The sequence below is a fragment of the Platichthys flesus genome, chromosome 18 (assembly GCF_949316205.1).
Source record: "Platichthys flesus chromosome 18, fPlaFle2.1, whole genome shotgun sequence".
In the NCBI taxonomy this organism is placed as follows: Eukaryota; Metazoa; Chordata; class Actinopteri; order Pleuronectiformes; family Pleuronectidae; genus Platichthys; species Platichthys flesus.
The window spans coordinates 15482148-15768474 of record NC_084962.1 but is presented as its reverse complement, the minus strand read 5'-3'; the positions used below and the strand labels follow the sequence as shown (position 1 = coordinate 15768474).

At 44.0% G+C, this 286327-nt stretch overlaps 15 protein-coding genes across 28 annotated transcripts; 7 read left to right on the top strand and 8 right to left on the bottom strand.

Annotated features, from left to right (window-relative positions):
• Positions 1–42934: 42934 nt before the first annotated feature.
• Positions 42935–55104, bottom strand: dusp10 (dual specificity phosphatase 10). The gene is made up of 4 exons (XM_062411785.1): positions 54987–55104; positions 53066–53976; positions 47922–48290; positions 42935–46690 (listed from the first exon to the last, which is right to left on the bottom strand). Exons 2-4 carry the CDS (start codon positions 53928–53930, stop codon positions 46425–46427), a joined length of 1500 nt encoding a protein of 499 aa, XP_062267769.1. The 5' UTR covers positions 53931–53976; positions 54987–55104; the 3' UTR covers positions 42935–46424.
• A 15165-nt stretch (positions 55105–70269) lies between these two features.
• On the bottom strand, positions 70270–75859 carry taf1a (TATA box binding protein (TBP)-associated factor, RNA polymerase I, A). Of its 2 annotated transcripts, XM_062412023.1 has the most exons (11): positions 75699–75859; positions 74933–75136; positions 74383–74546; positions 74107–74220; positions 73817–74015; positions 73458–73579; positions 72908–73066; positions 72633–72699; positions 72362–72485; positions 72107–72261; positions 70271–71839 (listed from the first exon to the last, which is right to left on the bottom strand). In XM_062412023.1, exons 2-11 carry the CDS (start codon positions 75063–75065, stop codon positions 71799–71801), a joined length of 1278 nt encoding a protein of 425 aa, XP_062268007.1. In that variant the 5' UTR covers positions 75066–75136; positions 75699–75859; the 3' UTR covers positions 70271–71798. The 2 variants fall into 2 exon arrangements, with proteins under 2 accessions (XP_062268008.1, XP_062268007.1); XM_062412024.1 differs by lacking the exon at positions 75699–75859 and having other exon boundaries at positions 70270–71839; positions 74933–75665.
• Positions 75860–77611: 1752 nt separating this feature from the next.
• Positions 77612–92042, top strand: mia3 (MIA SH3 domain ER export factor 3). 4 transcript variants are annotated; one of them, XM_062411939.1, is made up of 28 exons: positions 77615–77807; positions 78819–78952; positions 79046–79132; positions 79271–81458; positions 82377–82820; positions 83016–83146; positions 85497–85628; positions 85832–85853; positions 85950–86038; positions 86140–86217; positions 86387–86497; positions 86585–86656; positions 86744–86848; positions 86967–87089; positions 87170–87257; positions 87339–87391; positions 87488–87578; positions 87703–87841; positions 88023–88185; positions 88299–88334; positions 88433–88500; positions 88883–88968; positions 89190–89303; positions 89914–89976; positions 90062–90108; positions 90222–90290; positions 90705–91107; positions 91254–92042. In XM_062411939.1, exons 1-28 carry the CDS (start codon positions 77687–77689, stop codon positions 91511–91513), a joined length of 5517 nt encoding a protein of 1838 aa, XP_062267923.1. In that variant the 5' UTR covers positions 77615–77686; the 3' UTR covers positions 91514–92042. The 4 variants fall into 4 exon arrangements, with proteins under 4 accessions (XP_062267926.1, XP_062267923.1, XP_062267927.1 ...); XM_062411942.1 differs by lacking the exon at positions 89190–89303 and having other exon boundaries at positions 77612–77807; XM_062411940.1 differs by lacking the exon at positions 90222–90290 and having other exon boundaries at positions 77617–77807.
• Positions 92043–94227: 2185 nt separating this feature from the next.
• Positions 94228–99514, bottom strand: aida (axin interactor, dorsalization associated). Its single transcript, XM_062411944.1, has 10 exons — positions 99185–99514; positions 97606–97672; positions 97463–97516; positions 97046–97100; positions 96898–96961; positions 96694–96797; positions 95665–95787; positions 95431–95553; positions 94848–94965; positions 94228–94744 (listed from the first exon to the last, which is right to left on the bottom strand). Exons 1-10 carry the CDS (start codon positions 99289–99291, stop codon positions 94645–94647), a joined length of 915 nt encoding a protein of 304 aa, XP_062267928.1. The 5' UTR covers positions 99292–99514; the 3' UTR covers positions 94228–94644.
• A 714-nt stretch (positions 99515–100228) lies between these two features.
• Positions 100229–107610, top strand: rnf8 (ring finger protein 8, E3 ubiquitin protein ligase). 2 transcript variants are annotated; one of them, XM_062411279.1, is made up of 9 exons: positions 100229–100458; positions 100756–100884; positions 101432–101880; positions 102757–102964; positions 103066–103128; positions 103265–103354; positions 103443–103526; positions 103613–103817; positions 105861–107610. In XM_062411279.1, the coding sequence occupies exons 1-9, from the start codon at positions 100327–100329 to the stop codon at positions 106055–106057; spliced, it is 1557 nt and encodes a 518-aa protein (XP_062267263.1). In that variant the 5' UTR covers positions 100229–100326; the 3' UTR covers positions 106058–107610. The 2 variants fall into 2 exon arrangements, with proteins under 2 accessions (XP_062267263.1, XP_062267264.1); XM_062411280.1 differs by having other exon boundaries at positions 103613–103824; positions 105861–106000.
• Positions 107611–110268: 2658 nt separating this feature from the next.
• tcte1 (t-complex-associated-testis-expressed 1) lies at positions 110269–114742 on the top strand. The gene is made up of 5 exons (XM_062410706.1): positions 110269–110332; positions 110691–110861; positions 110958–111538; positions 112318–112767; positions 113795–114742. Exons 2-5 carry the CDS (start codon positions 110702–110704, stop codon positions 113939–113941), a joined length of 1338 nt encoding a protein of 445 aa, XP_062266690.1. The 5' UTR covers positions 110269–110332; positions 110691–110701; the 3' UTR covers positions 113942–114742.
• Positions 114743–115968: 1226 nt separating this feature from the next.
• Positions 115969–122924, bottom strand: tmem151ba (transmembrane protein 151Ba). Its single transcript, XM_062411268.1, has 2 exons — positions 122727–122924; positions 115969–119853 (listed from the first exon to the last, which is right to left on the bottom strand). The coding sequence occupies exons 1-2, from the start codon at positions 122817–122819 to the stop codon at positions 118411–118413; spliced, it is 1536 nt and encodes a 511-aa protein (XP_062267252.1). The 5' UTR covers positions 122820–122924; the 3' UTR covers positions 115969–118410.
• Positions 122925–124939: 2015 nt separating this feature from the next.
• On the top strand, positions 124940–134614 carry nfkbie (nuclear factor of kappa light polypeptide gene enhancer in B-cells inhibitor, epsilon). Its single transcript, XM_062411269.1, has 6 exons — positions 124940–125715; positions 129518–129620; positions 131696–131906; positions 132345–132433; positions 133331–133579; positions 133719–134614. Exons 1-6 carry the CDS (start codon positions 125396–125398, stop codon positions 133785–133787), a joined length of 1041 nt encoding a protein of 346 aa, XP_062267253.1. The 5' UTR covers positions 124940–125395; the 3' UTR covers positions 133788–134614.
• Positions 134615–136272: 1658 nt separating this feature from the next.
• On the top strand, positions 136273–140821 carry slc35b2 (solute carrier family 35 member B2). Its single transcript, XM_062411497.1, has 4 exons — positions 136273–136501; positions 138572–138756; positions 138943–139103; positions 139646–140821. Exons 1-4 carry the CDS (start codon positions 136482–136484, stop codon positions 140576–140578), a joined length of 1299 nt encoding a protein of 432 aa, XP_062267481.1. The 5' UTR covers positions 136273–136481; the 3' UTR covers positions 140579–140821.
• Positions 140822–142752: 1931 nt separating this feature from the next.
• hsp90ab1 (heat shock protein 90, alpha (cytosolic), class B member 1) lies at positions 142753–149076 on the bottom strand. 2 transcript variants are annotated; one of them, XM_062411495.1, is made up of 12 exons: positions 148937–149076; positions 147686–147829; positions 147389–147595; positions 147045–147204; positions 146483–146616; positions 146066–146383; positions 145790–145955; positions 145512–145702; positions 144650–144797; positions 144249–144517; positions 143384–143717; positions 142753–143299 (listed from the first exon to the last, which is right to left on the bottom strand). In XM_062411495.1, the coding sequence occupies exons 2-12, from the start codon at positions 147827–147829 to the stop codon at positions 143181–143183; spliced, it is 2190 nt and encodes a 729-aa protein (XP_062267479.1). In that variant the 5' UTR covers positions 148937–149076; the 3' UTR covers positions 142753–143180. The 2 variants fall into 2 exon arrangements, with proteins under 2 accessions (XP_062267479.1, XP_062267480.1); XM_062411496.1 differs by lacking the exons at positions 142753–143299; positions 143384–143717 and adding an exon at positions 144119–144142.
• Positions 149077–153488: 4412 nt separating this feature from the next.
• Positions 153489–164524, top strand: rbm25b (RNA binding motif protein 25b). 2 transcript variants are annotated; one of them, XM_062411281.1, is made up of 18 exons: positions 153489–153625; positions 154106–154205; positions 155105–155322; positions 155619–155676; positions 155851–156011; positions 156202–156387; positions 156509–156592; positions 159114–159385; positions 159547–159579; positions 159672–159795; positions 159938–160027; positions 160477–160550; positions 160857–161007; positions 161223–161634; positions 162437–162732; positions 162892–162990; positions 163097–163144; positions 163653–164524. In XM_062411281.1, exons 2-18 carry the CDS (start codon positions 154127–154129, stop codon positions 163743–163745), a joined length of 2478 nt encoding a protein of 825 aa, XP_062267265.1. In that variant the 5' UTR covers positions 153489–153625; positions 154106–154126; the 3' UTR covers positions 163746–164524. The 2 variants fall into 2 exon arrangements, with proteins under 2 accessions (XP_062267265.1, XP_062267266.1); XM_062411282.1 differs by lacking the exon at positions 159547–159579.
• Positions 164525–165083: 559 nt separating this feature from the next.
• eif2s1b (eukaryotic translation initiation factor 2, subunit 1 alpha b) lies at positions 165084–169649 on the bottom strand. Its single transcript, XM_062411287.1, has 8 exons — positions 169496–169649; positions 167775–168017; positions 167321–167400; positions 166971–167122; positions 166748–166854; positions 166550–166647; positions 166249–166392; positions 165084–165725 (listed from the first exon to the last, which is right to left on the bottom strand). Exons 2-8 carry the CDS (start codon positions 168013–168015, stop codon positions 165600–165602), a joined length of 948 nt encoding a protein of 315 aa, XP_062267271.1. The 5' UTR covers positions 168016–168017; positions 169496–169649; the 3' UTR covers positions 165084–165599.
• Positions 169650–169741: 92 nt separating this feature from the next.
• atp6v1d (ATPase H+ transporting V1 subunit D) lies at positions 169742–173537 on the top strand. Its single transcript, XM_062411288.1, has 9 exons — positions 169742–169936; positions 171019–171136; positions 171262–171341; positions 171749–171816; positions 171926–171970; positions 172049–172152; positions 172468–172534; positions 172632–172710; positions 172828–173537. The coding sequence occupies exons 1-9, from the start codon at positions 169896–169898 to the stop codon at positions 172970–172972; spliced, it is 747 nt and encodes a 248-aa protein (XP_062267272.1). The 5' UTR covers positions 169742–169895; the 3' UTR covers positions 172973–173537.
• A 235-nt stretch (positions 173538–173772) lies between these two features.
• pals1b (protein associated with LIN7 1, MAGUK p55 family member b) lies at positions 173773–188657 on the bottom strand. Of its 3 annotated transcripts, none has more exons than XM_062411284.1 (14): positions 188482–188657; positions 184879–185355; positions 183877–184085; positions 182048–182125; positions 179151–179270; positions 178320–178481; positions 178003–178080; positions 177728–177911; positions 176853–176921; positions 176660–176731; positions 175862–176023; positions 175427–175629; positions 175150–175260; positions 173773–174737 (listed from the first exon to the last, which is right to left on the bottom strand). In XM_062411284.1, the coding sequence occupies exons 2-14, from the start codon at positions 185204–185206 to the stop codon at positions 174561–174563; spliced, it is 1953 nt and encodes a 650-aa protein (XP_062267268.1). In that variant the 5' UTR covers positions 185207–185355; positions 188482–188657; the 3' UTR covers positions 173773–174560. The 3 variants fall into 3 exon arrangements, with proteins under 3 accessions (XP_062267268.1, XP_062267269.1, XP_062267270.1); XM_062411285.1 differs by having other exon boundaries at positions 179151–179258; XM_062411286.1 differs by lacking the exon at positions 182048–182125.
• A 1955-nt stretch (positions 188658–190612) lies between these two features.
• Positions 190613–262129, bottom strand: gphnb (gephyrin b). Of its 5 annotated transcripts, none has more exons than XM_062411964.1 (25): positions 262027–262129; positions 238151–238229; positions 230624–230681; positions 230390–230482; positions 227626–227720; positions 227376–227442; positions 223321–223593; positions 222362–222496; positions 211147–211188; positions 209468–209542; positions 205216–205272; positions 202532–202574; positions 201267–201404; positions 199781–199873; positions 198257–198312; positions 197513–197632; positions 197270–197328; positions 196945–197098; positions 195619–195740; positions 195333–195420; positions 194871–194944; positions 194604–194671; positions 194379–194482; positions 192241–192394; positions 190613–191880 (listed from the first exon to the last, which is right to left on the bottom strand). In XM_062411964.1, exons 1-25 carry the CDS (start codon positions 262088–262090, stop codon positions 191747–191749), a joined length of 2445 nt encoding a protein of 814 aa, XP_062267948.1. In that variant the 5' UTR covers positions 262091–262129; the 3' UTR covers positions 190613–191746. The 5 variants fall into 5 exon arrangements, with proteins under 5 accessions (XP_062267948.1, XP_062267950.1, XP_062267949.1 ...); XM_062411966.1 differs by having other exon boundaries at positions 192298–192394; XM_062411965.1 differs by having other exon boundaries at positions 194607–194671.
• Positions 262130–286327: the final 24198 nt, after the last annotated feature.

Genomic DNA, 286327 nt, shown 5'->3' with positions numbered 1-286327 from the left:
GCTATAATCACACTCTCTCCTAAACCACATGTTGCCCTGAGTGCACGACGCTGACACGAGGGATCTGAATTACATGTAACGACTTAGAACATAAACTAAACTCGTGTTTTGAGTTCCACTGCATAATTACAATTACCTGTAATACCTTGAAGTGAAAACCCCTTTCTGTTAATCTACTGCAGCTTAAGCCTTCCACTTTGTGGATTGAACAATTGCTGAAGTGAAGCAATGAGTTGGTTATTGCCATTTAGATCATGTGTAGTTAAATCTTCCATTTCCTTTTAACTCTCATACTCCCGAAGGACTTAGTATTTTTTCACACTATGTACTGGTTGGATCATTAATCAGTTTCTGATTGCTGCACAGCTTTATATGCAACAAGGAGCGGCATCTAGACAATTTTGTTAACTTTCTGACAACTTAACACAACAATTAGCCAGTGGGCCAGATTTGAACTTGTGCCTCGAGCTAACTGTTAAAAACATTATTGTCTTCTGTCACTTTTTGCATGCACAACGGTGTGCAACACCCTGAGCACCTTTTGAGGATGGCGTCAAAAGTGTGCCGTTATTTTCTATTTGAACAAACACTTCTAATCTCTCTCTTTTCTTTGGCGACAGGCTGGTGCAAAAGGAACCGTTGCAAGCATTTGCCTTTAGATTTTGCCAAATAACAATTACTGCAAACTTCAAGATTAGACTCCCCTCAGGAAAACAAACATTTTGTTGACATGATTGATGTGTTGCAGAGGTGGAGGATGTCCACTTTCCATAGTTGGAAACTCCTTCCTCATATTATATAGACTGTTGTTGGACATCTAATGATCTCATGGATCATTTCCTCCAACTGGACTCTATGACCCAACCTGCACACAAGCAATCAAACTGTCCTTTAGGTAGTTCCCCTATAAAGTCTTGTATCCCAAACCACTCATGCTAATGCATGAGTGCCCTGCCCACAAAGTCCAACATATAAAGTATAATATTAGTTTATGTCCCCACGAATTCTGGTAGGTTTGGTTTTCAACAGGCTTTTAAATCAGTCAGCAAAATGAGCAAATGAAGTTAGGTTTGATTCCTGCGTGGTCACTTGACACCTGACAGCTGTCTCTCAACAATAGATATTGCGTTGCACAACACCCTGCGTATGTACTTTGGCAACAGCGAGCAAGAGTGACAGACAGATGATTAAGCAGAGTGATCACACACAAGAGCCTCTATTACCCTGCCTCTTCTGGCAAGTGCACAAGTTCAAGATGTGTGTGTGTGTGTGTGTGTGTTTGGCGGTTAAGGTGTCTGTGCCGGGGAGGTGGGCAAGAGCGCAGGGCTTTGGAAGCTGTCGGAGCTTCTACCGAGTCCAAGCAGCACATTTGTCAATGTCACGGAGAACGCACTAATTTGTAGTACAGCTGTTTCCCCAGTATGATGTGTTGAAACCCTCAATCAGAAAAATTGCCCGTGTCCCCAGCTCATAATAATAATGCCCCATTCACAAGGTAACCAGCCCAGGACCAGGTCTCCCACGGCAGCAGCGGCTTTTATGAAGTAGCAGTGAACCTCAGCCGCTCTAATTTGTAAACTAGGCGAAAGAAAAACTCGGTGCGTGCGTGTGGCACTGGTGGCGGCGGGCAGGGCGAGGCGTAGCCGGGCAAGAAACAACACATGTTCCCGATTGACGATGATTGAATCAAGCGCAGTAGCGGGCTGAGGGTTTCCCAGCCAGTGAGAAATGGGTGTGCACCGAAGCGTTTGACAGAGGGACCGGGAGATCTCACTGGAGTTTAAACAGGCAGCACGAATCGATTAGTGATGACCCATTACTCCAAAGAGAGTGTGGAGAGGCTCCTAGGTTCTCGACTGCTCGATCGCCCTCCTCGCGAAAAACGCTCTAGGCATTAATCTCACCGTGCATGACTCAACTTATTATCCTGAGAGAAGACTCATGTTTGTATTGTGTCATAAAAAATATGGCTTAGAAAAACAGCTTCTGGGATTCCTTTGAGACGGGGCAGGAAAATCTGATCCTCCCCCCCCCACGTCCAGGCCACAGAAAGATACGAAGGAGAAAGTTTGGGTGAAAAGAAAAAAAAAAGACACACAAGCTAGAAGTTTCCCCAAAATGTTGGCCTGTGACATGATGGCCTCTAGTGGTACACTGCCGATTGACACAGACAGCTCAATCATTTCCTTATAGGCGTGTGCTGCCAGGTCCAGCTGGCTTTGACATTAACACCAGGCTGTGACTGACAGAGGCCCTGGCCTTGGGCTGGGCTCCCGGGGCCTCCGCAGTACATTCAGCTCTCCTTTTAGCCTGTTGATTTACTGTCCCCGGTGGCCGCTCGTTGATCCATTTCCCCTCTCAGTTTGCTCACAGGGCACCCCAAAAACTGTCCTCCAGCAATATATTTGCTTTATGATTTCCTGAGGAGCCAATGAAGAAAAACAAGCCCCCGCTCACTGCACCTGTTCCAGTTAATGTGCGGCGGGCCGACCGGCCTCCTCTGGACTCGGCGACTGGGGAGAAGCAGAGGGCTGCGGTGTCACAAACTCCATGTGGATCTTCCATTTCCCCCGGCCGGGCCCAGTCGGGACCGAGCAACGTGGGGAACACGCTGGGGTTAGATGGCGTATGTGTGTGTGTGTGTGTGTGTCAGTTTAACACACGCAGGTCAAATGGGGCCCACATAGAGTCTTGCTGCGTGTGCATTATTAACATGTGTGTGGGTGTTTATGTAGCTCAGCACCCAACATGGAGCTGACATTAATAAGGGAAAGTGACGGGAACTTGCTTACATCATTTCGGACGACATGCAGATGTGACTGAATGGAAGCTCTGAGCCATCTTCCATTTGCACGGTGATGTGACCGACTTGGTATTTACATTTTTCTTTCAAAATAAAAGAAAGACCCCATAAAATCAGCAGATTTATTTGCTGGCAAGTGAGTTTTACATTTAAAAACTCCTCCCCTGAGAGCCCGGGTTACAACGACAGTTAACATGGACATGTCATTTTTGTAAACACAGGGGGAGTCGTAGGATTCAGTCGGGTGAAGACAGGGTGAGAGGCTGTGAGGCCCAAAGCCTGCTGGGTAACATTCCAGATTCAGGGGGCAACCAGTTCCTGTTTTTTCTTTTAGTCATACACGGTTCTTTAAGTGTTGATGGGTGTTTCAGCCATATCGTGACCCCCTCGTGCATCTGGGTCACTGTCGAAAGTCCGAGGTAGATGTTTACTGTCAGTAATAAAAGTAAAAATGTGATATATTTTATACAGCACGTTATACAAGTGTTAGACCAGACTGGACTCCACCTGGAAATGTGTGTCGTTTACAGGGACATACAAACCCATACGTCACATGTTTACATTTTTTATATGTATACATTTGTGTGTAAATGTATTAATGTATACAGTATATATGTTTATTTATTTAAATATTTACTATTCAATTAAAAACTCATTCCCTTGATCCCTCTTTTTATTGTTGAATTAATAATTACATTTTGTACATGTATACATTTATTGCATGTATGTATGTCAATGTATATTTTATATTTATTTGTGTGTATATGTGTGTGTAGATATCTAAATGTGTGTGTATTAATATATACCGTATATATAATCTAAATATTTACTAAGACAGAAAAGAGTGACTAAGGTCAATAAAAACTCGTAACTAGTAAGTTCCCTCTTTTTGTTGTTGGAGGTCATTTCTCTGGGTAATTACATTTTGCGGAGTGGGAGCAGCCGTCACTTCCTCACAGCGAGCCTCTGAACATGGTTGATATCACCGATGGTCCATCTGAAAGCTGTCAACTGCCCCAGCGGCCCAGTTCTTCCTGTTTCCTTGGAAGTGGCCCAGTGGTGGAGTGGTCCAGTGGCTTTCAGGTCAAGAAGCGAGGTGAACAGAATTATGAGAGGAAGCGTGCATGTGGCAGTGTCTGCTTTTCTCAGTCGTGTGTGTTTAAGTAGTAACCTGACAGAGTAAATGTATTCCAGGGTGCTTCTCTCTTTTTTTTTCCGTCTTACCTCAAGTCGTCTTCCTGATGGCAGATGCATTGGAGCTCGCCCTTGCGTGTAGTTGCTGAGTGTGTGTGAGTCCTTGTGCTTTTCCTTATGCTGTTCCTGCACCTTTTTTTTTTTTTTAAACGGTGTGTTAACCACCAGATCCCATTGCTATCAATCTTAATGGTGGTGGGTCAGTGTAAACGCACACATGTGTAGGCTCTTTCTGCAAGCCACAGTTTAAGAATAACCCACCCAGCCCCCCTCCCCTAAAAAAAAAGAGAAGAGAGGGAAAATATTCTGGCCCCATTAACAAAATGGGTCCTCAGAAAACACCCCGGCCGGCCTAGAGTGATAGCTACTTCCTCAGCTTTTCCACTTCATTGATGGTTATGTGAGTTAAAACAACCAGCTTAATGGAGGCTCCGGGCCCTCAGGGGACTAATCATAGCCACGTGACTTCCTCCGGGGCTTCCATGAAAATAACTCCATTACAATGGCCTGTGATATTAATATCGGCTTTGGGAAAGTCAGGGCTGGGATCCACAGGGAGGGCTCGCTATGAGCAAACAAAGAGGAATGCACAGCATTCCAGGGAGCGAGGGAGCAACGGGGAAAAGTAGAAACGCAGCGAAAGACGGAGAGAAGGAAACTAGTGAGCCATATGTGATGAGTGATGGCATATTGCACAGTCATGATATTGACTTTTTATGTTGATTCGCTTCTGTTGTATGTTTTTCTGAGCTGAAATGGAAAGAAACCACTAAAAGTCACTATATTTACAACAGCTCTAAACTTAAAAACATATAATTTCTTTCGCACCATCAGATGGCTTTAATAAATTGTTCAGACTTGACATGATCTTGCAAATGTGGCACATTTTAAACTATACAGCAGCACATAAAAAAAAAAAATCTGACCTACACTGGATTTTTGTGAGCAGTTCTAATAAATAGACATTTAAGAATTTTAAACATCCTATAATGACATATTGACCAAAGTAACCGAACCTCTTTTTCAACGAACTGTGATCACGATACGTTCCGAGCACTTTGGCAGTGCCCTCTTGTGGACAAAAGGTGACACTTTTTGCGAGCTACCACAGACTTACGGTGCTGACATAAACATAAACATTGAAATATCGGCTGAGAACTACGCTAGCTCCAAATTACTTAATCCTTACATTTTCTAATGAACCGATATTAACAATGACTTAATATATCATTTAAAGTTGTCAACTTTTTCTTCCAAAAAGAAAATATGTTATGTCACTAACTTGTAGCATCACCTGATGAACGTGACCTTGAATTAAGACTATTTCTTGAATAGAAGGCAAATCCAGAGCATCCCCTTGAATTAAAACTTTTCAAAGCATTTTAAATATGCACAGATAATTAAATAATAAAACCAGAACTGTCGGCATGGTTGGACACAACAGTGAAGAATAATTGAAAAGACGTCGGGTGAAACAACACAAAATAAGAAAAGTTTCCTACAAAGTAAGTTAAATGAAGGATTTGAGCTATAATTGACTTGTCTGTGTCTGTTAGTATCTGTGATTGATTGATTTATGAGAATATAAAAAAACATCATATCGCTTTTTTAAGCTGCTAATTCATATTTATATAAAGTATGAGATAGGAGTGCTGGTATGTTTTTTGTAAAATCGATATGTGAGGAGCAGGAAGTGTTTCAGAGTCATGTCAGCCGCAGTCCCTGCAGATGATCTCTCAACCAGGCCTTCGTTTTTTACCATCCTCTCTATAAACCTGCCGTGCATGTCATTCTGCTGTCCGAACAGGCAGTAACTCACCGCCAGCTGCACTCGGAACAATTAAACCTGGACGATCGCGGAGAAGAGAAGTCGCCCACCTCAGAGTTCAAAAACCCGCTGAAGGCTCCCAGTGCTCCTCCGCTTCCCTCCATTCAAACGGACACGCGCGTTAGCTCCTCCAAGCCGTGCGGCTGAACTCTGCTAAAGAAAGACTCGGATCATAAGCTCCGCACTTTTTCTCCGGTTCCTCCTGTTGCGGGAGATTTATTGAATGAAATAACACTGGCTTCACTTTTACCTTTACTTTTATGAAAATATATATTGTTTTAACAGCACTTTTCAATTCCTCCTACGCTCCTGTCAGGGTCACCGCTTGGCTTCGCTCTCTTCGATGATTCAACATGATAAAAAGATTTTAAACATTATCATAAACTATTTGTCCTGGGCAGGCTTTCTGCTGAAGTGTGGAAATGATATTCTCCTCAGAGAAACACTGAGCAGTGTGTAAAGTGTGAGTTTTATAGTGTTTTGCTGATATCAGGCAGTTTGTGTGCGACAGGATAGGAAATCTAAAAATACTGCAGCTGAACTAAAAGAGGCAAGTTAATGCAACAGTGAGATTTGTCCTTTTATATTATATTCTGAACACATGCTGAACATAAATAAACATTAGTTGCCTTGTGATTACCTCCACAGAAGAGATGTTCTCACCTCTGTCCATCTGTCTGTTGATTGGTTTGTTGTAAACATGATTACACAAACTATGGATCACCACGAAATTGGAAGGATGTGATATTAAATATTGGTTTGTATCCAGGAAACTTTTCACTTTCTTCGACATTAGGAGATTTTTTATATTTTCACTGGTTTCTCTCGGGAATAATTCCTGGATCTCGATGAAAATAATCCGGCCTATTAAGGAGACTGATATTGATCTAGTGAGTTTCAATTTAAGGTGACTATCGGGCCTCGGTGGGGGGGGGGGGGGGGGGGGTCATGTGTCTGTTACCAAGGGAAAACATTGGGCTTGGGTCATGTTCGGACACAAAGGGAGAATGTCTGTCGGGATCAGCTCAGGCTACGTTAGATTTCTCTCGAGCTTGGTTGAGTTTCAACAGAAAATTGCTTAGAAGCTGCACTTTACATTCGCCTCTCCCGAAAGAATGTTTCTTTGGATGATCAACATCATTTTGACTTTAGATAAAACATTAATCAATCAACACTGACAACAATCATTAAAACCATTAGTTGCTGCCCAAGAGCTTCCGGTTAAATTAACATCAGTTAAACCTTTGAAAAAGTGAGCAGGACATGAATCCTTAATTGTGTTTTATCTTATCCTCATATTGTTTTAATATATAGTAATATACAGATCTACTTGGAAACAGAAATGTGAAAGATAATCATTCACATTCAGGAAACCAGGATCTCGACAGCTGCAGTCAAGGACAAAGAAATCCACTCACGCCACTTTATGATGCAGACATTTGCAGGTACATGTCTAGATCGTTTTTAAAATTTATGGTAATTAATAAAACAAAAGTGAGTGGGGAATAAATTAGTGGAGATGATTTAAGGAATCTCCAGCAGCGTTCTTCCACCAAAAGTTGTGATACGGCTTTCACATCTTCCACGTGAAATATTAGGAGGCAGCGGCCAAGCCAAAGAAAAGGTCCTCCTCCCGGGTCCAAATAATTATAAGAGTGCCATAACAGATCAAACATTATTTCCTTGACCTTGTCTCCAGCTTGAGGAACAGCAACGACCTTCTTTTTATTTTTTTGGCTGGAAAAAAAACCTCTCTCTGCAGCGGGCTGACGTTTACACAGGATTCGAGATTCATTCAGCATTAAGTCAATGACCCTCGGCCGGCCAGGAGCAACACTTCTCGGGCTGTTTGGATTCAGCCCTGCAGAATCACACAGGGATTAGCTCGGAGCATAAATCCACCGCTTTGGCAAAGTTGGAAAAGCGTTTGCCAAAGGTGATCATTTTATTCTGCCACCTGAGAAAAATGAGTTTCTCCACCGACTCCTCATCCACAATCAGGATATAAGACAATGTGCGTCTCAGCTGCGGCGATACACCGCGGCCTGCACGCCACATCTGAAACAACACAGATGTCTTGCCGTCCACTTTAATTGAATCCAAGGAAGTTATTGCAAGTCGATGAAAGCCAAATTCACAACGTTGGGGTTATGTACAATGTGGCTTTTAAGTTTTGGAATATTAAACAACAAGAAAAATCCAACAAAAGAATTAAAGTTCCGAAATGAATGGAGCTGGAGCGGAGCCGCGGGTCCTTTGTGTTTCTGTTGAGTCACTTGCCTCGGGCCTTCCTGTCAGCTGTGACCTCATCAGCTCCTCTGGATGTAATGACTTAATTTCAGGAAACTCCCGTCGGTACCGAATCCACAGCTTCTAATTGTTGAGCCTCTCCGTCCGAGAACGTCTGTAAATGAGCCTGAGATCCTATAACTCACAACCAGCTGAACTTTCTGCCGCTTAACCCCGAAGGCCTCTCGGAGCACGGAGACCTGAATAAAACTTAACCCGGTCAACTGTTTACAGCTGGATTTGAAATCCAGATCACAGGAATACTTTAATAAAACCTTCTGTCAGGATTCACCGGTGTAACACCAAACTAGTTGTAACAACATGCGCCGCTGGGGCTGGATACACTTAAGAAGAGTAAACATGTGTTGTTTTTAGTGTGCACCTGTTTCCCTTCATTTGTTCAAATTATCACATGAGGATTTAAAACCAGAATTTAGTTTTTTCTGTTGATCCCACTCAGTTTTATTTTGATAGCGTCAAATCAGAACATACATTATCTGAAGGTATTTTACATAGTAAAGGTCTCTTGTGATATCATATAGAAACTCAACAGTTCCCACAATGAGCGAACACCTGGCGACCGTGGAGAGAAACCGGGGGAGAAACCTCCAGCTGACACCTGATATCTGAGAACCACGGCCCCACAGTGAGACTGCAACTGACGACTCAATCATTTCCACTTAGATATCATAATGATACACGTTCCAAAGTCACGATGCCGGATCAATAGTTGAACAAGCGAGCAAACATTTACTTCACAATTTGTTTCAGGATTAAATGTCTGATTATCACAGTTTTTGTCTGCATAGAGATCATCACTTATTTCTGAAAATGTATTATATTTTTAAATTGTCACCACTAGGCATCTGTGTCTTTTGCCGTGTGACCACATTCATCTGTAAGTCAGTAGAAAAGCATGAAAACTCCAGCAGGGTGGGAAATAGCGTCACTCAGACATAAAAGAATATACAAATATATATATTGCTCCATAGATCTACTAGGTGTCAAAAACTCCACAGGATATTTCTTTTTATTAACTGATTTATTAACCCACAAAAAGCACAACAACCAAGCAAACTTTGAGAAAAGAAAGGAAGTTAAATTCCAATCGCTAAAAACAACAATTAAATAATAATATCAATCCTCTAAAACTACATCTTGATACTTGAGGCTTTTTTGAAATGTAAAAATAAAAGATTCAGAAATTCTAGACCCCTCTCTATTTAAAAAAGATAATGTAGGTAACATAATATATATATAGCATAAAAACGAACATCTTTAAAACAGTTTACTTCTACAAACTCACTCTCGGAGTCATTATGAAGCCGTTCAGTGTCACGATGGCTCTGTTTTGCATATGGCCTCCACCGCTCCATCATCACTGCAGCCACCTGTCAGCTGAGCAGCAGCAGCAGCATCTCACAAATAACCCCGCTCCCTCACTGGGGATGTGACAGATGCTTTAATGTTGATGCTGATACATGGCTGCCATGCAGAGTTACGCCTATATTCACTGTTCAATACTGACAGGAGGGGAAAAAACTCCGGTGGTGTTACGCTGAGTGATTTAGGCTCACTCTATTTCTTTCCTCTTCTTTTTTTTTTTTTTTTTTTTTCTGAAAGGAGAGCTTTCTTTTGTGCCACCCTTTAGAGTTAAGGTTTAATTGTCAGGAAGGGGATAGATTTATTTCCCCATAAATTACACAGGCTTTTCTGTGGAAGGACCCGGAGTATAATGTAATCCACACATGTGAGCACATGTGCGTCGTGAGGGTGTGGATGATTTTCTCCTCTCTCCGTTCAGCAGATCTAAGTTTGAAGTTTTTCGATTTTAGTTTGTTTCTTGCATTGTAGTAGTTAAAAATAAAATGCACTTTGTATAAATGCAAGAAAGTCCCATCATTAAAAGGAGAATATCCTTTTACATCTCTCTTTTGATCCATTTTATTTATAGATTTTTCAAAGTAGGATGCCTCCCTCCTCCATGTTTTTCAGCGCCTGATTCAGAACCTGCACAATATTTATACCATTTCCCAGTGATTACAGTAAAGAGAGCAACAGGCTTGATTGATGCTCCATATGAAACCGAATTGCAGAAGTTTTGCCAAGGTCTTTGGAATCTCCTTTTTTTTTCTTCCCTCCTGCAAATTGGTTTTCCTCCCTGACCTTAACGGAGTCGCCACTCGGCATCACGAGGAAGCTTCTGCAGGGAGCCATAACCGCCGCCAAAGGCCTTTAAATCCTCCATTTGATGGCTTGAGGATTCAGCAGGAGGATTCGAGAAGAGGGGGGGGATGACGAGAAGAAAATTGCGCGTCCCTAAGCAAACAAAGAGCATTTCCTTCCCGGTGTCAGGATGAAAAAGGGAAAAGAAAAAAACTAAATACATACTAATTCATCATTTTACTTTTACTGCCCCTCCATGGTCCATAACTCACTCTGACCATGATTCCCTTTTCCCCTTCATGCTGCCGGATTCACAATCCACTACGCCATGTTTTAATGACCTTATTATGGGCAATTCTACACTGTCCAATAAAGGGTTTACACTTTGAACTCTGGTCCATGCTATGACTAACATATTTTATAATATCTCGTGAATTAAACAGTAATGGAATAATGGAGGAAGGAGGCCGAAAAATGATTGAAACGGAAGGGTAGAGGAAATCGTCGCCTGAAAGCGACTCAAGACTTTGCCCTACAGATCCCCAAACAGCGACCCTGGTCTTCTCTGTTGGTTCGGTTCATCTTCTTATATGAACCCGATGGGCGGGGGGGTTTTATCCGTTTTAATAGGGACGCGATGCAGCTGACAGACGTGACACATGAGTTCATGCTCCAACCTGTCTCGAGGCAACATTTAAGAGGCGCTGCCATATGGCAACTCCATCCTGGACGCGCCGCCTCAGTGGATTCCTGAAAGCTGTCTGGTACTGTCGTTGCTCATCGTACAGACAGGAGAGTGTATCTCCCCCCCCACCAACCTCTATTCCTTATGGACGGTATGGAATCGACTAAATAGATGGACAGAGTAGCAGGAAGACGAATAAATGACAGATACATAAATGCGTACATACATTATGTTCATACTCATACAGGTTTCACGATTCATAGATTTAAAAAACCTCGGCAAAAAGGTTGGGTCATAAATCAAAGCGTGAAACAATGGCTGCATTTACAGCCACTTCTCGTCGAGATGAACTTCACTGGCAGTATCCTTTGGAAACTGGAGCCATAAATTTTATTACTATTAAATGTTTCTAAAGGGAGTTGACAAATAGTTGAATGGAGTTGACTTTCCCCTCCTGCTCTTGGCACGGCGGCGGGGAGGAAAATTCCCTCTCTGAGCAGAAAAAAGCTGCTCTCACATTAGTGCTGCCAATCCATTCATCCTGATGCTGTTTGAGAGTAATTTAAGCCTTTTTAAACCGCCTGCTGAAACTACAATGTGCTTAAGGGCAGTCTCGAGCATTTTATGAGCACAATAAAATTGTCACTGCATATGGATTCGATGGATTTTGATATATGGACGTCACGGTGTTCATGTTCATGGGTGTTTACGGCCGAGCGTTAATGTCGGCTGCTGAAGGAGTAAGTGAAGGCGGAAATTACTCGGATTGAATAAAATAGCAATAACCCCGAACATATATGTAGCATTCATGCTTAGAATCCACGTGTAGCTCTTGGAATAGACTGGGAAATAAGTTTGCATGTACAGATTGGAGATTTGTTGAACTTCTTTCCTGAGAAGAGATACGATAGGCACACATAGGCAAACACGAAGCAACAAAGTTAACCAAAGTTGAACTTCACGCAATGAAAAAATGTTTAATTTGCTTCCTCTCTCGCAGAAACAAAAGTTTTGTTACCGAAACATTTGCATATATGTGTACGAGCCCTAAAAAGGTCCAGGACCAGGTTCAGGCAGAACCATTTCAAATAACATTTGGGTTCTGGTTGAATTCGGTCTTGATGGATGAGCTATATGGTTGATTTTGTTTTTGTACTTCATGTGCCTGTAATCAGGAAAGCTAAAACCTCCTGTTGGCTTCAGATAAAAAAACAGAACGCCTGTGTTGGTCGGTTTTCTCTCGGGCCCGGACGGATTCGGATTTGAAAATTGCGGCCCGAGCTGCACTCATAGGAAAAAAAGAAAAAGCACAAATGTGAGAGGAACGGATTATACAGTGTTCTCCATAAACCATGCAGCATGTCCATCTAACTCTATCACTATTCCTACAGTATCGATTTAAAAACCACCAGATTTGACCAAATTGCTGTAGAATACAGTAACCATAAGATAAGAGATAAAAAACGAAAAATCGTTTTTAGTGGAGGAACAGGCTACATTTGAAAAGGCCCCATTCAGGACCAACACGCTCATTCACAGTATTGGATAACATGGCGGCGAGCATGTGGACGTCTATCACCGGTTTATCAAACTTCTTCTGGAAACGCTCCTGGGACGAGAAGCGTTTGGATTTAGCTTCACGTAGAATCCAGGGTCTATTTAAGAGCCTTTTTTTTTTTTACATGATTTTTATTTTTAAACGTGTCACCACTAGGTTTTTCTTACTGGAATATGAGTCATGGTTGTTAGCCTAGAGCTGACGGATGTCTGTCAAAAGGTGGCTTGTGGTTTAAAAAATGTTTTTTAATTCAAGAGCGGTTGGTGGTTAAATGTGAATTATCTCTAAACAGGAGATTTATGTTTTCATTTGTGTTTTGTTTTGGCTGAAAATGTGCACGAATAAGCTTTTATGATATTCACCCTTTGATGCACATATATCCTAAACTGTTTGAACAAGGGAAACCTCTCAATTGTGAGGGGTGATTTATTTGGATATCTTTATTTAGCACAGTTGTCAAACTAATTGCAGTTGCAGCTTCCAATTAATAACATAAAAACTGTCCATTAACGGCCCTGACAGTCGTAGTTATCAATGCCAGAAGTGCTTGACTTGTAAATCCAGGATTACATCATGTTTAAACTCTCCGTGGACCATATCAGTTTTTGACACAACACAAAAAGAAGTCCATATAAGGTCGTTGGGGGCGTCGCTCTGTGTTAGCGTTAATTGCCTGGACGCGGTCGTTATCCGCACTGTACTTCAGTGTAAACACACGATTTTGCCTGTTAGATAAAAACGGCGTAATTGCTTGTGAGGTCACCGAAAGGACAAGCGCTCATGATTCATAGAGACCAAAACATCAAGAATCTGGGAATAGCCTCTGCATCGTCCTGCCGTCAGCCCTGTACTCATCCCACCACAGGATGATTTTGTGCAGACAGACTTTTCCTTCCATGGCTTCGGCCCCGTGCTGTGATTTACGCTCATGTTTACTGATGTCTTTCAGATGGTCCCTCTCGCTGGTTATTGTCTTCCACTATTAGTTCCCAGATGAATCACCAGTGGACAAATTGGGGGACGTCCCTGTGGATCTGCGATATTTATTGAGGTTACGCACCACCGTGGACCTCTCCATTGGCTTCCCGATGCAGCGAGGGGAAAACAGATGGCCCCGCGGTCATGGCGTGTTTGGACATTGAAACACTCGGGTTTCATGGAGCTTTTTATGCTTTTCTGAACGTTTGGTTTACGTCCTGCTCGGAGATCACGGCAGGTTTTCGTCCTTCGGAACTTACATATGTTTTGTCATAAAGTTATTGTGATCTCTTTGTAGGATTGCAGGAGCCCTCTTGTTCTGTGAGACCTCGGAATCGTGATCTCCTGACCCCCTGCACAATCACTGATATAGATATATATATATAACCTCATGAAGATATACAACCAAGCACCTTGCTCCCATGCACAGACGTTGCTTGCTGTTTGGGAAGAAATTCCTCATACCAAAGCAATTCCCTGTTTCTTCGTTTATACTGCACTTTTTTTTTTTTAATCCCCCCCCACCCCACTTTCTATTAGACAGCTGGTAATACTCCAGCATGTTTATTTTAAACTGGTAAAAATAAATGAACCGCAGTGATTAAAGCAGATATGTAAATATTGTGTCGTGCAATTCGCGGAGCAGGCAGCCCCACTGATTACCTTTAAGTAAAGAATAATGAACTGGGCTCAAAGTTAAGATGAAAATGAAACTATTCTATTGATGCATCTGCGCACACGTGTGTTCCGCTGCCGTCTCTTCATTACTGTGCTGCTGCACTTTTTACTTTCTGAATAATGACTGTGAGAAACGTTCAACAAGAGCAAATAGGCGGATATGATGAGGGGGGGGGGGGGATATTGTATTTCGTCTTCATCCATTTAAAATGAGCCTCAGAAGCCACACATGTGTAAATTGGCCCCTCGGATAAACACAACTTTTATCTGTTTATTTCGTTGTCATTTGGACTCTGAGTAGAAGACTGCGTAAACCACTCGGTGATGTTTTGGAGACCGTCTATGCGCGGCTACACCCGTGTGCGTCTCACCATGACGGGCACTTGAAGAGCAGCAGATGGTGGATGTTTCATCCGCTCGACAGTCACACCCTGATAGTGAGTCCCAACCCACAGCCAGTCTGCAGATAGAAACATGGTAACACAGAGATGGAGAGAAAGTCTAATTCCCTAGAGACCTGCTGTAAGAATATTTATTATCTCCAACAAGGAGGTGATGTTTTCATCTGTGTCTGTTCATTTGCAGCATTGCACAAAAACTAACAGACGTATTGTTGCAAAACTTAGTGGAAGGAAAGTTTGGGACCTTTTCCACTTGTTAAACAACCACTAACACCCGTTAAATCTGGCTTTTGTCAGCAATGGGAAATGGATACAATCGGAATTCAATCCCAGGTCAAATGACTCTGCAGTCGATGCAGGTTTATACATTTATAACTTCATTATGAATTGTTTCAGGTTTTTGCTTAAATTATAAATAATAAGCCGCTGAACGCACTTTATTCCCTTTATATATTTGATGAGGTCATTTCGAGATGCTGAAGCTGCACCTTTTCCAACACAACCTTATCACGGGACTTTCGGGCATTGGACTGTAAATAGCATTTTCAACTAATAGTTTTTAAGATCTTGGGATCAACATGGCAAATCCTCTACTGGGAACAGAGTGGTTTAACCCGTGTTAAAATTAAACTGCGTATACCTGCTGACTTCAGTATGCTCTACTTAGTGCTATTCTAGTTATCAACTCCTTCTCATGCAGGTTTTTGTTGATGCATGTTCTCTCCAGCTACATGTACCTTTCTTTAAATGAAGTAATTCATTGAACGCTTGCTTCAAATCTTGAAAACATGTGGAAGCTCCTTTTGAAGCGCGCTGGGAGCAGCTGGGTGGATGCAGAAGTTCTCACTGTTTACTTTTCATCCCCCGAGTCCCTTCCTCCGTATGAGAAAAGGTAAAAAACGTGAAACATTACTAGAGAGCACATCGGCTCAGTTCATTATAGCCGGCTAAGTGAAGACTTCCTAATACACCTACCACCCCCCCCCCCCCCCCCCCCCCCCCCCCCAGAGTCTCTCCTGTGCGGTTTCAAATGTTCCCGGTTACTTTCTCCCTATTACATCCTGCAAATTGGCCTGAAAACCCAGAGACCTCCATCCCCTGACCTGGGTTATCTAAAAACCAGCCAGTGGTCTGTAACATGTAAGGCGAGTTTTTTAATCAAAATGAGTTATGTTTTTAAAAGTGAGCAAGTGTTATTTCATCGTTATGGCTTCCTCTCCGGCTAAATTTAAAACAAGCGCCTCTGCCATTATATTGTGGGGCTGGGAGATGACCCTCTGGAGAGGAACACTACGGGTGAGAGGCCTGGATGTATTTATCTTTCAGTTTTTCACCTGTCTTCAGATGCCGTTTCCTTTTTAAGTCGAGCAGCAGGGATTTACTGGGCTGCTTCCTTCCGGGACCCAGTGGAATACAACATTAAACTGCAGGGAGGAGAGAAAACCTGTAGTGCACTAAAATAAAGTTATGTAAAAACCATTCTGCTCTTCCTGTAGTCTTTCCTCAACCTTGCAAGTATACCCCCGAGGGCGCTGAGAACATTACAAGCCATTCACTTTATATGATTGGGCACTAGCAGACTTTTTCGCCATTTTGATACGTCTAAATTTTGCAGGCATATCCTGTGGTCCGTCAGGCACAGCCCTCGTTTCAATTTGCTGTCTCCCCCTGGGGCCCTGTCTTCCTATTTCATGTGGAAATTGTATAGAGTTTTTATCCCTCTTCACTTCCAGCTGCTTCAAAGCTGGGGATCACCGTTTTGCACCAGGGAGACGTACGAGCTAGCATTTTAATGTTCGCAGAAGATTGGCAAATCACTCACGGACAGAAAGGAGGAGACTCGGAGTGGACGTCCCGAACGGCGTCTATCTAGCGCCGACTTCTCCGCAGCCAGTCAAAGAATAAATAAATGACGTATCGTCCATTTAGTTGTTATTGAACAGAAGTCTGCAAAAGTCTTTGAATGAGGAAGTAAAGCACCTGTATTTTTATTGGGGCAGGCCTGCCTTATACCACTCTATAAAGTTTGGACACTGGCAGGGGAATCACTGCTGCTGATCTTTAGAACCGCAGTGCGCATTACTTCACACACATTTGGCCCGGAATGATTGTATCTGGAGGAAATATCTGAAGGTGATGTCAGCGCAAAGAATTTATTTGATAGGGCAATTAGGGGCAGTTATTTTATTTCATTAGAATTCTCTGCAGTGGCCCTTTTAATGGAAATAAGCCTCCATTTGCTTTGAAGCCAACCTTCGCAGAAATGGAACAAATCTACTTCAACAGTCATTTCCCATTTTTTCTTCTGGTCGCAGCTGAACAACGCTACACAAAAATACATCTGCTATACGTCTACGTCAGACAATGGAGCTGCAGCAAAGATCAACAACTCCATCTGAAAATACCAACAGAACTTGTTCAAGCCGATAAGAGTTTTCAACTTGAGAACACACAATTTGTTTTCTCTTAGGTGATTGGCCCGTGAGCGCAGTGACACATATTAAGTCCAGGACTTCAGGCCAGCTTCCAGTTTGTGCCCAGTTGTAGTAATCATATCTTCTACAGCTGCCACTTAATAAGACATCTTGTGGACAAATACATTCCTGGGAGGGAACAGGCCACTGTGGCTGCTCCTGCTGAGTGACAGTTCTGTTGCCACTTTTGCAAAGGACATCTATTCAGAGACTTGACACCGTTTTCATACGCTAAAGATCACGTGAAGTGCTCTCACAGAATGACCTTTAAGGCCAAACGATCAAAGAAAGATACACACATGTTGAATTAAAGGAAATTATTGGACAGAGTAAAATGTTAGCAACATGTAAAACATTGATTAAAAACAGACCTACAAGCCACCAAAGATGTACAGAATGAGTCCAAGAGTTTTTAGAGATGACCTCAAGTCATCTTATTACATACCGTCCATGTTTCCCCCCCTGCACATCCATGTCAGATCCTTTTCAGCAATTAGCCTTGAACTAGGTAAGACGAGCAGCTCTGGTTTCCCATCGCTGCGTCCCTCGTCATCCTGGAGTACTTTGAATCTGTCCCCCTGCGTCCTAATTAAGACGTTAATGCTGCGTCCCGCGGGGCTCTGGATGCCCCCCCCCCCCCCCCCCCCCCGCCCCCCCACCCCCCGCAGCCATCAAAACTGTTATAACCGTCAGCTCTGCACAGGTGCAAATTGCTTACATTTAGTCTACATTTGCTCTCAATCACGGCCGATGATCAAAGCTTAACTCTCGCAGACTTAAGCGCACGCTCGCTGGTGGCACATTCAGCTGGATGTTAATCTGAAAGTCGCAGCAGTTTAAGAAAAAGTTCTGTTTCCCTACTTCAGACCTTTGACCACCGTACGAGAGCCGTGTTCATGCTGCGTTCAGGACCACCGTCCTGACTCGGCGGAGTTTTCAATCACCAAATCCTATATTTTCTTTCACAATGGAACGCAGTTGTCATCGTGAACCTCAACACCTTAACGCAAAAATGATTTATTCTGACCAGGTAGAGCAATAAATCCACATACTTATTCCATTAAACCTCTCCTTGACCTTCTTACTATTGAGCTGGACTGTTGCCACGTAATGTGTATAAGCTACCCAGGGCAATTACAAAGACCCGGGATTGAAAGAGAGCTGTCATTAGGATGTGCTGTCACATACCAGCCTGCAGAGTTTGGCTGCGGGCCAGGCTGGCAAATGGGTCCGGCTCAGTGAGGAGAGTCGGGGGCCAGGCCGGGGGCCGTGGGGGATAATTAGACAGTTTTATCCCAGCTTGTTGATATAAATGTGGCCAGCTTAGCCCCCTACACCCTTGCTCCGTGGTAATGATCATGTCTAACAGGTGGCAGGGAAACAGACGGGGGCATGAAATGGATACGCCGCTTCCTGGCCGCGTCTCCTTTTTTTGTTTTGTTTTGTTTTCCAGCCCAATCGGAGCTGCGTTCTCTCCCCCATTGTGGTTTGCGTTCGCGATTGTTGATACGGGGGAGGGTTGGATATTTGTCACCATCTCATCACATTCTAGCTAATCTCAACGTCCCCCGGGAGCCTCGTACTGAGGGCCAGCCTCACGGAGGGTGGAAGAAAACACGTCGACGCGTTTAATTCAAGTGGTTTTTTGAGGCTGATGCAAAAGAAAGTGGACACTCCTCTAGAATCGAGACACAATGTTTACATTTTTTCCTACTCATGTAGTGTTTGGAACAGCCTGCGCTTGTATTCCACTTTGTAACTGACATGTGCATGAGAATCCGTCTATCTTATGGAGAAAACATGTGTATGGCGGCATAGAAACAGATTCCTTCCACTTCTTTCCTCCCATTTTGCCTCCATTCAAGATCTCAAAGATGTGTTTTGGAGTTACAAGCCTCTGGATTGAGTCATCTCTGACATCAGGGGCTGAGCACAGCTCTGCACATCCAAATCTCCTGTATCCTGTGCAGGGGGGGGGGGGCTGCACTGTTGAGGTATGCATGTGAAGAGGCATTGGAGACCACTCAACTCCAGGCTCCTGATTCACTGTCATATAATGGATCATTTGGGGCAAAAAGAAGCTGAAAAAACGAAGCAAGTACTGAAATTTACTGCGGCCCACAAATGTGCGGAACAGACCCTGGACCAGTAGAACGAGGCTCATTTTCTCCAACAAATGCCTTTTTAATTTGGACGACCTGTCAAGCAGAAGAGTGTGACGTGATTTTATCTATATTTCTTTGACGATTGCTGGTTCGATGCCGGTGTCTCCTGTGACCGAGGGGAACCTACAGTGAAACGTCCAGAGGGCTCTTGGGTTTGCGGTCGCCTGCGTCCGGCTGATTACGGAGGCAAGGCTCCAGATTTAAGGGCTTGATCCTTTCTGCCCGAGCTGCAACGCAGAATTTGGTTATATTATCACCTAGCGAGTCGTTTTTTAAAGCTCACCCTAACCTTAACCCTAATCGTGATCTCATCAGAGGCTTGAAGCCGAGCCCTCGCTCTAAATAGAGTTGAAAAAACAAGTTTTATGATTGCAAATTTCAAAAGATATAGCTTTTTTTCTCCCCTTCTATGTGGTTTGGCTTTGCAAAATGAAAACCGATTTAGTGTGTTTTGTGGGGGAGTTGGGCTTTGCACTGGGCTGCCTGATGTCCTCAAACCTTTGGATCACTCCGCCTCTTGGTGGTGAGGATTCTGTAATTTTGTAAGAATTACCGTGGGCTCCAATCTGAGAAATTGGAGATACACTGTAAAGACGTAGAATGGTGTGTGAGAAGCAGTGGGACAGGACAGCTGACAACTCCCTGGCGACTCTCGGGGTTCATAATCCAACCCTATATTTGTTTGATTGCCCGCCACAGCTGACAGCAGCTCATCCACCTCTTTGGAGACAACAAGCGACGTGACGGAGGCTCTCATTAATAACTCACCGCTGTCATTATAGTGTCTTGCTGCAAACGTTGGAACGATTCCCTCACCTTGTTGTTTTTCCAAGAGAAATTTTTCCTTCTCGCTCATGTGTCCCGTGTTCTGAAAGGATCTTGGCTCGTTCGGTCGGTGGCCGAGCTGCTTCAGCGGCTTCGGGTCACGGCGGCTGTTACAGAGCCGCTGTGAAGCTCCATTGCACTTTTCTTCGAGCGTCCGATCTAACATTTATGTTTTGAAGCATTGAGCTTAAGTGGTGCAAACAAACCTTGGGATCATTTATATTCATTTATATTAGAAAAAGCCTAATTGAACTCAGGTTTATCAGGTTGTTGGGGAAATCAAATCACTTTGATGCAAACACTGATCCTGTCAAAATGAGCCAGGAGAGAGGAGGCAGCTGGGGAACCAGGTGTGTGTCCATCTGGTTGTGGAGTTTATTGCCCGTGCATTTCCCTTTAGCATGGAACGGACCGTTAGCATGGCACATTAGCACGAAAGCTTTCTCATTATGCGTGTCCAGAGCATATTGGGGCATATATAAACACGGACGATGCCTCTCCACTTCCTCCCGTTACCCAGAAACGAGAAACACATTTGAGCATTTGGAACCTGTGCAGACATGATCACGACGTGGAGCCGAGATGTCGAGGTCCCGGGCTGGACCAATCGCCATGATTGACGATATCATCGAATAACAAATTAAAACAAAACTTACCGGAAAATTGAACCGAAATGACCTAAACCATCTTTAATAGCTACTAAATTATTTGATGTGTATTTTGACTTTTTAAATTGGTCCATGTCCCACCTGCTTACATGGAGGAGGCAGCGGTTTGTGACCTATACTGCAGCCAGCCACCAGATGGCAATCAAGATGCTTTGGCTCCACTTTTGGGGAGCAGTCATGTCTTCTTAATATACAGTCTATGGTCCCAAGTAAGAAACTTGATTGGTTGTCGTCATCATGACCATTAAACAAAAATATTTATACATTTTTGTACTTAAAACTAAACTATAAAAGTTGAGCTCTAATAATACAACCCTACTGGTGAGGTCAAACCATCTCATTCATCCATGTTGGTGTCTTTTCCTCAGCGTTAATCTGTGTTTCCTTAAATGTGACTCAAAGGTAAAAAATATTGTTCCTGCAACAAACCAAAGGTCTAAATTTGTTTCTTTGTCTGTGACTCTGAATCCGGTTCCAACTGCTCTGACGTCTTCGGCCTCCAAAGATTATTATTGCCCTATCATTGTCTGAGGCTGCTGGCAGGTTGTTTATTTTAGGCAGTCACACAAACTCTTAAACACACACGTACACACACATCCTCATGCCTCTGTCCGCACTGTTTGCATCATTAAGCCTCAGTTTCGTGTGTTCTTGTCTGTTTTTGCATCCTGACGTCGTCATGACCCAACATCAACTTTGATGATTAATCCTTTGATTGAGGGGACCTTCGACACACAGGCTACAGTTCAGTATATTCTCCTTTTTAAAATGGGAGGATTTAAAGCTTCTTTCCCTGCAAGTTATATATCTTTGTGTTTTAAACTGGAAGCGAGCCAAGACTTTGACTTTATTTATTTCAATTACATTTTAAATTTCAATGAAACTCAGTTTGAATAAATAAAATAGCTACAGGATGATTTGATCTAATACATTGTGCACTTAATCCATATATTGATGCATAAGTTTAACTTTATTTCATCAAGTTATTTGATTTATTCGCTTGTTTTGTTGGTACCTTTGTCCGTAAGCAAGATTAAACACAAACAACTGCACATATTTCCAAAAAAACCTGATATTAGGATGTGGTGTGGGTCAGCAAGTAACAGAACTTTGGTAGAGATCCAGCTAATTGTTTTCAAACTTTCTTTAGCACTGGGAAATACGGAAGTTTTTCCACGTTTTCAACTGTTTCCAAGATAATCATTTATGGGTCTTAAAGAAAAAATCAAGCACAGTTTGGTCAACTACATCTATGAGTGTGTGATATTTGGTTGAGCCTTGACAGAGGTGTCAAGGTGTCTGTTGTGTGCCATTTTATTTAGTTTCCCTAACACTGAAAATATATTCTAAACCGTTCTCACAACATTTTTTTCCCATGAACATCCAACCCTCAACATGGAAGCTGATAAGGTGTCCCGGCCCTTCGATGCAGCTGCTGCTCTCCTCAGTGATACCTCATCTTGTGCAGTTGACTCACGTGTGCTTAAAATACTGCACATTAGCGTGTCTGCCATGGAAAAGGTCCTTGTGGAGCGGCTCTGTTATTACGGCCATCCTAATACTACATCGAAAACCCAAAGGCCAAACTGGGGATGTTGTTTCATCCACTCGGGGAGCGAGAATCACTGCGGCTTCGGCCAAAAGGAGGTTAACAAAGACAGGAAGATTAAATAATACATCCATCACATTCTGAGAGGCCGGGGGCCAAGTTCATGTCAAATCCATAACAAGCAAAGTATCCTCGGCCCAGCTCATTTCCCCACACACACGTCACGCTCTGCTGGAAATCTACGTAGAGGATGTATTGATCTTACTGGTGCTTCCTTTCTCACAAGCTCACAAACAGAGCCGCCGTATCACAGGCAGCGCCGCAAAACAAGCTCCCCCCGCCTCCCAGCCCCATAAAACAAAATAATAAACTCGCCGCTTGCCAAAACAATCCAAGTACCTTTGTGTGCGCCCCTTTGTGTGAGTGCAGCATGTGCTAATGCGCTGTTATTTGCTTCCTTTCACTTAAATAGATGAAAATAGCCCGTGGGTGTATGTGCTCTACGAGTGCTCGAGGTGAGATGTGCCAGAGAAATGCAGAGACTCTATATCTGTTTGTCTGTAGCAATCGGGCGATCTTCACTTCTTTAAAGACCAGTTTCCTGCAAAAGAACAAAAAGGTCATCAAAGGTCCATTAAGTTGGAAAACACACAAAAAAAACGACCATTCATTTTACAAGACCAATAAATGCAGCAAATTATCTCTACACACAAGCTGGAATTAAGTCAAGTTAAGATAATTTAACTTGAGAGAAGACTAATTGAGTTTTGAATTAGAAGATAAGTTAAAATATCTCCCAAATGTTTTGTATTCAGTCCTTGTGTAAATATCCTGTTTTCTTCCACTACTGATCATTTCCTAGTGCACACCCACTGTAAAATATATTATATATGTGCCTATGAAACCTGTGTACTTACAATTCTCTGTATTTTGGCTCCGTCGTCTCGTATCTTGTTTCCCTGGAAGCCGTCAGACTTCCTCTGATGACCCTGATTGTCCTTAGGAAGACGACGGTTTGTTTACTGCTCTTGATTATTACCTTGTTTCTCCAGTGTCCAGCTGCAGAGCTCCGATGCCAAGATCTCTTATCAGCCGTGTTATTAACGTGCAGTGGGCTCATCAAGCGGGAGACAGAGGAACTCAGTGTCAGAGCAGAGTTCATTAAGTCAGGACGCGACAAATCTTAATTATTCAAACACTTTGTGAGTATTTTACCTTGGTCGGAGGAAACTTTTACTTTTGGAGTGAAACTGTGTAATGTTTCATTCTGTTTACTCCTCCTCTCTGTAATTATCACCGCCATTATAATCATCATCCTGATAAGCAATGAGTCTTCATGTCATCACACAAATAACACAAATTTTCTCTCCACTGAGATGTGTAGTAATAAATATGAGAATAACTGACTCCTAGTGGCTGCAAAGAGCCACTTCATCCCTACAGCACATTGGTTCAGATGTAGCTTTTGCACAATGTGGAGGAGATTTTCAGTTTTCTTCCAACTTATATAATATGATGGATTCATCAGCCATGAGAAATATGGAGAAATATATAAAGCCGTTAAAATTAGCTCCTCCACCTCCAGCTTCAATAATAACATGCTGCTTGTGATATCATAATAATAATCAACACCTTGGTCATAACGTTAACTTATGATACTTTATTAAGATTTTGAATGTATGCACTTTACTTGTGATGGAGAAGTGTAAAACGGGAAAGTACCCGTGTGTCCTAAATGAGACGAGTGCCAAACATGAAACAGTTGTCGTATGTTCTCCGGTGTGAATCATCTTTGTTCATATTTGTGTTATAGTAACTTTATGGACACAATGTCAGCGTCTCTGTATGAGATTTATATTACTTAAATATAAATGCCTGAAATGTGAAAACACTGATTACAATCGCAGAGAGCTCCTGAAACACGACTCCCAGAGCAGTGGAGAGGGAAAGAGAGAGAGATTTAAAGGGTGAGTAGAAGTGGATGCTGACTGGGTGACTCCTCTCTCTTTGCACAGCTGTCTCTCTGACACCTGACTGCAGCGCTGGCCGGTGTCTTTATAAACTCTCCTGCAGAGAAACTACTATTACACTTCAGGTGTGGGGTGAATTTGAACACCCCCTGGGCCCTTGAACATGGTTAACATTAAGTTTGAGGAATAATACATGAAGAGTCAGTGAGGTATTTTATGAATTACTTCTTTTCTGCATTCCTGAAAACAAAAAGCAGATTTCGTGCTTCGTGTTTGCCAGCAGCTTCAGCAGCCAGCTCCGGCTCTGAGTCAAACGTTCCACCTCTCCTCTCCGAGCACGTCCAACTCTGCTGGTAGCCCATCGCCAAGTCGAAGCCCCCCCCCCTCCAGCCCTGCAGAGGGTTGAGGCAGCTGTGTGTGGCCCTCCGTCCTTGCTCGGCTCACCAACTGGTTAATTAGCCTGCCACATGGGGCAGGCAGAGGATCATGGGAAGAGAGGGCTGGGAATTTAGCTATTGGTTGTAATTGAGCACTGCCAGTTGCGAGGGTTAAAATCTCATTGGCCGAGTCGTGTTCAGAGAGGAACTTGAAATACGTCCATAACCACAAATGAACGGTGACTTTCCTCGTTGCACATTATGAGTTTAGAAGTTTTGATGAGTTTGTTGGAAGTTATATTAAAGTTACATATGTATTACTTCTAATTTACTGTGGTATTTTCAAACTTCAGCTTATTGTTATGGTAACGCCCAAATAAACTTTGTTGCTATTAGTATATTATCTGCATTGTGAGTGGTGGATTCTGTCATTCTCTCCACGAGGCCACATAACACATCTCTGACTGAACTCTGAGGTGCACTACAGAGTTGCATTGTGGGTAATGTAGGCGCATGGTTTTGACGAGGAAGAAGAACAACGTGTGGAACAAAAAACAATATCCAACTCTCATAACGATTATATCTCGAGTGGCGTTTGTTAAAAAACGAAGCCTCTGCGGTTTTCGACAGTCGTTTTTAGCCGAGTTCTCCTCTGGGCCGCGTCGGCTAACAACGCGTCATGGCTATTCTGAACCGCCGCGAACCACACAGCCTCCAGTGGCTTGTTGCCTTAATGAAAATGGAGTAGTGAGTTATTTGCTGTCCTAATGAGCTGTAATAAAAAGAGCAGGACCCATATAGCATGGGCGACCACCACCACTGAGACCACTTCCACCAGCCCCTGTGCCTCCACTCCTGCACACACACACACGTACAAACACAAACACACACACACACACACACTCTCTCTCTCCACTGCATCTGCTGCAGCACAATCCCATCGGCTATCCGGTTACGGCCTGCCTGACCAGGGGCGTGCATTAGTGGCATCTGAGCGCTGTGAGCAGGGAGTATCAGATGCTGTAATATGGAAATTCCTCTGTGATGCAGAGGCTGCAGGGTTGTGCGATTACTTAATTAATTTAAGTTTTTGTTACTGTTAAAGCACAGAAGAGGGGATGGGGGCACTAGTGTGTGTGTCTGTGTGTGTGTGTGTGTGAGATCTATCTCAGGGAGGCATGGCAGCGCTGGTTGCACCATGTATGAGCATGTAATGGCATGCATGTGCGGTTGCGGGTGCATGTGCACATGTTCCGGGTAGATGGGAGTACAACTGGGGCCTCGGTATCAACAGGTCGGGTTTTAGGCTCCAGTTTCATGCGTCCGGGGAACAAACCATTAAGAAGGAACGCTGAGACCCACCAGGCCTACTCTCCTCCTCCTCCTCCTCCTCCTCCTCCTCCTCCTCCTCCTCCTCCTCCTCCTCCTCCTCCTCCTTTGCTGCCCACATGACCTATCCCAGACACTGATTTGTGGCTCCTGACACTTTAATTCATTGGAAAACACAAGTCAGGACCCAGGAGTTAAGTAAGTCCATTAACACTATGCAGAAGTAATGCTTTCCAGTGCCGTGCCAGTCCTGCCACCCAGTGTGATCAAGCAGGGAGAGCCGGTGATTTCACAGTGGGTGAATATTTCCTGGAAGTTGTTCACCGAAAAACCACAGACAACGCAATAAAAACTACAGTATTTATATTCGAATTAATCCGCAGCAAACAATCATAGTTTTATGGCGCTTTATTCCTCCATGAATTGACTCATCTGGTGATTTATTGTCTACTGATGAACATGCCATGTATTTGATAAAGAGGAGAACAGTTAACTTAGGCCGTGTTTTGGATAATAAATGAAAATGTATGGAGAAGACGTTTAAAGGACTTATACCATAGATGACACATTCTGCTTCAATCCAAACTATGTGTAACATTTCACTCAGGCACAGTGAGTTTTATGACTTATGGACGGAAACAAATCCCCAAATGTTGAAATCAGAATGTGTGATTTCTGGGCAATGCACGAGAAATGGTGTAATTGTCAAGCAGTAAACGGCACAATTATTATTTATATAACAAAGTTAATATGGAAAAAGAATTAATGGCGCCATACATGAGATATACAACTAACAAGAGATTAATTTGATTTTCTTAAAGTTTACGACCAAACCTCAGCTGCTGTGATTTTTATATTTCACGTGTGATGAAGGGAAATGAGCCATTTTCAGCAGGAATTCCATATTTTTATACCGTCTGTTTGATTATGAGCAAGATTACACAAAAACGACCTGATGGATTTTCATGAAACTTTGATAGGATGTGTTGATAGTCAGTCAGGGAAAAGCTCCTTTCCATTTGAAGGCGAATTCCAGTCAGGGGACAGATGCAGTTTTGACTTTCTTGAATGTTGTGAAATAAGATTTTCCTCGATTTCTCTGAGAATAATTCATGGATCTCAATGAAATAAATCAGGCATGTTTATGGAACTGATATTTATGAGTGTGTGTCTGAGTATTTGGTGCAGATTCAAAAGAAAATCCCCATCTAGTGAATTTAAATGTGGTTTCTCCTGGCAGGCATGGTGTGATTATTCTGAACTGAGTAATGAAGATGTCATCTTCCACTCCACTCAATCTGCGTCTGGATTTTCAACACATTATGAAGAGAAAGTCAAATTCTATCAGCTGTTGCATTCGCTGAATCCATCATTTCCCCGAAGGCGTCTCTCAGAAAATGATTTCATTGTCCTCTAATCCATTGAATGGAGCGGCGATGTCAGCTGAGCTGTAAATGACTCAAAACACAGCTGCTGCTGCTGCTGCTGCTGCTGCAGGGGGATGGAAACTGTGCAGCCACACTCAACTCAAGCAAAATGGAAAAAAAGGGGGAGTCAAAAGACGCAGCTTAAACTATCTGACAGATTCGATACGCTCTGCAATGTGGAACAGAATTATTAATTTGGGAACTGGGCCTGTTAAATCTATCATTCCATTATTCTAACAGAGATCCATGAGCAGGCACCAGTTCAGCAGCCAGTGAGGCCGGTCTGTTGTTTTAACAGTTAAAAGTCAGTTTATCTTCCGTTTTAAGACGAGGAAATGTTATTGTACTGTACAGCCTCTCTGCTCTCTGAGGGAACTGTGCAGTGCCACCTAATGGACACTCGGGAGAGTCTCCGTGTTGGAATTTAAAGATATTGTGATGTGTTGATAGCATCATTGAATTAATGAGATTTTAATGAATTAGATGTCAGGGGCATAAATTTAGTTTGAACAACTCCTGATAGACTTATTCCTTTTATCAGCATAACATAAAATTAAGTTTATTATAACACACAAAGACAAATTAAAACTGTCTCTGCCACTCACCGTGAGATGCCTCAGTACTGTCCAGAGTTCCCTCTCTGTTACTTTCAGCTGCCAAAATGCACCAGGCCTGAAATTTGAAGGATAATAAATTAAATCAAATCTATTTGTTGCAGAGTTTCCTCCGTGGCCGTATTGAATTATTCTGCCTGTGAGCCTGTTACTGGACCTGTTTAAGAAAATAAAGGTCTCATGAGATATTTAAATAAATAAGAAAACCCTTCTGTGGAATATTGTAAACCGTGTCTCAACAAAACTTTTCCAGGGGCGTTTAACAAATTCAGGAAAATGGAAGGAAATTGAAATGTGTGTAGACAGAATGAATAATAAATCTAATAAAGGTAACTGGTTTTAAAGGCTGCATGGACTCTGCCAGCCTAAGCTCCTGGAACTGCTCGCTCTAAAGCCAACATCCTCCGGGCAGCGTCGGGCGAGGACTGTTCACCTTCAGTCTAGACTCCAGAAAGGCCCCCGAGCCGTGTGTTGTGGTTCAGGCTGAGAGGTTGTGGGGTCTCGCAGCAGTGCCAGTGGGAATTCCAAAAAGGGGCACGGGAGCCTCGGAGGTCCCGGTTTTACACACTGGCCCCCGCCCTGCCACGACTGGAGTTTGTCACTTGCAGATTTATATTCCTCTCTATTAAAGCTCCTTTACAAGCCCGCTGAGGATCCTGGAGATGTAGAGCGGGGAGGAGAGGGAGAGGGAAACCTAAGGAGAGACATGAAATGAAAGACTAAAGCGAGTGAGACACCAGGAACATAGTAAAACGTCTGAGAGAGAGAGCAGGGGAAAGTGTGTGTGTCAGTGCCAGTTCAACATCACGTTGAGTCTGAGCCTTACAGATCCATTTAGTGGCCGAACAATCAGAGAGCAGCTAAATCACCGGTGTCGAGAGGAGAAGGTCACTGGAGCCGTGAAAGTGAAGAAAAGACAAAGACTATATGGTGCTTTTTATTTTATTCAGGCTGAAACTTTGAAGTACGTTTGCCGAACTTTGATGCAACTACAAAAAAAGTTCTGACTCATTAGGGCAGTTTATATATTTTAAAGTTACACGACATCGCCTCAGTAGTATTTAAAGATGGACGGCACATCTACTCTTTCTCCCACTTTGTAGAAATGAATCCAAAGCATCCTGGATACTAACGCTGCCATCTTGCGCAGTTGGCTTCACTTTTGGGGAGCTGCTGGTGACCTCCTCTATGTCCAGCTAATTAACACAACAACAACAACAATTTAACTTTAATTCTGTGACTATTTGTGTGGTTAAGGACACACACACTCTGCCCTTGAAATAGATGTAAGCATGAGGAAAATTATTTGTATTTAAATGTTCGCTAAGACCAAAAAAGAAGGGAATGTTCTAAATAAAAAAACAGAAGTTTAGTTTATCAGCTGACAGGAGAGGCCTTTAATCCTCTTTCTGCTTTTTCACTGTCATGTTTAAAGACCAGAGCTTCAAAAGCCTGTTCGGTTTTACATGGTCCTCAGCTTCCCTGGCTCTTATGCGTTATCAATGGGAGGAATCAGCCAAGCTAAAGATTTCCACTCTATCCATCAGTGGTAATGAGGCTTTTCCATTTCTCACAGCTCGGGCTGCAACATGACGTCCATTAGGGAACGGGCCGATTTGACTGTGAGGAGTCTCCCGCGCCCTCCTGCTGCAGGATAAGTAGCTGTCACGGTGGTGGTTTGACTTTCTGGACCTGTCGAATGTCGAATGTTGAAGAGTTCTGATCTGAGCCAACTTGAAGTTTAATTTACGTCGGCCTCTGTGGCGGTCGAAGCCAGAAGTTTACCACACCCGCGTAAAATCACCCCGGGAGCTTTCACAATCCTGTTTTCCATCCTGTCGGGGGGGGGGGGGGGGGGGGGGCTTTCTTCACGGTGCTGTACAAGTCCGTCAGTGGACACTTCAGAGGAAGAAAAATACATATTGTTGGTGCAGTTCAGTTGAAATCTGGGCTCTCGTTTGGATTAATTTATTCACTTTTATTTCTATTAAGAGTGTACACATTAATTTGCTTATATTATACTGCAGGTTATATAAAGTCTGTGTGCTTGCTGCTTTTTGAATTGCACGGTTCGCTCATGTTGGATGTCTAAATGCAAAATATTTAGTTTCGCTGTTCATACAGAAAACATGTAAGTTTGCAATTACGTGGAAAGAAGTTAAAGATATTGAGGAAATCCCTTCATCAGGTAAAACTTTAGAATTTTAGCTTTTAATTCTTTTTTTTCCGATTTTTTTTTTACACAATCTAATTGAAATTTGGCACAAAATCATGTAAATGAAAGTGGGTAGATGTGTATATGAAGTTGCGACTATATAGTCATTTATCAGCAGCCTGCATTTACGGGTGAAGTTAAGATAACAAGTGCATGATATTACACCAGAAGTGTGTAGTGCTGCCTCTGTGCACAAGGGGGCGGTGTGTCCCTTTCCTTCCTACTTCATATCATCACCTGAGGCGTTCAGTCACAGGCCTGTTGTTATTTCCCCTGAGCAGTAGATAGATGAGAGGTGAATAAATTCTCAATGCATCACTGCTGCCTGTGTGAACCAAGAGAAAGAAGTTGGACACGAGCAGCATGTGAACTAGAGGCAAAGTGAGCATATGGAGAGGAGGAGGGGGGTGGGGGTGTCTCTCTCCTCCTCCAACTCATTCACTCCCTCCATCCCTCCATCCTCTTGAAGCCAGCCACCTGCATTATGACAAATAAACCTGCATCGCCGTCCGAAGGACGAGTGGCTTCGGAGGCGTTGTTTAAAAAGAGAAAGCATCAGGAGCGGCATGGTGGACATGTTCACAAAACATCACGCTGTCGTCTGAGTCACGACAAACACATTTACCCAGAATCCCCCGCAGCCTGTCGGGCCTCTCACCCCCGTCGTGATCCGAGGCAACGGGCTGAATCACAGCCGCTAAAGATAGATGCTGGTTCGCAGCCCCGGCGTGGGTCAAGAGCTGCAGGATAAAGGTGAATCAAAAGTCACGCAGGGGAGTTAAAAAGTTCAACCTGTCTGTTTTGCAAGGCAAAGGAGGCAGGCGGGCATATGGCCGTCCTGTCCTGTCCTGTCCTCTCTACGCCCCCCCCCCCCCCCCCCCCTCCTGAGGAATGGTGTTTGTCAGAGTAATAAAGCTGTCCCACAACCCCATAACCTCTGCAATATTCATGTTCCAAAGTTTGTGCCTCACCAGACAGCTTGATAAGTGTCGGACCCCAGTCGGTTCCCAGGCTGGAGGATAACAAGTGCACTGTCTACCTGGGTAACCATGGGACGAGCTAGTCCAGACTCCCGACATCCAAAGGCCGGCTTGTTAAAACACTCTCCTCATTGGCCGTCCCGCTCGGCGTTCTGATGTCACAGGCCAAGCCCGGGGCCCATAATAGGCAATGGCTCATCTCAACGTTACGAGCTGTTTATAAACGAGGTGAAAAATGACACTTTTATTGCCCCGTCGCTGCGTCCCCCTGTCCCGCCGTGCCCCGGGCCCAGCGCTGTGGTGTCAACACAGCACTTCTGAGGGGAGATAAGTCAACAGGGAGACAGACGGAGACACAAACAAGAGAGGGACGGAGGACAGTGACAGCTTTAATGCAGCATCTCCTAAACATGCATTAATCAGAGCGGAGGGCTGCTCCGACTGCTGCGGCACACACGTCATGTCACAGAGAGAGAGAGAGAGGGGGGGGGGGGGGGGGAGATACGTGGATTCAACCCTGGTCAAGTTGTGTATCCTCCAAAAAAACATCCAGTGTTGATTTGACAGCTGAGACAGTTTCCTACAGAACACACAGCAGCAAGGTACATCTGCAGCCGCATCATTAGAGTCAGTCAAACAACTTCTGCTCTGCACTTTACACATTTACACCAATTTCCCAGGATAAGATTCATGGATCTGATAAAGGTATGCAGGTAGGAGGAAGAGTGACATGTTTCCTGATTGACTCGTCTGAATAACCTGAGTCCGTTTTACTGGAGGTGCAAATGGTATCACAAGATTCACACGGTAACTGAAATACTCTCCAGTATCCTCGGTGGAAATACACACCATGGTATGAGATTTCCACCAGAGGGAAGCAGTGTCCTCCATCATGCCTGCTGTGCGTGTCTGTTTGTGCGCGTGTGCGTGCACGTGTGTGTTGCTGCAGGGAGCTTCAGCAGCAGCCCCACTGAGAAGCTCTGTTATGTTATCATAGTCTGAGCTATTTATAAAAGTCCTGATTCAGCTCCACTGATGTTTCCATTCTGAAAAAAACACGAGAACCTAAAGAAGCAAAATAGAAAAAGGAAAGAAGAAGAAGAACCTCCTCAAAGTCGCTGCCGGAGAACGAACCACTTATAAGCTTGAAGGAATTTGAGCTGTAGGTGCAGCCGATATAAAAAGTTAAATAACGTTTCCATCAATATGTTTTATGTTGTAATGTGTCACTGTGCGTTAGTTTTCAATGTGCTCCTGCTGCGAGGAGAGACCACACACACACACACACACACACACACACACACACACACACACACACACACACAAATTAGTCTGGAGCCAAAAGTCATGATTTCATCAAAGGCACAGTTTTCACCGTACGTCTCATGTAATTCTGTATTTTTCATATTTTTACTATATCCTATAAAAGGACCCAAAAGTTCCTAGCCGTGTTTTCCCGCTTGTCCGTCCCACTCTTGCTAACGTCACATCTCAGCAGCACCTCGAGGGAATCCCTTCAACTGGGGTGAAAACTGACTGTTGGACGTTTTTGTGGTCAGAGATCAAATTCCAATATCTGTAATTTCACAAACTCTTTGGCCTCCTCAACATGATATCTCTACTTTAAGGGAACTATTTGAGAAAGATGAACTGAGAAGATTTTGATAGTCAGACGTCATGACTCGTAACTTCACGTTTTTGTGAATTGGATTCATCGAGGTCGCCCGGAGTGAAGGTTCGAGCCCTAAATAGAATTTGGTGGTGGTCAAACCTCAGGCTTAGATTTATTTTAACCATAACTCAATAATCTGTATGTATATAATGATAAAATACACTTTACACGTTTCATTAAATTCTTCCAGTTTTCAATACACACAAGGGTGTGTAGAGACATGGATCTAAACTGTAACTTGACCGCTCAAGCCACCCTCAAGTTACTCCTCTTTGAGCTGTTTGCCTAAAATGTACCTAAAACTCCAGTACTCTACTTTTTGAGGCCACATAGAACTCAGACATCGACATGACATGTTGTTGACGTCTGTGTTTTCACTTTCACATCCCCCTCTTCTATCTCATGTTCCACCACTTTTCATAGAATCTTTATTTCAGCTCTTATTCTAATCTTAAAGGTTTCAACCACAGAGAAAGCCCCTGGAGCACCCCACCCCCCCCCCCCCCCCCTCCACACACACACACACACACACACACACCTCCACACACACTATTCCACCCGGGGGCCTGTAACCTACATCAACCAACATTCACGCCCACTAATCACAGTGAAAATGAGCAGTTATAGTTAAACAACCAACCCCCCCCCCCCCCCCCCCTCCTCCCCCCCCCACTACCACTTCACTATAACCACCATCTTTTTTTAACCCCACCTTCGTGGGTGGACTTCAGTGGTGAACTGTTGTGTCTTCAGGTGTGGTCAGACCTCCGACAGATTATCATCAAATATGCCTCTGGGATCATTTCCCCACCGTTTCTGCTGTGAACTGAAAGATACACAAAATGATCACAGATGATGTGACCTCCACGGGGTCATTTTATGTCTCTGCGTTGTAGGTCTGCATCTCTTTGTGTCTCTTTGTCGTCGTGGTGGCGGTGGCTCTGGGGGTAAAGCGGGTTGTCCACAAACCAGAATGTCGGCGGTTTGGGGCAAAAAGACGCCAAAGTCTGTGCCCGTGATGTTTGTGTCTGGAGAAGCAGTGCATGTTTTAGAGCGCTGTATGAATGAATGTCTTGTTGTTCTCTTTTGGTGGTTTTATGGTCCTTATTGTCTTTTTGCGTCTCTATCTGCTGCGTTTGCGTCTCATTGTGGACATTTTAGATCATCTTTTCTGGTTGTTTTGTGTCTTTTAATTGAGCTCTTTGATTTTCAAGTCATTAAATATGAAGTGAATATGGAGGCTTTGGACCAGGGGCTGGATCAGTAATTCAGTCCTGGCTCAATCAAGACATATTTACACACCAGCATCTGTTTGTATTACAGTTTTTTTTCGAATGCATAAACACTAAAATCAAAAGTATAACACAATTATCAAACCTGACACTCAAGGAGCAAAACATGGGCCATGATCTGCACCACTATAAGCACAATGTCAGCTTCACACTTTTTGGAAAACAATACACACAGTGATCTGCAAAACATTAAACACACTTGTATACATTAAACACAGAAGTATATCAAGATGTCACTTCCTTGCAATTCCTAAGCACTGCCTGTCAAATGACCACCCCTATGGGCCAATTGGTTAAACACAGCCATCAGGTGTTCAAACACATGATTGCTTAATTGTAGACACAAAAATCAGGTTTAAGCACTTTAAAAATGAGTTCACCTGTTTTCAACCAAACTGGAGCTTGTACTCAAAAAAGAAGAAGAGTGAGGGTGAGAGGGAGAATCCTCGGAGGTAAGGAAGGCTGCGGCGGTGGCATTAGTAATGATGGTGTGTGTGATGTTGCATACTGCACACATAACTTTCATAATGTAAATGTACTGTATTCCAGACCTATGCTGAACTACACAATCTTGTCTTTCACTGTATTTCTGAGAGTTTTACAGATGGATGCTGAAGTAATCGCATGAATTCATATACATAGATGAGGCAGGGTTCATAGGACAAAATCAAAAAGGAGAGGCAGAAATATCATTGGCCACGGGATAATCCATGTCCCAGGGCAACGTGGGGGTAACATCACCTTTTGTGCTGCCACTACACAGAATGGGGTCCTCCTCCATCACACCAACATGGGTCCTTACAACACACCTCACATTCTCACATGTCTGGACCGATTACACAACATCACAGCAGTAAACCACATGCACCAGATGCAATCCATTGTCATCTGGGACATAAGTCTCCATCTCTAAACCCAATCAAAGAGTTTTCCTTGGCGTGGTGGTGGAGGGTTTACGATCTCCGGCCCCAGGCTCAGGTACCCCTCATTGAAACCTGTACTGGATACAGAATGTTCCGTTTGTCTGATATTTGTCGAGCTTACAGTGTTGTGCACACTCCTGTAGTAGCATGACAACTGGGACATGTTGTGTTGTGATTCTCCATGTTGACATGTTGACTGATTTGGGGATATGGAGAGAAATAAATTCAATTTTCATGGGACTGCAGCATTGGTCTTGTGTAGTGTTTGGTGAATTGATTGTGTATTTGTTCTTTCTCAGAGTACTTCACTCATAGAACTCTAATCACTGAGAACTTGAATTGCTAAAAGTGTTTAAGGTTAGCAACAGCAGTGTGTACCTGGCTCAAACAGAATTAAGTCATATGAAGCGTGTGTGTTTCATATGGCAAAAAAATATGGTTTTGATAAATAAAGTGTATAGTTTTTACAAGAGTGTTTCGTTTTGCAAAGGATCTGAGGTGTTCTGCTGATTGTGTTTAGTGTTTGAAACACCGGGCCCTGTTTTGAAAATCGTGCTTAAGCAATCGAAAAAAACTTTAAACATAGATTCTATAACAATTCTCAATTAGAAAGTCGAAAAACAATTGTGTACTTTGTTGACTTGAAACACAATCGTTTATTTTTGTTGAGGTTGTTCTGCATCGCGTCTGAAGATGTTTCTGAAACATCCCGTTTCCTGTCTCCTTCATCACATACCCTCCTCACCACCCTCATGTACTTTCCATCCACACACTGGAGTACATACAGTCACACTTTCACTCACAGTTATTTTCCATTTCTGTTCTTTCTCTACTCTTTGTCTTTTTTAAATTGTTATCATTCTGTCTAGTTTTTATCGGAGCTGAAGGAAAGTGAAGACCTGAGCAGAACGTGAACCGGCAACCGGAATTCAGTCTAAAAGCAGCTTCTCATATCTATTCAAGGACAGCGTTTTGAATGAGGTTCCAGTTACCATGGAAAAAATGTACCTCTGTCCGACAACCAAAAATGAAGCAACTTAATACAGCGACAGCATTCCTCTGTGTCCCGGCAACGTGCCACGGCACAGTCATCCTGGAAACACCGTCGAAACAACAAAAGGCCTCATAATACTAATAAATCCTCACACGTAGTCTAAGAGGGAGATTTGTGTCAAATAGACGGATGGAGAGTTGACAAGGAGAGGAGCCGACTTTTCATCATCCTGCTGCTTTTCATGCTCTGTGATATTTTCGCCCGTGCGATTGAGTTGCACGGGCAGTTTATTAAACTCTGCAGCTGTTGTTTGTGAAGACACCAAGGAAACAGAGGTAATTGATGGACCTATTGAGTTTCACTCACTGCATGTGAAACCTCCGCGGCTGAGACGGTCGAGGATGTGAACACGAGCTCAACTTTGCAACTTTGCTCATACAGAATACTGTGTGTGTGTGTGTGTGTGTGTGTGTGTGTGTGTGTGTGTGTGTGTGTGTGTGTGTGTGTGTGTGTGTGTGTGTGTGTGTGTGTGTGTGTGTGTGTGTGTGTGTGTGTGTGTGTGTGTGTGTGTGTGTGTGTGTGTGTGTGTGTGTGTGTGTGTGTGTGTGTGTGTGTGTGTTTATATATATACTTACATGTCTACACATGTACACACCCAAGCATGCCTGTATAAAAGGTCAGACTCTATTAATACTTAAATTGTTGAACTTCATCTTTTCTGTTGCGTGAAAAATGAACCATTGACAAGCTACGAGTCAAAACTAGATTACCCATAGTTCAATATCTCCAAAATTGTAGTTTTATATTACAGCCCGAAAGACAATTAACCGAACCGTGTAAGAACCCGATGTCCAATGTTTTCCAGAGGAACAAAAAACAAAATCAAGCTAGCCCAGCCAGCGCGACCTCAGAATCCAAACTTCCACCTGTTGTGGAAGTTTGGATTCTTATACTTGTAGCCGCAGTATAAAAGAGAAGAGAGGATTTGTCTCTGACTCTGTAAAATGTGATGAACTTGTATTTTCACTTTAGCACCAAAGGTTGTGTTCATAAATCCGGTCCTTCCGAAAGTAAAATACAAAATTGAATATACTCACAAAATGATCTGTCTCACAACTGTTTGATCGCCTCTTTGTAAACATTACTGAAAACTGAACGTGATATATACGACATTAGAGCAACATTAGAACAGCGTGTGGCTTTTGACGACTTGTGCGAGCACTCAGCAGATAAGTGCGGCAGTAAAAAGGGGCTCTAAATTATTGTTTTGGCTCGCCGGGCCCCCCCACAGTGCAACATAATAGGTGGGTTGAGTGTGTCATGAAGACTGTGGTGGGGGGGTTTCCCAGGGTAAAAAAAAAGTGACGTGGAAAGATGAGGAGGAAGGAGACGAAGGGGCGGCTTTCTCTCTCTCATCGCATCTAGAGGCGGTTAAAACCTAAATTTAGTTCAGGGAAGAATAAGTAACTTGACCTTTTTCTTTTTTCTTCAAAAATACATTTTTAAGTCTTTTGAATTATTTAAATCAAAGTCACTGGATTTTTTTTTTTTTTCTCCAAAAGGCATAAATGAAAAAGTCCTCGGTTAAGTGGGCGCGTACAGACCATTTGTAATCCTGCAACATGATGACGCAACTAAAAACCCTTCAAACATGCCCCCCCCCCCACCCCACCGCCCCCCCAGGCTGGTGGTGTGACCAGCCCGAGCCGAGACGTGCACAGCTCTCTTCCCTGTGTGTGCGTGCATGTGTGATTTATGGGGATATAGCGAAAACGAGGCCGGCAATTAAAAGAACTTATCTGGAGCAGAAGAAAGAGAAGAGGAGCAGAGGAGGGGGGGGGGGGGGGGGGATGCTCAGCTACACACATTTCACAAATCCACTCATGAATACAAAGAAACGATATTTTCATAAAAATCCACACAGGCGTTCTTCTCTCTCCCCCCCCCAAAAGAGAAAAGTCAAAATAGGTCACAGCTGCAGAGCCACTGTAGCCACAACATGTCTCATTGTTTTAGGGGAAATATTTCAAGTGTTACTAATATTCTACCATATTTTTTATTTTTTTGGAGCTTAATTCCAGTGTCCTTATTCCTTTAAATATGACTCTTTCAGGTATTGAACAAAAAACGAGTGAATTAATGAATGAGTGCATTTACCCTTTAAATCCTGGCTTTAAACTGAATTTACAGAAGATGCAATATAACAAGGGAGAGAAAGACTTTCCAACTCTGTGCTCCACTTCTAGTTTCATCTCAATATCAAAGACGGGAAAATATAATTCAAACTGAATGATTCTCTGGAAAAGGGTTTTCTCAGTCATCTAGAATCGCACAGAGACAGAGCGTGAGGTTTATGAGGTCATCACCTTACGAGATAACAATCGTCCCAAACCACTTGGTGTCAGTTCCTGTTCCAAACCGTTGATGACCACGGTTCTCTAGGACATCCCAGCAATCAGCTGTGCTCTGCTGCTCCGCTATGAGGTCACACTTCTCCCCACAGCTCTGTCATGTACAATAATCACAGCTCACTCATTCGATCCCTGCTCGCCTGTACAGGGAGTTCCATGAATATGGCGCTGGCTAGGGAGGGAACTACCTAAAATGGAAGTAACCATCTTTGGAAAAAGTGTGTTTAAGGTGTACTTTGACTTTTTTTCAGTTTTGTCCATGTGTGTTCGGCTGCTGTGGAATTCTTTACCAAACCATCACGCCAGCTTACGGCCATGATCAGTGTATGACTCTACACTTTGGCACTTTTGCACTTTTTCCAGAGGTTTCTACTGGTTTGAATCGTCGTTTACACTCGGCCAAACAAATAAGTCAAGTTCCCAAAAAAAAACTTGAGCTATTAAACCACGATTCCCATGCATGATTATCAAATTTTGTTTTCATCCTATAGCACTTTTGCTAAATGCTATGGTTCATGTGCAGGACTATAAAAAGGACATGATAGAAGTCCATTAGGTCATTGAGCTGATTAGAAATATCTGATCATCATCTCCCAGGTCAGTTGATATTTATATTCCCTCTACATTACTCATATCTGGGTGTAATTGGGGAGTAATTGGATTTGAGTGCATGTGACTCTATGGTGGTGGTATGTGAATCCATTTATACATTACACCATCACTGTATGTGAATCATGCAGCAAATTAGAGCTATTACCGTGGCGTGATTAGATATATGGATGATTATGTTGTCCTCTGATGAAGTGACTCTGATGAATCCCAAACAAGGCCCCATGCAGCTGCTCACACGGACGACAGGGACATCTGGTTTTGGCGTCACCTCCCCCGGCCTGTGTCTTGCGCAGTGGTCAGTGTGTGGCTGATATGCATCGAGGCACGACTCCTCAAAAGTCCAACGAGTACCACAAGCGATAACAAACCCCTTGTCGGCTCAGATGCTTTCCTGGTTTTGTGTTCTCCTCGCTCCTCGTCCTTCCTCGTCCTCAGCTCAGCCCCGGGTGGCATTGCGTCTGCTTATTTGCAGAGACACATCCGGGCTGCCCGTGTCATGCCCTCCTGCAATCTCCTCGGTGCGATGTGTGAAATGGGCCGTGACCTCTTCTATTCTCTACTTCTATCCATCTCACTGCAGCCGTCACTGCTTCCTGTGGTCTCTCTCTTTGTGATGCAGCAGGATAATTCATACTCACCACCTCAGAGCTGACTGCACAGAATCACAGGCTAGAACTCATTTGCATCACAGTTAGTGGAGGTGTAGATAATGGATACGTGACGACCATGTAACACTACGTGGACAAACACAACCTGATTGTGGATCAGTGCTGTAAAACCCTCCACTCTTGTCTGATCTTTGTGGAACCTGGTCCACGGGTTTCGCTCCCACTCAGCCACAAGAGCATTAGTGATGTCGGACAATAAAGTTTGGCACACAGACGACGTACCAGTTGACCCCAAAGGTGTTGGAGTGGGTTATAGCTCTGTGCTCGCCAATGTTCCTCCACTCCAGACTGACCTGGCTCTGTGCAAAGGGCAGGTTGAATTTAAAAGAGGCAGTGAGCCATTTTTCGAACGTTTGCTTTGTTGGAAGCAAACGTATAGGCCGTGATTGAAATGAACTCAGTTGGACAACTTGCCATCTTGTGCAGCATCTTACAGTAAACAATTTACAAATGGTACATGGGCTGCATTTTCTAGTCTTGTCAATCACAGTTATCCATTCAAACACATTCCCCCCCCTGCAGTTTTCAACCACACATCCTCCACAGTCGTCAGGGGGGATTTGGGGTATAATTGCTTGCCCAAGGACACCTCCACATGCTGACTGGAGGAGCCAGGTTTCGAACCACCAACCTTCTGCTCTCCCAAAGCCACAGTCGCTTATGTCCCCTGCACACAAATATATATGAACTTACGTGTTCCAGGTAATAACCTGCGTCCTTGTCTCTCCGAGAAGAAAAGGCTCCATTGGGATGGATCCTTCCCGGCCCAACCTATCCCAGACGAGATATCTCAGAGGAACTCTTTTTCGACAAGCGTCAAGACGTCCAATGTGCGAGCACCAGGCTTCAACTCAACCGGTCGGCGTTAAGAAAACCAAGTTAAGACAAATGTTCAGTCCAACTTAAGCTCTGTTTCCAGGCAACAGCAATAAGGGTGTGACGAGTTGGTGACTCACAGAAATCCTCTCTAGACCAGAATGCTCATTTAGTTTCAGCCTGTGCAGTCTGTGTGTCCCCATGAGGGAGACGGTCTTCATGGGCCGGGTGGACCACGTCCTCGGGAGGATGCAGACCCTGAATTGAGACACAGCTTGTTAATAGTGACACATGGAGCAATTCAACCTGATTAAATTACATCACATCATATATATCATTTGTATTTTCCTAACGCTCTAATCATTTTATTTTGGCGATCCCAACCTGCCAGTGAGCCACTGAACCAACATGAAAAACCATACTGTCACTTTTATTTGAAAAAAAAACTTTTATATATTATGTAACTCCTTTTAACATGTTTTAAAGCAACTGGGGGAAATCCCTGTGTCCTCTGCATTCTTACATGCTTTTATTTCTGCTCCCATTAAACTCTCATTAACCTAAATCCGTATCGTATTGTGGCACATTCTGTAATAGTGTTTGCTCAACACGAGCTGCATTATTTTATGCATGAGTTGTGAGTGCAAAGTGCTGCTGTGGTGACATTTAGCGAGGCCTGGGTGAGGATGTCGTGCGAGTGCGTCTTCCTCTGACACGGGCTGCAGCTTTGATGGTAACCAGTGCAGCCGTCCTGCAGGCTCACAGATCCTCTGCTTTATTTCACCGCCTCCTCTGCAGTACACACACACACACACAAGTATGTACACACTCGATTGTGAGCGCGTGTGTGTACACCTGTTTGTGTGTGCATGTAGGAAAGGTAGGTCCTCCTCTCAGTGCCGCTTTGCCTAATACGTCCATGCAGGGTTTGAGGGAGAGCGGCGTGCAGCAGCACAAAGATCAGAGCTATTCTGGTGCTCCCCGCCTGCCCAGTGCTGATAGCAAAGGATTAATGAGGCGGGGCACTCATCACTCGTAATTAGAAACAACGCAAAAAACTATTTTTGTGCCTGTTCCTAAGGAGAGATCTTGACCCCCAGGCAAACCCTCCCCCTGCCCCAGCCCGCCCCTTCCCTTTCAGCCACGAGGCGATAGACGTCTGCGAAGTTGGAGTAAATATAGGCCCATAACTCCTGCAGCTATGTGACACATGGTTCAATGGAGGGGAGCGCAGATAATTCACAACTCTGGCTGTGTACTCTGCTGGATGCTTAAATGTCAAGAGGCTGATGGAGGCCGTCTCTTAAAATACTCACTGCCAGGCTTGTTCGGTTGATATTGATCCCAATAATCAGGTTCTGGCGTTTCCTGGTTTTGACTCTGCCACGAGGCCTCGGTCACAGGGAGATGTTCTCTTTCCCTCGTTAATCTCTCAATCTGTTCTTTCTCTTTTAACATTGGGATGTGTTCACATAAAGGTCCCTTGTCTCTTCTTTGGCTGAAGCAGTTTGCTAATCCATCGACAGATTTGTTCATTTCAGCTTCTCCAACTGCTTTGCCCTTTTTTTATTTCAAGTTGTATATATTTGTGTTTTTGGTGGACTCAACTTTTATATGGGAATCTTGCCATGAAGCAGCATTAGCATTTAGCATGTCATCTGCTTTTGTTCGTCTGTCAGTAAGCAAGATTTAGCAAAAACTACAGGATGTACTATCATGAAAGAAGGGGGAAAGATGCAGTATAGGTCAGGGAAGAGCCTAATACATTTTGGAGTGGATCTAGATCAGGCAGCAGAAGAAGTATTATTATTTTGTCTTTCTTTCACACTAAGATATGTAATTTTCACTGATTTGTTTTGGTCTTCAACAAGCTCTAAGGTCTTGTCAGCTGCTAAATCCTCCACTATGTTCAACAATTAGTCTGTATATCTGCAGTTTGGTGCTGAGCAAGCGGATTTTTGAGCTTTTTCATTGAAAACAGCTGCCGTTAGCGTCCAAAACCCAAACTATGAAGTTGTGAACCCCAAAAAACTAAACAATGAGCTGAAAGATCCTCAGACTTTTCATAAAGCGGAGACAAACTGCAGCGTTAAGTTATAATCCTCCGAGGGTTCATCACCACGAGCGATCCACTTCACAGTAAACACAGTCATTTGATCCATTGTTATAAATATATTGGTTATAGCAGCTTTAAACACTACGGTCCCACGTGAAACATCTGGCACATTAAAAAATATTTTCACTTCACTCCAGAACACTGAAACAAATCAGAAACATATTTCTGCTTCATTCGTTGAGTAACTAAAATAAGAAAACGAGTCCCTCCCCAGCGGGAGAGAAATCGTGAGAGAATAAACCTCCCGGACGCCAAAACAAACTTGAAGCCTCCCTGTTTATTTCAAAGCTCACAAGTAGGGATTACAAAATTACAGTGCTTCAATTGCAACAGTTCAAGGAGTAGTAGGAGAAGAGTAGGAGAGATGACAGACCAGTTGAGGAATTTTTGAGCAAGTCATGCAAAAAGGTGTGGGAGAAGGCCTCCGTTATAATAGCACCCTTTATGGAAAAAAATAAATCCATCTGTCCGTAGGTCAGTGCAAAAATAGTAATGAATATATGCATACAAAGAAAATAGATATATATATTTATATACTGTATATACTTGACCACAGACACGAGAAAGATACGGAGACTTGTAGAGCGAAGCCCAAAGTGGAGACTCTTAAACAAGTCTAGTTCGTAAAAGAGTGCACAGCCTGATGTCGTTCTAATACAGAACTGTGTGTCCAAATAACGGGGAGCAGTCCCAGGCGCCTCTCGGAGCCGTGGGTCAGGCTGTGACCTCTACAGACAGAGCAGTGTGGGAAAGACGGACAGCACCAGAACGGCTGTGAGTGTCCCTCACAGACCAGGAGCACACAGCATGCTTCTTTTCCAACCGGAGAGAGACATTTACAGTACGACGGTTACATTGTTCAGTCAAATAGATTCGCTACGTACAAAAAAAAAGCCATGTGCCGCTGCGGTCCTAGGAACCGGCAGATGGGACAAAAAAAGGTACAGTATCCTTATATAGCACTGGCTCAGATGATTAGCACTCTCTTTTATCCTTTGTGTTATTTTATTTTTTGCAAATCACTGAAAATAAACGCACAAGCTACAAACGTGTTAAATGGTCGCTACATACCTTTTTTTTCCTTTTTTGTCAATCGTATTCAAATCTATCGTGGAGCACCAGTAGAAACACCAATGACAACCGCAACAAAAACACAAGTGGGGACACGCCCTCCCCACACACACATTTGTTTTTTAACGTTCCTGTCGATAAGTCGTACGTAAAAACTCACTTCCGTCCGAGGCTGATTCCTGTTCATGCGTTAAACGTTGAAATGTTCGCACGCACACCTCGAAACGTGATTTAATGACGGTCGCTGCGGGTTCAGGAACACCGACCTGTTACAGTTTCATTTTTGCATAGCATGAATTTTCACATGAGGGATTTTCGAAGCTTATTGTTGTGGATGTTGGTGTTGTAAAGCCTGACTGAGTGTGTGTTTGTGTTCGCTATGCTACGAGCACTCCGTTCGTTCTGAAAATATTGGGTTCATTTGAGACGATAGAACGGTTCACAGAGACCTTTGCAAAAAAAGACATGTTTTCTAGTTCTTCGACAATGATGGTGTTAGCACTGTGCTTCATTTTATGCCTTTATCTAACAACAGACAACTGAACAGTACGATGGAGTATTAGGACCACTTCAAGGGAAGAAAATCTGAGACTTAAGTAGGAATATTACGAGTATTGAGTTGTACTCTTACAAGAATAGAGTCGTAATATTACCAGGATAAAATCGTAATACCACCGTTATAAAGTCGTAATTTACAGTCACAGTACTACGAGAGTAAAGGTATAAATTATGTCTTGTAATATTACGGGATAATTCTTAAAATCTCAGTTCCACTGCAGCCGTGAGGGGTCTGTCAATCAAAACTGAGTTGTTGTCTGTTGTACACATGGTCAAACAGCAAGTCCCATGATGAAGGCATGAAGAAGTTGCACCTTTAAGTTGAGATTTGTTTTATATAAGTCTTTCCTCTTCATGTCTGTCTGGATATGTACTTGTGTGTAAACTGGGTCAAAGATGAGTATTTTCAGGTGCTGGGTAAACTTTGTGTGTGTGTACTTATTACTACTCTACGATTAAGTGCCAAGTTGATTTGCAAATCACGGTGGTGCACAGTTTCTCCTTCCAAGTTACATAATGGTTATTTTCACTCGTTTTTTTTAACATCTCTGAATGCAGCTCTGTAAAACTCTGCATGTTTATCGGGATTTGCAGGAATCATTCTGTGTATGTTGCACACGGCTTTTTACCGAGGGGCGAAACAAATTCGGTGTGTGATCTGCAGCCGCCTGCACGTGATGGTGCACCGTGCGCAGGCCCACTGGAGACACATGAATTAAGGCATTGATAGAGGCACTAGAGCAGCACGTGACGGCAGCTCTCGCCCTTCGCGAGGCTGGAGAGCTCACTTAACTGTAGCTTAGTGTCAGTGACGGAGAGTTGCAAAAAGATTAAAACCAGGGTCACGCTGCTCAAACCAAAGCTGTGACCCTCGGGAGGAGGCGTGTGTTTGTTTGAAGTGTGCACCTCGACTCTGCTACTCCAGAAGGGATCAAAATCAAGTGCATTATTACAAAAAATTAAAACACCACATGTAGCCACAATGGGACGGTAACATGGGTACGTTACAACAGAGCGGGCCCATGAATGAGTTAGAGCAAAAAGCAAAAGGAGCAGAGGAGACAGAAGCAGGCAGTGAAATTCCTCCGCTCTGTTACATTAAACATCACCGGTAGCCCTGTTTTACAATGTTCTCTGATTACTTCAAAGGGTTCTCTCCTCTGCATGAAATAAAAGCGCTTATGGCTGTCTGATATAATATATATATTGCTAAAATATATGCTTCTGTAGATGCAGGAATGGCAAAATGAAAATACTGAAGCGAACACGTGAAATATGAACTTGTGGGTTTGACCGACACACACATAAGCTCACTGAAAACAAAATAAAAACACTTTTTGTTTTCTGTCTCGTGCACAAATCTGCGCAAAATATTACAGCATAACCGTCTGCACCATCAACATAAACGTACAGAACTGAAGGACAGTATTCACAATAACATCAAAATGGTTTTTCAGCAAAGAGCTGGAAATGTTTCATAATCGGAACCCATATATACACATAGGATCAAGGTCTCAGTTGCATTCCACTCTGAAATTATTGCACAGTGAGCCGCGGTGGGCTCGTCATGGTCACCCCATAAACCCCTGTATAAAAATAGAACAACAACATTAACACACCAAACATGTCTTCATCTATTTTTTTTTTCTTTTTTGACAGGCACTGCCGTGGCCAGCTCCCTGCCTGAGTCGGCAAACATAAGCTCTGTGCCACAGTGTGAACGTTAAGAGTCTTTTCCTTTGTCAGTAATTGTCCCTAAGCACGTAGAATATTTTTCAGATTTTTCTTTTCCCTCTGCGGTCGCAAATGGGAATCTCTCCACTGACCGCCTCCTCTCTCTATCTCTCTCTCTCCAGCGTCTCCTCCGGGACATCGTCCAGGTCCAGGCAGCAGGGATTTTTTGGCATTTGTCACATCACCGCTGACCCAGAGCTTTGGCACCTCCAGAGAGAGTCCACGATGAGCATGAGGAGATTCGAGGAGAACACAGCGTCTCTCTCTTTCTCTCTCGCGCTCCAATCCAGCTGGCCTCTCTTGAAAAACAGCGAGCGCAAGTTTTAGCATCAAGTCGGACTCGGGTGGTGGTGGTGGTGGTGGTGGGGGGGGGGGGGTGTTTGTTCAGACGACCGTCTCCACACCGATCAGCTTTGGCGTGAGGATGCGCGGCGTGATCCCGTTGTTCAGGTCCTCCTCGAACTCCAGCAGCTGGCCCATGAAGTTGAGGTTCGGGGAGATGATGGGCCTCCTGGTCTTGACAAACTTGTAGGCGTCTGTCATGGTCATCCAGGTGTGCTTCATCAGGTAGGCGATCACGATGGTGGCTGAACGAGACACGCCTGCCTGGCAGTGGATCAGAAGGCCCATGCCTGCTTGATGTGCTTCCTCTGTGGAGAGGAACAGTAACAGAATTAAAACACGACATAAGAAACGCTTTGTTTCCCGAGGGGGAAGTTCAGAACTGATATATTGTTATCACCACCAGACACAATGTAGCTACAGCCCCTCCCTTCGATATTTCTTGACTAAATGAGCAAATTACTTTGCAATATAAAACAATATTTTGTAGAAAACGTCTTCAAGTGTCTGCACTGGTCAAAAAACAGGTGAAAATCTAATTCACAAACAAAACAGTTGCCATTTGAAACCTTCAGTTCCACTAGGTAAACTTCTACACACTAACTTTTAGTCTCTAGAAAGGACCATTTAAGAATCCGGCAGAAAAACCTTCTTGCCAAGCGGCGACGGCACAAACCTCTTAGCCGCCATTAAGGATTCAACACACAGATCAGGTCCATCAGATCAGTATCTGCCTCGATATAGACTTCATTTGGTGGCTCAATAATCAGTAATCAAATGAGCATTTGGCCTGATGTCTCTTATCAAGTTTAAATACACTTTCTACGTTAAACGAGGAAACTAAATTCACTGTTTCTGCCATTTCTTCAGTCGGGAGGGAGATCAACTCAGTTTCAACTCATAGCCCGCAGATCTTTGCAGCTAATGTTTACACAGTTTGAATTCAGGGAATAGATCCACCATTTAGAGAAATATGGTGGATTGAAATATCTCGAGTAACCATGTTGTCTGAGTTTTAAGTGTTTTACAGATAAAACAAAGGTTATAACTGTGTACTTAATTTGTAATCATCTTTTAAATGCATGTCTCAAAACTCCATAGTTTTCAGAGAAATGTCAATTTGGTAATACATTTACCATGAATATAAATCTGCTGTATTCAGGGGATGTAAAGAGACAGGACCTCACAATTCATTTCACAGTATTAATATATGATTCTTCCTTCTCCTACACACGGCTTTCAGCTCAGTGGTCCACAAACTAGAATCTAAGAAGATGAATCTGACGCCTAATGGATGGAAACTATCATATTTTTACTACTTGTAGCAATCACTTTGTTTTTCTTACTATTCTCTCAATTCTGCTTGTTTTCATATTACTCAATAGAAAGTTCAACCTCTTCCAGACAGTTCTTGACTTTGTCTTTGGTTTTACTCTGGAACCCGAAAGTGTCACATTGCTTTGCTGCAAAAGGTCAAAACACACAGAGTTGTCACACGTCTGCCGCTCAAACTTGTAGTGCGAGTGACAGTTTCCATACCGATGAATTCAAACGCCTCCTCGAAGTACTGCCGCAGGTTCTGCTTGTTGCTGTCGGTGGCGGGCAGGCGCTTGTAGACGAAGAGGCCCGTGTCGTAGTGGTAGAGCGGCAGGTGGGTGGTCACGTTCAGGATGTAGCCGATGTTCAAGCGCTGCAGCAGGTTGGCGTCGTGGGCGTCGTGCTCGTTCCCCAGGTAGACGAAGGGCAGGATCGGGGTCAGCTCTGCGTTCTCTATGTCCGGGGTGGAGGGCAGGGAGTGAGGTAGCGGCCCCGTCAGGCCAGCGGCGGCGCCCGGGTCCGAGCCCTCGCGGAGGTGCAGCGAATGCTCGCACAGGTTCTCGTGGCTGTGCCTGAAGCAGCTAAGGCCTCCTGAGAAGACAAACACACCGAGCGGGACTTTAAGTAAACACAGTTTGACTGAACACAAAGTCAAATCTTTAAGATGAATATCGAGGAAACTGTCGGAGAGCATTTTCATTATTCCTTTCTTTTTCTTTTTTTATGCCACAGAGCTCGTTTAAACAAAAAAATTGCAGTTTTCGGTCTCTTGAGCATTTGGAGCTGACACTGCCAAGGTTAGGGTTCAATTCCCACTGGTCTGTTCCCTGCTATAAATACACACATGCAAGCTTCTGTCCACAACATTACAACTGGGAAGGGAAACCGAGCTTTGGAAACCCACCTGATAAAAGCGACTGTCTTTAAAGAGCTCCACTAACAGTCCCAGTCAAGTCTGATTTGAGAACCCGGCGACACTGGCCAAAATAGCTCTTGGACAGTTTCCACTCGGGGGACAACATGAGAACCCCCCCCCCCCCCCCCTTGTAATTCTGCAGGTAAACAGACGTAGTAAATGTTTAATATAAATATTAATATCTTGCATTTCTCCAAATAACTGGTTTGCACCTGTTGCCAGTGATGCCGAAGTTTCCCTTCAGCACAGGAGTTGTGGGGAGGGGTGGAAAGTGTCTCTCTCTCACACACACACACACACACACAGTATCAGTTCATGTCTTTTTCATGGCAAGAGTTGAAATCATGGCACGTGAGGTCATCGCACAAATTCCCCGTGGTGCCCGAGCAACTGGGGGATCTCCTGTCAAATGTGGTTAACAGAAAAAAAAGCCTGATTGTTCACCGAGAACAAAGACGTGATTCTGTAGATACTGGTGATACTGGCCCCGCCCGCTCGCTACGCTGGGATGTTGTGGTGATAACTTCACTCTAGAAAGGGAAGTACTTACAGGAGCGATAGCACCGAACACACCGGGGGGGATTTCCACTGGTATTGATATTTGTTCAGTTATTTTGAGTTGATAAGATCATTCTATGATTTATTTCATGTTTATCTTTTAATACGTTGGCTTTATTGTTCACCCACTGAATGTTTGACCAATACTTCCTCAGCTAGCCACTTATGGAGTAGTGAAATGGAGGATTATCTCGCATTTAAGAACCAAAACATACAGTGGAGTCCAAAGGTCTATCAATATGTGAATGTATTCAAAAGGTTCTTTTTCAATGTTATTGTATACAGCCAACCCATACAGAATTATCCCCCTGACTCAGCAATTTGTCTTAACTCTCTGAAGCATTTTAGCCTCTTTTAGCTCATCATTTTTGGTTTTCAAATTCATAACTCCTTCCCTTTGTTTCCAAAATTCTTGAGCGTGCTATCTTTAATCAACTTTCCTCCTATCTTAACCACAATAATCTTCTTGACCCTCACCAGTCTGGTTTCAAGGCAGGTCACTCAACTGAGACTGCCCTCCTTGCTGTCTCTCAGCAGCTTCACACTGCTAGAGCAGCCTCTCTCTCCTCTGTCCTCATCCTTCTAGACCTCTCTGCTGCATTCGACACAGTGAACCACCAGATCCTTATTTCCTCCCTTCAGGACCTCGGTGTCTCAGGCTCTGCTCTCTCCCTGCTCTCTTCCTACCTCAATGAACGCACTTATAGGGTAACTTGGAGAGGGTCTGTGTCTGAACCTTGTTCTCTCACTACTGGGGTCCCTCAAGGTTCTGTCCTAGGTCCTCTCCTCTTCTCCTTGTACACCAACTCCCTCGGCTCTGTCATTCACTCACATGGCTTTTCCTACCATAGCTATGCTGACGACACCCAACTAATCCTGTCTTTTCCCCGATCAGAAACACAGGTAGCAGCACGAATCACTGCCTGTCTGACCGACATCTCTCAGTGGATGTCTCAACACCACCTGAAGATTAACCTTGACAAAACTGAACTTCTTTTCCTTCCAGGGAAAGACTCTCCCATCCACGACCTGACTATTAACTTTGACAACTCTGTGTTAACCCCCACTCCGACGGCTAGGAACCTGGGTGTAACACTCGACAGCCAACTCTCCCTTACTGCCAACATTTCTGCAACAACACGGTCCTGTAGATTCATGCTGTACAACATCAGGAGAATACGCCCCCTTCTCACTCAGAAGGCGGTGCAGGTTCTGGTCCAGGCTTTGATCATCTCACGTCTAGATTACTGTAACTCGCTCCTGGCAGGTCTACCTGCTACTGCCATCCGACCTTTGCAGCTCATCCAGAATGCAGCAGCTCGACTGGTTTTTAACCAACCTAAATTCACTCACACTACTCCTCTCCTCCGCTCCCTTCACTGGTTACCAGTGGCTGCTCGCATCCGGTTCAAAACACTAGTACTTGCGTACCATGCTGTGAACGGATCCGGTCCAGTCTACATCCAGGACATGGTCAAACGCTACACCCCACCCCGTTCACTCCGCTCTGCTTCGGCCAATCAGCTCGTTGCTCCCTCACTGCGAGCTAAACAATCATCAAAAACACGACTGTTTTCCGTCCTGGCTCCTACATGGTGGAATGAGCTCCCCATTGACATCCGGACATCAGAAAGTCTACACATCTTCCGCCGAAAACTAAAAACATACCTCTTCCGACTTTACCTTGAATAAATAAAAAAAAAAAAAAAAAAAAAAAAACACTAACAACTTTTTGAAACTAACACTTTACTAGCACTTAAATGGCACTTACTTATAGCACTTTGTAGTTTTGCCTTATTTGAAGAAATTGTATTTTCTTGATTCTTGTCGTCCTTGGTATGTACCCTCGGGTTTGAATGCACTTATTGTAAGTCGCTTTGGATAAAAGCGTCAGCTAAATGAAATGTAATGTAATGTAATGTAATAACTTTGCACTTCACTTCACGTTTTGTTTACAGGTACCAGCAGATGTAAGATGATAAACAACTGTTCAGCAAACGACAGGAGGAAGTTAGCATCTAGCTGGTCCGCTGAGTTGGTGGAGACCAGAACTAAGAGTGAATACTGGATTTATTTTCATGAGGTTCCAGAAACAAAACATAATCTTATCGAGCACTCATAACACTTTAAATACTTTAGGCTTCCGTGTCTTGTCCAATCAAACCACAAACCTTCTGGTTGGTGGACGACCCACTCTTACTCTTACTTAGACACAACTGCCTAGATTTATTTTAATATGATTTAAATATGTCAATGTTTTGTTTACAAATATTTGGATATTTACTAAGCAGGTAAGAAAAAATGCTCTGTGATGTCCTGACTAATGTAATGGGGACATTGTTTTTACTACAGTGTTTTATTGTTTGTTTGTTTGTCAGATAAATATGTTGCTCTGTCGTTGCAGCACATTTGTCTAACACACACAAACCAGCGTCTTTCCTCTCCGTTCAAACTCAGCTGATAAATATCACTTCTCTAAACTGAGTAAACTGCAATTAACAGGATCTCCAGATCAACATGTCGCTGTCGGATGAAATCTGTCGAGTGTGACCTTCCATCATCGTCTTGGCCCGAAATCACAGAGGGAAATATGATTTGTGTCTCTATCACTTTCAGCCGGTGGCTCAGTTCCTGCTTAGAAGTGACGGGTTCTGACCTGCCAGGCCTCTGACCCGCTGGTTCCAGCACTGACCCTGCACCCTCCTACCCCGCTGACATGTTGTTTATGGCAACTCTGATGGATACATGTATCTTATCAGTGCTGCTGTGTGCAGGTTGAAGATGGAGAGATGTTGTGTTTCCAGTGGAGCAGAGAGTCACACATCGATTCATATTTACAAAGCATCCTGACTAAGAGCCGCTGGTAACAGAAAATAATGAGTGAATTATTCAGCAGCATATATACTGTACATGTTTATGACAACAATGTGCCCTGTCCTCTTCCCCTGGTTAGAAAGGTCAGCTATTATTTTAAGGAAGTGAATAATGAATCACCAAAACATTTAGAAATAAATAAAGGATTATTAGTTATAATTATAAATGTTATAATTATTACGGACACAACTGCTTTGTCGAGGTGTTGGCGAAATATGAACCAGTAAATCAATACAATATGTTTGAGCACATGGCAGGAAGTCAAAGCTGCAATCAAACATATAAACACATGGGAGATATTGTCAATCCCTGACACATGACTTGTAATAACAGAGTTCGAGCCGTTTGATAGCCTCACCAGAGAGGCTCCTCCCACTGAGGCGAGCTCCAACCAGACGCTGAGGCAGCCTCGTCCATCAAAGTGCACCGGAGGACCGGGGGGACGGAGGGAGGAGATCAAGGTGCTCTGATCTCACCGCTACGCCGAGACTGGGAGGCAGTCAGGGGAAGAAAGTACTCACAGCCCCCCCCCCCGCTACACTACATACTGTACCGCTCCAGCTTCTAACGCACGCTCGCACACCAAAGATAGAAAACATGGCAGCGGCCCAGGGACTGCTATCTCAACAGGCCCGCCTTATTTACTAACAGCTGCTTCTCACTCCCCCTGCAAAATACTCAATATGTGCGATAGAGAAAGTGTGTGCATGTGTGCATGTAGGAGGGTGATGGAGACGGAGTGAGCGCACAGGCTTCATTCACATGAGTTGGTGTTATAGCTGCTGTCATGCTAACAGGGTGACACAACCACAGTCAGCGTGTTGACCGACCATATCAGCTGACCAAAACAATAAGGGTCACAGTTGAACAGGTATTTTCTCATGTGCTATTTTCATATCTGTTTATATTAGCCCATCAAGTTGTGGTTTTCTAGATCTTTTAATGCTTGAAAGCCATTTTACCTTCCTTAGTCGACCACCTATTTGCCCCAAACTCTGATAATCAACTTGAACGGTACCTTTGAGGATGATGGGGTCCTTGCCCTCCCTCCTGAGAGAGTCCAGGACCACGTGCAGGGGCTGGGAGGACGTCAGCCGGTGGGGGTCCATGGTGCTCTCGTCGTAAACCACAATCTCTTTGGAGAAGATGCCCTTAAAGGAGTCCTTGCCCTCGCGGCAGGAGATGAGGTCCAGCACAGTGATCTTGCCCTGCTGCAGCCGCCGCCGGCTGATCTTGTCGGAGCAGTTGATGTGCACGGCCCCCCGCACGTGGCTCTTGTTGTACTCCATGAAGGGCCGGCAGTCGATGATGACCGGCGTGGGCCCGATGGGGTGGCCCATGGGGCAGCAGGTCATCCGCTTGGCCAGCTCATTGGGATGGATGAGCCTCACGGTGGACACGGCCTTCAGGGCGCCCGAGGTGAGACTGGGGGTGCTTAGTGCTTCATGGTTGCTGACCATTGAGGTGGGGGCCCCGGCATAGCTGAGGTTGGGGCTGCTGGCGCTCACCTGGCTGTGGCTGAGGCTCTGGCTGTCCTTCTCATAGGTAGTCACAGAGCAACAGCTGGCACTGCTGCATCCACACGACAACGAGCGCGTGGAGCCCTTGGATGAGGGCATATACGTTACCAGATCGGCCGTCGCCCGGATCTTCACCACGGTGGTGCTGATGAGGGTCTTGCTGCTGCTGCTGCTGATGCTGCTGCTGCTGGTTCTGCGGCTGCTACTACTACTGATGATGCTGCTGCTGCTGCTGCTGCTGCTGCTGCTGCTGTGGGCGAAGGAGTCCAGGTAGCTGGTGTCCAGGCGCAGTTGGAGTTCCTGAGGTCGGATCGGCCTTGGCAGCGCCACCACAATTCTGTCGTCAAGAGGAGATGGAGGCATGGGGAGGCCGAGGGCTGGACGTCTACGGAGAACTCAACAAGCCGCTCTGTGGGGGGGGGACGGGGGACGAGACAAAACATGAGTTCTGCACCAACAGACGGAGGCTGTGAACGAAGGAGCACAGAACACACAGGCCGACGTGTTGAGTGTTTGATCAACAAACCAGGAACGGTCTGTTGGTGGTGTCATCACCTGCAGGGCAACACCCAAGTTGGAGGGAGGATTTACATGTGACAAACCGGTCACTAATAATAAACAGTGAGTCTTAACTGAATCACAGAGTGAATCATCCTCCACATCTACTGTACATGTGAGTGATGTTGAATTTCATTCTCCTAACTCTGCTCTGTCTGATTCAAAGCTCCCCCCCCCCCCACAAAAAAAAAAGATAAAATACTGCATCAACGCTACGCCGCAGTTTGGTCTCTCCCCAAAAGGAAAGTCGAGGTACAAAAAAAAAGAGAGAAGAAGAAGGATGGGGTGTTATTTCCTTCTGATCAGCAGCCAGAGGTGCATTTCATTTAAAAACACATGTCAGCACGTTAATAATATGAAAAAAGAGGAGCCGAGCCTCGCTGCAGGTTGAGCTCCAGCGGAAATCATTCATGGCCAAAAAATTCATTGAAGAAAACCGGCATGAGAACGTGTCCAGAATGTGATGTGGCTCCAGGAGGAAGCAGAGGAGCTGGAGGAAACCTCACTTCACCACCAGCGAGCTTCCACCACAGCAGAATGAATGGAAATAAATAAAAGATAAAGGCAATGGCTGCATTTCTCAAAGGCAGGGACGGCAACTTTGTGTCAAAATAAAAGAAATAGAGACAAACGCTGGAATAAAAACTCTCAACAAGCGGCGACGCGTATTAATAATAATAACAATAATAATAATAACGCGGTGATGACAATAACAATAATAACACCCAAACACACTGACCGTGCCAAAATGGTTGCAGAGACTCTACATTCCTCTTCATTAATTATAGAAATGTCTATGACTGTGCATTTCAAAGACCAAACTTGCGCGTTGGACACTTCATCACCAAACTTGTGTCTCACCGGGGGACCGTCGCTGGGTTCGTTCTCCGCTGGCGGACGCTCGTCGCCTCCGTTCAGTCCATCCTCGTGTCGCGGATCGGCCTCATCGTCTTCTGGGGCTTTTTTTTGTTTTTTTTTCTTTAGTACTTTTACGTCCCTGCTTCTCCCCCGTACAAATAACACGGAGGGGAGAGAGCCCGCCCCGCGGAAGCACGCGCACGGCGAAGGACGCGACTCTCGGCCAATGCGCGTCCTCATTAATATTAAGCTCGCGCCGCTCCGCCCCCCTCGTGGGCGGGGCTGGAGGGCTACAAGGAGCGATGATGTCACCGGCAGCCAATCGAAGGTCTCCCTGGGAGGCTCGCGGAGGACGCCGCGGTGCCTTCGCGTGTGACTCGTAAAAGTGTGCATTGTACGTGGAGGCTTGAAAGTACACTCATCTTCATCTATAGTGGCAAATCAACTGATATGAGAGAGACAACAACAACAACTTTTATTATTATAATTAGTATTATTTTTATTGTTGTATGAATTGTTGCTGTTATCATTAACAACATCCTGATTGACTTCATTATAACAACTAGTCAGAGCTGAAACTTGATGGTGACCTGGTCCCTCTCTCTCTCTCTCTCTCTCTCTCTCTCTCTTTTCTCTCTCCTTCTTTTTTCTCTGCTCATCCAGACCGGTCGAGGCAGATTGAGTCTGGTTCTACTGGAGGCATCTTCCAGTTTTGAGTTTTATCTCTCCGCAGTCGGCTGCTCGTTGTGGGAACTTTTCTTTTTCTCTATCAGTTTTAAGGTCTTGATCTTCTAATGTTTATTATGATTTTACCGCTATTCAAATCAAATTGAATTGAATATATAGTTTAGAACATAGGACTCGATGGTGAACGTCTACTGCAAAATTTAAGCACCAGCAGATGTTAGGGACATTGAACTTCAGACGTAGGTCAGACATCTTTACCTCTAATTCTTTCTAAACTAAACACTGTCTCCCTTTAGACCCAGCTTTTTAAACATTTTCATTGATTTCCAAGAGAATAATTCATGGACTCCTTGGCGCACAGTTTTTCAAGGTACTTGGAAGGTAACTTTACAGCTTGTTCCAACATCTGTGGACCCACGGTTCTTGTGTGGACTCAGTCTGTCTCAGTGTCCTCTGTCTCCTCGTGTGACCCCCAGACTGACTCCATGATGTTGAGATCAGGGGTCCACGGGGGGCCACACCATCTGTTGCAGGACTTTTACTCTCGTGTCTGCAGATCGTCCTTTAGGACTCTGCCTGTGTGGTTGTTGTTGTTGTTGTTTTTGTTATTGTTGTTAGGCTGCAGAGTGATTCAGGGACCGAACAGACGCCTCCCCGATTAATGGTTGAGACTCTTCATATCTACTGTGCCTCGGACACTGGACACTTAAATCAATCATGTGTTGAGTCATGTGTGGTAACCATCTAATACAACAACATGTATTGTAACTTCACATTATAATTTGGGCTATATATTTTCATTATACATACACAATATGACTTAAGATCTAAAATACAACCACCTCTTTTATATATAAAGTAATCTATTTCAAAATTTCTAACAGCACCTTTGCACTCTGCTCTCTCTTATCTTTGTATTCTTGTTGTAGTAATATTTTATTCTTTCAGTTTACACATAGTATGATCATTGTTATATATATAATTATGCATTTTTACCTTCCACATATTGTCAACCTGTCTTTTTTCTGTCTTGTTTTCCTTGATTTAGCTGTATGTCTATTCAACTGAACAGTGGCAATGTACACAGGAAAAACACATGAGAGGAGATGAGACTCAGCATGCTGCAGCTAGATGGTCCGAACCACTGTAGGCCACCGGGACGTCCCATTTTTAGAACAGTTTAAGCAGCAACTTAATCCAGACCTGCATCCAAAGCAGCAGACACATTTAATCCCCTGAGCTCCGGTGCGTGAGCTAACAATCTGCCAAATTTCCTCCAAACTTGTTAAGGTCTTAAGATTTCCTTCATATTAACAGACAGAGACACAGACAAACATCCAGGACTGAAAAACATCTTGTCATCTATTTCTCTCCTTGTCTTAAATCATCTCAATTTTTCATGAATTAAATTTCTTCACCTCTCGATGGTCAGATTTGTCCCCAACAAATTATTTGCTTCCTGGATATATCTTCACTTTCCCCCCAAAGTCGCAGTTACAACTTAAATCTCTTACGCAGAGAACACGTTGACAAACAATCCAAACCCGCAGCGAGGTTTGATGTTGATTATGTGCCATCACACCTACATACTCTTTCACATCAGTTTGTTAATATTTCACACCACTCAAAGGCCTTATCCTGGTGGTTTAGTCTGAATATGACTCATTCTGACTTAAATGTTAACCAATCGTTTATCATACACACAACGCCTCCAGTTTATATTCGTATTTAGCAATTAACCAAACTGAGGTGAGATAGTCTTCCCGTTAAATGACATGAGGTGTTTAAAGCAGTTGTGTCACTGTGACCAGCCTCCTTGTATAAATCATTACTCGCTTGTTTGACTCACACAGACTCTCTGTTGCTTCATTTCCTCTCTGACTCACTTCATCACTTTAAAAAACACCACCTCACTTTTCTTTTTTAAAAGCCAGATTCTTGCTGGTGTGAGACAACACAGAGTGACCTGTGTGCTGCGTGGGGAGGTGACACGTCTTCGGCCCATAAGTAGGTGTCTTTGGCAGGAGCGCTGTAAACCAAGTGCCCAGTTGGCACCCCCCCCCCCTAGACAGGACCTGTGTCGCGGTGAGAGGGTCTCGCTGGCCTCGGACCACGATCTGAGCTCTCTATTTATCCTCATTGGCAACCTGGAACAACGCAGGGCATGTGTTATTGCTCCTATTCTTAGTCTCTCTGTGCAGTTATTTATAAATGGACACAGCTGATCAAAGATTGGACTCCCGGTGCCTCCTGTTTCACTGCGAAGAGAAAGACGAACAGAACCAGCATCACAGGCCTTTGTTGGTTTATCGCTTTGTTCAGGACCACAAAAGAAATGTCTTCAATACATTGGTTCTGTTTTGTGTTGTTTTTTTAAACGAGTGAGCCAGATAATAAAAGGAAAAATCTGTGTTTATTAGTGTAAAGTCCAAAAGGTGAATGTCAAATAATGAGGTACATGAAGAGTAAAAAGATAACACTCAGAGGCAGATTTGCTTTTTTGGGCATTAGCCTGTAATTAAGTAAAACAGAGGCTACATCACAACTACCTTTTAGTTTCAAACTGGCACCGACATCAAGGGTCCAATGGGTGGATACAATAGTTTTTAATAGGATAAGATCCTTTTTCAGTACCACAACAGGGGAAATAATGCAATGGTTAGAGTGCGACAAACTGGTGGCATCGTAACCAGCCACCAAGTAACGTTCAGTCCTCCGAAGGCGATAAACGATCTAATATTGAGAGAAAATAATATATCAGTGAACAATGTTGAATTTATTTATCTGATAATGAGTCTGTTTACTTCAGTAGTATTTTAAATACAGGACTTTTAACTGCAATGGAGTAAGTTGCTGTACTGGGACTTTAACCTGAATACAGGATCTGAGAGATATTAGTTAATCGTTTATTAACTGAAAAAGTTGTAAAAATGTGTAAAACACTGACATTTCTGTAACAATAGGAGAAGTATGTGACTTGATTTAACAAAATATCATATATTATTATATGCACATTATTAAAATACATTAATAGCGTCAGTAAAGGTGAGCTGAGCCGAGGGGTTGATGAAGGAGCAGCAGACACGTGAAAGATCTGTTGGCAATGCAAACACAGGCCGGCCGGAGCAGTTATGTAAAGGGAACCAGTTCTGCCAGTGCGGCAGGTTTCATGTGGACAAATGTTTGTGAAGCAGACGCCGTGAGATTCCTCGTCCCACAGAGCGTTTTCATATTTACGGTAGCGAGGCTCTTTGTCTTCAGGACGGAGCGAATGAGTCGGTTGCGTCAGCGACCACCGGAGGGATTACCGAGAAGATGATTCACACCATCAAAACTGAAAGTGATTAGATCAGAGATTGTTGTTTTGATCGGGGAGTTTGTTGTAATGACGTGTTATTGATGTTGATCAGGGAACAATGAAGCAGCCTTACCTGGAAGTGAGGCTGCTTCCTAGAATGACTCAGTGTTTATCACTCTGGTACATTCATATGTTACCAATTAGTTTTCCTCATCTATCCATCCATCAATCATCCGTTATCCAACTATTTATACATCCATCCATTATCCATTATCCATCCATCCAACTATAATCTACCACTTATCCTTCATGGGTTACACGGGAGCGAGAGCCAATCCCAGCTCACATTAGGCCTGAAGTGGGTCACACTCTAGAAAAGTCTCCAGTCCATCACAGGGTCGACATATAGAGACGAAACACATTCCCACTCACATTCACAGAGGCAGGAAGCCGGAGCACTGGGAGAAAACCAACACAGACACAAGGAGACCATGTCAAATCCACAGAGAAAAGGCCCTCGAGAAAAAACCTTCAGGTTCAAACCCAGAACCTTCTGGCCCGTGTGTCATCAACACCAGTTATTTCTTAGTTGTGTTGTCTCAGCAAACCGGGAGCAGGTGCATGTTAACCTGATTGCTGCTGATTAAATGTTTAGAGATGTTACATGCCTTTTATTATTCATTAATCATTTCAATGTTCAACAGGGTTTGAAAAGAAACAGGTTTAACAACAATGTTCTACCTTTTGCGAGATCGTTAGATGAACTGTCTTCCTTTGTAAATGTCAGCCCGTGGAAAACATGACATACTGCATTGTTGTGTGTGTGTCTGTGTGTTCAAAGATCACACACATGTTGTGAGATGTCAAACGTTGATGTAAAACACAGTCAAGTGGTTAAACACCCCCCCCCCCCTCTTTTCTTTCTCTTTCTGCTCAGCATGGAAACTGTGACTGATCTTGGTGCGATACTCGCTGTCCCAGATCAAAAACCCCAAAACCCACTTCCTGTCTGCAGCAAGGTGCCGCCTCAATGTCACAGTCACACAGCACAGGAAGAGCTCGACCTTATGTACCAGTGGAAACCGGTCGTTCATACATACATTCATTTATCCAAGACTCGGGAGACTGTGTTTTTGAATTACAAATGAGCCTATTTGCTAATTGCTGTTTTTAGTCTTTAATATGCAAAAGACTGCCCCCCCCCCCCTTCCCCGCGTGCTCCCAGAGGTGCTTCATCCCATCTGGCCTCCAACTCAACATCTCTCTGTCAACACGGAGGATTTCACAAACAGGAAAATTGTTTGCTGCCGACAGTTTCTGAGAGGGAACGGCACAGATGGGCCCGCCGCAGACTCAACAGCTTGAGAAGCAACATGTCCAGCATGTCCAACTGCCAAAGACTCAACAGCCTGTCAACCTATGGCCGTTTTACTTGCTGCATATTTATCAGCCTCCCCGTCCGTCGCTGTGTAAACGCTCGGCTTCAAACGTCAGATTTTTCTCTGTCGTTTTAAATCCACTTCGTTCGCGTCGCCCGACAATTTAATTGAATGAGGGAGATCTCAATCGAGCTCTGACACAGTTTCAGTGTAGTTCGTGATTAACGCTCGAACTCCGTGACGTCACTGTACAAAGTGTCTCAGCTGCTGGAGCCCAGAAAACAGGCGACAAGAGAAGACTGTCAGTCCAGTCTGCCGGTGCATTATGGTGCCTCCCTCGGAAATGCTCTCACTCCCTTTGTTCTTTTATATTTTATTTACTGGCTAGAAAAACAATCGCGTGTCTCCGCTTTTGTACAAACTGACAGAATGTGACAAACTTGTTTGACACGTGTGTTAGTTTTGAAAACATCACATGGGGAGAAAACCCTAAAATAGACATGCAGCCTTATATCTGAAGATCTGATAAGACCTGTATGCAGCATGTATATTGTAAACACATCCTGGATTTCCTCTCTAGAGAGAGAGAGAGGTTTATATTTCATCTAAACATGAACATACGAGGAAAATGTCATGTTTTATGTGTCAAAAAAATGAAGCAACTGGCAAATCTATGAGAAAAGTCTCTCACATTTCATGTTGTGCTGCGTTTGGAAACGGGAATACAGAGTGTTAAGGAACAGTTATTACAGAACAATTAAAATTACATTTATATGACATTACCAGATTAAAGTTCTTTGTTTCAAGATCTGAACATGAAATCAAGAAGCTCTGCTCTCAAACTGAAAGACCGGGCTCTGGACTAAAGATAGAAAACCAAACATAGACAAACAACCGTCTCCAACAAGTCAGAGAAAGAAAGATTATCTTTACATTATAGAATAAAGACCTAAATAACATATTAAAAGAAAGAGCTGTCTTAAACCAATAACAATACATAGACCAATGTACCCGTGTCAGAGGGCTACATTATATTTGGACATACATGTATAACACATTTCACAAATCATCTTGTGATATCCAACTGCTCTAAAATCATCCCACAGCCCTGAGGGGAGTTCCAGTTGAACTATTATAGAACCACTGAAATTAGAAGATGATGATCGCAGGCAATGAAAATTTAAAAGAAGCAAAATAAGTCTCTGTGTGTGTGTGTGTGTGTGTGTGTGTGTGTGTGAGATAAACGCACACAAGTGTTGCCTGTGAGACGAGAGCAGCCGGTGTGAGGGATCGCCAGGAGAAGTATGGTTTATACCGAACAATAACAGCTCCATCACCGAACTCATAACAACCCTGTGTCCTCCGAGTTGGGCTCGTCTGCTCAGTATTATTCATTCATGTTGGCGTGTCTCTCCGTTTGAGTGTGTATGTGTGTGTGTGTGTGGGGGGGGGGGGGGGGGGTGAGTCATCCGCACGGTCACTTAGCAACAACCAAATATTGCTCGGTTAACAATGTAAAAGTTTAAAACATTCGCCCGCACGTATACGCTCACGCTTATAGTGCAAAGCGTCAGATATGGAGGGGGGGGGGGGGGTGAACTCGTACGTACATGTGCGCTTAGCAATTTTGGCTTAAGCTCTTGCTTTGATGAAATATGAGATAATGATCTCGAGAATAGCAGATATTGTCGTTCGGCCTGCAGTGGAGGAGGAGGAGGCCCAATTTAATTCTGACCTGACTGCAGAACGGGGGGGGGGGGGGGGGGGGGTATCACACACATGGATGCTTTCACACGACTCGGGGTATTAGATGCTGTCCCCCTGATATTTATACCCATCACCCACAGCGAGAGCCTGTTTATTAAAACGTTATCTTAGAGGTTGTCAAGCGAGCTTCTCAGCTGTGACCACCAGCCCCCCCCCCCACACCCCCACCCATCCTGAGTACAGCAACTTATCAAAAGTCCCCGCTGCCCTCAACCTATGAAACAAACACAGGGATAACACAATATAAATAACACCCGCTGCTAATCACGTCTAAATAGCAACTGTTTCTAGGAAAGGGGGGGGGGGTCACCTGCTGCACGGAGAGCCAGGGCCTTTCAGCTCTGCACGGCCAGACGCACCCAGGTTGACCCGCTGGCGGCAGCTGTCCCTGCGCTTTGGGAATCGGGCTCTGTCATATCTGCAGGAGAGATAAGACCGAGACCACGTGAAACAAGTCTGAAATTACAGGACATCAAAAACAAAATATTAGTTCACAAATATCTTGTCTTTTTTTTGTCGTAAATGTGGAACAAAGAGATTTTCAAATGAAACGGGAGTGACTGTGTTCAGGGTCTTTGCTTTGTGTCCTCAGGGCCACAGGAGCTTCTGTATAAGAGCTCAGGCGTACTCCTTCCTATGTTTCACTTCAGAGGGAGACCGACTGAAAGTGCATAGGATTGAAAAACCCTTTTAATAGTGAATAGACGTTCAACTTAAAAAATGTGAGTCAACAAATTTAAGTTTTGCTTTAAGTGTGGTTAATATGGAACACACAATATCTTAAAGGGCTTTTACTTAAGGGATTTCTTACACTCAACACCTTGTAAAGCCAAACAGGCCCAACACGTCGGTTCCAAAAGCTGGAGCCGAGCATGTTATCGTGCTATTTTGCTAAAGATGAAAAATGAATTTGCACACAGTGGAATGAGAACAGTGATGTTATCTTCCATCATGATAATATCAGACTGAGATCATGACGTGTGTGTGTGTGTGTCTGTGTGTGTCTGTGTGTGTCTGTATGTGTGTACAGATTAACTCATGATACATAGACAGATTTTCACCCAACCTGGTGGAGGTATCACATGGAAGCGTAGCTCCAGATCAAAGGTCAGAGGTCAAGATCCACAAAAACATGGTCAGAAAAACACATTTCCCAAGATATCTCCTCACAGAATCGAGCTGAAAGGACAATCTAAAGCTTATAATGATCAGAAAAGCAGATCCCGATCACATAATAGGAACGATATCATCATGACATCACAAAACATACATTATGTGTCATAGTATTACATTATTTTTAGCAACAGACAAGATTAGATACACGATCTGAAGCTTATTTCGATCCTGAAACCTAAATGAAACCAATCATTCGTCATCATGTGGCAGACATGACGTCTTGATGTTGTCATCATGAAATGAAATGAACCCGATATGAAAATTTGCATCAGCATTACCTGATCTGGGTTTATATGCCCAGGGGAGGCATCACCCCTCTGATGATTTTCATTATATATATATATTAAATTGTAGCTTCTAACATTTACACATTAGTGGCTTAAAGAGTAGCTGTCCCTCGTATTCAGATTGTTTGGACCAGAAATGAAGATTTATTTCGTGTTTATAAACTTCACATATACTGTACATTTAGTGAGTAATAGTATTTTTCACCATTTCCTGGTAAAACCTTCTATTTTATCTGTTTTTTACTGTATTTTTCCATGATTATCTGTTCATACATCAGCTTCAACTTAACAGTGATTTGGTAAATATGCTAATAAGCACCCTGAACTGCTTACAACTATATTCTGGTGTTAGTCATGTGTGAGAGGTGAATCATCTGATAAATGAAGGGACAGAAAATGGAGTGGTACCATATTATTCTCTCTGTATCTCCAGCTAAGATCACTACTTTAAAAGATCACATGACTCCACAACCTTTGTTCTCGTGTTTTCTCTCCCTTTATCCGAGTCTCCTTGGGACACTAATGATGTCCCTTCATGGTCTCCTGCTTCTCGGTCGCAGGCCGCACGTGGAAGCCCTCAGTGCACAGAAGCTGATGAGCATCCAAACGACTGGAGACAAAGACAAAAGAGGGATGGAGCCCAGAGCAGAGGAACGACGGCGGAGGGGCAGCGGTGGAGAGTGATATGTGTCAACTGGTGATGTCATGGGTCCAAGCGTCCAGGGTGACAGCGGCGGTGGTAACGGCCTGAGTCAGAGGGTGACATCAACGCCACAAGCTCTCAGACAGGTTGTGAAAGGGCTTAGTCCCACGCTCCCATTGTCCCCTGGTTAATGCTGTTATTCAGCCTGCCACCGGCCTTACCATTTGTTAATCTGACCTAACACACAGTTCCACACAAAGACACACAAACAGCAACTTTAAAGGCCAACATAGAAAAAAAAAAGGGCCAGCAGTGAAATGTCAGCCTGTTAAACACCATCACAGCTTTTTGCTTTTCCTTTTTTTGGTGAAAGCAAAAGGGGAAGAACACAGTTCTATGTGAGGTCAGGCAAAGAAAATCCAACAGCAGGCGCTTGAATTGTTGGCTTCTTGTATCAAGGAGATTCACGGTGAATTTGAAGCATAACAAAATATCACCAAACATATTCTCTGAGTGTCGAATCCTCCATCTCCTCAAGGTCCTTGGCTAGGATCCAGGTTTGGCCGGGCGGTAGTATGACGGACTTTAAAGAAGTGCAGTGAACATTTAAAGGTTAAGTGGTAGATAATGGGTTGATGATATAATAATTAGATCCACTGTTAAATCCCCAAAAGAACCAATATTTCCATTTCAAAGTACCTGTCAAATACAGTCAGGGTGTTCATTTTAATGTAATAGTTCTCTTAGGGTCAACAGAGATGTGAAGTGGAATAAGTTACTGTATTTTCAGTAATATCCTGATTAACTTTTTTATGATCTGAAATGTGTTAATGCTGAAGGTCTATGTTATGACCATACCATCTCTCTTTCTGAGAAATTGTGTTCTTTTCCCCGCCTCAGGTTTATTTCCCTCATTCGCCATCTTAATTTAACATGCTAACATTAGCGAATTAGCACTAAACACAAAGTACAGCTGCGGCTGACGGACTTGTGAGGTCTTCAATCTTAAAAACAAATTGAACAAATGAAATTCTGACCTCAACGTGGCAACAGATGTTTTATCTGTGGATCGCAAAAATTATTCTAATCCCTGAAATCTTCAACAAAGACATTTTCATAGACCTTGAATGTATAATCTGTATAATTTTACTTTTACCAAAAATACCTTGTTTTAGCTTTAAACCAGTATACTTCTACAGTTTCCTTATAAAGGGTTAAACAAAGAAAAGCTGTTTCCCTTAATGCATTTAATAACCCGTCACCCTTCAGGCACTAAACATCCAAATTACACATTCTAACCGATGTCAAAGTTACATAGTATGGAAAAGTTCAGCTGCCTTATCTCCTCCAACATTCATGCAGATGAACATTGAGGTGGGGGGGGGGGGGGGGGGGAGTGCTGATTGAGAGAGGGATGAGTAAAGGCGGAAACCCAGACAGACAGACGGGGAGACAGACAGGCCACGCTCGCTCCAGCTCCCACACTCGTTTAAAATGCAGCAGCAGGCTTCAATGTATTTTCCAACCACACAATCACCCACTGTGTAACCTCTCTGACAAACCAGGCTCCATCGGGTCAGGTGGTTCTCGCTGTTTGCTCGTTGCTCATTGCACTTACGCAGAATTACAGATTAGCCTGAGTCAGTGGGCTCATATATATAGATAGATAGATAGATAGATAGATAGATACGCCTGCATGAGTCAGGAGTCGGTCAACATGTTGGTTTCAGTGGAACAGTTTCAAAGAATTGTTCAAGTCGTACTCGGTATTTACACCTGTAGAGTGTCAGAGGGGTGGGAAACACATTAGATAAGTGCGTGGGTGAGTCGGTGGATGATATCACTTTGATGAGATCACCTCTCGACTGGTATAAATACACATTAAGAAAAAGAGTGGAGACCTAATGAGAAGCGAGAATCTAAGATTACATGTTTACTGAATGAGCTGCATTATCCTCCTCCTGTATAGTCATAACACTCCCCGGTGGGACAGTGGGGCATAAATTAAAAGATTACATCATGTGAATCCAGCACAAAAGATGCCCACATGCTGAATCAAAAGCTAATTCCACCTTCCAGATGCTCCATTCACACATGCAGACTCTAAACGGTGACACTTTCCAAAATAAAAACCTTTTAAGTCTGTGGGAGAAGAGCGAGGGCTTCCAAACAAAAGTTCAAAATTCAAATTATCAAGGAGATGCAATAGGTTGGAGGTAGCTGGAGTGCCCCCTGCAGGCGAGGGCTATTGTTACTCAGCAATAGGAGTGTTTCATAACTTTGGTTCACATTTACAAATAAAAAAGTGTATACATTTATTTGGCACTATTTAAAAGCTTAGCAATAACAATGGCACCAATTTGCAAAACCAGCGTCTTGAAACTCAATTAAACTCAAACTTATGAGAGCACCAAGCCTTCAGCAGTGGCACCTCACAGCACGAAGGTTCATGGTTCGAATCCCGGTTCAACCACAGCCTTTCTGTGTAGAGTTTGCATATTCTCCCCTGCTTCCTCTCTCAGTCCAAACTCATGCAGATCAGGGGTTAGGTCATACAGGGATGTGACTGTTAGTGTTTGTCTCTTTATGTTGGGACTGTGATACGCTGATGATATATCCAGTGTGTATTCCACCTCCCCTGATGTCAGCTGGCATAGGCCCCCAGCCCACGACCCCTGAAAGGAGAAGCGGTATAGATGATTGATGGATGGATGAATGAAAGTACAGAAGCACATAACTAAAATGACTTCTCAACCGGGTTTGATAACCTGGACAGTCAAAGGCTTGACTCTTGCTTTGGTTTAAAATATTAATTTCTAAACCATCCAAGGTACAGTCAAGCAAACCAAAAAATACAACCCAGGCCTCCAAAGGTATCATTTGTCGACTGTGTCATGGCTGTCTTGCTTGTCTTAATAATTGATGCCTGCCTGGAATTCTGTTGTGCCGCTTGTTTCCATTTCCCTTTTTTTTCCTCCCACATTTCGGATCAAGCAGGGTTTGTTTTTTCACTCGTGCTCCAGTTGGCCGGCCTCCACGGAGCTTGAAGGAAAGTCACAGCGTTTGGATTGCCACTTATCACACTCAGGCACGCAAGAAATTAAACCTCTGTAGCCTCAGGTGAATGCTCCGCTGGTCAAGGTGCTTTGCATTTCTGAGTCATTACATTGCTGTTCTGCACTGATTGTCTTTCTGCTCGGAGAGTAGAGGAGAGGAGAGGAGGGGAGGAGAGGAGCTGGTTGTCTGTGCAGCTGCATGCATGAGCAACATTTCAGGAACAAGTTCTGCTATGATGATCCTGTTTCAGAGATTTGTCCGCTCTCTGGTAAAGATGTAAGATCAAATGTAAATACACGTAGAGGGATAAGCTTTTTATTCCCAGGTCAGGTTTTTATCCCGGGCCTGGATAAGTAGAGCAATCTGTAGAAGTGTAGAGGATCAGTTCTTATTCACAAGCCTGATCTTTTCTCTTTTCTTGTAGTCGCTGCACAGAGGAGAAAAACTCCTGGTCTTGGCAAATACACAGAGCCGAGCGCCGCCCCCCCCCCCCCCAGAAATCAGCTCCCAGTCTTTATTCTGCTAATACATTATTGAAAGGTGATTGTTGCAGCTGCACTGCGAGAACAAAGGTATTGCAGTTGTCACTTTCAACTTCACAGACAGAATGGGGAGGATATTTTGGGAAACGTGTGCGTGTGTGCATGCGTGTGTGTGTGTGTGTGTGTGTGTGTGCGTGTGTGTGTGTGTAGTGAGCATCCATCTTTGTGGGGGCAATTTTGAATTAAAACCTCACAGCGTCGGCCCTCCCATTTTTTCAAGGAGCCTTTTTGAGGATTGTGACTTGCTTTCAGGATTATGGGGTTAGATTTAGGTCTAGATTATCTTTAGGGTTCAGGTTCGGCATTTAGTTGTGATGGTTAAGTTAGGGTAAGGGAGTGTAGGGAATGGATTATGCTAATGAAGGCCCTCACTAAGGTAGCAGTACAAGAATCTTTCTCCCTGTATCTCTAACGCATACATAAATATATATATATCCTTATTTGTGAGGACCCTTTTGAGCAGAGACCACTTAAGGTGAGGACATAAGACTTTAGGGTTAGGTTCAGAGTTAGATTTGGGTTATGAAAAGGGTCAGGGGTTGGGGTCAGTAATCTCAGGGCCCATCAACTATCGTTAGATGATTGATTAGCCTCTGGAGGCGATGGCTAATACTTTGGGGCTTCCGGTGCAGACAGTGGATATCCAGGCCAAGACTCCATCTTCTGTCCTCTGGTCACTGTTTGAGGTCGGATCCTTGTCCTATCACTATGGTTAAACGTTTCTCCACAAGAGACACAAACAGCGATGCAGCATTTAAGGTCCAGACGTTTTGGTGATTGGTTAAATGAGAAACACAGACCAGAAGGATTCAAGATCTTTTCCATCACCTATAGATTCTAGAAATTCACATGCAGAGATCAGATTTTTAGCTGTGATGTGTGATGTTAGGGTAAAGGGCTGGGGAAGTTCCACAAGACTTGACTCCCCTCGAGCACATTTTGTCGTGGCATCTGCCAGTGTCATGATTGTGTCGAAAGCCTTTTGTTATCACGCTGTTCAACAAAGGGGACGTCACAGGTCCGGACCACAACCTTCAGGAGCTGGTCCCTCTGCTCCGAAGAAACTTATGAGACTTAAAGTTGACTTCTGCATGATCTTTATTTGAATTTCTTATTTTCTTCTTTAGATGGTTCTTCAGTCGTATTTCTGAAGACGACTTCAGCCTCATGTTTTTTCCAGCTTTATCTCCCTCCTGCTTGTAGCACACAGCCCTGGCAAACACATCAGTATGTTAAGTCCAAATTGCATGGCTGAATTATCAGGCTCTCTCTTCCCCCACCCCTCCCTCCACTGCCAAACCCCCACCACTCTTCAAATGCCCCACAGAGTTACTGAGATGTTGCACTGTCGCTGCACAAGTCTGGATTTTAGGTTACAAATCCTCAGAGCCCTGCAGGCCGACCAAGCGAGACCCTGAGTCACAAACTGCAGTGTGTGTTTGTGTGTGTGCAAAAGTGTGTGTGTGAGCTTGCGTGTGTGTACGTGTTCAGAGAGGAGGGAGTGACACAGTGCGAGAAGGGGAAATCTCAATTAATGTCACACAGCAAAGGAGCATCCACTGTTCCTCTATGCAGGCTTAAATTAAAACATCTCTCCTTAAATGATTTGTGATTTTTTGTTATCCTCCTCGGTATTAAATAGATTCAGTCTAACCTGCGCTGATGATTAATTATGCAAACAATTACTACGGCTGTCAGTTCTCCATGGGGTCAGGCCGAAGACGTCTGTATATATCTCCGTGGGCTAGAGATGGTTTTAAAGGGCCTGTTAGAGTCGTCAGATGAACCTACAGGGACTGAGTTTTCTGGGGGGGTTTTTGTGTACATGATAGATTTTGCAGTAAAGTACGTCCCAACAACCTCGGGGTGCGATCCCAGATGAACATACATCATTGCTCGTCATCCCGGCTGCTCGGCGAACAGGCCGGGGGAGCCAGTGGAGCTGCTCGGTGGCCACCAGCTCCAGTGGCTGTTCTGTTCAGCGGCTAAGTAAAACTCCACCTGCTGTAACTCACCCACGTCGCTGCAGTGAACACGAGCAGCAGGTTCTCAGGCAAACAGGACAAGCAAATTGAAGGTTATGTCAAATTTATAATCATCATTTTGGGGGAAAACAGCAAATGGCCGTGTGGGTTTTCTGATTTTAAACTGCATACTGTTTCCCTGAGACCCTGTTTCGCTTTATTGCTTTATTTTTTGCTCCGTTCTGTTTTGACCACGTACACAAACATCAGTGTGACGAGAACTAGGCTACTTAGTGACAGACACCGTGACAAATGATTTGGATAATGTTTCATCCACTAACATCGGGGAGGCAGGGTTTATAACCTACACTGCAGCCAGCCACCAGGGGGCGATCAAGACACGCTGGCATCACTTTTGGGCAATCGTTGTGTCGTCCATCTCTATATGCAGTCTATGGTTGATATATACACAACAATTTTTAGTAAAATAGACCAAAAATAATCAATCATGCAGATATGTGGTTGTATTGAGCCTTTGTAGAAATTATTTTATATGATTTTTGATATATAATTCTGTATATTAATTCATTGTAATGCGTATAAGTGAACACACCTTCCTCTCGGGTCGGACTGTTCTCCAGGTTCGTTTGCTCCTGTCTGGGAGAAATCTGAACCCGAACAAGACAGGTCCTTGTTCTCAGAGGTGTCTACCACAAGGATCTGTGGTAGTCTGGGCGGGAACAGCTAGAGTGGGTTAGAGTGCAGGAGGGTCTCCATTTTGAATCAATGGAGACAAAATTACTGTCTAAGTGTCCTTGAGGAAGAAACCAAGCCCCCTCCAGAGCCGCTCCACTGATCAGGAGGACAGTGCATCGAGCCGGCTTTATTTCAAAAATGTAAAACTATGAAAAAATAACTATTTAAAAAAAGGTCAGCGCAGGACACGATCTATGCAGTGACCGACTCCTGACTCGATCCTCTCCACTGCTCCCTGGGTTTTTAATCCTCAAACGATGTGTGCTATGTGCTCTCAGATCCCTTTTGCAGCTGTGGTCAGGCAAGTGCTCTGGGCTTTTGGTTTATGTAATGACTGCAAAGCAACACACACACACACAGAGAGAGAGAGAGAGCAGGCTGAGTGAGCTGCTGCATGGCCAACAATGTAGCGAAGCCGAAACAGAATCATTACAAACACTTTCACTTATTAAATTGGCATGCTGCTGGATGTGAGATTTATTTCATGGTTCAGTACAAAAGGAGGAGAGCAGGGCGCAGCATCTGAAGGCCGAGGATCCTGTCGAGCCACTGGAAACATTCTCAGTACAAAAATATCTCCTTTTTAGTTGTTGTTGCTTTAAAAACGTTACGAGTCTCTTTACTGAAATTAGGGCCTGACAGTGATGGATAGAGTGTTTCTGTGCAAAAATATTCCAGCTTATCTTTTTCCACTCACATTAATTGAGAAATGATTGTTACAGAACAGCATTTTTAAGCTATTTACGGTAACCGTTTGTCATTGGTCCCCCCCCAGGACTTTCCCTGCTGCAAATGATATCGCTGAAGGGTCTTTGTAGTGTTCTGACGTGACAGTGGAGTTGACAGAGAGAGGATCCCTCAGGCTCGGTGTGGCGCTCGCTCACTAATGACCTTAACCCCTACACGCCGGTCAAAGGTCGGTGAAGGCCCGAGCGAGACTCAGCTCTCATTAGGATGTTTACAGAAACCATGAGAGCGAGCGTGAACACTGATTCAGCGCAGCACTCAGTTTCTGTCAAGATCAGGTGGTCATACCCTCCAGACACTCAGTGCAAACATATACAGAGCAACAGCGCCACATGCTGGACTGTGTAGCATGTGCTTAAATCTTGTCAAAAAACAATTTTCACATTTTTGAGAACTCCTCTTCGTCATCGAAACGTTTGTTCGTGTTTTCTGATGATTCCTGAAAGGATTTCAGCCTCGTCCCTGAATCGAGACAATTCAATATTCTCTCTGTGCTCCTCTCTCAGGTCCACTCAGCTGCTCGGCCCTGCAGCACAGTACTTCAGAGTTATATCTGTAAGAAGAAAAGACATCGATGAACTGACAAGGGACTTTTCATAAATGGAATATTTATGTGATTAACTTTGACCTTTTCAGCACATAAATATTTAAGCAGTAATTAAAATATCTATGAATATCAATAAAATGTTTATAATCTCACAATCTAAAAATGCTTACAATCAAAGTACACTTCAATAAACCACTGAATTTATTGACAAATGATTTTCATATCTGAAGACATTAGCCCGAAGTGACTGTGTAATGCTGCAGACTGACTCACCCGGGCAGAGGACTTCTCTGAGTGATGCCTTCACCTCCATCAGCTCTGGGTTCTCCTCCGAGTCTTTTCTGGCATGGAAGCTCATGAAGTGGAGAACCGGCCACCAGTCTTTTCTTCCCGCCATTTTTTCAAGGACCACCTTCCTCCAGTCTTCTCTGTTTCAACACACATATACACAGAAGAACATGCTTCAACAACATCTGTCAAACATTAAATCCAAAACAGAACAATCTTTTTTTTAGTTTGTTTACATACCGTAGCTGTAATTTCTGAATGACGGCTTTTAAATGCTTCCACACGTCCAGGTTGCTCCTCCAGCAGGCGAAATCCAGCATTTCCAGAACGACCCCTAAAGCTTTGGGCAAATGACTGGCTTTCTCTGGGGGTGGGGAAGAAAATATCAATCATGGAAAAGGGGAAACATTACTGGGAACTATGTCTATAACAACATCCAACATCTGTCCAAAATTCAGTTCAGCTTCAGTTGTTTGTATTATTAAAATCCAATATTAAAATCTGCTTCTACCTGACAGAAGCAGGAGAGAGCCGTACTCCAACATCAACTCATGGCTGGGGACTGATACACAGAGGATCTGGAGCATCAGAAAGTAAAGTTATAATGACAGACAGGCACAAGTTTAAAATTGCAAACAAAAGTTATTTTAGTTGCATATATCTTCAAAAGCAACACAAATTAAATCCTAAATATATTAAGATTATGTAAAATACCATCAAAAGTGTATTTTAAGACAAAGAGCAACATTTAAATACTGTAAAAGCCCCATTGCTTTAATTTTGCACCTTCAACGCTTTCATTAGTTTGGTCCCCGGAGCATTGTGTCGCTTTAGGTACTGGTACAGAAAGACGTGTGCATTGGGATTAGGAGGAAAGTTGTTGTCATAGGCGTAGTCGTTCAGGACATTCAGAGCCTCATCGTGATCCTCGTAGAACTCCAGCATCTGCAGGAGTAAAACAAAAGTTGCACAGCATGAAGGGATATTTCCTGACACATTGTAAAACACTAGAGAGAGAACTGTAATTCCTGCAGACAAGGATCTTAGATATCAAAATATTTAGTAAATTTCTTCTTAGGCTAAACCTACTGATCATTTAGTCTAACATTTGATTGAACGTTTGGTCTTTGAAAAGAACAGCACAAGTTTCCAAAGTTGACAAATTAAAATGTTTAATTTTGTCCAACTAAAAATGTTTAGTCATATTCCATTCTACATATAAAAATATATATTTTACAAAGGTTTGGTAATAATATCTTCAACTCATTAATACAAATCTGCATTTATTGGACTCTAAATTCTACTTTTCATGAGGCAGTGGGGAATGTGTGATTACCTCAACATAACTCAATATGAACGGATCCCAGACTCCAGGATTTTTCAGAATATCCTTCAGATTCACAGAAGCCTGTCTGAAATAGTTCTGCATCTCCTGGTTGCCCACTGGGTCATTAAAGTCTGGACAGATAGAGGCTTTCCTTTATTAAATCATATCAGAGGACGGTACACACGCAAATACATTTTCCAAAACATGATCAGCAGTTCAGTTCCTCTGTTTCCTGTGCAGTTACTATTTCTGCCCTGTAGGTGGCAGTGTGATCTCAAACAAAAGCTTGCAAGTGTGTCAGTGTAACCAATTCACATGAATAAAAGATGCTTTTGGGTGTTGGGGTGTTGAATGGAGTATTGCCTTACTGCCGCCAGAGAGTTTGAACTTCTTGTCACACCAGATGATGTAATCTAGCAGGCTCCTGTAGGCCTGGATCAGCTTCACCTTCTGGTACTGGTCCGTTGACTCTCTCCCATACCTCCAGCTTTCAGCAGCCAACAGGTGACGCTTTGCATCTTCAATGTGGCCGTTGAGCAGCATGTGGAAGGAATGTTCAAGACTGATCTAGAGATACAAAGAAAAGGGTCTTGTGTGTGATTCAAAAAAAGGGAAATCAATTTGAGATCTGTGTAATCACATCTATTAGCTCACGCACCATCAGGTAATGTTTTACTCCTGAGTGTTTTATTCGTTCATAGATGTTGTTGTAATCCTCCATCTTTGAGTTGGGGTGATGGTGAAGGATCTCAGTGCTGAGTCTCCAAATAACCTACAGAGAGAGTGTTAATATCAATAATATTAGGGATGTGAATATCAAACTGGAATGCACCACTATCCTGAATTGTTTCCATCACAACAGTAAGGGATTCATCTTTTTGGAACATTCTAAAATTTTCACTGACTCAAAAAAGCTAAAAAAAAAAAAAAATACCTCTTTATATTGCTTTGTAGAGCTGCGAGTTGTGTTTTCTAATATTTGGGGATAACACGCCATAAATTCTGCTGCCTCCTGCCATCTATGATGCAGCATTGCCTCTCTGATGCGCTCCAGACAGAGCCGGGTGCTCTGGTGGAACCCAGTTTCCTTCAATGTTTCTAAAGGTGAAATAAGAAAAGGTTGTATTTGATGACATAAATGCATTGGCCCTAACTATTATTATCTATAATAGGTTTTACCAAGACTTACTTCTTGAGATTCAATACGGCAAAAATCTGACATTGATTAGTCATATAGATAAATAAAGATTCTATGAATCCTATGGATTTTAATTTGATAATGCAGTGGGTAGTAATGAGGAATATTTCTCAGTAGAAAATCAGAGCAGCTGGAGAGATTTCTTTAAATGTTTAAATGTTCTTTAAATGTTTCTATAACGGAATTATTTGTTATTTATCAGCCAACATAAACACAGCAATAAATCTGCAATATGTTTATTGCTATATGTGTTTATCATGTCGGGGGCACGCACAGCACAACTCACTTCCACACATGGGAATACCCGGTGAGAACTTGGATTTTCTTTTTCTTCTGGAAGAGATGTTGTCTGAAAGGTTGTTGTCATCCTCCAAGTCTCCTTCAGGACGTCCCAGCTCTCCCTCCACGTCGTCCATCATCAGCAGTCAGACAGCTGCCTTCTATCGCTCGGTCAAATGGGCTGTGTATGATTTCCACCTAGAAAAACAAACTAATCACACGAAGACAGCTGCAGTGGTGAGGTGGTACATACCTGGATACCAGCAGGTATATCCCATTGGTGCTTGAAGGATCTGTTTTCTTCGGTCTTCATCAATTATGTTGTAGAAGTCTTGTGCAAAGAGCTGTTATTTGTTGTGGTTGTTGTTATCTCTGACTTACAGTGAAGTGTATTCGATGATAAAGTCAAGAAATGGGTTGAATTAAAAAACATTAGCTGCAGGGTAAGTCTCTGTAATATCGTACAGAAGTTTACTTGTCACACAATAAATAAATATTTGGTGATTTAGTGTAGATGCAGAACGACAGTAAGATTCTTTATACAACTATAAACTTTCTATTACTGTTAAGAAATCCTGCTAACCATCACAACACTGGAATTACTGTGTATCATTTTTAGCATTAGCTATATTTCATGATAACGTAGCTTACGTAGTATATTTTTAACTAAACACCCACAACTGTCATAGACGTCGAGCTGTTATAGATAATTATACATAGATATTGATGTATAGACTCAAGCTAATAGGTATACACATTATCTTGGTTCTTACCTCCTTCTGATCTGCTGTGTTTTTCTTGACAAAGTGTGGCGACGCTAAATTTAACTCGTAAACAAACTTGCAGAAGTTATTTTGATACTTTTCCCGGTAAATAGCAATTTAAGTTACTATTCTATATCAAGAACCACGAGTGTGTACAGCACTCACTACTTCCGGAAATAGGCAGCCGTACTTCCGGTTTCGTCGGTAGGGAAGTGACGTGTAGACAGAAACGCTGCCCGGTCATTGGTTGGTGTAGTCGGACCGGGCGGGGCGAAGAAGAACCGCAGCAGCGAGGTGATATTTGAAGAACATATATCAAATTATTTAATTGACAGCCCTGGTTTCTCTGTGAGAGGAGTGGAGGTAGAGAAAGAGAGCAAGGGGGGACGAAGAGGGAGGGAGAGAGAGAATGACACGAGGGTGAGAAATACTGTGTATGGGAGAGGAGGGCAGATAGATGGAGAGAGAGAAGGGAAAGAAATAAAACAAGAAACATGGAGAGGAGGAAAATCTAAATAACTCCAACATTAAGAATAATGGGATATTGGCCTCCTCTTAGCGAATGTGAACTAAATACGATTTTCACTTTTGATTAATCAGTAATTTCTACGTTAATCTTTGACATCTTGTTTAAAATGATGGACAATACTTATGGCTGTTTTACAACAAATTGATCTTGAAGGATAATAAAGATTTTTTTTATGGACAATTTGAGTTAATCACAAGCTGTAAAAACCAAGCAAGAGCAGCAGAGGGAACCCAGCCGCCAGCAGGGGGCAGCCTCAGCACATCACATGGAAACAAGCAGCAGCAGACCATCTCGTTGTATGCATCATGCTACTATGAGGAACTGTTGTGAGGTGAAATGAAACTCCCTTCTTTTTTTCTGTTCATGCTGAAATAAAATGGATTCACTTGGTCTGACGTTTTCAATCACATCTTTATAAAACACCTCATAAGCTTCACACTACAAACCCTATGGGCGGGGACTGTTTTTTGAGAGAAGATTCCAGATTCATTCACTAGACTGGCACTTGTAAGGCGTCCGAAGACAAGTTTGTAAACTACTGGGTTATTCTCTAACAATAGGTTTTTAAAACATGTTAAATCATCCAGTATCTAAAATCCCAAAATATAAAAGTAACTTTTAAGTAAGGCTGTCAAATACATGTTGTAAAGTAGAAAATATTTTCTCTGCATAGCATGACATGAACACACGATAATTTGTCCATCTTTTTATACTGCTTAGTTCAAGTGACATTCAACAGGCAGTGTGCGCAGGATGTGCGCAATGGGCTATTGCGCAGGATATGTGCAAGGGGTTTCTGCGCAGGATGTGCGCGCAGTTTTTTTTTCTTTTTTTAATTAATTTAAATTAATTTGTTAGTTGAATTTAAAAAATGTTTTATTTAATTTAAATTAAAAAAAATAATAATTAAATTTTATATTTAATTTTATATTTAATTTTATATTTAATTTTATATTTAATTTTATATTTAATTTTATATTTAATTTTATATTTAATTTCTCATCATCATCATCATTTCTCCAGGCTGGTTCAGGGGTAAATGATGCTGGTCTTCACAGGTGACTGACTACACAAGCCTTTACATTGCATGTGTCTCTTGTGCCGCCCTCTCGGCATTTTTGCGCCCAATAAATCTATGTCGCCTGTACCAGGAGCCTGGCTTTGGGCTTTGGGCTCTAATTTATAAATTATTATAATAACTCAATAATATGAAGGCTCTTCTTTCCCTCCAGTAGTTCCCATGGATCACATGGTGGAGGATTGGCTACACACACTGAGAGGCTGAGTTTCTCTTTCCTGGCCACATCTCTTCCTCCTGAATCCAGAGCCCGAACATCCTGTGAGAAAGCCCCGGGAGCCTCCACCCACCAAGCCGGATCTGATGTGCTGACGTGTCGGCTCCTCCGCAGCCCTCAGTGCTCATGCTCCAGCGGCCGAATCCGACACCGCCGACAACACAAGTGCCAGCATGGCAGCGAAGCACTTCTACCGACAGGGCTTTTTATTACTTTTATTCAATTTTATCTCGACCGCAGCCCTGGAGAAACGCTTCTCCGACCTGAAGAGATGCGCGGACGAGGAGTGCAGCAGTAAGTTGATCTGTGGTCGGATGGGACCTGGAGGGAGAGAGGCTCCATCTCCAGCCCCCACATCCCGGTGCACAGCCATAAACTGCGGCTTATCTCTCGACCTGTTGCCGGTCGATGTGTGCGGACATGACAGACCTGCCGCGGCTGTGTGTGATGCTAACGTAGCGGTGCTCTGACGCTTTTAAACAAGGGGGAAGCTAACGTTAGCAGTAGCCATTAGCTCGGGAAGGTTATTCGCTGTGTTGGCCGGTTGCCTGGCAGCTCGGGCCTGCGCAGCTAGCTGGATTAGCCACCGGCCGGTGCTAACGTAAAGGGGCTACACTGGTAAACAGTAGCTGCTAACACTGCTAGCTTCACTTGTTGTATTCCATGGTTTTAACTTGAATCAGCAAACTTCAAATCCACTTTCTCTGTTGGGTCACGTGATGTTTAAGTGAACAGTTGGATTGAAACACGCAGAGGAGAAGCCTGAGGTTGTCATCACCTTTTAAAATGTAAACAATGTTTACTACAACAACAAAAGGCATGTTTATGTGATGCTGAATCTACCAAACTGGTGTAGTATCATCAGGGAACGTTAGTGAACAGCCATAAACCAATAAAGGCTGGGCCAGTAACTGATAAGATAAAGCAAAGTGGGAAAAGGTGGATAAGAAAGTTGGGTTTTCATTTTCCATTTTATGTTCAGTAGATATTATCCCAGGAAACAAAATCTTGTGAAGGAAGGAAGAAGGAAAAGTATACACACCCATTCAAAGTGAAGTAATACATTAAATAAAATATAAGAATAAACAAATATGTACGACAATATTCCTACTTGTAAAACATTATTGCATCAATAACTAAGCCATAAACTACTTTAGCCATGCCTTTTCTATTCTTAAAACCTAAGTTGCAACCTTTAACATATGAAATGTCTGTGTGTTGTGTTTATTTAAATTTTTTTTTATTATCTCTGACTTTTTTTTACAAAAGTGGACCCTTCTAATTCTTCATCCCCTGCTCTCCTAGTGCTGCTGTGTCGGGGGAAAGCATTGAGAGATTTCTCGCCACCTGATTGTCGCTTCCTGTCCTTTAAGAAATCAGAAACTATCTATGTTTACTACAAACTTGCAGGCAGAAGGACTGACATTTGGGCAGGAAGTGTGAGTATCCGTGATTAATAAGTTCTGCATATCACCTGGATTGACCTATGCAATTTTACTTATCCTCCACATGTTCTCCTCTTGTTTGTGTAGGTTGGAAATATCTTTGGCTATTTCCCAAAGGACCTTCTTGCTGTTAACCACCTTTATACAGATAAAGAAGTCGAGCTTCCCGCAGAGGTATGAAGATATTTTCTAGCTGACTCAATTCATGTTACTAATTTGATGCTAACTTTCAAAATGAATCCCCTTATATATATATATATATATATATATTTTTTTTTTTTAATATAATTTTGTGTTTCGTCTTCTTTTCAGGAAACAGATTTTGTCTGTTTTGACAATGGATTTGATAAGTTTGACAATTATGACATAGATGTACTCTTAGCCTCCTTAGTGGAGGAGAATAGCAGTAGGGGAACATCTGACCAAATCCAAGAGGCAGAGGACACTCCAAAAGAAACACAGCCATATGAAGAAGAAGAAGAGCAGACTGACAAACAAACTGAGCAGCCAGAGAATGTAGATCATCTCGATCCTGATGATCAAAATGCCACTTTACCTGAGCTTGATGTGGAAAATGAATTGCCTCCTATAGAAGTAGAATCTGATACAGCAGCCACACCTGATTTTATTGAAGCAGCCGTAGAAGTTGAGCAAGTAAAACTACATGAGTCTGTTCTTGACAATGTTGGGTCAGAGAGGAGGGAACCCAAAGATACACTCGCAAATCCTGAAGTGGAATCTGTGGCCAAAGACGAGCTTGTTCCCGAAACTGAAGCGGTCTCGGTTACTGAGGGAACGCAAATCCCAGAGTTGAAAACTACCCTGGGTTCAACTTTTGATGTCATCGTTACTGGTGAAGAAATCACTAAGAGAGTAACACCGTTTGAAGAAGAAGAGGAGGAGGAGGAAAACCAAGAGGTGGACGATAACTCCAAAGAAAAAATTGATGTAATAAAAGACACTCCACTACTGTCTTTCACTGAAAAAGCAGTGAACACTCCAGCACCTGATTCCCTCCAAGAGCATGAAGCTCCTCCGGTAACGCACATAGATGAACCTCAAGCTGCAGAGGAGAAGAACATGTGGACGTCGCTCGGAGATGCAGTCTTTTCAGTTGTCACGGGGGGAGAGATGACACCACAAGATGTTAGCTCAGATGAAGATGATGACGAGGAGGACGAAGAAGAAGAAGAAGCAGCTGCAAAACCCACTGAGGATTTTGAGGAAGCAAAAAAAGATTTAGAAGAACCGCTGATTACAGAATCTCCCAAAGAGCCTGAAATCATAGAGCAAGTTCTTCTAGATCCTCCTGGTTCCAGCTCTGTACAGACAGATAAAGAAACAATCGGTGATCCTGAGGAACTTTTGTTGGAAGGTGATGATGAGGGTGAAGTAGAAGAGATCGAACATGAGGAAGAAAAGGATGAAACATTAAAACCTTCAGCTGATACACCACAGACACGACACCCGACAGGAGCAAAGAAATTATCAGATATTTTATTGTCACAAAGAGATACCTCTGCCAAAAATGGAAAAGAAAAATCTGAGATTAAAACAACAGATGAAACCATTAAGCACAAAGAAGAGGAAGTGCAGGAGGTGTCCAAAGATTCTGGAGTCATTGAAGACATACAGGACAGTAGCATTGCAATGGAGAATAAACTGGATTTGGACAATGTGCCAGAAGAAAACAAGACAGAGGACGATCGTGTATTTGTCAGTAAAGAACCTGAAACTCATCAGATCCTTTCCAATGAGAAGTCGAGGGATTTAGAACTCAAAGACAACATCAAGACAGGAGACGACAGCTTACCTGATCGGATGCATGAAGATTTATTGGCAGATCTTAAGAAGCATCTCCGTCTACTAGATTCATCTGTCGTTGAACCAGAGAATCCTGAGGAGCCATATACAGAGGAGCTGGAGGAAGAAATACCTGCAGAGCTGGAGGAAGAAATCGTTGTGGTGAAAGAAGAATTACTTGAAGATGAAAATGCACTCCTGTACGACCAATCAGATAACCCAGACTCTGACAAACCTGCTCTTGAACCAGAAACTCTGCCCACTGCGTCGACTGTGGAGCCAGTGTACAGCGACAGCGTGATGAGACTCACGCTACTGCGAGAACGCTTCTCAGAAAAATACATGGCGCGGTTCCAAAAGCTTCTGGGCCTCAAAAATCTCTTCAAAGTGGAAGCCATGTTCTCTGATCTGGACACAGAGTTGCAGGCCACCCGTCGGTCAGATTCAGATACGACGCAAGACATAGAAGGTGCTCTAGAGGAAATCCTGGAAGCCTCGGAAACCACCATCTTGGACGAGATTGAGAAGATGCTGGACGCACAGAATGCAAAAAATGTTCAGGACCCACATGAGGACACAAGTAGTGAGGATGAGGAGACTGAAATACTGGATGACTTCCAGGAGCTTGCATTCAGTTTACGACAGAAGTATTCGACAGCCAGTGACAGCACACCTTTAGCAGCAGATATGGACCAGGGTAGGTTTGATTTGTGTTATTTTTGATTTCAATTCAGTATCTGGTATAGATAAAAGCTGTGGGTTTCACTCCCCTCGGATGGCTGCAGTAAGACTGATTTACATGTTCTATTCAAACAACTGCTAAAAGCCTTTCACGGACAAGTACAGATATGCAGCTCTGAATTGTCTTTTCGGGCCCAGTAATACCAGCATCTTGTTTACTTAACTATCCCGGTTCAATCTACGTCCAGCTGCAGTTTACACCTGGCAGTCAAAAGTGTTCTCAGTAACATATCAGGATTTAGTTTCACTTCCCTGCCAAGAGTGAATTGCAAGAATTGCTAGTACGGCAAGATACACATTAATGTGTGGCCAGGAAACCAGAGAAGATGATGCACTGGTTATTTGATATCTGGCCCTTTTGGACACTAGTAACCTTGTCCTACTTTTGAATCTATTCAGCTGCACTCAACTTGTTTGTTTTTCTGCTAACTTGAACATGCAGTCCCTTAGCTGGCTAGCTAATGTGAATCAGCAGCTATTTGAATCTTTGCCTGAAGGCTCACATTTTTTAAATACGTCTGTAATTACCAAGTAGAAAATCTTTACTTACACATGTCATTAGAGATGCACAGACGCAATCTGCTAGCTTGATCTTGGGGCGGTAAAACCAGATCCCGTGGGAGTCGAGTGTCAGCCAGACAATTCAGCAATAAATGCAGCTTGTCATTTGTGTCATAAAATCCAGTGTTTCTGCTTTGTGTTAAATTAATTAACTCATGCCAGGCCACCAACGTCTTTAGCTTCATTACCATCATCCTTTTAGGCTCAATGCAGTGAGATATACACGTTTGTGTATTGTTTATAATGTGCATAGTTGACCACGTCCCCAAATAACACTGTGCTGTTACTGATGTGTTTGTCTTTTTTACTCTAGATGGACATGAATTGATTGTTACTGAGGAAAAGCTCCGCATTGTTGAGGAAGAGAAGGTTGACATCGTTCCTGAGGCCGAGAGAGAGCAAGAAAACATCACAGTAACAGATCGTGAGGAGAGAGCAGTAGAGACTGAGGAGAGAGCAGTAGAGACTGAGAAGGAAAAGGTTGACTTCGTTCCTGAGGCGGAGAGAGAGCAAGAAAACATCACAGTAACAGATCGGGAGGAAAGAGCAGTAGAGACTGAGGGGGAGCAGATAGTTCTTGATGGGGTGCACTCTGGACCGGCAGTCAGCGTGGAGGAGGACGGTGGACATTTTAATAAAAACAAAGACAATCAGCCAGGATTCAGTTCATCAGAAGACCTGCAGAAGGTCCCTGATGCCACTCTGGAAAGTCCTTTAGACGTCGACGTTGGTGAGGAGGTGGAGCCCTCGCCCTCAGGTTGGTAAAGTAGATGGCATAAGTCTTTTCCTTCTTTTTTTTGTCAAACAATAACTTTTTTTGGACAAACCCGTACATTAGATCAGACATTTCTACTCAAGAATCCTCTCTGCATGAGACAATCAACCTCAAAGGAGAATTTTCTCCTTGTCCAACGAGCACAAACTAAGTAATGAGTTAATTTTGTTCCCTCAGGATCTTTGGAGCCATTGGATCCAGTGTCTGAAATTAACGAAGCAGAAGTGGGATTATTCTCAGCTGGATTATTTTACACGGGCTGCATCTTTTCTATCGCAAGCAGTAAAATTGTTGAGTGGGCAACTGTGGTAAGTCTTAAAAAATGACACTACACAATGTATACACTAGCTCTGTCGGCTTATTTCTCGTTACTCCTGTTGTTTTTTATTTTTAACATTTTAATCCATTGACCCACTGCATCATATCTCATCACATTTTATCATATCCACGATAACAGGATGAGGATTTTGAACAAAAGTGGGTCATCCATTTTGATTACCCCACATATTTCCATTCTGCAAGAACACTCAGTATAAAAATGGTCCCCTGCAAAACCTAGACAACATTTTGTGTGCACTAGTTCCAGTTTCATGGGACATTTGTTTCACTTCCTCTAACATTTGGAGGTTGGGCGTTTTTCAACATTTTCACTGGTTTTCCAGGGAATATTAAAAAACAGATCTGGCGTAATTAGGGAACTAATTTCTATGAGTCTGTGAAATCTTAATTGAATGTAAGAAGACTGGGTGCCATTCTAGTTTTCTTCAAAGTAGAAATTAACGAGTAATACTCCCTACAACTAAGTACCTCACTGGCCACTAGATGTTGCACAGAACCGTCCTCGTACTCCTCTTAAAAGATTTCAGGGGCCAACTTTTAAATGTAGATTGTTTTTAAAGAGAGGCACAGTTGTCTGGTATCTCCCTTGTCAGTGAACGCACCACGGGCCTCCTCCTCCCGGTGGAGGCTGAAGTTCATCAGTGATCAACACACTGAGCTTCCTGCAGACCACAGCTCCTTCACAGCTCCGCCAGTGGCTCTCATTTCACCGCAGAGAGCCACTCAATCACCGCAAGACTCAGACGGAACACCGGCAACCCGCTGTCAAACTAGTTTAGCTTTTTAATCGCGTTTCAATCGATTTTTAGCTACTGACACTTAGCCTCCAGCTAAGCTAGCACCTCCAGTTTGTCGGCTTTTCTGTTGTTTTGTTGTTTCGGTAAATGGGATACGACGACTCGCCCTTTGCTTAATTTAAACACCTCTTTTATCAACTATCGTCACTGTGTGTTAAGACGTGCCTTTTTTGTTTATCTCTAACACACCACGGGGCTTTAACCGGTAACGTAAGCCTAGCTTAGGGAGCTAACGCGCTAGCAGCGGAGCTAGCAACCTGTCAAACTAGCATAGCATCGTTGAGGCTTGTTTTTGTTTTGAAACGCTGAAGATGGAGAGCGACTCGTTTGCGGTTCGACCTGTGATGGAGCTGAATCATGTTTACGTGTTTTTTCTCAAGCAGCTGCAACATGTAAGTGGGAGAAACGGAGCCGATCCAGCAGCTGGTCAATTGTTTATTATGCTAACCCGACCTGATGACGTGTTCATCAGCACCGATGCGCACTGACTGAAAATCCAACTACTTATTTACGAATTCTCCAAAGCTTCCTGGAATAATAAGTTTGCTTGATAGAAAATACTTTTATTTCCAAAAGTAACTTTTTAATAGTCATTTCCTCTGGATGGATCAGAGTTTTAATACCTTCTAAAACACCATGATTGCACATTCACACTTATGCACTGTCATCATGAAACACTTGCAACTGGCACACAGTGTTTAAGACAATTTGTTGATCCTCAGTGAGATGTAGGAAAATATTTGTAGTCTCTTCACCACACAGTGTGTTTGTTCCAGTCTGAGTTGCCACATGCTCGGCTCAAAGGTTCTCTGTGGCTGCAGCCACCGAGCTCATGACTGGAAGGTCACGAAAAAAAAAACTTCGTTATCGGTGGTTCTGCCTTAATATTATGATCTGATTTGCTCATTGATACCAGTTGTTGGTGCCTCCGTCTTTTGGGCAGCAGCCAGCCATTTTTCTGATTGCAGACATAAACTGTAAAATCAACCACATCTTGAAGAAATGTGTGAAAGCAGAAATTGGTTTCCTGTGCTGCAGTAACCTGTCGTAGTACGTTTGGTGTTGTAATGGTTGTGGTAGTTACTGGCAGGAAACTTTTTGGCTGATTAGTTTTGTAACCCGAGACAGTTCTTGTGTTTATTTCTACTAAAATTAGATTGCAGCGGTCCGAGTTGTGCTTTAAGGACATAACTTTGTTTTATGTTAATCCTCTGATACTTTGGTAGCTTGTCTTCTCAGTGGTGGGATTTGACTAAAGAATCACGCTAGATTTTGGTTAATGAATACCCAGAAGCTCTGTGTAGGGGTGCATGTAAATATTGCAAATCAGATTGAGTCAGCAGACTTGATGTATTGACTTATTGTTATTTATATTTAATTTTATGACGCGAACTATTAGTTATAATAATTAAAAGTGCTTTACTTCCCTGTATCATATTAAACGTACCATCTCTGTTTGTGCTGTTTTCCTCCCTCCTGATCGGATTGCTTACACGTTGTGGTTGATTTTCTGTCTCTCCAGATGATTTCACTTTTGCCAGACGAGTGGAAGCCAGGGGAGACGCTGTACGGATGTCCCTGGCAAGCGGTGGTCTTCACTGCTTTGGTTGGAGTTGTGTCCTTCACCATCTTCTTCTGGAGAACTGTGTTGGCGGTAAGTGTTGAGAATGTTGCTATTATTATTACAATGTTTTGTTTTAATAAGGTTTAGTTGTTTTTTTTCCCACCAGAACTTAACTCCAACTCCAACTTTGATTGGATATAATTTCCTTCTCTGGATCACTGCTGAACTATTTAGAGAGTGCTGTGAAAGTTTTATTAAACCGTGTTGACTTATTGCTTTTCTAACTCTTTTAGGTCAAATCAAGGGAATACCTTGGTAAGATTTTACATATTTTCTTTTTTTCACAAAATGTATTGGGTATAATACCTGACTCATGACCTAAGGTTCCTTGTTTTGCTCTTTTGTGTAAAGTGGATGAAAAAAGGCTCACAGAGCAAATCCAGGCTCTCAAAAAAGAGAAGGACGATTCTCTCGCCAAGATGTCTGAGCTCCAGAAGCAGGTGAGCTACATGGAAAAACGTGATGAGATATCTATGAGCTACTTTGGGAAATGATTTTGTTATTTTTTCAAATGTATTAATTGTTTATTCCTTTCTTTAAGACTGAGAATCTGAAAGAGCATCATAAGCAGTCAAAGGAAACAGTCGGTTCTACAATGAAAAGGATTCAACAGCTCGAGGTAAGTGCAAATGAACGTTGGATTTTTTTTTTTTCATTTTGTTTTGTATGTTTTTATTTAAAATTAAGGTTTCTGTATCTTTAACTGGTTTATAGATGTTGAGTGTTATTGGGACAACAAATAAAATCTTATTTTTTACACATGTTTGTATCTCATTAACTTTGTGCAGAGTAAAGTTTTGGAGGCAGAATCACGAAATAAGCGGATGGCTGATGAAAATTACTCGTATGTAAAACAACTCGAAGAGGAGCGGACACACTCTAAGGAATATGAAACCAGGGTAATTGTTGAACACTATTTTACTTCCTGGTATCATTTTAACCATCCTCTAAAACTTGTGATGTTTTAATCGTCTTTTCTTAAACAGATCGAGAAACTGGAGAAGTCAAATGAGAAGCTGCAGCTCAGCAGGAAAAAGATCCAGGAAACGCTCTCGAGGGTACAGATCATTTTCACATTACACTTTAGGATTATTATAAGCTTTTGGTTTCATTACATCTAATAAATTGTTTTATTTCCTCAACAGACTTCTGTTCTCCTCGATGAAGCTAAGATTCGTGAAGATGCCAGAAAAGCTCAGCACCAATGTCTTGGGAAAGATTACGCAGCTCTCAAAGAAGAGAACAAGACGGTGAGAAAACCTGCAGCCTTGTCGAATATTTTGTTTCTAAATGTAAATGAGTGCTTCCTCAGTTAAAACTCTTTACATTAATTTAATTACTATAAACTGCTTTTGTCGTTTGTTACAGTTTAAGATGACTATAAAGAGCTGGGAGGACAAACACAAGGAGCTGAGTGAGCAGATCAAAAGTTATCAAAAGTCCCAGAAAGAGCTGGAGGACTCTGTGGTGCTCAAAGATCACAACGTGGAGGTCAGTCTGAGTTCTTGATTTTCCTTGATCCTTAACTCCCATCAACTTGGCTCACTTCACACAGAAATGTTTCCTCGCAGGTGCTGTCTGAACTTCTGGCAGATTTAGACGCTTGCGAGCTACAAAAAGGTGAAACCAAAGTTTTAGCCAATGGTGAAATAGCATCTGGTGAGTCCACAATGCAAACTGTTTCATGTTAAAGTTGTGTGTATATCTGTTTGTGTTTAATGGACTTTCTGTGTCTTCCAGATAAGAAAACAGTCGTAAAGAACAGAATCAAACAGATGATGGATGTTTCCCGGGTAAGATGTCAAATTAACCATTAAAACTAAGTGTAGTTGATGTTTATTTCAGTTTATTTATTTTTTTTAAACGTCATTTATACAATTTATTCCCAGGTGCAAACCACTCTCTCAGTAGTTGAAGAAGAGCGAGATCGCTTCATGACTAAACTACTGAACGAAGAAACGATGAGAAAGTCACTGGAAGGTGTGTAGATCATGTTGGAAATGCAGGAAAACAAACTGTGTATACTTGTTTATATGTATATGCTGTGTTTATTTGACTTTCTCCCCGAGTCTCACTAAACATGTTGTTTTGCATTTTGTAAAAGAACAACACCAGGAGCTGGAACATTCAATTGCAACTTTAAAAAGCGACAAGAGCCATGTTGAAAACCAGTTCAAGATCCTCAAGCAGAAAAATGAAATCATGGTTGAAATGTACCAACAGAAGGAAAATGCTCTGCAGCAGTAAGTAATATAATAATAATAAAGCACACTATCCAAATACTATTCCTTCAGTATTACATTTGACTTGTTGTTTCACCATTATGATTTTGAAGAATAAGCTCCACTGGCCACGTGCCTTTTCAAATGTAACAGATGTTTGTGGTCGGCGTGTTCAAATACGTGTGTTTCTGTGGCTTCATAGGAAATTGACGAAGGAGGAGCTGGAGCGACGCAGCAAAGAGAACATGCTCTCGGAGGTGGGAGGAAAAGCTGTGGAGGCCGAGGAGCAGGTCAAAGTTTTGAGACACCGCATTAATGAAATGGAGGACCAGATGAAGAAGACGGAGGACGTCTACAAAGAGCAGGTAGACTCTTCATCCATTCTGACATGAGCCGGTACAGAGAATATAACCTGACTGAGACCTGAGCCCTGACTGAATGGCTTTTTCTAATTTTATTCTTTCTGTCTTTTTTTTAGATAAAAGAGCAGGAAAATAAAACTCACTCAAACTGGGTATGTTCTCCCAAATGCCACATTACTGCACATGCATATTAAAGCCTCACTAAGATTAATACTTTTTAGTTGTTTATCGATTCTTTAATTGTCTCCAGGTGAATGCTCGGAATGCAGAGAGAGCTCTGAGTCAGGAGAAGCTTGAATCATCAAAGCTCCGTGAAAAGTAAGAGTTGGCCGGGTTTACAAAATAAACATTTGGAGATTTGACAGGGACTGTTCGAACTGTTTGGAAAATGGTTAGTCAGCCAAGTTCACATTTCAGGACTTGCTGTCTTGTGAGTCTTCCGGTCATTGAGTACACGATGGACCAACGACTGTGGCTCTCACTCACTACACGATCTTTGACCAGAAGAAGTAGTGTGTCCGTTCTCTGTAGTTGTCACAGATTCTTTTAGATATTCAACTGCGTGTCTTGAAGAGTTTGGTTCAGATCTGGGGCTTTTGTTGGCATTTTCCAAAAAGTGTCAGCAACTGGAAAATCAGGCGAATAATGGTGTTGACCAAACAAGGCATTATTTGCATCTAACTGTGTTTTTTCAACTCAGGTTGGCTGTTTTATCGTCGCAGCTGAACGAGCGTCGTGCTCCTCTCTTCAGACCAAACCCTGGACAAGCTGCAGTTCCTCGCCAAGGTAAACAGACCACACACTTTACAGCTACACGATAAATCACACTACTTTTTCTTGTATTATATTATGAATAAATAAGAAGCAGGTTATCAAATCGTTTCACTTGTCCCTTCACCGGACTCGACTCTGAGAACCCTGCGAGGACGACCTCTTTGTGGCACAGATTGTGATGTATTGCGAGCCGATTATTTTCCTTTAGTAAATGGATGGTTTGGTCATAACAGGTGACTCATACGGGCCCTCTCCTGTGAGTGGGGGTGCACCGTCCCCTCCAATAATGATTGAGGGTCCCAGGCGCCCTCCCTCTGCCCCCGTGGGGCGAAGAATTGACCCGTATGGTGAGTCCCCATGGACTACGTCATCCTCTTTGTCACCAGCGCAGGACATCATCCCTTTGCTTCAACCTTTTTAGGCTTTTTATCTCTTGTTTTTCACTTTTGATTTTATTCTTTGCCGTTCTTTCACCTTCAATTCTTCCTTTTTTTATTTCTTGCCAGTGTTTTGCATCCTGCATCTTCCTGGTCCCTCTGCCACCAACTCTTCTGCCTGCTCTAATTTTAATGTCAAACCAGTTCCTCTCAAGACTTTTCTATTTCTGCTGTTAAATTTTAATCCACCTCTTGTGTTTTTAAGGGCCCTGAAAACCTTAAGTAATGGGATCCTACATCAAAACAGTTTTAATGATGCACATTAACAATTGTTTAACATGCATATTTTGATTGCTGTGTTTTAGTCATGAATTAAATTTGAAAGCAAGTTTTTCAGGGGCTTTAAATCCTCAGCAATGCTCTGTTCCCCTCACTGTTTCCTCATGACACACCGATGATCAGTTCTTTGCCTGCTTCATACTTTTATTTCTTCTTTCTCTGTGTCCTCCCTGGAAACTCATTATCCACAGTGCTGAGGGTTTCTATTCTTCATCACAACTTATTTTTCGTCTCTCCTCAGGCTCTCGACCTCCATCAGATCCTCACGGTCGTTACGCTGAGCACAAACACGTCTCTGGGATGGGTATGTCTCCTGAGGTCTCTGTTTCTCGTCAGCTTCATCACAGCTTTTAATCTGCTTTTAACACCGCTGTTTGTTTCCCTTTCAGACCTGATGGGTCCCCGCAGCTCATCGCCCTCCAACATGGATGGACCCGTAAGTCATTTTCTAAACAAATCAGACATTTATTCAATACCTGACGGCCTTCTGTCTATAGACTCGAGGTTCCTGTCTACATGTCCAATGTGTATGTCCCAACTCTGAAACAGACACAAGCAGTAGATCCACAGGTTAAAGCAGAGACTCAGGCTGAGGCCTCCACAGAGAGTCCAGAGCCAGTGAGTATAGAGGCTGCTCGGTGCTCGGGGTGAAGTGAACACAATCACTCCGCCTCCTCTCCCCCTGGAGCTGGATTTGGATTTGGGAAGAGATTAATGGCATTGTGCATCACTGGGTCCGGGCTAACCTTCTGGGCTGATTGTGTTTCCCCTTTTCTCACGGCACTAAACGAAATCAGTGATTCTTTTTATCAAGACTGAACGTGAGCTCCCGTGTGTTGTTGCAAAGTGTGTGTCAGAGGTCAATCAAGGTGTGTGGTTACTGGTTGTGTGATTTTGCCTCGGTTAAATCCAATGATGGAAGTAAACTGGTTTGTGGATCTCCTAACTGCACGACTAAAATTTGAAAGCATCTTGAAATCTGGTGAAATCACAGCACCTTTAAAATTTCTGCCTTTGTTGGTATTTAATCAGGGACCTGGATCCTTCATAGCGTCTCCAATCAGGGACTCGCCTGGTCCCATGATCCAAGGACATCCACCTGGGCCTGGACCCCATGACCCGCTCCTCCCTCCCGGACCTCATATCCGCCTGCCACCTCCCGGGCCTTACAGACAGCCGCGGCCCGGCCCCTACCACCTGCCGCCTGGTCCTCTTCCTCCAAACCTACCTCCTCTTCATGGGCCTCCACTACCAGCTAATGGACACCCAGGTATGCCCGGACCAATGGGAGGAGACTTTGGGCCTCGCCCCGCCAACGGACACGCGTTCCACCCCAGGCCCGGCCCAGGTCATCTCATGGATCCTAGGGGTCCACTACCACCGCATTTCCGTCCTCCTCCGCCTCATCACTTTGGACCAATGCCTCCACCACACGGTGCGTTCAGCTCATCAAAGATTTGTGTTCTTATAGGGTAGTTTATAAATCATGAATTCTGTTTGACTTTACAGTTTATTACAATATTCTACATCTTGAGAAGAGTGACAAGCTGTCTTTAATATGTTTACATTTGTCCTGCTCAGGTGTCCGAGGGCCCATTGGACCACGTCCACCTTTCCATCCTGACATGCGCTTCCCAGGACCACGTGACCACATCAATCCACCAATGGACCTGCCCCCAGGTGTCCCGCCCCATCCTGCACATCCTGGTGATGCTTTCGGTCAGGCTCAACCCCATGCCCTCCACAACTCAGCGGGCGCTCCCAGTGGCCCTGGGCTCGACCCACGCGGGAGGCCGGAGGCCCCGCAGGACTCAGCAAGGCCAGCAATGGCCCAGCCTTAAAAATGCCAGCTGCGGCAGAGAACTTGAATTCCTCATTACCCCCAAACGCATCAGGTCACAAACCAGATCCAATCCTAACAAAGGTTATGATTATTTTGCATATTTCAATTAATGAAATCAAATACAAGATATAAAACTGCAAAGATGTTTATTTAAAAAAAAAAACATGGTTTTGGTATTAAAACAAGAAATATGTCTGAAATTGATTTAAGTTGAAAGGGTTGCCACTGTTCTAAAGAACGTATTGTGCAATAACAGTTTATTAAATGCCAGAAACTTTCATTTGTGTTTATCTTTTAGAAAAATGGTAGTGATTTTTTTTTTTTAAGGGGCAAATTGTATAAAATGTCATTTCCTGTGGAAATTATTTTAAGAAAGGAAAAAAGGCCTCTAGCATTTCAGGAAAAGCACAATTTCCCCAAAGCAGTTGTTTTAGAATGAACTGTAAAGCAATGTGTAATTTGATGGCCAGATGTATAACTTATTTTACTATGTTGGTAGAACTTTATTAATAAAGAATGGGAAAGTAGCTGTTGTTTTGTTATCAACTGGTCACAGTTCGCATGTGTTTTTACACATGCTCTATATTACAAAGACCGGGGGGAAATAAGGCATACATCTGCTCTGCTCCTTAGATAACGGAAATTTATTTTGGAAAAATTATCTTTTGTTAAATGGTTCAAATGCTTTGAGTTCCACAAATTAAAATCCATGTGTCTCCACTTTGCTGGGAATCAGACACACAACTCTCGAGCTGTGTATTTTAGAACCGGCCCATTATTCAAAGTTTTACTTATTTATTCATAAAATAATAGAAGTTACTGTACCGTCTTAATCAAACACATACCCATTGCTATAATCAAAACTATTTAATATGGAATATATATATTTACATTTGTTTATTTCCTATATTTCATAAGCACTTTGTTTATCAGGATGATCAGGACATTCTTAGTTGATTTAAACCAGTATATATGCATTGAGAAATAAACCTTTAATATTTTATTATAATAATGATCCTCAGCAGTCTGTCATCTTTGGAGTCTCTGGATGAAATCCTCCATTAAACTTCCTCATTTATATTGTTTATTTTATTGGAAATTAAAACATAACTGTTTAATACAATGTCCTTCAATCTGTCAAAGAAACTAAAACTCTGTTTCAAGTCCTACCAGTTAAATACACACACCTGTATATTCATCAGGTTGTTATTGTCTCAGTTCATGATGACTTTAGAAAAATAAAATCTATCAAATATTTCAATGTGGATGTTTTAATGAAGAGGAAACAGCTACATGCAGCTTTAAAGACAGCCAGCCCTTTATAAAAGGGGGGACATGATTTTCAAAATAAGAGAAGTAGAAAGATCCTTTAAAAGTCAAAGAACCCAAATAGGATTCATCACCTCATTCAGATATAACATGAAAAGAAATGTTTGTGATAATCACATGAGCCTGAACCAAAGACTTGCACTGTTCAGGGAATACACATCCACAGCATGCAAACCATGCTCCAGCCATTTCACACTTAAGGGCATTTATAAAACTTTATGCAATTGGATTGAAACAGAACAAATTCAATACATTCTAAATCATGAACACCGACATGAAGCGACTGTGGTTTGGTTTCATTGCTACTGGGTCATTTGATTTGAACTTCTGACTTTTAAATGGAATTTTTCCAGACATTTGTCCGTCAGACCTCAACCACACTGAAAGATCGTGACTTTAAAAAAGGCAATGACCAGAAGAAAATGTAGAGGCCTCTGATCAAAGACACCTATTTTTATATTTAACAACTAATTGCACCATTTAATATTACAAAGGCCACCGCTGAATTGAAAACATCACAGTTATGGAGTCTGGAACCACTAGGAATACTTGTGTTTAAAATTTCATTCATTCCTATTTTTATGACAGCTTAAACTTAAAGAAGACTCCTGCCAGTCAATCATTTTATCTATTAATCCAATAACATGTAATGCTAAAAGGTGTTTTAGACAATTGTCCCCAAAACCTAGAACTGAACTCTCCATTCACTTTTTTACATTACATTACATGTCATTTAGCTGACGCTTTTATCCAAAGCGACTTACATTTTTAGAACACTCATCATTTTATGAGGGGCCATCTAGGGGTTCAGTATCTTGCCAAGGACACTTAGGCATGCAGATGGGATAGAGTGGGATTCAAACCGGCAACCCTCTTGTTGCAGAGCACCCGCTCTATCCCCTAGGCCACGCTCTCCCAGGCTCTCCCACTTGTAGCTGGTTAACATCGGAAGCTGGTGGAGAACAAAATCGAGCTAACAGGAGAGGAAATATTGTACATTCATTCATCAGATGACCAGAAGCACTGCTCCACATTTGAGTTTATCATCAACTTTACATGTAATAATTTATGAATAGGTCAATAAATCAGTTACTGCAGGTTAATATTAAAAAAAGCCTCAAATGTTATTTTAGAGCAAAAAAAAAAGGTGAGATGGATCATTTATAGAGAGATTGTGAAAAAAGAACAAAGTGTCATTTACAAATGTTTGTTATATATTTAATGCTTTCATCAGGAGTAAATAAGATGAATCATAATTAATTATGTTTATACACTTTAATGCACAATTTAAGTGCTAATTTAATTAACTAGTTTAAAATCTTTTTTTCATTCACCAATTCATTATTTGATTATAATTTTCTCAAACTCAAACAAACAAACAGCCTCTGTCAATCCGTATTATTTATTCAGCAAATGACTTCTTCCCCAACAGGTTTAGAGTTGTATGAAAAAAATTGTTGCTTTTAATGTTTTGCTGAATTTGACATCAGTCCGAGGTTCAATGTCCAACGAGTCTGTCGAGTATCGAACTAAGCACCTGCAGTGGTTTTTCCATTGTGTCTCATTTCCCAGAAATCAGAGCGAAGGAAGACTAGAGATGAGCTGGTCTTATTGTTAAAACATACCACTGCTGTGTAAAAAAATATATAAAAAATGAATAACTAATATGTCAGTCTTGACCTGATGTGACGAATGTTTGGCTCAGTTCCCTTTGCTTTCTTGGAAATACTCCGAGGTGGGATAGAAGTGACAGCGGCCTGGATCTAGTATTGCTGGACGTGATGAGGTGTCAATGGCGTCTTAGCTGTCCTTGTGTAAAGTCTGGAGAAGATGGAGATAAAGTGGTTTCTTTGTCAGAAGCTGCAGTTTCTTCCTCTTGAAGTCGGTGGGTTTCTTATACCTGAAACCGAAGAAGGTAAAGTTTGTTCTTCGTGGTAAAAAAAACACACAACAATATTTTTTCCATTTAGAACAAAAAGTGAATGCAGCAGCAGTCGACTCACAATTCAATTACGATGGGTCCCGGTTTGATCTCGTCCAGCTCCATGAAGCCAAAACACTTTGTGCTGGTGAATCGCTTTTTGGGTTTGTAGTGTTTGAATTCAAAGAAGATAGCAGCTCCTGGGAAAAAACAGTTATAAACAATGATTAAACTGCATGAATATAACCAGAGAATAAAAAGTGATAACAGCTTTAAGACTTGTTTATTACTCTTAAACTCACTTTTGAGGATTAGAACCTCGAGAAAATCGTCATTGCATTAAATGATGAAAGGAATTAGCCGTTATCTCAAACTGTCCATTCACTACAGAGACCGTATTTGGCAGCTTCACTATTTGGCCTCTTTAAACTTTATTTTTGGAACGTCTCCCATTTGAGCACAAACTCAACTTACTCTTGAAACTAGATGAGGACACCGGGGACCACATCATAAGGTATTTATCCTACATAAAGATGGATGACGTGTCTCCTCTTCCTCCTCTTGTGTAAAGCTGATTGTGGTGGCTTCATTATTAAATACCCAAAGCCATTCGAGCGACAGTGAACGTGTGACTTTTAAAATCTCTGGGGAAGTTTGACTTTTACCTTTTGCTAATTTCTCCACGTGTCTCTGGATCTCTACGTCCACGCCGAAATGAATGTAGGTGTCCTCCTTCCTGGTGGCCACGGGTGTGTCCTGCACTGGGTTCAGGTCTAAACCATTTGAATCTGCAGGGGGACAGAAATGAGGGTTATCTATTTCCATTTTGTTCTGTGGATTTTAAGAAACCCAGCCATCATGTGAGTCAAACGTGTGTTACATGGATGTGGGTTCGATACCTTTAACACTAATGGTCATGTAGGGATCGATGCACTGCCCGGCGTCCTTCAGCCCGATCTTCTCAATCGTTATCGTCAGAAGGGACATCCCCGGCTCTGAAGGTAACCGCGGCAACAAGGTACCTGAGAAGGACAAAGGCTTATGGATATTAGCGGGTTACCATAGCAATACATGGTGACATCACAGGTGTTCTTTGTAATCATCTGACGAGAGGCTTCAGTGTTAAGTTACCGATCAAGCATTTAAAAAAATCAATGAGTTATTAAAGAGCCTGAATCTCGATACACTTCCTGATTAGAGTCTCATCCACTGGCGTTCGCTTCTCACTGAGTTGTAGTCGCTAACTGTGGCTGTTAAACTCTGGACAGGATGTTCACACTGAAAACAGACGGCTGCCGGAGCTGAGCACGACCGGCACGGAAGGTTTCAGTCTGTGAAGCCAAAGCAAAAAGCTGGAAGTGGCTCAAACGCTTTGAAAATATGAGTCGGGCGATAATTCTCAGTGTATTATATTGATGAGAACATCTCTGATCTGAACTGTGGTATCTTCGCCTATGAATTTTGACCCTATCGGCCACCGTAGCTGTCTGATTCTTCAAAATAACTTTTGAGCGTGGATCTGGAAAAATCTTTTTCCCTTCTACTAAACATTGTGAGATAAGGCGTTCATCTGATAAGGTTATCAGCTCTCTGTTGGTGAGCAATAAAATGAAAGTCTATAAATAGGATGTAAATAGACGAACCGTAAACCATACATCAAACAGCAAGTATCGCATTTTAAAATGTATATGCAAGCTTTTGTGTCACAAAAGAAAAACATTGTCTGTCGTGCGGAGGAGAAGTCAGATACCGTCGGTCGATCAAAGCCGTTACCTTGCGAAGCTGCAAATGAAGCGGGCAGGCAGGAATGAGCCATGAAGCCATGCACAGCCCCGACAGAGAGAACACAAAGACACAACGGTCAAACAGCCCGCACAAACCAGACAAAAATCGCACAGCCAGACAAACATCTGGTGGACAGACAGTACCAGGGGCTCGAGGGGGGAAGGCCTCCGTCGACCCTGCTCCTGCCGCTGCATCCTCCTCCTCCTCCAGCTCCAGGTTCTCCTCTTCACCTGGAGCCAGGATCTTCCTGACGAATGAACAGTGAATGAAAAGTTTGTAAAAATCAAAGAAGAACAGGAGATCCTTCCACCTTCTAGCTTGAGACTCGTTGTGTGATGGATATTTACTTTAAGGGCACCGGCTGGACATCGAAAGGAAATACTTTGTTGTACGTCAGTAGATTTTTAATGACTGTTGACAAATTGAGAAAGATACACGTGAGAGAAACCGTCCACAGGGATGTTGAGACCATGAGCGGACGAGACAAACACCTACTGGTTTCCAGTTTCTTCAGGTCTTCTAACGTGAAGTCATCTTTGGACTGTGTGCACTGCAGGACAGAGGAAGGAACAGTTTAAATTCAATCATCAATCAATAACTTTTATTTCTGCAATGATGATTATAAGATTTTTAAATCAGATTATGACTCACTCAATATAATCAATTGTAAAACCAAAAATACAAATGTTGTTTAAAGGTTGTTGTGATGATGGAGTTTGGACTTCCGAGCTCACTAATTCTAAATCTGTGTATTTTCTTTCAAGCTTTTGTTTCATTTCATTGAATTTTATTATTTTCTATCTTGTTTTACCTTTTTCTTTTATTCTGTAGCTGGGCTGATGTAATATCCGATTGAGAAACATATTCTCTATTTAATCTATATATTCATTGCTCATAAAGAACGACACAAACCTGCAAACTGGCGCTTCTCATTTCCAAGCATGTTGAAATCTTTCCTAACGTTTTCTGGAAAAAGGGAGAAAAAGATAAGGAAGTGGAGTTTATGCAAATCACCAGAGTTTCCTGTCCGCAGGTTAAGGAGAAGTAATGATTACCTTCTGATCCTCGGTGAAGTCGGAAGGACCCGTCGACTGGACCTCTTTCTGCAGCTGCCTCGCCAGACTAATACATCCACCAATAAGAACACAGTTAGAACATTCTACACAATGAACCTCTGAAGGATGACTCTGATGTTAAACCCCTGTATGTGTCTCTTTGACCCTGGTGCACCACAGGGAGCTAAAGAAGATGGAGAGATTTTGTGTGAATGCAGGAAAAATGAAACCCACCCACAACAGTGAGAGGGTGTGGATGACTATCTCTCAACACTCTGGAGGAACACTGGCTCGTTTCTGGGGCTAGCGTTGGTTGGTTGCCACCCGCGAATAAAACCGAACAGAGAAGATACCACGCATCAACCTGGTATTGCTCTACCTCCAGGAATGGTGAACCGACACGGTACATTGCCGTAACGCAACTTGACAATGGCTGACAGCAGCCAATTAACTGGACAGAGAAGAGGAGTTTCCAACAGTGGGAAGCAGAAAACACTAGGGACAGTTATGCAACGCCCTGGATGCACACTGCCGTAAAAAAACATAAAGAAGAAGAACAAGAAGGGGCTGTAATGCACCATGGCGTTAGTTGCCAGCTACCAATTAAAGGAACAAAGAAGAAGAAGATGTTAAAGTGGAGATCGAGGACACCTTGACGTTGGTTGTCCAGATGTTACAGCGTCATAAGAGATACAGTAGATGGGGGAGATGCACCTTGATGTTGGCTGCCACCGAACAAAGATCAAGAAGAATTGTGTTTCTTTTTCTTTTCTGATCCTAGCTTCCTAGTTATTTGAAATAACTGTAAATAAGAAGATAAGAGAGATTTTGTTTACAGGCAGGAAACACTCCTCACTACACCCATGACAATAAGAGGGCGTGGCTGACTATTTCTCAGCAGCCTTAGATCTTAGATGTCCAGCCAGTGTACGCGTGTACGTGAGTGTGCAACCTCTGCGCCCCCTAGTGGTGTAGGAGATACAACGTGAGCATGTAGATTTTTTTATGGGGGGTATAAGTGCAATTACAACTCAATCACTAATAAGCAGACAGTGCAGACGACAGCTTGAACATAGCGGTGAGAGTGGAGATGGAGAGATTCTGCCCCCCTGGTTCTGCCCCCCCCCCCCCCCCCCCACGCAGATGAGACCCAACAATGAGAGGGTGTGGCTGACTAGTTCTCGACACTGTGGAGGAACACTGGCTCGTTCCTGAGCTTCAGACACATCATGACACAACCGTTCACGGGTGGTTTCTCCATGGCAGGCTCGTGCTCGTGCAGGAGAGCCCCCCCCCCCCCCCCCCCCCCAAACCCCGGACACAAACACACACACACACACACACACAAACACACACAGTGAATGAAGCTGCAGATGCAACACGCTCGCTCCCTCTGCAACAAACCGCCACATCACAGGTCGTGGATGAGGAGCCGCGCACTGACCCACAGCTCGGAGATCAGTTCATCTGGAAGCACCGTGCACGGACCCCGAGGTTCTCTCCACGCACGTAGGGTGGTGATAAAGCAGAGGGGGGGGGTGCGTACAGCCATGACACACACATGTTGAACTCCACGTACATGTGATACTCATCTATCGCCTCCACCAGCTGTCCCCACGAGTCAAAGTCCGTGGCTTTCTTGAAGCTGCAGAGCCACTTCTGCACCGTCTTGTTGACATCGGACATGTTGGCGGGGGCGGGGGTTCTCGCGGGGCTCTCAGAGCAGCATAGCCGAGGAGGAGGCTCATCCACGGGGCTGCGGCGGCGGCTGAGGCGTCGTCCGCCAGGTTGATCTGCTGCTGCAGCTCCGGAGACTCGCACACTCACACGCGCACAGACACACACTCACGCACGCTCCGGTGACACTCCGACCAAGCCCTTTCTGTCGGATTCACCCGGACACAGAGGAAGTCCCGCCTGGAACTCGGGGGTGCGCGCGATTAGGGAAGCGGGGTCGCCCGGTTGAATCGAAGCAGTATGTCTTTAGTACAAATGTTTCCGTGGTATTCAACGCAAATTCTTTTTATTTTGTAAACTTTGTACAGCTCATTACATTCACATTACATGTTTTTTATTTGAATACATAAGTTTTAGCTCTTATCTTTATATTTGTATTTATTCTCATTATCTGGGTCTGTATACAAACTATTATTATTATAATTTTAAAGGGAAAGTGTACATGAATTAATATGAACACAATAGTTCAGATAAATATACCAGAGTTAGTGTCTTACAGACTTTTTTTCCTCTGCAGTCCCAGACAGGTTAATATGGTATTCCTTTTGTATATATTAGTGATGCTGATGCAGTTGTATTCACACAATCTTTCTATACATATGTTTGTGTACACTTCTGTATGGATACATCTCGGAGAGAGAAGCCTCTCACAATCTAATTGTACCTGAGTGTGATGACAATAAAGGTTTTGAATCTTGAATATTTCTATTCTTGGCAGTCGTGACTGTAACAAACCAGATATTTTATATAACGCAGCTTATTCGTGTGACAGTTATTATCACATATATTGAATTGTGCCACAAACACAGACACAACAAATCAAACGGTAGTAAAATCAGTGTGAAGATTATTTTATTTTGAAAAAGCTGAAACAGGATGTCCGGTCCTACTCCTCCTCGGACCCGCTGAGCTCGGTTAGCAATGTCTCGGAGCGCAGAACCCGCGCTGAGGTGTTCGAGGAGCCGCTGGACGCGATGAGATAAGATGGAGGAGGGCGACGCGGCGGCGGGTTCGTCTGTGGCCGTGGACGACGGGTGCTCGCGCGGTCCAGAGGTCTTGTGCCTGATGAGAGTCGGGAGGAACTCGGACTGGCTCCGGCTGCTCGAGGACTTCGAGGTGCTGTTATGCTAATGCAAGCTAACCAGCTACGTTTACTTTCACGTCACCATTACACCAGGGCTCCACTTCCCTGCAGACACGTCCACACACACACACACACACACATACACACACACACACACACATTCACCCGTTAAGTTATTATTGTTGTGTTGTGTTTCGTTTTCTTTAGCTTCACGCGCTTAGCTTGAGGCGGTGCACTGCTAGCTTGGCTTCCGAGCTGGCTAACTGTTGTTGTGTGGCTCATGTGTGGCTCATGTGTGTGTCATGTGTGTCTCTGTTGGTCCGCTACAGGTGTCCATCGGACGGGGTGTGGATGTCACCTATCAGCTGCTGTCTCCCAGCTGTCCCCTCATGATCTCCAGGCTGCACTGCACCTTCAGACAGAGGGAGGACGGACAGTGGACGGTCACCGACAAGAAGGTTAATCGGTTAATCAATACGTGGTGGCTTTAAAAGAGACAGCAGGTTCAGTGGGATGCAGTGAAGTGTCTTGTTTTGTTGGAGCGGCAGGTTGCTGTCATGTTTGAAAAAGAAAAATCAATAATCAGAAAAGAAAATGGCTTAACCACTTGTTGAATAATTTACTCTAGATCGATTCATCAACTCACCACTGTGTCCTACAAAGAAGTTTGCTCGTTTTGAAACATGCAATAAATACTGTGGCCCTGAACTGCAAGTCACGATTGCAAATAACAAAACTCAACACAATAAACAAAACACAATTGCGAGTAAAACAGACCAACAAAGCTGTGAAGCTACCGACATGATTGATCTGCCCGACAACACAGAAACAAAGTTATGCTCAGAAGTCACAAACTTGTTAAAGGAACTTGCACTTTACGAATATGTGCTGCATCTAAACTTCTATCTTAACATTTTGGATAACAGTCTAAAAAAAAGAATTTGGTATTGTGATGTCTAATGTTTATGAATGTGAATCTTTGAACAGTGTGTTTTTCTGTCTCAGAGTCTAAACGGTGTTTGGGTGAATGGAAACCGCATCCACGCCGAAAAAGCCCATCAGCTCCGGCTGGGAGACTCCATCCAACTCGGGGTCCCGGTGAGCGGGACCAAGGTGGAGTTCGACTACATCCTCGTGCAGCGGCCGCTCCAAGACATTAAACCTTTCCTCGCAAAGGGACAAAGAGACGGCGCCAAAGCAGCACACGTTGCCAAAAAGACCAAGAGGAAGTTGCCTGTGGAAGAAGTCGAGCCGTCTACCTCAAAGCCAAAACTCTACCGCCTCTCCTCTTCCGACAAGTCTTTTGCCAAGCCCTGCCCTTTGTCCCCGGTGGAACACCAGCCGAGGCTCGGTCCCGGCGAACCAGAGAACACCGGGCCTGTCGGACAAGGAGAGGAAGTGGAGCAGCCCTCCAATGACTGCAGTGACCCCTGTGAGCTGGACAACCTGCAGTTGTAAGTCGCACTCCGAGCCTCTTGTTTTGTGTTGTTGGTCCGAGTGACAAGCGAAGGCCCGATAGATATCTGTCAGGCAAATTAACGTCCCTTTTGATGCTTGAAAACTCACCGAAGTTTGCAGAAATATACAAAAGTGGTGAAAATGTACGTATTCTGGAGTAATTTGAAATTGGGCGTGGCCTAATGGCTCTAATAATCCTTAAATCCTGAGATGTCTTTGATGTTGCAAAGATGAGAGATGTATATACAATCTGAATGTGTGAGTGTTTTGGACCTGAGCAGTTGTATCAGTCTGTAGGTAAGGACAGGTATAGGGCCACCTATTGACTTTGTGTTACATCTTTATTTCGATTTAGACACAATCTTTGTTGTGTTGTCTGCACTTGATGGCGTGGACCATGATGCGTCAATGGTGGGTGTGGTTCGGTGTTGTGTGACGGACAAAGTTTGTGAAGCGTGTATCCTTCCTTAGGACAGTTTGGACAACCCCTGCCAACAGTTCCTGTCGCACATTCTTTTGCATCTATTTCGTCTATTTGATGTCTTTACAAGATTTCTTCAGATTTCTTGTTTTGTAGGTCAAAACAGTACACAAAGATATTTGAGTGACACGTAACAACACATTGTCACCTGTAAATATTTAGCTTTGTTTGACAAGACACACATTTTTCATCAAGACAAGTAAATAGTCCCTAAATTATCCTTCAGCTGAACAATAAAATAATTTGTAACTTCCTTAATAAGATAATGGAAGTTGACTTATCTCCATGCTTTTATCTGTATTCCACAAATTATTTTATATTGGCACATTCAAAAATGTTTATATTCCTTTTGTTTTACAGATTTTTATCATTTAAACATTTGTTGTTGCAGGATCAACCAGAATTTGCAGCTGCTTAGGGACCAGGCGGACGACGTCCAGAGACGGTTAGCGTCTCCGGAGGGACGATCACAGCAGGCCGACCCTCTCGGGGGGGAGCAGGTCCGTGAGCCGCAGGGTCAGCTGGAGACGCCCGGAGACAAAATACATCGGATGGAGACGTTAGAAAAAACCTTCAGCGAAACAAAGAGGCAGCTGGAGGTGAGATGGGTTTTCCAATGGATCACTTCAACAACCACGGCTTCCAGTAACAAGCTGAATGTGGTGCCTTTCTGTCATTGAATCACTTTTTATGTGTTCAGGCCGCGAAGACACAACAACAAGACGAGCTTTTGAAAAAACAGCTGGAAGACGCCTTGCAAGAGGTTTGTAGAATGAAAATGGCCGTTTCATTTATTGTTCTTTACACAAATTCAAGCAAACAGGCACAGCATTTCAATTTTAAAGGTTTAGATTGTCTGCAAAAATCAAGTTTTTTAATTTTTTACATCATCCTTATAGCAAAAGAAAGTAATAGATGAACTCGCCCACTCTCGGCAAGGCTTCGAAGAGATTATATCGGCCAAAAACAAAGAGCTTGAGGTGACAAAGGTAAGACTGTATTCATTTGATATTGATCTTTTACTTAACGGTTCTGGAATCAGCCGAGCTTTATTCATTCATTTTTTTATTTCTGCAGGAAGAGAAAGAAAAAGTCACACAAGTAACAGAAGTTCTGGAGAACGAGCTTCAGTGCATCATCTGCTCCGAGCTCTTCATAGAGGTCAGCTGGATTGACTGAGTAAATATTGTTTTTGTTTGATTGGTTTTTCGTTGTAGTGTTTTATTTTGTGTTGTTGCCCTCTACAGGCAGTCATCCTGAATTGCGCTCACAGCTTCTGCTGTTACTGCATCAAGCAGTGGCGCCAGAAGAAAGACGAGTGTCCCATGTGCCGACAGGCCATCCAGTCTCAGACCCGCTGCCTGGCGCTGGACAACTGCATCGACGGCATGGTGGACAACCTGAGCCTGGACATGAGGGCGAGACGCCAGGCGCTCATCACAGAGAGGAAAGGTGAGAGGTGCGTTATCACTGACCAGCTCAGTCGCAAACTGAGCATTTTATTCACTTTCTTAAAGAGTAGCAAACATTCACTAAAAATGTAAAAGCCAGTTTACTGCATTTTGAAGGTTTATTTCCCAGCTTTTACAGAAATATGTAACAAGAGAATTTCTCAAAATCCAAAGTCCAAAGTTTTAGAATAAGAGAAGCAAGCTGCTAACCTGGATGTCATCAATTTTGGGCAGTGAAGAGTTTCCCGATGACTTGGGGTTGCTGCTCAGAGATAAACAGAGACAGCAAAGTGTCTGATGGTCTGATCATGCAACAGAGAAAAGTTAATAATGTATCATTATTTAGAGGTATTGCATTAGGAAACATACTTTATGGGACTCACAGTGAAGACTGAATTAATCCTACACATTGGTGCCCTGACTTGCTTTTCGAATTCTTCTTAAGTTGCGTTTTGGGACAGGCTATAGTTCACCGATATTTTTTTATTGTCTCTTCATGTAATTATGTTGAGACAAAATTTCAAAACAATGAATTTCAAAATTTTACCTCGGTTTAAATCTGTTGTAAGCAACATCAAATAAAAAAAAATTATTTTACTCACTAAATATGAAATATGTTGATATCTGGTGGTGATTTGTTAGTTTTCATGATGGGCAGTTCATTTTGCACACATCATTTTCTCGCCTCAAACCAGCAGCAATGATGTTTCCCATCAGTTTAACTGCACATATTTGTCCATTGTCATGAACTCCAAGAACATCTCCCTCAAACTGCATCTCTACATATTACATTATACATTAGACGACAGTACGTGACTCCTCATTCAGGATCACACTCATTACTCACACTCACAGTGTTAATACCTGACCTGACACCATCGTACTTTACTCGCTGTGGTGTGCAGTGCCACATTCATCAGGTCTACTCACTGTAGAGCTCTGACGTGTATGGATGTGTGTGTGTGTGTGTGGATGAGTCCAGTGACTAATGTCCTCCATCGAAGTGCTCCCCCCTCAGCTGACGTGGTGAAGCTGCTCAGACTCTATGAAGCGATATATGAAGGATCGGTTTTCCAACGTGTTCTAAAGAGCCGTTCTGTCACTTCATCCCGTCTTTGTGTAGCACACTATCTTGAGAAATGCTTGTTGGTGCCATGGCAGGAGCACAGGGTGGAGGGTGTGTCGCCCAGCATGTTGAGCAATGCAAACACAAGGTGGCAGTAGAGCGAGGCCAATTTGTGCTCTTTCTTTTGTTTTTCATAAATAGATGAAGGAAATGATCTAGCTCTCAGTAACTATAACCATGACAATGAGTTTTACTGATCAGAATAAGTAATTAAATTGTAAGCAAGTAAAATGTATTATTGCTATTGCACCATTCTAAACCACAAAATGCCTCCAACAGAAAAACAGACCACAGTATAATAAACTATAATGCAATTAATCAGTTGCAGAGAACGGTCAACAATACATACAGTTTTTCAGAAGCCTTTTAAATGTAACTCAGAGCGATTCTATTGTGTTTTAGGACATTCTCCTTCGCTTTGTAACCTAATGCCTAAGGAACTACACAGATTATTAGGAAAGAGAAAAACATTTTCCTCTACATCACATTTAAATTTTTAACCAAAAAAACAAGGTGGAATAATTGTGTAGTAATGATAGATGTGGTATTTCATGGCTCAGTATTGATTTTTTTACAAAATAATGGAAAATATAGATTTCATATTATGTTATTGATTAAGACCAGATTTCTGTAGTGGCTTTAATAGAAGTTTGTCCATGTATTAGAACAAGTTCTTCCTTCCTGCCAAGGATGGTTAAAACCTTCAGATGTTTTTAGGTTCCACTAACACGGGCAGGATTTCTCCTGATGCTCTCAATGGTCAGTCCGACTGCGCAAACTTTTTGAAGGAAAAACCAGAATAATCTTTGCTGCTTCTTTAAACCCAAGAGACAGACATCTCAGAATGAAGTTGCTGCTTTTTCAAACATTCATAAAGATAAAGTAGAAACTGAGTGTTTTTTGTCTTCTGTTCTCCAGCCGCTGACTCTTCCATGGTGATGGTGATACACGACGACGACAGCAGCATTAGCAGCCTGAGCAGCAGGAGCAGCAGGAGCAGCGAAAGCGAGGAGGATAGCAGGAGCAGTCACAGCAACGACAGCCTCAGCTTGGAGGACTTGTGTTCTCTGTCCAGTGATAACTCCGATGGAAGCTTAGATGAGTTTGAGGACTAGCCCCGGTTCTCCTCCGGGCTCTGATGTGAACCGGATTTCTTTCTGCTCCCGGGACATTTAAAGTATTTAGCAAAAGTTGGTCTTGTAATGAGTCCAGTAACCAGACTAAACAGAGTTTTTTTTATTATTATAATTTTTGGTGAAATTATCAGTTGTCTTTTTGTCTATATTTTCAACAAAAGGAATAAAGTTTCTGCCTATGCATTTTCATAGTCATATCCTGTGTTTTGAACCACCAATCGACTATGTACAAGCACCGACTCTTTGAGTTTAGGGTTCTGAAAAACTCATTTCCAACTGATAGAAGTGTTCAAGTCAAATGATCCCTGCCTTCAGAAGGTGTGATGCTTGAAAGCACAGACTCTATGTGAAGATGGACAACATGACCGCTCCTCAAAAGCAAAGCCAAAGCGCCCCAATCGAAACGGGGTGAAACGTCATGATTGACAGCTGAGACTGACTCACGATTGGTCAAGAGTGACTATCGGTGCTATCTCTCTAAAGCTGAAGACTGGTGTTTTTTTTTTTTTTACCACGCTACCAGTTCAGCTTTACTAACGTCTGTTGATCACTGAGAAATCTTAACAACCATAGATCAACTTAGAAGAAAAGTAGGAACAACCTGCTGAGGTCCTCGTTAGAGGAAAGTAGATGTTTCAACTGTCTTTCAGATGTTGTTTGATGCTCCCTATAGTGATGCACTGCTTTCCAATTGTTGACATGTCCACCTGGGAGTTGTCTGTCGCACCCACAGGCTGAAAGGCTCCAGGGCAACAGAGAAGGGGGAGCGTTAATCAGCCCATAGGTCTTCTCTCCGCTCTCACTGGTCCTGACTTACATAGAAAAGCAATTGAATGATGTGACAAATTCGTGTTCACCAGTAAGCAAAACCTGAAATTTAAACCTGTGCATTTTTTTATTTTTCTATTTTGAATGTGCTACATAATTTTTGATCCCATTTTCAAAAGGATTTGTTATTTTTTTTTAAATACAATCCTGGAAAGTTATTAGCATAGCTGCTCATATATAAAAGCCAGAGATCCTAACTTACTTTCAGCAATATTACACATTTAAATCTGTATTTTTGTCAACAGCCAACTGTTTGTGTAGGTGTCATATCCATATTCAAAAGTAGATTGTTTTTCTTGCCAAGAAATAACTAATTTAGCCAAATCTTTCCACCTTTGGATGATTACACACATGCTGCGCTGCATAGCAACTAATGCAGCAGCCCCATGGGTGTGTGAGCAAATGGCCGCGATGGCACCGGCTCTATCAGCGAGGGAGAAGGTAATTCATGTCATCTTGCTCTAGTCAGACAGTGTCGATGGCATTAATAATCACTAGCAATCAATACTCCAATACCAAACCTGTCATCCACATGAAACCTCCCGCACACTGAAAGAGGCACGAGCAAACAGAGGCTCTGTCACTCGTTTGTAGACGTGTTATTTAGGAGTGAAGGACAGAAACGGTTAAAGAGGAAAATAACTTTTTCACAGAGGGCACTTGAACCGGAAAAACAGGGGTTAATAAAATGATTAATGGTTGAATTCCAAGTCGCTGCTTTGTGTTATTAGTGAGACCTGTGCTCTTCTTATCCTGACTGGTCTGCTCTTATACCGCCAACAAGGAGGTTTTGTTTTTGTCTGTGTTCATTTGTTTGTCAGCAGGATTACTCAATAACTACTCAACTGATTTCCATGGAATTTTTGTGGAGGGGTGCGGCCCGACCCAATGAAGAATCAACATTTTCATTGATCTGTCAGAGAACAAAGCACTTTTAGGTGTCTGATATTTATTAGTGTGTGCAATTTGGTGCAGATCTAAATCTAGAGCTAGTGAATGTGGTTTCATACGACTGTGGGGCGGGCCTTGCTGGAGGAATGTGCTCTACTGAGTGACATTGTAGTTTAAAAGATTCCTTTAAAACCCAACTTGATTTAACTGACTGGTTTCCTGGTCTGTGAACCTTACGTCTGGGACTTTCCTCTGAGGGATTATCACTAGGGAGTGTTTTAATCGATGTGTCTGTGTGTGATGGCGGCTTTGCTTGAATGAGTTTTCTTGTGATGGATCTACTTTGTCTCTCTTGTCAAAGGATAGAATCTCATTAAGATGACCAGCATTAAGTAAAGCGCTTTGGATATCATTAATGAAAGTTTCACTCTTCTTGTTTAAATTATTGCCTGTAGAAAGAAAATATCCACTGTGATGAAAAGAGTTGTCTGTGCTGGCAAGTTAATCATAATGACTCTATTGAATGTTTACCGATGAGGGAAAAATGTGAAGATGTCAAAATGTTGCTTAACAGATATTTTGGGATCTTTGAAATTTCAGAATTCTGACACCGTTTTAGAAATTCCAGGGGACTATAGGACCTGTATGGTTTTTTTCATCAATCCTAAATAATGTTAACAGCGAAATCATGCAAACTCATGCCAAAGCATTAGACCTGGTTAACTGATTATTGAACCTGTACAGCTCTGGGTTTATGCAGTGATACCCAACACTGTGGATCATGCAACGCAGCCTCTACCCAGAGTGCACAGCAGCTCACAGAGGGAGTTTGCCGATGTCACGGCAGTCCATTAAAGCCGGGATACACAAGGGGAGTGTGTGTCTGTCAGGGTGTGTTACGTGAGGACGACAGTGATGGGCTGCCTCTGAGCCACAGCAGGAGCCTCTCATTCCTCCGTCTGACTCCTGGAGTGACCTCAGATGTCAGTAGCAGCCATCTCCCTCTCCCTCAAACACACTCTCCCCTCTCTCTCTCTACATGGATACCTTTTGTTCTGCTGCATCATCTCTCTGACTCAATCCTTTTCTTTGTCACATGATAATAGACATGAGAACATCTTTGAGTTTTAAGCTGTTGCCATGGATGATAGGTTAAAGTGCTAAGAATTTTCCCTATTCAGATGAGGAAACAGACATGGATATCACAAACTGAGTTTTTTTTTTTAGAAGGCTAGATATTATTTTACTTGAATACTGAATATCTGAACTCTAGTGACGATAAAGATACAAATTAATTAATATAATTTTGTTCATAGCTTGCAAATACCAGATATATTGATTTGCAATTCACATTACCTGAGTGCAATTATTATTACTCACTTGATGAAGGAATAAAGGCGAACAGCCACTTAATTGTCAAATAATTATTCACAGTGACAAGACAAATAAAGCAGTGGGACATAATAAGAAGAAGCTTGATATGAGTGCAGATTGTTTTCAGGTCTGTGTGACTTGTGTGTTGCAGGAGCTGCTGCAGCGTGTCGTACGATCGTGCTGTGAAGAACATTTGGATTCTACAAAGCTGGCAGATGGTCCACGGATATGGACCACGAGCCTTTTGGATACGAGTCTGCTGGAGTGAATCCATCAGAAAAGAGACGTACAACTAAGCAGGTGGAAAGCTGCAGAGTACCGGGGTAGAAATCAGTAAATAATACCTTGAGAGAGAATGACTGGTTTTTAATAACTGAAATCTATATTGTATATCCTGCCCCATAAAATCTGCTGGAAAGCATATCTGAAAAGTATTGTAATTCTATTTATTTTTAAGAGCAAATACGTGAAACTACATATTTTAAATTGTAATTTTTTTAAGTTAATTTTTTTCAGGTTTTATTCTGTGTTTTTTATTCCCATATATTTTTCCCCTTAGTTAAACCATGCTGCCATTTAATATCTCACTGATAAAGCAACCCATGTGTTTGTCTTTCAGGTATCAATCATGTTGCTGGGACCTAAATCTTTTTACAAAGTGACATTATGATGACTTTGTTAAGTTTAGGTTAAGTTTAGAGTAAGTAACTAGTTTCCTCACTGTAGTATATCATTGTTATTCTAGCATATGTATATTATTATTATTATTATTATTATTATTATTATTATTATTATCAACTCAGCACTGTGTATATGAACAAACTATTTATCTCTAGTGTTCACTGAGAGTCTGCACTTTAATTATAATAGTAATAACGACAATAATAATAACGACAACAACAATACTATTATTATAATTTTTTTCAGAAATTTAATAATAAAATTCCCGCATTCTAATCTGGTTGAAGTATATCTCGAGCTTTTCTCGACGCAGTATTTGAATATCCAGTCACGTAAAAACCCAAAGCTCTTAATTCCTAACCACAGCGTGTCACTTCCGGTTTTATCCCGGAAGTTAACTGATTTTGGTGCGGGACAATGTGTTGACAACAGCGAGCACTCTGTCGCCATGGGGACAGAACGCTCGCTGACCAGCTGCAGGTAGTTACCATGGTACTTTACACACTAACCGCTGGACACTGAGTTCTGTGTGTATTTGTAAAATTAGATACTTAAAACTTTTATACTTACATAGAATCATTCCTCAAAATGCACTTACTAATATTCTATCACTTCTTCTTCTCTTTTGTTTGGTTGATTGGCGGGTGCCTCGTTTGCTGTCTTTGATTTTAATTTGACTTTACATTATTTTGTTTTGTCGTCTTTGATGTTTGTTATCTTGTTTATAGTTGTTCCCTTTGTAATGGCCATTTGTTAAAGGTTACTTCAACTGTTCGGATTGTGAAATGTTTAATATATGATTTTAATCTGCCTTCTCTTTAAACGTAATCCTTGCAAGGCACCACAGAAATGTCCAAATCCCTTCAGGAGCCTCCAGGGTCCGGCCCCAAAGTCCCCGATGACTGCAGAAGGCTGAGAAGGATCATTGCTGAAGATCCTCTCTGGTCCCTGGCTCTGGTGCCCAGTCTATCACACCTCTGCCTGAAAAGCTTCGTGAGAGACTTTGAGGGTAGGCTTTTGTTTTTAACTGCAACTTTATTCACTCTTATAAACACTTGTAGTTTCAATAACTTCAGTCTGATAGTAAATCTTAAACTTGTTACAGGGCTGACTGTATATGAACAACTTTCAAACACCGAGAGAGAATTCATCCAGGAGAGGCTGCCTCCTTCCCTGCCCCTGAGCGTGACAGCCAATGTGATCGAGGATGGCGTCTACTGGAAGCACTGCTGCAAGCAGCAGTGGGATCTTTGTGATGTCTCACGTTATGGCGACAGCTGGAAACGAATGTTCTTTGAGAGGCGCCTGGAGGGCGTGATTGAGCTTTTCATTCCAGGTGTAACAGAGCCAAAGAAGATCCTGGAGATGGTCCCGCTCTGTGAGAACTACGTCAAGAGGCTGGATATCTCCCAGCTGCTGACGCCCATCAGGGAGCCCAAGAAGGTGGAGGAGGAGGAGGAGGAGGACAATATCCTGGGTTTGGAAATTGATGATGAATATGATGGACCCCAGATGAACCACTTCGACTTCAGCATCTTGCTTGAGAAGCTGACCTGCCTGGAAGAGCTCCACGTGGTATACAGAGTCAAACAATGTGGTCTGAACTATGAAGGGAGGATGTTTGAGATGAACTACAAAGACTGTGTGTCCCTCGCCAAGGCCCTTAAGTCCTGCAAAACTTTGAAGGTAAATATTGATTCCTTCTCAGTGGGTTATGGTGTGTGGCCCCGTACAGCTCTGCATCTTTCCAAGGCCGGGAGCCCGATTATCTGAGGCTTTCATATCTGTTGAAATTCAGCCTTAATGACCTTCTCTGCCAGTGAAAAAAGCATTATTTACAGACATGTCCCCAATGTGGGAAACAGGAAATTAGTTCTTGGTGCAACTTTATGGTCTTTTACTTCAAAGAAAAGATGGCAGAGCCTCTGGCTGCAACCTAAATAAGTCACTATTTGACACAGCAGTTTTGTCACATGAATTTATTACAGCCCGACAACATGGCATGTGTCTGCTGCTGGTGCATGTGCATGAGAAGGAAGCTGTGCACAAGATAAATGGAGTTGATCTTAGGGCTGCCTCTAATGAGTTATTCATCCTTTGTTGATTATTTTTATTAAGTAAATTAGTTCATTCTAAATGTCATAATAAAATAAAATAATGAAAATGTACATTTCAGCTTCTCAGGCCCTAAAGAGAAAAAAAACTCAGATTATATCAGTTTAGATGCAAGAAACAATTGAGCTACTTTCATACCGTTCTGATAATCAATTCAAATTCAGCACAATCTGATATTTTTTTCATGTTTTCATTATAATCATCTTAGTCCAGCACATTTGGTGATGCTGGTAGATAAATAGCATTCATGCATTCATACTGTAAGAAACAGACAAGATGATGCTCTTTGAGATCTGTGATGTGCTTAGAACCGCATCATGTTAACCCTCACACTGCTCTTCCTCCTGCAGCTTCTGCGGCTCCATCAAAGCAACATTGATGACACGAAGGTCCAGATGCTGGTGAAACAACTCCTGGGCCACCAGTCTCTGAGGGAGCTCGACTTTTCTCACAACGTGATCGGAGACGTCGGCGCCGGAGCTGTCGCCAAGCTGCTCACCAAGAGCAAACTGGAGGTCCTGAACATGTGTGACAATGAGATCACAGACCCGGGGGCCAAAGCTATAGCTCAGGCCTTGTCTAAGAATTCCACTCTCGTGTCACTTAACCTGCGTCTCAACCGCCTGGGAGACGAGGGAGGTCGAGCCATAGCCGAGGCCTTGATGAACAACATCACCTTGCGTCACCTGCACCTGGGAGCCAATGAGGTGACGGGCCCCACCGCCATCGCTCTGGCTAAAGTGATAGCTCAGAATAACACGCTGAAGAGCATCAATCTCTCCTGCAACAACCTTGGCGAGGTAAGGCTGCCGTGATGAATTGGTCTTGTCTCGTGTTCCTATGATCATGACACGACTGAAAAGCGGCAGGACTCCAAAATGAGAGAAAATATTGCGGTTCTTTTAAAATACAGTGCTGTGAAAAAGGATTTGCCCCCTTCCTGGTTTCTTATGTTTTTGCATATTTTTCACACTTAAATGTTTCAGATCATTAAATCTTTTTTTAAATTAGAGAAAGATAACCAAAGTAAATAGAAAATGCAGTTTTTAAATGAGGATTTCATTTATTAAGGGATAAAGGTTTCCAAACCTGCCTGGCCCTATGTGAAAAAGTAAGAAACCATGAAGGGGGGAAATACTTTTTCACAGCACTGTAGATGCTGGTGGGGCAAAGATTATATACATGAGATGGTGGTGGTTTCGGAAAATAGATTAGGTTTTCTAAGAAAATTGTCTGTGTTTCCAAAAATGGTCGGGACAAGGATAAAATTAGGACAAAAAGATATTCTCTATTATTTTCTTTATTATAAGAGTTTTTACCAGTTAATAGGACTTTGAAACACCGGAATTTAAACCCCCCAAATCACAGTGCCTGCAAACACAAAAAAGCTTTAAAGCACAAGGATTTTCAATTATTAATCGAGATGTGGAGAAAACATGGAACAATAGAAGGCTGAGTGAGTTGTTTCCCTGTGAGAGTGAGAGGTAGATGTGAATTTTCCCCTTCGCGTGGTTGTTCAGCTCTGGAGGTTTGTGTGTATACTGTTTCTCTGACTGGAATACTCGGAGGATGCGGAGGATCAAAAATCACCTAAGTCGCATAAATGCAACGTGCGGCCCCATCAATATCTTTGACCTCGGTAAAGGCTTCACAAAAATAGAAATGACAATCAATGGACCCAACAATCAGCTCAGAATATGAGATTTACTGTAGAAAGGAAAGCAAAAGTTGCTTTGGGCTGATGTGCTCAGACGTTTTAGAAACGGCATGGGCCTGTATCAGTGCTTAATGTGTGTGTTTGTTCTCTCTTTCCACATGTGCGTGCAGGATGGAGGTAAAGCTCTTGAGGAGGCGATGTCTCACAACACCAGCGTGACGGAGTGTGACATCCGCCTGTCCGAGGTCGACGAGCAGATCGTGTCCTCTATCAACCAGGTGGTTTGGACCAATCAGGGTTTAGGACAAAAAGGATAGAGCTGGAGTGAATGAAACCAAGTAGAAATTGAAGGATCCTCTTCGAACAAATCAGTCTTAATCCTTTCTTTCTATTCAAATCACTGTTCAGCCACATTCTACAGTAAATTCAATCCTCTGGTGTGGTCTGCTTATTCATTTTGTTGTTGTGTTAAACAAAGACTGTGTATAAAGACGGTTGATATGTTGGATAACTAAAAGCCAACATGTCTGATCGCCCCCTGGTGGCTGGCTGCAGTATAGACCACCTCCTCCATGTTAGCAAAGTGGACATGGACCAAAATCCAAATATATGTACAATACATAAATTTGATGGTTTCAGTCATTTTTGGTAGTTTGGTACAATTGCTAAATGTAGCGTCACATTAATTTCTGACACATATTTCCGTGAGCATTTCAGTTTATTGAAGAGTTTATTCCAATTTGATACACAGATTTGGTATTCAGTCCATATGTAACATCAAGGCATCATTGTGGTGTTGGAATACATACAGACTTGCGTTGTTTTTATTTCCACCTATATCTACTAGCTAATAATGTAACACCCTTGCTAGGCAGCTACAAACAAATCGTTAGTGTAATCTATGTCCCAGTTTTTAACCTTACAAAAATCACTAGTTCTATAGATCATTAGATGAGAGACAAAGCTAATCTGTAGGTTCATGGTGAACTAATTTAGCAAAATGTCCATCTACAATTACTGACGGTCTTTATATCAGTAATCAATATCAACATCCCTCATAATGTGTACTGCATATGTTTATGTGAACGTTGGACTGTAAATAAAGATGGCCGACATGACAGGGGAAGCCAATTGACCTCAATCTCCCCCTGGTGGCTGGCTGCAGTTTTGGTCATAAACCCATCACCACTATGTTAGTGGATGGGACATGGACCAAACTAAAATCATTACCAATCAAATATTTTTTCTGGAAGATGGATCCTGCTGTTTTAGTTAGTTATTATCATGAATGTATCCTACTGTAAATCAGTCAAATAATTCTGCCACCATTTCTTGCTAAATAAAGTAAAAAAAATGTGTAAAAACAAAAGACATCATTCAAACAGGTCAATTTAAAGCTGCACAACATCGGCTGCCTGAAGCATTTTGAAAGGGATTGCATTGCCATTAGTGACTTTCTTAACAAACTCGCCCCTTTAACGTCTGCATGTCAAAACAATGTCCCTGCTCCGGTGACGTCTCTGTGTGTGACACATTCATCTAAGATCCACATCCACAGTCTCCCCACCTCTCAGCTCTATTTTATTTACAGTACAAAGCCTCTCCGCCCTACACTCCCGAGAATACACAACATTTAAATATAAAAAGTCAAGCCCTAGAGAATTCATGAGTGAAAGAGAGTACATAAAACCAACCTAGACACGGTAAAGGGTTCAGTGCTTTGCATGACAAAAGCCGTTATGCTAACAGTCATCTATGGAGCAAAAAATGTCTAGTTATGAAAACCTCCAACCAGATATAGAACCATTTTGAAATACCCCAAATATCTTTCATGTCAATATCGTCAGGTAAACATTGCACTGGTAAACACATTTTTTCTATTCTGTATGAATATCACAGTGAAGCCATACGAGAGGCTTGTTGGGTAATTCTATGCATAAGTATGAATAAGAAAATGAAACACTTGCTACGCTACCTCCATCTCCTACAGGTTGTGTATGTTTCAGTCCCTTGTGGAGTTTGCATGCTCTTGTTCCTCGTGTCCTCTGGATTTTTACAATACAAGCGTGACATCCACTTGATGCTCTGCCTTCTGACCAATGCATGCTGGGATGTGATCCAGCCCTTCGTGACCTTCATGACTTGGAATCAGAAACAACTGTAAACCAAGAAACTGGATTAATTTATCTGTGAATTCTTCTTGTTCGAGAAATATTCCTTAAAATGAAAGTTATAGTTTGACATTTTAGGAAAATATTTTCTCAATAAGAGCTAATTAGCTTAGCATAGCATGAAGACTGAAAACAGCTGGGGCGGTGGGGGGGGGGGGGGGGGGGGTCACGTGCGTAACTATAAAATGCAAGCATAGGTTGTAATGTTCAGGTGTTTCCATGTTTGTGGTCTTTATGCTAAGCTAAGCTAACTGGCTTAAAGCTTATTTGCCAAACAGACTTCAGAACAGTATTGATCTTGTCTTCCAAATCTTGGCAAGAAGGCGAATGAGCTGTGTTCCCGAACTGTCAAACCATTTCTTTATTATTCAAACAAAGATATCAGTACGTATAGTGAACTTTATGAACACCAGGACCTGAAGGAGGATCGATGCCGGATCACGAAGAGGCCGTTTCTTACAAAAGCTGTTAGAATACAAAGTGAAACGTCTGCATAACTGGCTAAACCTAAAGTTGAAATGAGAACGTTTTGGGATTTTGTTGCAAGCAGAATCCTCCTCCTGATTATGATCCTGAGTGTATGGGGCTTGCATAGGTGAGCTTGCGAAAAACAGGTGAGGAAACGGTCATTTGTTGAAATGAAATGGCAGGTTTGCTAGAATCTGTTTGAAACAAAGAAAAAGAAAATCCTTTTTATGCATTCTCTAGTATTGCTTTAAAGATAGTCCCCAACTCCCGACCTTACTACACACATGGAATGTAATGAGTATGGGTAAAACCGGTCACAAGTTCAAGCCCATTATTGTGAAGCAGGAAGTGAAACAAAACGTCCACAGTCGAGATCCTTCGACTCTGATGGTCGCAACAACAGAAAGTAAACAACCAGCGATCCAACTTTTAAATGAGGATCTAATGAGATGAAAACCAGCTTATAAACCAATATTTCAGTTTTCTTGAATCACCCCTGTGCTTGTTAAAATCGTACTAAAGTACCATTCACAAATGCTAAGCTGTAATGGAAGAAAATAAAAAAACTTTTGAGTTGTGTTAAATCCTGATCAGACTTCTTCTTTTATTCCTGTTCAAACGTTTTTTTTCTTGTGCATGGCTTGGCTGTAAAACCAAATTCCACATGACTGACAAACTGCGTGCACTCAGTTGAGAGCGAGTAACTTTCTTTTTTGAGTTCTTTAAACAAAATCCTGTCATATTATTGAATCTGACGCTATCAGTAGTGATTCCGAGCGTCTTTGATGGCCGGCTCCCTGGCTGTCTCTCTGATACTCATCAGCAGAGCACAGCACCGGATCTGCGAGAGCTGCGTTATGATGAAGAAACTCGTCTTCAGAGTTTCTTCTCTGACCTTTTATATCTTAAACAGTACTGAGAGCAGGTGCTGCAGCAAGTTTCTCCTATGCATCATATATCATGTGCTCTAATGAGTGTGGACTTCACTTGTTTCAATGGGAAGATGTTGAGATGAGATCATTTTGAGTCATGGTGGCTTATGCTTGTCGGTAACAGTTGATCGCTAGGCACTTAAATAAAGAGGTAGGCTGAATACTAATATTGCCAAACATGAAATTAAATGTTTACTTTGAGATTTTACAAGTAGCTGAGCCGACACTGATCTATCAATATAATGGTGAGGTTTATTATATAGTAATAGGCCATTCTACAAATTGTCCAGTTTAAAGTGATTAAGGAGCAGTTTGTAGACGTGGCGCTCATTCAGTGTGAAGTTCTTGTGTCCTCAGCTTTCCTGTGATAAATTATTCATCCGCTGTGTGAGCTAAATTTAGCGAGCCGAGAAGTATAATGTCACCGCCACCGAGCCCGTTCGAGCCAACTGGATATTTCAGCGTCTGTATCACATTTATTTTTATGCGAAGGGAAATGTATCCCTTTTTTTTCACTGGATTTTCACGTGCACTAACTTTGAATAAGAACATTTAAATCCCCCAGTATCAAAAATGTTTTACGTGCGAATGCTTATATATTTTATTTGGGCCCAAGTTATTCTAGCGAATGTTTCATTACGCTTTGAGCGAGGGTGTTGAACTCTTTTCGTTTTCCCTCATGACTCACACACTCAATCTATGATGTAGTCATTCATGTCATAAGCATTTCTTTTCTTAACGTCCTCCTCTACCGATGAGTCAAACACTTTTTTAGGCGCCAAATTCTACTAAGTGTTACTCATGTCCATGTAGTGACTAAGATCTACAGATATGACATTTACAGTAAGAGGTGACACCAGCTGGTGTTCCTTGGTTAGTTGATTCTCAACGGAAGCTGTAGGGCTGTACATGACACTTTGGCAGAGTGGTCCTTTAAAGCCACATTATAGTTTAACCAACAGTCTCATTTAGACCATCCAGGCATTGTTCCCTGACTTATTAGGGGGCTTTCTCAGACATACTTTATTTTTCCTTTATTTGAGGCTACACCAGCTTTTCAAACTTGACAAATGCTTGTTTGTAGTAGCTTGTATGTGACAATATGTAAAAGGGAGAAGCAGAAGTCATTATCATCCACTAGCCCAGGGGCATAGAGGTCTTGCTCTTTGCCTGCATCATTATATTTTTTGCTCAGAAGCCTGTGGCCGCCGTGGGTCATAGCGAAGTCTCTACACAGGAGCCGTTCCTGTGCAGGGAGTGGTGGTCATGGTTGAGGCAGCCTTCGTTACGATGCACAATGAGCACTGGGAAGAACATAGCATCCTGATAGGCTGGAGGGTTCTCCTCGCTGGTCTGCTGACCTGACAGACAGCGGGTGCTCTCTGTGGGGCACGACTGCTCATTCAGGCTCCCACTACTCCTCCACAGGCAGCTCCGCCTGGAGCCGTACAGGCGGCTCAGTGAGAAGCGGCTGGCACTGAAGGGGATGCGGGGGCTCCCCGTGTTGCAAATGCTGAGGGCGCTGCGAGAGAAGATGGAGGAGCTGCTGATGGTGCGGTGGCAGCGTTCACAGTTCTGCCTGTAGCCGCCGTAGCCTCCACAGACGGAGTAGCTGTTGCAGCTCCCCGAGAGCTGGGACAGGTCCATGAGAACGGCTTCCGAGTAGCTGGGCACCAGCTGCTGGTTGGAGCGGATGTGCCACTCCAGTTCTGTGCTGTCGATTGTGTTGACTCGTGGGATGTGTGGGCAATATGGCCGCTCCTCAGAGGGTGTCGTTGGCACAAAGTCAAAGCCGAACAGCTTCTCCACATGGTAGTGTGCACAGGCAGTGCGGAACTCCGTCAGCACCCGCAGAGGCCAGGAGAGGGTGAAAGCAGCTGCCACCCAAAACGTGGAGTTAGCTGTGTACCAGGGCAGGTGACTGGGGTCAGAAAAGGCAATCATATACTCTTTAAAGTCTACATTCTTCAGATGCATTCCCTCACGGGCCTCCATGTAGTCGTCCAGACCCTCGTTCTCTGTGAAGAACCTGGCGCGCTGGGTCAGATAGGAGTTCTCTGACTCCACGCTGGCGAAGCTAAAGCACTTTGTGAACCTCAGCCTGGTGATGGGGAAGCTGTCCAGGTCCAGCAGGTTCTTCGAGATGTCCTTAACTCCGCAGTTCCCGTAGTCAAACTCCGCCTCGGCCACGTGGGTGTTGACCCGCTCGTGGTACACCTGTGTGGTGGTGTAGGCGTCTCCGTTACGGTAGCGCGTCACCTGTCGTGTTCTCCTGATATAGTGATAGCTGATGGCCTTCCACCAGATGCAGGGCGTAGCTTGCTGCATCCGCTGGACGCGCTCGGTCACGTTGTCCACATCTACCTTGTACTGCAGCTCATTCCTGGTGTGGCAGTGCCAGCACTCCACCAGGTAGACCACGTAGAGCATGACCAAGAAGGCCAGGGGGATGTAGATGTAGCCGTTGGAGCAGGGACTGTCGTGATACATCATAGACTTTCCCTTGTAGGCGCTGTCGAAGGAGAGGCGCGTGACCTGGGTCACCTGGCACCAGGCCATCACCCCGACGCAGCCGTACATAAGCAGTGAGAGAAGCAGGCATTTCCAGTGGGTCTCCTGACACAGGGACTTCGACAGGGACTGTTTCTGGGCCCGTTGCTGCAAGATGAGAAAACAGTAGAGGGTCACTAGAAGGATACGTTGAAAATTACTGAGTGTGTGTCAAAACAAAATAAAGGCAATAAGGAACTTTGATTAAATACATTTCTTTGATATGAAATTGTAAATCAGTTGATAAAAAATTTGAAATGAGAAGCTCCCGCCTATAAAATATTGAAGGATATTTTCTGTGTTGTAAGTGCTTTTACATAGTTTATGCATGAGCTGTGAGCCAGCTGCTCATGTCGTGGTCTGTGCTTGTTATCCTCCAAAAAGTCACCCAGTCCCACAATCGAATTCAAGAAAATGCAAAAGTACAATGTTGAGTAGACCTTGTTTCCAGCGAATAGCACATGGCCTCGGTACGTGTCTTTACATAAATACGATATGAGAGAAAAGGATAGAGGGAAGAGGACAGAAATATTCCGAGGGGCAGACCTCACATTTCATGTCAGGCCAGCTAGAGAACAGCAGCCGTTTCACTCTGGCAGCATTAAGCTGGTGCCATCCTTTATCACCTCGGGGCACAGCCGGCCCCAGTGCCTGCATCAGGAGCTAGTCACGCCTCGTGGGAGCAATGCTGCACAAACCTGGCAGCGTTTCAAAGGCCCCAGGAAAGACGGATTATAAGAAAATGTATTCAAAATCAAATTATCATAACAGACATCATACAGAGGCAGAATCTGCTGTGTGGACATCAAACATTTTTGGATCACTGTAGCAGCAATGATTCAATTAAAACACAAAGGTTATCCTCTCCATCTGTTACATAGGAAGGCCCATAGGTCAGCCCGACATACAGCGTGAGTGGTCACAACAACCGGGATCACTGCATTGACGTATTGACTTCCACATGTCAGCCGTGTGCTATTCCAGTGACAGACGACCATAAATAATAGATGTTCTTTCTCCATATTTATCTTCCCCACCTTGGTCACATGGTCCCAGAGGAGCTCGCCAAGCCCAAGGCTACACCCCACGGGGGCCGGAGGGGTTAACACTTCAATTCCCGGTTCAGATGAACCTACTGCAGGAGGAGTATTTACTCGCCAGCATCCTGTGCCCGGCCTGGACGACTATAATCAATACAACATGACACACTTTGTGGCTCATGTTACATTTTACAGCCTGTTTAAGCTGCAGGAATAACAATGAGCAGTTGTGCAGCAGGAAGCATCGCCCCGCTTGTGAATGTTGAAAATGCATTAACATGAAAAGCAAATATACCTTCACGTTAAAGAATCTGCAAATATAACCTTGAAACGTCACTCACGTACAGATTTATAGACATGTGAATAAAAGCGTTGCTCACAATATCCAGCTGTGAGCTTTTAGTCTAAAGAATAATAAGATTTGAACTGACACAAAGCTAACTAGATTATTATTTTATGGTAACATACAACATTTCATTTGAAAGGGCCCCCGCTTAAGATGATATCAGAGCAGTTCATTAGGCCCATGGATTTCAGAGAAGTGACTCACCACATGAACACAGTGGTGTTGACATCTTTGACACATTAGACATTCCTCCTGTAGGGCGGGATAGGACGACGAGGAAGTTGCTCATATTAAACATACAGGAAGAGAATTCCTCATATAGCTGTCACACAGGGACGCAGAGAGATTTGATCTATTACAAATCCCACCTGATTCTTTTTACACCTGAAAGTTCGAACCAAACACTGTTTACATTTGAACTGGTCACTTTAGCAGTAGGTCTGAAAAACCTGATCCATCCCCCAAAAATGTTTTTAAACCTAAAAATACCAAACCATGGTTCAGTTTGATCCGAACCTGGATCACCTCTTTTGGTGGGACTAACTTTTAATTCATCGATCACCTTTGGACATTATTCAGACCTGTTAAACTAAAAGTCTTGACCAAATAAAGTAGGTGTGAAAGCGCCCTCGGATAGAAGCTCTGGTTTTATTTTGGAGATTTGGTTGCAGTTGTTTTGTGTGTAATGTGCTTTCACACAAGAGCACACACTATTTGGATTCAGGCTTTAAACAGGAGAAGTAAACAGTCAAATATTATTTAGTAAAAGCATTAGGGGGGTAAACATGAAAGTTGGTGTTTCAGGAATTGTAAAAAGCCCTGCAACAGCCTTCTGAGGAACCAGGTCAGTTTTTCAGAAAACAAACGCTCCAGTCAGAAGCTGTAAAGAGTTCAGAGGCTTCACGATTCCTGGGACGACTGTGGCACCTCTCACACTCATGGGCACTTTCTCTTGACATAATCAGACCAGCTATGTTACATAAAAACCCTCTTGTGTAATGGATATGTCTTTTGTCCAACATTTATGTGCGGAGGGGCCGTTGCAGGCAAAATAAAACCCTAATAAATTGAATCCCTACATGTCCCTGGGGAAAGACAACGTAATACCATCAAAACAAAGTAATTCTGTTAAATTAACAGAACATTTGAGCAATTTTCTTGGAGGAAAACGACAGCGTATAGAAAAATGGGAGCATCAAAACATGTAGACGTCCTCTCATTTTCCCAGTGACAGTGATATCATAGGACCCACATCAGGTCCCTGAGCCCCATTTTGGATGCCACTTGTCTGGAGGGGAGACGAGCAGGAGGACATGCATGCACGTGCACGCTCTCGGCTGCGCGCTTGGACGCACAGGTTCATGTATCACAGCACATTAGCTCACTAATAATAAACACTGTATTCCACAATAAGACAGCCCGTTCGATTCCCGTCTCAGTGTTGCGTGTGCTGTGCACTTTAACCCCCGATCTGCACAATGTGATTTATTACAGCGAGAATGTTGACATATGTGACATCAACACAACTATGTATTTACTCCACATGCACTGAGGTAGGACAATTGGCCTGCATGCTGCACACAGTGTTTGTGTACCTCCTCTCGGTGGCTGTCCGGCTCCTCTTCGGGGACGGTGCCGGCGGCGGCGGGGCTGCTCTCACCGGCCGTTGCAGCCGACTCAGGGGACATGGTGGTGGGAACGGTGCTACTACCGGGGCATGGATCTCCTGTCTGGACGTGGGGGTTTCCGGATCACAACACAACAACATACGCGCGCCGAGATCCCCTCTGCGCATCGTCCGAGGGAAAGCAGCTGCACCCGGAGCCCAAACGGCTCAGAGGCTGATGCACCATCCCGGCAGCATCCTCCTCCTTCTCCTCCAGGTGGGCACGCGTCGCTGGGTAGAGAATCCCGTCATGGTGCGTTCTGCAAGAGCAAAAAATAAATAAATAAAAAGACTAGAGGCTCCTTTCAGCGATGCAAAGCCTGGTGGTGATGGAGAGACTGCTGCAAGGGCTGCAGGGTGAGGAAGAGGCAAAAGGCTGCAGACAGCTCCTCTCCTCTCCCTGCAGGCTGTGGAGCTGTGAGGCAGGACAAAGACGACAGGAAGCGGCACGTGGGAGCGAGCCACCCCAACACAACAATGTAGACACACACTTTTACACATACACATCCCACTTCAAGTGAATCACAGAGGCTGCACAAAGGAACCACCCCCCCCCCCTGCATCCCAATAGCTCCATGTCTCTATGCACCAAAAGTATTATCCCCCAATGAGAGGCTGTAACAGTGGGAACAACACAAGAGATAAACAATAAAGCAAAAATCCCACAACTATATTGTGAATTATGTGTCCTCTATGTTTTGCTTGACAGTTATTTTCGAGGCTTATAGTTTGTGTATCAAGATGAAAAATAAGAATACCCTTTGCCATTACTTTTGAGTGTTAGGGTTTGAATGATATTTTAATATTGTATGTGCTGCCATTGATTCAAATAAAGTTATAATTACTCATAATTAACTTAATTAATTTGAAGAAGAAAAAGAGCAATAGTAGGTGGCAGCGAAACACCTTGAAGTTAGTTGCCCGAAGTCAATAACCCGAACAAGGAAGAAGAAGAATTATTATTACTTAACAAGATGAGATGTGTATGGAAACACTTCATGACCATTAATCACTCGGCCAGAGACAGCCTACACAAAAGATTTAAATTTCTAAACCATGTCCCTGCTTCGTCCCGAGGGACATGTAGGAACACATGGCACAGCTGTGACAATTTATTATGAGAGGGCAATAGGTGATGCAGCCATACAATTAAATTTTTTCTATTATTCGATGTACAAGAAATAACACATGATAAATAAGATTCAGCATGTATGAAAGAATATCTTAAATTCTTCCCCTTGCTTCCTTTGTAAACATCCCTGTTTACACAGGAAACCATTTTCCTCACAATCCTGGCACACAGGCCTCTGTTTATCACAGCCTACAGTACGGACATTGGACTGGACTGCTGGCATAGCGCGGATTAAGTAAACATAACAGTAGATGACATGAAGACAGATGGCAGCTCTTGGCAGCAGTAAAGGTTTCTCTCAGACACTCAGCATCGTTTTATGGACTGTATTCATGATGAATCCACTGGGCAGCGACCAGTAGCTGTGTGAGTGAGCCCTCTAAAGGCCAAACCACAACAAGCAGCTCCCGAAATAGAAAAGGAATGAAGATATGATAGCTGGGTTACCCCCTGAACTTTTGAGTCAAAATTATAACCAACATATCAAATTTTGGACAGAAAACACACTTGTATCAGAAAACACACTTGTATCAAGAATAAAGTTCTTATTTGAATGGATTAGTGTAAATATACTGGAGCTGGTTCTCTGGAACTATAGTTCTCTTGTGCAATGTTGTATTTCAAAGTGCAGACGGACATCGTGATGGCTCCTACACACGAGTCCCGAACAAACACTGCAGCATTAATGATTATATTGTTGTTAGTATTATCATAAAAATGAAGGAAGTACACAGATAATAATAATAATTATAATATTAATAATGACAGAGATAAAAGACAAGAACAGCTTGGCATCCCAAGTAAATTCAAGTTGTATCTTTTATGTAAAGCTTTAATTATTTATTCCTGCATTCATCTATTACGTCTGTCATAGTTGAATTTATAGTAGATGGGCAACAAACTCAAATACTAGTATGTTTTGACACTACAACCTTTATTTTGAAATTTATATCACTTCCGCCTAAAGTTTTTCTAGCGCGTGTGTGTGTGTGTGTGCCGTGCACGCGCACTGGGGATTCCCCCTCGTGACACAAACAGCTTCTCTTTCACGTGTCAGCTCTTCTTCCTCTTCTTGCTCTTCTTCGTCGCCCGGAGCTCCTGCTGTTGTTATCGGATCTCCAGACGACGCGGAGCCGCCTCCCCGCTCCTCTAACCCCCGCTTGCCCCCCCACGTCGGTGATGAGCGCACCGTGTTTTGTAACTTCCACACCAGTCGATAATCGATAGAGACGAGCTGGAGGCGCGGAGCGGGCTGCTGACATGTTCGAGCGGTTCCTGGAATGAAACGCGGCGGCTCTCGGTTTCTCAACGGAGCGGCGGTTCCCTCAGGTGCCCGCAGAAGTGTCCCCGCTGTGCGGTCTCATCACCGAGCAGCGAGCGGCCACAGCAGCCGCCAGTAGCCTCTCAAGTCCCGGCAAGGAGGGAGGGGGAAGCCCGGCGAGGCCACCACCACCACCTCTACAACCATGGCGAGCGACGACTGCAGTAAAGACTTGTACGCCGGAGAGAACCGCACAGACTCGGGCATCGACTCGTACCGCTCCATCGTGAAGTCGGAGGAGCCGCGGGAGCCCGGCGCGGACCTCGGCGGGCCGCGGGAGAAGTTCTCCGCCGGGGAGGAGCGGCTGGACTCAGCCTACGGCTCCTCGTCCATCACCGGGGAGAGTCTGTCGGAGCTGGTGCGGACCTGCTCGCTCTCCAGCGGCCGGGAGGAGCCGACACTCAGCTCTAAACTGTGCGAGCAGGAGGAGAACTTTCTCACGACTATAACCGAGGAGGGAGACACGTAGGTTTGATGTTGTTCTTCTGTCTAAATGTCTGGTTTGAAGGTGAAACGCTCCTCGGGTCCACGGGCTCTTTGCAGCAAGTGCTGGGTGAACTTCAGACATGGTGCTTGTCAATTCAATCTAAAACGTTGTGCTTTGGTCCAGAGTTTTATTTTAAGTACTTAATGTAATTTTATATTATATTAACTTTGATTTCCACAGCAGTTCTGGTGAGGGCTGCAGCTAAACATCATATTTATCTCCCAATCATTTATAAATAAAATATTTGTAATAATTATAATAATAATAAAGAAAAATACCCCAAACCCAAGGCCAAATCTTCAAATGTACAGCTTGGACCAAACAAACTGTCAAAAAAATCAAACATGTGCAATTTAAAACGAGTTAAAAGTGCAATTTTATTACATTGTATAAGGTGAGACCAGAAAATATTTAGAATTTTAGTTGTTGATAAATGTTCCTATAAAGAGATGATCACCAAAACTTGCACAATTACTCTTCTTATCAAGTTTTCAGCTCTGTCAAAGTATCAAGCAGCCTTTATTCTATAGTCCTCTGATGATGACGAGCATAAAAACAAAACACTGTGAAAAATCACCCTGGGTTCGAGGCCCATGTTCTGCTATGATTCCGGCCTTGAAGGGGATTTTAATCTGGGTGTGTGATTCTGCAGACTTTCCTTTTTTTTTTAATGAACTTTGTCCTGGTCATGAATGTCGACGGGCTCCTGTGAGGCGTCTCTCAGTCAGAAAACAGAAGTGAAACAGATAGGCCTGGACTTCCCCATGCAGCTCACAGACAAAGCACACGCTGTGAGGCCGAACTGTGGCTTGTGTTGGATCCAAGAAACTTGTAGATCAGGATAGCATGGTGGCGAGGACCCATGTTTTTAACTGCTGGATCCCACAGTTCACAAGCTGCTGCTGCTGCTGCTGCTGCTTCTTTCTGTTTCACTACCAAACCAGAGTCTAAAAATGTCATCTGGTTACCTGCCAGTTTTTTTTTGCGCTTCAGTTAATTTCTCACTTTGAGTCAAGGAAACTGCAGCTTCTTGCACACAACCGCAACATGCCAACCTCCACACACACACACATCAGCCCATGCAGGGACACGCACTCATCTATTGTTGCAGTGTCATCACTTGGAGTTAACAAGTCGAACTTGCACATGACTCCTGCAGGCTTCTGATGCACTCATGGCCTCTCCGAGGTGTTGTTGCCGCTCTGACCTTTTTTCATTTCCTCTCGCTGCTTGTTGGGGTCACATGGTTTTGTTCTCACACCCTAACTATAGACACCTGAGAGGATAAGAAACACCTGACACACACACCACCCAGTCCGGCTCACACGGAGAAAGAATCATGCAAATAATAATTTCCCCTGTGGGACTTTTTTTTTTGGCTCCTATTCATTCAAGACTTACTCAAACCAGGAAGTCCCTTTCACATTAAGAGGTTTGCTCAGAGTTGACTCTTCGGTAAAGTGCAGATCCACCATTCTGCAGACTTTTAAATCAGTCTTTGAATATATAAATGATATGTATTTACTATAGCACTTAGCTGGATTCAATGTTCTGGCGGATTGATGTATATTGTGATGCATTATCCATTAATTTACACAAACATTTGCATAAATTGAAGGATTAATCTTTATTAACAATAGATATTTTAATGCAAAGACAGGTTTAGTTTCTGTCAGTTTATCTTTTCCAGTTTTTATCTGTGTGTGAAATATGGATGAAGGTATACCTGCATGTTTTTGTTTCGGCTCACAGGCTCAGTCAGTATCTGTTGTTTGTCCTTGAGCTCGATTAATCTCTTTTTCCAATATCAGTTTCCCAGAAGTCATTGAAGCAAATTCACAGATTTTTCTGGAAAAACTGTCCAAAATTCCTAGACATGCACTTTGTTATGATTTTAAAATTGAATAAAAGGAACTTAAATGATTAGCCAGTTATATTTAAACACTGCGGACATGCAGAATAATGAGCAGTTCCTCCTTCTCACAAATTCCTTAATGTCAAAGATTTCCTAACCCGTTAGTCGCTGTTTACGTACAACGATTGCGAAACCGTTAAAACTGTCTTTCTCTTCTATAGTAAAATTACACACACAATGATGGGGACATATTGTGAGTTACCTGATGCAATCCCCACACGTCTGTTCTATGTACCTAGGACATATTTTAATGATTAACTGCTCTTGATTGTATGAAGCTTTCAAAGTAGAGTTCAAACATTGTTTATTTTTTGTGATTAAGCAAAAGATTCCATTCACATATATAACACAAATTAGTTTTATTGATCCACGGGTTAAAAATGGAGCAGACAGACACAGACAGTGAATCCATCAGACGGTTTTTGGTGACGATTAATCCCTTAATTGAACGTCTTTCCTCTTAAATCAGAATCATAACAACATAACCACATTTAACAACCTCGCAGAGATGATTTGATCAAATGTGTTTTCTCGCTTCTATATGTGGCTCCGGCAGACGGGGGAGATTTTCTTGTGCAAATGATATTAATGTGTGTGACATCTGACAGGAAATCAGACAATTGGTAGTAACCTGTTCAAAGCAGGACGCTGAACCAGACGTCTGCAGTGAACTTTTGTTGTGACTTTTGATCCCACGCTGTCTGGCTGAACACGACCACAACGTCCACCATTATTACATTTTTTCTGGTCAAATGACCTTTATTCTGACAGAAGAGCTCGCTGCTGCTCTTCGAGAGATGTTTTTGTGACATCAGCTTCAACCTGAGTTCTCCGCACATTAGAGAAACAAAATGTATTATGCTCCACTTTGATTTGAATCTGTTGAAGTCGTTTAACAGAAGAGGCCCTTCTTGGGTTTCTGAAGGTTGGTTCTATATAAAGTTCCATCGCACGGTTCCATTTCCTGCTTTCTGCACACATTTGTTTGCTACAACATCCCACTCAGGTTTTGAGGCTAATATGTAGTTTTTTTATTTCGTAATGTGCTGCGAAGATGGGCCTTCTGATATGTGTTCCAACACGCTCACGTAGTTTGAAAGATGATTTGCTAACTTCTCCACATTTTTTTTAATTGATCAATAACCAAACCAGTAAATCTTGCCATTCAGCCCACTACCTGACTCCTGAGATGAATACCGAGGAAAACTGTGAAGCAACAGCTTCTCTCTAGTTGACGCACAGCCTTTTATTTCCACCATTACTCAACACTGTTGCTTTTGAGTTAAAGTAGGTCTGCAGTTTTCTTGTCATAGACTATATACAAAGATTTGACGACGCCTCTTCACTTCCTCCCCTTGCACCAAAATGAAAGCAAATATTCTGGATAGTAGTGGCGCCCTCTTGCACCTTCTGAGGTCATTTGTAGCCAGAGTCTGTGCAGTACTGATCGTGGAGGGGAGCTGGGGTGTAAAGTTGATGTGACAAGAACTGAACCGAAATGTTTTATTTCATTAGTACTTTGACTTTTTATTTTGGTCCATGTCCCACCTGCTAACATGGAGGAGGATACTGCAGTCAACCAGCAGGGGGCAATAGAGAAGCTTTGGCTTCACTTTTCGGGAAGATGTCATGAACTCCATCTTTATATCCAGTTGGGGCATATCATGGACTGTATATCAAGATGTAAAAAATTTAAATTTTAAAATGGGATGCTGCTTAAATTGTGGAGCAGCGAGCCACCAGGGGGCGATCAAGACGATTTAGCTTTACTTTTTAAGAGCTGTCATTTTCTTTACATACAGTCTATGTAGATAATGGAGCTGTGCTTTTTATGTATTTATTGTTTTTCTTCTCCAATCCTGTAGATTCCTGCACTTAGCAATCATCCATGAGGACGAGTTCATCACTCAGCACTTGATAGAGCTTTTCCCAAAAGAAGTCCTGGACATCCAAAATAATTTATACCAGGTAAATGCAACACTAATCTTTCCACTGCACATGCAACTTCGATTGGATTAGTTATTAATCCAAGATGACTTCTTTATCACCAGCACCTTTTACTGTGGAAACGGTGTAATTATTTATATCTCTGTACTTCCAGAGAACTGTTGTTCCTCTTTACTATTGTTCCTCTTTACTTGGAGGCTGCGGCCCGGCCTCTCTCAGGGGCATCACTGTGGGCGGTTCCAGTGTTAGCTCATGAGGCACTCAGAGTGGAAACTCCCCTCCTCTACCTCTTGTAGAAATAGAACCACAGGGAGCTGTGGAGTGTATCCTTGTGTGGATGTGGGTGGAGGAATGGTTCCAGTTGTTCAAGATGTCAGAACCAGAGTCGTGCTGGTGTCGAAACTAAAGTGAAGACAAGAGCAAACTGATAGGAAGGAAATATCTGAGCTCTCAGCACTTGATGCAGTGACTCAGGCTTGAGAGTCCATTTCAGTTGCTCAATTACCTCTGAGCTGTCTCTGCAGACGTCGTCTTTGGAGACATGATGAAGTTTAACTCCTGTTTACCCTTGTTTTGAAAAGTTTTAAAAGAAACTCACCCTCAGATGATTAATGACGCATTTCTGGTGTTTTGTTTTGTCTTGCACCAGAACACAGTGCAACCACAAGCCCTGTTTGTTTTTGACGGAATGCGCAACCCTCATTGTCTCAGCTGTTTATCTCCGCAGAGGAGGTTATGTTGTCACTTGCATCTGTTTGTTGGTTTGTTGTCAGCAATATTTTTACGAGAGCACTGACCCTAAACCTTGTGCTGAAGAAAGTGGAGAGATAGAACTTGGGGCAGGGAAGAAACCACAAAATCTGATACTACAGAGATGGATCAAATTCAAAACCTCACATTTATGAACCTAGAACAATAAAATGTTTAGTATTTATTAGTGTTGTCTGTTTAACGCGTTATTAACGGCGTTAACGCAACCCAATTTTAACGCCGTTAAGTTTTTTATCACGAGATTAACGCAGAGCTGCCAACTCTCATGCTTTCGCCGTGTGACACACGCTTTTGCATGTTGTAGGTTGACTAAGTCACAATAATTTTTTAAAACATCATCATATCAGGCCGTCATGAAGTACAAGCAGCGGGCGAGTGTGTGTGTGTCTGTGTCATATACAGTCTATGGTCTGTGTGTGTTTGTGTGGTTCCAGATAGCGTACCGTAGCCCCGCCCCCTGCCCCCGCGCACTCGCTCAGGGAGACACAGATCAGAGCAGAAGCTGCAGTTGGTTTCCATCGAGCTTCAGTATCTGTGTTCGCCTCCAGTCTGACCTGCTCTCGCTTTTTGTTTTAATATTTCGCCAACTAAAATATATATTTTTAAGCTACTAGGCTGCAGCTATATGTTTTTATTTAATTCAAAACAGGGTATTTCTTATTTCATACATTTTCCACAAATATGGGGAGGACTCAAATAGCCCTACACAGTTCTGTGTTTAATTTATTTCAAAGTAGGCAGACACTATTTTGTTTGTTTGTTATTTTGTTGCTTGTCTGTTCGAGAGGCCTGACTGCTATGTTCACAGCAAACTTGAAAAAAAAAAAAATATTAAGCCATGGTTTAACTGCACTATAGGCTGAGTCCTTGTTTACCTGAAATGTGCACTTTATAATTTTATTTTGTACCGCCCTGTTTGGCAATGTTGTTTTTCAATAAAATTAAACATTTGCATAAAGCAAGCCAATCCACTTTCCATGTTGAAAGAGCATTAAAACCCCCCAAAAATTATGGAGAAAAAATTTATGAAGGGACATTTAGAATAGATACAAATTTGCGATTAATCGCGATTAAGTATTTTAATCGTTTGACAGCACTAGTATTTATCTCTACTAATTACCAACAAATTACTTCTGTGATTATCTAAAATTGTTACCAACCTCTCGATAACGATTGTTAACCAAGTGATGAATCAAACACTTATTTAAGCTTTGCAGTTTATTAAAAGATCTGGCCTGCATTCACAAGTAAATGGTATTGAGTTAAACCAGAGACCTGTCGTGTTTGATTTGCATTACATGTCTTTTGTCTTCTGTGACCCTCAGAGCCCTATGCACCTGGCCAACTATCTGAACCTGACGGATGTGGTGAAGCAGCTGGTGGAGAAAGGGGCCAGCCTGGAGCTGCAGGACCAGGACGGGAACACGGCGCTCCACGTGGCCTGCCAGCACGGACAGACGGAGTGTGCCAACGAGATGACCAGAGACGTCTCCCCGAGCAAGCTGGCCCCGGTCCTCGAGATGCAGAACTGGAGAGGTGAGGAAAAACACCCGCTGCTGCACGCTCCCATCAGCTGACCACTAACTGCTGTTATTTAGGGTCATTTTTTTGTATCGTAAGCATCTGGGTGATTATGTGTCAGTGGACTCTGCTGAGCATGAACTTCCTAGATTATGCAACTCTGATGTTTTGGTGTGTCTCTATGAAGCAACGTTTAACTACGCTACCATTGCTCAACAAAATATAGCATCAAAGGAAACATTACATTTCTAGTCAATAGTTAACAGTAGATTTAGTAATAGCAAAATCACTTGTAGGATTAGCACAGATTTAGTGAACTTGCAAAATCAATACCATGTTAATGTTTGTCCTCCTGTTCTTAGTTTGTCACTTTGAGAATATATACAATAACCCTCGTTTAATTTTGATTTAAGATTAACCCCATGTTCCATATTTCAACATGTGTCCTTGCAGGTCTTGCCTGTCTTCACTTGGCTGCACTGAACAGGCATCATCAGATTATGAATCTCCTGATGAGTAAGGGAGCTGACCTGAATATACAGGTTGGTCTGTCGAGTGAATCCTTATTTTACCGCATCTTGTGGCTGATGGGTTTAAACTAGAACTGCACTCGGTAGAGCGCATACCTCTGCCGAGACCCAACAACCCTCTTAGATCCAATCAATCTGCACCAAATTTCACACATCTGAGATATCAGTTTCGTAAACACATTTTTCCTTAAGATTATTGAATTATTTCCTAAGTGAAAATGTTGAAAAATGCTCTATCTCACAATGTTAAATCCAGATCCACAACAAATGTAATGGGCCATTCCCTGACCCATACTGCATTTTCTACTCAGACTAGAAGGTAGACGTTGATCTTGATTTCAAACAGTGAACTTCTTTCTTCATCCAGCTGCCACTCAAATATTTAACCTGAAATATGAAGAGAGACTGAGAAACAAACTTTGCTTGTAGATAATACAATGTTGGGGTGACCCTGCAGGTTTCTATATCTCATCTTGTTATGTTCCAGTATTTATGATCACACCCCCCCCCCTCCCCCCCCCCCCCCCCCCCCCTCAAAATGTTTACTGCCTCATGTTGTGCTCTTGTCTATAAATCTGCAGCACCTGTGAAATGCTGGTAGTGATAGAATCTGAGCTCGGGGCTTTTCTGCAGGATTCATGGAGACATAATTAGATTTGAGATATGATTCGTCCGGGCGGCTCGGCCACTCTTAACTTTCTATTGAAGGAAAGGAACATGACAGTCGCTCCCAAAACTACCACAGACATTCCTCTAGGTTGAACTCACCGGCCTAACTTAACCACTCTGCCTCACATCCGGTGTGTGGGATAAGTGTTATTTTATCTATAAAAATATCAAACTAGCAAATATATAAAATAAATTGACCTACTTTTTAATCGTTTTTTTTTCCATCTCCGCCCCTCGCAGGAAGGAACCAGTGGGAAAACGGCTCTTCACCTCGCGGTCGAGCTGAACGACATCAGGTCAGTGAGGCTATTGCTCAGCATGGGAGCCAACGTGGACGCCGCCATGTTTAACGGCTGCACGCCCCTGCATCTGGCGGTGGGGAGGCAGGACGCCCCCATCGCCAACCTGCTCTGCCAGTCCGGCGCTGACACAATGCTTCGAAACATGGAGGACGAGACGGCGCTGGATCTGGCTGACGGCAATGATGATGTAAGATATTGTTAGCGAATACATTTAGAGATTAACAGCAGTACTTCCAGTTCTAGCTATAAGTATTTAACAGATATTTGATGAGGACGTCTATGGAGCAGTTAAGAAAGCATAAGTAACATTTGTCCTTGTCTTTCAGATTCTGGCTCTATTTCCCTTCGACGACATCCAGATCTCTGGGCGGTCGGTGGTCGTTGTGAAGTTCTGAGCAGAATCAACAACTCTGAAATTGTCCGGTGCTTCATTGTGGCTGGCAAAGATTTTTTTGAAAAGAAAGCTGTATTTGCGCTGAAGTTGTTATGGAGTAGTGGCTCTGATTTGATCTCTATTTATCTATTGTGTAGACGAATATGCACTTCTTATAGATCTTTCTTCCCTCTGACGGAGAGTGATTCTGCTTGATTGAGCGCAGACTTAAAAAAACAAAATATACGTTTCTCAGTCGTGTTTTTTCTGTGTTTAACTCGGCTACAGAACGTCTCCTGACTATAAGTGCCGGACTTCCCATCAGCATGTTCAGTCTGTAAAATATAAAAACAAAAAGATTCTACCTCTTCATCATATTAACCTAGGTTGAATGGCTAGAAAAGGAACGCGCAGATTGCTTAGTTTCACCGCTCTGACTGCCGCTGTTGAGTAAAGGACCCAGATTTTTCTCCTGCTTTAAACCCTGAAAATGTGGGATATTTAATTTTAACCACAAAGAGGCTTTTTGAGGAATGCAATCAGAGGCAGGATTTTTTTATTTTATTCAGAGGAAAGACACCTGAAGACTAACAAACAACAATCCTGCTTTTGTTAGAAAAGTGATAAACAATATAGAAATGTACCATAAGACACAAAATGCAGCTTTATCTTTTTGATCATTATCGACTTTGCTGCCTTGTGTGAAAGAGGTGTCTTTCTGTTTATCTCACTGTTGCCTTTATCTGCAAAAATCTATTATTTGGTCTGTGATAACATTTGCCTGTCCAGTTAACACATGCAGTTCCTTTTATTTTGTAATAAAATTGAAAAAATATATATATAACTCCCTGCATATTGTGGATGTTTATTGTTGTGGGAGTTTTTGAATTAAAGTGAAACTTTGAACCTTGAGGCAAGGACAAACGCTTCACTTGCTGCGTCCGTCCCGCGATGTGGATCCTTGCCTGCTAAATGCTCATTCCGGTCAACGCTATCAATTGCAAATCATACCATGAAAACTTTACGTTACTTTTCGTTACTTTGCATTACTTTTCGTTACTTTAGTGACTTTACCTTACTTTAGTTACTTTATGTTATTTTACGTTACATCTGTTGTCATTTCACTCCTAATAAAAAAGAAACTCCCACTCCCACCATCCTCATTATAACCTACATTTGTTTGCTATAGATCCCAAACAATGCTACATTCAACCTACATACACGTCTTCGGATTCATACAAAAACTATGATATATTACACAACGCGGACAAAGCCGTAACGTTACATTACTTTATGTTACTTTACGTTATTTCCCACCTGTGCTCACAGGATGTCTGCCCAGGTAAACAGAGGTGTTTAACAGTGGCTCTGCTAACTTTAATAGGTGACAGTCACTAAACAGACAGACCTATGTGGTCAACAATACACACAGTTGTCACACTATATCTACTTCCTCATTGAGCCGATGGTCGGGGAAACCCTGATGCAATTTTGTTTATTTTCCATATGTGTTAGATAAGTAATTTTACTGGGGTTGCATTCTAAATGTATGGGGTTTAGTATTTTTTCCTATATGAGCAGGGTGTATTGATAATACTCCATAAATACAAAGACATTGGAATTACAAATGTGACTTAAGAACCTTTTTTTAGTGTATGAGTGTGTTTCCTTGATAACTTTTTTTGTAGTGTTGCTACTTTGACTTCAGTGTAGAACCTGAATGCGTGATCAAATACTGACAATGCCTCACATTTTGTGATTTATGCAATGAACTGTCTGTTCAAATCTTAACCTGGGGGTTAACTAAGTATGCAATGACTCTAGGGAGTTGGATAAAACAAATAAATGTCCGCAGCACAACAATAAAGAAGTTAATTGACCATAGGTTACCAACCTACCTTCAGTAAACATATCAGTTACATGACTGCACACACCATCTACTACCAACATGTTTTGACCTGTGCTGTATGTGCTTCTTATAGGCCAGGTCTCCCTTGAAAAAACGATTCTTAATCTCAATGGGTTTAATAAAAGGTTAAATATAATAAAAAGCCAATTAATTTGCCTCGAAAAAAAAAAGTACCAGCTATAAAATACAATTTCAAAAATGTCTAGTATGTACATTTTCACCACTTTCTAATTTTCTGCAAATTTTGATATGAATTTGAAAATGTTAAAGCTCTCAAACAGCCAATTCATCGGCCTGGAAAAAAACTAAATAATAATCCTTATGAGGACGCTACAATATGAATGTGTTCACCGTTCAAATTCATTATGTGTCATTGAGTTGCTTTCAGTTCATCGTTCTCATAAAGGTGAACGTGTTCAATGAACGCGTTCTTTTTGTGTACGTTCATGCACAACACTGATATTTCACTGACTGTCTGTCAGTGGCTGTCAGTTCTCGGGCCCTAAAAACACTTGATTCTGATTCCAACCCCTGCAGTAACTCCTCCACGCCGCCAGGGGTGGGGGGCGCTGCATCGGGGAGCTGTTTCCGGCGGAGGAGAGGAGGGGGGCCTGTGAAGGAGGAGAAGTTGAAGACAGCAACGCAGCTAAAGGCGGCTCGTCCGGAAGAAGAAAGCACCTCCATCATTGAAAACTGCGGTGTTACGTGGCGGCTCCCGGGCGGCTTCATGCTCTGTGTCAGCGGGGACGTCTGAGTGTGTCGGCGGCTTCGCGACGGCCGGTGCCCGGGTCCCGGAGTGCGGGGAAAATGCCTTCTCTTCCATGGAGGTAACGTCGGGGAGCCCGATCAGCTAACTGGACCTTATGTCCCCGGGAAGATGGGTTCAAGTCGCGGGGCAGCGGCCGCATACTGTCGGTTCTTTTTTTTAATCACACGGGAACGAAGTCACTTTACCCTTCACTGTGTTCAGCTTGGTTTTAAATGAGTGACGGGGCTTTTTAATAGTCTGCAAACAAGGTACTGGCAACTGTTCGGTTCGTGTTCAGGAACTGGTGTCAGCCCAGCTACTGCTACTAGCTTATTACTAGTTGTATTGTTATCACTATTACTGGTAGGAGTAGTATTAGTAGTGTTATTATATACTTTGTTTTCATGGGTGTTTCACTAAATTCTGTCCCCTGGGTCACACGTGTGATAACTTCAACTAAAGCATGTGGTTCCATATTAATTTATATACATGAGTCATGTCATTGATATGAAATCATGTCATATAAGTCAATTATGTTCAACAGATAGATGTACTTTAGTAAACTGGAAATCCCTGTTACAGCATCAGGCACATACCTCATTATGATTAGTTGAATATGTGTGCTTTAAACTCTTCCCTAAGGGCATAGAACACTTGATGGCCTTTGACAAACCTGTCTTTTAAATTTGGCTGTGCCCATGTTTAAGTTAAACCCAAGTCACATAATTATCTACATCTAAATCTTTAGGATCAATACGCCTGGTAACACCTCAAGATACACTGTTTTATTAAGTGAGCCTCTTGTTTTTTTGTTTTTATTCTAATTAAATTGGAATGCGTCCCAGAATTAGTCTGTCCCAGGTTTAATCCAGATCTTTATTATATTTCTATTGATAAAAGATATTGTGAAATATTAATTATTGATATTGTTTTATATCCCAGCCCTACATCCTAAGTTCATATCAGACACGAGCACTGAGTCTCTGGTCAGGTAGATGTTTGGGAGTGTTCACTCCTCTGGCCTGTGGTGCCCACTCAGTGCATTCCTGCATGTAATAGGCTGCTTGTTCAGGGCCCAGGTCTCGCTGCAGTAGCCCACTGGTTAGCCAGGCCCAAGCAGATTCCCCCACAAAGAGGCTCTGTGTGAGGCGGGCTTGCCCCCCTGGGAGGAGGCAGTCGATGCTGGTGCCACGACAGCATGGAGCACACCTTGCTTTCAACGCAGCTGCTCTAGAGTCACTCGGGATACCTAGGCTCTTTGTTGGGGTGGGTGCAGCAGGACATCGTACTGTTCAACAGCTGATAGTAGGTAGCACTCCGCAGTAGTGTACCTGGTGGCTGCGGATAGAGGTTGGTATGATAGCCCCATTGATTTGATCAGGGGGTTCATGTCAGCTACAGCTTGGCGAACCTTTAACACAAAGTCTGCATTGCAATCTGGGCTCAGTCATAAAGACACAGGTCTAATGAAAGAAGCCATTGTGTTGCATTACTGGAAGTGTTGGAGCCAGTGTTTTCGAAGCTCTACTCAAACTTATGACCAAAGTTTTGGCGGTTTCAGCCTCTTCAATTTTCTCTTTCAAATCTGTCCCTTTGAAGCACCTCGACTAAATGTATGCAAATAGGAAAGTTCCGGAGCAGCCATTGTTATTCATCTCATTGCATATCATTTGCCCAAGGCAACAATTTAAAGATGTTTCTGCTTTAAGACCTGTTATACGACTTGTTTTAGAGAAAGATGGACAACAATCATTTAAAGCAACATTTTTCTATTTGGAGTGATGGGTCCTAATCTACATATAAACAACCTTTTATGTGTAGGTGTCCTGTCAATGTGCCTGAAAGTAAAAATACAGTGATCCTGCACAAAAGATGGATTCCCGATGCTTCTGTGTGATGAGGAAGGAAACATATCAACGTGTCTTCTGGCTACTTAGTTTCTGCTTCCGTTGATATTTGTCATCACCCCTGTTATGATTAAGAGTAATGTTAAATGTGTTCATATATAATTTAATATTACAAAAAGTGTCAGTTTGCTATCACCTTCCCCTTTAAATCATACAATGAAACACAAACACCTGGCTTGTCAGAAGTATACTAGTGGTCGGTTCAGAATTATATTTTTTGTCTCTGTGTGTTTCTCCTTTAGGGTTTCGCAACTTGTGTTGCTTCTCTTCCCTTCCACTGTGGCTGCCGAGGAGTCCTTGATGCTGGAAGGCTGGAGCGATGTGTGGTTCTTCAGATTCCTCATCAACGTACTGGGATACTCCACCATCATCATTCCGGGCTACCTCCTCATTTGCTATTTCAAGCGCACCAATTACTTAGAAACAGGTTTGACCACACGATAAACAAACAACAGACGACTTAAGCTATTTTCATACGTGCACTGAATTCCGGGTGTGACTGCAAACAGCTTAATTTTGAATTGTATACCTGTCTGAGTCCACAGATTTAATCCTGGTAGTCCCCTCGATATCAACTTCATTCATGTTTTTGTTTGTTTCCCGTACCTACCAGGTAGTGGGATCTGCCATCCTCTAATAAGGACCTGCGTATTTGGCAATGAGGCCAAAACAGGTCTGTTGGATGACGTGTCGGTTGCACCCAGGAATGAAGGAGACTCTGGCTCGTCGCTCAAACAGGCCATCAAATTAGTCTTTTGTGCTGCTGGACTTCAGGTGAGGATCCGCAAAAAGACATAGTAACTTAGCCTGATCAACAGATTCTTTCTTGGTTTGCCCCAGCTCACTGATTATTTTAAAAGTTACAGACATTTGTATGAAATGCACTTTAACAACTAATGTTTCGGTAAAAGTTTTTGTATGCATACTACTATGAATCTGCAATTATCAATATTTTAATATTATCAACATCTAGAAGTCATGTGACACAGAGAGTTGAAGTAGATGAACAAGCATTGTGGACAAAACTACAAAGGAGGGAAATGTCCTTGTAGTTGCTGTATTTGCTTTTTGTGTCTGGACAGATCCGTCACAATAGACCAACATGTGACAACAAGGACACAGAAGTTTTCTTTTCGATTTCCTTTTGCATTATATTTGAATAAGAAATGCGTGGTTTTATCCTTCTAAACGGATGTTCTTCAGATAATCTCTTCAAGGCCCTGATATTGATCCCTACACTCTGTTCATGTGCTAAAAGGAAAGGGGGGCAGATTATCATGAGTTCTACCCTGACACGTCGACACTCTTATTCCCAGGCTTCGTACCTGACATGGGGGGTGCTGCAGGAGAGGGTGATGACTCGTTCCTATGGAGCCACGACTCCAGAGGAGGAGGGGGAGAAATTCAAGGACTCCCAGTTCCTGGTCTTCATGAACCGCATCCTGGCTCTGACCGTGTCGGGCCTCTGGTGCCTTCTGTTCAAGCAGCCTCGCCACGGAGCGCCCATGTACAAGTACTCCTTCGCCTCGCTCTCCAACGTCATGAGCAGCTGGTGCCAGTACGAGGCCCTCAAGTACATCAGCTTCCCCACCCAGGTCCTGGCCAAGGCCTCCAAAGTCATTCCCGTCATGCTCATGGGGAAGCTCGTCTCCCGCAAGAGCTACGAGTACTGGGAGTACTTGACCGCCGTGCTGATCTCGATGGGAGTCAGCATGTTCCTGTTGTCCAGCACGACCAGTAAGCACCCGTCCAACGTCACCACGTTCAGCGGCATCGTCATCCTCGTCGGCTACGTCGTCTTCGACAGCTTCACCTCCAACTGGCAGGACAACCTGTTCAAGCAGAAGATGTCGTCGGTGCAGATGATGTTCGGAGTCAACCTGTTCTCCTGCCTCTTCACCGTCGGCTCGCTGCTGGAGCAGGGCGCCTTCTTCGACTCGGTGGCCTTCATGACGCGCCACTCCGAGTTTGCCTTACACGCCGTGCTGCTGTCCGTGTGCTCGGCGTGTGGCCAGCTCTTCATCTTCTACACCATCAGCCAGTTCGGTGCGGCCGTCTTCACCATCATAATGACCCTGAGGCAGGCCATCGCCATCCTCCTCTCCTGTTTCCTCTACGGTCACGCCGTCACCGTTGTAGGTGGATTCGGTGTGGGCGTAGTTTTCCTGGCACTTTTCCTCCGGGTGTATGCACGTAACCGCATGAAGTCGGGTCGAAGGTCAGCGCTGCCGCTGGCACAGAAGGTGTAAACACCGAACTGGGAACTGAGGCCACGTTTTCTGTGGTGCTTTTTGTCTATTTTTGTGTCTCTGTTTGATTTGTGGATCTCTTTACCGTTTTCTTTTTCATTTGTTTATATTTTTGTTAGCTACGGTACAGAAAGGATTCGGCAGTTTGGACTCTTACACCATGATGAACTCAAGGGGTCAATGTGATTAAAGTGCCTGCAGTATTCATTAATACACAGTTGTCATACCACAACTTCGCTGTTCGGTTCTTTTACAGTTTAATGGTGGACTATTTTTTCTATAACCATGATATGTGGCTTGTGGATCCTGTTTAAGGTTCATATGATCCTGGTAAAGGTGTTTGGGCTATAGACATAAACAAATATTTTCATCATTTCATGACAATACCACTTTATCTGAATCCAAAACGACCTAAATGACCTAATCACCTCCATTTAGACTTTAGTTTTAAACCTCAGTTCAGGCTCCAGAGTTTTCAAGTGCCTAAAATGAAGAAATCCGAAAACGCTGCCGGCCCCGTTTTAGTTTGAAAACTCTGGGTGAGAGTTGTACTGTAAACTTCTCCTGCGTTCACTCCCCCTTTTTAATGTTATCAGTCACAACACGACAATGAGCGGTTAGGGCAAAATGTCCCATTTCCATCGCCGGGCCAAGAAAAGAGAACTGTCCTCTTACTTTTAGGCATTTGTGGTTTCTCATTTGTGGCTTTTCCCATAACTAAGCAACCGGCTGCAGGGTAGAGGATCCACTTCCCGTTTCCACCTGCACGCTCATGCCTGGAATGTTTGGGATTTGTGTTTTCAGGTCTATGGGCGGGGATTATTATTCATTCATTGCTAAAACAGTCAAATGGATTGAGGTTGTTACAGTTTTGAAATGCCGTTTAAACATGTGTCTTCGAATTGATTGTTTGTAACGTATCCAGAACATGGTGCAGACATTACTGGTTTAATTTAAGGTACATTAACTTGTTCCAGGGGCTAACATCTGTAATGGAGGGTGGTAAACAACGGTTTATGTAAAAAAAAAAAAAAAATCACACGACATAGAAATGATTTAATTTTGCCCAGACATCGCTGAAGCAGATGCTGATGTTGCTCCAAATTATCTTTCCGATCTTTTTGTTTTCCTGACAATGCAGATTATATTTAACCTTTCAGAATCAAGCTTAAAAAAAACTATTGTGTAAATATATGCTTTATTTCCAACCCACTTGTCAGTTGTGTACTTTTGTAAAAGGACGGCTTTGTGTGGGTCACTTTTACACGTGAATGTTTGAAAGAAGAATGAATTTTGATGATGCTTACTGCCGTCACAGCGATTTGAAGGTACTGTAGGTCCCTCGGGGGTGGGGGGGGGGTTCGCAGAAAATAATTCATACGAGGAAAATGCAATGTGACTCGTACCTTCTTTTATTTAATCATTGTATTTCCTCTGGTTACTGGATTATTAATAAAATAGTAAATTAACTTAAATCAAAAAAGACTCAAGTCTTTCTGAATGTGGTATTCAGTGCGGTTTTAGATATTGTACACTCAGCAGAGCACACACCTTCATTAAGGGCCAACCTTCTGATGACCAATCGCATCTGACCAACATTAATTGGATTTGGCAGCAGTTAAACTGATTATGGCCATAAGCAAATGTGAAGTCCTTTTATGCAATACAAACAAGATTGTCCTCCAGAACTGGTTTAGCGGTACGTGTGATCTCAGTGTAAATAAAGAGCTTAGTTCAGATGATTAACAGACTGCCGTAGCATTGTAGTCCAGTAGTAAAGCACGTTTAGAATTACATGTAGTTAAAACAAGGGTGTGTAGATTCATACTAGTATTTCAATATTTTAAACCTCTTGTACCTACAGTCTTTATTTTAAAACTGGTCAGTCTAAGATCTAGTTTGTTATAATTTCATATTCCTTGGCTTTGGTCATACATCATAAGTGGAATTAACAGTTTGGATCGCTTATACATTTGGTGTATATAAATGTGATCTGTAGATTTTTTACTTGATGTTGCAGCGTCATTGATACTAGAAACTGTAGCATGACTCCACCTAGTGGTCACTTTGAGCAGTTTTACTAGTTCATGTTACAACTGGGAAATTCACAGATTAGGTACATTAGTTGATTTTAATCATCCATGATAAAAGGTGAAGACAGCACACAGTCAAAATAAGGTATTACATCTTTAATTTTTTGCAAAACAAAGACCCGGAATACAGACAAGCCTGGACTCAGGCAAAGGAATCACAGAGTCCTCTCTCCATGCAGCGTGCAGTGTTGCACATGAGCAGAACCTCCCCCAACCCTCCAGACTGACAATGGAATGTACCATTCCCATGTTCACCACTCCAACATTTAAAACTCAGTGCAACAGGGTACTCGTTAAACAAATGTGCTGTCACCATGAACTTATACAGCAAAAACCAAAACTGCTTTTCTTAAAAGGGGCGTTGCAGAGTAATGCTCTGGACACGAGAGCATCACTGGTCCACCGCACAACATGAATGACTATTTGTTTTGCATTTACTGCAGTTTAAGGGATGAACAATTGAAAAGTGAGGCTAAAGTGTTAAAAATCTGGGACGAGAGGGTGTTGGTTTAATCGACTTCTTCCATACGTGAAGCATCATCCTCGCCCTCGCCTTCTAGGGCAGGGATCTCATCTGGGACGGCTGCGGAGGTGGCTTCCTCTGTCACAACTTCATCATCATCGATACCTGGAGGTACAGGGATGTTACTTATTAAAGATCAATGAAAGTATAGAGTGTCATAACTTAGATATCTCTTCAGCTTTTCCTTACCCAGGCCGAGTTTGATCATTCTGTAGATGCGGTTGGAATGGGTCTGTGGGTCGTCCAGGGAGAAGCCTGAGGACAGCAGGGCAGTCTCAAACAGCAGGATTACCAGGTCCTTCACAGCCTTGTCATTTTTGTCAGCGTCGGCCTTCTGCCTGAGAGTTTCCACGATGGGGTGGTCAGGGTTGACCTCAAGGTGCTTCTTGGCCATCATGTAGCCCATGGTGGAGTTGTCCCTGAGTGCCTGGGCCTTCATGATTCTCTCCATGTTGGCCGTCCATCCATAAGTACTTGTCACAATGCAGCAGGGCGAAGACACCAGTCTGTTGGACACGGTCACCTGGAAGACAAAATCAAATATAGGGAACGTCAATAAATAACCCATCATGCCATCCTACTTCTAAAATCAAGGAGTAAGTTTAAGTTAAAACATGCAGGTCAACCATGTTAGAAATAACACACCAGCAGGTCCAGGACCAATTGTTCCATACATTAACATGCTGCATCTACTCAACGTTTAAAACATCTGGTTAAACTTCAGAAATGCATCTTCAAAACTCATGTTTGCAAACTAAAACATGTTAGATCACAAATTCAGTTTCTGGATTTTCAGCATTTCCACACAAATCACCTGGAACTCACGACCAGTAACAATAAAAATAAAACGGCAAATCATTCAAGGTTACGTTTGAAACCAGGCGACCAAGGGGCAACCTCAAGCCTGCATGAACTCACCAAGATACAAGTTGGGCTGAATTAGGGAACCTATCACCAAACAGAACACTGTCAACTGAGGCTGTGAAACTTGAACTCCTACAATGTGAAGGGAAATACTGGATAAAGACTCTACTGTTCCACTAAGATCACTGACCTTCTCCACTTTCTTGTCCAGGATCTCCTTCATGAGCTTGCAGAGGTTCTCAAACTTCGCCTTGTCCTCCTCCATCTTCTTTTTCTCCTCCTCATCCTCGGGCAGCTCCAGGCCCTCCTTGGTGACGGAGACCAGGGTCTTACCGTCAAACTCCTTCAGCTGCTGGACGCAGTACTCGTCGATTGGCTCGGTCATGTACAGGACCTCGAAGCCACGCTTGCGGACGCGCTCGACGAAGGCGGAGTTGGCCACCTGATCCTTGCTCTCACCTAGAGGTCAAATATAAAATATATTTAATATAAAACAACCTGTATTACTATTTTTTTTAATACTAAATAGGTGCAATTAAAAATTAGTTTACACAACTTTGCAACATACAATTTAGCAGAAAATAAACTGACCAGTGATGTAGTAGATGGACTTCTGGTTCTCCTTCATGCGGGACAGGTACTCTGTGAGGGAGGTGGACTCGTCTCCAGACTGAGAGCTCTGGTAACGCAGCAGCTCAGAAAGCTTCTTGCGGTTTTGTGAGTCCTCGTGGATTCCCAGCTACAGAGGGAAGAGATAAGACAATTGTTCAATACTCAAAACTAGATTAGAGCACTATCAAAAGCAATGATAATTGATTCCAAGCACTGGGTTGGCAGAATCACATGATGAGACGACATCTACTCCAAGTGTTTCACATGAATGCACTCAGGCTTGACTGGTGAACCAGCCTTCTCAACACTGAACTGCAGCTTAGGCTCAGTTCAACTTGCTTTATTATACCAAAGAGTTTTTTTTCCTCATGTTTAGTTTCATCATGTGAAGCATCACTATGGAACAAGCCAATTGTACAGACATGTGATGCAGCTGTCACAGGCAGGTATTATTTAAATGATTCAGGGTAACTGGGTACAAGGCTATTTAATAATTCAACAACACTAAGTGACTAATCTACAAATACTTAGTGAATAGTCTACAGCACATGCCGTGTGATTTAAATGAACCCTTTTATGTGAACTACTTGCATACAATTTTAAAACAACGACAATAGAAAATTACAACTTTCCGTCTATATCGTAGTCTTCAACTGGCCTAAAGCATTAAACTATGACTATGCAGTCTTTAAAGCAGCAACAACAATGAAAGTAAACCTGATGAATCCATGGAGAAGCCCTGAAGACAAGGAATGCATGAATTTATTTTAAAAAAATAAAGAGAAAAGGTTTTTCTTTCAAGTAAAATCAATGTGGTGAAATGCGTGTTTATTTCAGATACCTTGAGGTTCTTTGAGAAACCTTCATAGAACTTCTTGAAGTTCTCCTTGTCCTCAGCCAGCTCTGCAAACAGCTCCAGACACTTCTTGACAATGTTCTTGCGAATGACCTTCAGGATTTTGCTCTGCTGCAGCATTTCCCTGGAGATGTTGAGGGGCAGATCCTCGGAGTCCACCACTCCACGGACGAAGTCTGGATATTTGCAAATAGATCAGTTTAGATGAACGTATCCTATCACATTATGCTTTGCAGTATTATTCAGACGGCGGGACCACTTACTCAGGTACTCTGGGATCAGCTCTTCACAATTGTCCATGATGAAGACTCTCCTGACGTACAGCTTGATGTTGTTCTTCTTCTTCTTGTTCTCAAAGAGGTCAAATGGAGCGCGGCGGGGGATGAAGAGGAGGGCGCGGAATTCCAGCTGGCCCTCCACTGAGAAGTGCTGTGAAAGAGGACAATTTGAATTATTATTTTTGACTCAGGTTTAGACACCGTGCAGCCCTGAGGCGTTAATACACATTCATACAGCAGCTTTAGCCTTCCTCCCTTTACCTTGACAGCCAGATGATCCTCCCAGTCGTTGGTCAGACTCTTGTAGAACTCTCCATACTCCTCGTTTGTGATGTCATCAGGGTTTCTGGTCCAGATGGGCTTGGTCTTGTTCAGCTCCTCCGCGTCGATGTACTTCTCCTTGATCTTCTTTGTCTTCTTCTTGTCCTTGTCTTTGGAGTCTTCCTCGTCATCAGAGCCCACATCTTCAATCTTTGGCTTGTCCTCACCGTCCTCTTCCTTTTCTTCCTTCTCCTCCTTCTCAGGTTTTTCCTCCTCGGCCTCGTCGTCACTGATCTCCTTGTCGCGCTCCTTCTCCACCTGTCAACAAAATGATTCTAGTTTAACTTCACTCACAAGACAGTTGAAATTCGACTGTACAGAGGGAACGTGGAATATCGTCATATTAAAAATACTTACAAACAGGGTGATGGGGTATCCGATGAACTGCGAGTGCTTCTTGACAATCTCCTTGACCCTCTTCTCCTCGATGTACTCACACTGGTCCTCCTTCAGGTGCAGAACGATCCTTGTTCCACGGCCGATGGGCTCACCTGTGAACAGTTGGGAGACAATTAAATAACTGAACAATTAAAATGTTCAAAGTCCAGTATGTTTTAAAGCAAGGATTAACTAGCCATAAACTAGGCAAGGTAGGTTCAAGGTGCTGGAACAAGATACACACCAAGGTTGCAAACAAATAATTTCCCATATATACATTTCAAGAAAGGTGCCAGTTCTCCTTTAAATAATCTTAATCAGAAAGCAGATAAATGTGCATAACAATGTGATTTCATGTCCCTCACGATTTAGCGCCAAGATTTGGTTTATTATAATAGTTATTAAAAATAGCTTAGATACACAACTCAAAGGTGTTTAATGCTTTAACTGCCCCGTAAAGCTAGTAAGAGTAAGAAGCAGATTATTGCAGTATTGCCATCACAGCCTCGTTGATATATGATAATGTTGCCAGGGCACATACCTGTGTCAACCTTGACTGTGAAGGAGCCTCCGGCAGAGGACTCCCAGAGATACTGCTCATCATCGTTGTGTTTGGTGATGACGGACACTTTCTCGGCAACAAGGTAGGCCGAGTAGAAACCCACACCAAACTGACCGATCATAGAGATATCAGCTCCAGCCTAAAGGGAAAACAAATTACAAACTTAAACATAGCCGGAAAAACTTGGGACAATTAGACAGTATGAAAGTATATTATTATTATACATTATCCCTGTTCTTCTTGTTGCAAGTAAAGCATGACATTATATGGTTAACAATATTCTTGTATTTTTCATAAGCTGCAATCAAGATGATGGGTCGTACCTGCAGGGCCTCCATGAAAGCCTTGGTGCCAGACTTGGCGATGGTTCCCAGGTTGTTGATCAGATCGGCTTTGGTCATACCGATTCCAGTGTCGATGAGGGTCAGGGTGCGTTCCTCTTTGTTGGGGATGATTTCAATTTTCAAATCCTTGCCACTGTCCATCTTGGTGGGTTCAGTAAGGCTTTCATAACGGATTTTGTCCAAAGCCTGTAAAACACAACAAAAAAAGTGGCATCAATACATGTTCTGTGATAATTAAACTTCTAAATCAACAAAAGCACTTGTCAGACAACTTACATCAGAAGCATTGGAGATCAACTCCCTGAGGAAGATCTCTTTGTTGGAATAAAAGGTGTTGATGATCAGGGACATCAGCTGAGCGATCTCTGCCTGGAAGGCAAAGGTCTCAGCCTCCTCCTCTTGGTGCATTTCTTCAGGCATCTGCAAAGCAGGAGATCATAAAACATGCTCAGTCAACGGCCTTGTGTTACAACGGTACAGACGTAAACAGACAAACGCCATTATTGTAGGAGGGAGGGGGGGTGCGACGTGATAAACTGCGACGGTACTTGAAAGAGCGAGTGAGTCATTCTTTTGCTTTCATTTAGTCAGAAACGGAATCATCGATCGATCCAAGCCGGTTCCTGGACGGCTGCCATCGTGTTACTACAGATCGGCGGAAGTAGCCATTAACCAACATGGCGTCGAGCGACAGACAATGGGCTCAGCAAACACGTGCTTAACGACGACCAGAAACGAAAATAACGACCTCGCAGAGAGACACGAGAACCAACCTTCGCTTGAGATTAAAGCGACACACGTTTGAATTAAAGAAAAAAAACACGTTATGATGACGGCTGTGGCACATGTGGAGTTAATATGAAGCCATTTTGTCTTCCCGGAAAAACCCACACCGCTCATTTGTCTTTAAAGGAAACTCAATGCATGGATTTAAGCCTTTAAGAAGCATCGGGTGTGTTAGCGTATACCGAAGATGCGGTTTTACGTAAGTTGCGTAAATGTTAGCATAAAACAACTATAGCTAAAAAGGAAGACGAGCGTCGTGTTAATGTTAACTTAAAGCGTTTAGATGCTAATGGGAGGAGGGCGGGGGGATGGGGTTAGCTGAGGTCGTGTTTTATGATCGAGACCATTACGACCAAGTGTGAATTATCACGACTAGCTCGGATGGAATTAACCCGAGTCATCGCCACCACACCTGCCGTGGTGCAGTCCGATCCCGGCCCTGTCCCAGTGCGCAGCCGCCGGTGGAGCGAGTGCCGCAATATACACACACCGCGAATCGTCCACCCGGTGAACCACCGTGTCAAATCAACGTTAACGCGACACACGTAGAAAGCAAACTAATATCGAAGCCTCAGCGGAAACGATGGCTGCAGCCGCGGAGGAGGTCGTCGTGACTCGTGGTCTTCTCATCCCCACATTCCCCCCGTGGAACAGCGCAGCGGCGGGTTTGCAGAAACAAAAAAACCTCACAAATCCACGGAGAGAACGCGTGTGAGTGGAGGCACGCGGCGGGGTACGCACCTTGTTACTTCGCTGACTTTATCTTGAAACAAATGCGACCAACGCTCCGTCCCTTCTGCTCTCTGACGCAGGGAAATGGAAAGGGACTTCCTTTTAATAGACCGGAATCTTTATACACACGCTGCCTCGCTGTGCGGCCGTATCCCTCCGCGGCGCACCATCCTGCCACTGGGTTTTAAATGAGAAACAGGGAACATGGAATTCTATTTATTTGAATAAAAAGTCTTTAGGAATATAATGTTATTATTGATGTGGGAAATAGAGTGAACACGTGTGATTATTTATTATTATGTAATATGAGTTTTTTCCTATATGTTTTTGCTGTGCTCATGATTTTATGTGTTATATTTGGCTGCCCTTGTAAAGCCCTTTGTAACTTGTATATGTTGAAATGTGCTCTATAAATAAAGTTATTACTACGTTTTAAATGATGTGGCACAAAATTTGACGTTAAAAACCATTCAGTCGATATCGATAATAATCACGATTAATGTCACATCTTTTGTCAGTGTAGAGTTTGTATGAAGGTTGTGTTAATTTAGTCTCTAACATAACAATCTGAGGTAGAACATTCAAACTGATTGTGTGTTTACGTCCTCTGTGTACCTGCGATACATCAACACATATTGAACTGTTGTCATATGACTCTTAATGAAAATTATATTGCATGATTATCGTTTATCGTAAAATAAACTAACCTCATCTTTAATTTAAGTAGCCTTCAGTATTCTGGTGTTAGTGACAGTGTAGTGAACCTTTTTGTCATCGGGTGTTTGGGCCTTTTAAACCCAAGACACCCTCTTCTCAGGATGGAAGGATGGAGATTATATCACCATGATCACAGGAGAACGTGTAACTTGGATGGATGACTGAAGAACCCCATAGGATGCTCCGCCTCAGGAGCTGTGTCTGTCTGAAGTGGACATTTATCATGGGAAAACCTATCATATGACCTCAAATTTACAAAATGGCTGCAAAACAAGACAACATCTACTATAAATAACATTTAAATACATAGAAAGGGGTTAAAAACTGCCACAAACAGTGAGTTCGGGACCTTATTTCTCACTTATTTAATCCAAATGGTCACATTACCCTTGAAAATACTGCAATATGAATGATAAAGCAAACCATGCTGCTCCCACATGTAACTGTGGATTCCAGAATGATCATTCCAAACCGGAAACAAAAGGTCTTAGAGGACCACGAGTCGCCATATAAACATAAATCACGATATGATATCAATAAATCTCGATGGAATCATGCAGAGGGCGAGCGAAAGAACGAGGGTCTCTTTAATCCGACGGAGGGACACACGGCCACCGGGAGGGTGCGCTTCGTTCCTTCTAGCACTTTCCAGGAGGAAAAAAAAATAAAAAAAACCCGCCTAAAGTGACGTCACGGGCTTGTCAGCTGCAGCCCTCGCGGCCGCATCTGCTGTCACACAAACACCATGGCAACCGAGCAGAAAACCGTGTCTAACGTTACAAACACACAATGCGACACAACAACAAAGCACGAGGCGATGGCGTTACCACAGCTGGGGTTCTACAGGTGTTCTACTCAGGCCCCGTTCATTGAGTCGAATGCTAATTATCAACTGGTTCCGGTTTCTCAGAGATGAGGATCCAAAGCGTGCGTGCGACGCTGAGTGAATTTCACCTGGAGTCCGACTGTTGATTTAACAAAATAAGACCAATAGTAATGTTACAGTGGCTTGTAGGAGATTGTAAAAATGTTTTAAAGACATTTTACAGGCAAAACAAAGTCAAGTCAAAGTGTTTATTGTCACATGCACCAAATAGCAGCGTCACCAGAGCACTGCAATTCGTGTAATGACCTGGCAGGCAATACAAGATACAAAATAACACAATATTTAACCTAATAACCTATAACATAACATATAACATGGTACAACAACATTTAAATGAAGGGCTAGTTATGGCAGCCGCACCCCCCCCCCCCTCCCACACACACACACACACACACACACCTTCTCCAATGACTAGACTTCCCCTCCCCACCCCGGCTTGGACTGCCACTCACCCTCCTCCAGCCACTGAACATTTCCACATTTGCACTAGAGTTATTTTTTTTCTAATACTGTATTATCCCACCTATCCCACCTATAGTGTATTCATATTTATATATTTATCTCGCTCATAGTGTATTCATATTTTTATATTTATCTTGCTCATAGTGTATTCATCATTCTTATATCATACCTTACCTCTTAATACTGTTCATATTCCACTTCTTTTTCTAACTGTACTTCCTATTTATTTTCATATTCCACTATGCACAATACTCTGCACTTTAACTGCCTTTTTTTTGCACTTCTGGTTAGATGCTAAACTGCATTTCGTTGTAAATGTACTTGTACTGTGCAATGACAATAAAGTTGAATCTAATCTAATCTAATCTAGCAGCAGTGTACAGGGTGAGGGGGTGAGGAATATTAAATTAAATAATATGCATGTATGTGTAGTAAGTAAGTAGTAAGTGTATTTGTATGAGTGGGGGAGCAGAATGTACATGGTGATGATGGCGACTGTTCAGCGGAATAGAATAGAATATAATCCCTTTATTTATGTTGCAACAATGCACATTGTAAAAGGATATTTGCTGTGCAATAAGAGTATATTTATATAGACACAGTATATTTAAGAGTATATTTATATAGACACAGTGCAGGCTGATAACGTATTGCACACTGAAAGAGGTCAAACTGTGTTGTATTGTTTCTTAAAATTGTCAGGTGAAGACAATTTTTAACTATAGTTCCAAATATGTATTATTTTAACATATCTTTAAAGACAGGATTGATACATCCTCAGTTGATTCGCTAATATTTAAAGCTTGCATGCATTATTGTTACTGTTAGGATTATTATGATTATACAACTCAAACATCGTTATTGCTTAGCGTTTCTTTATTCAGGAGAAGGAATCTCATTTTGACGGCTTGAACAGACTCGAAAACTCACCAAACTTGACAGACGCGTCAGGCCTGATTAAAATGTTTGTATTGTGGAGTAATGCGAAATGGGCGTGGAAATTCTGTTTGGTTTAACCGATCTTCATGAGATTCAGTACATGCTTGTATCATGACCGGACAAAAACAAAAAAAGTCCATGGCAGCAATTTGATTAACACAACAGGAAGTCAACCATTTTTGGATTTTGTGGCCATTTTGTCCAGAGTGTTCAAAGACAATTGTAACATGATGCACAAAGTCAGGATTTCAATGTTAAGGTGAACTTCATGATCCGACATCATCGATTTATAACTAAACACATGTGATTATCAGTTTGTGTGAAGAGTAACAGAGACAGCACACACACACACACAAACAAACAAAAACACTCCCGCAGACAAAAGTTCTTCCCCCAGATTATTACTTAACGCTGGGTTTTAATTTTATTGTTGCAGAAGAAGCAAGGCCCTGTTTATCCAGGAACATAAATATGAGTTCAGCAGGTTTTCCTAAAGTGAGGGATCAGAAAACATCACAGGAGTAGTTGTACTAGTAGGACTTGTTGACTTGCAGAGTAATGGGCCTCAGTGCAGTGGCACTGGTGAGGGTGGCCAGGTGGGGGCACCTTGATACAGTGAAGGCTATAACCAGAGTTTGTCCTTTTAAGCAGCAACTAAGTCTAAACTGAATGAATGTTAAATCAACATGGAGACCACTGTCTCTGTCACAGACCTGACTCTTCCCTTCGTTCTCCTTTGACCTCAGTTCTGCAAGGTACAAGGTAATTTACTGCACTGTCGAGTTTAGTTGTTCAGGTGATTACTCTGAAAGAACAACACTTGTTTGTGACTTACTATTTATAAAAAGAACACTTCAAAGTTTGGCATATTTCATAGATGCCAATGATTGATGTTGCAAAAGTGAAAGATTTATGAGATCTGAAAAGAAACAAGAGAGTGTTTTTGACCTGAACAGATCTGCATGTAGTGTGGGGGATAGCACCACCTACCGCCAATATGAGGTAAGCCTCGTTTTACAACTTTAATTCGATTTACATTAGATTTTCACCGTGTGGTCTACACTCGATGGCATGGAACGTAATGTTTGATTACTGGGCGTGGTCCATCGCCGCGTGATATGTTATCCCTCCCGCGGTGCACAAAACGCACGCAACACGGAGCCGTATCCGGCCCCTCACACTGCCGGTATTAAAACCCTAGTATTCGAGTGTTACCCCCTTATATCAGTAATAAATTCCCAATTGGTCCAGCACCACCCCGTGGCCACGTTTTCATACCTTAGACAAAACAAGGGTAAACAAATAATCCATCAATGGAATAAATAGGAATGGGATGTGTCCATGATTGATTCCCATGATCTGAAGATATCTCAAATAAATGCAAGATTAATGATCCATTGATATTTAAACCAAGGACTAATCATGCATTCAACATATGATGATGATGATGGTTATTATTATTATGAATCATCAGTATACACCTTTCCACTTCTTCCAGCTCCGTCCACCGGCCTGGTTCCGGTACCTAAAACAAGCGCCCTCTGACTCTGTGACGTAGAGCGCTTGCCTCCATGTTTGTGCAGGCCTGTAACTAGCCGCCGTGCTAATGCAACTTACGGACCCTTACTACGAGTTTCACAATTAAAAACCTTCCGACTGCCGCTTTTACCTCCTCGCACGCCGCCTGAGTTGGGGTATGTATACCTGGACACCGGCACATGTATTCAAAAAGCGTGTTCACCGCATAAAAGTGAGGGATTGGTACGTAACACCAGCTGTAGCTAATGTTAGCTTAGCTTGAATGAGCTCCTCGGTTGCGGTAGCGTGCTTTATGCTAGCTTTGGCTAACTGAGTTGCTAGGTTCTTCTTTTTTTATTAAAAACAGGATAAGACGTTTTTGAGTAATTTCGCCTCAACATTCATGATTAAATCAGGTATTAAAACAACAACCGTGGGGCTTCGTGGTTTGAAGTTAGTGACCTTTACCCTGCTAAACTTAGCTGGGCAGGAAAAGTCTCCAATCGATTGGAATTGTAACAATGGTGGAGTTCTTGAAGCTCGTTCTTCATTTCGTTTGTAACAGTACAGCTCATTTTAAAGTTGTACTGAATCCCGATGTGAGTGGAAACCATCGGGTCTGAGTAGACTGCTCATGTCTTTCTCTGTTTCTTCAGGTCGGTTGATTCTCAGACACGATGTCCTTCCCCCCTCATTTAAACCGGCCGCTGTTGCCCCCTCCTGGGATTCCACCTCAGTATGCTGGTTTCCCCACAGGTAAGATCCCCACCGGCCTCACCATCAGTGGGAACTACATCCTCATTCACAGTAGTGCTGCACATACTACTTTTTACAACAACAACTTTTTACTAACGTAGTAACATCTGTCCTGAGGGATCCAATCACAAGTGGTCAGCGATACATACAGGTCCTGAGATCTGATCACTCAGACCACACAATCACCTATTCATTCAGTTGATTTTGTGGCCATCTCTTCAATATCAGCACTGACCCAACTCATAATGCTTGAACCTAAAGTTTCAGTGTGTACGATTTTAGTGGTGAAGTTTCCTGTTGCAGCTGAATACCCCTCACCTCACCCTCCCCTTGAGAGAGAACCTGTGGTAGCCTACTGTTTTCTAAAAAACTTGTTGGTCAGTTTTGGGCTACTGTATAAAACATGGCGGCCTCCGTAGAGCAGATCCGCTTTAGATATAAATATAAAGTGTTTTTTCTAGGGTAAAGAGAACAGCAATTTGTCCAGTTTAGATGATCACACATTAGTGGAAAAACCACTAGGACTATTTTACAATGGATCCCTTTCAACCTAATGTTGCACACTAGACCCTTTTTAAATCTGTAAAATGTTATTAGAGCTGAGCTGCACACAATTCATCATTCATTCAGCCCTCCTGCCCCCTTCTCTCTTTCTCTCTCTCTATTGCTTGCAGGCTTGTGGCAACACACACACCCTGAGTTTTCACACACACACAAATGTCTCATGACAGATGTTAATTCAAGGTGTGAATAGCACCTATAATGTCACATGTATAATAACATTAAGTTTAAAAAGCAACACAGTCAGAATTTATTAATGATAACATGATGATAATCAGCTACAGATAAATATTTAACTCCACGCTGTAGTTAATGCTAATTTCTTCTGGTGAATGCAGGAGGTCCAATGATCCCAGTTCACATGGGCCTCATGACCCCCACCTCTGCCGTGATGGTGACTTCTATGCCAGTGGTCAGTAAGCCTCCAGTTCCGAGGAAGGATATTGCTGCTATGCGAGCCAAAGAAAATGAGGAGAACAGTGGTCCCACCACCACTGTGTTCGTGGGGAACATTTCAGAGAAAGCTTCAGACATGCTGATCAGACAGCTGCTTGCGGTAAGGGACAGAAAAAGATTACGTTACGTTCAAAAAGATATGTTTCTGTGCATGAACATTGTATTCAGGATTTGTTTCTCTGAAATTTCACATGCTGCATTTAAGCAGTTTACATCTATAACCTTTATTTATCTTTTCAGGAACAACAATGTTTGTACACATATATATTGTAATCGGATTTTATAACAACATTGTGTAGACAGCTTGGTGACACTGAATCCTGTGCTGTGGTATTTTACATAAATCCACATCTGCTTGACTCATGAACTCTTTTTCCCTTTGTGCTAATGTTGTAGAAATGTGGAATTGTTCTGAGCTGGAAGAGAGTTCAAGGAGCCTCTGGCAAGCTTCAAGGTAATCCATGATGTGCACAGATAAGGCCTCTTTAGGACAAAAAATACACATAAAAGATGTTTTCACTTTAAATCATTCAACCAGGAATGCTTCATCTGTATTTAATGTCCTGTCAAACTAGGATTGGCCATATTTTAATCTACCTGAAAATCTATTTCTGTATATTTGTTGCAGCATTTGGGTTTTGCGAGTACAAAGAGCCAGAGTCTACGTTGCGTTCCCTGAGGCTACTTCATGACCTGCCGATTGGAGAAAGAAATCTCTTGGTGAAGGTGGATGCCAAGACCAAAGCTCAGCTAGACGAGTGGAAGGCCAAGAAGAAAACTTCAAATGGGGTACGAATCTGTTTCAGTTTAATCAGGACGCCGGAATTTGTTGCTTCAGGAGAAGGACTGTGCCCCTGCCTTCGTTCTAGACCTCTGAGTGGCTGGCCACATTTCGTTTATATATATTGAATTACCAATTCAAATGCATATTTGCACGGAGGAAATTGGATAATAATCAAGATTATTTCTGTACTGGCAGATTCAAAAGGCTGAAGATGGAGGAGATGATGAAGAAGAGGTTCTAGATGAGGAGACCAAGAAGAAGGATCAAATAGTTAAAGGTGCCATTGATGGCTTGATGCGGGAATACGCTGCCGAACTCAACGCACCTTCACAGGACGAGGACTCCCAGCGACGAAAGAGAAAAAAAGAGAAAAAAGAAGAGGTATACAAACCTAGATCCATTCTTTTCTAACTTGTATCACTGTTCTATTGGAGCCTGACAGTGGAAATTGTTATTTCACCCAGAGAACTGACTTTTCCTTCCTTCTTTTTCTTAAACACAGGATGACATTAACACAATCGATATGGAGGACGACAAGAGAGACCTGATTTCCAGAGAGATTAGTAAATTCCGTGACACTCACAAGGTAAAGTGGCTCCTTTGATCTTGTAGTTGACATTACAGGTTTTGGACAGCAGTTTCCTAGAGCTTGCACATTTAGTTGACACATTTACCCAGCTTTTCTTGACCTCAGCAACATGCACACTGTGCAACAAATTGGCCGTCCCTAAACTTAAACTCACCAAACATATGAGTTCGCCCCATATTATTTGAAATGTTACATGCTCAGTGTTAGGACACCACAAGCGGCAGACAGCTAGTCCTTTATCACTTTTCTCAGGCCTGATTTGACACCTGTGACCACCGTAGTGAAATCTATCTAGGTGTGACCATTTATACATCCATTCTTCATTCATCATACAAAAATGCATGGAGACGATGTAAAGTTACTTAAAAGCTAATCTATTCATTAAACCCCACCATTATGATAGTGATCATATGGTGACTAAAGCAAGATGAATCTCAGGGCTTTGGGAAAAAGTTGCGAGGATAGGATGTAAGTATCAGCCTTTATTTACTATATACATATACTGGGCGTCCCCCTCTTGAGGACTTGCATAGGGGCAACTGCACTGCACTGCACTGCACTGTGTGTGCTGGCTTGGGCACATAACGCTCTTTATTCCATCAACCACTTGTCATTACAAAGGCACTTCCTTACTTTGTGATCCTGAATTTATGACAGCATCGGTTGGTCCCCTGGAAGCTGGGAAGTCAGTGAACCTGTGCGAGTCCTACGTAAAGTATGGTTTGTCTTAATGGAGTTCATGTTGAAGCACAAGGACTATTGTCAGTAACCACTGCAGTGACTCTGGCTGTAGCCTTTATTATGCTAGTGTGGGGGGGCGCCCTGTCCACAGCAGCATGCCGATCTGAAGATTGACAAAGGTACGTGTTTCTCTTTATGTTGTATTGTGTGATGACTCTCCTCCATCTCGTGCTCTCCATCAGTATCGGCACCTGAAAGTAAGTTTATGCACAAAAGATTAAACAATCCTCTAGTAAACAGATCCTGTTTGTCTGTTTGGAAAAATATATTTTCAAGGTTTCCAAATCCAGTTCAGACATTTAGTCAAAAACAGAGAGAGCCTGCAACACAGACACTTGATAGACTGACCCAAAGTTATTTAGGAAGTGGTGATAACAAAATTATAATTATTATAGGCGAGGGGCGATGCAGTTTGCTTGCAAAGAGCCGGCGTTGGCCCTTATTACCGAAAGCTCTCTTCCCATCCTGGTCAGTGTCTTCTACGTGATAGCACAGCCTTCCCATCCGGAGATATTTGTACTCATTTTTATCGGAGCCCGATATATTCTGTGCAAAGGTAAGTCAAATAAATATACCAAAACAGATGCTACATTTTACATCTGACTGTAATTAAGTTAAATCTATTTTTACTAGAGTCAAGGCATTGAAATATAAGACTATAATTATTAACGTCAGGTACACAAGAGATTAAGTTGCTCACATCTCATATTTCCTTCTCTTGAGTTGCATTACATCAAAGGCTTTTGGTTCTTTCTGTGTTTCCTTGGTGAATACCAGTTGACTGTCTGTAGCTTCATGTGGCTGCGTTAAACTTTAAATTAAGTAAAACAGATATAGAACTTAGATGTTAATTTGGTTGTGTTCAGTTCTGGTTTTGCGTCGGATGCCATTTTAATGATAATGTTACCAGATGCAATCAAAGCCTTGTGTGTAATGTCATTAAAGACAAAGCTGTGGTGTGAGTGTGTGTGTGTATGTGAGAGTAATGAGTCATGATGAGCTGCTGAAGACTTCTGCAGGGGTAAGACCGCTTCTACAATTTCATTTATCTGTGCAGAAATGTAACTGATGTTCATTTTGTTCATTTCTTGATTTAGCACTTAACCGAATAAAATTGAAGTAAAGGCTACTGTTGTTGATGATGAATATGATGATGATAATGCCAAAGCAAAACAGAATCCCATAACGTTTTCCCCTTGTATACCGTGTGACCTGCTTTCCCCCCAGGCCTAACTTAAAAGGCTTGTAGGGGCAGCGAAGGGCTGAGTCCATAGTTCAACACCTGTAAGTCTCAAACAACTAGTTCAACCAAAGACTGACGCCTGTTTTCTGTTTTTGTTTTCCTTGATCTGAGAGGAGAACTCTTAAGGAGAGAAAAAGCATTTGTTTTTTTGCAGCACCTTTTTCTCGTTATGAGTGCGTCGAGCTGAACATGTTCCACAGATCTTGTTCACCATTGAAGTGGTTTCCAGTTCCATTCGTGTTAACCTGTAGTTTATACTGCAAGTTTGAAGCATAAACACAGATTGTACTTCTTGAAATTAGAGCTGGAGCTGTCTCTCTATGAGAGAGAGCCTTTTTTGATTCTTCCAGGTTTTCCCCAGTTTGAGTTTTAGGAAATCCAGCTTCACTTGCAGGCCTTGCACGGACTAGTTTAGGGCATGTTTCTATCTGAAATCTCAAAATATGGAAACCACTTGATCTGTGCACAGTAGACAAAATGAACCGCTTGACCAAATGTGCCATTGGCTGAACCTGTCTGTGTTTTGCTCTGCAGAAACTGGAAGAGGAGAAGGACAAGAGGGAGAAGGAGCGGCTGGAGTTCGAGCGGGATAGGAAGGAGCGGGAAAAAGAGCGAGAGCGGGAAAGAGAGCGGCGCGACCGCGAGAGGGAGAAGGAACGGGAGAGAGAGCGGGATAAGGAAAGGGAGCGAGAACGGGACAGTAACCGAGACAAAGACCGCGACCGCAGGCCAAGAGAGAGAGAGCGGGAGAGGGACTGGGAGAGGGACCGAAGCCGTGAGAGGAGCGCCGACCACAACAGATCCAGGTACAGGAAGAAAACTATCGTGACAGTAGAGGTGTGGAGAAGGAGCAAATCCTTTCGTGTTTAGACTCTAACCTAATTTAGCTTTACTCGGTATGTTGGGTAAAAGCTTTTCCTTTATGATTATTCAATGTTTAAATCTTCTTTCATGTGGACCTATACAGACCAAGCTTGACTGACCGTGCCCTGATGATTCCGTCAGTCTTTAAGATTTATACTAAGCAAGTTAAAGTAGATTTTTTTCCCAAGTCAATCCAGCAGTAATAAACTTCTCCCCTCGTGTTTGCAGGGAGGTGAGTCGAGACCGAGACAGAGACAGAGACAAGAAGCGAGACCAAGAGGATGACGAGGAGTCGTATGAACGCAGGAAGCTGGAGAGGAAACTCCGAGACAAAGAAACAGCCTATCAGGAGGTAAGGGAAGGTGGGATGGTTAGTGGTGGGGGTCACAGCTCCTAGATCCTAGAATATGAGAGATGACAATTATTGTGTTCAAGAATAGAAAAGGAAATGTTCGTGTTTGGTTGTGGCTCATCTGACAATGTATTTACTACAGCGTCTAAAAAACTGGGAGCTCAGGGAGAGGAAGAAGACTCGGGATTATGCCAAAGAGACCGAAAGGGAAGATGAGCGTCGACGAGAGATGGTGAGAGGACGATGAGTGAAAAAAAAATGATGCTGTGATGTTACTAGAGGTGTCCTAAACTTGGCGTACACACACACACACACACACACACACACACCAAGATGAGTGGATTGTTATTAATTGTACCAACACATTCTATTTGAGTTTAGCCATTTGAAGTTGATTGTCCTTCAGAATATAATTTAATTTTTATTTCAAGTAAATTTTGGATGGAAAATGAAATGATGATCTGTTAATTTGTTACAGAGTCTTGTTTCTTTGTTTTCTTTACTTATGTTGCTGATTATCAGTTTTTATCATTAGTTTTTATTCCACACATTTAAAAAAAAATTATTTATCTTTTAAACATACCAAATTTATCCCCATTTAAAAGCGCTATTAACTGCATTTTGTTGTTTAATCATGATAAAGACTTAAAAGTGATGAATCATAAACATTTTTGTCTACAGATGAAAGAGGGGAAAAGGTTGAAAGAGTTTCTTGAAGACTATGATGACGACCGAGATGATCCGAAGTACTACAGGTGAGCAACTGGGAAAAAATATGCTACTGAACTGTCTTTTCAACTGTCATTGAAAAAACAAATGCACACCTGGAAAGATCATCGTATGCAGCCCTCATAAAGCTTGAATGTGAGATGTTCCACTTTCAGTGTCAGAAATACTGTGAATTGAAAATAATTTCAGTTTGAGAGATTTGAGCCATGTGCCGCCTAAACATGTGGAAAGTTGCAGCAGATGCCGTGTGACCCAGATCAGACGTGTGGCAGATGCAGTGCTGCAGCCGTGGCCATTGTTCTAAAGGCTGTTATTTTTGATGTGACCCCTAGGGGCAGTGCACTGCAGAAGCGTCTCAGAGACCGAGAGAAGGAGATGGAGGCGGACGAGCGTGACAGGAAGAGGGAGAAGGAGGAGCATGAGGAAATCAGACAGAGGCTGTTGAGCGAGGGACATCCAGACCCAGACGCCGAGCTACGCAGGGTACGCTTGTCTGTAATATTACTGTGTGGGGGGGGGGGTGTTTGCTTGTAGCCAGTGAGCATGCTGTATTTTGTCTTTGTGAAGGTCACCTCATCATCTGACTCTCTGAATTTTTGCACATCAGGGCTTTCAAGCTTTCATTGTCTGATCTTTTTTTCTGGAAGACCCAACGCTTGGTTGTTTAATTTCTGTATATCTTCCTCTTATTGGTCCAGATGGAAGAGGAAGAGGAGGAGCGTCTGAGACAACCTCCCATCGTCCAAGAGCCGGAGCCCGAAGTGGAACGGGAGCGCCACAGGAGCTCTAGAGACCACCGGGACCGCCGCGGGGAACAGGAAAGGCCAGAAGTCCGCCCCCGGCCCCCCCAATCAGATGACGAGGTAGAGGAGGGTGAGGCGCAAGACTACGACAACGAGGAAGATAACCCAGACACTAAACCGTGCCTGAAGCCCAAGATGCGGCCCATCACAGCGGCGCCATCCGTGTCGTCGGCGAGTGGCAACGCGTCCCCAAACACGCCCGGGGACGAGTCGCCCTGCGGCATCATCATCCCCCACGAGAACTCGCCCCCCGAGGCGCTGCCGCAGGAGGAGCACCGGCCCAAGATCGGCCTCAGCCTCAAACTAGGTGAGCCCAAAATACATCTGTCTAAGGACAAACTACACAGAGTAAAAGATCCATTTCATCTGGAACAATATTGAGTGTCAGTTAAATATGAACTCACTTTGGCCGCTCTTATTCTGGCTTCTTAAATGTGAAATTTACCTGTTTTTAATGATTTTATGTTGTAAGATTTGTGATTGTTTAAAATTAAAGCAATCTGTTAAAATTATGGATCTATAGAGAATCTGTTCACAAAAAGAGCTGAACTGCTAAAGGAAAACATGAAATTAATTCACCACAATATTAGCAGGTTTCCTCTAAGGACATTAAGTCTTTGTGTTTCAATGTGGTAAATATACTGGTGAAGTTCAAAGGAAAGACACTTTCAAGGTTCACAGTTACTGTAAAAGTTCCTGCACCAGATAGAAGCCACATAGACCACAATGCACCAGCAGCACGTCTGTAGTACCACATCCTCTCAGATGGATTTTTGTCATTTGAAAAACCACCTACCACAAACATTCATCTGCCTGGAAAAAAAATACAAAGCCTTCTTTGTGCTCCATTCATACACTTAGTGAATGTAATCATAACAAGGAGCCCCATTCTCTCTGGAAAATTAGTAAAGATAATATAGATGAACACAAAATATGTAAAGTGTCCTTTGGTCCCTTGAAATCCACTTAAAAATGTTAAATTATTATTATTACTAATGAGTTATATGTCATGAAAAAAACGGAACTCCGTAGATACCAAAGACCTGTTACAATGATCTTTATCATTTCAAATTAAAACCCTATATTTTCAATGTCCCTGTTGTCTCCAGGTGCCACAGGAAGCCCCAGTCAACCCAACGCAGGCAAAAGGAAGAAGCTCCCCGTGGACAGTGTCTTCGACAAGTTTGACGAGGAGGAGGCCGACGAGCAGCCCCGAAAGAGGAAGCTGGTGCCGCTGGATTACGACGACGACAAGAGCCTCGGGGTGGACGGGGCCGGGCTCTCCAGCATCAAGGGAGACGACAACGAGGAGAAACGCAAAAACATCAAGACCCTGATAGAGAAGATTCCCACAGGAAAGCCTGAGCTGTTCTCCTACCCACTGGACTGGACTATGGTTGATACGGTGAGGACACGAGGAGGAACGTATATTTATAATAATTACATAAAGGATCACAACAAGTTCATTCAGAAACTGGTCTCGCTGGTCTCCATTGATTAAAAATAAATAGGTGATGTAGTTTCTACTTGTAACAGCTCAACCTTTTTGTCTCTTGGTCCACAGACGTTAATGGATCGACGTGTTCGGCCCTGGATCAATAAAAAGATCATTGAGTACATCGGAGAGGAGGAGGCCACGCTTGTGGACTTTGTCTGCTCGAAGGTATCGAACGTGTGATCTTTATACGTTTGACTTCAATCCGAATTGGTCGGAAAGAGAAAAAGCAAAACATAATATGATGCTGACGGGTTTGTCCTTGTTCTCTCAGGTGATGCTGCACAGCATGCCACAGAGTATCTTGGATGATGTTGCCATGGTGAGTAATTGATCAACTTGAATTTCAATCAAAGTTCAAACCCCCCCCCGATGGCCCAGCTGTCCCCTTACATCCAATCACGCTGCACCAGATTTCTCACACTCATAGAAGTCCGTCTGATTCATTTCATCGAGATGCATTAACTATTCCCTGGGAAATGATTGAAAATGTGAAAAATGCTCAATATTAAAGAATGTGAAAATCATTTCCTGGATCTTCCCCCTGATTCGGATCCGCACGACAGTTTTATGAGTTATTATCTGACCAATACCACATTTCTCCACCAAGTTTCATTGTAATCCATCCAGTAGTTTCTGTGGAAATGGAGAAGGTTGAAAACCTTATCTCCTTGAGGGACATAATAAGACATCACACTGAAAGCTTTTATCTAATGTTCATGTTGGTTATTATTCCTTTTTGTTTTGCATTTTCACATCCATGTGGAAGTCTCCTCTAAGAACTTGGGAAGTTGCGTCATGTTCCTCTAACTCATTGTTTCTGTTTTCAGGTTCTCGATGAAGAAGCTGAAGTCTTCATCGTGAAGATGTGGCGGCTACTTATTTACGAAACAGAGGCCAAGAAGATTGGACTTGCGAAATAAGCAAAACAGCCACTGAATGAAGATCAATTTTTTTTCTTTTTTTCATACGGTGTACAATAGTGTAGCGTGATTACGTCATCCCCCCCCCAAAAAAAACACAGCGACTTGTCCACATCAGCACAGACTGTAACTGCAGATTCTGCTCATTGCCACATTTGCTCCGGTTGTTTGTCTCGACACACTCAGGCTAAGTTCACCTCTTCTCTCCGTGTGCAGCTGCCGACGGTTTCGGTGTAATTCTGTGTATATACAGTTTGTCATAATGTGACTTCAATTGTGAGGAGGCTGCGGACACCTGGAGCCCTGTGGTGCTGCCAAGTACCATCTCTTGGTCCTTTTACTTTCTGTACAGGCTGGTGCACATTTCGTGTTGACTGAACGTCAGTATTTGAGGTGGGAAATCTGACTTGCAGTTGAATGTAGGTTGGTCAAGCAAAATTAAGAGATGCACAACTACAAGGATGTCATTTTTCTTTTCTTTTTAACAGGGTTATTTATTCAACGTTTTTCGTCTCAAACTGACTCGTTGAGTTAGTTTCCTCATCACATTCCTGATAAACACGTCGGCATGCTCTTGTCGTTTGAAATGTGTCTTTTGACTGGACCCACAGATCATATCGGGTGGTGACGTCCCTGCAGCTGTAAAAGCACACACACACACACACACATCATGACCACTATAGGAAAATGAGCTAAGAATGTGGGGGAAAGGATTTGATGATGCTCTCCATTTGTTTTTTGTATTGGTGAACATTTGAATAAAACTGATTTTTTTATAACTTTGTTCAACACTGCTTGATTTTCTTTTAACCCTCATTGTTTCTTTGACAATTCTTGCCCCCAGACAGGAGTGTTGCGAAATTTGGGAGTCTACATTTTTATGAATTTCTCAGAACTAGAAATACGGCATTGTGGTGATTCAACTGTCATGAGTCGACTGGTTTCATAAAGGGACTGTTGGGCCCTGGCAGAGATGAATGCTCCACTGAGACATTCTAGTTGGTTATTAAGGATTATGCAAAAACAAATCAACAAAAATCTAATGTACTGAAAGGAACTTCAAAAAATCTGATTTGGGAAATGATTTAGCACAAACGGCAACTAAGCTCTTGCCCCTGTTCATTTGTCGACAGGATTATGTAAAATGGACTTAACACAACGTATGAAGAAAGCTAATAAATAAAACATGGTTCTTGATTTTCAGAATAAAAGCCTTCAAAACTATTTCTACCATTGTTCTAATCTTTTGATAAAATTACCCATCAGTCACAGCAACGTCTCCCTGAGAGCGACTTCATTCAATCTGTTGACAGCAGCTGACAAAGACACACACAGATCAAAACTTCCAGAGCTTTATTGATGCCATGTGAGCTAAACAAGAGCAGGTCTTGCCAGTATCAACCCTTGAAGTTGAGAGAAAGATGACACAATAGAGCCGCCAGACAACTGGGGCTTTCCTCTTTAACCACATCCAGTGACCACACACAGATGAAGAGTCATGGACACTGAAGACACTGGGCTCTTAAAGCAAGACGCAAGGCCACCTCTTGTAAACACCTTCTGCCGTTATCATTTATTTTAATGGGTTAAATTAAAAGCAGAAACTATGATGATGAATAATTTGTGATTTAACATTAAATTTGTTTTAATGTGTCCAGGTTTGAATAAGAGGACAGTATTTAGAGAGACCGCCCTCTGAGACAAACCCTGCTTATGAACAAACCTGAATGTTTACCAATGAAAAACCACCGGTTAATGTTTGCAATGTGAACATTAACATCTGTAGAACTGAGTGACAATGGCCGGGTCCTTCCACGTTTTCCCTCCACCAGCCTTCTTTGCCGAGGACCGACTCTAGTCCTCTGTTTTGGCCTCCATCTCCTCGGCGTCATCGTCTCCGTCCACCTCGGCATTCTCCCGTTCTAGCCTCTCCAGCTGTCGGGCGAGCTCTGTCTCATCCGTGTCTGTGACCACCTTGGGCTGAAAGGGAAAATGCAAAGTTGAGATTATTTGGATATCAGCGATGTCTTTGATGGGGATAATCTTTGCTGTCCCAGATAAAACAGACAATAAGTATTTTGGTATTTACTTTGAGTAGAATGTAAAGCCTGAGGATAAAAGGTGTAATCATTTATTTAAAAAGTTTAATGATGTAAGAATAACTGACATTTTTTAAGTTATGGAGAAGTAAAATAATGAGAAACATGTATAAGATGAGCTGCAGTACTTCAAGTAAATAATTCAACCTATAATCAATATATTTGAGATCCAGGTTTATTCTCAAAATTATAATTTTATCCTCATTATCATTTAAAACAAATGAAAAAACTATGAAACCTTTTCTACAGTTTTTTCCCCAACATCAATAACACTGTTATATGATGTATATCTGCAAGTAAAGTCATGATTCAATATGTGACTTATAATTCCTTAATTATGTTCAAATACTAAACTTCAATAAACTTTAAATAAAAACAAACAATAAGAAAATGCTGTGGCTCACCTCCATCTGAATGTTAAAGACGCCTCTCTTCTCCTCGATCTTCTCCTTGATGGCGGCCATGGCCTGGTTGAGGACAGACAGTCCCTCTGTGCGCTCCAGAGTTGTCGTTGTCATCACGTAGCGAGGGGGGGCGATCAGATTAATCTGTCCAACACAAACAAACAGACTCAGTTTGACTCATTTAAAAGTCTCCAGTGGAACCTCAACATCTCCAGCCTGGTTCTAACAGACAAGGATGGTTTTCATGTGGCGATGGAAGATTGGAGACAGCGTTACATCTGTGAAAAGGGAGCATTGTTACCCTGATGGGCATGGCCTCTGTGGAGCAGCCGAGTCCGGCCCTCAGAGCCGCCTTCACCGCATCGATGCCCTCGTACCCGTAGCACGCCACTTCAATATCTGCAGGAAGGGCACAGAAATGACCCCTCATACTTTAGAATCTATGAAACTGCAGTTTTATAGCTTTAATGTAAGTATTAAATGGACGGCTCGGTTTTACCTGCTCTGATTTTGACAGCCTGCGGAGTGAGTCGCCTGTTGATGTTATCGATCAGCACGGCCTTCTCTTCCTCCGTTAGGTCCAGGCAGTCCAGGATGGCGGGATCTCTGGAGGAACAATTTGAAAATAACTGCTGATGGAAAGATTTTTTCTTTTGAGGGGGAACCGTGAACAGGTTTTTTCGTGTCCTGACACAAACGCACAACGCTTTAAAAGAACTTACGACACGGCCTGCTTGAAGACATCATAAGCTCCGTATCCTGGCCGCTTGTACTTCTCATCAAAGACCCAGGCAGTGCGCATGTAGAAGCTCTCTAGCTGCTCGTCCTTGCTGTACTCCAGCACCTCAGCCACGTGCCGCAGGATGCTGTACACCTGCAAAACACAACACCCCCGGTCAGATCAGCTCAAAGTCACACACGGAAACATCAGGAGAAAGATTTGATTCGGATCATTCATGTGGTGTTTGATTTCCCCTTTAAATCACTCAAACAGGACTTCTGAAATTCAAACTTCCAGCAATTATCATGCTCATGAGGAAAACACACAAAAAGGTTAAATAATCGGACTTACAGTTTTAGATTTGGTGAATTTATCTTCACACTTGATGGCCTCCTCTGGTGAAACTCTTCTCTTTGATAGATCAATGTATCCTGAGGGAAAAGAAGAAAAGATGCAGTTGCTAATATTGAAGATACGATTGACTAAACAACAGGGACTCAATCAATTGACTTAATGGTCCAGTATAAGGTAAAAGCACTGATCACTTGTTGAATCAAGCTTCACAACACATTTGTCACATATGTGTTATCAGTACAGGCAGAATTCAATCATTTTTGCTGTTAGCGTGAGGAATTAAGAAATTTTATCTTTTCTCTTATGTAGAAAGTTTAAAAAGACAATCTCCTGACAATTCCAAAAAAGCTGTTGTCATCGCTACGTGTTTTGAGTCATCAATTATCCTATGTTTCTATCTTTCTCACTGGCCTTCATCTCTATTGTGTCGCACGCCTCTGCCTGCACTCACCCTTCTCTTTGTCTACTCGGATCACGACCACGCACTCGTTGCGGCCGATGCGGATGAGCTTGTTGATGGAGCGGATACGTCGACGCGACAACTCGCTGAGGAGGATCATGCCCTCGATGTTGTTGTACTCCAGGAGGCTGACGTAGGCGCCCATCTCAGCGATGGACCTCACGTTCACCATCACGACATCCTCCACCTCCGGGAACCGGTGCTGGTAAAATCGACAGCTGAGGCTCGGCATCGCTGCGAGGACAGAGACAGGGAGAGAGGGTCAGATCATTGGCTTCTGGAGGAAACTAGAAAGAGTTGCATTGGAGGGATTGTAGGATCCATCCTTTTTTAATTTAGCTTCAAACTAATGAGGAAGAGGAAGAACATCTCGGCCTTCTTCTCACAACTTTATCAAACCACAAAACTAAATGAGCAGATTGTCCCATTGAAACAGATTCATTATTGAGGTTTGTTGACATTCTCATAATTGTACACCTAAGTTACTGATAATTAGTGTCCAGGCTGTGACCTCGACCTGAGATAAAACGGAAACGGCTTCGTTTTAACGAATCCAAGCGAGTGAAAATGGGAACCACTGATCTGGGTACAAGCTGATGCAGCACCAGAGAACAATGGGTCCACGACTGGGACACAACAGCCTCATTGAAGCAACTGAGTTATAAGATGAGATGTGTTCATTTTAAATTTAGTACCGAAATGATTTAGAGCTGTAAATAAGAAGTATCTATATGTATTTATCTGTTGATTGGTTTATGGATTAATCAATTTGTTGTTTGGCCAATATCTAAACACCAGGTCACGAAACACTTTGTTTATCTCACAGAGCAAAACAAGAGGGATCCAATTCACTAAATGTTCTTTAGTTGGAAAACTAAAACCAGTGGATTTTGACATTTCTTGGTCAGAGAAGCGATTAAAAAGGATGAATGTTAATTAGTTTTGTGTCATTTAACTATTGGATTTATCAGATCGGATATCTGAAACATGAGAATCCACCATTCATCGTTACTTCTTTCTATAAAACCAGGATCTGTGGAGACATTATCCTACACATAAAACAAAAAGGGTGATTTCACTGAAATTCAAGGACAATTTAGTCCAATTCCACAATGACAAACCAGTTAAACAGACACCAGGACAGTTTTAAACCCTGGTTCATGTGAATTAAAGCTGCATCGTGTTTTATTCTCAGTTTTACATAGTTATAAGAGACGAAGTGGAGCAAATATTAGAAATGTGACCATTTAAAGGCAGATTTGGTCATCCAGCGTCAGGGCAGATGTTGTGGTTTACAGGTGTTGAAACACCGAGTTTAATCAGGACAAGGATCGCAGGTAATAAGAGAAACGTGAAAATAGTGAAGTGGACGTTTAATTTCGCGTGTTTCTCAGTGAATGGGATGATGCAACGCAGACAAACGAGAACAAGTTCAGAGCTAAAGCTAACGCGAGGAAAACCCCCCCGTGAACAAAGAGGTCGTTCAAATCGAACAGAAGCACAATGACACAGATTCCATCTTTAATAATAATCACATTTATCAACTAATTAAAAAAGCCATTTCATTATCCGTTAGCTTCCCAGCTAGCAGCCGGCTCCCAGCTCACATGCGGCACATGCATCGCAGCCGAGGCTAGCAGCTAGCTCGTTAGCTAGCCCGCTATCGGTCCCTCCCTTGCCGTCCGAATAAAGCTCCCCCCGCACGAACTCACCTGTGTCATATGTTCACAGGACGATGCGCTGGTTTGTTCTGAGCCGACGGCGTCCGGACGTCCTCTGCTGTTTCCTTCTCGGGGTCTTTTTAATGGGAGAACTCGGGCCCGTTAGCTCACTGTCATGGATGCGCTACTTTTTCGACCCGGAAGAGATGGTGCGAGCTCGGTGACCCGCGCATGCGCAAGAGGGGAGGATTTCGGGGACGGGGGTCACATGACCGGGAGAAGCAGCTGATCATCACCGCGGACAAGATCACGACCGACGGCTCTCGGTGTGTTGCGCTAATCCTGCACGATAAACAGCCATTTCTGCAGCGCTACGGACACAGACCGACACCCGGAGACTGACGCGGACGTTTGTGGTTGTATTTGAGATAATCCCCCGAGAGACGACAAGATGTCCGGAAAGGACAGGATCGACGTTTTCCCCTCCAGGATGTAAGTTGTTTGCAAGGCGAGATGCTAACCCACTGTTAGCCTGCTAGCATAGATTCAGTTTTCTGGGCTTTCCAGCGTCTCACGTGAGGACTTCCTTGATTATTACGATGTGAGTCAGCGCTGCACTGTGATCCGAGCCTCATGTTTAGTGGATGTGAGAGCCGGGGAAAAGAGGAAGAGTCCTTACGCCTGTCATGTGATGAAGCTCAACATCATCCAAGTGTGAGCTGTCTGTCTGAGCTCAGAAACCCACTCATCTGCAGGCAGGAAGAACTGGAGCATCTACACATCAGCTGTTTCCTTCAGGAATCCATCATTTTGTGTGTGTGTGTGTGTGTGTGTGTGTAAATCAGAATTTGTGTTTCCTTATAAAGCACCAGGCCTTGGTTGCACATGTCAGTGGGCTGTGATGTGAGTGTAGATGAGAAAAACATGATTCAATCTCTAAAGTTGTGTATTAGAGGAACATCCATATACAACTAGAGTACTGTGACGTGTACTTTACATTTGTGGGTGTCACTCAAACACATCACCGCTTTCCAAATGAAAAGTTGAGATGAGAACGCAACCCCCATTATCCCTGGGGCTGGTTGAAGGATACAGAGGATATTTATTCAAGCTGGTTTGCATGTGTCAGTGTTTGTTGTGGTGCGGCTGCTGCCCAATCTCTTTAGAGGTCATTTATTCTAAATTCAACTTGATCTTTTCTAACAGTTATAGCCCTAAATGTGTTAATACCTCAAACAATTCTAACAGTTCCCTTAGTACGTCCAGTTTCTGAAGCTCCAAATGACACCAGCTCAAAACTAATGTGAAACCGAGACTAGAAAAATAGAAAAGAAATAAAGCCCTGATGTCAGTATCAACCTCGACATGAGGATGGATTCAAATATCAAACTCCTCAAGAGAAGGAAGGAGGAGCCATGTTTTTTTATCAGAGTAGAATGGCAAGGATGCACCTGAGTCACACAGGTTGGAAACCACTGATTCACAAACTGACAGGTTGATCCAGCTGTTACATCCTGGTCGCCCAGCTGAGTTCCTCCTATTACCCAGTTAAAGCATTAAATGTCTCCCCACAGGGTTCAGACCATCATGAAAGCTCGGCTGAAAGGGGCGCAGACCGGCCGCAACCTGCTCAAGAAGAAAGCCGACGCCCTCTCCATGCGCTTCCGTCAGATCCTTCGCAAGATTATTGAGGTCAGTTGAAAACGAGTGGTTTCTCCGTCCGGTTTAGTTTCTGAGGTTGTTGTATCGGACTGTGTTAGTTTTAGAAATAAGGACTCTTGATTAAGTGTATTTTCTCTCATCTCTGCTTCTAATAGACCAAGACCAAGATGGGGGAGGTGATGAGAGAGGCGGCCTTTTCTTTGGCTGAAGCCAAATTTGCAGCTGGAGACTTCAGGTAAGAATCAACAGGGTTTCATCAGGTTTTTCCAACAAGTTTTGAGACTTTTCAAGACCAGTATGAATGGATTTCAAGTCGTATGTCAAGCAATACACATATGAAGGAATCTCAGAGGATTATATATACAATATATATTTATATGGTAACACGTTATCTCTCAGTTTACAGGCGGAGACAGTCGGTCTCTGTGGTCTTTCTCACAGCCACTGTATTGAGATCCATTCTGACCAGGGTGTTTAGTTTATTAGTTATAAGTTCCACCTCAATACTTTTTTATAGTTCTTCAGCATTAAACATATTCAAGACATATTTTTATATATTTAAAAGTTTTTTAAGGTGTGAAATTTCCATTATTGAATTGTATAAGAGCCCGGTGGTGTGATGGTATTATTTTCTGTTCACAGCACAACTGTAATCCAGAACGTCAACAAAGCCCAAGTGAAGGTCCGAGCCAAGAGAGACAACGTGGCAGGTAAACTTAATGTGTTTTAATAATAACGAAACTGTCGACTACTTCTCCTGAGAATCCTCGTTATATGACCGGACCCGTTCTGATTACACACTCTCTCTCTGTCTGCCAGGTGTGACCCTGCCGGTGTTTGAGCACTACCAGGAAGGAGGCGACAGTAAGTGGGATCACATCGTTACAAAGAATGAGTCTTTGTGAGCCGCTGATTTGAACCCGAGCTTCTCACCCTGTTCAGGTTATGAACTTACCGGTCTGGCCAGAGGAGGAGAGCAGGTCTCCAGGTTGAAGAGGAACTACGCCAGAGCCGTGGAGCTGCTGGTGGAGCTGGCCTCCTTACAGGTAGGGGGCGCTGTTAGAGAAGGTCCTGTTTAGTTTAGCTCAGATTTGATACTTGACTAAAAGGGATGAAAAGTAAAACATTTTGAATTGTAAGAATTTCTATTCATCTGTAATTAAATTGAGCATTTAAATGTTTATATTACTCTTTAATAGTGCTGCTCTCATGTTAATGCATATAATAATTCTATATAATAATATTTTCTTTGTTGTATCAAATTAAGTATTTAAATGAACCACTTTGAAAATTACCATTATGTTTCGGTGTATTTTTTTATGTATAAATTCTGACACACACTGACCACTTTCTGTTTGCAGACATCCTTCGTCACTTTGGACGAAGCCATAAAAATCACCAACCGCCGAGTGAATGCTATCGAGCACGGTAAGTTCACGCCCTGTAACATTGTTGCCTCACTTTCCTAAAACGACATAACAAATTGTGTTACCGCTGCTTAAATCACGTTTATTCCCCCTTTCAGTGATTATCCCGAGGATTGAGCGCACCCTCACCTACATCATCACAGAGCTGGATGAGAGAGAGCGAGAGGAGTTCTACAGGTGGAAGCTTTAATACTTTTTCATTTGAAAATTACCTGATAACTATTCTGTATCACAACTGCCAAAAAGCAAAGTCCACGTGCTACCCACCTAATTTAAATTCTCTTCCTGCCCCAGGCTGAAAAAGATCCAAGAGAAGAAGAAGCAGCTCCGGGAAAGGACCGAACTGGAGATCGCGGAGCGCCTGGCTAAGCTGGGTCCCATCGCGGAGCCCAGCAACATGCTGATGGAGGAGATGGACGAGGACATGCTATTCGAGTGACGCGGTCGAGTCGCCGACATCGCTCCAATCATCCTATTTATTCTGTGCCTCTCCGGCCACGTCTATGTCTCATCATGCAAATCGATGAAAGTGGTTTTATTTGTCGTTGTCGTTGATGATCTGTTCTGTCGTTGCGGTGCTGGAAGGTGTGTGTGTGTGTTTGTGTGTGTATTTCCAGATTTGTCACTGTACAGAACCAGTGTTGTCGCACTTGAGGGATCAATAATGAAATAATTTAAATAATAATCCTGTTTGTTTACACGTGGTTTGTAAGCAACATGATCAAGCATCCGGCGGGTTTGGTCGACTTGTAGATACTTTGCGCTGTGAGCCGTTGCATGCTGTACAAGCTCAAAGGTGGTTGTAGATTGCAAGGCGTGTGTGAGTCTGTGTTATGGAGGTGCGTCCCACTGCTGACCTCATATCACTGGGTTGTTGTCGTCACCTTACTGGTTGAACTGTATGTTTACTCATTGCACAAGGACCCCTATTATATGACCCCCACTGTAAAAACGTGTCAACAAGGCTCAAGACTTCATCCAATTAAAGATGTTTACCCATTCAACCAATGCCTGGACATCTTGTTGATATTTACACCTTCACTAAAGCTTTTCAGATATATATTTAAAGAAAAGCTGAGAACCCTAAGATAAAAACTCTCAACTTGTTCCATCGACTTATTTCCGTGAGCAAGTGCAGGCATTTCTCACCAGAATGCAACATGTAACACACTTCAGTCAGGCATTTAGTTAGAAGGCTGAAAACCAAACGTGGATAAATCACAACAGTTTGTACATCAGTTCACATATTGATCTGATTTATTAAAACAAGAGTTGTGCTTATAATTTAAAAAGGACCCTGCAAAGAAGCAATACAGTATTTGTTGGAGTTTCACTAAGTGAAATGATGTTTGGTTCATTTAATACTTTACAGTAGTACTTTAATCACTGACACTAAAGATACCTGCTAGAGAGAAGATTTGAGGTCTGTTATAGTGTAAATGAGACGACAAACTAATACTGATACTGGTGCATAGAAATCGAATAAACACTGCAGGTCACAGCAGAAGTTTTGTGTTTGTGTGTTTTCTCTGACTAGACAACGTCACACTGCAGCCACTCTGAGCACAAGTGCTTCTCTTCTGTTTGGTACCGTGACGGACCTCGTCCCTTGATCCTCGGGACATCGACACACTCCCGGTCGAGTGTTTGCGATGTCCTGCGCACAAAATGTAACAATAAAATATTTTGTCTAGAAAATATGTATTTACAATAATAAATAACTATTAACAATGAAATAGAAACATTTCTATTTGTTAAATAAACAACTTTGCATAAAACGGTGAAACCAAGAACCTTATTAAAGCAAAAAAAAACACAAAGACAAACACACGGCAACAAAAACAAATGGAAGAATAGTGAGTCCCTGCGACATGTGGTAAATCGGCTCCTCCACAAACGAGGATTTGTGCACGTGACAATTTTACCACACAGACTTTCATTGTCCTTCATTTTTCAGTCTCCAGGAACATCGTTGTTTTTTTACCTCTCTCTACCCTGAGACTCGGTGCGTCGAGACCCTGTGACCTCTAGCACAGCCAGGAGGTGGGCACCCACTGGGGCTCAGTGTCCAGCTTGTCGATCAGCCGGCGCAGCTCGTGGAACGCCAGGTCGGGATCCATGTTCACGAGGGTCGCATCGAAGAAGTGACCGAAGTTGTGCTCCATCTCACGGGCCTTCTCGATGACGTCCTTCAGATCCTCCGGCTGCGCACAGAAAACAGATAGAGAGAGAAACAGGTTTAATGCTGTGGTCATGATGAGTGTGTGAAATGAGGTGCAGACCCCCCCCCCCCAAAAAAAATACAGATCTAGTCAACTTAAATGATTTTTCATGAGGGGGGGCTTGGTGCCATTCTACTATTATGATGTGACACTCGATGTCTAATTATCAGTGTCCTGCCTAACTATTAATAACAGGACTGAGATATAACTTCTTTCCTCAGTGTTGAGGAGCACAAGACCACTGTTTCTTTTTTTCCCTGTGACAAGTCTTACGGCCTCTATTTAATTAAAACATAACAAGGACACAAACTACCACATTTATTACATAACACATACATATTTCATACACAACATGAACTTGATGGTGAAATATAATGCACCGCACAGTGGGTACCTTTGGTGTCTTCCCCTCTGTGGCCAGCAGGGTGCGTAGTCGTTCCTGAGAAGGAGGAGCGATGAAGATGACATAGGGCTTGAGGTTGGACGTCCTCAACACTTGCAGTGACTGACAAGAGAATAACAAAGGACACACATTACTAGTCAATCAAGTTTATATGACAAATGCCTCAGTCATCGGCAGTAAAGAGTTTTTAATCGCATTGGAAAAGTGTCATTATGTTTATACGTAGTAGTTGATATTGTGGAGAGAGACAGTATAAACAGGTCTTTACCCTCGTGTGCATGCAGAGCAGGCAGATACGTCCAGAGTTGACGATGTGTCGGATCGATTCGGTGCCGGTTCCGTAAAGGTTCTTCTCATATTCCCCCGACTCGATGAACTTCCCTGACGCCAAATCGGTTTCAAAGGCAGATCGACTCACAAAATGGTACTCGCGGCCATTCCGTTCATGTATCCTCGGGTTTCTGGTTGTGTCTGTTGGAAATCAGAAAGATGGGAACTTTTTGATTTGGACTCAATTCTACAATCACCCTCATGGTTTTGCACTAAATGTCCCTTTAATCATTGAAGATAAGTCTTATTCACTAGTTCTCAAGTTGTGTCTCCTAACATTGACAATTCAAACATTTTGTGCATTAAAAGTTGATTTATTTGAATTTCCTACTGACACACACATTCAATTGACAGTGACGATGTGTGAACTCACGTGGAACAGCGACAGCAAACTTCTCCGGCTCGATGGAGAGAAGCCTCCGACGCAGCTCGTCGTGGCCGCTGTTAGTCGGGCCAATCAGAGCTATGGGGCGTTTACGATTGGCAGGCTGGTGATAAAGGGACATCTCCTCATAGGTCAGGACTTCATCGTAGTCTGAGGAGACAGTTGGGAGGGATTAATGAAACGTCCATGAACAAATCCCTTACACTTCTTCTGGAACTCACTCTGACCTTTAACCTGCCTGTGGAGGCGGGAAAGAGGTGAGAGGATTTAGAGATCTATCAATGATCCCACTATTACTTTTTTGTTACTGTGAACATTTATCAGTGTATCTCAAGTCTTTTTTTAAGCAGCTTTCCGATTCATACTTGTAGCTACACACAAATAAAACACAACTATCAGCCGGGGAGTGTGTGCCTGTGTATAATTTAGTTACTGTACGTGAACCAATAGAAACACAGGTACCTCCAAACCATTTAGGCACCTGCTGAGCTCCTGTTGGTGCAGCCTCACTGAGCCGGAGACTAATCTGATCTGTGACACGTCCAGTCTGGACAAGCTGCTGTGCGAGCGACAAGACGTGTCAGCTCCTGCTAACGAGTGAGGTTAAGACTGACAGTGTGGACACTTGGCAGCTGCCCAGTGTGGTAGCCGCCTGTCGGGAAGTTGTAAATAAGATAAGACAGTGGGAGACGTTTCTTTGGACTAGGTGTGGAGCTTCTCCGTGGTATTGTGAGACAGAGGCACTTCTCACTTTGTAAAGCAGCGGAGTTAAAGTTAAAGTCTTACCAGTGCTTCTGCTCGAGCTCAATGTGTTCTTCTTCCTGTGCTTCTTGCTCTTCTTTGCATACCAATGTTTCCCTGGAATAATCACAAGTGAAAAGATTTAGTTGTCGGAGCTGGATTATCATTTCACATTTTCTTCCTAGACGCTGCAAATTTCCATCCAATAAATTCTTTTTTTTAACCACTATCCATTCACCTTGGTGCTCTTGACTCCTGTCTGTTATAGTTCTCTTCAAGGTCTCTCTCTGCTGCTGGAAGCTTTTCCCTGAGAGAAGCAGATGGAAACAAGTCAGCAGATACACACACAAATCCACTGTCTTTTCCATTTCAAAAGCCCCATGATGTGGGCGGTCTTTCCTGCCAGGTTAGTTTCAAGTGCCTTTCTGTGAATGATCATTCCCACGTAGAACTACAAATGGAACTAACAATCAACCAATCAAAGTTCTCCTGTGTGGTTAATGCAATATCAATCATTGATAATCTGGTATCAAGTACTACGGTTTATTTTTTGTGTGCAGTGAGATTTTTAGATGACAAAGCCCATTTAGGTACAACCATGAGGTAACATATCCTATAGCCTTTTCTGGCAGTTCAGCCTTTTATACCCTATGATGTCTCTACAACCAAATGTAGGTTATAAAATATACAGTACCAAAAACTTATAATTTTTATACAGTTTGAACAGTATTTAACTTTACTGTATGTTATAGTGAATGTTTTTACTTTTTAAGTCAATCACTTAAAGTGCTTTACAAAATCTGTCTCATTCAAAAATACACACACAGATTCACTGATGTTAGGCATTTAGTATCTTGCTCAAGGACAGCTGGACACACACTGTGGGAGCCAGAAACCCTCAACCCCCTGAAGCATGTTATCTTTATGTCCAGGTCACTTTTGTATAAGAATAAATAATACTCCAAAACGAACACAGATAATAATAATGAATGAATACTTGTGTATGACTTTTCTAGACTTCTTGCAGTGCTAGCTGAATGTCCTTGCAGTTGCTATCGACCCTTGTGGAGCAGCACACTAAATATTGATATTCAGCCCCAGTATGATCCCCACCTGGAATGAGTCCAGCCAGGGGTTGGTTGTCCTCATCTCCATCCCTGTAGGCCTGCCACCAGTTTGGGTCGTCCTGGCTGATGACATGGAGGATGTCTCCTTTCTGGAAGGACAGGCCCAGCTCCCGGCACGGCACGAAGGGATCATCAGAGGGGTCGTAATCGAAGTAAGCTCGAACGTGCATCTGAGGAAGAGGATTTTACAACTTCAAGGTTGGCCCGTTACATGCATGCAGACAGGCACACCCGCGCACACCCACATCGTTAGAGACTTACCACGGTCTGTCTGTGTGGGGCAGGTTTAATCTGAGAGCTCGGGATGAGGAGGAAGGTCAGAGTGCCTTGCATTTGTTGCTGATGGAAAAGATGAGACGCGATGAATTAAACATGACAGGGAATGCATCTCCATAAAAGAAGACTTTTTTTGGACAATATTTACCCGGGAGCTTACAGTTTTAGATTTTTTTATTCCTAAACTGGTGGATGTTTAACATAATTTGAAAGAGAATCTGTTCCGAAACAGCTAAAATATAACTAATAAGCGAATACATTTTTTTCAGGTGCAACTACAGTCAGCAGTGATGACCCCTCACCAGTAAGTCGTGGACTTCGTTGACATGTTTCCCGCGCATTGGAACCCCGTTGATCTCCAGGATCTCGTCTCCTTCGCTGAGGAGGCCGCTCCGCTCTGCTGCTCCGCCTTTCACCACCCGACTCACCACCACGCTGTCCATGTCGTTACGTACCGTGGCGCCCTGATGGCAACACACACACACACGGATTGTTCACACACAGCTGAGGACTGAGATGATCTTTCAACACACTGGATTATTCACATGTTCATGAAAGGAAACACCTGAAACTGATCATATCATTCTGTAAAATGACACTGGACATAGAGGTGAAGTCTGAAAGCAGAAGGAGAAGCTTGAATATACGGAAATAAAACTGTGAAGACGACTGTGTCCTTGAAAACATTCCCAACTCTGGAACTCACACTGACAGGCAGTTAGTTTGTTGCCCTGTTGGTTTGTGGGTAAACTGACACCGACACACCCACGTGATAAATGTGAGATCTGGAGCCTGGTCAAGTACACAAAAACTCCCATTACACAATATTGAGTGATGCTGAAATCCCATAATGTATTCCCAGTGATCCATTTACCCTCGTTTTTTGATAGCTCTATTTGAACAGCTCGATGAGAAGGCTGGGTACCAATTTGAAAGGTTTACAGTACTGTTATTATATCCCTGTTTGTTTCTCATGCTTTACTTTGCCTTCTGTGATGCTGATTTACAACATTCACAAGTTGATTATAAAGCGTGAAGCGGGTTAAACGCTAGAGAGTCTGTGAGAAAATGTTAAGAGACGACAAGACACGGTCGAGAGAAGTGTCTGAAAAAGACTAATGATGGTGTCTTACCAGTGGAGTGTCGAGGGCCTTCTCTAACCGAACGAGTTTAACCGTCTCTCCGAGGTACTGGGTCTCATTTTCCTCTGCCATATCCTTCACCGCCACGTTGTCGTGAGCCTGCATCAGTGCCTGCCACGTAGAACAAACACAGAGACCCACGTAGAAACGAACAGTACGCACAAACACGTAAGACACAAAAACACAGACAGACAAAGAAAGAAAATAATTGGACAGGCAGTGTGAGGTAAAGTGATTGCTACGGTCGTAAATAATCATAAATGTGGTAGTTTCAGTCTTTGTTTTTTTGTTAGATACAAAACCCTTTTCCTAAGACATGCACCTGCTACCAGATCGCCCGTCTCTTTTAACAAGTGCAGTCAGCAAACCCACCTCTAAGCCAGGAATAATACAGGGATTGGGCCTTCACTTCATTTAATATGACAAGCGCTCCGTACCACATAATTAATAACCGTCAGTCCAAATTAGTTTCTTTGTGCTGAGGCAGAGCGGACCTGAGAGATTGGAGGCAGGGCAAAGCTTTGGCGTTCACACAATCCGTCTTAATCTCTGCTCGCAGTTAGGAGTCAGGATCCACTGCCATCAATCATCAAACACTTTGTGGCTCCCCAGCTCGTGAGGACACCTTGTCCTGGAAACTGGGGAAAGGGGGCTGACTTGAGGCGGATCTCTTCCCTTCGCTCTCAGACATGTCTCCATTAGCTTTGGGCACGAGGTTGTTTACCTGTGACTCATGGGATCCTCAACTCTCCGCAGAGAAAACCACCACACAATCTGTTCCCCTCTCTGTGCCACGAGGCAGGCTCACCATCATGTCTCACAGGCATTGCTGGCTACACGGTTCCAGCTCAGTGGGGGGGGTTATGGGGCCGGGGGGAGACTTTGTAGATCACATCGCCACATGGGTCAAACATTAGACCCCCAGCGGTTGACCGTAAAATCATGACAGTCATTCACCTGAGGTATTTTTTCACTTTACTGCCTCACTAATGGACGACGACAGTCTCATAATGCGATGGTGATTTTTTGAAGTTGATGCCACTTCAAGGAGATGCTACCTGAATAAATGTTTGCTTCTTCTAAATTTGACATTAAAACGCTCAACTAAATAGATGCACCACAATGAAATGCTTATTCTTTTCATCATGTGACTCCTCACGCCGCGGCGGATGGCGGTGGCCTGTCTGTACCTGTGATGAAAGGTGAAGCTTGTGGCTCAGCACACCTAAGAGGAACATCCTAATCATCCAGTGGTCAACTGTGCCAGCAGCAGCCTGGGTGAGATCATTGCTTAACAGGTTACCACCAGCGGAGAGGTGGCTGAAGTACTCAAACATCTACACAAGCAAAAGTTTAAATACATAGACAAAAATGTACCACATTAACAATTCTACTAAAAGCAAGTAAGTAAAAGTAAGTATTTGCTTTTACATTGTATCAAAAGCAACATTCTAGTACACTATTATGCTGAGTCTCGGTGGTGGCCTCTTCTGATTTAATTTAAAGCATTTCTTAAGAGGTTGAACCAGTTCCCCTCTTGTTCCTGATTGCTTTTAAAAATAAATCGAGAATACTGAGGTTTGCTGTGGTGTACAACTAAAGCAGATGTAGTAGTAGAAGTACTCAAGTAAAGTACAGTAACAAAGTAAATGTACCTTGTTACATCATACCACTAGTTACCATCAAACCTCTAACTCCCCCAACCCAGTGTGACCATAAGTTTAGCTGATTAAATATATCAGGACAGATATTATTCCTCTTTGCATATGATTGATACATATATTTTTAATCTTTCATGTTCTAAATTCCCATTTCTAAAATATCTGCTCACTTTTATCTCGATACTCTGTCATAACAAGTACGGAAAGGCCAGAACATTCCACTATTCAATTACTTTTTTCCTGCTGAGATTAATGTAATAATATCATCTTGTAACTACTTTAAATTACATATTAGATTATTTCTGGATCACAGATTAAACTTGTTCATCTTGTAAGATGTCTGACATCTTCCATCAGCTGTGAGGAGGATTCACCTTCCCCGGGAGGACGATGTTTTCAATCCTCGAGAACAAACCTCATTAAAGCCGTCAGAACAAGGTCTTCATCAATCTAAACGCCTGTGTATCAATACAGGGGAACTGTAAACTGCTCCAGTGCTGCAGACGCAAACCAATAAGATTATAAACGTTTTGAGCTCTGCCTTTTAAAAGAAATAATTTAAAAGGAAACTGACAAGCACTCGGCTGAGAAGAATGAACCAATCACACCTTTTCATTACCAGGAGAGCTGACCCACATTACCGCCTCATTTACATAATGGCCTTTCTTGAGACCAACTAGATTAATCTTTGGAGCAGAAGAAGAGCTGACCTTGAGAGTTTAGACTTTTGCACACCTTAACATAATTGCTGATGGTAAGGGATGAAATGAATGTGTTAAAAAGGATTTAAACATCTGCCCTGCCTGAGTGTCCTTGAGCAAAACAATAAATTATAGGGGGCACTAGCATGACATGACCTCATGACAGCCTCTACGAAGGGGCGGCTTCCTATTATCTCTTTCCTCTTGTACAGGGTCCTGTATCAATCTGTCATTTGATCAAGTGACGCAAAGTGATCTGTCCTTCACTCGTCTTTGAGCTGGACTGATTTTCCTCTAACAGAAGACGTGCTGGTCTTTACCTCACCCTGATCTCTGCTCGTCCAATGGAAGGTGGGAGAGAAACAATCAGCCCTTTGATATTCGATTTCAGTATTCTAATTATGATCATTTAAATAAATGAAGTGGGCCTTTAATGAACTGCGGCCTCATTGGTGTTCCATCAATCCAATTGTGGGGTCAAGGGGTGAGATATGAAAGGGTCACAGCCAGCATAAGGATCTCTGACCTGGAGATGAGGATTTGTGAGCAGAGCCTTTAGCTCCAGACCCTCCTTCTGGTGGCTGGACTGGAGAATCTTCTGCACCTGGACAGAGACAAAGACACCAAGCAGTGCCAAGGTTCGTTAAACTGTGTGATTATCACTCACAGCTAAGACCCAATAACAAGCCAATTTAAAACCTGAAACTATCTTATATAGCTCCATCAAAAGCTTGGACAGACATACAAATGTGTAGACCGCACAGTCGCACATTGTATTTGGCTTCCTATAGCAACTAGGGAGCGTTTTAAATTCCAGCCAGTAAAGGGCGGATACATACACTTTGAAAAACAAAACACTCAAACTAAATTTACAACAAGATTCATTCTCCCTATGTCTGTTTACACACAAAAGCTGCATTTAAACATTTAACAAGCACGAACTTGGAAAGAAGCTGAACTACAACACACTAGACTTTTCCAAGCTTCCACTCTGCTCCATTTTTATTCATTTCTGTCTTTTGTCCTCTCTGTTTTGTTTCTATTTTAATCACTGGGTTCCCGTGTTGACAGTTGGGGTTGTGGCGTTCTGTTACTCTTCCATCTTTCAACCTGCTCCTCTTCATTTCCTGTTCAGAGGTTGGTTCATCCATTACACTAATCAAAGCTCTCACTAACAAGGTGACGTACTTCCCCCCTCCCCCCAGTTAACAGCGCAGTCCTCGGCCCACCCTGCTATAAGCTGCTGGAGTTTCTTTTTCTGGACGCCCAGATCCTGGCCTGCTTCCTGCGGTGCACAGCAACACTCAGCCAGCACCGAGGGCTGCTGGGAGATTAGTTTAGAGGCCAATGTGAGTGTCACACAGCACAGCCACTTGGTTTAAACACACTGCAGCTCAAATTATTAGATGTTGTTAAGCACTTCGGGGGCTGTACACACACTGATTTACTGTATGCAGGAAGACAAAGGGTTTTTATTATTTTCTGATGCTCATGTCTGAAAGCACTGCTGTCAACACTGCAACAGAAAGTGCTGCTTCATGCCATTTGAATCTCATAGTACACATCTCATAGCTGCTTCATCAAAACAAAAAAAGTTGGAATTTTACACATCTAGCCTTAGCTTACAAATCCCACAGCACCAGTCTGACTGCTGAAAAGTCTGTATTACATTCTTTCATGTTGCACATAGCAAAGGTCGACACTAATCCTAATGAAGCGCCTATTGCAAGAAGTAGTTTTCACAGATGTCGAGTGTGCTACGTTCTTGGCACAGCTTTGCATGGATAAATGGCAATTACTGTCACTTTGCTTTGAGACCAACTGGTTTGTGTTTTGTCAACGAGGAAGTCGGGTGTGGGAAAATCCCACCTTCTCTGACCTGATTCCTGAAATGATTTCTTGCTCTCTGTCACTCTTTTGGAAGGGAAAGAGCCACTGGCGGTGGATGGGGAACTTATCCATTTGTGCAACATCAAAAAACATATTTACGTTTTGTTTCATGCCTTCCTCCTTTTCTTTTCTTGTCCTTTTAAAATGTAGAGCCTCTCCTTGTCATCTCCTCCTCGTTCAGCCTAATTCTCCACTTCAAATTTGTCTTCCTCTGCCACTTTTCACTTTTTCCAGCTCAATCATGCATGGCCTAGATCCTACAAAATTCAAATTTCAACTTCGACTCATCTTGTTACCACAAGACAATTTACATTTTATAATTATTCAGAATGCCATGGTTGCCTTTTGGGCTTCTTTGTTGAATTAGTCATCAACACCAGCAAAGAGTTTTCATGCTCCATTGAATATAAACTTTTCCTACTGCAACAAAGTTATTGTTTTTTTTTTTTTTGGGGGGGGGTGTACCTCCACGCAGAGATCCTGTGCTTGTGCTGTGAGGGGTGAGGTGGGGGTGGCTCTGCTCATCTGCTGGGAGACGGCGTTGAAGATGGAGTAGGCATTCTTGAAGTCCTCCTTGGCGAGGAGCTGCATTATCAGCTCCACATCCTGTTGGCTCTGTTTGTCAGTCAGGCACTGCTGCATCCACTTCAGAGCCTGCAGCAGCTCCTCCAGCTCTGAGAGACAGAGGCACACACAGTGAGGGGAGCAGCTGAGGGGCAGCGCCGGGACACACAGGCACAAAACAACAGAGGCCAGGAAGTTTTTTTCTGCAAGGTTTAATTTTTTGACAACACAGCCTCTGAAAGTGATCGAGCTCAGCTGCCAAATCTGTTTATCACAGGTTTCCACCGGCACACTCAACCTGCATTTGACCCTTTAATACCAGACTGTTGTTCTACACTGATCTCATGTTATACAATACCTCAGTCTGAAAGGTAGTTGCAAAAGGGTGCAAGTAGTTTTTTTTTAAAAACTTAATTTCTTATTATATGTGGGCATCTGTATTCAGATGAATGAAAAGACTTTTAGATGTGCAAACATTTTAAATCTCTGGCGATTTGACATCAGCTCTTGAGTTGCTTAAGATTTTCTTCCCTTGCTTTCAAATGTAAGGTACCAATCCACAGCTCATGTGAATACAGCATATCTCCTCTATACGCACTTTGCATGTGTCTTTTGATTTCTATTTATCGATTAATGACCTCCGTTCCCACACTTCAGACCTCTGTGGATGGTTGACGGCCCCTGGTAAACATCACCCTCCTCCACTGCAGCCCTCTGCTCCTCCCCCTCAATGGTCATTGTTTTAACTGCTTTTCTTTACACAGAATTTTTGTTGGACCTCACAATTCCCCATTCTTCTCCGATATCTGCATTCCTCCTCTCCTTTGTGGCCTCCCCTCCTCCTAACACCCCTTTGACCCCATAAGGACTTTACAACCCCCGCCCCACCACAGCTCCACTCACCATCAACAGGATCGTGGTAGTATGTGTCTTTGGTGGCGTTCTCTTTTCCATCGAACATGGGGTTGTCAATCCCCAACTTGGGGTTCTCTGAAAGTTTCTTGAGCCTCAGCGAAGCGTTGGGGTCGATGTCGTGCTTCCCCCTGCCGTCTTCCTCTCTCCTCCTCCTCAGCTCCTCCTGGTAGTGCTGGATCCGCTCCATGTGGGCACTGCTGTGTGGAGTTTTGATGAGGCTACTCTCCTCTCCCGGACAGTCCACAGCCCTCTCCCTTTGGGTCTTGGCCTGACCAGAGGCCTCTTGCGCAAAACCGTTCATGTGGGTGGTGATCATCCCTGCTGCACTAGTGTCCAGCTCAAGCCCCCCCCAGTGTTTACCTCGATCCTCTCTAATGTTACGGGGCTTCGGCGCTGCTCAACTCCGGGGCCATAGCTCACCAGTGGAGGAAGTTGATTGCTATGTTATTTTTGTGCTCTGTCATCCTGAAAAAACAAACAAAACACTGTTTATTTAAAGTATTTGAATGGTAAACAAAGTAGGTACACCTAGTTTTCTTTAAGCTGACACACAACCCAACACTTAACAAAATTGCATTATGATTGATCAGAAATATATTTTTAAATGTAGGAAAAACCAAATACACTGATCCACTTATTGTATACCACTGTATGTATATTTGCAGGATTCATTTAGTCATGGGTAATGCAATATACTTTATAAAAGAGCCTAAACAATAGATTTCGTGACGGATTGATTAGTCATTTGACAGATGAAGCAACTTTTTAAGACAATGCAAAACGTAACCTTGCTGCAGCTTCTCAAATGTGTGAATTTGCACATTCACCTTGAGTCGACATTATATTAAATTGAATATCTTAAGAATTATGGACTGTTTTTGGTTTTGAGCCATTTTACTCTCAAGTGGACCTAAGCAATAGTACAGCTGAGATAAATCCAAAAAATTATCATCAAATTAACTGATAATGAACATAGTTTATAACCAGTTTATATATAATTTTAGTTTGAATGTCATTTCTTTAATATCCTCAATTTGTGTTGAGGAGACGAGTTTCCATTTTTTTCCTTCTTGTAATCGGCTACAAGTTGATCAGTGACCAACATTTGCTCCTTCCTCTGCTCATCTATGGCGCCGCTAATCTAACTCCTAACATGGAAAGCTCTCTGGCCTCAGTCACCTGAAATCCCTTCAGTTCAAAAACACATCCAAAGTTCACCTGTCCCCAACTGTCCCGCTCTTATGAAGAGCTCAAGCAGAATATCAATCTGGCTTTTGTACGTTAGGCTAAACAAAGGTGATTGCAATGGAACGTGATACATGACCCACCTACTACTACTACCTGATCTGCCAATGTTGTGAATGTTGTGGATTAGAATCTATTTTAAGGATGCTACCTGCTTAAATCTGGATTAGCAAAATTGGTAGCCTTGGACTTGGAGTTAGTCCAGTTTGTTCTTATATTTATTAACATTTTGACAAAACATTCACAGGGTGAAAAGTTGAGGGGATTTTTGCAGACGAAAAAAGGAGGGTAAATATCTTACGCCATCAGGAAGGCTTCAACTTCCGCATAATGACATTAGCTTCTGTTTAAATACGATGTCAAGGCTCAGGTAGGGCTCTCATTTGCCAAATTGCTACGGATTAAATACAATGCAGACTTTCCAAATGCCAGGATGACTTCCTCGTTAAACTGTCCTCAATACTTCTACTCATCATCCTGTATATGCATAGAAAAGAACCCTGAGGTACCTCGAGGTCAAACTCAGCCTTGTCATGGAAAGCCACCTTCTAGTCTCTTATTGTATAGTCAGTCATACAGTTCGTGTCACCGATCAACAAATGGCAGCTCCCCCTCCTCCTCAATCTACTTCTTCAGCTAATTACGTCTGGCAGGTCTGTCCCCCTCCGGCTCTTGGTCCAAGCTTCCAAACCCCTCCCCTGCAGAAGCGTTTAGCTCCGTTTAGAGTGGCGGTGTACGGCTGACAAACAGCAGAGACTGCCAGCGGGCCATCTGTTCCTGTGGGCTTAATTAAGCCTGAGATCTCATGCTCCTCTACAGCAGCGCTGAGAGGGATGCTGGGAAGGGACAGAGGGACGTGGGTGGAAGAATGGTAATGACTGGAAGTCCGCACACCCCTCGCAGACACATAAACACACAGGACAACGTGGTGTCAGAAGGTATGGAACAACCGCTGCACCAATTCAGAGACGGGGAATCCTCCATGGTGATGTCAAATAAGACGTTGGCCATCAAAAACAGTTTTTAAATAATAGTACTAATAAAAAAGAATCTCAGAAGATGTTTAAATTAAAATCAGGTAAACTACGACCTCTTTTACAGGATCAGAAACAAACCAGGACGGACCTTGATGTAAATTGGTCGTCTAAAACTCTCTGTGCAACACATTTCATGCTGCTCACTATGATTTAACATTAAATCTGAGTTTACGAGTGAAATTAGCACTTGAATACCCTCCTCCTTTGCTAACATTTGACAATGAGTACAATGGTTGCAGCAGAAGTAAGTTTGTGTTCTCATGCTGAGGAAGGTGGTCTCCCTCACAAGTCAAAGCTTGTGAGGGAACCGTGAGTTTCGAGTCACAGATATTGTAGTCGACAAAAACATACTTACTTAAGATTACTCAAGATTATACCAGGAACTATAATTAGCTGTGACATGGGCATGACCTGCATGCATTATTCTGATATTACGACTTTTACCAAACCCATCGCTCCAGCATCTTTAATTCAGGATGATTTTCCCACATGGGTTTTAATCACAACTCATAAAATAATCCTGGATGTGTCATAACAGCACAGATACAAAACTTTGAGACGGTTTCCTGAGGTAAATACAACAAAACTTCACTCCAGTGCTTTTCATTTTGCACCAAAAAGCACCAGTATGTGAAATATTATTGGTCAGATATGGCCAAAACTTATTTCGAGATGAAAACTTCAATCAGTATCAGTCGATATTGAAAAACTATCAGTATTAATGTCACATTATTACTTCTTCTAAGTTGAAGCTGTGGTTTTGAACTAATTATTTATGGTGAGAGAATCACTAAGACTCCATCGATAATGTGTCAATAACTTTTGCTGACGATCATATTTATATCGCGATAATTACTGATATTGTAGATCATTAGTGACTTTTCATATGTTTCCATACTTTTATTTGAAATAGTCACACTGGAAAACAAACTTAAGCAAATGAAGGATCACAGTTTAGTGTTTAGTGGGTTTCGCTTCCATCAACCACATCGCTGACTTTAATAAACTGCAATGTAAACAAGCAGCGGGTGAAAACACAATAACATAATTAATTAGTCCTGGTTCTTCAGTTTATTAACAGGGGACCCGGCTGCTTTAGCCCGAGGACACTAACTTAACTTCTATTTCAATGAGAGTCAACGGAGGAACACGGTGGCAAACTCACAACGGAGGGAAACACACGTTGTTAAAGTGTTAAAAAGCGGATTTAAGTGAAACGTAACGGTGGCTGCTAACTTAGCCTCGGTAGCCCGGTGCCGCTAACTGCGCAGTTGAAGCTAACGGTCCCGTTACTCTCTCCGCTACTCACCGCTCCACAGGCACAGAGCTGGAGGGGGTGGGGGGGCGGCTGCTCCAGGTGGAAGGAGCCGTTTATATTTTCCTTAAAATTGCCCCCGACGTCCTGGAGAAGTTTCCACTGCCTCCGCAATCGCTTGTTTTCCGGGGAGACGCTCGAGGCGAGTGTCGGTGCTCGCGGGACCTCTCTCTCTCTCTCTCTCTCTCCCTCTCTCCCCCCCTCCCCGCTTTTTGATCAGGCGGCCGTCGGGACACCTAAACCGCGCCTGGCTGTTTTCAGCCGTCTCCCTGGCAACACCCGCGGCTCTGCAGCGCCCCCTCTCTGCCAGACACGGAACTACCAAGTTTCCCCAGCAAGTTCAGAGATACCCCGTTACACAGGCTGGTCGAAGTATTACTGAGGTGGAAGTATTCATGTGTAAGATTGGAGTTTAAAGTACTAAAAGTAAAAGACCACATTGTGCAGAATGGCCTACTCCAGATACATATTTTTCTTGTTTTTACACTATATATATTACTTTTATTATATTCATATTTTTTCTATATTTTGTATATTTCCTTACACTTAAGTATTACCAACAGATTTTTGACAGATTAACCCATTGTGTGACTCATAAAGGATTATCTTATCTTATGTGACCTTTTGACTAGACTAGATATTGCAAATAGTGTGTATCTATATTTAACAGTACAGTTTATTGCCATTGGTTGCATGTTGCGACCACATGACATGATATGCCATCAGTACAGAATTCTTTTTACATTTTCTATTATACATTTTTAGTGTTTTTTATAGCTTACAAATTTTTCTGCCTGTGTGTGCATCTGTAATCAGTCCAAAAGGTATTAGGGGTGCATGACAGTTTGCATGTGTATGTTAGGGGGGCGCCAATTTGATATCTCGCCTAGGGCGCCAACATTGCCAGGGCCGGCCCTGGTCGCATCTATGGGCAGCACTTTTCTACAAGGGGCAATGTGGGGTCACTTTGAGGACACTTCGAAATGCAAATGGTGGAAGACTGGGATCGAACCACTGCCCTCAGCAACAGCCACAGCAGTGGTTGGCAACTAAACATTAATCATGAGGAGGACCTTCAAACATACAAGGGATATCCACCATCTTGTCCTTAAATGCCATTGAAAGGATATATTCAATAAAAGAACCAGCAATCCATACAGCTTACATTTAAGTACAAAACTCGAGTGACAGTGAGTTTTACAGTGAGGTGTTTTTATTTAGAAATGAGCACAAACAGCTACAGTCAAAGCCTTCAGTTTGTGTATACACATCACATATAATTTATACTGAATCTTGGGCATTTAAATATCCTCATTTTATCTCCTTGTACACACGTCAGAAATCCTCCTGTCATCTAGTTTTTACCCCACGGGCCTAACGCATCTGTGGGATAATTATAAACTCACAGAGCAACTCCTGTCAGTGTATCTTTTAATAAACGTTAAGCACTTGAGGGTGTGAAGAATTTGCAGTTATTTCCTACAATCATCTTCACTGTGATCCCCTTAAACACCTCGCGTTTTATACACATTCACGCAGATGAATTCAACAACTAAGTTCTTGTCACGGCTCTATTAATCATCAGCAGCTAATGGGATCTCCTGTCATTTCACCTCGCAGAGCAGAGCAGAAACTGTCTAATCTCATGCTGCCGCAGAAATATCTCCACCAAAGCCTGAAGCCGTCTTTTTCCTGCTGCATTCTCCGTTGGGTTAATCCTTTCTGACACCTCTGTGCTTAACCTCTTTTCTTCATTAGGCTCTCTCCTGCCAGTTCCCCAATCTTAAAGCCTTACCTTCCTGGAAAGAGAGACGGTTAAACCCCCTTCGCCGTTCTTCAGTGAAATGCAGCTGTTCTTTCAAGGAGCAGTGGAATACTAGGACTCCGATACTTTGCTTAAAAATACCAAGAGAGCAATGTAAAAACTACATGCTTTCAAATTAAGAGTATCTGCAAAAATACATGTATGACACTAAAGTTGTAACAGAATGCAGACCTCCACATTCAAATTCACCAGATCTGAATTTGTATCAGCAGCACACAAAACCTTTTACACCAAAGAATAAAAAATCACGTATTTTTCTTGAGATATAGTTTTTATTAAAAAAGGAAACTCAACAAGAACTTTTTTTTTTACATAATCATCAAGGATTTTTATTATCTTAGTCTCTTTCATCAGTTTCATTTCATTACAGAAAATGTTATAGTACAGCGTTGTTCAATGTCTCCTCATTGCTTAATAATTTCCTTAGGAGTGCTGGTCACATATATCTGTACAATATGGTTCTTATTTTTTTTTCTGTACATTTTTTGTGAAGTTGGTTAAAAAGGCTTTCAGCACTTAAAGAAGCTGTTTCTTTTCTCTCTTTTTTTATTTCTTAAATAGTTGATCAAATAAAAGATTATTTTTCCCAGGCTCCACTCGCCCCTGGGGGGGGTCTGGGGCGGAGTTTATACCCGGTCACCGTGAATATAAGGAAGCTTCAGGGTCTGGGCAGACTGGGGCGTCCCCCCCCCCATCTCCCTCTCCCAACATCACCTTCCCTGCCCAGGCATTTGGCACTGCGCACATAAACAAGACTCACAAGATAAACAACAAGCAAAGCTCTTTGTGAAGCCATTATGATGCATACTAATGAGAGAAAAACAGAAGTGTCACCTCGACGGGTGCTCGAAAGAGGAAGTGGCTCTGATTTTCCCCCTCTTCCTCTTTGCTGAGCACCATGGGAAATCTGGAGTCCTCCTCAATGTTTTCTTCATTTTCAAAAACTGATTATTTTTTTTCCACCTAAGATGAGAAAATAAAAATTCTCTTTTTTTGTCCTGGCAGGCACCTACAGCTGTCTATTAAAATGCTACTGCTATAGATAAGGTCTAGCATTGAACACACAAAGCAATTGCAATGAAAGGAACAAAGTTGCCTTAATATAATAATGATAATAAGAAGAATAATGATAATAATAATAAGAATAATCATAATAATATATTACAGAATAAATCTCTTTTTATAATTTGATTTTTTCATTAAAAGTTATATTTTTCTTTGTTTGAAATACTATAATCTTTTTAAATTGATTTTTTCATATGTATCTAGGTTGTGATCAAGATGTTGACTATACCTCAACGTTATCCAAATCAATAAAAACTAGCTGTGCCGTTGCATATTACAGAATAGTCAATGATATGTGGACATGCACCGTGAACCACCCATTCCAACCCTCGCTATATGATGCCGACTCGCCGTCCCTCCGTGATGACATCATAGCCGGCCGATGACCATGACGTCGACCACCTCGCCCTTGTGCAGCTCCACGTATTGCTCTGTTTTCGGAGGTAGCATCAGGAGCCCGTTAGCACTGCGCATACTCATCAGTCGGCTGCTCACCTGGTTCCCTGTGGAAGGGAGGAGGGGGACACAGAGGGGACACAGAGGAGACACAGAGGAGACACAGAGGGCACAAAACTCTTACACCAGTGATAAGAACCAAGCATAAATCATTTCATTTCTACTTGATCCCATCATAAAAACACAGTTTTGCAGATCTATTAATTGTGTTGATTTCATTGTCAAACCGGCTAATAAGTAAATACTTTAAACGTGCTCATATGCAATGAATTAGTGACAGGTTTAAAGATTACACACAACCTACAGCACAGATAAGCACAGAACTTGGTGGAAGGATGTGTTATGGGTCAGGCAAGAAGTGAATGTGTATATTTTGAGAATTTTATGGAAAAAATGAAGCCATCTACCTAGTTTCCGTTCTTTTCCCCCCGTATTCCCTGCTTGAGACTGAGAGTTGTCTGTACCTGTGCTCTGTGCCCATGGCAGAGGTTCCTGGTGATGCCATGTCAGAATGCAGCGGTGGTATTCAGGGCGAGGGTCCAGCTTCACATCACAAGACAACTGGAACAAAACATACAAGGCTAAATATGTGGATATATCCAGTTAAACCTCAGCTCTGGATCATCACCCCCCCCCCAAAAAAAATGAATTGGGTTAAAGGTGATCTACCAACCCAATCTCAGCTATATATGTTCTTAAAACTATTAATATATCCGCAATAAGTCAAAAAGAGGTGAACAGCGAGAAGCGGAGAGCTCTTCCAACTCTGCTGGCAGACATGAAGCTATTTCTTCCAGAATACTACTTGACCTGGGTCTGATGCCATCTGCTGAGGGAAATGATCTGGCTGCGTCTGTGCTTTGAGGCCATCAGTCCCACCACTAAGTGGCAGTAATGCATTCAAGTTGATTTCTAACTGCTCTATAACGGCAAGTGATGTAGCACAGCACTCTGGATGGCACCCGTGATGGCAGGGGACCAGACCTCTTCGTTTGACGATGCTACTCAGGGACGCGTGCTCCGTCTGCGGAGTATGTATGACATTATTATGACTTCTCCTGCTCCGCCATTATGAATATTCATGACCTGGGAGCCGGCCTCCAGGTCAGTGTGAGCTGCGATTGGCAAAACCCGCTGGTCATTAATATGTATCACGCAGATGATGAAAATAGTATAAAATCAGGAGATAAGCTGCAATGGATTGCAATGTTACGCTCTGAGACTAGTATAACTTTCTGTTGTGGATATTGCATGTTCTCCCCTTGTCTGTGGTTGGTTTTCTCCAGGTTCTCAGGCTTCATCCCCGATAACAAGACATGCAGACTGGGGTAAAGTTGATTGGAGACTCTGAAATCGACGATAGATGTGAATGTGACTAAATAAGCACCGTGGCATATTTGCACTATTGCACAAAATTGCAATACTGTTTTTTTCCTTCTTCAGCTGTATATATATATATTTAGATATATATATATATATATTTTATTTCATATTTCAAATTTTTGATATTCTATTTTACACTATTTTATTCAGATTTTGTTTTTGTTTTTTTTAATTCTTGAGCATTGTTAGATGAGAGCCTGTGACTCAAGCATTTCATTGCCAGCGACTGCTTAATTGTTATCTCTGTGCATTTGATAATAAAACTCTTGAATCTTGAATCTCTGAATGTCAGCCCCTCTGACACGCTTGTGATGTCCGCTGGGATCGGATCCAGCTCCTCCTGTGACCCTCAGAGGATAAGCCATATAGATAATAGATGGATGTAAAGATTCTGATGGTTTATATTTGCTCTGTGCTGCGGTTTGTTACACCTGCACTCAGACGTTCTCATATGCGAAGATTAACAGATCATTTTGCAAGTAGAGACTTGTCCTTCTGCCTCTCTCCACTTGACCAAGGACGAATAATCAACTGAATAACGACCCCTCGTTCAGACCTGGTATTAACATCCGTCAAGTGGTCAGCTCTAAGTACAAGTCTGAACGCACCCAACTGCACCCTGAGATCCGATCACTCAGACCACATTGGGAGGTGGTCTAGGACGCATGTGTCCACATTCATTCCGCCGAGTGAACACAAATGCATCCTGGCCCACTTTTGAAGGATCGCCTACTCAGCTGATGTCCTCTGGGCTGCTGCAGTTTCACGATGAATGGATTCTTATGCGTTTGTGGTCACCGCCACAATATCACTATAATACACTGACCTCCTGACTCCGCTCTCTATCTCTCTCACTCTCTCTCACTCTCGCAGACACACACACAAACCTTACAACAATACCACAAATTACCTACGTGTCTATTTCTATATAGAGCGGGACAAGAGATACATTCAGGGTGCATTTTAATACCAGGTTTGAACAGACAAACTTAACGCTGTCCGCTCATGATCGCATCTCTCAGGAGGGATGTTTATACCAGGTCTGAACAAGACCACTGATACACTGATGACCACCAGCACTTTGAAACGTAATGAGCTTGGATTTTTCTGTGTCTTTGGGCCAGTACGTCCGGATTCCCCGGCCGTGCCCTGTACGTCCTACCCTCGCTTTGATGATGGTAGGCCTAGGGTCCAAAATGCCCTGCATCTTCCTTAAGGCAGGGATGACAAAAAGATTACAGGTGACAACAGCGGACACGGGGTTTCCTAGGACAAACGGGCAGAGAGAGAGAGAGAGCGGGGGAGAAAGAGAGGAGGGGAAAATATATGAGTAACATCTCCTCGGAAGCGTCGGGGTGAATCGCTTCTTTCTCTCAACTTCACACACTACCTGGGAGGGCAAAGATTAGTTTGCGAGCACCATCCATGTCCAAGGTGGCAAAGGTTGTTGGGAGACTGAAAAAAAACAAAAACATATAATAGTTTAGATTTCATTCTTTCTTCAATTCCTATTTCTTGTTGTCTATTCCGTGCAACACTGCTTTAAATGTACATCTGACATTCACACCGATCATTTCAGTTGACTTTCACTCGTTCTTTTCCACTTGCCCTTTGTGAAAAGTCACATTAGTATAAATCGAACTCCCTTTCTTACCCTGGTTTCATGAAAACACGTCCAAAGTGGATCTGAGCATGAAGATCGATATCAAGCACCTGTTTAAGGTAGTCCTGAAACAGACATTATGGACAATGGCATTATTGCACAAAAAAAATCTGATATACAGCAACATAGAACAGAAATCAGTTTGGATCCGACCCGGACCTTTGCTGGACATCTTCCTCACTCTCTCCCACTTTAAAGCTAAAAACTGTCCTGTTTATTGATAAAGATATAAAAGCCAGATGAAATATCTTGAAGAATAAATTAAAAAAAAACTCTAAGAATAATCAAATAATACTTTTTCATGTGGGAACTTGAGATAAAAGGTTTTTATCAGTGACTGTGTATCATCATTATTTACTGTCAAACACAGGCTGCCCTTGGTACACCCGCCACAAGGTGTCAGTAAAACCCAATGCCACGACTGAACGTGTGCACTCTTCTACTGTCACATACCTTCTCACCCATGGACACTCCTCCTGAGGTGATGATGACATCAGCGCGACTGATGCCTTCATTCAGAGCGTTGAGAAGGTCATCGGGGCTGTGGGGCACACACACACACATGGGCACAAACACACACACACACACACACACACACACAGATATTAATCACTTGCTCTAATGAAGGGAAGTAAAGGGAGATGAACATCATATAGTGTTATTGTGTGTGATGAATTGGTTTGGAAAGTATGTTTATGGCACAAGTCATTTCTGTCAGCGGCTGAATGCGTAGACGTACTTGTCTCCCACGATGCCCAGATTGATAGTGGGGTAGCCGTGCTCCTGGATGGTGGCCAGCAGGGTGGAGCGATTGCTGTCCCTGATCTTCCCAGGATGAAGGTCATCTTCTGGGTTCAACAGCTGCCAGGACAACACAAGCAGAAATATGACACATAAGAAACATTCAATCATTTTCACGACGGTCTGATTATCGACATGGGTGTGAAAAAAAGCTTTTCCAACGTATTTACTTCTTTATTAATTTTTTCACGTAATTGCAAACTAAATAACTATAAACCAATCAACAAAATATATATAGACTGAAAACTATATGTGAGAGCCGGAGTGCAGAGTTATCCATTCAACCACAGGGTTAAATATGTCCTGTATATAATTTTCTTCAGTTTCATCAGACCCGTCTAATCCTCCACGGTGCAGCGTTGCCTCTCAGTAACATTCGCATTATATGGCCTTTTACAGTCGCACAGCACATCTTCAATTATGATGCAATACTTCAAAAATGAGTCAGGGCCCTAAGGAGACCGATAGCAGTGTTTTATTTTTGTCACATGACTCTCTGGAGGCCTTGTTGAGTCCTCTTCTTTTTGTGGCTTTCGTCATCAAGTTCAGTTCCATCATCTCTCAATTAAAACTAGTTTGAAAAAGTCTTTCCATGTGATTTTTACAATCTGAGATTCATGATGATAAATGGAGAAAAATATTCAATATGGAAAAAGGCTAAAATGCTAATAACAGACCGTCATGAAGATGGTTACGATAGTTTGCTGAACTCAGTATTGAAATACCGTTTTAATTCAAAATGCTTTCCACCCCTTACTCTTTTGGTACTTTGCTGCTTTAAGGTAACTCACTCTAAAGTGTTCCTCCTTTAAATGTATTTAAATGATTTTTATTTGGTCAATTTCAAAACACAGCAACAGTATCAGCCTGCGTCATAATTTGTACCAGGACAAAACTTGGTAGTTTTGCCAAGTGGCCATGAAGTAACAGACCTGTAGCTGATTTATCTATACATTAAATAAACCTGTACAGCACTGACAACCAGGTGTTATGGGTATTCAGAGTCCGGTGAGGATTTTCACCAAGGTTACACACCCCATGGAATTTAAGCTAAAACACCCGTTCACACTTAAACACATTGAAGTGAAATCATACATGAAACAGATGAACACAAACTCGGTGCATATATATGAATAATGTGATGGTTTCAAACGCAGACAAAACCTAAACCTCCTTGGTGCAGGTAATGATGTGCAGTAGCTCTATTTGACCACATGGGACACAGTTTCCTAAATGAATGTAAAGTTCTTATGGTGACCCTCACCTCGTTTCCTGTGGACATGACGGCCACCACAGGGAATTTCTGCACCTCCACCTCTGTGACTCCGACCGTGGCCAGGAGGCCGATTTCGGACGGGCCCATGTGGGTGCCCTTAGCCAGCACACACTCCCCACGCTTGATGTCGTGACCTATAGGCCTGCGGAGAGATGAACCCAATTAAATCCTGCTAATTCAAATGTTTAAAATTGCACCTACATTTTCACACTGTAACTTCTGTGAGTTTGATGTCGCTAAGAATGAAATTTAAACTGTATCTGCAGTATTTCTTATTAGCCCATAACCCTCACATGCACAAGGGGACATTTACCTGATGTCCTGCCCTGGACGAGCCTGTACTAGGATTCGTACCTCCAGCTCCTCTGTGCCCTGAAACACAAACAAGCTGTCAGATCCACAACAGTGAACAGATCCAGATTTATCATGTGTCCCATTCATCTCTGGGTTAAAACTCACTCACGGTAAAATTCTGAACCACCAGAAGCCATTTTCTGCTGCTGCTGCCTGTTTTGGTTAAGTTCTGCATATATGTTGGGGAACGTGTCACACTTACGTCTTCAGATTCACGGAGGAGCTCGGTGTCTTCCACCTGGACGACGGCGTCGGCCCCGCAGGGGATAGGGGCGCCTGTCGTCACCCTCATCACCTGGCCAGGCATCACTGTGTGTGTGGGCTGTACGGGGAAACAGAACAAATATATACGATTCAAATTTGTACCTTGACTTTTAAGTTTGGTCCATATCCCATCTACTAACGTGGAGTTGGCGAGGTTTATGACCTATCCTGCAGCCAGCCACCAGGAGGCGATCAAGCTGAAGTGGCTTCTTGGCAGCTGTGTTGTCCAGCTTTATATAGAGACTAAGTTGTGACAATGTTAAGTGAATAATTGAACTGAAGTAACAGTCTCAACTTAAGTTCCCCAAACTCATAAGAGCACAGAGCAACAGTGACTGAGTATAAAGATCTGCACACGGTGTGTATCGAGTGCGTATTTGTATGTGTGTAGATTTTGTTGAAGTCGAGAGGTCAGGGCAGTCGATAAATCTCTGTAGCCTCCTCTCGCCTCACAGTTCTAATCTGTTTTACACTTTGGCAGCGCTTTGACTTTCTCGTCCTGCTTTGGGGTGAAGGGCTCTTCATCCCCTGTGCGATTACAGCTGGTCAAGGCACGAGGCGAACGACTAAAGTAAAGCGGTTTATTTTCAAATCAAGTTTTTTTAGCCGTTTGTGTGGATGTGACTGTGTCCGTGTCTTTCTGGGAGCGAGAGACAGCTTGTGTGTCAGAGCGGGTCCGAACCTGCTCTCCAGCTTGGGACTCGCCGATGATGAAGCGGTCGCCTGGGCCGTCAGCCGCTGAAATAAAAGAAAGATTCAATAACATTGCACCTGTGTGAAAACGTGTGTGTAGGAGTGTGTCAATTCAGTTCATTATAGAATGAGCAAGTAGGAGAAAACGACTGAGGCTCCATCGAATGCTGCAGGCATATGCTTCCTTTTTACGCCAGAGTAACGAAGGCTTCAAAATGCTGCCTACACCTATAAATGTAAGTATAGAAAGTAATAGTAAAGTTCAATTTAAGAATTTTTAGGGCTTTTTAAGTCCTTTTTTAAATCCTGTAAAAAACTCTGAAGAACCCGGCCTCCGCCCAACTGAAAAGTTAAAGGTGCACACATTAAAAACACAAGGGCATTAAAACTCTCTCATCACGTCAAACTGTAGCTCTGCTGCTGAGGGGAGGAAGGGCTAAGGGCCGGACAGGCTGGTGACGCAAATCACTCAAATCCTCCATTGCTGACACTAGAGGAAACTTTGCGTCAGCAGACCTGCAGCTTTAACCTCAGGACTACCTATGACCCATTTACTGTAATAGCCTAAACAAAGTTCATTCAGCTTTTGAGTTTTTCCTCTAACTCCCAGTGATGGAGAAAGCTGGATGTGACTATTTCTGTTGAAGGCAAAAGGTTATATGCTCCCTCCACACCCACGGTCTGGGCTCTCAAATCTCTGAGATCTGCACGCTTTGCCTCAGCAGGCGCCAGGACCTCAGGACATGTGTAGAAACTCCAGAGAGCCGTGGTGTTCTTCTCCTCCTACTCCATCAGCCAGAGCCAACAGCAGATGTTATATGCAAGAGCTTTTGAGCCGCCTGGAGCCAACAAGCTGCCGCCATGCTCTCCAGGTTAACAGGCCGCTCGCTGCGCTCCAGGACTCCCAGACAACCAACCTCTCCTCAGCCCTCACAGAGAAAACAAAGACACTGGGATGTAACCAGTCTTTCTGAACAAAGGTAAACCCCAGAGCAGTTTCAGAACTTTATCTCTTGTTACTCGTCTCCACCTGGAGGCAGATCAGAGCCCCGTCTCTTTCCCACAGTGCAGTGCGTCACTCTTCCTCCACTCTGCCCTGGCAGGAGAAGCCCTCCCATTGTTCCTGAGGCTGTTCTCCACTGCCCCAGTGTCCTGTTCATGTCTAAGTGGGACAGTCAGATCACTTGAGCAGGAAGAAAGACACACTGGCCTGGTTCCGCTCTCAAACTTCCTCCTAAGCAAGGACAGCAGTGACTCTGTGGATAACAGGTGCAGCGATGCAGAGTTCACACAACAAACACACTGACAAACAACAGGAGTTCACACACTTGCTGAATTTTCACCGGGAGAAACCCTCAACTTCATCTAGATATTAAGCCCACTAAAAATTGCCGAACCTGACTGCATGAAAATATTGAACTGATCTGCAGCAGCCGACATTAAGACGTCCAGACAGATAGAGAAGAGGAGAGGAGTGTGTTTTACATCATCGGCCGTAATCTGCAAAACTTACCTCTCACAGCGTAACCATCCTTGACAGAGGCAGGGAAGGGGGGCAGGTTGTCTTTGGCATAAACGTCCTGAGCCAGGACTCGACCCATCCCATCTGCGGGAGGAGAAGAAGAAAAAGAAGAAGAAGAACATGGTTATGAGGGGAGGAGGAGAAGCTGGGACAGGACCTCTCCGTAAGACTCACAACTTGACCACTACACACACACACACAAACTCACACACTTACACACACTCTCCTTTTTTATTTCAACTAGATTCTGCAGAGATACAACCAGTCAGAGAAAGTGAAGACAGGAAAGGAATGAAAGAAAAGAAGAGAGTGGGTGGCGGAGAAAAATCCCGGCATTAAAATACCATAAGCTGCCATGTGGCTATATATAGCCTCTCTGTGATAGCATTTCTTCTGCTGTGATTATGTGGGTGTTAATATAAAGATCTAAGCTTTGATATCAAAACATGAAAAAACAAAACACGTATACACACGCACACAAACAGCAACATACACACATCAGCTTATTAGATGACAGTCATTTCGATCTACAGTAAATAATACATCTCAGCAGCAGAGGAAGACTCATGTGCTCTCGTTTCATCTTTTTTTTCAAGTCTTTTATATGAATATTTTCTATGTAAATATTCATATAAAGCCTATACATTAACTAACCCACAGTGCACTCTTCATACACACACCTGCAGGTCTGACTTGATCCAGCAGGGGAGCTGATGCAGCACTTATCCGCCTGAATATTTATTCCCTTCTTCTTCTGTCCTCCTTCAAACCCCGGAAACTGACTCCCTCTTTCCAAGAACATGAAACATCCCTTTACACTTGGCAAAAGAACGAGTGCTCCTCTTCCCGCCATTGATTCAGGAGTCATGTGCACCACAGGCCATTATTGCCCCCAGTACTTTCTGCCTCGTCTTCAAAGATGAATAACAGATTGTGTGTTTTTGATTGTGTCTTTTTCTCCTCTGGCCCAGAGCCTTGTGCTGTGTCTCCCTCCGCTGGTGCTGAGGCCCGAAGGATGACAAGACCCTCAGGTGCTAAATGCTTTATGACCTGAACTTAATGAAACTCCTCTGGCTTGTGTTCTGTGAGCTACATGCATGCACGGGTGGTTAAAGCCAAGAAAGTTGTGTGTGTATTTGTGTGTGTGCGTTCTGACTGTTTGTGTGACTGACACCGACAGACACTACTGATTCAGCAAAGTGTCCCACTGCGGACAGAGAGTGTTTAAACGCAGTCATGTGAACTTAGCGAGCGCACGTCGCTGCATCGATCTGAAAGGTGCAATACGTCAACATCCCGCCGAGCTCAGCCGCTGATGTCAGCAGTCGTAATTGGAAGATGTCAGGGGGCAAGATTGACAAATTTGGGACATTTACATGGTGTATGAGTGAGGAGGGGGATCTTCTGCTCCGGTGTTCTTTTGTTTACTCGGCCGGCTCGACAGTTTAAAGGGGAAGCAAACATCTGTCCTGCTCACCTCTGTAGTTGATGATCTCAGTGCCCAGGACGGCGGTCATCTCCAGCACAGTGATGAAGGCCTTGTCCATGGAGGTGAGGGGGAAGGGGGACATGCGGTGCCTCCGGGCCACCTTGGTGATGTCCACTGCACTGTGACCTGTGAAGACACGACTCATTATACACACTGTCATAAAAAATCCAACTTTATCTCCAAATAATGGCAGTGTGTATATATAAACTAAAATAATTTAATATAAATCACACAAAATAGCTGTTTTCTAAAGTGCATCCTTGCATCCTGGAGTTGGGGCAGGCCACTCACCAATTTTAGCATTTTAATTCTTAATTTAGATGGTTTAAAAGTTGAGAGGAAGACAGCAAAGACGGGGAGGGAGGGGAGAAGGAAATCTACTGGGACTCAAACATGTGGCACCAAAGGCAGGAAAACTAAAGCACTCAATTATCTGGAGACCCCAAATAAAACTGTATTTTTAAGAATTTTCTTTTTAGCCCAGGAGCCACAAGAAAGAAAAATCTGTTAAGATGATCTGAGCACTCTGGGTTGCAGAAAATGGCAAATTAAAAGCCCAGGACACATGCACATTAGACGTAAATAAACATATGTAATCTCCTGTGTTTCCACATTAATATAAACTGGATTAACGTGACTTATTCCTGGTGAACATATACGTGTAATAATGCAATTTGAACACCATGAAGAGGCAGGAAATAGTCCCGTTGGTTTGCAGAAGCTGTGGAGCCCAGCTGCATGATAGAGACGCCCGATAGCAGCCATGTTGGTACTAATAATACCTCTCTAATAATTCCAAAGGTAAAAGGAACAAAGCAAGGTGTAACTAATGTGTAATCTGCTCTCTCTCTCTCTCTCTCTCTCTCTCCCCTTATCTCTCCCTGCCTCGTTCTCTCACTGCCTCTCTGCCTCACAGCGAAGGAAAAGGCATTGTGCTTTGATTTTTCCCTTGACCCAATTTCTCTCCTTTAAACATACACTTACGCTTCAACAGCATATTCTGATGCTTAACATGAGGCTTAACAACCTCTGGCAAAACATCACACACACACACACACACACACACACACACACACACATACAGGCGTGCAAACACAGCACATCAGCCACACACACACCTACAGAAACCCTGCTCGCATTGTCGCATCCCATGCTCATTTCAAATCGATTCCTACGTGTTTCAGAGCACACTGGGCGACACGCGGCTGCGACACACGGGGAGCACACCTTGGAATCGGCGGCTTAGTACTCACTTGATCTTAGGATATTTTCTTTGCTGCTGCATCGTGACTGCACCTGGAGATGGAGGGAGCGATTGGGAGCGAAAGACAAAGGGGCGAAGAGAGAGAAAGCAGAGGCAGTGGTGACTTGAGAGGAATCCAGGCTGCTCTTTTGACAAGCTGTTTATGCAACAGTCAGAAAGCCATGGCAAGAGCCGTGTCACACTACACTGCGCACTTTGTCCTGCTGCCGGGAGATGGCTGCATCTCCTGCATCAAAGTTATCACCACTTACTGTACGCAGGTGGTACTCACACTGATAAATGCATTGACATGTTACACTACAATTAGATTAAAGCATTTGAATAGATATAAATATGTATATATATATACGAATATATATATATTTACGGACAAAGGCAACAACATACAGAGTTTATATCACAAGGTCATAACAGATGTATTAACTGTGCTGTAACATCAAATGTAGTGGAAATGTAGTGTCGAGTAGAGAGAGTGGCTGTTCAGATGTGGTGCAGGACACTGGGTTCTGTGGGAGTCGCTGACGCTGCACTATAGCGCTTAACTACGTCTCATCTATGGCGAGGAAGGGAGGAGAGCAGGGTGGGTTCAAACTGGGCTGAGTTTCCCAAAAACCATCTTCAAACCATTAAAATGTGCCAATGTTCAGTATAATGATGAAAAACGAATGAAAAGCACAATGGAGACGGTAAATCTCACATTGTTTCTCAAAGTAATGGCCGCGTTTCCCATAAACCTCCCTGTCAGGGTGGGAGTGGTCTTAGTCAAACTTCCTCTATAGTTGTAGTGTCACAGTTCCATACTTCTTACTAATCATGTACAGTACGATTTGTCATGTTTCAGCAGAAGGTGTAGAGGGTAAACATGGTGTCCTGGAGGCCTTCAGGGGTTCTCAGCCCCAGACATCCACCAATTGGATTCCGGTCGGGGGGCTTTGTTGCATGTTGTTTCCCCATCTTGCTCCACGTTCCTTGTCATCGCTCTGCTGTTAACAATCAGTCAAACTTTGACTGGGGAGCGCCACTGCCGTTTAAACTTTACAAAAGGAAAGCAACATTTTTTTCTCTCAGGCTGGAGATACTCTGGATTTTCAGCCACACATCATGTGGTCACTGCCATTAGAAAACGACCAGCCTCCTGCTGAGCATGTTCTAATCACGATAACTAACGTGACGGTGATGTATGCTGATGTGGAATTGCTCGACAACAGTTTCAGCAGTCCGTGTGAGGGAGATGTTTTGACACAGTGAGAACATGCTTTTGGGAATCTCAGCCTCGGGGATAAACACTAAATAAGTAAAAGAGAATCAGAGGCTGCAGTTTAGTCGGCTGCTTGTTTGGCTCAGAATTCCTCGTTTCACTATTCTTTATGCACCTACACAAATTACTAGCCCAGTTATAGGATACAGTGGGGGCAGTGCAAGTATATAAATTTTGCCAAAGTTAAGGTTTGAGCCAGATTTTTGCAGTCAAAGGTGCAAAGATTCAGGAAAGTTATTTAGTAACTGCATCTATTGGTCAAACGTGAGTTGGGCATGAGTCTGCGGTGTTTGTCTTCTTGCCGTCCTGATGCCCTCTTGTGACATAACTAAGCTCCTCCTCCTTTATTGGTCGTTTGCCCTGAACGTGTCCTATGAGCTCCGACAGTCCTCCCTTCCTCTCTTGAACTGCCTCATCTCAGTAACCTGGAGGTATACCATAAGTTGGGTGTGGGCAGTGTGTGGTGTATGGAGAACCAAAGCACCCATGGTGAAGGTGAAGGTCTCTCTACCCACCAACCCGCCCCACCCACCCCTTCTTCTCTCCTCCCCTCCCTCACCGCTAGCGTGACTACAGGCTAATACTGCGACACCACTGGGCACCAAACAGCCAAGGTGAGAGGGTGGGAGATGGGAGGTGGGGCGGGCGGGCGGGGGAGAGTGGGATGGTGGGAACGGAAAGGGATGGACAGATAGAGAGAGAGAGAGAGAAAGAGAGAGATAGAAAACGGCAGGTAGTTGGACAGATAGAGAGACAAAGGTTTGGTTGGGTGGGAGGATGAGGATCAGCATGACGTGGTCCCACAGCCCGGAAACAAAAAAGAAAAGAAAAAGAAACAAAGACAGGATGCACGGACTGGACAGACTTCACTAAACTACAGAGCCGAGACACAGCAGAGAGGAGGGAAAACAGGGAGGTAAAAAGAACGGAAACAATAAAAGACCACTGGAGCGGCCTGATGGCATTTTACTGAAACAGACATCCAGCACACCAGACAGAGCTAGTGAAAGCAGAGCATGTTAAACCGGAGAGACAGGAGACAGAGAAAAGACAGACGGATGGAGGGAGAGCAAGAAGGACAGACGAACAGAGAAATATTGAACAACGAGAGACGGGTAAAAAGTGTGCGTGGGAGACGGAGAAGAGGGAGACTCCGGACAGAGAGTGAACGACAGACAGATTGAGAAGGAGGAGACCGGTGGCAACAGACAAGGTAGAGAGAGACAATCAAAGAGAGAGAGAGGGAGAGAGAGAGCGAGAGAGAGCGACAGCGACAGCGAGAGAGAAAGCTATAGGCAAGCGAGGGGAGGAGGGGGTGGGGTTGGGACACAGAGCGGGGCGTTTGTTTTGCGCGCCCCTCGGAGGAGGGTGGGGGCAAAGGGCAAAGGTGGGGAAGGGGGGGGCGGGATAGTTACTCGAGAGCTGAAGGTCCTCCTGCGATCATCTTTAAGCCCCTCCAACCTACACTGGAGCTAGTGGAGATAAAGCATCGAATCACAGGCATCAGTGCATCTGTCCCGGCAAACAACAACACCAACAGACAGACACACAAGACAGGACGGACAAGACAGACAGACAGACAGACGAGAGGACGGATGGACGAGAGGACAGGTGGACAGACAGGCATCCGCTATACGACAAGCAGCCCTGACAGGAGGAGGGAGAGGAGCAGGGAGGAGAGAGCTGAGATAGACACAGAGAGAGAGAGAGAGAGGGAGAGAGGGAGAGAGAGAGAGAGAGAGAGAGAGTGAGAGAGAGAGAGAGAGAGATGAAGGTTCTCTGATGATGAACAGCTGATCACTTACAGACCTTTCGACAACTTGGAACAATTCAGATACAAATATTAATTCTGAGTCAGTGACCCGTCAGTAGTTTATTTCTGACGTTGAAAGGTTGTTGATCTCATTTTTTTCTCTCCTGCCTCGAGGTCTAGTTTGTCTATTTTCATTATTCCCTGTGAGTTTATGTATTTATGTGCTGTATGACATATCTTCTGGTGTATTTTTAATGACTGTTACAAGATCAGTTTCCCCTGAGGGAACAAACAAATTGACGTCATTAGACTTATTTGGGGATGGGATCGTTTTTGTCATGTTATTTAACCATTAAATCAGCTTATTATCAATGTTAAATGCAAATATGATAATGTTTTGATCATGTTTATATATGGGCTGCTCAAACACTGCTCCTCCTACTTGTGTCACAGTCATAAAGGTAATGGGATGGGGGTCAAACATGTGGATTGACAGGAACTCCAAATGCGACAGATGGCTGCGTTTTTATTCAGGATATTTTGGTTCATATTTATTTATCCTATATCCTCCATCTTTCTGTTGTGTCACCACCTAGTGTGTGTTTAGCTGTTATTCATAATTCATTTAATTTATATCGGCTTGGTAGCGCACATTTTGCCGTCCATTTAACTACAATCTTTGATTCAGATGCTAGTTGATGTATATACTTTTAGCTATGTAGCATCTAGCCGTTGTGACCTAGTTTAATAAATGCCTATTTGTTCAATTGACCCAACAGTGTTATATGTATGTGAGTGTTTTTTACAAAGCCTATTTTCGAGGGGATGTACGTGATGGCGGCAGATGTGGATGCTAGGAGACTTGTGCCACAACTGCAGCCCCTTCATATATATATGTATATATATATGTATATATATATGAAGAGAGAGAGAGAGAGAGAGAGAGAGAGAGAGAGCGAGAGGGATATGATGTAAAAAAGAAAGAAAACAGACAAAGGGGGGGAATAGGGAGCTAAATACAGCTACAGCAAACAGACACAGATCAAATTTGCAGACATTGAAGATCACATGTGAAAACGAATAATCGACTTAACCACAGAGGACTTTCTAAAATTTAAAAGAATGACACGTTTAATGCAGAACAATTAAATCAGAGTCTCGCTACTTAGCTGGTTTCTTTAAACACAGAAAAACCACAAGAATCACAAGTTGTCTACTTCCTAAAGCAGTGGGCTACACACATACTCCTGTGTGGTAATGTGTCACTAATCTGTCCTGCAGCTGGGATTGAAGCAGTAACAAATACACAGTCACCATTAACTGAGACACAGCTTTACACCTTGATGCAGTGTGGAGTGACAGACTGACACGGGTGGAACACAAGACCTCTACATAGCAACAAAAAAAAATGGCTCAGCAGAAAAGGTCGTACCATCAGAGAGCCATGGGGGGGAGACAGTTTGCACATGGAGATGGAGAGACAAAGTGGGGAAGCTATGCGGGGGGGTGGTGTTAGGAAGTGAGGAGAGTGTACGTGGAGAATGGGTACGGGAGCAGAACGATGTGCTTTGAGACGTATGGAAAAGGGGGGGGGGGTGCAAAAAAGCAGACTTGTCAAACACTCTCTCACGCATTTCTAATCTACCCTCCGCTGCAATCCCCCCCCGTTACTGATGAGAGACCGACCGAGTGAGAGAGAAGAATGGGCTCATGTGAAAGATGCAAATGTAAACACTTACACACAAACACAAGGAGCGCAGGTGAACTCCCGCAGTAAGCGAAAAATAAACAAGGCTAAAAAAATAAAAAAAAGTGAAGTGGAGGCTGTTCTTGAATTCTCTTTGAGTGTGTGCATCTGAGGAGACGACCTGATAACCCTTCACTGGTCTGAACAGCACCTCGCTGTATGCTGGGGATGCACACACACACACACACAGACACACACACACGCACACATCCAAAAACACAAGCCTCCCAGCCAGAAACACGAATCACTCTACACGCCAACCCCATCGTCACAGCAGCAACAGCCTGACAAATGGGCTGGGGATGAGGCGGCGGTGAGGACGAACACAGAATAGTGAGTGTGGCCAGGTCAGCGAGGCTCGTGGCCCAGGGGGCTGCGAGCCCCCCCGGGGGGAAATCGATGGGGCCAATAACGGGCGAGCTGGGGAGACGCTCCAGGAAATGATGGGATGCTTCCGCCGCAGTGCTGAGCTCAGCACAAAACAAAGGAGATGTCAGACAAATTATGCAAAAAAGAGAGGGGGGATTTATCAGTCCGCCGTGAGGAGGAGAGGGCTGTGACAGGGGCAGAGGGGGGGGGGGGGGGGGGGGGGCTTGTTTCAACTGGCCTCAACTGCCTCACCCCGTGGGACGGAGCGAGGAAGAGAAAAGGGATGGACCACAGGACAAAGTGCTGGAGTGATAGGGACAGAGCGGTAGAGGGCAGGACAAAATGCCATTGAGGCAATCCAGAGTCTTCCTCCTCTGGGGAGTGAAGGTAGCAGCCTGAGGGTGGAGGGGGGGGGGGGGGGGGATGGCAGAAGGAAAAAGAACGAGTGACATAACGGTGAGGAGGAGCGTGCGTTTTGGCAAAGACCTCTGCTCTCCACTGCACTCACAGCTTCCCATGGACTTCCCAAAGTCTCATCTGTTAACCCACCACCACACACACACACTTACACACATTTCCACACACATACACACACACACACACACACACACACACACACACACACACACACACACACACTCCAATCCAAACCAGGTACACGTACACAAATACATTCACATCATCTGTATAAAAAAATAACAGAATTTCAACCATATGTCCAGGTTGGTGATGGATGACAGAATGGGTGCTGGAGAGAGAGAGAGAGAGAGAGAGAAGAGAGAGAGAGAGAGAGAGGCCATGGGGAGGAAATGTTGCTGTCCACTAAACATGGTGACACACAAGGCAACTTCTCCAAATTATTTTTGACTCGTGATCACATGTGTAGCTGTGTGTGTGTGTCCCCCCCCCCCCCCCTCCTGTGTTGCCACGTGTATCACCACGCTGCTTCTGAACCTGGCTCAGAATGTCTTATGCAACAGACATCTCCCCCTGCAGCAATCTGCTATATGGGAAAGTATAACGTGTTTTTGTTGTGATTATTACTCCATTTATACCAAGTATTAACATATATAATCTGTATCTGGATAATAATAATAATAATAAAACCAGATCACAGACCTTTGCATCAATTGCTGATTGAACAATTTAGGTTGTTAGCCGATTTCAATTTGCAAATGAGCGATGAGGCCAAAGTCAAGAAAAGTGACACTGCTTCATGAGAACAATTCCTTGTCTTTAAGCCGTGCAATGGGTTGTCTGAACATGTTGCTTAAGGCAGAGTTTTGTGACCTTGCAGCATTTGTTTGGAGCAACACAACATTAGTTAAATTATCAAGTTTGGTCGCTTATGATGCTTTTTACCCGTAAATTAATCTCTGTTGTTGTGGGTTTCTCTCTCTAATCCAGATAAAATATCCAGACAGAGACTGCATGTTAATACCAGTTTTAAACTTGGTCTAACAAAGGCAAAATATGTAATATTACCCACTTAAGACTGTCACTTTTCTGGATTCTAGATCTGTCTTTTTCTCTAACTGTCACTTAGCAAAGCATCCATATGCTGTGTGTGTTGCTCTTTGACATTCAACAAAGACAAGAACCTGCAGGAAGACCAGGGTATCTAACCTGCTCCAGTGCTACATGCTTTAGCAGGATGCTCTCTCTCTCCCTGAGCTGCCTCTCTGCCTGCTGCTGTGTGAGTTGGTGTCGTGCCACTCGTGTGGTGAGGTGCTATGTGGGATGCCAGTTGCCTGCATGCTGGTAGAATAAGAGGTTGGTAGAAGATTAGCGGGTTTACCTGGTCCAAGGTAGAGTACCTTGACTTGAGCGTGATGACCTCATCCAGGTGAGCCCTGAATTCTCTCCGTGAGGCCTGGGGGGAGCCATAGGATAGTCACTCACCTTCATGCCACGCACACACACACACGCACGCACACGAACACGCACCCGCACACGCACACTCACACACACACACACTCCCACACACAGACGCGCGCTTGTGCAGCCAACAAGAATGCACACCCACCCTGATCAATATGACATTTCAGTTAGTGGTGAAACACATTTGCACAGTCTCCACATCTTCCACACTAAAACACAGACACACACATACTCACACACACACACACACACAATAACTAAGCCAATACTAAGCTGATGCACATTCTGCAATCTTATGAAAGGAAATGTCAAAATAAAAGCATGTGGCAAACAAGTCACCGAAAAAAACACTAACCACCACCGACACAAGACAACCAAAGATGGATGAAGAAACCGACAGTTCTAGTCGAGCGCTGCTACTGAGGACATTTCTCAATCATTATGTGTGTGTGTGTGTGAGTGTGTGAGTGCTTGACCTCTGACCCTACCTGGGGCCTCTCTCTGGCTACATCTGACCAACACGTGTGTTATAATTACAGATTATACATCTATAATTCATGTAAACCTAAATTATAGACATAAAATAACCTAAAACCTACTGTGCAGAACATTTACATATCTTTAATTCAATTTTAGCTTTATGGGAAAAAAACTAAATATCAATGATAAGCTCCAATTCTGAGGTATTGAGACGACAGTAATCCAATGACCTGGATTTGTTTCTGAACAAGTTATCTTAAAGCTTAGAAAGGAACAATTGCATTTTTAGAAAAGAGATAATTAATTCGATTCTGTTGGAGTATTTTGTATTTCTGAAAGCAAAGGAACAATTGTCTCTAAAGCATCCCTGCGATCTTTAGTATCTTAGAGTCAGACATTGCTTTTTTGAATCTGCTGCCAAACTCTTTTTCCAGATTTCATTACCACACAATTACAAGTAATCAATGGGTTTCGACCTCCAACTGGACAAGTGTCAGCGCTATTCCATGCCCTTGCACCGAGGCCGTGTCTCCATCGCTCAGAGTCACTGGGCCAGAGTAACAAGCACAGCAGCTCTGTGAAGGCCTCCAGCACATAGACAGCACCACAAGCTCCTGTGTGTGTGTGTGTGTGAGAGAGAGAGAGGCCCCTTTAAATGAACTGAGGTGTGCACACAGACGGAGAGAAAGGCACTTTGTTTGTGCAAGCAATATCACTTTCATTCAAATACATAATTCAAGCATCTTTCAACTTCAGCGCCGAGGTTGAAATGCAGTTTGAGGAATATGCCAAGTGATGGAGGAGGAGGTGTGTTTGTTTTGTGGTGGGTGTGAGTGCGGAAACAAGGCAAAGGGTTAGACACAGGACTTGGACCAGGACGAGGGGCAACGGGACATTTGACAACGAGACAACGACAAAATAAAATCACAACGACAGGACATCAACACAAAAAACAGACGAGGGACAGACAGGATTGTAAAAAACAAGAGAGACAGCAGGAGTGTGGCAGGCAGAAGGGTTAAGAGAGGAGGGGAGAAAGCAACCATGCCAGGCAGGAAGTGAGGGGGGGGGGGGGGTGTCGGCTGTAACAGTGCATTAGAACAAATGCAGGAGTACCTCAGCAATGCTTAGGGTGGATGAACAGGAGGGGAGCCGCGCCTGTTGCCACGAGAGAGAGGAGGGGAGAAGAGAAGAGGGGTTAACGGAGCCAAAGCCGGGTCGAGCAGGTGGAGGGGCGGGGGGGTGGTCAGAGGCACACAGAGACTGACGGCTGGAGTGGACAACGCCCTCTGTCTTTCAGGAGGACGTCGGTGCGACAGGTCTCTGTGTGACTGTCTCGGATGGGACCAAGGCAGCCAAAGGGCATAATGGACAGGACAGGACAGGACAGGACAGGACAGGACAGGACAGGACAGTACAGGTCAGGACAGGACAGGACAGGACAGGTCAGGACATTACAGGTCAGGACAGGACAGGACAAGACAGGACAGGACAGGACAGGTAGGGCAGGACAGGACAGGACAGGACAGGACAGGACAGGACAGGACAGGACAGGACAGGACAGGACAGGACAGTACAGGTCAGGACAGGACAGGACAGGTCAGGACAGGACAGGACAGGTTAGGACAGCAGGTAGGAGTTGCATGGGGTTTCCACTGTCCATCAGAACAATAGGAAAAAAGGTTTCACATCAAACATTTGCTAAAAATTTCAGTGTGTCTTTCAAATAAAGGGTTGCATTGCTACTATTCCATTCACGTGTATGCATTCATGTTATTCCAGGATAGAGACACTCCTTATTGCATACGGTGTAAAAACACAAATGAAGAAAACACAACAAATTGTCACTGATGTGGAAACAAAATAACAGGCATGACGTCACCTTCAATATAACAAACAACCTGCAGTTTTAAACTTGTGTTTACCCTTAGACTGGAAATCAAGATGGACAACTTGACAGCTCCCCAAAAGGGAAGCCAAAGCGTCTCGATCACCACCTGGTGGCTGGCTGCAGTATGAGTAATGAACTCCCATTGGTCGAGCGTGTGCATCGGCGGGACATCAATACCGCGGCTCAAACCCTTGACCACTACTGTCAGCCTTCAAATGCAAGATGGCGGCATTCATACCCAGGATATTTGAACTTACAGAAGAGTTTCTATATTCACCATCTTTCTGTTATCTTTCTGCCACCTATTATATTATATATTTGTTCAATTGACCTTCACTCTTTTCAAGCCAACATCACAAATCTTCCCCAAGTTATGAATAAACTACAAACAGAAACATGAGCCTGTTACTGTGTCTTCAGTGCTGCCACTGCTATGCTAGGTCCAACACTGTTATATTTTCTAATAGTTTTAAAAGTCCCACAAATCCGAAATTGATTGTAACTGATAAATAATGCAAACCACACACACTCCTGTACGTGAACGCCCTGTGATCGATGCAGGCGTCAAATATTGATCCAGAACTCAATATCCATTCATCCCTTCGTATTGCTCACAGTAGACATGCAACACAACCCACTGTACAACACAAATCCCACGGGAAATAAAAAATGAGCTAAAAAACACAATTTATTTCTAGCACCCAATATTGTCACCTATTATTGGTCCACTGGGGTCACACGTTTTCATTCACGCTGTGGTTAGACCCTTTAAAAACAATGCCCCCACCATACTGCATAAAAGACTTTTATTAACTCTGCTAATGAGGTTGGGAGGATGTTATGTTTGGGCCTGTTTCTACAAGATGGTTGCTCGTGAAGTTCTCTACATTTTGACAGATGGAAAACGTTGGAGTCGATCAGGATTTGGATTTTTTGTTTATCACCTACAGCCATTTCACTGTTTACGTGCAAGGCCCCTGACAGCTTCTACACGGCATCGCCTTCATCTGCTTGTTTTGTCAAGATTCAAAAAACAAAAACAACACAAAAACACGGCCATCTGCGCTGGCAGAGGTGTTTGTTGGTGGAAAAACCTTCCAGCTACAAAATAACAACAAAAAAAGACACATTGCTGTGAATTATTTAAAAATATCACGTCTATTCCCAACAAAATAAAGTCGGGCATGACAACCAAGCTCATGATGAATCATTACTGAATTCAACAGACGACCTTTTCCTCATTTAACAATAACATTTTAGATGATTTAATAAACTCTTTTTTAAAAGCAGGGCTGTCAAGGAGATTAAAGTCCCATCCCTCCTGATTGAAACGGTGCAGATTCACAGCAGTTCCCCTCATCAGACTCTGCTCCTCAGATAATGGACAACGGCAGGAAACCACAGGCGACTACAAACTGAAACTGCAGGAGCAAACTACACAAGGTTCAGATCCAGGAAATCTTTTAATAACAATGTGAGATAAGACCTTTTTTGACATTTTGATTATCAGACCTTAAATACCAGCTGTTAGTTAAGAGACAGTTGTTTCTTCAACATATCTATTGACTTAAAAACCCGCTGAGTAAGATACTGCTGGTTTGTTATTGGATTGCACTTCCCTCAAATCTAAACCAAACCACAGTTTCAGTTTTATAACTGTAAACATATTTTGAATAATATCACAGCCCCTGACCGTGCAGGATTCTGACGAGTTGTCAAATTCAACTTGTGTGATGTCGGTGCTGTAAGCGTATCTTTTAAGTTGTGTGCTTATGCTTTGAAAACAGTGGGTTATAAAAAAATAAAAGTTGCTCCCACCCTGGAATAGATAAATGTGAGGAAGAATCAACCGTGCAGGAGCCAAACAAGCAGGAGCCACCGCTGACCAGGAGCATGTGCTGCCCGCTCCCTGGTCCGGCCCCGGCCATTCATCACCGCCCTCCCATGGCCGTCTCCACGTCTTCACCTATTAGAAGTTAATGAGCTATTGAGTGAGGTGCCAGCATGGCGGCGAATAAGAGCTAGCTCAGCTGATTTGACGGCCGCGTGTTATGCGGCTCACCAGCTCCTGGTTCTTCTCATCACATGGTGGGTGAGCACGTTCAGTAGGCTACAGCCGGTCAGACAGTCTCATCCATTCCTCTTACTCCCTTTTGTTTCCTGTCTGTCCTCTCTCCTCCCTCTCTTTGTTCCCCGTCTGACTGTTTGTCTCTCTCTCTCTCTCTCTCTCTGTCTCAGCCTTGCTATTCACGGCTCTCTCGTTGTCTTTCCATTCTCTCTCTCCGTCGCCCTCGAGTCAAACTCTCAGAGTCAGTGGGCGTGAGTAACTCGAGTCAAATATGATATCGCACACGATGTTCGCAGACTTCACACATGCCGACGCGTGGCCATGATGCATTTGTGTCGAGTTGAAAACACATTTAAACGCTCTCTGACACTCGTGTATTTGCACTTAAAGATATCCATATGTCCTCATAACGAAAGAATAAGAACGCCACCTCGTACCCACGCTCCACGCACACATGAACAAGAACACCGGACTCAGCTGAACTGACTTAATGCCGAAAGCAATTTGACCCAAATGGTCCATGAGTAGCACGAGCCAAAGAAAGGGAACGGGGGGCTGAATGTGTGTACATTAATCGGAGACAAAAGAGCACTTTCCTTCTGCCTGCAGCTGCTTTCAAAGTCTCTGCAACAGTATTTCACTCACAGTAAAATACATCCCGCTCTCTATATGACTCACGTCTCTCAGCCGTCCCTCCTGCATCCTGAGATTCAACCGGGTATCGACTCATTCTGCACAGCTCAATTAATATCGCGCGGCCTCTTCCATCCGGTTATTGAAAGCTGCCGTCTCTCTGGTTAACAGAGACGAGGAAGCATGCTCCACCTTCACGTGCATGTTTCAATTTCCCCCCCGGAGGCCACGTACAGATTGGACTAAGAAGATATCGCAAGATCTTGTTGTCTTCAGAAGAAAAGTAATGGAAAAGTCTGACAGCACAAGAGGAATATTTTAGTCCCTCTAATGCCCCATAGCTTGTTTTTCTATGAATATATATTTTTTCCTGATTGTAAAACAAACTAGTGACTCAGGCGAGAATCATGTTCATGGAAGAGGTGACAGTTTGATAAAACAATTGTTACATCTTACGTTTTCAAGTGAAATAAGATAAAAGAGTTTAATCATTGAGCTTTTCGATGAATTTTGTTAGCTTTGTATAAAAGAGTCACGCTACCACTTTCCTCTTGTTTCCAGTCTTTGTGCTAAGCTAAGCTAACTGGCTGAAGTGCAGCCTACTGAGAACATCCTGGTGGACTGAGTCGAAATGCAATTGTAAATGGACTGTAAAACAGCAGGAATTAACAAACGACATTAAAAGACATTAGCGGACCTGCACAGATCTATCCTGTAAGAACCTGTGTGCAAAATAACATTGATAAAGCTGTAAATCTATCTCGGTACCTGGCATTTAACTATCGGTGGAGTCATCATCCACAGATGCATCGATACCCCCCTGCCTCTCCTCGTGACCCGTGTAGAGCCATCATGGATTTTGAAGCCAGGAGCTTCTTCATCCATATTGCCTCATTTCCATTTACAGTATGTGCTGTAGGGGGGGTGATAACTCTGGGCACGAGGTATAACACCTAGAGGAGCCGGGACTGAGGGGTTTTCTTATCCTGGTCCTCGCATGGATTTCAACGAGGATGAAGACAGCAGCTAAACAAGGAGGGGCTTCTGTTTCTGAGAAGGTGACTGTTTGCTTGCTTGGCATTGACACTGAGGAGACCTGTGAGACTCCTTCGTTGTCCCGCCTCCTCTTTCTCAACCTCCCTTTCTTTGCCTTTTTATGTAACCATGTCCCCCACCGCCTAACACCACAGAAACAGTACCAGGCACATGAGCCCCTTCATCATCCTCCTCCTCATCGTACCCAGCAACCCTGCTATAGTTTCAGTCCACAGTCCCATCGCTACATTACTCACCCTCCTACCCCCTGAACTCATCCCCGGCCTGTCAGCGCTCCTCCTTCAGGCATCGTCAACATCAGCAGCAGCAGCACACACATGCACCAATATGCATGGAGGACCACAAATTATATTTACAAAACACACGCTGCAAACGTATTACATCCACCCTCATGCCCACTCAGCTAATAATACAAAACCCCTTCGCTTATTAAAACACAAGCACACAAATGTGCACACACGACACACACACACACACACACACACACACACACACAAACACAAAGTCAGACGCAGAACCTGTAAACAACCTCTCGGCAATGCAGGAGGAAAGACAGTACTTACCATCTTCTGCCTGGAGTCGGAACAGAATGAGCTCCCCGGCACATGCACAATACAACACACACACGCACTTTTACACGCTCACTAACTGGGAGAGGGTGAGTGAGGAAGGGTGAGCGAGAGCGAGAGAGAGAGAGAGAGAGAGGGAGAGAGCGAGAGAGAGAGAGAGAGAGAGAGATAGGACGCAGTAGAAAGCAAAGAGCAGCGAGTAACGCAACAGCCAGAGAGACAGAAAGAGGTGGAGAACGAGGAGGAGGGGAGTATATAGTCGCCCATAAGGTGCTGCATGCTGCACTAAATCACACACGCATGACTGAGGTCTGCTGTGTGTGTGTGTGCACATGTCTCTGTGACTGTGTGTGTGTTCTTCCCATGAGCGTTTCTGCTGAGGAAGGAGACGTATGTGATTCTTTCTCCCTCACTCTTCGTCATCTACCTAGTCATTTGAGAGGATGGAGTCGGGGGTCATGGACCCTGAAGTGATGGGAGGTAACGGGTTGGCCCTCGGGGACGGACAGATGGATGCAGAAGGACAAACAGACCCGGCCACATGGGCCCCGCTCGCAAAACTCTCCTCTGCTCCCTCTGTGTCCATTCCCCTTGTTTTCATTTCCATCCTTCTCCCCTTCCCCACCTCCCACTCAGTCCGTTGTCCTCTCTGACTCATTAGCTCTCCATTCCTTTTCTCCCTCTCTCTCTCGCTTTCACTCCCTCCCACTCTGTGATCCTTCTCTCCATCTCTCTTCTCGCCTTTCTTTCTCCCTCACTCCATCATAAATCCTCCACATCTCCAGCAGACCAGGAGACGAAGAGTCACTTTTTATGAGCTTTACTGCACTGGAGGAGTGCCCCCCCCCCCCCCCCCCCCCACACACACACACAAACAGAGAGTGTCAGTAGTGTCGGGTGAAACCCAGTGTGAATAATTCCAATAGGACACAAAGGCATATAACAAGTGCTATCTATCGTTCCCACAGGGGAATAAAACCTCGGAGGAAAGACGACACCGGCTGTAAAACAGTGATGGAGCGTCACACTGCACCAGGCCTCCGTGTCCTCTGCTATAAACTGACCAACACAAGCATCCGCTCCCAGACACACAGTTAAAGGTAGAGGTGGTTTCTCTTTGGTGGAAATCGATTCCATGTCGGTAGCCATCAACAGATAAAGAAGAGAAACAGTTGGTGGGTCAGAGATTAGAGACGAGCCGAAATCTCCTCAACTAAACTAAGCAGAAGTTTACAACACAAACACACACAAATGCATAAACACCTCCTCTCTATAACACATTGAGAGTCGTGGTGTTTCCTGCCCCGTTGCTGTGCTACAAGAGGAGAAGCTGGGCCCGGCGATGACTGATCGGTCTCACCACAGCCGCTTCGCTTGACGTTGGAACGGCACTCACTCATACAGCCCGGACATAAATCATTCATCTGCCTCCGTCTGATCACCTCACTCCGTCAATGATCCTCTGTCACAGCTCATTTGCGAGTGATGATACTGGGAGCGTGTACAGATCACGCCTGGGCCCAACGCCACGGACATTTTCACACACACACGCCATGACTGTCATGTTTGTTTTGACTGCTTTCAAAATCCGGCAAAGGACAGATGGCCATGGATCTCTATCCAAGCTTCTTCTCTTTGAGTTTGCAAAGGGGAATCTAGATGGACATTTTTTCTAATTGAACGAATTAATAAAAACAACCAAATGAATTTGTCTTTAAACGCCTGTGACTTGTCCAGGGTGCACACCACCTCTTGTCCAATGTCAGCTGGTTCAATTCCCCATGATGATCATCATAGTAAAGCAGCATAGATAATGGATGGATGGATGGAAAATGACTGATATTATCTGATAACTAAATAAGACATTTTCTCACTTTCTATATGTACGGTCAAATAAAACAGTGTCTCATGTAACAAATCCAACGCACCCCCCTCATGGTCAAAGCAGATCGGAAAATTCTGTTACTATTTATCTGTTATATGTGTAAATTTATGTATGAGCCTGTCTGTTTGCACACGTGTGCATATTAACACGGGCTTGGTTTGTCTTGCGGCAGTGACCAGAAAGACAAAACGGCCACAGTGAAGGTCATGGATGTGGCGTGAGCTGAATCCCACTCGGACTCAGTTCCCACAATTCAACGGAGAAGGAGGAGGTGATTTCCATAAGCCTTGGCCCCGGCTCCAAAGCCATACATCAAGCCATTCATCAAAAAATCGGATCCATGCAGAGTGCGGCGGCGTCCTCTAGGTGCACCACAGCCTGCACCTGAGAGAGTTTGTGCAAAGGCCGCACAAGAGTGAGAGCAGCAGATTGTTTAATCAAAATAAATGCCATCATCGGTCAGGTTGATGGGCGGTTTGGAGCAGTGTACAGTCCAGCAAGTGTAAGTGATGCTCGCACTTGCAGATGCATCAAGGTGAAAACCTGGTGACACCGAGGGGAGAGCGGCAGGCCGGCTTCTGGAGCGTCACCGTCTCACAGGTTTGAATCCTCACTGACTGATCTGACTTCATAAAAGTTATTTCTTGATAAAGTTGTACTGAAGAGTTCACTTGACAATTGAACATTTGACAAATACAAAGTAAGGCCTTTAAAGAGGGGCAATTTCGATTAAACCTTTAACCAAAACTAACTCTATTTCAGACAGGAAGTCCCAGCCTCTGTCTGGAGCTCACACAACCACTGCATACTGACTGATTATAATTAAAATGATGCATCATATGAGGCTCACTAGAGGATTTAAGAGGCACTTTATATCATAAATCTGTATTATAACCATTCATTTCAACTTTCGTCGCAGAAATGACGTTTCTTAAATAATCCCACATTTTACAGTGAACACGCAAAAATGTTGCACAGTGTCATAATACCAGGCAGAAAACATGCAGTAGAAGGTTCTTGTGGTTATATCTCCAGCAAGTCAAATCCAAACCAATATTGCTCCAGTGAAACACACACACACACACAGACACACAGACACACACAGACAGACACACACATACACACACAGACACGCACAGACAACCATCGTCTGAGTCACCGCCACATCTCCCATATGCTTCATTAATCCAAACTCACCATTACATAACTGCACTAAATGCTCACAAGAGTGGAAGGGCACAACTACCCTCCCTGTGTCTAGTGTAGGCATGAATGTGTGTGTGTGTGTGTGTGTGTGGGGGGGGGGGTGTATGTGTGTGTGTGTGTGTACTTTGTTGTGTGTGCAAGTGCAAGTAGGAGACAGTGTGACAGATGAGGAAAATCTGGTTACATGAATGGTTGTCGAGCAGCTCAGTTTGTAATCCTTTTGTGTCTGCTTGCATTTGTGTACGTGTGTGTTTGTATGTGAGAGAGAGACAGAGTGAGACAGACACTTTTTCCCTTGAGGATGATTTTGTGCCTCCAATTTTTATATTGTGTGTGAGTGGACATGAGTTGACATGAGTTGTGTTGCAGAGGCACATACAGGTTTTATGCTTAATAACAAAACCTATTAGCTACATACCCATATACACATTTACATACCTGCATTCGTGCAAAATACACGTGCACAAAAAATGTATACATTTTTGCTTAGCGCACAAGGCATTCACCCGGTGTCTCACTATCTCTTTCTAAGCACACACACACACACACACACACAAACTTGACATATACAGCTTGAGCTGGAAGTGCTGATACATGACCTGTGTTTATTTACGCATGTTCTCTGTTTGGCGGAGCAGCGCCTCCTCGCTCACGCTCCGCTCTGTGAGCCGTGGCGTCGGGCCCACTTGTAAAGGCAGCCTCAGCCGCAGCTCTGGCGGTGACAAGATTAAGACCTACTCCACACCTTCTCCTCTCGCTGCCACCGCGCAGCGCTGCCAACAAGACACAGCTAACAAACGAACACGCAGCCCACAGTGGCACATGAAATGCATCAGTGAGGAGAGCCGTCCTGGCTCCGGCTCCGGGGACATTGTGTACATGATGTCGGCAGCCGCTCGCAACGTGGGAATTTTTCAAAGAACATATGGCAGCTTGTCTTGCTGGGAAACAGCCCGTGACACAATCTAAACAAGCTGAGAGCTATACCTAGAGAAGCCATTAACTGTCTGTGATCGCACAAAGAAACACACATGTCCAGACGAGCATGTCAAAGCGTAAAGTCTTGAGGGTCATTGCCAAAGGAAGCCTTCAGTGGAGAGACAGGTGTGTGCATGTTGGGGCGAGGGAAGGAGGGAGTGATGGCTGAGGATTACCTCACTGCATCAATGGACCCAGCAGCAGCAGCAGCAGCATTACAGCTCCCTGATGTCTAATTATTTACAGCTACACACTCTGTAGCTCAGCTGAGGTCACAAACGCCTCGGCAGAGTCTGAGGCTCTCTAAACATGAGGAATGAACTGCTATCATTGCAAAGGCTCGGTAGCCAGTGGGGTGCGGAGGCAAAATGTAGAAACAACCCAACAGACCCGCATGAAGTCACTGTGACCTTTGACCCCTGGAATGTAATCATCCGATCTCTCAAGGCGTTGTTGAGATGATACAAAGTAAAAAAAGGTTTTGTGAGGTCACAGGGACTTTTGAACAAAACTTAAAAGTGACTCCTTCGAGCTGCTCTCGAGACAAATCACGGTCACAAGGCTGGGACGGACAGGAAACCTGACCACGAGAGTGAGAGACTCTCTCTCTCCAGCACCGACCTCTCCCTGCTCTACAAACACGGCTGAGCAGAGAGAGACAGAGACAGAGAGAGAGAGAGAGAGAGAGAGACAGAGACAGAGAGAGAGAGAGAGAGAGAGAGAGAGAGAGACAGAGACAGAGACAGATACAGATATAGAGATATAGAGAGAAATCATCTCTTCTCTTCTGTCTGCTTCCTCTGTCGCATGACCCCCCCCCCCCCCCCCCCCATGCACCCGCCCTCCCTCCACCATCACCATCCCATCCCTCTGTTCCCATGGAAACCCCCTCACATATATTCCCATGGCACCTGCCTGCTGTCCGGGAGACACATGGAGACGTGACACAGATGAGGTGAAAGAGAAACGGGGAAGGGAGACAGAGAGAGGATAGAGAGAGAGGGAGAGAGGGAGAGAGGGAGAGAGGGAGAGAGGGAGAGAGGGAGAGAGAGTCGACGCCATTCGGCATTTTAAAAACCTGCAGGAGAGATCAGTTAACACACGGCAGGATACGTGGACATTTCAGATTGTAATTTTGATCTTGAACAGGTCGGAAACAAGTTGGCAGTCGGAAGGAGAATGTTGAGGTATCCCACAGACAAAGCAGACTGAGGTATTCAGGCACAATCATTGCGATTTCTTGAATTAAACCTGGAGAATATTGTATTGTAGGCGTCCCAGCATTAGACCCACAACCTGCTGTCTCCAGAAATGCACAAAAAAACACACACTCACAAACAAACAACAGGGGTTTTACATATAAAACACATTGAAACAAACACAGAACGCACACTTCGCCAAATTGACACACTGAAAGAAACCAGAAAAGGAGTGTGTGTGAGGTGCAAGTGTTTGAACCAGTAGGGAAACAGTGTGGCAATTTTATATGAGATAATATGTACTTAAATTAGAGTTATAAGGAGAAAAAACACGTAGTGTAAAGTAAAGTCAAATCAAAATTGTTTTCTAAGTAAAAAACACAGCGGGATAAAAATCACAGTCATCTTTGGATTAGAAAAATTATTCGATCAGAAACCGACAAGAACTAAATGTTTTAACACAAATTTCAAACTTGTGGGTAGAAAAACTTTGTGTTCCATCTGACTTTGGCAAAAATAAATTCAAAAACATAATATCTTAAATATTTTCTTTATCCAATCATCTACAAAAAGCATCAGTTAAAGTTTTTAAATTATGTACACGTTTTTTGTGCTATTATAATCTCATACGATTCAATTTGTTTGTATAATTTAATATTTTACAGTTTTTATAAAATAACTCCTCTCGCATCCTCTCAGATGTTTCCTTGTTACCAGGTTGGGTCCCACTGATTAAGAGTGTTTCCAGGAAGTGTTGGAGATGGTGATCAGGGTTTGGGATAATAAATCTTGTCAACTGCAAGTCCTCACAAGGATGTCAAAAGTGTGTTGAGTGCACAAACTCACTTTGGGCGTGGGACAGGACGCCGTGGAGAGGCGGGAGGTGGCCTGAGCTCGGGGCGACTCCGAGGGCGTGGTGCTGAGAGAGGCTGTGTCCCTGGGCAGCACCTGCACACCCCGCGAGATAATGGAGTCTGGGATCTAAGATCACACACACACACACACACACACACACACACACAGTCAGATAAACATGCATGTAAACACCACACACATCATAACCATAATCACACACATAGTGATATTGAAGATCCAGAAACACACACACAGGTATATAGAGTAAAACACGACAAACTTACAGGGTGTTTGTCAAATGACGTAGATGCAAATGAAACACAAATCATAATTGTTGATTTTTCGGTGAAGGGGGGGGGGGGGGTGCTGAGTCTTACCAGCATCCATCTGTGATTGGACAATGAGGTGGAAGATTACCCTGACAACAGATCCAGTGCTGCAGACTGGGCAGACTGGGCGGGATGGGGTGATGGGTATGATGTTACATGTAAGTGGACAGAGCAGACACACACACAGATGAAGGAGTGATATGTTAAATCATAGGTTTGACTGTCTTTTTTTCACAACAGGAAGCCCGAAGTGTCATCTCCGGATAAAATATGATCAGAAAACTTTTTAATCAAGGTTCATCGAAATTACTTTTACACAGATTCCTGCTTCTGGCAAAGATTTAGACGAGAGGAATAGTCACAATCTGAAAGAAAGCTTGGTTCCCACTTAAGGTGGCTGGAGTGAGGGTTTTTAAAAGTCCATATATCTGTATGTAGGGCATAAAGGACCAATGAGGCCCGTCCCATGTCAGATTTTCACTCCCTATCTTCAATCAACTCATAAATTAGATTTCAATACTCCTCTAACACACGCAGGTGCTCTATGAATGAACATGTGGAGATGATGGATGACGTCACACGTATATGAAAACTCTCCTCTCCTCTAGCCAGTCCACGTACCTTGGCTGCGATGGAGGCGGCGGTGATGTGGGAGGAGGAGCTGTCCTCGGTGGATGCTACGCCGCTGTCCTTCTTCTCCTCGTCCTCGTCCTCGCACTGCACGCCCTTGTCCTCCGTCTGGCGGCGTGGCGAACTGTTGAGCGGCGGCGAGAGGGGCGGCGGTGGCGACGGCAGGTCCTCCAGCTCATCGGCCGCCTCCTTTACCTTCACGATCGCGTCGCGCAGGAGGTCGATGGCGTGCGGCAGCGCCGGCAGGATGAACTGGAAGCATTCCTGGAATGGAGAATGGATCATCAGTAAAAAGACCCAGTATTGGAGGACGTGGTCAGTTGCAGCCAAGAAGAAGAATCGGGCTCCTCTACTGTCACTGATGTAACTCAAAGCAACACTTGGCAACTTTTTAGGTTTCAAAAAGCAGCTATTAAATGAGTTTGGATGTTCAGTGACTCAGACGAGGTCGAATGATTCCACTCTCTTTCTCACTCCTCACCCTGAACGTCTGATCTTCACTATGTCACTTTGTTGAGCGGGTATGATCTCCTGGGAGAAGAGTGGAACTGACTCAGAGTCTCAGCTTTAATGGTCAGAATCAGGTCCAGCAAGTTCAAGAGTGATGGTGAACTCTAGATCAACTAAAGAGACTTAGAAGTCATTAAAAACCAGCGTTTATCTCCCAATATTCAGTGAGGACATGTTTCAATTATGAGGAAGTCTAAACAGAGTTTGTTGTATTTGTTACAGCAGTAGCTTTATCCCGATATATGCTTCCTGATCCTGATTTAGTAGCTTTTGCGTAATCCTGCTTACGATCATAAAAACAGACCAACAAATAAACGGACAGGTGTAAAAACATAACTAATGAGAGCGACACATTATAAGTCTCAGAAGAAGAGGGGAGGTTTTGCCCCTTGAGCTGCTGGAAGACTTTGAATGTGAAATATCCGTGCAAAAAAATAGTGACAAAAATCCTATTTCACACCAGGAGCAAAAAAGGGAAGCTACTTATTAAATTGTTAGAAAGAAATGTAGAATATCCTGACTTCATGGATCAAACATGAGAGAAGCGATAAACTCAGATTAACAAGAAATATCATCTTGTTGATAAAACAAAAGTTACAAATGCCTGATGCAGTAGAATGAATACAACAGTACTGGTGCATGACCCTGGTCGAGGCAGCAGGTTACAGCGCCTCCCTCTGGCCACATGTACACAATCCTCCTCCCTCTCCCTCCCCCCCCTCCCTCCATCGGTGATTTCCTCTGCGGTGTCTCTCTGTGTGTCAGTGTGCCTGTGGGCTCCTCCGCTATGCTAAACGCTCCATTCTCCTCGCTCCCAAGACAAGAGCTAATCTGTGAAATTATTTATCTTCCTGTGTATTTTAAGCATTGAGAGGCTGCATTATTAATCGCCCCCCCCCCCCCCCCCCCGACACTGACTTTTTTGGAGCAACCTCTCCCCCAACTCCATGTGCTTTAAAAAAAAAAAAAAAGTGTGCATATCACAGGCTAGATTAAACACTGCGATGTTAACCTTGATTTGACAGAATTTCAAGCCCACTAGGATGCAAGCACCTCTCGCTGGGATAGCGTCATCCGCAGGAAAAACCCAGGAAGGAGGGCGGGAGCGCTCTTCAGATGAAAAAAGGTGGAATGGGTTAATCTCAGCAGTCAGCCACGAGCCCGCCAGGCCTGCTGCGTAGCCGCGAGCTAACCTTTTCCCTCTCGAACCCCCCCATGCCACTCCGTCACACACACAAACGCAGCCCGAGCCCCCTCGGCACGCAGAGGCCTCCTCCTGGTGCGTTTGAAGCCCACATCTGAGAGGAGCTTTTTGAGAGATGTGGAGAGGAGGGCTGGGTGGGTCAGGCTGAAGCGGGGGAGCGAGGATGAGCGTAAAGAGCCTGGAGACATTCCTCCTTCCCCTTTTTGTTCTTTCATTGAGTGCTGGGCAAAAAATGTTGGTACGTCAGGAGTGCTTTTTTTTTTTTTCTTTCTTACTCTCCGTTTTGTCCTGCAGGAGAGTAACTGTCAAGAACACTAAAGAGCAGAATCCCTGGATCTACTGCCGGAGCATGAGAAACAAGAGCAAGAGAGAGGGACGGAGGTAGAGGGGAGGTTCGCAGAGAGGATGACAGAAAGAGAGAAAGAGGGACAGAGACAGGGACGAGGAGATGGAGAGATTAAGAGGGACCGAGATTCAGTGAGAGTGAAAAAAAACAATGTGGGACGAACTAAAAAGAGTAAAGAAGAGAGAAGGAGAAACGAAAGACAAACAGCACCAAGGACAGTAGACACAAAACTAGAATTACTATTGTTTGCCTCCACCTGTGCAGTTTCAGTCGGCATACATTTGTTCCCAGTGTCATATGAGTGACCTTTGAGCTTGTAAAATGATCATATATCACAAACAGGTTAACGCTGCAATCAGCTGCTGTGCTTCTTCTCTGTTTCTGAAAGCGTGTCTGTCCCAGCAGACAGAAATGTCACTGCAGTGAGCAGAAATGTCAGCACAGTGGGTAGAGATGTCTTCCCCACAGGTGAATATCAGCTCTGCAGGTGGACGCACCCTCGCAGAGAGTTCAAATGATTTTTGATGAAGTCATCGTGTGAAAAACACAGTTACCACAGCAGTGAGCGGTGGTGGAGAGCAGCGGCAGTTTGTTCGGGGGAAATCGCTGCTCGCAAAGTTAAACTACCGCCCTGATGCCTCCACCAACCAGCGAAGTTTCACGCTATATACGGTACATTTTATTTCCAGACTCATATGAGGTCACTGTGACCTTGACCTCTGAAATCTGTTCATCAGTTCATCTCACAAACCTCTGTCTCTTCCTGTTTGAACAGTTTGGGTATCAAACAGGCAGGAAAGACCTTAAGACCGAACTGTTCTGTGTGGCATTATGGGAAATGTAGGCTTCAGGGTTATCTGAGGTTGAACTTGATGAAAAGTCACAGTAGCTCCTCCTCTGTTGTTTAAAGTTTGACCATTCGAGTCCTGAAAAAGGCTGAAAGTATGACGCTGATATCGCCGGGGAAGCCGCCAGTCTAAACACGTTTCTGTTGTCAAAGCAGTCGGTAAATCTACAGGTTTAATTTAATATTCACATATTCATAGGACATTTGTTTTATTTAATGACGGAAGCACACACTGGAGATTTTCTAGACTGCCAGACCTCTAAAAACAAATCCTCAACAAAATACACATTAGATATTTAAGGTAAACTAAATATGTGAGGATACAGTAGTCTATCTTAAGTATGAAAGAAGATGAAATGCGAGTAAAAGATCAGACGCCGACACTCTGACGTCCCCCGGACCCCCCCCCCCCCCCCCCCCCCGTTTTCTTTATGACAGGAGATCATTGTAATAAAAGCCTGCAGTGGGCAGCTTGTGCCGTTAACTTTAACTGGGGGTTGATGAGGGAGACACTAATATGGCAGCAGATGGGGTAGAGGTGGCATAATTGATTAAAAAGAAATACTAAAATCGATCAGGAGAAGCGGGCGCGTAACGAGACAGAGACAGATGTGTAGGTCAGCGCGGCAGAGAGGGAGACAGATGGAGTGGGACACAGGGACAGCACGCACGTACATGCACACACATACAGTATATAGGCATGTTTAGACTGCCGCACACACACACATGAAGCAAACACGCTCACACATTCACCCATTCACACAAAAATGGCAGCCCGGTACACACACATCAGGAGCTAATGGGGTTTAGTGTCTTGCTCGAGGACAGATGTCTGGAATCAAACCCCCGACCCAAAGGTGTGTTTGTTGGAATCACAAACATCTCAAAAGGTGCCTCTCAATAGAACAATAACAAAAGTCCTAGTTAGATGAAGTTGTGAAGCAGCGTGGGATCATGGGAGCTCATGGAGTTCGGGTTTGAATTTCTAAAAAATGTTCAATTGGTCTTCTCAGGCTAATTTTGTCACATTATCACATTGGCCAGGTGAATTTCTTTATTTGAACTGCAGGATCAACTACACCGAACACAAGCATCCACAGGAGGAAGCTGTTGTTACAGCAGTTTGGAGTGTGTCCTACCTGGGAGCCTTTCTTGCTTCCTGGTAAGTTGATGATGAGCGTCTTCCCTCGGATTCCACACACAGGTCTGCAACATGGCAACACACGGGAAGTTTAAAAGATTGCAGATGAGGAAAGTATGTCACTGCAACAAGTTTGTTTCCTGCATTTGTCTAATGTACGTCATCATAAAGGCCTGTGGACATGAATCAATAAAAAGTAATATTGTTGTGTTTTGATTGTGTTGCATGAGCGGTTTTGTGAGACTGACCTGGAAAGCATGCCTAGTGGTGTGACATTGAGAGAACCCATCAGCATCGCCAGAGACATCCCAGGAGCCTCGCGCTCTATCACCTCTTTAGTGGCCTGGAGAAAGGAGAGAGACAAGGAGGGAGAGAGAGGACAGTTGTTAGAGTAGCCACAGATACATTTAGACACAGCTAAACAAGGAACCCTCAAAATAAGAATGTATGTATAAATACTGGTGTCGGTGAAGAAGTGAAACTGTGGACATCAAGTAGATAAGCAGGAAATATTAAGTCCCATAGGTCCAACAACAACATGCCTTGACTTATAACAGCAGGACTGCCTTTGAAATAATGATTCACAATCCGTTTTGCACAATTCACGCCTCAACTGACTGGAAAATCCTTATCTGACCCGACTCCTCCCTTGTCCTCCCATTATCAATCAAGATGGATTCAGTCTTTGAAATCGAAAACAGGAATATGTCTCTTTCTTGGTCAATCTGTGCAATTAAAACATCCTAACGATGAAAAAGTTTGTCCTATAAAGTTTGGGCTTCTATGGACGACCGTTTGCTTTATGATATTTTGTGCACAAAATATGAACAAAACTGTTCAAGTGGTTTCCGGACCTGCTGATGTTTTTAGTCACAGGTTTTTTTTTGTTTGCGGGACTGCGGTTGACGTCCACACTCCTGACGGACACAGGGAGGATACAGCGCCTTCTCCTTCTGCTGGGTGTGTGTGTGTGTTGGGTGCCCTTGAGTTGAGTGACACTTCAAAAACGCACCATTAGCGAGGGAGAGGGGGGGGGGAGAAAAGAGACTTCAAAGCAGAGGAGCCGCTGATGAGCATCGTGGGTTTGGACTCAGGAGAGGAGAAGGAGGAGAGAGAGAGAGAGAGAGAGAGAGAGAGAGAGAGAGAGAGAGAGAGGGTGAGGAGAAGGGAAAGAGTGTGGGTGGGATAGATGAGAGGGGGGGGGTTGAGGCTGGATTTGTAGCTGATCATATAAAGTCAGTGATTGGATAATGAGGGAGCTGAATTATGAATGTTGGCGTGTTCATGATGTGTGATTTGGGAAATATGCTCAGGAAAAATTTGGCGAGGTTTTATCTTTATTAGGTGTGTGTGTGTGTGTGTGTGTGTATGTGTGTGTCTTTGTGCGTTTGCAGGGATGTATAATAAGGGCAGGAGATGGACTCATAGATGATGAGGTGATGACATTTTAACCAAATGAGGTGTTACAGACTCTGACAAATCCCATTCCTTAAATGTAGATCAGCGCAGATCAGTGCCTTGATTGAATGTGTCCTTTTAAAATTCCTTCTTAGTTATAGATGGATAATTATTCTTAATCATGCGTCTTGTGCTAATCGGCAGAAACCAACGCAGTCTCATGTGGAACGAGAGCGCACACATTTATATTCAGTAGATCCAGATTTTGATTTGGATCTGAACCAATTTAAGGACACACTCCCTTAAACATATCAGATTTATTTTAATCAAGATCCACAAAGAATTCTCGAGAAAGTAATGAAAATGCTTGGAAACGCTTGATCTATAAAACATTCCTGGATCTGCCCCCTGATCCGGATCAAGGCCAGGAACAGGTCAGATAAGGATGTTTCAACCTTCCGATCATCAAATGGGGTTCATTCACGAATGGTTGCATTGAAAATGACAGTAACACGTAGCACTTACTCGAACAGATCAATAAAGTGAACGCAAAGTGAAGTATTTAAACATGATAGACATTTTCCACGAGATAAAGGACTTTCAGGCTTGTGTCCTGCTTTCATGGACACAGAATACAGTCGTCTGTCTCCTCTGTACAGACACACAGAGGAGACAGACGGAGAGATATCCGTGTCTCCAGCACACAGGGTTGGATCAGATATCAGGTGTTATCAGTGACTACAGTGTGTACGTGTCTTCTCTCTTCCAGGAAGGTTGCTGCTGTCTACCATGATTGATGAGGACCACTGATACTGCTGAGAACCACGGCTCATCCCCTGCCAAATTGCTTGTATGTGTGAGTGTGTGTGTGTGTGTGTGTGTGTGTAGCAGTGGAGCAGTGTAAATCCAAAAAGAGCTTCTTCTTATCCTTCAATCTAAAGGTATGTGATGAGACAGAAAAAGGAGAAAGAAAAAGACAAAACGTATATTTACACAGAGGTGTGCTGCCTCTACACTGCAGTAGGCGGTGTATATGCAATATGCAAGAATGTGTGTACACATATATAAATACATATATATATATATATCTGTGATATTTTAGCTTCATTTTGGTACAATGGGAGGAAGAGGAGGCGCGTCCTCCATCTTTTAAAACAGGGAGTGAAATATGAAACACGCACAAACAACATGCAACCTGAGACCTGCTGCCCATTATCTCTGAACTGCTTGCAATGCAATCCCTTTTTTTCAAAAACGTGAGTTGATAAGGGGTTCACTTGTTCCTCTTTATTTCCCATGTGACCGAGGGGCTAATTACAACCTGTGTTAATCAGCGCTGCAACACACGTTTGTAATCAGCGAAAACACGCTGAGGTTCTCTGAATAACGCTCAGAGAGCAACAGGAGAGATCCACCTCAGTCTCTCCCTCCCCGACACAGAGGAACTCCTACGTTTCACTTTGGCCGTCATCATATTTCTATTGCAGGGGATCAACTTCCCTCGTGTGACCTCTCGGCAAAAGCTGCTCACCGAAAAGTTGTCCTTGTTTGTTCGTACGTGACGTGGCTAAATCTAAAATTCGAATGATTCTAATGAGAAACACGTGAACCCACCTCTGGCGTGACGTCTCTCGGGGCGAAGCCTGTGCCTCCGGTGGTTAGGATGAGGTTAAGTTCCTTTTCATCGCACCAGTCCACCAGAGTCTCCTGTTGGTGGGTGGACACAGACACACACACACACACACACACACACACACACACACACGGTTAATTGTAGTTACAGATTAGAAAACAGAAATACAGACGGATACTGTCACAGGCTGACAAACAGACAGAAAGATTTCATACCTTGATTTCATCGATCTCATCTGGCACTATCTTGTAGGCTGTGATCATCCCCCCCAACCTGAGAGAGGAAGAAAAATTCATACATCAAAAAAGTCCTCATCACGTGTTCGATTCCAGACCGCAAGACAATCCTCCCTCATCACCAGAGAGGGTCCGCTGAGGAGAAGTGACCCCGTAAAGAAGTCAGTGTTTTATTTAACAACCCTTGCCACCCCATCTTTAGGACAGTCTCTCTTTTCCATCCATCCGTCTGTACTGCCTATCCTTCGAAAGCTGAGGGGGGGAGGGGGGAGGGGGGGAAGCCAATCCCAGCTGACATAATAACCCCAATCTGACTTTACCCTGAAAACCTCCACAAACACGAGGATTAACAAAACTCCACCCAGAAAGGCCGTCAGGTTCAAACTCAGAAAGCTCGAGTTGTAACACAGAGCTAACTACTGCATCATCATCTCTGCCCCTCTATCTGTTTTCCAATGGGAAGGTACCAGTGCCGGTTCTGGTGCAGTGCCAGTTTAGTCCACATTTTGGCAGGTTTGGAAACTGAACCCAGGGTCCTGTTGTGGTGGCAGCAGGCAAACCAGCGTAATCCAGACAAATCTAGCTTCTCCTGGGAGATCCAGAGGCCTTCCCAGTTCAGATGGGATTTATATCCCTGCAGCGAGTTCGGGTTCTGCCCCGGGGTCTCCTCCCGGTTGCACATTCCCAGAAAACCTCCAAAGCCAGCTGCTCAGGAGATATCGTGACCCACCTCGACCGGCTCCTTTTGACGCAAAGGAGCAGCGGCTCTACTCCAGGCTCCCCTCAAGGCTCCGTACCAGTGTGTGGTAATGTAATGCAGCAATTTGTGGTTCACGAAACCGCTCAGAGACCTCAAAGAAGAAGGTGGAAAGAAATCAAGCCTGACAGAACCCTTTGCTTTGTGGTTTTCTGGTGAAATGTGTGGAAACTTGTTCTCTGTCTGGCAGGAGCATCGGCACCAGGACGACAAAAGGTGGAAAAAGGAGGACAGGTGGTTCAAGAGGGGAAGCTGCAGGATACTGTAGCCTCGATCTTTTTCAAAATAATAAAGCAGAACACATTTCTCTAAATATGAGACACACACTCACAGTGTGCAGTGCTCGTAAATATGTTGTTTTTGACTGAAACATCTTCTCCCCTCACCTCCATGAGACTTCTTTATAAAGACACGTGTTTGAATTCACATTTAAGAAAATGGAGGCTTGTGAAGATCACGATGGAGAGAATAGAGTTCACGTGAGAGAAACTCCAACGATGCCCTGTACGTGAGGGAAAGTAAAGGAGGACATTGAGCGAGCAGAATGAGACCAGAGCAGAGCCAGGAAGGAGCGAGAGACACTCAATACAGTGGCAAAAAAAGGAGGAGAGGGAGAATGCCCTTGAACATCTCCTCCTGAAAGGATTTTCCACAGGATGACCCACTGAGGAGGAGGCTGCTGCTGAACAGCGAGCCACAGCTACCTCCTGTGGCCAGTCCTGGTATGACAACCCCCCCAATAACCAACCCGAGGCTCAAGGTGAAGACTCTGCACAGACACCCCTTATGTAACCCATTTGCCTTCTTCCTTTTTTTTTTGTTTTTTTAAAGGAGCGCTATTTTTGGGAGACCACTGCATCATGTTTCCCCTCCACGTCAGCCACTGAAATACCCTCCGTGAACATTAGAGCATCTGCTATTTATCTGCCTTTCAGACGCTTTTTAAAACCCACGAGACAATAACTCCTCACACGCCGGGTTTACGACGGCTGACTCCTGGAATCGTCACTTGATGAGAATCCATCAGCTCGGCTCAGTTTTCAAAACCGTGCTAGGGAGCGGCGGAGGGATGCTCTGTACGCAAGGCAACACCAGAATACTGCAGCAGGCGTGCACGGAGCCTAAAACTCTGATGGAGAGAGAGAGAGAGAGAGAGAGAGAGGGAGAGAGAGAGAGAGAGAGAGAGAGAGAGAGAGAGAGAGCGAGAGAGCGAGAGAAGCTGTCTGGTTCTGACAAAAGAGGCAGAGGAGTCAGAAAGAATCATTTAAGAAGTACTTGGTCATGAAACACTGCACATGGAGGGCTACTCGGAGCATCCGCTAACTTGTGCAGCCATACACACAAAGACACACACATGCACATGGACACACACACACACACACACACTCCCCTGTTGACATCCCTGTGATGGCACAAATGATTTACTTTTCTTGATGTGTTTTGGAGAAAATGAGTTTTTTTTGGGCATCTCTGTATCTCTGTGTGTATGCGAGTGTGTATTATATTATATATATATTTTTTTACGTGTTCATGCATGTGCATTGGTCCGTTTATGCGTTTATGTGTGTGTTTGTCTGTGTAACACCTCGGGAGAGTAAAGGAGCTGTCAGGACCAATCACCTCTCTCCCTCTCCCGGTTTTTTTTATGCCTCTCTGTTTCTGCCCAAATGAAAAATATGCTCAACACAAATAACCAGGGTTCCTTCCCTCCGTTTCCTAGGCAACCCCTCCTGTCTAAAGCCTCTGGTTGCTGTGTTGTGTTCATCGTGAGAAAGTGTGTGAGAGTTTGTGTGTGTGTGTGTTTTTTTTTTATTTAGTAACTACCGGGGATGCCATTTCTGTGCGGAAGGAGAAATATGCTGTTGACTTGACATTTTGTGTATAATGTGAAATGCACATACACGCGTGTGGCTGCTCGGATATGTCAGTAAACGGAAATTGAATCCATCTGTCGATTACAGACATACATGTGTATGCGTACTTATACAGTAAATAACATCTGCATTTATATATATTTATATATGTAAATGAGTCCATGTGTATGGAGGTATATAGAGAGCGTATTTGCTTCTACAAATATCCAGTATAAGTTAAGGACACATGTTGATAGATAGCTTTGGTTGTACATGTGTCACCATTAAAACCAGAACATTATCACGTTCATGTTGGGACCATCAATTGCAGGAATGTTGTCTTAGATGTATTAGTTTGAATTTGGTTGAACCCCACACTGGTGATTTGCTTTGCCACGGTTTCATTCAGGTATTTCAGAGATTGGAGGTGAATGGGAGGTGAAGGTTTGCCACTGGAACGGGCCCTTACTCCTCTGTGGGACTGCCCCCCCCCCCCGGCCGGCCCTTGCATCCCTGTTGTCACTTCACACCGGTTGTCCTTCCTTCTGCAAAGCTCAGCAAGCAAGGTACACCCCACAAGTCTCAGGACTTGAGACTTGAAATTTCACAATTTGGCCCTTGTCAAAGTCGCTCAGATCCTTGCACATCACCTTCTCTTCACTGGCTGCCTGATCCATCCCAGTAGCTTGACTGGTGCAATTGTAACCAGACAATCAATGTTCTTTACGTCAGCTCTCAGTGGTATCTAAGTTGGAGCTCATACAACTATCTGGAGAATCTGTATGTATTTGAAATGATATGTTAATTTGTGCATGTATGTGTGTATGCTAGCAATACACATACAGTGTGTGTACCTGTGGATGTGATGTGTGTGTTGATTCATACTGTAAATGAGTATGAGCGTAACTGTGTGTTTGTTTCAGCGTCACTGGCTTCGGTGCAAATAGAGCACTTGGCTGTATTTTTGGGTGGGTGTGCTCTGAATTGAAGGAAGCCTGTTAGAGGGGAATGGGCCTGCAACATTTTAATCTCACACACCCATTCATGTCTCTTTCTACTGTGTGTGTGTGTGTGTGTGTTTGTGTGTGTGTGTGTGTGTGTGTGTGTGTGTGTGTGTGTGCAACATATAAAGCTCTTCCTCAAACTGCAGACTGAAGGTAGTCGGCCTGGAATAAAGGCTTTTTGCTCGAGGTGTGGACAACTGATGCGGGCAAAGGAAGGGATGGAAGGGGGAAGGAGTGGGGCAGGGGGAGGGAGGTGAACATTTTGTGTGTTTGTGTGTGTGTGTGTGTGTGGTGGTGGGGGGGGGGGGGGGGGGCGTGAACATAGCAGTAGTTTTGGCCTGAAAGCCTGGACGCCGTGGCCCGAAATCTCTCTATGAATAAAAGAGGAGCACAGAGGAGAGGATAAAGAGGGAACGATGGAACGAGCTGGAGTGAAAAGAGTGAGAGAAAAAGAAAGTGGGGGATAGACTGTCAGAGGCACACTTAACAAGGGGGAGGAAAAGTATGAGTGTGCATGTGAGCCAGCTGCAAATCTCAGTGGTTGTGGGACGCTTCCAAGATGAGACCCATCTGCCAGGGTAATTTCATTAATAATACAAGCTCTTTGTACACGGCACTCAATCTCACTCTCTCTTTCTTCCTCGTGCCGTCTTAGACACACACTCCATCCAGGGGAGGAGACCCCTAGTAGTGGCGTGGATACCAGCCCATTACAGCTGAGTTGCTGCTTTCGTCCGTATGTGGGAAAGCTCTCAAGGGGTCACCTCTCAACATGTTAGCTGATGGAAGGAGGGATGGGAGGATGGAGGAGGAGGAGGAGGAGGAGGAGGAGCGGACTAGCCCACCTCTTCAAACCCCCCGACCGTGATGGGAGCTCTGAGTGCACCGCGAGGGGTTTCACTCCGTTGACTCCACTCACAGCCACTAAACAACACGCAGGACACACACTCACTGTAAGATATTCTGCCGACCACTCCACCACACAAGCGTTGTGTTTATCTACAGAACAAATGTTGTCCTGGTCCAGCTCGGCCACTGTTGACAGCCTCTCCTGCTCTGGTAACTTCTATTTTAGCTTTTAATATTACATGAATAGTTTCAGGAAAGTTGATCATATTAAGATAGTTATCATAGAGCTAATCAATTAAACCTCTAACAGTACAGGGGTTTGTGTGTTTTTGTGTGTGTGTGTGTGTGCGTCTTTTGTCCCCTGACTGTCTCCTGACTGGGAAATTGGTCCGACTGTCACCCAGCTGATTGACTTCCAGCTGAGTTAGCCATGACAATTTGTAAAATTGACAAAGGTTGTAACGACACAAGCTGCTGGAGGGCAGAGACACAGAGCTGGCTCAACAGCACCAGGGGGAGAGGCTCAACCTTCAACGCACACACACACATGCACACACAGACACACAAAAAAATATGGATCTCAGCAAAAGCACTTGCTCAGAAAAGGTAAAGATGCAAACAAACAAAACACACAGACAGGTGCATTTACTTGTATATACACACAAATGCACAGACACACACACCTCTGCCTCATCTCCTCTGTGTGTCCTTGAGTCTGGGTATCCTTTGTTTGACCCTTCTCTGTTGCTCTTCTATTTTGCCACGTATCATTTGTTCTGTCCCGACACACCTCTGGATGCTCGTGAACCTCAAACTGGGCAGGCTGATAGATTGTGTGTGCCAGTGTGTGTGTGTGTGTGTCTGTGAGAGTTGCTATGATTACAGTTGTAAGTAGTGTCCTGCTGTGGCCCCGGAGTCCCTCCCCTCCCTCCCCTCCCGTCCTTCCCCCCACTCTCCCTCTGTCTCTGTCCCAGCAGCGGTGGCACATTGAGGGCACGGCGTTCCAGCTGGTCAACCTGATGGAGCCGCTGACTCGTGGCGTGGATTAACATGGCATGGAGGAGCTCGGGCCAGATGAGGTCAGCCAGGGCCCCCTGTCCGCATCAGCCACCATCGCGCACGGCACGTCCCAGTGTCCAATTTGAATGTTTAACAGCACTGGGTTTAATCCAAACTCTATCTTTAATCTTTAATCCAACACTATCAGTGCACTGGGGTGGGACACATCCGTCCAAAGTGGCTTTTAAGTGGATTGAGTGGAACCCAGAGCCCCAGACTCACTGGGAATCTATTCATGTCCTATGGAGCCAACAAACCTCAGTCCAGCAAACACAACTGAACCTTCTTTATCAACTGTTAACAGCCAATCACATTCCCTGTCCTTGTTTCATGAATATCAACTCCATCTCTGAAGTGCCAAATTGATAATCACTTAATTCTCACTCGAAGAAACATTAAGATTTCCCTATAGCTCTTCTGCCCTGTGCCAATTCCCCCCTTATCTGCTTGGCTTCACTCCGACCTTCTTCGGTCCGGACATCCTGACTTTTCAATTGAGTCGGAACCAGAATAATCGGCAAAGCAATGTTCAAAATGAATTGTTGTTTCAATAAGTGGCAAAACCTACATGTTATAATGTCAACAGACCGAATCAACGAGTTGCTCACAGAGATAAAACCTTGATCCTACATCAAGAAATAAAGGAATAAAAGCTCAAACCTGATAATTGAGCCTGAAGGTGGGTTGTGAAAAACACACAGACGTGGACTAAAGCATGTTCACAAACATAACGGTACTAATACGCTCCCAACTAAATTCCCCCAGTGTATAAATGAACCTGCAACCATCTCTGATCACTATCTGCTGTGAGGAACATAACATGGAACACACACACACACAACACACATGCACGCACGCGCACACACACACACACACACACACACACACACACACAGCCTTCACACATACATTACACACTGGCCTAAAAATAAACACACCATAAAGGACATGGCCAGCATGGATCAGTGACGAGTCCCACAGCAGCAGGGGGGACACACACACTCCAGTGATATTGACTGGAGTGATACGTTGACAGAGGAGCTCCAGCCAATCAATGAAGCGTGTCTGATGTTTGCATGTTGTGGGGACAGTGTGTCTGTCGCAGGCGTTTTTTAAAACAGAAGTGTGTGAGACGCTGTTATCGATGATGGACAGAAGATTGTAACTGATCAGAGTGAACGTCCTTTGAGCTCAATTTATTATTGTTATTAGATTTGACATAAAACACAACCTCTTACAGAAAAACCCAGAAGACGTATTGTGGTATCATAGAATCATATCATAACTATCTGCATCGTGGATTTAGATGTTACACAGTCACATGAAAGTGTACTAATCTAACTCTTAGGCTTTGAGTGAAAAGCGTGTTTGCTTTATTGCCTTCAGAGTCCTCGTGAAATTTCGAGTTTGAGTGTGAATTGTGTTTTTGCGACCACCTCAAGCTCAACTCCAGGGATTGTGTCAAATCCTTTGTGTAGTGCTTGAGAAGCTACACAAACAATTGTCCAACGTGTCTGTTTTGACAAACACTTGTTGTGATGGAGATTATTGTTTCCCCTGTGCGTTTTCTGTCACTGATCCCGCCCCTGTTAATAAAAACAATGGTTGATTTCACATTCTTCCTTTTCCTTGAGCAAATAATGACTTGTTGCAGCCACCGGGAGTCGTCCTTAAACCGAAGAGCGCTGCAGCTCTTTCGTTGTTGCCATGCATGCTGGGAATTTCTCTCCACAGGGCGACACCGAGCAGCGACATGTTGTGTTGAAGAGATATTTTTAGTTTCTTAGTTACGCTCTAGCATAAAAAGAAAGGAAAAGACGACGATGGCGGCGGCGGCAGCTTCCTCACAGAAACGCACACATGCAGAGAACCTGTGCATCTTTTATTTGTGTGGTAGATTTAAACACGGGAAGGTTCAGGGATTCCACAGGTTTTTGCGTTTCGGTCTGGAGATGGAGTTATCGTGTAAGAGGTCCATACTCACAGGGAGGGATCGTGTACGAGGTCTTTGAGGTTGACGCCACTGCGGTCCTCTGCAAGGTTCCGAAAACAGCTGTCACTCACTGGATAGAGAGCGAGAGAGAGAGAGAGAGAGAGAGAGAGAAAGAGAGGATACAAAATCATTAGTTATATGAACCCAAGGGGTTTCAGCACAAAGCCGTATTATTACATCACAGGTGTTTACTGAACGGGGAGAAAAACATCATTCATCTTCCAATTTTTTTTTTGTTTAATCTCGAGCCATCTCACTTTGTTAAACCAAGAAATACAGATTTATTGTTTTTTGGAAGTGGTGTAACGGTTTAGACACATGCGGTTACTGATGTTCAGGTGCAGAAAAATACTGAAATACACAAAAACCATCCTTGTTGGAAGCAAGAAATGAAAACTAGAGGGACAACAGCCAAGGAGCCCCACTCCAGACACATCCCTGAACGGATCTGTGCTGCTCTGGGAAAACGTCTCTATTCATTCGTACATCTAGATCCAGATTTCACACATGTAGCGTGAAAGGAAAAACAAACAGTATTTTTTCTATCCATCTATCTTATAACTTTCTACATATAAATCAAAAGAAGAATGTAAATCTCTCTGTACTGATTCCAGAAATCTATTTGTCGGTCTGTGTGCACATCTCTTCTTATCAGCTTCACACACCATGTGTATCATACCAGAGGATGTGCAGTGTTGAGATTTCCTGCAAATTGGACGCATGACATGTTCAATATTGATAAACTTTGAATAGTCAGGCAACCGGCATCACCGCATGTTTCGATCTTCTCTGTATTGTTTATCATGTAAGTTCAAAGTTTTCATATCTGCAAACGCAAATGCAGATGTTTGTCATTTCTATTTGACCGATTCAAGTATCTAACAGGGATCCACTGTGTCTCAATAACGTAGAGTAAAGGAATCTCTCTTTTGATTTTCAGCTTCACTTGTCAGTTTGAGTTTTTATGAGGCCGTTGCACTTGAAAATGAAAAACTCTGTGTGAAGTAACGCTGATAGTGTCTTCACGTTTTCCACATCAGTATGTTGCAAATGAAACCCAGCGACTATTAGGGAACAGAACTCTGAACCCCTCCCGCCACCCTCGGTGTGCGCGAGGCCACGCCTTCATCGTCTCCGACCTCTCGTACGTCGGCCCCTCGCCCGCAGAGCAGGTGCGAGCCAAATGAGTCATCAACACGATCACAGATGGATCGAGTGACGAATGGAGCGAGACAGGGAGGAAGACAACGACGTGGTGAGAGCAAAATAGAAAAGACAGGAAAAAAGAAAGTGAGAGACAAAGTGAGAGGAGTCGGAGAAGGAGGGGGAGGAGAGGGACGAGGTGTTTTGTGATCTGATGAAGGCAGAAACGTGAAGGGACCTGCTCGAGCAAAACAAAGCACCGGTTGGGGGGGGGAGGACGATGATGATGATGATGAGGACGATGATGGTGGTTGTTGATTTTAAATAAAAAAAAACATGATACACTGATTGTAGATAAGAGTGGACATGTCATGGCGTTACTCCAATGAAGTGCCATGATCCATGAATGGAAGGAGGGAGGAGGGACGGGATGGGATGAAGAGATGGGTGAAGCAAGAATGGATGAGAAAGTAGGGTAAGGTGGGGGGGGGGGGGGGGGGGCTGGAGTGAGGAGTGCAACAGGGCTGAAGACAGGGACGGGGGAAGAGAGACAGGATGAGAGTGAGTAAAGGGAGTGAAGAAGAGGGCATTAAGAGGACGCGGGACCGACAGAGGGATGGAGAGAACGAGAGGGGACGAGTGATGAAGACAAAAAGCTGCACCGCTGGGGCAACGCTGAGGAGACGAGAGGTAAACACAGGGTGCAGGACGCTGCTCGGGGGCTCTGGCAAATAAATGGGAGAGTGCTGACATTTGCACACCGAGCCGGAGAGAGAGAGAGGCAGAGAGAGAGAGAGAGAGAGAGAGAGAGAGAGAGAGAGAGAGAGAGAGAAACATGAGAGATGTAACGACAGCGAGAGGAGGCGGAGGGAGGAGAGGAAAAGGGGAGCAAGCTCATGGAATACACACCACCCTGGCTTCAGAGGGGCACTGCTGCAAAAGTGCATGTGTGTGTGTGTTTGTGTGTGAAGAGGGAACTTCCTTCAAGACTGCAGTATTCCTTACTAACACACACACACACACACACACACACACACACAGTCCTCAGTCTTTCTCTCCCAGCTACCCCTTGATCTAAAAATAGCCGTTCCACTCTCCTACAAGAGGCAGCAACCATTCTGAACCAATCAACACGCTCTGTCAAAGGCATCGGTACCCACCGCCAATGTGTGTGTGTGTGTGTGCGCACACGTGTGTACATGTGTGCAACAAGGGGAACTCCTCACTGAAGGTAATAAAAACCTGCCGCACTTATTGGTAGAAACGGAGGGAAAGCGATTCCCTGCTAGAAAACAATGGCTCGCGAAAAGACAGGGAACACAAGAGGAGGAGAGGAAAGGGGGAACAAATCGAGGGAGGGAAGGAGTGAGAGTGGAGGAGAGGGAGCTCGGGCTGCAGTAGAAACAGGCTTCAAAGGAATATTAATGTGATCCTGTGCAAGAGCTGAAGATGGGGGCAACAGGGAGGGGAGACGGAGGAGGAGGAGGAGGAGGAGAGGAAGAGCGAGAGGGGGAGGAAAAGAAGGTGCGCAGGAATGTTCGTGACGCCGCTCCCTCCCACCTCCGAGGCTCCACCCATGCACCTTTCTCCAGGTAAATCAGCAGCTTAGCTCTCATCGCCTGCCTCCCACGGACGGCGCTCCGTGCACTGCAGCATCTCTCGTGTCCCTGGAATCCGCAGTATGGCAGGAACCTGGGATTCACTCAACAGAGCAGGGGCCGACTCACTTTTGCTTCCTGTAACCCTTCTGATGGATTAGAATGAAATCAGATCCCCGAGCAACGAGCGATTGGCGCTTCATTGCCGGGTCACTGCGAGAGGGAAGAGGCGATGCAGTGACCCGTGTGCTGCTCCCTGTACACAGCGAGCTAAAGGTCAATGTTTCCACACGGCCGGACAATCAAACCAGGAGACAGACAGATTGTTGTGAGAGCTGAGACTGATTAAGTCTCGCGCCTATCAAGATGGATTCAAAAACAAATATAAACAAGATAAACAGATAAAAAAACAAAGAACATGTAGGAATCAGTGGCTAAAATAAATAAATAATTCGTCAATATTGCCTATTAAATTAAAACAGGTTAACAATATCAATATCGAAATAGGTTATCACCATAAAAATATCAATATAAGAACAGTTAGAAGCTAATATGAGAAATGATATTGTAATAACTTGACCTGCCTTTAATGAGGTCTCTCAGATACAGACATAGATACACACTTTATTTATCCACACAGGCGTCTCTGTAATTGTGATTATTTGTCAATTTAAAATCTATATCCAGGCGCCTATGTCTATATTGACTCCTGTCATCTCACATTTGCCTCCACCTGTGTGTGTGTGTGTGTGTGTGTGTGTGTGTGTGTGTGTGTGTTGGACGTCCCCAGGCTACAGCAGTGGGAGGAGAGCAGGAGGCTTCAGAAGCGTTACGCAGGGCAACATCATTCACATACATGGGATTGAGGTACGCGTCCTCAACACAAACTCAATACTCGCACGTGAGCTCTTAAAGGGTTAATCGCTGAGCCGTGGCAGAGCGGGGGGGAGATCAGGACACAGGGGAAGACATCAAGGGGCCGACGAGCAGAGAGCTGATCAGGGAGGAAAGAAATGTCGATACAGAACAAAAAAAGAAATGCCGGGTTTTGAAGCTTCCTGACTTGTCTCTCCTGGAGGTGATACAGTGTCAAACCAGGCCATTGTCTACGTAATACGACTTAACGTTTTCTTGGTTTACTCTTTAATCCACAGCAGGCGGCTGTTTTACATGAAAAAGCTCTAAAAGCCAACTCGATGTACCTGCTCACCAACACGCAGCGGCCACACGGAGCTAGCAACTAGCTCGTGGTCAAAGTGCAGCATTCAGGAGGAGACCAAAATCAGAGCTAAAAGAGAATAAACCTGGAATTTATAACTATACACTATAAATAAATAGCAGTCCATTTAACAAGCAGGACAGGTGTGTCAGTAGTGAAATGAAATGGGACAAAAAAACAGTCAATCAGTCAAACAGGAGAGCAAGGTTTTCAAACGCTTGGTGTGTACGTGTGAAAAAGTTAAACTTCTATCCGTCCACTTCTTCTCTAGGTACCCAGAGTTAGCCTACAGGCTACAGCTGCCCATCTGCAACACATTAGCTTAGCTAGCTAGCGGGTTACGTGTCGTCAGTCTGTCAGCCAGCAGCCGAGGAAATTCAGAAACTGCCGCCATGTTCCACTCAATCATCTCCAGGACATAAAGCAGTAAGCGCTCATTATCGCCCTGGGATCCCACACTAATGGGGTTTTCCCTTATAGCTGGTTCACAAACACACACACACAAACACACACACACACATACACATCCATACAGAAAAAGTGTTCCACAACAAACACAGATAGTATCATGCAGACATTCCAGGAATATAAACAGACCTACTGTTTACACACACACACACACACACACACACACAACCTTGGACAACACGTTACCACGGATCAGTAAATAGACACAACTTATTATCGCGGTGAGAAACCAAATGCTACTGCCTCCAGTTTGCTTGTGACAAATTCTGCTTCCAGCCCAATTATGACACCACTCCTCAAGGCCCAATACTGTGTGGAAAAATGCAGGAGTCAGTCTAGTCGCGCAACTGAAATGCTCGATCCATTTTGCACAATATGTATCCGTACATATACATGCGAGGGAAGATTTGCTAATCCGCCAGTGGAGGGACAGCAGAGCCCCCCGCTTGTCGGAGCAGTCCACTTGGCATCTTTATTGCATCCTGTTCTTTATCTGCTAGCAGCGGTGCCAATGGCCCCGCAGCCCTGGAGAAGCTACGATGGAGGTCCAACACTGGATTGGGATGACATCTGCTGGTGGAAGGGACAACATCTCCGCACACCAGTAAGCCTCAGCAGAAGTGATATCACTGCCTCCTGTCTTCTATCTCACTGGCTTGTTTCTGTGTTAAATGGAAACACTGGGCCCCGGGCCTTGGATTAAATGGGCTTAATGATGAATAGAGGTATGGATACGCCTCCAGATTGTAACGGGGTGGGGTAGACATCTGACTAGAGGGCTTCCAGTAGCTACACCCCCGAAAAGAGAAAGGAGAAGATCAGCTTCTTCTTTCAGGGGTAAATTTCCAAATTAATAAAGGCTTCACAGAGCAGGGCAAAATATAGTAACAGAAATAACTGAAGATAACCTAATCTAATATAAACCCACTGTATCTTAGCAACCTTGTTAATTCCGAGAGGAGCATTGGGGTGAGCAACAGAAGCACAGCATCCATCATCAAAGACACACACACACACACACACACAAACACACACACACACACACACACATACACACAACAGCTACTCACAAACTCCGCCCACAACACCATGCTCATGCCATCTTACCATTAGCCACTATCTCAATCACACTGTGTTGCTGATGAATGCGTACACATGTGCAGAGCTCCACGCTCGGGTGCACACACACACACACACAAACACACACACACAGATCCTCAGGCTTACTGTAAGCAGCCGGGAGAATGGAGGGGGTGTGGAGCGGAACAATGGGATCCTAATCGTCGGGCTGCGTTTCAAAGCATCTCCCCTCTACAACACTTTTCTAGATAAGATTTGAAAATGCTATTTATAGCCAACGGGGGAAGGAGCCAACCAGCGGCTTGATTTTCATTTATTTGAAGTCAGATCTAAATTGGGGTGAAGTTACATAATGCAACGAGTGCGACACTCCACCTGCTATAGAGCTGAGGCAGCGGCTGAAGAACGCTACTGAGGGAACGGCCCAAACAAAAATTGAAAATAGCACTTGGCCCATGCTTATACTACAGCTAATAATTAGTCTATCGCCTTAATAACCATTGCTTAATACACCAGTGGAGCCCAGCTCATCCGTGTGGGTACAGCAGTGGGCCGATCCACATCTCAAATCCAAACCTACTCCAGCGTAGCCAGGCCATAATCCGGCGACCATGCTGAGCCAAGGACAAAACAACAGAGCACAACATGCTCTGCTGTTTTGAGCCCCCCCCCCCAAGCACCAGATGTGCAGAGAAAGAAAGACAGAGCAGGAGAGGCAGCTCCGTTCTTTACAGCTGTGTCCCAGGCAGCCAGGGCCCATCCCTGGCCCTGGCTCCTCCATCTCTCCCCCCTCACTGGAGAGGAGAGCCAGCCCCATCCCAGGCCGAGTGAAGGAGGAGAGGTGGTAGGCAAACGTGTGGAGTTGAGGGAGGGCGGGCTGGAGCCTAACCCTTACAGGAGTAAGAGAGCAATTCACACTGGATGAGAGGAAGGGAGGAGGCAGAGAGGGGAGGAGAGAGGGGAGCACAGTGGGAATAATCTGAAAGCAAAGAGGGAGGGCAGAGAAAAGAGAGGAGGAGAGGATGGAGAGTTGTGAGGTAAAATGGGAAGATGGGGAAATGACTGGGGGGGAGGGAGGAGGTACGGAGGGAATAAATATGAGTGGAGCCCGTCCTGCTCCTTAGTCTGAAAATGATTCCTTATAAACCAAATATCAGAATTTTACAATCAGCTTTACAGCTTTTAAATGTGAAGTGGTCAAATGTTGCAATGTTTGTCACTTGCAAACTGTTTGTCCATCGCTCACTGGCGCCTCACACCACTTCTCACACCACAGACGTTTTCATGATTAACGTGCTTATGCTTATTGTTTCTATGCTTCTTTATTGTTATGCAAATATTGGGAAAAGGTGTCATGGTGTTGTTGAAATTGCTCGAAACAAATTACACATTTTATTTACAGCGTTCATGTTTTTTTCCAACGGAACAACAACTTCAAAACTCTGGACCCATAATTTGTTTGTGTGACCCAAACGACAATCATTTTAATAAAGTTTAAAGAAAGCAAAAGTGCACACACCACCATTTCTATTGAAAGTGCACTGAGCGTATATATGCTCTGTTTTGGGAACACCCATTTCTCACACACACACACACAAACACACACACACACACACACACACATACACACACATCACATTTGCACCTGGAAACGGCCCATAACAACCATAATCTAGTCTTTTGGGTACTGAGCAGCTGCATGAGCAGTTTGGAGCGATGCTTTTCTCAGTTTTTATACATGTATAAATGAAATATCTTTCGGCCTCGTCCCGCTGATTGCTCAAAACAAGAAATTCAAGGCATCACCTTGGGCTCTGGGCGCTGGTTTTGACCCAAGTGATTAATTGAAAAAGTAGTTTATAAGTAAATTGATTCTTAGTCGGAGTCCCACATGTGCCGTAAGTCGTGGAAAGCGGGAGAGAGGATTGTGCTGACCCGGAGTGTTCTCTGGTGCTCCAGAGGCCCCCCCGCTCTCACCGTCACTTTCCACTGGAATAAATTAAACATGAGAGGCTGAACTCCGACGGCAGCGGACACTTACAGCAGTCAGCAGCCGGGCAGGGGAACAGCCAACGATACACAGGTACACACCGCCATCGACAAACAGATCCACCCACAATCAACACAGCAGTCACCGAAACAACCAATTTTGTTTTCCTGCTCCAGCTCCAGCCTCATCTTCTCCTCCAACATCCCCCAAACTATCCACCCTCTCCCTTTCTTATTCTCTCAGTCACTCTGCATAGCGCTCACCTGGACCTCTCTTTATCATCCACATATCAGTGGAGAAGCCTGAGACTGCAGCACCCGTACAGCCTGCAGCTCTCCGCAAAGGCCTCACGTATTGATGTTTTATTAACGCCGCCATAAATATTGAAAAGACACTTACTAATGAAGCCACGGAGAGAACTTCCAGAGACAATCTACAGAACCGGGGGAGTACAGGGACCTTGAATATTGCACCCTGCGCCCTTCTTTCTACTTTACTCCTCTACTCACTATCTCATTTCCCACGCCATGACCGGAACGTCCCCCACACACACACACACACACACACACACACACACATTATCCCCTCAACACCACCTCCCCAGCCCCCTTCTCTGTTGTTCTTGTTCAATGAAATCAATGGTTTGGAGCGGCTCGACGATCCGCCACACCCCCATGCGAATATTAATCATAAATCACAGGCTCCGAGTATAATGAGGCCTGTTTCTAATGACAACGGGTGTGATGAATGTGTCTGTGGCTGAGCGTGGCATTATCATATAGCCATTCGGGGGGGGGGGGGGGGTTGTTGTGGCTCGTACGTGGAGGTTTGGGGCGGATGTGTGGCGGCGGGTGGATGAGGCATCGCAGCTCCCCCCCCCCGCGTAGCGTGACATTTGGATGGCAGAGGGCCCACGGCGAGCCAGCTCTCCGTGGCATTTCCAGCAGCTGTTTACACACACGTGCACACTGACTAAATATGTTTTTTTTCCGAGCATGAGCGCGTGAGACTGGTTTAGCGGTGCATGTGCAGCCGTTCATCCGGTGTGGTTTACTGTAAAAACACATGGACGCCACTTGAAGCATGCATGAGAGCAAAAAACACAAACCATTCGGATCATCACGTAGCAGGCGACGTGCAGTGAAGGTGGAAATCCAAGAGACAGATTTGAAAAAACCTGAGAAGGTAAATCCAAATGTGCCAACGTGACTACAAACCATTAAAGGTAAAGGGAAATATGTTTTTTGGTGTAATTTGGGTGACCTAACCCTTTACTTTGGACTGATTATGCAGTTCTGAAGATGGTTGATATCATTACAGACTGCAATAGAACATATAAACATGAATTCACACCTGCCTGGCATATTCGTCTCCCTTTTACCCAATTTAGCTGTGTCTCTGTGTGTGTTATCTCCGGCTGCTCCATTAGTGAGCCAGGTCTCGTTAGAAGCCAAAATGAGCTGGAGAGCAGCTCTATTGATTTCAATAGAAATGTGCTTACACTGGCATCAATATAGCTGCATCTTTCTGATACCTCCCGTTAGAAGCTTCCCTCCTCTCCCCTCCTTCCTCCACATCCCTTCCTCCCTCCTCTTCCTCCTCCTCCTCCTCTTTCATCCTTCCAAGCTGCTGATGCAGGGAAACCCGGGGCTGCACCAGTGCGACCACAGCTTGGCTGCACCAGTACGACCACAGCTTAGTTTCTGCATCCTTGCAAAACCTAAGTGAATCTGCATTGAAGAAAAAGCCTCAGCTCAATCATTTCCCTTCACTGACTATGAAAAAACTCCCTGAAATGGATAGCTATTGGCCAACATTAGCAGGGGGCTCGTTATCTGTTGGCTTTTAGGGTTTGTAGTGAAACATATGTGCACAGGCCTAATCAGATCAGGTATTGATTGGTCCTCATATAGAGGAAGCTTAATGTTCTCCCTGCTCCTCTGTGATCTCTCACTGGAGGGAAGGACGGGAGGGAGGATCAGTGGCAGGGTGATGGACTGAGGTCAAGGTTTACGGTGTGACTTCACTCAGATTTACGGGTCAAGGTGAGCCTGGCAGATGGCCATTCAGAATCAATGCCAGGTCCCCTGATCCAAGCGAAGAGCCACATTCGTGCTGACCCGGGGAATCGTTTGATGGGCAAGTCAAATGCACCCCCCCGACCCCCGGATTGGGACGGGCTTGTTTGAAGAGGTGCAGCCGTCAAGACGATTTCTGGAGCAGGAGACGTGGCCTTATTGTAAATGACACATTGTTCACTAAGTGGAAAGTTAATCTAAACTTCATCTCCGCAGGGTCCCCACGAAACCAGGCAGCCTCTGCGTCGTCTTGTCTACCGGCTGACCTCCCCGTGACCAGCTCTCTGCGCACAAATCCCATTTCACAGCAGCCACGCTTCTGCAAAGGCAAAAACAAAAGCCCGATCAGCAGCTAAGGCTGTAACGCATTGTGCCGACAATGGTCGTGAAATTAGTGGAACAAAGCAAAGCGGAACTCCAGCAGCACCCGAAACTATGCAGCGGTGCACCCGGCAGCATTGAGCTTCAAGGTGTCTCTTCCGTCAGTGGAGGGAACGTCCGGCTACTGGCTCCGGCTGAAAGTCAATAAAGACACCTCATCAGTTAAATGAAAAACAAGAGGATATAATCAAACATCTAAACACTTGCTGTTAAAGGAGTTGACTGACTGGGTGTCATGATATTATCCATTTAAAGCACTGTTACACTGATATGGTTTTTAATATGATTGGATGTTGCTGGTCAGCTGGTAGCCAAACAGCTGGTGACTCTAACCCTAACAGAACCTTGATTGTGGTTGTGTTACATTATAAAAGACAATTCATTTTTAGAAATAATCCACGAGTAATGAAAATAACTTTATTAGCTACATCCCTTGTCCCATTACGTCTTAATGCACCCTGCATGACCTCTTCAAAAGTTGATTAATGGTGAAAAAAAGGTTTGTTGTAGGAAGTTACACCTCAGGATTATGTTTTGAAGATCGTTCACAAACACAACCCTAAAGAGGAAATGAACTCCTATGGATCAAAGTTACAATCAATGCTGCCTGGACTTCTTTGATATGTTTGTTAATGTGTGAGTCGGTGGTAATACATATGTGTAAGTGTCTGGGTGTGTTTGTGTGTGTGTGTGTGCGCTACCCATTCAACTCCCCTTATTTCCCAGGATGCCAAATTTAACTTGCCCACACACACACACACACACACACAAACACACAAACACACAAACACACACACACACACACACACACACACACACACACACACACACACACTAACACGGCTAACACACTCACACACTAACACGGGGAGTGCCCGGGGCCCGGCCGTACTAATGAAGCAGCCTGTAAGCAGCTACCTTCATTACATTCAATCCTCTGGACAGTGCCAGCAATTACATTGCAGCTTCCCACTGTCAGAGCACACGCATGCACACACACACACACACACACACACACACACACACACACACACACACACACACACACACAGAGTAGCTGGTCCTTCTTCTCAAGGCTAATGCTATAGCTGAAGTTGATGGCGGGAGGAGTTCCTGCTTCCTGGAGGATGCTTGGCTCATGCTCCTCTGTTTAAAACCCAACCGCCTCAGTCCCACCACCACGTCAGCACACACAGCTTCTGTCTCCCTCTCTCTGTGTGGCGAGGGGGAGGCCTGGGGGCGAGGGAGGAGGAGGAGCGGTGTGAGGGTGCTGTCTAATAGAGTGCTCCACTTGCCATATTTCACACATCTCATCACTTATCCCACTGGGGACACACATACATGTGCATGTCAGTGCAGGGGCAACCAGCAGTGAAGAACCCCCCCCCCCCCCCCCCCCCCTCCACCGGAGGAGTTTTTCAGGCATTAGTTTGACTGTGTGTAGGAAATGAAACCTGTGACTTCTAATGATGAGGCGAAGGTGTATGGGAAGAAACAAGTCCAATTACGACTGGCAAGAATGTGCAAATTACTGTTATGTGTAAATAAATAATGGCGATCACAAACACGTAGGCTGCAGCAAGGAATTCTTTTCAATGTTATTCTGTTCATTATTTTCTTGGTTCTTATTATCAGTCTTTGTTACAAAGGAGTGACTCCATGGAGTTTTAAGTGTCAAATATAAGGAGCATCCCTGGTTTGTGTCTGGTCGAGGATCTTTGTTTCCTTTTATTCTACTTTTCTATCCCAAGTCATCTCTCTATTGTCGACTAAGGAACTGGAATGACTCAAATCAGAGAGCTCACACCTACATTTAGACATTGTTCTAAAACTATTAGCGATATTTATGACCTGTTAGTTTTCTATTGGATCCATATTATCTCAGATACACAGTGGCTGAATCAACATACCCCTATGAAACCACATTTAAATCCCCTAGTTCTAGTGGAATCTTACAAAGTTTAGAAAGTGCTACGAAAAACTGAATTCTGTCCATGTTGCATCCTTCCATTCAGGAAAATACAACCTCCTCGATGGAGGTAATACATAACTACCCAACATCTAATATTTTGGTTTTCATAAAATCCAACTGCATTTCCCAGGAAACTTAGGGGAGATCTTCAATTTGCTTTTTACTAAGGACGAGTCTGTAATATAATCAGGCTACGATCAAACAACAGCAGATACGCGACTTAAATGGACGTTTACAAAATAAAAATCGCAAGCTGATTGACTTCCTGCCCATTGGCTCATTGTCCCAGCTCCAGTTACTGAGACTCTTCTAGTGTTTCCCTCCGTAGACGCATGTTGCATTCAAGTGCTGGCAGCCAACTCGGACGTCTGGCTTTTCCGCGCATTCATGTGGAATTCCCAAGTGGTTCACGAGAATGGAGACTAATTTCTCTCCATAAATCTGCTGCCAAATGAGAAAAGATAGAACAACAACAACAAAAAAAAGGGAGAACAGGTGGGACAACGGAGCAGAACCGAGGAAATGGAGTGAGAATCTCCCTGAGTCACTCTTTCAAATGTAAAGAGTCATGTGCCGGGATTAGAAAACCACCAGTCATGGCTGTAAGAGCATAAATGATGCAGGAGGGCAACAAAACTGTCGAGCCAAGCCAACTCATGTCAGTCAAACGGGTCTGTGTGCACGTGTGTGATGTATTTGTGGCTCTGAGCGTGTGTGTGTGTGTGTGTGTGTGTGTGTGAAATGTGTGGGCGGGTGTCTATTAACATTTGATTCCCAGGTGCTATGATCTGAAAGGATTTTGTGGTAGACAGGAAAGGCATGACGCTGAATAATGGAGGAGGGGAATATGGGAGAATATGTGGGGACACACACACACACACACACACACACATGCTACACGCACACACACACTGGGCTGAGGTCGGACATCAAACACACCTCGTTAGGGAGAAGCTGGCCTCCTCCATTATTCACACATACATGCTCCCCTCACACCGCTCTCTGCCTCAGCTTACCGGGGGAGATGGAGTAAGTTGAGTGCAGACGGACAGCGGAGGTAAACAAATGAGAAAGGTGGGCCGAGGAAGAGACGGAGAGGAGGTGAGGGGACGGAAATAGAGAGCGAGAAAAGGAGGATGTTTCCAGATGAAACGTGATCCATTAGCAGAAAAGAGAGAAAAGGCATTTTCTTTATATCTCAAGTCCAAAGTCTTGTAACACCGGAACTGGATTTGAGTTTCCATCGCCAAAGAATCAATTAGTGATGGAAGTATGAATATTAGATCGTGAGCAGGCCAATGACTCATAAGAATGAATGGCATCAGAGTCCAGAGCAACTGTTCTCGCTTCAGGGAAAATCCTTTTTATTCGGGAATGATCAAACTAGCGTTGACTTCACGTCACCTTTGCGTCCGTGGGTTTAGAAATAGAAACATTTCTCCTCCGTTCAGACGACGCTAGTTTCCCAGAAGCGCAAGTTTCACACGCATCGATCAGCGCGCCGCACCTCAACATGGCTGGGCCCCGTGTCCTCGGGAAAGGAGGGTGTAACGGAGGGAGGGGAGGTCTGAGCGAGTGACGAGCCAATGGACACTCTGGCAGCGTGTCAAGATGGAGCCAAAGCGAAGACACCCAGAGCTACACCTTTCTCCACCTTCTTGATACAGACGCTCATCTTTGTTGGATGACCTCAGGCATCTCTAATGGCCGTTATATGCATATGTGAGGTTTATGGTCATGAACACATTTTGGGAAGAGAAATGGTCAAGATACATCTTCAGTTTTTCTCCTTTCTCTCGCATAATATCGAGTTTTTGTTTTTCACCCCTGCCCACTTGATTATTGGGCGATTTCTTAGCAAGATTCCCAAAAAACAATCCTACGGATTTCCATGAAGCTGATGGAAAGATGTGGAATGGGTCGGGGAGTACTCCGGATCAGGGGGGCAAATTTGTCAAAGGATATTCATAAACCTGAATGTGAGCAGTGTATGTCTCCTTTAACACTTGCTGTGCGATGCTTTTCATTGGCTCAACTTTGCCTTGCACCGTCTCTTGTTTTCCACCTGGACCCTCCTCAAGCTGAATCCCACTCCGTTTCCCCTGTTTGCCAAACGACAGCAAAATGACTGAAAACCGGAGTGATGTTCACGTAAATCAGGTTCCCCGTCTCTGCTTGCAGTGAAGCAGATTTTATAGCTCCTGCTCTACACAGAAGATCTGAGCAGCCTCAGTTCTCCTCTCTTATCAGACGATGGTCAAAGAGCGGAGAGGGACCTGTTGCTGTGGAGCACACAGAGCTTTAATATCTTATTTATCCTTTATTCTAAATGAAAGGACGAATCCTCATTGAGAACAGTACATGTTAAAAGAGAACCCGAGTGATTTGAGCCACAGTGAAGCTTGTGTGTGGATCTGAGGAGGCGACACGTGTGAATCTAACAGGTGGTTGGCAGCTCAGACAGCAACGAACACATGGACCGGCAATAAGCAAGATGTTGACTGTCAGGATGTCAGCGCACTGAGACTGATGCGTCCACGCAGTCTGCAGTTTGAAACCGGCTTCGTCAGAACGCCGGACACACGTGTCGCCCAATCTCAGGCTCTTTAGAATCAAGAGTAGAAGAGGCCGTCGGGTTAGAACTTCAATCTCAATCTCTGTGTCTGTCCTGCCCTTCCTCTTTGGTGTCACCTGTCACCATCTATGCCTTCATGCACCTTTACGCATATATTTAATAGTGTTTTCACTATGTCATATATGTTTTTGAACACTATAGATGTTTTATGTCTTATTCTGATTTGTATGTTTCAGTTCAGTATCTACAGACCAGTAAAATGTCGATTATAGTCCAAATTCCTCTTCCCTCGTTTTTGCTTCTACCTCTATTATGAGTCACTGTGTTGCCTGTTTTAAATAGCCCCATTCAAGGTAATATAAATGTGTCCTGAATGATATTTCAATGAACATGACTCTTCTCCTTTCTTTTTATTCTTCTTCTGCATGCATTAGAAATCATGAATACACTTAATTTGGTACTTTTTCTATTTTGGGATGACTTTGGAACATCTGTCCAGGGACTGCAGATGAAGAATCGCCCGCTTGGCCACAGCCCCGGCGCATTCACAGCAACGTTTACTAATGTGCACCGTCCCCGGCTAAATAAATCAACAGATAATAAAATGAAATGTGAGACGTTGCAGCCGGGGAGGTCCTCGTGTCAAGAAAATGGTGACACCCCGCTGTGGCAGGAAGAAGTAACCACACAAATAATGGAGGAAGACTAATGCATTTGTGCGATGATTCGGCTTAAATACAAGGTTGTGCTCACTTTCAAAAACTCTCACACTGTGACGCTGAGGCTGATCGGATTGTCAGTGCAGCAAACGCTCCCAGTGAGAGGCCCCCTGTGCAATGGGGCCCCAGTCAGCCGCTGAAAGATGCTGGATGCAGGCGAGCTGACCTCCTCCTCTGAGTGAAACATGGGAGAGGTGCACGTGCCGGTCACCTATTAGATGAGGACTGATAAAGACGAGCGCATGAGGCCGCTGATGAATCAGTGACTCCCCCCCACCCCCCCCCTTTCACTCTTCTTTTCCTCCGCTTGCTCATCCTCCCGCATCCTGCGCTCGGCCCGTCCCCCCCCCCCGGCGCTAATTAACACCTCGAGCCAGGACACGGGATCCAGTGGCAGCGGACCACGAGAGTGACTCATCAGTTAAAACCCACTGCTGTATCTTTTATCGCCATCTCCATCGCCATCACTCAGCGCCGCCTCGCTCCTCCTCGCGCCGGTTATCGCACGGGAGTGACCCGAGCCAAGGAAGGGGGGGGGGGGGGGCCCGGTCACAAAAAACAAACCAGGACACGTCGTCTTTCTCCTTCGAAAAGTCTCGGAGGCTTTAATATAATAAAAAAGTTTAATCTGCCAATAAAACTAAATTGTGAAAGAACATAAAATATTTTGATTGAATTTGGATGTTTGAAGATTACATTTACCTCTGCTGAGGAGGTTGAGATTTGATGTGATTTCATCTGCATTTGTTAGCTGGTTATTAGGACTAAGCTAAATCTACTCATGACCCGAGGACGAACCCGATTCACTTTTGGTCCTCTTTCATCACACAGATTGAATTTTTGGTTTAATTTTTTGTGGATTTCTCAGAAAGTAATTCATAGAACTTGATGAAAACAATCAATTGAGGTTTCATAAGGGCACTGGTGAGCCTTGGCGGACGTATGTGCTCTACTTGAATGCCATTCTAGGTCAATGTAGAAGTTCCTACTGTTGTGGAAAAGCTCCAACACCAAACTCCAAGTGAACACAGAAGAGTTTACACAGGGGACGGCTTTGCACGGCTAAAAAAAAATGCAAATCAGTCCGGCGAGATTAATAAATAGAATTTCTTTGAACAGCTGCATGTTTCGTCCATGTCCTGTTTATCACCGCTACAAAAATAGAAAACAACAGCTTCAAGCTCTTCGTGTCCAATTCCTGCTTTTTCTGTCACAACAACATGAGTGCTGACGCTAACAATCCGCAGCATCTCCCTCGCTCTTTTGCTTTCTACCAAATATATCAAGAGACATTTTCTCTCCGCCCCCCCACCATGATTATCACCTCCAATGAATGACAGACTGTAACACAGTTTCAGCCGGGAGCGAGTGGGAACCGACCGACTCTCCCACACCAACGCAATCCAGTCTGGGGAAAGCTTTCCAGGCAGCCCTGATGGAGCTCTTCTCTGGAGAGTTGACAAGAGCCTTGGCGAGTGGCGGAGAATCTCCTCCAGCAGCGTCCACCGAACACCGTCTGCCTCTCGTCCTAACTCGCTCCCCAATTAAAGACTATTTACAGTAAGGGAGGATTATTTCCGAGATAGCGAGGGGTGTGTGGTGTACACACACACACTCTCCAGTCCCTACTACTCGAAGCTGAAAATAATTCCTTTGCAGTGAGGACTTAATTCTCATTCTGTGTTCGTGTCGCTGATCCTGTATTGTCTATTCTGGTCATATGGGCGGCCTGCCTTACTGCTGTCCACTGTGACAGCTGTGTGCGTGTGTGCGTGTGCGTGTGCGTGTGCGTGTGTTTGTGTGTGTGTGTGTTGCACAGAAAAAGAAAGAACAAGTGAGAGCGCGGTCAGTCAGTGCTTCAGCCCCTGGTACAGTATGAGCCCCACCCATTCCTATGACAAATCCTTGTCCGCAGGCAAACAAAGAGCTTAGGTATTTCTAGAGTCTAAACACCATCCAGGCTCCTGCTCATTGTCTTTAGCCCGGCAACAAACACGAACTTCTGCATGAATAAAAAAAAGAATCCCTCAAATTTGGTTTAGAGGTGATCGCAATATTTTTAAAGATTGGAGGAATAATTTGAAGGAACAAGTGAGTTCCCACAGTTTGTGTGCTTTCCTCTCCCCCCGTTCGGGTCTTCTGTTCCGAGCGTATCCCTCTCAAACAAGCATATTGTTGAACAGCTGCCCACATATCGTTGCAGGAGAAACACCCCAGTAGCAGCTCAGAGATGATTCGAGCATAGACAGACACACAGTCGGGTCAAAGCAGGAGAAAAGAGAGGAATAAAAGCATGCTAGTGGGTAGACATGCACCTCGGGCCCTGTGATTCCCATCCAAACCACGTATCTTTGCATCTCCAGTGAACCGCATGTTAACTTCTATTTTGTGTTTTTGTTATCCCGCCATGATGTCAAGTGTGTGCCGAATGTTTCATTTTGGCTGACTCAGCGTCGACGGAGTGGAAGACGTGGAGGAATCGAGACGTCGCGATGCTCATAGGGACGCAGACGGGCCGGTGGTCGTGAGGGAGCTGGGTACCAATCCACCAAACATGCAGGTGGGATGAGTGGGTCGATTTACATTCCGGTGTTATCAGTGGTGTGAGACGTATCTTTAAACAATGAAGTCCTCGTAAAACACTAATTGAAGTACTTGAGTACTTGAATTTTAAAATAAATTATTTTTGCCATTTTCTCCTCGCCTTTAGTCGCCATTACATCTTTGAATAAAAGTTTGTCACCGAAGCGCAATGGATTATGGGATGTGGGCTCTACGTGGAGTCTACGATGCTCGGGGGGGGGAAGGACCTGTTTGTAGGTCGCATTTGGAGGAGCCTTTGAATTGGGACACCAATGTGACACAATCAGTCTTCAACTGCAGCCTCAGAAGGATGCCCCCCCCCCCGAATTGAGACACAGCTACGGTCAAAATAGCAGTTCATGTCCATTTTGTGTCTGCTTGTGGTTTAATGGTGGATTCACATTTTCTCTTGGATAACTGGAAAGAAGTAGACAGGATGGTACAAATACTCTATACGCAAAAATGTTTCCTTTGTATATTAGTTTTTTCCCCTCAATTTACCATTCCTCTGTGATATGGTCATAGACATTATTGATCTGCTCCGTGTTCTGACAAACATGTTGTTTCCAGTTTCTCTCTTCTTTCTCATTTCAAAATATTTTTTTGGGGGAATTTATAAATATTTAAAATGTCAAACTGGTTGGATTCATGGTGCAGCCTCCCTCACTGGCTTCCCACCACTCAATAAAGCCATTTATGTTTTTTGTTGTTGTGATTGCAATTAATAATTTTCCTATAATAACAGAATCCATTTTATATAAATAAATATAGATTATCGGACATATTGCACTTTGCAGAGCAGCATGAGATCCACCTTCTATCAAATGGAACTCGAGCTCTGCTTTTAGTAATGCTACCCAAATGTCACAAAACCTGAAGCTAGATCACATGATCAGAACAATAGTACAGTGGAAGGCATTCTGGGAAACGTAACTTCCTCACAAAGAGCTGAGGCACACAAAGCAGGTTTGGGGAAATGGGGGAAATCCAAATCAACAACTCAAACTACAACCACAAGAATATCTCCGGCAAGACCAAACGTCACAATCTGATGCTTTTTGAATGAGTGATTGAAGATTTCCTATAACTGTAAAAACACTTGTCTTGTATTGTCGACGGTGGATTGAGTCATTCAGGCACAGATGCTGAGAGAAGATTGCCCTCAACCTGGCAGACACCCACACCGCATCGGAGACAGATGACTGTGCCTTCCAGTTTTGGTCAAGGTGCTCTGGCACGCGATGCCGCCTCTCGCTGACATGACTCCTGTTTCTCTAGTGAGCCTCTTTGGCGCCTGAGCTGTTAAGGTGAGCTTGGGACAAACTCCAGAGATCAAATCATGTGGAAAAGCAGATTAAATAGTTATTATCCTATCTGCAGCCAGACAAGTCCACACGGGAGCAAGCACATGTGCATGCTCGCGAACCAATACGAAACACACACAATGCACGAGCGCAAAGGGGAAATATACACACACACACTCACACACACAATCTACAGCACAGGATAAAGCATTTTGAGTTGAGTTTGAATGACGGTTCAACATGTAAACTTTCAAAATGAGCTATTATCAACACGTGTTTTGTTGAAAAGCTGCCACAGTACAAATGGATCTCCCCAACGCCAAAATAAAAGCTTACACCCATTCTGCAGGAAGTCACAGAATTAGTTAACAGCGGGATTGAGAGACTGATCTAAACATGGTTGTTTTGGGACGCCTGTCTGCTGTACATTCGTCCTGATAGACATGTAAGTTTGGAGAGCCCCCCACACATCCCTGAGCCTCTCTCTAAAAACAAATGGAGGAGCGAGACAGACAGAGAGAGGGATGGAGAGAGACGGAGAGGGAAGAGGGACAAGTGTGTGCTGTCTGTCACAGGAGTGGGGGTCTCCTGCACCGAGCTCCTCAATGGAAGCCCAGCGCAGGAGAGTCCACGTCTCTTTGTGGAAGGGCTGGAGTTAACCCACACACTCTTTAGCAGCCAGCATGAATGGGGCCTTCTATTGGCTGGGAATCAAGTCACACATCCATGAGCATCCGTGGCTCATGCATGGAGCGCTGCCGTGTAATAAGACCGTATGGTCCAGCACCAACACACCGGCTTTACACAGATTAAAAGACACTGACTGCCTTTTGCAGGGCTCTCTCTCTCTCTCTGTCTAGTAGCTACTAGCCTCTCTCTCTCTCTCAGTGTATGATCATGGGAGGTATGCACACAGTAGCTATATTTGGGGCTAGGGGGGATTTGCTTAACTGTGTTTTCCAGCCAGAGCTCATAATTAGTGTGCAAAGACAAAGAGCAGAGCAGAGTCACATGCATATATGGACATGCACACATATTTCACACACACACATAGTACACGACTGTCCATTTCAGCCATGGACAAATAAATCTAGTGTGTACAGTTACACAGTCATCATGACAAGGGAGTTTCCTAAATAAAAGAAAACAAGACTTTTTATACATCTTATAGTGCACTGCCCTTTGTGAACAGCTCATGTGAACAAACATGACCTATGGTGATGCTTGTTTGGGCTTCCTTTCTGAAACTGTAGAAGTGACCTTCAGGAACTATTAAGTAAAGTTTTGCAGCAGGACCCGGTCTATAGAACCCTGGAGCTGCAGCACCGCTACTGCACAACAAGCTTTTCATACAAAGTTCGGTGAAGGACCTAGAACCGGAGAATCAGTTGTCGTCGCCATTGTCGTGAACCCTCTAGTTGACGTGATGGACAACGTCACGAACACAGATTTCTGGAATAACTCGATTCGATAGATGCACATCACAGTGTGAATGTAAATTGTGTGTATTAAATATGACACCTTGTTAAATTAGTATCTCTGCAACAAAGTAAATACATATGTCTGAAATGATTTTTTTTTATCTCAGGTACGTTGGCCTGGTACTTTTCAGCATCACCTAAATTCACGTCTGTATTTCTGAATTCACAACCATACATGCACCAAGTGATTACACATATGTATCTGGAGTGAGTGTGAGTGTGTGTGTGTGTGTGTGTGTTTGTGTGTCTCAGACCCTGAGGCAGACCCAGGGAGAGAGACACAGGACAATTAAAACTAAACAGGGAGAAACACTGACAGCTAGAGACTGGGCACTGAGCACTCATGCATCAAAATACACACAAACACACACTCACGCACAGGTAGAAGGAAAAAATAATAATAATACAAACACACATCACAATCGGCTGAGCACAGCGTGAGAAGCTTTCATCCACTCCTAACAAAGCTCACATTTCCAGTGTGACATCTTTGACAAGTGACACCATGTTCACCCCAATTATCCTCTTTCAAGAGAGCTACCCCTCCTCTTCCTCGCAAGTGAACCCCATCACTTATTTACACGTTCCACAAAATACATACATTATCTGACACACGTACGCTCGGACAGAGCAACCTCACCTCCCTTGCACTGTGTCCAGGGTCTAAACAGAGCTGTCCCCTGGGCTCTGTCACCTGTCTAGAAGGATGTGGGGCTAAGTGATGGAGGAGGGTGAGCCAAGGTCTCATCTGCTCCCCAGTGACTGAATGCAGGAGTGGACGTGCGACCTTTGACCCTGGCAGGAAGGGAGATTGAGCACCGCTTCAGACCCCATTAGTATTCTGCTCACACGGGCCGCCCCGTTACCACGGCAGACTAACGACAGGAGCATCGTGGATGCATAAGACTGAGGTGTGGCGACAGGGTTCCTGGCGTTGTGAGGAAGATCCAGTCGACCTGAATGTTTGGAGCCGTGCTTCCTCGCAGCGGCACGACAGGGGAGCCTTGGCTGTCATAATACATCATCTCACAAATATTCCCCGCCTAATGAGGGAATCACTCAGCGGCCCGTGTAGCCACGTGCAATCCTGCCGTGATTGGATTGTCAAAAGGCTAAAGGTCAGGTAGTACATGGCGACTTAATGCCCCCCCCCCCCCCCCATTCCAAACACACACAGGTACATCAGAAGAGAAATAATCTTCTTTGTCTCTGGCAATCTGTCGTTTTTTGCTGGGGATAAAGTTGGATATTCAAGTGACCGAAATCAAACCCCTCTGATGGGGCAGGGGCGATACTAGAGGGTTATAAAACGGTCGGGAATACATTGACCTGCAGTCGGCGATACAAAATTAGGCAAACAACATGCTACACAAACAGAATCCAACACACAAGCATTTTTATTCGCCCCTCTAACACAAACTGCTCACTGTTTCCCTTCACACACTCTCCCGATTCCACATCATACAGTGATGCGGGCTCGACAAATGGTGATGGGGGGGAGGGGGGGGGTGAAGAAAGTGACTTTAGATGGGTCGATCCTCTCCTACAGGCCTGGGTGTTTCTATCTGATGCAGTATTTACCGTGGTAAGGTCAGTACCGCACTGATTTGTGAGTGACGCTGGGTTTCAGCACCACGGACAGCGCTCTCACTCTCTCTCTCACTCTCTCTCTCTCTCTCTCTCTTTCTCTCTCCCTCTCTGACTTAGGAAGAGGACGAGGCATGAAAGAGACGGGTGGTTATGGTGCTGGTGTTGTTAGTGGTACTGGTGGTGGGGGTTTCCCTGGCAGATTTCAGGGAGAGGGGTCTCCAACACAGTCATTCCTCCATCGCTACACATCGCCATACCACCACCACCTGCTCTTCCTCCTCCTCCTCCTCTTCCTCCTCCTCCTCCACCTCCTCCTGTGTGCGGATCTACATACGGAGGAATACCGTGATGTGTGAGATCACGGCTTTTCATGAAATATTGATCGACCCAGCCTCGCACACAGGATGGACAGACAGAACAGGAGAGGAGGGAGGCAGAGAGGATGATGAAGGAAAGGAGAGGAGGAGGAGGAGGAGGAGGGGGGGGGGGGGTTGTTCCTCATCTGGACATGCATCCACCACCAAATCCACCACACTCTTTCTTTCTTTCACATTATCCTGAAAAATGTGGAAGGAGTTCCTATCATGGCAACAGCCGGATTCTCCGATGGTTGAAACATGACAAAGCAGCACACACACACACACACACACACACACACACACACACACACACACACACGACAAAGCAACACACACACACACACACACACACACACACACATATGACAAAGCAACACACACACACACACACACACACACATACACACACACACACACACAGACACACACACACACACACACACACACAAAGAAGGCCGGCAGGGACCAGATCTGACACCATCCGCCGCCGTTTCCAATCCTGGCCAAGTGAGAGACGCGCCGTCATCCCGTTGCGTTTAGAGGAATGTGTGCAGGAGGCTTTTTTTACGCGTGTGCTCCGCCGCCAGAGCTTCTTCATCTCCATCCTCCTCCTCCTCCTCCTCATCATGTCTCATGTATAAACTCCCCTCGCTCCTCACTAATGCTATTCACAAACACACACAACAAACACACATCCGACATCTATACATGTTTCTCCCCCCCCCCCCCCCAACACACACACACTGCTTTCCCTCACATTCTCCCCTGGCTCCTGAAAGGCCGAGGATGCGCTTATCAGCTGCCAGCACCAAACACCATCCACCTTCAGCTGCTGTCGTGAGCCACACTTCAGAGAGAAAGGAAACCGCTGTGGTCAGCTGAGGTGTCAGTAATGTAATCTACCGCCGGAGCATCTCCACACAACACACGACCAGCTGTAATGTCCAGCCCTGACACGCAGATAGCGACATTAATTATTCAATGCACATAAACTGATCCGCTTCTTCTTCTCCTTTTCTCGACAAGGAATCGAGGCTTTACCGCGGAGGACTCACAACCGATGCAGGGCACGACTTCCAACCGCATAAGCACCGGATGATATGTAGCATTAAAGGGATGGAGATGGAGGGGGGTTGGATGGGGGGGGGGGGGGGGGGGAAGGCTTTTTAAATCCGCCTGCAAGAGGCTGCAGAAGCCAGGGGAGAGACCGAGGAGCCGCCGCCGCCGCGCAAAATCCAGCCGACATGTATGACGATCCAAAACGGACGCGTGGAAATGTCATGGAAATATGAGAAAAGGGCGCGAGGGGGGGTTCCTCGCGTGTTACCTGTCAGGACTCCGACCCGGATTTGGTGGTCGTGGTTCGTTAAAATCATCCCGTCCGACGCCATGTTCAGCAGCGCTGTCGCCCGCACCGAGAACTCGCGGCAGGGCCCAGAGCCGAGCGCATCGAACTCAGTGGGGAGAGGGAGGGGAGGAAGAGGAGGAGGAGGAGGAAGAGGAGGAGGAAGAGATGGAGAGCGAGAGAGAGAGAGAGAGAGGCAGAGAAGGGAAAGCAAAAAAAAAACAGCCAGGCCAGATGAGTGGAGAGCCGAGTGATCAGTGGGACACCTCCGGATAAGCGGGCAGGATGCGGGGGCCGTTCAAACCGCGCGCATCGCTCAGCTGGCCGGCTGCCATGGCTGTAGTGTGGATCCCAGATTAATTCACATGGAGACCACTATTGATTTCCCGCGGAGCTCCCACTCGCGCTTTTCATGTCGTTCATTTCATGCCATGTTTGAGACCCGCACGTTTTAGATCCCCTCCCCTGGCTTCAGGAATAATAGCATCAAAGGATGGCTTCTCCAATCTTGAGAGCATCATCTGATAGGGGCCCCCCTGTAAACGTCCCCCCCCCCCACACTACTCCTGCTATAGATGAGATACACCCCGGCTTTTTATAGATTAAAGGGGCCCCTCTGAGAGCCCAGCGCCCCTGAGATGTGCTGCATCTGGACGCAGAGGCTTCAGAGTGGATCACGGTCTGACCTGTAACAAACGCAACTGCATCCCTGAAGCAGAAAAGCACTGCTGCTATTAATAGACTGGCTGCACGCTTCCATGGTGTATAATTGTCTCTTGTTTATTCTCATGGAAGAAAAACAACACACACACGCCCATCCTCCAGCTTCTGTTGGGAATCTATCAATATATATAATGCACTAACACACGTGCATGAGCGCAGGAACAGCAGGGGGAAATGGGGCAACTCCTTCCAGCTTGACTGGCTTCGTCTGTGTCCAGTGACCTGACCAAGAGAAGTGACACGATTTCCACACTTTATCTAGTGCGCCAATTCCCTCCTCCATTGTGTTACAATTAGCGACAAGAGGTGTGAGTCTGCCAAGGTAATGAAATAAAGCCTCAGGCCTTATCTGGCATCTTAACCTGAGTTTGGACTCTGTGGAACTTCTTTTCCTCCTTTTAATTCCAGCAGAACACGACCACAGTGCCTCCTATACTGCCCTGATTCACACAGGAGGTGAATCATCTTTTCATAACTTAAAATTAAACAAGACTCTATGTATGGAGCCCAGAGGGATGCAGATTCTCATTTTAATGTTGGTTTTGACACATTTCTTATGACGCAGAGTTCAGCCGACTTACTGGACACCAACCAACCCGGATGAAATGTTGTTGTCACGCTTACATCCGCAAAGAACGTTATGTTTTAACCTGTTTGTCGTTCATCAGTTGTTTTGTTGTAGGTAGGATTATGCAAAAACAACCGTAGATGTGCCATAGAAGCTAATAAACTTAAAGCCTATAATCTGTTTTCTCTTTCTGCAGAACTGGCAGACGCATACAAAAAAGCATAGTTTCAAATAGAATTTTAATGATCTTTACATAAACACAAGAAACATAGTAAACTTACTTTCATACAAATAATTTACAATACAAAATTCCAGCTATCCTCACACATAATGTATTGCAAAGGTGTCCACAAACATAAAGCAAATAAAGGTTAATTTATTTTCTATATGAAAAACACAGGAGATTGGCAGAATTAACTAAATCGGTTTGCAGTTTATAGAAAGAAGTTTATTTACTTTGTTGCCTGAAGTCTGATTAAAAGATGGACACATTTTAAAGTGCTGATCATCTTATATTTTAGCGTAAAAGCTGGAAAAACCTTTCAAAGTTACAAATATACTGACCAACAGACATTCTAGGTTTGATGAATATACAGATAATGTAAAAAGAAAAATGTGAGGGTTTACAAGGAGGAATGTGCTGTAAATATTTCTTGACAAGGTTCAGTGCATCAATCCCTGGGTGACACCAAATGCACCGTTACACTCATTCATGCATGAGTGTGTGCATCCACACATCAACACATCAACACAATAGGAAGCTATAGTGTTCCATGTTCCATAATGCAGAAAAAGAGCGCAAACGGTAACTGGTAAAGGAGAAGTCTTCTAGAACCTTTTATGTAATACTGTACATGACACAATATGATGAAAAGCCACTGTACCACTTTGTGCAAGATGTAAAAGACAAACAATAATTCATATAATATGTTTGTTCATTCCAGCTTCTGCTCTTAACCTCCCCATGTGTTTGGAGAGGAACTCAGCTGCTGGTCCACAACATGTGAGGAGATCTCACTCCGCGCCATCGCGACAGCATCCACATCTGTTCGCCTGTCAATGATGGAGAGAGCTCTCTTCTAAACAGGCCCTGTGAACGGTGAGAACCAGCAGGCACTGTATGCTTTATACCGTGCACACAAACAAACAAATTCACACACACACACACACATTCACACACACGTCATAGTCCAGAGCTGGCATGTTTCCCTGGAAGGCTGGAATTCCCTTGTTGGTGTAGAGCGAGCGATAGAGAGAGAGAGAGAGCTGAGGAGAAGATGGTGAGGAAGGAGGGAGGGAGTCATCAGGCTGAAGACACTGAAGACCCCATCTGCTGCGGAGAGGACTGTTTATATATTGTCAGAGTGTGTATGCTTGTGCACAAGTGCGTGTCATAATGACGGAGCAATTACCCCACCGTCGCTCCTGCTGCTCGCTCTTCATGGATAAGGTGACGAGGAGGAGGCCGGGGCCATCGCTCTCCCCCTTTTCCCCCCACACCATCCATCACAATAATAAGAGGAGCCCCGGCAGACGGTGGGAGCTGTAAACATATGCTTCGTCGTGTCTTTCTGGCGATCCCAGGGAAGCCCCCCCCACCCCCGAGGGCTCCAGATAGGGGGGTGCTGGTGGTGATGGTGGTGGCACTAGGGGACAGCAGCTTGTTCTGGGTGTTTGTGTTATGTAACATTAAAAGGTGCTTAAGCCCTGCCTTTGGGCTGCAGGGACATGTGGTGGAGGAGGGAAATCTACCCCCCCCCCCCCCCAAAAAAAAACAAAAAAACAACAACAACCCTGCATGGACGCCAGGCCTCTGCATCGGAGCACGGAGGACGGAGGATAGAGGATGACTTATTCAACAGGAAGGATTACAGGAGATATTTCTGGATGCCGTTTTATTGCTCCTGTTTCGTGCCCCCCCCCCCCCCCCGAAGCCTGTGGACTCGTGAAGAGGCCGGAAAAAGGTGCACATCCATCCATTGTCATAAAGCATGCAGGACATGGTCGCCAAAGAGCCATAAAGCTTTACTTCCACCCCAATGAGCCCAAGCCTGCCCAATTCCTAAAAGGAAAACACCAGGCTAAAGTTGTTAAATGCATGATAAAGCATGCAGCTGAGTTCCACTGAGTTAAACACCTCTTTATGGCTCCAGCAGTGTACCTCATTATTTTATATGGGTCAAATATCTCAATGAATATCAAATTGCACTTGATGTGGCTCTGATTAGCCAATAGCACATCAGGTTTTCAATGGATTTCAGCCATTCAGGATGTGATGGTGGCGATCAGGAGACAATTAGACTTGTTTATCCTTCAACCAATCACATGTCGTGTTGGAAAGGCGCCCCGCTCGTTATGGCAGGCTGCTCTTCAATTAAAATAGGAGAAATAAAAACAAAAGAAGAAAAGGGAAACTTACCCCGGGGCTTAATCGACATTATCCCGTGATGCCTCCTCCACAATACCTGACTAAATCTGGCCTCAGCTGAAGAGGAGAAGTGAGCGAGGAAGGGAAAACAGAAAACAATTATCCATCCGCGAATGAGCAGCAGACACTTAATTCAGGACTGCTGGGGACAGAGTCGCTTGTTTAGAGACAGCAATTAGGCAACAACATGGTGGAGGAGGTTGGGGAGAGTTGAAGGCGGGGCGGGGTACACCTCTGGTCAAGGGTAGAGAAAAATGGAGGGATGGAGATGAAAAGAGAGTGGAGGAGAAGGGAAGAATGAGAGGGCAGACATGAGAAGGAAGAGTGTGTGTGTGTGTGTGTGTATTTGTGTGTGTGTGAGTGTGCTAGGCAGGATTCTGATGAGTGCAGGATCTCTGCCAACTCCCACCACCATTACAGCAGCGCAGAACATCGCCCCAGGGCTTTGGAATCAAACCCATTACATCTGATACTGGATTTCTCTCTGCTCAGTATTAATGCAATGTGGACTCGCCTTCTCTAAAGCTGGCCAGTGTCGCATAGCATCGCTGTGGAAAGAGCTGCACCACAAGGAGAAAAAAAAAGAAGAAGAGGACAGGGGAGGAGGAGGAGAGTGAGGGCCTGAGAGTCGGAGAGAGGGATAGTGGAGAAAGGGAGGCTCGCTGCAGCCGGAGGGGTCATTTCATATTTCAATTTTTTATTTTTTTTAGGGCTGGTTGTCTCTAATAACTTGCAGGATATATGGGAGCGTGTTCACATAAATGCTACTTTACGTATACGTTTATACAGGGGCCTCGTAGTCAATTTGCATAATTAACGGAGTGGCATTTGAATAGCAGAATGTCAGCACAAACAACCTTGGACACCAAACTACCTCGGGTCATTTTTTCCAGCCGTGTAATTGGCTCATAATGCAGAGGAGTTAAACATAGAGAGTTTCTGCCCTTAAAGCAAAAAAAAAAAAAAAAATCCCCTCCCGGATTCCTGCCGGTGATGATCGGGCAGCTTGGACTCTTGGAAGTTGAGGAGGGGACCGGGGTTTGCTTTCACCTTTAAAACCATCATTTTCTGTATCTCCTGTCATATTTACAATTCTCAAATTTGCCCAGAGTCCCCTTATTATTTTTAAACAAAGCCGTGAATGAGAGCACGATATCTCTGCCGAGCCTGGCGTTCATTTTGTGTGAGCGGCACTGTGGCGGAGTGAAGGTAACACGTCCATCCATCTCTGCCTCTCTGCCTATTCGTAGTGACACGTGTGATGTAATGTTTGTGTAAGCAGCCATACTGTCTGTGGCTGCATAGCTGGCTCTGCACATCATGTCAACGCTGCGGCCTGAACACAACTCGCCTGACAGCTACATGCAATCTCCAGTAAATTGGCAGAGTAGGGGATGAAACTTTATGTAAGGCTGCTCCGGGGTTTTTTAAACACACCGCGTAACACCTCTCAGAAGAATAACTTTATTGAGCCCTGCAAGGAAACGGCTATAAATAGAACAGATGTCTATCATTGACCTTTATAATGAAATATTATCCTTTTTATAGGACTATAATGAAGAACTACCCTGAAATGTCTTTAATTAGATTGATATACAAACACAGGGAGGCCAACCAGACAGACAATTTATCAGATCCATAATGATTTTGTGGAAATCTGCCCGTTACAACAGTTCAAATGTTCAATAGCTCCTTGTGTTTACATTGTATTTTCACTTATTTATTAAATTTACTGAGTTTCCCCTAAATATCTTATATTTTAAGTTTTTTTTATTTATAAACCACCTTACTGTGTTTTTAGAGGTGATATATAAATGAAGTTTCATCATATTATATTATATTATTCGCTGCAAGTATATTGAAGGATTCCACCATAACAAAAACGAATTGAAAAATACTATTTTAGATTTTATTCTATTAGCATTTACATTTATATATATGTGCACATATTTCACACAACTATCCTTCTGTCACTATGATAAACGTTTCACTTACAAAGTGCATTGGTGTTAAGGAGCTGCTTCCTTCCGTCCATTAATAAAATGCATTTGTTTGGCAAGAGAAGGGAAAAATCGGCAAGGATGTTGATCTGCACAAAACAGCAGCTGATGGCTACTTTAAAATGGCTATTAGCTGTGTCAAATTAAATAAGGACTTACTTAAATGGTATAATCTGTTGAACCTTTATATCAAGACGGATGACGCATCCTCCACTTCTGTAGTACAAAAGCTAAGATACAGCATATTCAGGTGCCGGCATTCTGCACTTATTTGTTTGGTCCATGTCCCATCAAGATTATTTGGCTTGACTTTCAGGAGCCATCATGCCATCCATCTTTATTTACAGTCTATTGTCAAACCATTGGTTTTCCTATAGAAACAGTTTTAATGTGGAAGTCTTTTTCCATATGGAACCAATGATACATTTTCAATCAGACAGTAAGGTGCCATTTTAAAGCCAATTGAACGTTGAGACCATGAAGAAACCATCTCTTCCGCTGCTGATGTGTTTATGCCTTCAGATGCACAGGAATGTTCCAGACACTTGTGGCTGTCGCCTGTCATCAAACTCATCAAATCTCATATGTAAGTCAGGGTGCGTGAACTAAATGAAAATGAAAAATAAAGGAGTAAAAAAAAAAACACAACACCCTCCAGCACCTGTCCTTCTAAGCTGTTCCCAGGAAAGAATTGGATTTCGGGATTTGCCGGACGGCGTGTGGCCTTTGGGATGTAATCTCACCTCCACACACCTATTAACCTCCACCAGCAGAGAAGTTGGAATGACTTTCAAGCCCCAGTGGGTCCAGTGCAGGATAATGACTGTGGTGAGTTCAGGTAATGTGGTTAGCGCGCTGTTGGGGCCAAGCTGTCAGCTCCGTGGCAGAGTTAGAGGTGGGAGGAGGTAAGGAACGTGGAGGAGGGAGGGAGGGAGGGAGGGGGAGCGAGAGAGAGAGAGAGAGAGAGAGAGAGAGAGAGAGAGAGAGAGAGAGAGAGAGAGAGATAGAAGCTGGACATGACAGAGCCTTGGAGCGGAGTCAGCGGCGTAGACCAACTGCTGACTGGATCGGACATATTCCTGCAGAGAGTGCTCTCCTGAAGCATCGCACACACACACACACACACACACACACACACACACACACACACACACATACTTACACACGCATACACACGCATGTGCTTGTGCCCAAACGTGCACCAACCAATTTCAGCAGATTGCAGAAGTCTTCCTTGTCTTCTCTGTTAATCGGTCTTCCTCCGTCTCCTCCCTTTTCCAGTTATGAGCCTCCCCCTCCTCCTCCTCCTCCTCCTCCTCCTCCTCCTCTCTCCATCCCTCAAGTGAAGGTGCTGCAGGGAGTAGCGGATGTCCGTAGCAGCCAGCGCTACATGACTTATTACTCATCCAGGCCTTTGGTGGGCCTCGGAGCCTCATTGATGCCTGCTGGCAGCCGCGTGGAGCTGTGAACCTACATTCTCCTTGTTCTGCTAGTCAGCCTGTCAATCAGCCAGCCGCTCCGTCAGTCACTGGAGCAGCCATGCAGTCAGGCCCCCTCTCTCTCTCTCTGGCCCGGGTGCCCCCTACCTTTCATCCCCCCCCTGAAAACTACACCACCAGAACAGCCACAGGGTCCGTGCCACACCTGGCCGCTTCCTCCCCGTCCGGCTCGCATGGCCGTGCAGACCGTCGGCCCGGCCCCCCCTGGTGCCCCTTTGCACGGCCTCCCATTCCACTGCGGGAGCCACTGACTCACACCCAGGCCAGTCGGAAAAATGAGCCAGCCATGCAGAAGAGATGAGACGCAGGGAGGGAGCACATGCAACCAATACAAACACATCAGTCAACGTGAGGCGATAAAGAGGGAAAACGAAGGTGGAGGAAGAAAAAGCAAGAAAAGATTCATAGTTATTCAACACATTCATAATTTCCCTGAAACCCTTCTTGATATTGAATTAAACAAACCATCTACAGCTGTAAAAAGTGAAGCTATATTTGACTTGATCAGTTCGGGGGGTTTTGTAGCAGATTAGAATCCTGTGTTTTGAATTTTGCTGATGGGTTGATGTCGCAGATTGTGCTTTTATCCTTCTCTGTGACATTAATAGAAATGAAAAATACATATTCTTAAGATGACTTATCTCTTCTAAGCTTCGATGTTAAAATGTTTTGATTTGGGTGAAAAGCTGAGATACTAACAGATGACAAACATCTTTCTAAATATTTAATCCTAAAAGGGTCGACTTCCACGACAACATGCATGAATGAATGCTGTGTAGAACATGAATGAATACATAGATAATGGCTCAATTTTCTTAAAGTCCATATCTATTCATTTCAAGCTTGTGATTTTGAAGATCTATACACATTATTTATGATTTGACAAGAATAATTAGCAGCCTCACTCATCCTTCGCTTTCTGAATCCTGAGCCCATACTCCGTCTGGCCCATTGGGGCTGGTGCGTCATCACAGGGCCGGGGGATTTAAGCGAAGCCATATCAGCAGCTGAATAGGACTCCTCTGAGAAAATACACTGGCCTGGATGTGGCAAATATATTGCTGTAATGCGTTTGCAGGGGCCAGGGATCAACAATGGAGCCAGATGAGGCAGAAGCAGGGAGCCTTGCCTCTGGTAGAGTGCTCCTCAAGGACCCAGGATGCACATGTCATAGTTTAACACAGACATGTTACAGTCCCGACAAGAACATGCTCCATTCAACCTTGAGCGGCATCGAAGGCAAGAGCAATGCTTGCCGCTAAGATCTAAAGTGTGTCTATAATAAGCAGCGTGTCTGAACCTGAATCTGCAAAGTGCAAGTCCACTCAGTCATGAAGAGACCCCAGGGACGGGTCACAGCGCCCCCCCCCCCCCCCGATCCCGTCAACTCCTGTCACGCAAATATATAAAATGTTTCAATTCACGCCAATCACACACACACACATACACAGTCGGACAAACATGCATGGATGCACATGGAGGGAGACACATTTCTACAGAAGTTAATGAGCTGAGAGGGAAATATGCTTTTTTTAAACAAGCTTCACTCCACAGTGAAGACTTTTCTCGGGGTTGGGACCTCAAGGGTCACAGAGTATTTTCCCAGGGTTCAAAAGGTCAAAAGGTTTACACATCAGACCAGTACCTTTTTACAGTTTAGGGTTTACCTGCAAAATCTGCCTCAGGTGATGTCAAGTGAGTCGGCATCAGCTGGATCTAAGACCCAGTTTGAAAAAATGACTAAAATCTAGGGGTGTGGAGTTAAAGAGGAGTGAGAACTGCTACTGACATGACACACCCTGATCTCTGCATGGACTGCTGGTGATGATTTGCATTGTGGGTAATGTCGTTCCCCAGGTTCTGATTCAAATAATCAAAACCAAACTTACTACAATGAAAATAAACATTTGGACAAACATTGGGGTGATAAATCTAACTTTAATGGCTGAACCGATCTTCAGGAAAAATATATGTGAGGTATATTACGTGTAGTGCAGCCAGCCACCAGGGGGCGACCAAAATGATTTAGCTTCACTTTTGAGGATCCCTCATGTCATCCATCTTACTCTTATATGTGCAGTCCATAAACAATAGAAATGAAACAATCTAAAGGTCGGACGCCGGCAGTCTGTGTCGAGAGGTCTCCCCCCGACTTTGTTTTGTGAAAACTACCGGTCAAGGAAACACGCTAAACGCAAATATGAAAGATTTATTGGAAGCTAATTAAACATTCAGCAGAACCCATGCCCTCTCCACCGTAACAATGATCTGATCCTCCTCTCAGACACACACACAACCGCCGGTTTAAACTCTGACCTCTGCACGACACTGCATTACTGGATAATGACGACAGCTCGGTGTATGACAACAGTGTCGCTGCCACGCTGTGACAAATGGAGCGATCGTGACGGAGATGTAAAGGAGCGAGGCTCGTTTGGAGCACATGTTGGCGGTGGACGGGCCTGAAGCACAGCCTGAAGCACAGCCTGACCTCCCAAGGACACTCACAGGCCAGAATCCTTCACTTACGGCCACCAGGCAGGGACACCAGGTACTAAAAGGGGGGGGTGGGGCTGCAAGAGGCACAGGGACCCGCTCCCCTGGCTCCAGCACCTAACACCCTGCAGAGCAAGCTTTTATCTGGCAGACCTCGGCGGCCCACCTGAGAGCAGAGCCAGCTGGGGAGCAGAGTGTTAAGCTGTTGGCTGTCCCTGTGTCATGTCCGTGTGTTAACAGGAGGCCCAGGCTCTGCAGCCTCTTGCTGCCTCTGCTGCCGCTGCTGCTGCTGCTGTATCTGAGGGCTTCTGTGGGATGCGTGTTGCAGTTTGATGAGTGTTTCTTGCTGCAGTGCGAGAAAGAAAGAGAGAGAGAGAGTAAGAGAGAGAGAGAGAGAGAGAGAGAGAGAGAGGGGGGCAGAGAGTCTCTCCCCATCCCAGCATCACATTCCCTGCTGTTACCGGTCCGGCACAGTTGCATACACACTTGCACATATTTACATGCAGGCACATGCACACATAAACACACACATGCACAGACACGCACGTGAGAACAGGCTTGCAAAAAAAAAGAGAAACCGCGGGCACAAGCAGTGCACACTCAGGCACGCACACTGTGAGGAGAGGAAGTGCTTCAGTGACCCAGCACGGTGAGATAAGGCTGCTCTGCAATTCAGAAATATGCAACCTGCATGTTAACAAACCCTGGAGCGCAGCCTCCCTGGGGCGCTCTGCCTCCTCTCTGTCAGCCCCCCCCCCACCCCCTCCACCCATCCCTCCACCCTGGACCTCCACCTCACCTCACCTCACTGCAAACACAGAGGGGAGAGGAGAGGAAAATGGAGGCTGGAGAGGAGAACGAGAAATGGGAGAAGACACAGAGAGAGAGATTGTGTGCGACTGCAGAGCGGGGAGCAGGGTGTGTTACTGTTGTGCGTCTCTGCAGGTCGGCGAGCCATGTCCAGCAGCTTAGTGCAGGGCAGGGGCAAGAGGGCTCTGGGAGGGGAAACACAACATCTGGAGGACTAATGAGGTTCTATGTGGAGGGCTTCTCCAGGAGAGGTTAGACAAGGCCAAATGTGAGCGGATGTGAGAGGGCGGAGTTTTTTTTTGGGGGGGGGGGCAAGTGGAATAAAGGTGAAGATGCTGGCCAGCGAGAAAGAGAGAGGGCAGAGGGAGAGGGGTGAGAAAACAAAAAGAGGAATAAAAGAGGAGAAAGCTGAGCTCGGTTCTCAGCAGAGGAGAGAGATTGACAGGTTTCCTCGCTGGAGATGCTATTGAGAGTGACACGTGGACACGACACGGCCGTAACACATTGGCTTTGATACTAATATCAGTCTTTTTAGTAGGAGGTTGATGAAATTTGCATTTAGATTGAAATGACTTGGGGACGGCCAGGAGACCACAGAGGAAAGGAAGAGAGAGGCGATAGGGGTGGAGGGGGGGGGTGCACATCCACGCTTCACTCACAGCTACAGGACGCTCCGGCCCTCCCTTAAACAATAACACACACACACACAAACACACACACACTTATCAACACACCCTTGCTGAATAGTACGCACTGAACCTGATCCATCCACACCCTCCTGTGATCTCCACCACCCTGGGCTCGCACCTGATTGGGTCACGCTTGCAAGGGGAGCTCCACGCGGCCTCCACATCTCGCCACCTCCCTCTGCTCCCCCGACTGCACATGCTCAAAAATTTGCGTCGTCCAGAGACACAGGAGTTATGAGGAGGAGGTGGGTAGCTGGCTCAATTTGTGTCTTAATCACGTTAAAACGGCCCAGTGCAATTTTCTAAACGATTTAACGAGGGCTGCGGCGACGGAGACGGATCACGCACTGTGTCCTGATATTGAGCCCTGCCCGCCTAATGGGAGGGGGGGGAAAACACTTTTCTTGCTCCTCGCGCATTATTGGCACCGCTTTATTAAATACTTTTCTTCTTAGGGCATCCAAAATATATTGTTTGTTATCTGCGTGATGAAGTTACATTTTCAAGGCCCTCAGCCAGAAGTCCTGATTGTTTGGTTCGACACTATTTCATCATAAGCTTCGACATAATCGTCCGAGTCTACAATCACAACCTGAATAATACTTAAAGACCTTGAAGACCTAATCTATCAATTAGATTCTGCCTAAGAAGGATGAGCGATGGGCCGATGTGAGATTTAAGAGCGATTCATGCAGATTTGTGAGTCATTCTGGTTTAAAGTAGACAGGGCTTCATTTTTGGAAATATGGGACGTCACCTGTTTCCAAATTGAGCCGGAGCAATATCCAGTAATGAAGCTCTCATTCAAAACGGATCAGATCACACTTATACAGAGTTAATGAAGCAGATTAGTACACGTGTAAAACTCAATATAGATCATTCACGCATGTTTCCCTAATTTTAGTTTGGGACGTTTACAGTGGATTTAACAGCACTTTGGTAGTAGTACTCTTGTGTTCTTTTCTGGAGAATACCACACCTCTATGAGACATCATTTATAATATTAAACTTTATCCATAGTGTTATGTTTTCACCACCATTTCCACAAACTTGTTGGAAGGATCCATTCAATTTTGGAGCGGATCGGGATTAGGTGGCGGATCCAGGAGTTTTCTTTAAAATGGCAAGAAAGGGCGTTTTAAAAGAACATATCTTCATTGATTTCCCAGAGAATAATTTATAGATCTTGATGACAATAATCAAACACATTTACAGGACTGATTTCTATGAATGTGTGTAATTGTTGTGTGAGACTGTTGGGCCTAGTTTGTCATGTGGTCAGAGTCAAGCCAAAGTTGTGTTAGTTATTCTTTAACGTTTCCAGCACTTCAAATGCTTAAAGTACATTTTTGGGTTTCTTACCCTGTGGTTATCTGATTTGTATCATTATCACAGGTCACCAGACACAAAATATTATGATTTCTATGTAACTGTTTCCATTTTCTATTGAATATGTAATATTTTTGGATGCTTCTCTAATCATCTCAAGATAGAGGGAGCACATTGCAGCCTTTGTGGTCTAGGATATAAAGATAATCATGAAAACATTCCTCTCTGCGATATTCATTGCTTTTCTCCATCGTCTGATTTATTCTTTTAATCGTGCACGTCAAAGTCCAACATTCTGACAAACAGCTGAAAACATCGAGGAGCCAGTGAGTGATGACAGGCCTCAGTGTTTCCACGTCTACCACTGCACCAGCATCAGGTTGACCGTGACTCTTTTCCAGAGGACAAGAGCACCACCTTGTGTTCGTATCCCACCAAGGCAGCGGGCTCTGCCTCTTCCAGCATTCTGATCACACAGTGCACCCCCCACCGTGCAGATGGCTGAGGACGACAGACCAGACAACTTCCTCACTGTAACAATTATGCGGAAATGAATTGGCTGTTTGGATCTCGTCACGTCTCCATAGAACCTCAAACCACAAAAGCTGCATCTGCACAAAAGTGAAACGAATCTCCCTGGGAAGAAAAAAGAAAAAAAAAATTGAAAGCCTTTTAATCTCGAGCTGAATCTATTTAAATCTTTGCAGAGAATCATAAAACCTCCCCCCTGGGGTTGGATCATTCCAGCAGAGCGGTTTCACTCGAACAGATGACGACTCTGCTCTTTTTGAGAATCAATACGGTATTAATCGCTTGTTGAAATTAATTTCCTGCATCGGAATTGAGAAGGTCAGTGTGGAGACATGAACAAAGTGACTATTATGCACTTCTAAATTTATCCAGAGGGTGTACACAATGAGCTTTTGCTATTATTAAACTGCAGCCGTGCATCAGAGATTACTAAAACCCACCAAGTGTGCCTCACTGCGGCCCGATGTGAAGAATCAATACAACATATTTATTGAGTGGTTTCCTATTGAAACAGTGGTTGCAGTGAATTTCTCCGACCTTTGGCCATTACTCTATGTTAAAGTGCCCTGATGAAACGGTCATGTGCATTAAGTGGGAGACGAGATTGCATTAAGAGTTAATTGCATCTTACAAAGCCACATCCCCTCCGAGGATTCATAATCTTCCATGTAAAACAATTTAATCCTCTCTGTCAATATAATCCTGCTGATATTATTACAAAACACCCCGCGATGACATGTTGATATTACTATTTTGCCTCAGAGCCAATAACTCTAATTTACCTGGTGGGAGGGAGAGTGTGTGTGTGTGTGTGCTTTTAGTGTGTGTTTGTGTGTGTCTCTGTGTGTGTGTATATGTATAAGAGAGAGAACAAATGAGTGTGGGGAGAGATGATGGGGGAGTGCAAAAGACATTTTCGTGATGAAGAAGCCCCAGGGGGGAAATAGCTCTGAACTACCTGGGTAGTTACATACCAAAGATGGGGAATCAAATTGACGTTACACTCACACACACACACACACACACACACACACACACACTCACTCTCACATCATTTGCATTAATATCACACCTTCCTAATCATCACCTGCTAGTGCTGCAGTTAGGGGGGGGGGGGGGGGGCGTCATGGAGGGGAAGAGCTGGGAAAGTTCACACAGACAGAAACTCAGTCTCCATATTCTAACTGTGAGAGCTGGAGCCGGAGTAGGACACCACTCTGTGGACTGCCTCCGTCTTGAAATTCATTAAAGGCATTTTTTTTTCTTTCCAAAAAAAAAAAAAGAGGTAGTGAGCGAAAGTAGGACATGATTTAATGACTTAGGGGAGATTTGAAGCCTCTCTTAAAGGCTTAGCCCTCCCCCCCCATCACACCTTAATAACGGGCTGCCATTTGTCCAGAGTCATAGCTAATGGTCAAATCACCATATGAATGCAGCCACTGTGGTGGGCCTTTAGCTGTGGACCGTTTTTATCGTTGCTCCGGCATGAGGATCACTGCACGGGTTAATGAGGGGGGGTGAGCTAGGAGGCAGTTTTTACGCTGAGGTACCTCCAGTGACCAGCAGGTGGCGGTGTAGCCCTCAGCCCCGGCTGCAGCCAGCTGGAATAGGGGAGGGAGGGGAGGGTGGAGGGTGGGGAGGGGGGGGATTGAACCTTGAGTGGAGTACAGAGGGGAGCGGCCTGCAGTGGACTGGCCAGCCAGAGCCGCACTGCATCAAACACAAGGTGGGCAAACTGCTATTAATAAGCGACACTGGGGCAGTGTGACACGGCCGGGGCCAGGATTTATGTCGCCTCTGGCCCCCCCGAGCATCTTACAACTCATTCAGCATAACTCATTTTTAACCATCAGCAAGTGTCGGATATTCAGGACATAAATTTGTCCCACATGCTGTTACGAGTGTGTGTGTCTGTGTGTGTGTGTGCGTGTGCGTGTGGGTGATACAGAGAAAGTCTTAGTTGGACTTAAAAGTGATAAAATACTTCCCCATCCCGTCTCCAGACGCACAACCAATGCAGATATATGAGCACATTGCACACAGGGCACAGCGGTGAGAGGCTGGTGCTGACACTGAGGGTTTACGCACCTGATTCCAGTTTTATTATTCAGTTAATCTCCGATCTCGCTCTGTGGGTGACACCGCACGTCCAAACATCGGACGGCTCCCGTGTGGACTTTGTCCTCTTCTGCTGATAACAACACACAGAGAGGAATTCCTTGTTAACCTGATGAATGTAATCTAGTAAACGAATCTAGTCTAATCTAGTTAACGAACAAACTTTCTCCCCCTAGACTAATAAGGTCATTTCAACTGCGACCTTTGACCTTTTACCACTGAAATCTAATCAGAGTCCAATTGAACCTATGGAGCAAATTTTAAGAAATGCCCTCGAGGTGTTGACGAGATATCATGTTTACAAAGATGGGACGGTGGGACGGGAAAGAAACCCATAACATAATGCCTCTGCAACTGTCTGTCACTGGTGCGGAATGATAAATATACCAGGTCCGAGCTTCCACAAACAAAGGCGACGTATTGTGACTTTTAAAACACAACAATAATTCATTTTACTGCCATATGTTCGCAAAGAAAAGCAGAAAATCATCACAATTAAAGCAACTGTTGGACTTTAGTGGGAAATAGGCTTATTCACGTGGTTCCACTGACAACAACTGAAGTCACAATCAGACTTATTATGATGATAACTTGGGGGGGGGGGGTTCTGTCCAAAGGTAATAGCAATTCATCCAGAACCACGTCTACGGCTCATTCATTATTTCGTTTATCTAATTAAGTTGAACCCAAAGAACCAAAGACTGCTTCCAGTCTTTATGCATAATAAACTAAATAAGCTAAGCTAACTAGCCCCTGGCTGCAGTTTCTTATCAGACAGACAGAGAAGAATGTTCCCGTTGATTTTTTTCTCATTTTATTCTCAGCACGTAAAAGTCGTATAAAAGCAGAAAATCACAGACGTCGTGGAATTATTGCTTCAATTTGTATTTGAATCAATTACAAAATTTTTTAATTTGTGATTGGAATAAGGTAAATGAACTGTTGGTTCATGCATATGTCTCTTAGCACGGAACAGTTGCTCGCTGCTGCAGATCGAACACATACATAGAACAGAATGTGTCCAGCAGCTGTCTCTGCCAACACCAAACATAGATCCACACAGGGCATGCGTTCGCCATGGCAACAAGTTTCTACCCGTTGTGTGAATCAACATACACTGTGCGTGCGTGCGTGTGTGTGTGTGTGTGTGTGTGTGTGTTTCAGCCCATGCATCGTGAGTGCGTCTGGTTTGTGCGCCCTGTGCATTGTGAGAAGCTGTGAGAGGTTGTGCCTCCTCCCTCATTCTGCACGTCCACGTTTCAGTCGGGCTCACGTTAACACTGCTCAGCGGAGGCCTCCAGTGCAGGAGGAGCAGGATGAAGCTCCTTTGAATACCACTGTGTGAGCGAAGCACGGTTCCCACCTCTAAATGTGAGCAGTCACTTGGAAGCAAACAACGGCTGGATGGAAGAGAAGAAAAAAAAAGACGTAGAGAGATGGTTTGTGTAAAAAGGTTGACAGCGGGAGTGAGGGAAACGGGAAGAGACACCCTGCACAAATATCGTCTGGAGGTGGAGAGACGGGGGGGGGGGGGGGGGGCAGGGAGAGCGCAAGAGCAATTAGTGAGAGATAAAAAGCATGACAGGGAGGGTAGGACAACCTCCCATTACTCCAATTAATCCAATTTGAAAGAAAAAAAAAAGAAGAAGAAGAACCTAGCGCACCAGAGAGGCAGATCTATTTCCCTGACAGCAGCAAGTGTGTGTGAGGGTCGTGAGTGGGCAGCCGGAGCCGGCCCCCTGCCAGGCCGAGCACAAAACAGCATGCTGGCATTTCAGCCGGGCGGAAGGGAGCCCACCCCCCCCCCCCGTCCGCCGCCACATTAACACTAATTCAACATGACTTGTTGATATATTTCCACGGCGGTAATGATGTTAATGGCACTTTCTTAATGGCCGTGTGCAATGGAAATCAGAGGGAATATTAATGCCACTGGCCGCCGATCGTGCCAAGGGTGCTGCACACATTAATATGCATTGAGCAGGCCCATGTGCATGTGTGTATGGGTCCATTTCAAACGACTCAGATCGCTCCAGTTTAACGTTAACTAAATGAAACAAGGCTTCTCCATGAAAGGGACGTCACTTAGCTTGCCGGCGGTGCGTGCGGCGGACTACGTGGGTCAGTGGCGGCTGATTGAAGTGCAGGTTACAACTTGAAGGTAAACGGCCTGAGTCTGAGCCCATTCGGGTGAATGTGTGTCGCCTTGGGGGGGGGGGGGGGCAGACTATTTTCAGAGAGACTAATCTTTGATGGACATGAAAGCGTTGGGCTGTGGCACCCGGCCACCTCAAAGTCCTTTACTGACCTAATTAATGTGTTGCCTTGGCCACAAGTGGGTGGGGGGGAATGTCCGCCGTGGAGCCAGAGATCTGGGTCGCTAATGAACTGTGACGCTCAGACGTGTCTATGATCTCAGGTCACGGTCGTGCTCTTTTACAGGCTCAGGTTTGTCCTGAAGATTGGGTCAGGACTTTGCACAGACGTTGCTCATCACGTTTATAGAACCCAGCAGGAGAATGTCCAGGTCAGACATGTTCTCAACAACAGGGAAATGGCGTTGGAGCTTCTTGGTGAGGGGCAGGGCTTGTAGGAGGCAGGACATGTGTGTATATTGTGTGTTTTTGTCTTCAGCACATCAGACACCTGCTACCTGGAATCTCACTGTCTTTCCCAGTTGATATCTTTATTTTCTCATCCTGAAATATTCAGATTCTTTTAGTTTTTCTAAGAATTCTAAGGACATTCTCCACAAGGGGACATACATGAAAAACTGGGGAGAATGTCCCAAGAAACTGACTTTGACAATTTCCTTCTTCCATGCTGCCCGTCTGGACGATTAGAGGACAGTGTCCCGCCTTCAGTGCGTGTCTGAAAGCAGCACGAGCCTCATGCACAAACCAATGAGCTTATTTTGACTCCTGTCTGAGTGTCTCTGCCTCAGACACAAGCTGTAACAGCCGTTCACTTCAGTTTTCAAGCTGCATCTTCATTAGTCTTATCTGCACCGTCTCAAGATGTGAGAGATGGCGTTTGCGTCTGGACGCTAACAATCAAAACACCATTTTTTTCCCCACTAAACATGCTCCGAGTAATCCCACAAATAATCAGCTCAGCCAATGATCAGATTACCTTGGTATTTCTTGCAGTGGCAGTAATGGATTAGACCTGCCTGCGATAGCAAAGTGGGAGAGATTTGCTGCCCTCGGAGTCTTCATTCAGCAGTATTGTTTGAAAAATAGACAGAAACGGGGGGGGGGGGCTGCTGTGAAACCCTGTAGAGGCTCTTAAAGCGGTTTGCTGCCTTCACGGCTGCACCACTCTGTGATGGGAGTGTGGCTCTATGTCACCTATGAGGAGCCTTGTTGACGGTTGGGGGCCATGTTTCTGACAGCCCATTATCAAGCCCCTGTGGATACTGGTGGATATCAACCTAGGCATGGGACTTGTACAACAACTGTACCCGACATCACGAAATACAGGTATTACAGAGAATTCATGAATTAGCTTCATCTACATTTCTACAGTTGTTTTGCATCACGTTTAATTGCATTGTTTTATATCGAGTGGCTCTCAACCTTTTTGCTCTGTGACCCTTTTTAGCCAAGAGATGCTTCATCGTGACCCAACGTCAAAGACTGTGGCTCTGTGGCCCCTGCTCGGATTCACTTGACTGTTTATTTTATACGTTATTGGAGAAATTCTTTTCTGTAGCAGAAATATGTTAGCGTGAGACTATTATTCCATTTGATTTTTAACTTAACAACGTTTATTACTGAGATCTGGGTACATATAACCTCCCTCATAAACTCTTCCCAGGAAAGAAGCACTTTAAAAAAGGTCATGTTTGAAATCAACCTTTCATAAAAAACACTTTTTCCTCTTTATGTTTCTTTGTAGAATTAACCAGAAGTTACTTTGATCATGAGAACCCTGTTTGTTTGATCGATGATAACGATGAAACCACCCACACTCTGACGCAAGCTGTAAAAAGGAAAATTCACTTCAAACTCTGCTTACGCTGTCGTAAGAGATTTCACCGGCTTGGTCCGCACCCAGCGGTACTTAATTATGAAACACCATACAGTCTTCCAGCAGTAAAATACAATCATTTTAAGCACCTCATCAGAAATCATTGTGACAATCCAGTGAGCACAGCCGGGGAGAGATTACAGGAACAGGAAGCTTGGCTCTGTCGCGGTAAGAAACTCTGCGGCACGCCGGGCCCGTTTTGGTTTGAGAATTAGTCCGAGGAGGAAGAGGGGTATCAGCGAGGAGGAAGAGGGGATGCTCAGGATGTCGTGGACGGTACCCGGGTAAAAGAGACACATCCACAGGTGGGGCATGTCAAACAGGCCGGACCCTACAACCACAGACGCGACCCCTTTTTAATTCCAGGTGTGTGTCAGCCTCGTGAACAAGAGCCGCAGCTTGACGCGCACAATTGCCTTTTGCCGAGCGAAGCCACACAATCCCCAGGCCCCGCTGACATGTAATGACAAATGCGTGAACACTGCCTGGGAGACCGGCTGTGATTTCTAAAACATTGTCTGAAATAATGGCGGCGGCGGCGGAAGGGAAGGAAAGAACGTGAGCGAGTGCAAATTACAACAAAGGCAATGGGTTTGGAAAAAAAAAGAGAAAGCAAAAGGAACAGCCTTGTTGATGACAACACTGTGTGCTTTTCTGTCCCCCCCCACACACACACACTTTAGGATCCATCTCTCAACTCGTTCCAAAAGCACATCGTCAGCTCGGAGGGGAAATGGGCCGCCGACTGGCACAACACCGGCAACCATTCCTGACCGATATCTGAGTGTGTGTGTCTTGTGAATGTGTAAATGGAGGGGGGGGGGTACTCTAGTGTTCATTCTCATCAATCTGTTGTGGCACTGTACAGGACTGGATGTAAATATTACCTCAAGGTTAACCCTGAGCTGTGTTTGATGTTTGACTCGGCCGCCCGGCGAAGCTTCTCCAAACCTCCTCAACGCGAGCGGCTCCTCTTCCATGTGTCTCAGCGTGCGATAATGAATTCCTGACGAGTTTAACTTGCTCCCCGGCATTCCTCACAAAACTAATGGGCCAGAAGTGAATTATTGATGAGTGTTGATCAAGGAGAGAGCCGGGAAATAGGTTACCTATAAGCTCACACTCAAACACCGTGACACGCCTGAATATTTCATCAAAGGGGGTAAATAGGAATATGATATCACGATAATACTCCAGTGCTTCCCTTGTAATTGCTAATTTGAGAAATAAAATGAACACCAGTCGTGCTATTGACTCGTGTTCTGCTCCGAGGCCTCATTTGGCCGCAAAGCTCCGCTCTGTAGCCGTCTTATCCCTCCCTCATTCAGCTCAAAGCATCCCTTGCTCTCTCTATCCTCCCTTGTTTGCTGTGGGCAGCGGCAGCCCCGAGAAGGATGTGAGCGACCTTGGCCTGTTTCTGCGGGCTCCAGAGGACGGCCCCGTGTCTCACAGCGATCCGTTCCTCCCCACCAATCCCGATTAGCTGGCGGGCGGCGGGCGACGGACGGGAACTAAGTGTCGCAGTGCAGAGACGGCTGTCGAGGAGCGGGAGCCGGTTCTCAGGCCCAGAAGAGGTGCGAGGAGGAGGAGGGGGGGGGGGGGGGGGTGAACAGCCTGTGGGGGAAGAAGAGTGGATGGGGGGGTGGTTCTGTAGGATGAGGATAATGGAGGGAGGGTTTAGCAGCGGAGGTCAAGGAGGAGTCAGGAGTGATCTCAGTGGGGAAGGAGATAAGACGACATGGAGGCCAGGGAGGAGGTCGCAATCTGGGCTGTGCCTCTGAATGTTGTACTGCTCTTCAGAGTCGCCTCTGCTCACGACACAGGGCAGCACCAGCTTCCTTTTCATTCAGTCTTCAAAAAAGACGAATGCTACGTCCATTCAAATATACCGTACCCATACCGTATGGATGTTTACATGATATTTGTCCACACAAGCACTTTAGCTTCAGTAGTAATCCCCATTCATACCAACACACCTGAAAACATAGATCACATGGCCATTCACAGACACTGGGTATGTGCGTGCTGCGATTTCCAAACTCAACCGAGGCAGACAATGTTTCCAAAATCCTCCATGTAGGTGACTTGAAAAGTTCAGAGCTGTTTTAAAGTGTGGATGCAGCCGAAGCCTTGAGGCCCACGTTTAGTTTCGTCCTCCTTAACCTTCACACACACACATACAGTAAATCAGTAAATGTGTAATGTATACACACATCCGAGCAGCAGATGGGCTCATGCTATGACAGCCACCTCTCCAGTGTCCTTGGCGCCCTCCTCATACCCCCCCCCCTCCCCCCCACACCTTCCTCTTTCCTGTAATTCTGCCCTCTGCTATAACTCTTTCCTCTTGATTCAAATCAATTTCAGGGCGCTTCACTTGCGGGACACGCAACGAGGTTTCACCACCGCAGAGGAAGTGGACGTTTTTCTATCTCACTGCCTCCCTCCGTCTCCGTCCATTCGGTTCTCCCCCCCCCTCAGACTCTCCCTCTTCTTATTCGCTTCTCCTACATCGGGCGCCGGGGCAATCGACCCCGGCGATAATCCAGTCTTTCATATTGGCAGATTAATATTGACTCAGAGCCCTGGCGCTGGTGTTCGGCCCGTCCTCCCAGCTCTGGAGCACGCAGAGTATAAAGGATGGAGATTAATATACATTTTGCCTCTGCCTCTCATTGCAGTGGAGCCACATGACGAACACGGCTCAGAGAGAGGAAGTGAAAAAAGACCAATTCCTCTCCATGGCGTGCGTGTGTGTCATTAGAGCACACAGCTGCACATAAAGCATGTTTAGAAATTCTACTGAGGCTAATGTAGATAGATGTAAACGACTTATAAACAATAAGGCACAAGGTTTATACATGTTTACAGTAAATGTTCTTTATGCGTCTGCTCCGGTGACTTCCCACTGGAGTCACCACGATGAACACACACTGAAGCGTTCGGTTAATGGTGATGAATGAGGGTTTGATGAGGGTAAATCAATGGAGTCCATTAAAATGGAAATGCAGGAAAGACATGAAATCAAACGCTCACCAACATGTGAATAAAATTACACGTGAATATGAAAGTGACAAGTCGGAATGGTCAGTGGCAGAATGACCAATAAATCCATATAACCACAGATTTACTGACCAAGGCCCTTTTGAATGTATATGGAATATAATGTGGTAATTTGTGATAAATTGCTCTTTAGCTCGACACAAGTGAACAGGTCTTTTATGGTGTTTTAATGAGTCGTTGTTTCAGTGAATGTCTGGATCTTGTTCTCTGGTCTTCTTTTAATTGCCCTGAACCGAATTACCTCAGGGATTAATAAAGCTGTATTGTATTGCATTGTGTTGCTTTTAATGTGATAAGTAAAAGAAACAATGGTGTCAAGATCAGCCGCTGATGACTCTTCTTAAAGAGAATGTTTTTAATCCTCCGACATGACCCTCAAATAGACATTAGCAGCCCATTGCTTTTTTTTGAAGAACCGAAACTCTTTTCAAACCATCAGTAAACAGCTTCGTAGTTGTCCCAGAGGACACTGCATCATTCATTTGTAGTTCATCGAAACTGGGACTACAATTCCCATAGGGCCAAGCACCTGCATTCAGGTTAATGAAGTGCTGTTTGTTGGCCTTGTGTGTTGCAGCGTGTATTTATAGCCAAACACTGTATGGGAGATGGACGACATGACAGCTCCCCAAAGTGAAGTCAAAGCGTTTTGGCTGCAGTGAAGGTCCTACACCCTGTCTCCTCCATGTTAGTGGATGGAACATGGAACAGAGCTAAGTTAGTTGCTGTCATTTTTGTTACTTCTTATCACACAGGCTCACATGTGCTGGAATCAGTTGACCAATCAGAACAAAATGGGTCAGCTGGCCAATCAGAGCAGACTGGGCCTTTTAGGGAGGGGCGGGGCCCTTCAAGAGGCACGGGTGAAATCCAAGTGTTTCAGACAGAGGCTGAAAAGAGGAACTGCAGCAATGGACAGTTTCAGGACAGTGATGTGTTTATTGTGCATTAGAGCATGTAAACATTTTTTCAAGTAATAACACAAATTAAAACTATGAACCTGAATATGAGCAGAATATGTTTCCTTCAAAGCTCCAGCGTGTTTGCCAGGCCTGATGCTGGATGAGCAGAATGCATTTTTTATTATGATACCCAATTATTAGCAGAAAACCAATTCATTTACAGGCTTCATACAGCTGCTTTCAAACAACTAGGTTTATTGCAAACCATGAGTGAAGGCTTTTAGGAGCAGCCCAGCAGTAGCAAGTTGTGTATAATTCAATACAGCTATAAACCGTCTCATATTTTCCCCCTAAAAACAAATTAGCTTAAATTCCAAATGCTGTTGCACAGATCTGATTAGTAAGCACCGCGTCACTCTTGCTCCACTTGCCCTCTACCTGAGCCACCATTAACAACCCGATAAGCAAACACATGCAGGCCAAAGCACACTGGTGACTGCTTTACAACCACAGTGGCAGTCACGTCTCCAGCCTTTGTCCTTGGGATTTATTTCGCCGAACGATAAATATCTGACAGGATTGTGACCGAAGCACAAAGTCGTAGTTCATCGTTAACAACCTCCTGCTCGTTACACCTCTGCCGCGCAGAAATAAACAACAATAACAACGTGACTAAGCAAATGAGGAGGCTTCGGGCAGTAATGTGTGACTAATGGTTGTTATTTCACCAGTGAGCATGCAGCCAGAGTTCAACTTTGAGCTGTTAGACGATGTGCATCAGGCGAGTGGGCACCGCTGGGGAATTTTTTTACAGTGGCTAATGCACTAGATGGGCTCAGTCATGTTGATTCCATGATTGTACACGGCTGCGTGGGGATTCTTTTTCCGTCCAAGTCTTCAATCTATTATTTGAAACGGTGACAGGGATCGGCAGCGATGATTCATGGCTGAGAGAAAAAGTGGCTTTCTGCTGTGACAGGGGTGATGGCATCAGGAGGGAGGTGACTGTGAAAACAGAATGTTTGGACGTGTTGTGAGGAATGGCTGACAACGGAGGACCAGTCAAGTTGACAGCCGAGGTGTTCTCAATCTTCG

Coding starts and splice junctions, on each gene's coding strand:
- dusp10 (XM_062411785.1), bottom strand. CDS start 53,930: ATGCCTCCATCTCCTCTTGACGACAGAATTGTGGTGGCGCTGCCAAGG. Junction 48,291..53,065: donor GGACCCCATCATCCTCAAAG/GTACCGTTCAAG, acceptor TTGTCTTCTCAG/GAGGCCTTAGCTGCTTCAGG. Junction 46,691..47,921: donor GGAGGCGTTTGAATTCATCG/GTATGGAAACTG, acceptor TCCTCTCCACAG/AGGAAGCACATCAAGCAGGC.
- taf1a (XM_062412023.1), bottom strand. CDS start 75,065: ATGATGGACGACGTGGAGGGAGAGCTGGGACGTCCTGAAGGAGACTTG. Junction 74,016..74,106: donor GAGTAAAACATTACCTGATG/GTGCGTGAGCTA, acceptor TTGTATCTCTAG/ATCAGTCTTGAACATTCCTT. Junction 72,700..72,907: donor AACTAATGAAAGCGTTGAAG/GTGCAAAATTAA, acceptor CTGATGCTCCAG/ATCCTCTGTGTATCAGTCCC.
- mia3 (XM_062411939.1), top strand. CDS start 77,687: ATGGCAGCGAAGCACTTCTACCGACAGGGCTTTTTATTACTTTTATTC. Junction 85,629..85,831: donor TCTGGAGAACTGTGTTGGCG/GTAAGTGTTGAG, acceptor TAACTCTTTTAG/GTCAAATCAAGGGAATACCT. Junction 88,969..89,189: donor AGCTGCAGTTCCTCGCCAAG/GTAAACAGACCA, acceptor TGGTCATAACAG/GTGACTCATACGGGCCCTCT.
- aida (XM_062411944.1), bottom strand. CDS start 99,291: ATGTCCGATGTCAACAAGACGGTGCAGAAGTGGCTCTGCAGCTTCAAG. Junction 96,962..97,045: donor CCTGAAGAAACTGGAAACCA/GTAGGTGTTTGT, acceptor ATTTGTCAACAG/TCATTAAAAATCTACTGACG. Junction 96,798..96,897: donor GTCCAGCCGGTGCCCTTAAA/GTAAATATCCAT, acceptor TTCATTCGTCAG/GAAGATCCTGGCTCCAGGTG.
- rnf8 (XM_062411279.1), top strand. CDS start 100,327: ATGGAGGAGGGCGACGCGGCGGCGGGTTCGTCTGTGGCCGTGGACGAC. Junction 103,129..103,264: donor TGGAAGACGCCTTGCAAGAG/GTTTGTAGAATG, acceptor TCATCCTTATAG/CAAAAGAAAGTAATAGATGA. Junction 103,527..103,612: donor GCTCCGAGCTCTTCATAGAG/GTCAGCTGGATT, acceptor TGCCCTCTACAG/GCAGTCATCCTGAATTGCGC.
- tcte1 (XM_062410706.1), top strand. CDS start 110,702: ATGTCCAAATCCCTTCAGGAGCCTCCAGGGTCCGGCCCCAAAGTCCCC. Junction 111,539..112,317: donor AGTCCTGCAAAACTTTGAAG/GTAAATATTGAT, acceptor TTCCTCCTGCAG/CTTCTGCGGCTCCATCAAAG. Junction 112,768..113,794: donor CCTGCAACAACCTTGGCGAG/GTAAGGCTGCCG, acceptor ATGTGCGTGCAG/GATGGAGGTAAAGCTCTTGA.
- tmem151ba (XM_062411268.1), bottom strand. CDS start 122,819: ATGTCCCCTGAGTCGGCTGCAACGGCCGGTGAGAGCAGCCCCGCCGCC. Junction 119,854..122,726: donor CGGACAGCCACCGAGAGGAG/GTACACAAACAC, acceptor CTCATCTTGCAG/CAACGGGCCCAGAAACAGTC.
- nfkbie (XM_062411269.1), top strand. CDS start 125,396: ATGGCGAGCGACGACTGCAGTAAAGACTTGTACGCCGGAGAGAACCGC. Junction 132,434..133,330: donor GAGCTGACCTGAATATACAG/GTTGGTCTGTCG, acceptor CGCCCCTCGCAG/GAAGGAACCAGTGGGAAAAC. Junction 133,580..133,718: donor TGGCTGACGGCAATGATGAT/GTAAGATATTGT, acceptor CTTGTCTTTCAG/ATTCTGGCTCTATTTCCCTT.
- slc35b2 (XM_062411497.1), top strand. CDS start 136,482: ATGCCTTCTCTTCCATGGAG. Junction 138,757..138,942: donor CACCAATTACTTAGAAACAG/GTTTGACCACAC, acceptor CGTACCTACCAG/GTAGTGGGATCTGCCATCCT. Junction 139,104..139,645: donor TTTGTGCTGCTGGACTTCAG/GTGAGGATCCGC, acceptor TCTTATTCCCAG/GCTTCGTACCTGACATGGGG.
- hsp90ab1 (XM_062411495.1), bottom strand. CDS start 147,829: ATGCCTGAAGAAATGCACCAAGAGGAGGAGGCTGAGACCTTTGCCTTC. Junction 147,596..147,685: donor TGATCTCCAATGCTTCTGAT/GTAAGTTGTCTG, acceptor TGTGTTTTACAG/GCTTTGGACAAAATCCGTTA. Junction 144,518..144,649: donor GTCCATCTACTACATCACTG/GTCAGTTTATTT, acceptor TTTGACCTCTAG/GTGAGAGCAAGGATCAGGTG.
- rbm25b (XM_062411281.1), top strand. CDS start 154,127: ATGTCCTTCCCCCCTCATTTAAACCGGCCGCTGTTGCCCCCTCCTGGG. Junction 159,796..159,937: donor AAGAAACAGCCTATCAGGAG/GTAAGGGAAGGT, acceptor TATTTACTACAG/CGTCTAAAAAACTGGGAGCT. Junction 161,635..162,436: donor CGGCCTCAGCCTCAAACTAG/GTGAGCCCAAAA, acceptor TGTTGTCTCCAG/GTGCCACAGGAAGCCCCAGT.
- eif2s1b (XM_062411287.1), bottom strand. CDS start 168,015: ATGCCGAGCCTCAGCTGTCGATTTTACCAGCACCGGTTCCCGGAGGTG. Junction 166,393..166,549: donor CAGAGGCCATGCCCATCAGG/GTAACAATGCTC, acceptor TGTGTTGGACAG/ATTAATCTGATCGCCCCCCC. Junction 165,726..166,248: donor TCTTTAACATTCAGATGGAG/GTGAGCCACAGC, acceptor TTTCCCTTTCAG/CCCAAGGTGGTCACAGACAC.
- atp6v1d (XM_062411288.1), top strand. CDS start 169,896: ATGTCCGGAAAGGACAGGATCGACGTTTTCCCCTCCAGGAT. Junction 169,937..171,018: donor GACGTTTTCCCCTCCAGGAT/GTAAGTTGTTTG, acceptor GTCTCCCCACAG/GGTTCAGACCATCATGAAAG. Junction 172,153..172,467: donor TGGAGCTGGCCTCCTTACAG/GTAGGGGGCGCT, acceptor TTCTGTTTGCAG/ACATCCTTCGTCACTTTGGA.
- pals1b (XM_062411284.1), bottom strand. CDS start 185,206: ATGATCACCACCCACATGAACGGTTTTGCGCAAGAGGCCTCTGGTCAG. Junction 176,732..176,852: donor CAGGAGTCAAGAGCACCAAG/GTGAATGGATAG, acceptor TGATTATTCCAG/GGAAACATTGGTATGCAAAG. Junction 174,738..175,149: donor CAGAGGGGAAGACACCAAAG/GTACCCACTGTG, acceptor TTCTGTGCGCAG/CCGGAGGATCTGAAGGACGT.
- gphnb (XM_062411964.1), bottom strand. CDS start 262,090: ATGGCGTCGGACGGGATGATTTTAACGAACCACGACCACCAAATCCGG. Junction 230,682..238,150: donor CTCGTACACGATCCCTCCCT/GTGAGTATGGAC, acceptor TTCCTCTCTCAG/GTTGGGGGGGATGATCACAG. Junction 202,575..205,215: donor GGAGGACCTTCAGCTCTCGA/GTAACTATCCCG, acceptor CTCCATCTCCAG/GTGCAGTCACGATGCAGCAG.